This window comes from Pholis gunnellus (assembly GCF_910591455.1).
Source record: "Pholis gunnellus genome assembly, chromosome: 24".
Classification (NCBI taxonomy): domain Eukaryota; kingdom Metazoa; phylum Chordata; class Actinopteri; order Perciformes; family Pholidae; genus Pholis; species Pholis gunnellus.
The window spans coordinates 6,471,197-6,737,207 of record NC_136551.1 but is presented as its reverse complement, the minus strand read 5'-3'; the positions used below and the strand labels follow the sequence as shown (position 1 = coordinate 6,737,207).

General features: G+C 42.5%; 11 protein-coding genes across 17 annotated transcripts; 5 read left to right on the top strand and 6 right to left on the bottom strand.

The window, feature by feature from the left end:
* Nucleotides 1-3,452: 3,452 nt before the first annotated feature.
* On the top strand, nt 3,453-16,440 carry gucy1b2 (guanylate cyclase 1, soluble, beta 2; the record flags this gene model as incomplete). Its single annotated transcript, XM_079185624.1, has 16 exons — nt 3,453-3,520; nt 3,622-3,716; nt 6,159-6,319; nt 7,589-7,688; nt 8,555-8,727; nt 8,803-8,899; nt 9,521-9,624; nt 9,766-9,867; nt 10,792-10,885; nt 11,433-11,629; nt 12,220-12,343; nt 12,429-12,577; nt 13,124-13,270; nt 13,767-13,921; nt 14,943-15,121; nt 16,241-16,440. The coding sequence occupies exons 1-16, from the start codon at nt 3,483-3,485 to the stop codon at nt 16,438-16,440; spliced, it is 2,115 nt and encodes a 704-aa protein (XP_079041750.1). The 5' UTR covers nt 3,453-3,482.
* Nucleotides 16,441-23,132: 6,692 nt separating this feature from the next.
* On the top strand, nt 23,133-68,307 carry chrm4a (cholinergic receptor, muscarinic 4a; the record flags this gene model as incomplete). Its single annotated transcript, XM_079185367.1, has 7 exons — nt 23,133-23,187; nt 53,566-54,164; nt 57,491-57,636; nt 59,747-59,942; nt 60,087-60,176; nt 60,662-60,931; nt 68,062-68,307. 7 exons carry the CDS (start codon nt 23,133-23,135, stop codon nt 68,305-68,307), a joined length of 1,602 nt encoding a protein of 533 aa, XP_079041493.1.
* An 18,762-nt stretch (nt 68,308-87,069) lies between these two features.
* LOC306715417 (midkine-A-like) lies at nt 87,070-101,848 on the bottom strand. The gene is made up of 5 exons (XM_079185781.1): nt 101,757-101,848; nt 91,355-91,431; nt 90,039-90,206; nt 88,790-88,951; nt 87,070-87,788 (listed from the first exon to the last, which is right to left on the bottom strand). Exons 2-5 carry the CDS (start codon nt 91,428-91,430, stop codon nt 87,760-87,762), a joined length of 435 nt encoding a protein of 144 aa, XP_079041907.1. The 5' UTR covers nt 91,431; nt 101,757-101,848; the 3' UTR covers nt 87,070-87,759.
* Nucleotides 101,849-107,277: 5,429 nt separating this feature from the next.
* On the bottom strand, nt 107,278-184,315 carry dgkza (diacylglycerol kinase, zeta a; the record flags this gene model as incomplete). 5 transcript variants are annotated; one of them, XM_079186050.1, is made up of 36 exons in its annotated part: nt 107,278-109,948; nt 113,397-113,496; nt 113,865-113,901; nt 115,108-115,228; nt 115,909-115,949; nt 118,647-118,696; nt 121,380-121,436; nt 122,291-122,380; nt 128,738-128,880; nt 130,079-130,119; nt 132,228-132,294; nt 145,010-145,089; nt 148,915-149,015; nt 149,097-149,209; nt 149,321-149,407; nt 150,055-150,166; nt 151,514-151,587; nt 151,770-151,832; nt 154,067-154,122; nt 154,271-154,349; nt 154,630-154,767; nt 154,906-155,019; nt 155,484-155,544; nt 155,661-155,743; nt 156,137-156,235; nt 156,401-156,472; nt 159,332-159,448; nt 159,531-159,602; nt 159,692-159,760; nt 159,901-159,957; nt 161,162-161,224; nt 161,580-161,657; nt 162,416-162,511; nt 162,723-162,831; nt 183,601-183,698; nt 183,851-184,315. In XM_079186050.1, 36 exons carry the CDS (start codon nt 183,956-183,958, stop codon nt 109,832-109,834), a joined length of 3,063 nt encoding a protein of 1,020 aa, XP_079042176.1. In that variant the 3' UTR covers nt 107,278-109,831. The 5 variants fall into 5 exon arrangements, with proteins under 5 accessions (XP_079042176.1, XP_079042177.1, XP_079042175.1 ...); XM_079186051.1 differs by lacking the exon at nt 161,162-161,224; XM_079186049.1 differs by lacking the exons at nt 183,601-183,698; nt 183,851-184,315 and adding an exon at nt 175,846-177,062.
* A 7,669-nt stretch (nt 184,316-191,984) lies between these two features.
* cryaa (crystallin, alpha A) lies at nt 191,985-192,964 on the top strand (the record flags this gene model as incomplete). Its single annotated transcript, XM_079185784.1, has 3 exons — nt 191,985-192,182; nt 192,410-192,532; nt 192,755-192,964. 3 exons carry the CDS (start codon nt 191,985-191,987, stop codon nt 192,962-192,964), a joined length of 531 nt encoding a protein of 176 aa, XP_079041910.1.
* A 1,145-nt stretch (nt 192,965-194,109) lies between these two features.
* On the bottom strand, nt 194,110-201,642 carry hsf2bp (heat shock transcription factor 2 binding protein; the record flags this gene model as incomplete). Of its 2 annotated transcripts, XM_079185545.1 has the most annotated exons (9): nt 194,110-195,448; nt 197,138-197,241; nt 197,914-198,031; nt 198,890-199,034; nt 199,146-199,295; nt 199,396-199,499; nt 200,476-200,611; nt 201,208-201,316; nt 201,443-201,642. In XM_079185545.1, coding segments are annotated over 9 exons (1,119 nt in total). In that variant the 3' UTR covers nt 194,110-195,197. The 2 variants fall into 2 exon arrangements, with proteins under 2 accessions (XP_079041671.1, XP_079041670.1); XM_079185544.1 differs by lacking the exon at nt 201,443-201,642 and having other exon boundaries at nt 201,208-201,345.
* On the top strand, nt 201,622-207,836 carry LOC306715233 (ankyrin repeat domain-containing protein 10-like). 2 transcript variants are annotated; one of them, XM_079185547.1, is made up of 6 exons: nt 201,622-201,912; nt 202,540-202,692; nt 203,153-203,244; nt 205,810-205,979; nt 206,540-206,611; nt 206,699-207,836. In XM_079185547.1, exons 1-6 carry the CDS (start codon nt 201,715-201,717, stop codon nt 207,058-207,060), a joined length of 1,047 nt encoding a protein of 348 aa, XP_079041673.1. In that variant the 5' UTR covers nt 201,622-201,714; the 3' UTR covers nt 207,061-207,836. The 2 variants fall into 2 exon arrangements, with proteins under 2 accessions (XP_079041673.1, XP_079041672.1); XM_079185546.1 differs by having other exon boundaries at nt 206,528-206,611.
* A 330-nt stretch (nt 207,837-208,166) lies between these two features.
* Nucleotides 208,167-215,363, bottom strand: ccdc14 (coiled-coil domain containing 14). The gene is made up of 11 exons (XM_079186033.1): nt 215,248-215,363; nt 214,612-214,667; nt 214,443-214,524; nt 213,574-213,646; nt 213,273-213,359; nt 210,930-211,970; nt 210,554-210,686; nt 209,465-209,550; nt 209,240-209,383; nt 208,972-209,074; nt 208,167-208,750 (listed from the first exon to the last, which is right to left on the bottom strand). The coding sequence occupies exons 1-11, from the start codon at nt 215,269-215,271 to the stop codon at nt 208,345-208,347; spliced, it is 2,235 nt and encodes a 744-aa protein (XP_079042159.1). The 5' UTR covers nt 215,272-215,363; the 3' UTR covers nt 208,167-208,344.
* A 3,987-nt stretch (nt 215,364-219,350) lies between these two features.
* On the bottom strand, nt 219,351-225,060 carry ddx4 (DEAD (Asp-Glu-Ala-Asp) box polypeptide 4; the record flags this gene model as incomplete). Its single annotated transcript, XM_079185623.1, has 14 exons — nt 219,351-219,428; nt 219,520-219,627; nt 219,758-220,028; nt 220,099-220,198; nt 220,830-220,975; nt 221,054-221,220; nt 221,300-221,429; nt 221,962-222,116; nt 223,873-224,025; nt 224,315-224,457; nt 224,528-224,572; nt 224,663-224,695; nt 224,787-224,822; nt 225,039-225,060. The coding sequence occupies 14 exons, from the start codon at nt 225,058-225,060 to the stop codon at nt 219,351-219,353; spliced, it is 1,587 nt and encodes a 528-aa protein (XP_079041749.1).
* A 6,762-nt stretch (nt 225,061-231,822) lies between these two features.
* Nucleotides 231,823-240,177, top strand: LOC306715513 (ubiquitin-protein ligase E3A). The gene is made up of 11 exons (XM_079185913.1): nt 231,823-232,085; nt 232,680-232,724; nt 233,529-233,833; nt 233,939-235,191; nt 235,297-235,441; nt 236,185-236,390; nt 236,513-236,677; nt 237,558-237,713; nt 237,802-237,875; nt 238,031-238,174; nt 239,230-240,177. Exons 1-11 carry the CDS (start codon nt 232,009-232,011, stop codon nt 239,348-239,350), a joined length of 2,691 nt encoding a protein of 896 aa, XP_079042039.1. The 5' UTR covers nt 231,823-232,008; the 3' UTR covers nt 239,351-240,177.
* Nucleotides 240,178-244,418: 4,241 nt separating this feature from the next.
* LOC306715305 (cyclic nucleotide-gated channel alpha-3-like) lies at nt 244,419-249,005 on the bottom strand (the record flags this gene model as incomplete). Its single annotated transcript, XM_079185622.1, has 5 exons — nt 244,419-245,776; nt 245,906-246,012; nt 246,095-246,196; nt 246,823-246,936; nt 248,920-249,005. The coding sequence occupies 5 exons, from the start codon at nt 249,003-249,005 to the stop codon at nt 244,419-244,421; spliced, it is 1,767 nt and encodes a 588-aa protein (XP_079041748.1).
* Between the last annotated feature and the right edge of the window lie 17,006 nt (nt 249,006-266,011).

Here is a 266,011-nt window from a genome sequence, read left to right as displayed (position 1 = left end):
CAAATCACTGAGCCTCACTCTTGGACTGCTGACATGTTCCTTCATCACCATGAACACACACACTAGTCTATATATATATATATATATATTTTTTTTTTTTTTTGTTGTACTTAGTTGATATTCTTTACTGTTTAATATTTATATTACTTGTCGCTCTTGTTTTTTACCATGTATCTTGTTTGCACTCTCCACTTGATGCTGTGATCCTGTAGATTTCCCCACTGCGGGACTAATAAAGGATTATCTTATCTTATATTCACTCAATCCCACATACACCGTCCTGCTACACAATTACTCTCTAGAGCACCAAATGGCCTAAAGATATCCATGTTGATGCCACAGCTAACCACAATTATCATTATTATCATTCATTATAAATACAAGGTTATGTTTTTCTACAAAGGTGTTTATTGTCCAAGAGAATGTAAGAATGTGGCACAAATATTGCCAGAAAATCGACTTCTATTTGGGAAACTTTGACAGTTTGACCACTTATTGATTTACACAGTTTAGTTATGAGATAATGTAAATTGTGGGCCATCAAACTCATTAAAAACCAGATTGGGGGACGTCTCGATTTGCTTATTTCTGTTCATAGGAGAGTTCAAGAGAGCAGCCTTTAATCCGACCGACACACTTTATTTGCCCTGTGCTGCAGATCCATCCGCTTTGAAACCACCAAACAGTTTTACACCAAAACAAGAAACTGAATCAACTCAGGTGTCTCACCACTCTAGGTCAAGACTCAAGTCTGATCTAGAGTCTGAGTCAATCTCAAGTCTTTGATCTAGAGTCTGAGTCAATCTCAAGTCTGATCTAGAGTCTGAGTCAATCTCAAGTCTTTGATCTAGAGTCTGAGTCAATCTCAAGTCTTTGATCTAGAGTCTGAGTCAATCTCAAGTCTTTGATCTAGAGTCTTGAGTCAATCTCAAGTCTTTGATCTAGAGTCTGAGTCAATCTCACGTCTGATCTAGAGTCTGAGTCAATCTCAAGTCTTTGATCTAGAGTCTGAGTCAATCTCAAATCTGTTGTAACGATCGTTCTATCATCTGCTGCATGTCATCCCGTCGGTTTAGAACACTGCATAGCTAATCTAAGGAGTCCAATGCATGTACTGTATCATCCTTTATTTATCTATATCTATCTATCGATTTATTAGTACGCAGTATCAGCATTGATTAGTTGTTTGTTAGAAGAGAGAGAGAGAGAGAGCAGTATGAAGTCCCCCCGTCACCCCACACACATTTGCACCATTGTGGGTGAAGAAGCTGACAGGATAACATCAAACTCAGACATGAGTTCTTTTTCGTATTTTGACAGATTGAAGACTTTGTCTAACAAACCCCGGTAGAGATCACAATGACAAACACCAAAGCTATTTTATGAAGATGCAACATTGCCAAAATGCAGATTGTTGTATAAATGCTTTTGTATAAATATATGTATACTTTTTGAGGTTTATAAGATGCACTTCCTCCAACATTCAATGAAATAAGGAACATTTATTTTGACAAATTTAGTTTGGTTTGAGTTTAATAAACTCTCAACGTTAAAAATAATCCTCGGAGAAGGAGACAAGGAAGATCTTGCTGCCCAATATGTATCAACACACACACACACACACACACACACACACACACACACACACACACACACACACACACACACACACACACACTTGTTTAAATGTAATTGCATTACTGTATATATATAATTATTGTTATTGTGTACTTTTTATTTTTATGCTTTGGCAACATTGTTTGTCATGCCAATAATGCCACATTAGAGAGAGAGAGATGAGAGAGAGAGAGATGAGAGAGAGAGAGAGGAGAGAGAGAGAGAGAGAGAGAGAGAGAGAGAGAGAGAGAGAGCAGTATGAAGTCTCCCCCCCTCCACATTTGCACCATTGTGGGTGAAGAAGCTGACAGGATAACATCAAACTCAGACATGGTGAGTTCTTCTTCGTATTTTGACAGATTGAAGACTTTGTCTAACAAACCCCGGTAGAGATCACTATGACAAACACCAAAGCTATTTTATGAAGATGCAACATTGCCAAAATGCAGATTGCTGTATAAATATATGTATAATTGTTTAGGTTTTGACAGGGGCAAAGGAACGTTGTTGTTGTTCTCCCCTGTAGTAAACGTAGGTGGAGACACAACTACGCTTCTCAATCACTCCTGAAATCTCAGCCACTTCTGTTTGGTGTCAGATGTGTGCTATTAGTCAAATGAGGTTTACATATCTGTTCAAAGTTACAAACTGCCCGACCTTTTAACCCACAGAAGGCTGTCAGACTGTGCCAAGGTCTGTGATCATATAGCTGGGCACCACTGTCAGACATTCAGTAAAAGCAGTGCAGGCTAACAACGACCGAGGATATGCAGTTACACATTCTCTCTCAGTGGCTAGTGCCACAATACAAAATGTATTCATTTATTTGTCAAATAAAAAAAACTTTATTTGTAAAACTGTATTACAGTGGAGAAGCAGATTTGTAAATATGGAAATACAGTACTGGAAATCACAGCATTGAACTGTATTAGTGTGTCGATGGCGCTGCTGATGTTCTGATGCAGTGATTACGACTCAGGATTCACAGACCTTTGGATCTCTTGTGAAGATGTGTATCACAACTGCAGGCGACGAGCTGAGAGTCACAACATTCTGAAGTCACTCACGCACATCTCCATGCAGATAGTTTGCTTTGATTTGCTTTCAGAAATGGAGCTCTGGAAACGTTTCACAGATCACGTGGATCTTGCCAAACTTTTCTGGGTGGATGTCACTAGATTTCTTCTTCTGGGATACTAACACACTATATTCTTCTCTGAGGCCGTGCAGTCTTGATACAAACACTAGAGATTACACATGCACTGTTGTCTGGTACAGTAAGATGGAATTCTACCTTAAAGCAGTGTCAGCAACACCCTTGAGTCTGATTCCTTCTTTCATTTCACCTTTTGAGAGATGAGGAATCATCTGAAGCTCTCTTGCTCAAGTCAAATTCAAGTGCTTTGATGATCTATTTCATTTGTGCTTTACTAACATGGGGACTCACTCCATTGGCATCATCACAATTCATACTTTCCAATACAGCCCAAGTGACTCTTCTGAGGAAAAGACTGACTCAGATTCACATTCTTTTGAAGAGCTTGAGCTCAGTTGTAGCAAAGGAAGAAGCCAACGTCACATCTTTGGCCGTGCTCCAGGCTTTGAAGTGGGAATCCAAATGAGCCTGTGTAACGGTTACTGGTATTTTATTACATCTCTGCATGAAAGAGTCACTTTCATTCGCCCATAGGAATCTAACCTCTTGATTTTATTAAGTGAAGGCCATGTGTGTTTTTGTCAACACTGCCGTTACATGCTCAATGAATTGATTTGTGACATTGAATAGTTGAATGTTAAATTCTAAAGTGAAATGTTTGTGTTCTTTGCAGTACGGGTTCATCAACAGCTGCCTCCAGTCTCTGGTGATGGACAGGTTTGGCCAGGAGACCTGGGACAAACTCAGGTCTGGACACATACACACACATACATAGATGTGTACATACACTGGTATATATTATGATGGCTGTCAGTACTGCTTTAATAATGGTCCAGGTCTTTGCATAGCTCTCTACCAGGGGTCCAGGATTCCTTCATGACCTACATGGTTTACGACGACGCGCTAACTCTGAGCCTGGTGCAGGAGGCCTGTTCACTGCTGGGTAAGAGTGCACATTCCTTTATATGCTGGTAGGAGCTCTAGTGTTTCCATTCAGTTTGGTGCTGTAGACTTCCATTGCTTTTTGTTGTGTTTCTGTTTTCATATCAGACATCACATCTCTGAGCAAACTTCATGCCAGTCTGACCAGCTGATTATAACATACCTCGTTGAGATTAGCTCCATTGGGACCTGATTTATGTCTCTAGAGAAGGGGGGGGGGGATTTAAACTCATCTGGATCACATGTGTCGTCCTTTTTCACCCCTACACCAGTAATAATTACATCCTCAGTTACCTTCTGTTTTTCTGTGAACTGACTGCCCTCCTGTTACTAAAATCCTGTCTGGATAACACACTTGTGTTGTCTTACTTTTCTCTAACAAATACTCTAACAAATAAAGTTGTAAAATCAAGAATCAAAATCTGGTTTCAGACTTCAATTTAATTTATCTCCGTAAAATCTCCAATTCATGTAATTCTCTTATTTAAACCTTCTCTATTGGAAAACACGTTTTTGACGGGCACAACATGGTGGCATGATCTTGAGTTTGTTTTATTTTTTTGTTTTATTTTGAAGTTCCCTGCCTCTTGTGTCCCGTGTTTGTTTGACTTCCTGCCTTTGTGGTCTTCCCCCCTTTTTACTGAGCAGCAGTTGTGTTTGTCATGTCTGGTCTTGTTCCCTAAGTTTTTTTATTTTTGTCATTTCAGTATTTCCTGTTTTATTTTGTGTTACTCACCTCTCGTCACATTTTAGAAACACTTCCTGTCTTTGAGTGTTTTCCCACCAATGTCTGTCCCACCCCTGTTTCATCCCACCTGTGTCTACGCACCTACATCTCGCAGTGTCTTTAAAACCTGTGTTCCCCTCATTGTCTAACGGTCCAGCTATTTTCCTCGTGTTCATGTTCCGGTTTATTTACGATCCCTGCCTGATGTGTTTGCCTGTTCTGACTGCCTACCTGTGTTTTATCTACTTGATTACTACTTGGTTATTGAGTCCTGTTATTTTATGTGGCTGATCGCTATTTCAATGGCATTTTTTCTTTATTTAGTGATTACAAAATTAAATTATTTAAAACCATCCCATCCTCACTCTTGATGGGACGACCGCGGCTCAGAAGGTAGAGAATCAACCCCAGCCACTCATGCTCATGCTCACTTGTCCTGGTCACACTGACATATCAAGGAATTCTGTCTAAATATCTTTCATTTATTTCCATCTGCCTCGGTAAAACGGGTCATCCAGGCCCCTGCTGGCCAGTTTTGGTGTCTCATCTCCGAAGGTTGAGGCAGATTGTACTGCGTCTGATCCTTTTAAAGACATGTTTCCAGCCAGCATTACATAATGGCTTCATGATTTATTGCTCTAAACAACATTTTCTGTGAGGGGTTCCACAAACTATGAAACCTTTTTCTGGCTCACATTAGGGAGAACATCCAGCTGGCCAGTGGTCAACCCAAACCCAAACCTATCTCTAGACATTGTGTGTCTGTGCTTACTTTGTTAACACTACGTATACAGAGCTACTCTTTGTATTTGTGATGCCTCCCTCAGTGCACAGTAAGAGGCTTACACTTTAAAGGCCAACATTGTATTCAGGCACAATATTTCTTCTCAGCATGCCGTCATATTTAGCTAAAATTGATGAGTTTGAGTAAAAAGCACAGGTTTGTTTCACAAACGTAGTGCAATAAATCTGGAAACTGAATTAGTGCAGTAAAGTCATTTAAACATTGTAGTTTACATATTGTTTAACATGTGGTTTTCTGTTCTATTTTCAGTAAATAATATTTTGCATGCAGGTGTCTGAAGTGTGAAATCGCCAAAGTGTTAACAATGTCCCCAATGAAATCCATCAGCTGACACATAGAGCTTGTTTACATCTCAGTTACTGCCCTCAAATAGAATGCAATTGAAAATGCTTTTTTCTTTGGTTAAGTTTTATTGTTACATCCCATAGTTCTGTTAGAGTGTAACCTCATGGAAGAGATAGAAGAAATACATTCATATAATTGACTTTTTTCATAATCTCAGTACTGCGGAAACAGTATGTGGTCAGAATATGACACACTGCACATTTGTAAAGGATGAGTAGTTTTCACAACACATGTATTGATACGTGCATAGATGATCTTTGTCAGCTACACTGATATATTATGAAACTAAATCAAATGTAAATCATAACAAGAGCTGTTTATTCACAGCTTGCTAAGCTCTTCCCAAGGGTCTGATTATCTAGACTGTATACTTTTGGGAATATGCTGTAATTGAATATCAACTTGCTGTCGACCAGGTGTGCACTGGGGGGCCAGACTACAGAAAGACAAGTGATGTCTTTTTGTCTTTCTCTGAAGCTCTGTGACAGCCTTCCTCTGTGTGTGTGTGTGTGTGTGTGTGTGTGTGTGTGTGTGTGTGTGTGTGTGTGTGTGTGTTCATGTTTCAGATGTCTCTGCTGAGGTTTTTCTGAAGCTTTTCGGACAGCATTTCTTTCTTTTCTGTAAGCAAGCGGGCTATGACACCATGCTGAAGACTTTGGGAGGAAATCTCATTGAATTCATTGGAAATCTGGATGCTCTCCACAGTTACCTGGCTCTGTCCTATCAGGTGAGCTCATGTGTGTCATTATTATCCTGCTAGCCAACAACTCCTCCTGCCCAAAAGAAACAACCCCACCACCCAAGAGCTGGAGAGCATATAGTGAGAATTAGACTTGCATCAGGTGGACACAATGTTGTCCAGTAGGTCTGTAAATAGAACCTGAGGTGTCGCCAAAGATCACAAAGTTGCTTGTGTAGTTTTCTGGAACACTAGTATGTGCTTCTTTCCTCAGCATCTCTTCTCTTTCTCCTGCTCTTTTTAAATCGAGAGCTTCCACCAATCATTCAGCTATCTACACTTTTGCTCTCTGCGATTGCAGTTAAAGTCCTCTTTTTGAGTCAATTAACCTGTGCACACAATCTTCCGATCAGAATCCATTATGCTAACATGAGAAGTGCTAACCCAGAGACACTGAAACACCTTGAATGCTTCACGGAAATCAATACCACCGGACAGACTAGAACATTACACTGACAACATATACACTGTGGAAATCGCTGCAACCCACAAACAGCACACACACCTCACGAATGGGCCTCTAACAATCCACAGACGCACACTACACATCACACACACCTAGAGCTAGAGCCCATTGACTTTGGATGATGGTTTTCACTCACTGACCTTCACAACACAAGTTGCTCTGTGCAATTCATCTCCAGTACACTAGTGTCATGCAGCCATATCTCCACCTCCAGCATGCTCATAATAGATAAGACCCGCCCTCTTGAGAATGAAACCAATCAAATGATAAACAGGGAAACACTGGAGGAGAACCTGATGCAGTCTGCATGACACCTGCCATGTGGGAGAAGATTTGTTTCCAATGACAATGAGCCCAAGCAGAAATGGTTTCAAAGCAACAACGTTAATGTCCTGGACCGGCTGAGTCAGTCATTCAATCTACTTTGACTCATGCCTCAACAAAACAGGTGGGGCCAATGCTTTGTATAGTCTCATACAAGATTAAACTGAAGAGGAGTACGGTCCAATCCCAGAGCTCCAGCACTGTAAACATGTGACCTGGACCTTTGGGACTATTTCATGTTCCAACACATCAAACTTGACAATGAAGTACAGGCTGAGCCCAGAGCAACACGTTTCCTTCCATTGTTTCCTGTAATATGTTGAGTCCTCCAGTATCTTGTATGTACGCGGTACACTTTTAGACCTCTAAATATGTAGACTACTGAGAGACACCACTGCTATGAGTCGTAATTCATTTTCATGAAGTGAAGTGTATACTGAATCTGAACCATCCTTCCTGTTTTTAAGGAAATGAATGCACCGTCTTTCCGAGTGGAGATGACCGACGATGGGAAGATGCTGCTTCACTACTACTCTGACAGGAAGGGCCTGCACCACATCGTCCCTGGTAAAACCATCCACACTTCCTCAATCCGCTGCCTTGATCCTGATCTTAAATGGTCTAAAATGACGTTGTACCAGTAGCCATGGTTTGTGCCTCTCTTCTTACAGTTAGCTCAAGCTATTTGAAGTAAGGACACTCAACTTGTCTTGGTTATTAAAAAACCTGGGAATAAAAAATAAATAAATCTATCAGTCTCCCTCTTGTTGTAACTTGTTGTTCTGATCTCTTTTTAAATCGACATATCGGTCTCCTTATTCAGTGATCTGTCTCCTTGGCTGCTTGAAGATGGGGCTTCTGTTGTCCACCCACTGACAGGGCATAACATGAATCAGGGGCTTGTCCTTTGACTTTTCATTTTGCGATTTCTGGTTTGGATTGATGGTATGTTAAAGCGGACAAAAAGTGGAATCTTAACTCTCATCTCGTCTCGCTGCGATTATGGGACAGCGGCCCGTTCCCAGGGTGTCCAATACCGCGCTTTGTCCCGCCCCTCAGCGTCTCATACCAACGCACAAGGCAGGCTCTCACGTAATTACAGTGTCAACCCATCCCAGTCACTAGATGAGAGAATGCTCAGAGAGCGTGATGATGTAGTATAAAGACAAAAAAAAACTGTGTTTCAAGCATTTAAACTTGTCCCAGATGCCTTGGACCATTGCTTGCCCTGTGATTCAAGTAAACCCAAACTCGATCTTAACCTGTTTTTCTAGGTTCAAGCTTGTTGTTTCTGAGCCAGTTCTTGCCCTTTAACAATCAATGTGAATGTCTCTGAACAAACCCTGTGCTTACTTTGCAGTAGGCGGCTATATTTACCATTTACTGCAAAGTGATCTCTCATTAACTTTATACATGTTTCCACCTTGCTGCAGGTATCATGGAGGCGGTTGCCAGAGACTTTTTTGATAGCAAAGTCACCATGATGGTTCTGAATCAATCAGAGGAAGACGAGCGCACAGGGAAGAAGGAGCATGTCGTGTTTCTGGTCAAACAGACCAACCAAGCTAGCAAGACTGGAGACCAGGACCTTTCCAGTCATAGAGGGGTGGGTGTCTGTGGGTGTGTGTATGTATGGTCTGTTTCTATATGTGTTTCTAAATCTTGGCCCACCTATCCCCAGGAGGGATTATTCACAACATTGAGGGACCGGTGTGCGTCACTGGCTGGGACAAAGAGCGGCTGGGACCTGATCAGAGCTGTGGTTCTCTCAGAAAAAGGTCTACGTTATGATTTTAAAAAACTCTGCTCCCTGACCTTATCTGGCAAACTGCGCTTTAGAGTGGCCGCTCAGAAGTAATGTACATAAACAGTTCTTCATCAAGTGTCTTTGGCTAGATAGACAAGATCGGGTAACCACATCCTGAGTTCAGCTTCGTATTTAATGCAGACATGAGACTGATATCCATCTTCTCATTTTACTCGTGGAAAAATTGCAAGTTAGTGTTTCCCAAAATGCTGAACTATACATTTAATTTATTAATAATAAAGAGAAGTTTAAATAAAGTCGCTAGTGGCTGTGCTGGGTGACATGAGGCATTGTGTTCTGTGAATCCCTCATGCTAAGGTAGTCTGAATGGCAGAATGTTACTACAGTGAATGACTATTGCAGAAAAAGTAGAAGATCTTCAGGACTATAACTTGGATGTGAACCTAGGTTAATCTCTATACAGGACAGTAATTAAACTGAGTAAAGGAAGGCCTCATGTTAACATCATGACTCTAAAATATATGGAAAAAAACCATGTCGTAATACCAAATGCAACATAGCCAACATTCTTAGTAATCCTGTTTTAATGGTCTAACACTGATGGAATGGGTGTGTTTGATTTACTTCCCAGACAGTCTCCATTGCACCTTCAGTCCATGTTACCCGGACAAGCTGTGGGTGGAAGAGAAGGCTTTCTGCGATGCGTTTCCCTTCCATATAGTCTTTGATGAGGATGTAAGGCTCCATTTGTCTATGTGCTTTAGCTCCATGAGACTATGGTCGTCTTTCTTTATCAAATCCATTATCACACTTTTGGGTTTTGTTCAGACTCCTGACACCTTGTGTTTCTGCTCTCTGTTCTGGGCTGTCCATCAGCTGAAGGTGAGACAGATGGGGGTGAACTTACAAAAGATTCTTTCAGGTCTCCAGGCCAGAGATGCTACGTTGGACCAAAACTTCACCATTATACACCCACAGGTAAAACATAGTCACAGAGCCAAGAGTTCAGACTTTTACCAACAGAGTTTGGGATTGGGTGAAATGTAGCAGTATGCATGTTAATTAAAATACATCAGCAAAGAAGAGTAAACTACAGTAAGAGACTCAATTTCCTTGGTATATACATACATACATGCATGTATGTGACCAAACAAGTGCTCAGTCAAGTTAAATATATCAAGATTTTAGCCTTCGTAGTTCTACGTTAAAATCTATATGACAATTGTAGGCTTAGCCAGTTGGGTCATTCCAAATATACGTTGTTGCACCTAGGAATGTTTTTTGCCCCCTAAAATGTAGTTAGAGTTCAATATCTTTAGACACATAACACTTACAGTCATTCAAATTGAGTAGGCGCACAGACAAAATGGTGTAAAACGGATCCAAAGGCACAAGCAGATGTCATATTTATCAATACTGGCCCCTGAAAATGGAAAAGAAATTGCAAAATGGGTCGTTATGGAGCCCAAGGTAGTCAAAAGATCATATATAGCTTAAATTATTTACATATGGATGTTTTAATATTTCCTGCTAAAAATGCAGTATTTTGTTTATGCCGTGCCAAATGTAGGGGTTTAACATGAACAGAATCTGATATATGGTCATTATAAGAAGCTACGGTTGCAATTTGCCACTAGCAGTTCAGACTACAGCAGTAAATAGAGAGATATTGTCTGATTGTAAATATATTGGCTGGCCACATTGCAACTTTGATATAGCTTTGTATATAGTGTTATTTATGTTGCACCTTGATCCCAGAGTACACGCACTCATTTTGTCTTGCACATGTCTGGTGAAATAAACTTGATTTGATCTGATTTATTCCGAATAGAGAATTGTAAGTGCAGAAGAGTTTAGTGGTGCAGCAGACATTATTGTGTGTCTTCTATCTCTGCCCTCCAGGTGACTTTTACCATTGAGAGCATCAGGAAATTCATCAACAGTCAATTTGTCTTGAAGAGCTGCAAAGACAAACACACCAAGCTCAAACTAAGAGGTGGGTTATCATAAACAGTACCACAATACATTTTGTACACACAGCAAATCAACCAAATCGACGATTTCTTCCAAGTGCTTTTTGAGAAAAAAAGAGCTAGCACGAAATTATATTTTTTACACTGTGGTGTGAAAATGAGCAGTGGCTTGTTCGATTCATTCAAACACTGTGGGGTCAGACCAGAGATTGAGATGAGCGACCACACGGTCTTTGGAGTGACAGTGTGGCCAATCGTCCCCCAGGTTCCTCGCTGTCAGTCTACATCACCACAATATTGTCATGTCACCACTTCCCCTTAAGACACATTACAAAAGCAAACCTGGAAGACCAAAAATGACCTGGTGCAGAACTATGACGGACAAGATAGCTAAGTTGGGAGAGGCACATTGTGTGATAGAGACAACTCAAGAAGAAGAAGTAAGTAAGAGCAGAGAAACATGGAAACTGAGTAAGCATGTGGGTACCCAAGAGGTGCGTGGGCAACCACTGAAATAATATCTGTGCTGCATTCTCAACTTTAGTTTACCTGTGTTCCATTTATGTGTAGGTCAGATGTTGTGGATGGAGTCTCTTGGCTGTATGTTGTACCTGTGTTCTCCGAAGCTCCGAAGCCTTCAGGAACTTCAAGATGTTGGCCTCCACCTGGCTGACCTGGCCCAGCACGATGTCACCAGAGACCTGGTTCTCCTCAACCATCAACGACTTGCTGAGATGGAGCTCTCCAACCAGCTGGAGAGGAAAAAGGTGGGAGAGCAGCTTTTAGTTCCTGTAGTCTTTAGTCACGGCAGCCCATTTTACAAACACGATAAGAAGCTGGCCTTTCTTTAATTCTACATCAAATGTGAGTATTTCACAGGGATTTGCCTCTTCAGGCAAACATGTTATGTAAAATGAGTAGACGAAGCGTCTGTGCTGTAAAACAAGTAAACAGAACAGCGCAATGTATGTTAATAAGTGGAGACCTTTCGATTCATGATCAAACATTGGTTGTTGTCCTTCTTCACACATCGACAAAGACCAACAAAATAGTATTTAATCTGGTTTCAAAGTGTGTGCAGCATAGTAATAGTAGTAGTAATAGTAGTAAACTATAAAAGTGTTTATCATCAGTTACCTGATACAATACTGTCATCACAGTATTGTTCTTCTCTGGTCCAGTTGGGAAACCCTTTTTCTCCCCTGCTTTTTATATGGATCTGTTTTATGGGGAAAAAACAAACATTCTGCATGTGATTATTGTGACAATATACAAATCTGGGATTGGTACAGCAGTTGTGCTTTTTCACAGGGAGGGAAATATGAATTGTTGCATGTGTCGGTCTGTCTGCCTGTAGGAGGAACTGAGAATCCTGTCACAGCACCTAGAGGCTGAGAAAGAGAAGACAGAGACTCTGCTGTATGCCATGCTGCCCCGTCACATAGCCAATCAGCTTAAAGATGGCAAGAGCGTGAAGGCAGGTCAGTCACTCTATCAAGCTAGCTGTTAGCGGTCTATCTCTACATGTCTGCTTGCTGCTCTGTCAACGTGTCTTGTCTTTTTCAGGGGAGTTTGAGGTGTGCACTATTTTGTTCAGTGACGTGGTAACCTTCACAAGCATCTGCGCTGCCTGTGAGCCCATCCGCATCGTTCACATGCTCAACTCCATGTACTCCAAGTTTGACCGACTCACCAGCGTACATGACATCTACAAGGTATCATCTCTCTGTGACATTTGTTATCTCCACAGTAGGTGGAGGATGGATATTGTGGTGAAATATCTCTTGTTCTTCAAACAATGACGCTATTGTATTTCTGTTGAACTGGATGAGGATAGTCTTTCCGTCATTTCCCAACTTTGCACACTCAGACCATTGTGTGTGCATTCTTTATAAGTATATGTCCTTAAGTGGTTGTCCAGTTTTGGTTCAGTTTTGAATATGTTTTGCTAATTAAAAGTCAAAGAAGATCTGCACTTTGTTGGCTGAAAAAGCAGAAATACTATAGTTCTCTCTGGTAGATGTAGTCCTGCTCACAACCTGTAGAATCAATATAAAAATGAAGTGAGAATACCTTAAGAATAAGCTATGATTGGCACTGTCTGGAAAACTGTTTCCGTTCATCGCTCTTTGCTAATAAAAAGTGTAAAGAGCTGAAGTCTTTTAAGTTTCCTTCAAGAAACAGTGTGTGAGGTTTGTGTGGTGAGTTACAGACTGCAACCAACTGAATACCCTTCTCCTCACCCCCTACCTCTCCTAAAGGTTGAGACTATTGGTGATGCATACATGGTGGTGGGTGGCGTTCCAGTCCCGACAGAGAGCCATGCTCACAGAGTGGCAAACTTTGCTTTAGGTATGAGGATAGCTGCCAGAGAGGTCCCCAACCCTGTAACAGGCAAACCCATACAGGTACGAATTATGAATCAGATTGTTCATGAACTGTATTTTTTTGGTTTATTCCTTCTAACTAAGCCTCTATAGAGTAACTGAAAAGTACCCTTCTGGTTAAACAGTATGTTGTTGTTTTACCTTTGCACAAATGTGCTGCGTTTCACCCCTGACCAGTGTTACTGCAAGTTACTCAGGAAGTGTAATAAGTAACTTTTTACTTATTTTACTTATTCAAAAAATCCCTTTGCATTAAGTGAATGGGGATGATATGGTTGATTGTCATAGTGTTCAACCAATCAGATCTTTAGTTTGACATGTTGGGCGTATTCTTTGACATGTCAGAGCTTTCTAGGTGGCCTACAAGTACGTCAGCATTACGTGCGGCGTGATTGGTCAGTGGGCCAGCGTCACTGTTGTGAAGCTGAAGGCCCTTTAAAGTTATTCAACAAATGATTTATTCGTGATCTTCTACAGGATGTCACACTTGCTGACATGGTGTGTTTGTATGTTCCAGATCCGTGTGGGTCTCCATACTGGTCCAGTGTTAGCTGGGGTGGTGGGGGAGAAGATGCCTCGCTACTGCCTGTTTGGAGACTCTGTTAACACTGCCTCCAGGATGGAGAGTCATGGACTCCCCGACCACATTCACCTCAGCACTTCCACATATAGGTGTGTGTGTGTGTGTGTGTGTGTGTGTGTGTGTGTGTGTGTGTGTGTGTGTGTGTGTGTGTGTGTGTGTGTGTGTGTGTGTGTCTCAAGAACCAGCTGTAACAGAGTCGGGGACTTTTATCCTCGTTTACTGATACCCATATTCAGTTAAAGATTAGTAATCACATTCAAACCACTGCTCTTTTCCCCGAAACAATCCGTAAACTTCTCTGTGAGGAACTGATTGAGATCGGTCTTTTCTGTCTGAGGCTGTAACAACACATCTACATTATTAACTGTAGATGTTCATATACATAACCACCAATACTTCGTCACGGCTCTGTCACAGTTCTGGAACCTCTTCAAGCTGTCTGTTCTCCAGCAGAATTCTTTCTGTTTTTCTGTGTTTATTCAGTGTCATTTGTTTCCGAACTTGTTTAGAGTTATTTTGCAGAAAGATTTGGGTGTTTACTTCATATTGAAAATACATTTCCAGCTTCTTAATGTGTTACTTTATCGCTGTCCTTGACTCACTGTTCTACGTACATGACTTCAGAAACTTCTGATCGTGAACAGTGAGGAATGCAGCATTGCTCTCTCTCCCTCTGTCTATCTCAAAATCACTTTCTTTCTTCTTTCAACTGGAAATTGAAATCCTGGGACTTAGATTCATATTTGATGGTTCTGCCGGTCATGACTAACCTCCAGTGTCTTCATTTAGTTTCATTGCAGAAAGAAATGTTTCTTTTATATCCTTGAGATCAGGCTGGTGGATGAGAAAGCTTTATTAATCCCCGGAAACTCTTTTACCACCAAATCAACTCATACAGGCAACAAATAACAGACATAGCATACATTTAAAGACTATGGAGTTATGGAGGTTTAAGATCCACGCAGACTGTGTGCAGAGAAAGTACAGCTGAGGATTCTAAGAACAGTTGCAATATGTTGGGCTGAAGATTAGTGGCAACTGCCCAGAACATAACTTACTTCACTTCTGTGTCCCTTTGTGCCCCCTCAACCCACCCCCACTCCTCTCCAGTGCGTTGAAAGGTGCTGGGTTCAACATACAAGAGCGTGGGCAGATTGAGGTGAAGGGCAAAGGACAGATGACTACTTACTTCCTGATGGGGAACCTGCTGGTGTCAGAAGATAGCATCATGGGGAGAGATGTTGGAGGGACCTGTCTTTACAGGGAGGACTATGGCCAGAGCGAAAAAGGTAAGGAACAAAAGCTAGAACAGATATAGATACAGATTTATGGATACAAATCACACTGCATTATTTCACACCATAGCGGCGCCTGTGAGAGATAGAATCAACATGACTGATGTATAGCAGGTTTAGGAAAAACCTAGCTAATAGTGTTTCCAATCCCTATCCTTCTCACCCGGGTTTTTCTCTCTTTATACTACGTGATCACTCTCCCAGAGCATTTTCTCTGAGCGTCTAACAATGACGATGATGATGATTGATGATGATCAGCTAGCTTCAGGTGACTCTATGTTAAAACACAACCCAATAGGATGTAACATAGAGCTGCAAATCTGATGGAGACAAAGAGAGAGGATGGTGTTGGCCCATACTTTGTGCATTATGCATTGTATATTGTATAAGGTTTGTTAACCAATCACTGGAGAGCAACGTATCCGCCTGACTCTAACGGCATTTTAAGTTGACAGGTAATGTGCCAGGGATTTAAGAGTGGAGCGGAGGCAGTTAAAAGAGGAAGTCAAAATGACAAACTATCACTCAGCCCAAACACCAAAGAGAGGTCGTCGAGTTATTCAGAGATGTGAGGTAATTCTCCCATATAGACGTCTATGCTGAAGGAGTCTTATAAACGCTTTAGATTACTTGTGAGGCTTAAAGATTAGAAGTCTCCTCTAGTGTCAAGTGGAATAGTAGCCTACTAGAAGCCAGTGGAGATGTGCAAGAAGACCGTATGCAGTAATGATAATTACGGGAGATAGTTGTTATGGCTGTATTAGTGAAATAATGCATTCACTGTGTATGCAGTGTACATAGAGAATGTGTGATTCCTTTGTTCACCCAGACACAATTCTTGCTCATATGGTTCCTGCCTGTGATGAAGCCTATGAAGCTCTTTCTTTTTGTGCCAAAAGAAGATTTGAAAGCTGCGGAGCGTCAAACTCAGCTGCACGGTGACATCTGGTGGTTTGAAAAACGAATGGCAACTCTTCAAGGCCTGAGCCAAAGCACTACAACACCTCACTGATTCCACCCGTGACAAATGGAGAGACAGAAGCTTCAGAGTATGTGACAGACTTTCAAGTGGGGATATAAAGGTTTATCAAATCAAATGTTTCTTTCATTTAGAGTCTGACAGAGAGCCTGATGGGAGAACTGAGAATGTACGAAGAGACACATGCTCCGATGGAGCCATTGCCCCGGACCCCAGCCAAATAGACCCAATGGCTCCCTTTGCCTGGGACATCACCCCACCTTTTGAGACCGACGACAACAGCTACAACACGTCTGCAAGTGATTTCAACAGCAGACTCTGTGTCTTAATCTGAGAGCCTCTTTAAGCTCAACACACAGAAAGAAATGCAACGTTAGCGCAGCTCCAGTAGATCAACACGGAGAGAGAACAGTGAGGTTACTCAAGTTCGATTACATTACATTAGTACCAGAACAACTGGACTGCATCCACGCTGACACTGTGTTAACACATAACAGTGACAGTTTAGAAAGGTGTGGATTATACTGTTCAGGGCATTATTCAAAATGACCTTGCATATACATATATAATGCCTCTCACATTCACTACTGAACCTCATGCACACGAATAGAAAGCTCTTACATAGTGTGCATCTGCTCACATAAGCAAAACATATATATTGCTGATATTGCTGCTTCAAAATAAAGCTTTTATATCACAAACTATTTTATAGGTTTTACCGAAAAGAGCTCACACACACTACTGAAAGTATCTCACACACGCTACTAATATGATCTCACACTGAAAGTATCTCACACACACTACCGAAAGTATCTCACACACACTACTAATATGATCTCACACACACTACTGACAGGATCTTACACACACACACACACACTACTAATATGATCTCTCACACACTACTCTTTATAGTTATAATTTGCACAGGAGTCTTGGATGATTGTTGTCCAGGTTTAGAGTGCTTTGGCGGAATAACTTCAGAGCTTTTTTAAAACTTCAAAATAAAATTCATTCCAGCTGTCGTTTGTCTTTCAAGTGTTCTTTCATTTTCTTCAAAATGTTAGAGAGCAGCCATGTTACTGACTCTCTTTCTTAGCATGGATGTAGAATGTAAATGGGAAAGGTGGAGTTGAGGAGATGTAGCTGTTTACACTTGTCATCTCTTTACTATGTGTCTCGTATGCAAATGAGATCCAGATGTGATGTAATACCCTTTAGTGTCCCTCAGTACTAAATTGATTATGAGAACTACATTCTTAATATTCAAAGTATGTTGTTGTCAATGGTGCTAATGGCAATCTTTCAAGCTTGCCAAGCTCTTGTTCTACAATTTTCATGTTTTACTCGTTTACTCCTAAAGTGGCACTAAAGAGCATTCTTCTTAAATGTAATTCTTGTTGCTCATTCTCCTTTGTACTCTCTGCTGTTCCCATAAAGACACACAAATAGACCATGATTATTAAAACTAAACTTTGTCACAACTAGCTTACCACACACACACTCACTCTATAATGTCCTTCAACTAGAACAGTGAGTCCTGTCTTGAGAGCTAATGGCCTAAAACAAAGGGCTGCTTCACCTGCTATAAATACACATGCAGTGTGAGGTGGTTCTTATAAGTCCACAGGATGATACCTGAAGCGTGAGGGGGGGGGGTGATGGACAGTAGATTTCACAGCCTTCCCCTGAACAGGTTTGGGAAAGCTGTTGTTCAGTGTCTCCAAGGTTTCAAAGTACCAATTGCATCGGTTCTGTGTGTCAGACTTCCACATGTCACAGAGAAACTCAGCAGCCCTGCTGACAAAGAGGGGCGCAGAGGGCTGAGAGACAGAGCACACGGCTTTATTAGGGTGCAATTTTAGAAAGGACTTGAAAAGGCACATAAGCACATGAGTAATGTGAGTGCTCACACACACACACACACAAACACACACACAAGCTCATACTGAGACTCTCTTCACTGTAGTGGGTTGTGTAAGAAGATAATGGCTGAGCCAAAATCAGCCCACTTCAATCCACAGTGACACATGCGGTGTGTGTTTGTATGTGTGTGTCAGAGGTGAGGTGAGTAGAGCAAAAGCATTTCTTATGTAAGGTTGTTGACTCAACACACACAAACACAGCATTACTCCGCTCGGCTCACAACATACATATACAGTATATATTTATATACGGTTGGCCCCTTCTTACCTCATCTATTTATAATTGATATGTATTGTAAATGCTAGCTATTAGGATGCTAAAGTATCAGTATACGCAGGCGGCTCAAGCTGCCATTTTTCTGTATAATCACGTGTGAAAACAACCCTTGTTAAACTTCTAGAGCAAAACATATGTTATGTGTGGGTTAGATATGAGATCTAACTTCTTTCTCGTGTGAAACCATACAAGGCTGTTTACGTTATCAATATCATCCTCCAGATAAAGAGTCCAACAGCTCTCTATGTTCTTGCTGTGGTACAGATATGTAGAAGGATGCTAAGTCCTTCCACCGTCCTGCTTTATTCAGGCCATGTGATCAAATAGAATGTAAAATAGGATAGACACTATCCAGCCTTGTGAGGTTATGTTTCCACTTGCATAAATGAATGTTAAGTGTGGGATGTTATGAAGCTCTAATAAGTTCAGTTGCTAAGCCTCATGCATACGCCTGTAGTGTATCCTTGCTGCACCTTCATCTGTTACTCCAGGTCACTGTGTGCATCGAACAACCTGCGTTCTAGTCTACATCAGCGTCCCTCATCCCCATCAGGCCTCCTCACTGCAGCAGCCTCCGTCCTTCGCAATCATTTCACCTCAAGCCGCTCAACACTCGAACCGTCGTCTCACCCGGATAACTGTGGTCATGCTGCTATTTCAATTGCAACACTGTTTCATTCTCTCGGCGGCTCCTGTGCTAAGTTATTCCTGTAAATTCTGTAATACGGTGGGTCTCGTTTTGACTTCAATACGTAATTCATTTTTATGTTTTATGATATTTTGTTTAATTTATGGATTGAGCAATGGGTAGTATATTATGCCAAATATGCATGTACATCCATGACCAGCACAGAGTTTATCCAACTACTTTTCAGTCAATAGTCAGTCTCATGCATCACAAATCACAACTACTGTGCACAGCTGGCACAACAACATAACTTTCCTCCGTAGTGAGCCAGTGCATTGCTCAAAGTGTCCACAGATGGATCCATGGTTGGGTTTTGGGAGGATATCCCAGGCCTCCCTCTGACACCAGATGTAATGTCAGCTGCATTGTTCGAGATACCTGACTGCTGAACCTCATCTGGCAGACAAACGCATTGGCATCCTCAAAGAGAGGAAAATTGGGATGAGACTTGGATTGAAATGTTGCTAATAAATGTAATAGTTAGTGTATTGGCCCTTGTCCTAGCCCTGCTCATACAGCGGGGGGAGCTGTTCCAGTTGGTGGAGATCAGAGGCTGCAAAGATCTAGGCTGCAGTAGTTCGTCCCCCTACAGCAGCATAAGCTTCCTCATGCCCTTCCTTCACAAAGGTGTATCTGGAATACACCTGTGTGACACTGGTTGTTCTTTTGGTCTCTTTTTCCTCCCCCAATGTTCAACAACTTTTTTGTTATATTTGTTCAAATTCTCATGACAATAAATAAATCAAGATCTCGGACAAACCACTCTTCCACAAGCTGCTAGTTCAGTAGCCATGTTGGTTATTATTTATGTTCATAATGATCATTTTGTGGGCGTGTCTTTGGAGGGAGGTCTGAAGGGACAGACTGTCAGTGTTGAAGACTTTGAGTCTTTCTTTCTAGATTTAGTAACTTTTGGAGCTAGTGCTGCTACTTTCATTGGAAACGAGCTGACAAAACTGTGCTGGGTTTATCATTTTTTAACTCTAATGTACTCCTGCCTGTTTCACAAGACTACCAACCCTAGCTTTAGGTGTCACCTTAATAGAGTGTGTCCCACGATCAACATACCATTACCGGCTCTGTGTCACTGTCACAGTTCATCATCTGCATGCACTGTTTCCTCTGAATGAATGACACCTCAGCCACAATGTTTTGGAAAGTGTTTGTCCACTGACATCCAACAAGACATCTCCTCCTGTATCTCTTCCTGTTGCTCTGTTAGCTATTACAATCCACACGCCTTGAAGTGTGGACTGGTGTGGCTAACTGGATGCCAAATGTATCCTTTGATTGGAATCATTTTTGTAAACACTCTTGAGTGCAGGATGAGTCATCAAACAAGAAAATACTCCGATATGTTCCATCCTAATAGTATAAAACATGAATTGAATTAGCTCTCCTGCAGCCAGCTGCAATATCTTACATGTTTCTGCATAAATAGCGTGAATATAGAAATCTACATCAAGGCAAAGAAGGGGAACTCAAGGACTTACTGACGTCACCTGGTGAGCGGTAGATAACATCTTAGAACAACTTCTTCCTGTAAACACAATAACACTTATAACATAACAGGTTAACATTACATGTCACTCAGTCCGTTACAATATTAATGATGAGGAACTCAAATAACCTGAACTCTGCCTTGGCCCAGTTATATCATTTGTATTATCAACACGGCGCATCGCTGAAAAGGTACATCTCGGTAATCCAAGTTTTTATAATACATTTTATTTGTATAGCGCTTTAAAAAGGTACTCAAAAGACACTTTACATGGTAAAAACAGAAACAATATAAGCAATTACAATAAAAAAAGAGATGATATAACAGTAAGGAACAACACGAAAAAAAAGACCAACATACATCACTGACTACAGGTTAAAAGCAGATTTAAATAGATGAGTTTTAAGTGCAGTTTTGAAAGTGGCGAGTGACGGAGAATGTATATATAAGTATATATATGTGTACATATATATGTATATATAGCGTATATATATATATACTGTAAGGGGCTGAGGGGCAGGGTAGTTAGAGGAATCTATATTCTGGCCACAGGGCTCCACCCACTCCTTCAGGAGAGCATTGGGATCAGGTGTGGGAAGACACACCTGGAGCTGATCTCCTCATCAGGGAGGTGAATAAATGTCAAGCAGGGAAAAGTGAGGAGAGAACTTGCTGCGAGAGGAGGAGAGGCGCTCCTCCCTAAGGTCTCCAAGTTTGGAGAAAGTTGAGTAAATTGTCTAGCGGCCCGGCTGAAATAGTTTATATGAGTTTTGTAATGGAGCTCTGAGCTAGGTTTTCTGTTTTGTGTTACTTTGTTTAATTGAATACCCTGAAAACCTGCAGAACTGACTCTGATTGCTGTGCTGCCACTATTTTCTGTTTCCTCCATACCTTCCTGTTACAATACATATATACTGTATATACACACATATATATATGTGTGTGTGTGTGTGAGCAGGTGACACCTTGTATGGAAGCCTCTGCTACCAGTGTATGAATGGGTGAGTGTTGGCGTGCTTAAAGGTGTTATTTCTGAGCCTTCCTGTCTGAAGAGAACGGCTCCTATGAACTGTGGGAGCTCAGGGAAACGGTTCCGTACCCTAATTACCCAAGTTGAAGAAAAAAAATGCTTTTTCATTTCTAACCCTCTTCCTAAACCCTTCATTTGAATGAATTGATCAAATAGATTTAGCACCCAGCTCTACTTCATGACCAGTGGAGATGTGGGTCCAAGGAGACCATCTGATTTGAGAAAGACGTGCAGGTTTATTCTATCAAGAGCTTTACTGCCAATGTAATAAACAACGTTACATTTCAAGCGGAAGTAGAAGAGTATGACAACAGGAATATTATAGTTCCCACTTCTCTGAGGAGGGAATTATGTTTGTGATGACACACAAATTATACATTTAGAAGAGCAGAACTGTGAAGAAATACTCAGGAACCCAAACAGAGATTCAGTCACTCAGGATTGGCTGAGGAAGATGAATTCACAGGTCTATCCCCCCCCTCGCTCTCTCTCGTTCTCCCCCCCTTTCTCTCTTTCTCCACCCCTCTCTCTGTCTCTCCCCCCTCTCTTTCTCTCTCTCTCTTTCTCTCCAACACCCTCTCTCTCCATCACTCCCTCTCTCCGTCTCTCTCTCTCCGTCTCTCTCTCTATCCCTCTCTCTCCCCCTCCCTCTCTCCGTCTCTCGCTCCCCCTCCCTCCCTCTCTCTCCCCCCTCGCTCTCTATCTCTCCCTCGTTCCCTCTCTCTCCATCACTCTCTCCCTCGCTCCCTCTCTCCGTCTCTCTCTCTCCCTCTCTCGCTCCCCCTCCCTCCCTCTCTCTACCCCCTCGCTCTCTATCCCTCTCCCTCGCTCCCTCTCTCTCTCTCCATCACTCTCCCCCTCACTCTCTTTCTCTCCCCCCTTGCTCTCTCTCTCCCTCGCTCTCTCTCTCCCGCTCTCTCTCCATCACTCTCCCCCTCACTCTCTCTTTCCATCACTCTCTCTCACTCTCCTCCTCTCTCGCTCCCCCTCCCTCCCTCTCTCTCCTCCCTCGCTCTCTATCTCTCTTTCTCTCTCTCCCTCTCTCTCTCTCTCTCTCTCCATCACTCTCCCCCTCACTCTCTCTCTCTACCCCTTGCTCTCTCTCTCCCTCTCTCTCCCTATCTCTCTCCCTCTCTCTCTCCATCACTCTCCCCCTCACTCTCTCTTTCCATCACTCTCTCACTCTCCCCCTCACTCTCTCTTTCCATCACTCTCTCTCTCCCCCTCCCTCTCTCTCTCCCTCTCTCTCTCCCTCCCTCTCTTTCTCTCTCTCGTCCTCTAACTGAGCGTAACGCTTTGTGGTGCGCCAGTGGCCACGAGGCAGCAGCTGAGCGGTCACATTCATTAAGAAGTGAAGAGTTGATGTTTTTCTTCCTCTTCATTTCATTCCTGTGACGAATAGAGGAAAAAAGCGCAAAAGACAAACTGGTTGAAATCCTAGAAAGAGAAGCATCAGAGGATCAGAGCATCAGTCCTGACTCCGCTCCACGCCGGAGGAGACGGAGTGGAGGATAAAAGAAAGAAAGAGTTTAAGGACTACGGGGGAATTTTGCTGGAAAACTTGCAGCGAGGAAAGTGGAGAGGAGAGAAACTCCGCCATGCAACATGAGTAACGACAGTAACGGAGTGGGGGGGCTCCGGCCCCTCTGGACCTTCAATGGTGAGTGAAAGAATAGATTTTCTAAACTTGCACAGAGACGTGAAGCTGTGACACGTCGACATGCAGACTGTGATCGAGGCTGCGTGGTGGCTGAAGCAGCATGATGCTCGCTGGTAAAGTGAAGCAACAATATATTCAATGTTCATTTGATTCATGTTAAGAACATGTAGAAATGAAGAAAAAAAACTCACAAATTGATAATTTCGTAAATGTTGATGAATAAAAAGAAGTTTCTGGATATGAAGTTAAAACAATGTGTTGTTTCAATAAAGGAAGATTGTGAACATGTTCACAGGTTCAAGATGTGGAGGAGACACGGTGTTTCAAAATGAATCTGTCTGTAATCTTTATTCATAAGGAATTGAACTATTCATTTTCATATCCCAATAACAAATGATAAACTAAATGTTCTGGGATCAGCAGGTAAGATATGATTTGATATATGATCAATAATCAACATCCAAACAATGAGAACAGCGTCTTCTCCTCAGAGGACAAGTGGAGATGATGAGAAAGGGGAGGAAGAGGAGGAGATAAGAAAAACAACAGAATGAGATTTCTCCTCCTCTCCTCCTCTCCTCCTTCCCTCTTTTACCATTTTCATCTCTTTCCCTTTTGCTCGTCTCATCTTCTGCCTCCTCTCTTCATGTCTTTACTGGAGTATGAAAGCAGCACTAAAACATGATGATATGAGAGAGAATTAGTTCCGAGTGCATAAAATGACTATACAGCATAAATAAATATGAAATTCTGTGTAACAACACTCACTCTTATGGTGTTCTTTTTTTGCTGAGGTTGCAGTTGAATGGCTGATAGCTCAGTTCTTGGACACTGAGGTGTTGATAACATACTGAAGCTAAATATTCTATTGTAGTTCATCTCAATGCAACAACGTCAAACACTAAAGGAAAGCGCTGTGACACCTGCTCTGATTAAGTATCCCAGTGGATACGTTTCATATTACAATATGTGATTGAAGGTCTTAATCATTTTCATATTTACATGTCATCCCGGCTTTTTATGCTGTCGCAGACTTTTGAGTGAACGAGTAAATATGTGGTCCTCTCTGTATAGAATGATTGACAGCTCTGAGTTCTAGAGGAAACAGCAGGGGGTTGATGTTACGTTCCTCTTCTACTCCATTTTCTCTGATTCCTCCCCCGTCTCCTCCCTCCATCAGCGGCTCCTCTATTCTCCTCGCTTCCTTCTCCTCACCTCTTATGTCTCCTCTCCTCCTCCTGCTCTTTTAGTTGAATGTATTCACATCCAGGGTCCCTGTGGTGTAAAGGCCGTTTCCTTAAGTGTGTGTGCACATATAAGGTTGCGTGTGTGTGTGTACATGACATGTGTAGGCCTATACTGTAGAAATGTGTTTGTGTATTTCAGCCAGCAGCAGGGTGTGTGCTGGGAATCTAGATGAATCAGGACAAAAAAATGTATAAATATAACGTAATATGTGTAAACCCAAATAGAGAAAAAAGCCCGTTGACCTGCGGAGATGTTCATGTTAAATGACAGGATGAAGTTAGATGAATTTGAAGTACTGAGTGGCGCTAACGTCCAGGTTGGACGTCTAAAGGACACGTCCTGCTAGAGTGCTCCAGAGATTGTGGATCGGATTGATGCTTGAATGGGCTCCAGCCCCGCCTCCCTGTGAAGAGGAGCATGTGGGTGTAGAGAATGGATGTACAGTGTGTGTGTGTGTGTGTGTGTGTGTGTGTGTGTGTGTGTGTGTGTGTGTGTGTATGGAAATGGAGCCATACACACATGATGTTTTGTTGATGGCTGATGTTGGTATGTTATATCGGCTGGTTTGCAGTCTTGCTCCTCACCTGCTGTGGTGGTTTCTACCAACCTGCGGTGCTCCACTAGAGGGGGCTGTGTCTTCATTCTCTGTGTGTTTGGTCAAAGTGAAAATGAGGGACGCCTGCAGCCACTGAGCTATGCTCTACTGTCTTTAGGACCAATTCAATTAGATATTTACCAGCATCCATTATTGCAATACTATGTATTTGGAGTAATCTTTAGATTGCTGACTGTGTTCTTTATTTTTCTTCATTGAATCTTCTGAGGCCACATTGTTGGACTGCTGGTTGATAGGAGTTTACTTCTGAACGATGTGTTGTTGCTGTTGATACCATTAACTACATGTCACTAGGTGAGCGAGGACTGATGTGGCATTTGGGAAATACACACATTAGTTTTTCTTTTGCCTTGCTGTCATGGGAACCAGCTATGGAGGAAGTCCCGCCACAATATCTGCTTTTGTATTGGATTAAACAAACAAAAAATATCATTTTAATCATTTAATTCTCATTGTAAGAGTTGCTGGTAGGCAGTTTTTTTTATTTTGACTTTTGGACAGAGCCAAGCTAGATGATTTCCAGTCTTTATGCTAAGCTAAACTAGCTGGCTGCTGCCTTATATTGCAGCTTTAAAGGACTGACATGAGAATGGTATTGATCTTCTCGTTTAACTTTCAACATTTAACTCGCATACAACTCTTGACAGGAAAGCAAATAGACACATTTCCTGAAAGTTCTTCTCTTTCGTGTCCCTCTCGTAAGCCAGAAAAGTGGCTGTAAAAATGTTGCAGTTATCTCCTTCGCACAGAGTGGAGGCTGTGGTCTTCTTAGGATTATGATGGTTACTCAGAATTTGATAAGTGACACGTTTTCAGAGTGTTAGAGGAGAACATCCATCGTAACTTCTCAAACCACAACAGAATCATCCTCTTCCTCATCGTCTGTGGCTATTAAAGAAGTGAAGACGTCATTCTAGCTGCATACATCAGCCTATTCTATTCAAACTACCATTTTGTATTACTCAAAGATGTTTAGGATAAACGGAGAGAATTTGGCTGCAGTGCAAAGTATTGTCTGAGTTTACAGTCACAATCCATTGGACGTGCTGCTGTAAGGAAGAATACATGAAAATGAAGCTACCCTAATCAAATAAACCTGTTTTGTGTAAATATTACATTCTATAGTTAATTGGACAGCAACATCCATGGAATAACATCAGTGGCCAGACGTATAAATGATATTTACCCCCAAACTTGAACCCTCTTCACTGTCACTGTCTCACTGACCTGAAGCCAGCACTGAGCTCAATGTATCTGTGCTCCTCTCTGCCTGCCCCATCATGCCGTAGCGCTAAGGGACCAAAAAAGCATTTCATTCGCAAAGGTCCACATTGTTGCTGTAGTGTGAGGGAGGTCAGCAGCAAACTGTTCCCACTGTTCAGCACTTGAAACTCTGCAGATGTGATGCAGTTCACGGTCAGTCTGCAGGCTGGATGGCAATAACTGGCAGAAGCCTCCATATTTAAACTCTATATGACTTACATCCTCCATATTTAAACTCTATATTACCTACATCCTCCATATTTAAACTGTATATTACTTACATCTTCCATATTTAAACTGTATATTACTTACATCCTCCATATTTAAACTCTATATTACCTACATCCTCCATATTTAAACTGTATATTACTTACATCTTCCATATTTAAACTCTATATGACTTACATCCTCCATATTTAAACTCTATATTACCTACATCTTTCATATTTAAACTGTATATTACTTACATCCTCCATATTTAAACTCTATATTACCTACATCTTTCATATTTAAACTGTATATTACTTACATCCTCCATATTTAAACTCTATATGACTTACATCCTCCATATTTAAACTCTATATGACTTACATCCTCCATATTTAAACTCTATATTACCTACATCCTCCATATTTAAACTGTATATTACTTACATCTTCCATATTTAAACTGTATATTACTTACATCCTCCATATTTAAACTATATATGACTTACATCTTCCATATTTAAACTCTATATTACCTACATCCTCCATATTTAAACTGTATATTACTTACATCCTCCATATTTAAACTATATATGACTTACATCTTCCATATTTAAACTCTATATTACCTACATCCTCCATATTTAAACTGTATATTACTTACATCCTCCATATTTAAACTCTATATTACTTACATCCTCCATATTTAAACTCTATATTACTTACATCCTCCATATTTAAACTATATATGACTTACATCTTCCATATTTAAACTCTATATTACCTACATCCTCCATATTTAAACTGTATATTACTTACATCCTCCATATTTAAACTGTATATTACTTACATCTTCCATATTTAAACTGTATATTACTTACATCCTCCATATTTAAACTATATATGACTTACATCTTCCATATTTAAACTCTATATGACTTACATCCTCCATATTTAAACTCTATATTACCTACATCTTTCATATTTAAACTGTATATTACTTACATCCTCCATATTAAAACTATATATTACTTACATCCTCCATATTTAAACTATATATTACTTACATCCTCCATATTTAAACTATATATTACTTACATCCTCCATATTTAAACTCTATATTACTTACATCTCCCATATTTAAACTCTATATTACTTACATCCTCCATATTTAAACTCTATATTACCTACATCTTCCATATTTAAACTGTATATTACTTACATCCTCCATATTTAAACTCTATATTACTTACATCTTCCATATTTAAACTCTATATTACTTACATCCTCCATATTTAAACTCTATATTACTTACATCTTCCATATTTAAACTATATATTACTTACATCCTCCATATTTAAACTATATATTACTTACATCCTCCATATTTAAACTCTATATTACTTACATCTTCCATATTTAAACTCTATATTACTTACATCTTCCATATTTAAACTCTATATTACTTACATCTTCCATATTTAAACTGTATATTACTTACATCTTCCATATTTAAACTATATATTACTTACATCCTCCATATTTAAACTATATATTACTTACATCCTCCATATTTAAACTCTATATTACTTACATCTTCCATATTTAAACTCTATATTACTTACATCTTCCATATTTAAACTGTATATTACTTACATCCTCCATATTTAAACTATATATTACTTACATCCTCCATATTTAAACTCTATATTACTTACATCTCCCATATTTAAACTCTATATTACTTACATCCTCCATATTTAAACTCTATATTACCTACATCTTCCATATTTAAACTGTATATTACTTACATCCTCCATATTTAAACTCTATATTACTTACATCTTCCATATTTAAACTCTATATTACTTACATCCTCCATATTTAAACTCTATATTACTTACATCTTCCATATTTAAACTATATATTACTTACATCCTCCATATTTAAACTATGTATTACTTACATCCTCCATATTTAAACTATATATTACTTACATCCTCCATATTTAAACTTTTCTCTTGTTCAACAACCATTGAACTGTTGAATCTGATCTGTATTTGTGGTATTGGTTGAAAATATTCCCCTCATATTTGTGTTTGAGATCACTAATAAGTGCCACATAAGAATCAAATTCTAGCCTTTTCTCAAACCGACAGATGAATATGTTTTGGCGATGGCTTGGACTAGCAGACGAGGCTATGTTAGCTCGAGAACGAGTGGAAGAAGAGAAGTTTCTCCTCTTAGGCTGTGGAGCTTGTGAAGGACCTGATGTCCTGACCCTTTTTCTCCCTCCAGCAGTCGTGGAGGGGGGACCAAATGAAGCCCAATGTGGGTGACCACGGAGTAGTGACTCCTCAGATGGCTGCTTGATCTGCCAATTTGTAGAGCTGGCTGGAGGAGAGGGAGGCGTTGAGCTGGAGTGATGCTGAGACAGAAGGAAATTAGGTTCATGATGACGCTGATCTAGCCTGCTCTTCATCAGATCAACAAGTGTGTGGACAATAACATACACAATGATGAGATTTGATCAGTGTTTTCAGATAGAGCAACTGCAACATGTTCTTGTTCCGGCTTCAACTGTTGCAGCTCTATTAACTGTCATATATCGATGTCCATGAGATGTCTTTTTCTTTTTCTCTGATCCTCCATAACAAGGTTGCAGCAAGTGATACATTATTTGCTTAACATTAGCAAGACAGTGGCAGATTGTTGTCAATGTTTCCAAGCAACACGTGCTGCTAAGCAATAGCCCGAGCTGCGTGGCTAAGACCGGACGTAGTTAAGACTAGGCTTAAGCTGGTTGGTGCAGCCAACATAAAGTCCATTCCCTTAACAAAGACCGACTTAGCAGTTAGGCCCAGGCTTCTTAAAGACCAGTCGATGCAACCGGTCAGGGAGAGGAACATCATCAGAATCAGACATTGGCTTTGCCAAGGTGAGGAGAACAACCTTTAACGACATCAGAAAACATTACATTTGTTTTTGTTTGCTATAGTTCCTGTGCCTGCAAACTTATGAATAATTCTGGGTAATCATCATTACCCAGAATTACTTCCTTTATTAGATACTTTTTCCTTGACCTTTCGATATATATTCATCTGATTGAATCTGATCCAAAACAATGATCAGTGTTTCTTTGTTCTTGGGTTTCACATACGACTTTGTGAGACATGATCAGTTCAGCGTCAAGTGTTTGCATTCATGAGAGATGGGTACACGATTGGACTGTAACCGTTTTGACATTTTTCAGTCTCATTTGGTGATTCTCCAGTGAAGGGATTTAAGTGACAAACACCAAGATATCTGAAAGAGTGTCCTTGAGACTGAAAGGTATTTTTCATTATTTTCTAATAATTGTATTGACAAAAGGAACAATCAATAAAACAAGGAAATAGTCTGCATATTAATAGGAGTTTCGTGAGTAACATATGTGTTTGCATGAGCTAGTAAACAGGGTCTTCTGAGGACATATAAGAGAATGTAAGGAAGTGCAGAATGTTTTGTAATTTGTTGCTGGTGGGGGTCTGCGTGTTCAAATAATAGACCATCCTAATGAAGCTGTAACAGTGCCACGAGCATCCTTTACAACCTGTAGTTCTTTCTACCCTGTCATGGCCTAGTTTTTCAGGATACTGCAGTTGCCATGTTGTATTTACTGTGTGGCTGTGGATGTGTATGTGTCAGCCCCAGATGTTGTAACTGGCACGTTCCCTGTGCGCTGGCATCAAAATGGGCACAGAGGGATGTAAAGTTGGAGAGAGCGGGAGGATGCAGAGGGGCGATAGAGGAATTAGAGGCTATGGGGTTTGACAGGAGGCAGAGGAGGATTTATAACAACTGTTCAAAGCTAGAGAGGACGACTAGTCTGTTCAGTGAAACGTGCATCAGATCCATCAGCACATCAGACATGTTGCGTTACATCGATGGCAACCTCACTGAAATGGAAATGATGAGGGCAGGAAAAGGGTATTTCTTTACAAAGTGATGAGTCAGACACAATTCTGTTATTGTACAGATTTAATGCTGTGGACATTCTGCAACATTGTTCATTGGTTCGTGCTTGTTATGTATTTGAATACCATCTTAACTGACTGAATTGAGAATTTACAATATGCTATATACAGTATGCTACACTCTTCCTATATTAGTACTGTAGCAACTAGACTGATGTCTGAAACCTGACCTATTTTACTGAATGTTATTGTCTCACTAGATTCAAATGTTCTCATCTAGATGTGGGGGAACATTCGATGGTGCCTAATAACCTTCTCTGTACAATGTGCAAACAGACAGAAATATGCACTGATGGAGACAGAAAATGACATTTCATCACCACAGTGCTGATGAAACGCAGATACGGTCAGCTCCAGTGGAAGTGACACTGAGGGAATCTAGTTGAGGAACAAATGCAACAAAAATCTTTCCCATCAGATTTGCTGTAATTGTTACTGATGTTAATCACAAAGCACACTTTAATAGCATTAAGTGTGTCCTGTTGAAATGGCTCGAGAGGATGAAGGGATAGAGCAGTACATGTTTGAATAGTGGCTTTTTAAATATCATTGTGCTTAATTAGCCTAACCTGCAGCGACATTTCTGGTGAACGAGGTGTGGAAGAAGCCTGGGACGAAGCTGAATGAAGCCTTTTCAATGTAAAGTGGTTCCCTGTCATTTGTGTAGAGAACCCTTTCCACAGGGAAACACCTGCACATACAAATAGCTCAATCTCTTTTTCTTTTCAGTTTACAAACTGCATCACAGCCAACATCTGGCTAGGAGAGAAACACACAGATTACTTTAGTTACTTATTTGATCTAGTTTATTTTGGTTTATTTCAATTCCAAATGCATTCAGTTGACGCTATTAGAATTCTTTGGTCAAACAAGTGTTTTTGCCCTGGATCTGATAGGTATGATGGGCCTAAGAGAATATCCTAATTACAAGGAGGCCAATGAATGCTACAAATTCTCTTCAATGATTGGTTCTTTAGACAATCTGTCGCATGAGGCCCATTGTCTTGTGTTACCCTCACAGGGAGGCAGGCCTGTGGTCAATGTAAAACTGGAAGGGGTTCAGAGAGCTAGAGCATGACGAGAAACATGTCCAGAGAACATAATTAACCAGAATCTCCATGACACACTGGAGAACTGAGGAGTGCGGGGGATGTGGGACACGGCTAGCAGGAAAAGCATCAGCAACATGGAACAGGTAAGTAGGCAAAAGTCTAAAAGTGGCGAAAGGGCATCAAACAGAGGCAGGAGAAGAGGGAACAGAGGCTGGAATACGAAGACTATGAGGCCCAAAAAGAAATGTGGCCTCCAGCATGCTGCTTTAGTGTCCCGCTTACCTTCTGTGTGTGCACTGTATGCACAATGTGTGTGTGTGTGTGTGTGTGTGTGTGTATGTACTCCGTGAGCCAGGATCTCCTGCTATGGGCCGATAGACAGCAGGCAGAGACGGAGCTGTTTTCTACTTGATTATCTTTTTCAGATTTTTATAAAATGTGTTGATTATGGGATTATCAGTGTGTTTTGGAAGGAAGTAGACAATGAAGTGGGTTTGGGGTTCCCACACACCAATGAGGCAGTCATCAACAGGGAAAGAGCTGAGTGCTGTGTTTGCAAAGCCTGCTGCAAGAAGCATGCCACTGGCTGAACGGGGAACTAGCTACTAACTTCAAATTGTGGTTATTCACATTTTGAGACACTGCTATGTGCTATTTCATTCATGTTTTTCGCCATGCTGTGTTGGTCAGTCGGTTGTTTGGTCCACCACTCTGCTGCAGATTGACACCTCTGAACAACTATTAGATTGATGGCCATAGTGTGGCAATGAGAGGCCAATAAGATAGATGAACCCCATTCAAAACAATGTTCATAGATTTGTGTGTGTGTGTGTGTGTGTGTGTGTGTGTGTGTGTGTGTGTGTGTGTGTGTGTGTGGTAGTGATGGGTGATTTCAAACTGAGGATTCATACCATTTAGTGTCGTGCCACCTTGTGGAACGAGAGCAAAATAAAGAGAAAAAAACCCCGTATAAAGCAAGATAGAGTATGGAGCTGGAGAGACTGATGCTAGAAAGAGAAGCTCCATTACAGTGTGAATGTGTCAAATAGAATAGCTAATGCTGATAGTACACACACACAGACACAGACACACACACACATTACACACACTTGCATGCACAACCATACTCACACAGAGCGCTGCTGGCCTGCACTGTGAAGTCTGGATTGGCAACGCTATGATGTGCTTGGGGGGTCTAAAACTCTCTCTTTTACACACACACACACACACACTTAGAGCAAACCAGTGGAATGACCAAATGAAAACAAGGGGGCAAGAGGGAGATGAAGAGAAAGGGAGCAGAGCGTCACAGATTTCCTTTGACCTCAAGTCAAATTGAGTTTAATGTGATATTGTTTTATTGGGATTACCAAAGTATCCCTCTGAGACAACTTCACCTTCACCTTTTTAGAAATGGGCATCCATCGAAGACGGTGCAGTCAGTTCTCATGGTGGTGTCTTGTTCAAAGGCAATGACTCCTAACAGTAAGGCCGGAAGACACTCTCTTCCAGAAAGGAACCCGTCTTTGTGGGGTTTTGAAGTACACCTGTTGTTGTTGTAAACGGCTGAAAGCACCAGCAGCATTGCAAAAGGCATCAAACTGCTTTGATGATGAACTGCTCCTCTGCTCGGATCTTGTTTAGAGTTGGAAGCGTCTAATGAGGACCCAGCAGCCAAAGCTCCTCTGTCTGCAGCCTCACTACCTGTTTGGAAAGAGCCAAAAGGAATAAAAAAGCTCAGGGTTTTCATTAAAGGAACTATTGCTGTCGCTTTCACTGGTTAAGATGTCTCCTCACTACTTAAGGTAGTCTGTCTCTCTGCAGGGGGGTGTCTGTACTCAGCCAAAGATAGTTTCTGAGGTAAGAGAAGCTTCACTCTGTAACACCAGCCATCGGCCAGTTTCTTTGTAGTGCCAATAACTCAGAGTGATACGTCTTTACATATACATTTATTAAAACTCTCATTCATATCAATCATTACCGAAATGAGCTGTTATGGGGTATCTGTAAAATACACAAATGTTGCCTGTATAGCAACTTTTCCGTGAAACACTGCTGCTTCTGTGTGTTGGCATTTCAAATCCGATGCCTGTAGTGTGATGAAGGAGCTGAAATTGATGCGAGTCATTTATCACTTTCAGTGTGTTATGGCCTTTAGACTGTAGCAATGTTCCACGTCAGAGTCAAGGTCCTTCGATTTTTAATAAGACCTCTGACAGTCTGCCCAATTAAGCACAATGCCATATATATATATATATATATATATATATATATATATATATATATATATATACATACTGTATATACTCTGGAAAGAAAATGTTATGAATGGGACAATTTTAAGATAAAGAAGAGAACCTTCTCATATCTTCCCCTGTCAGGTCATCATGTTAGAATTAGTTTACCTTGTGGCCCGGAGCAGAAATAAAGAAATACAGAAATTCCCCTTTTCCATTCTACAACTGAAAGAAAACATCTCATTTCATCTTGTCCTCTAATGTTTAAAACTTTGATTCATGCACAATCTTGTAACTAGTTAAAACAAGAATTGTGCAACGGTCAGCAGATTAATAATCAAAATGCACACTCTCTGAAAAACACATGCTATCGTAGCTACAGAGTCCTGTATGTTCTCTTTAAAGGCACTGATCCAAACATTGATTAGTGGCCGGGGCACAGGGCTCGCCTGCTCTCTTAGTTTCTGCCTCGTTCTCTGGTACTCTATGTTCTCAAGGCTCTTTGGGGATACAGTAACCCAACGTCACTGGACTCTGTGTGACGCTGCATTGACTGCAGGAATTCTCTTGAGATTCCCACATTACCAAGTCTGCATTGCCTAACAGTTGGTACAGCAGTGCTTTGGGGGATTATGGATGTCAGAGCAGTCAAGTGCTCCCCATGAGGCTCACAGAGACTGCAGAAAGAATTGTTAGTATTACGACAGAAACATTTACATGGTGTAGAAAACATTTCATGTCATACAAACACAAAGAAATCAGCAGACATTCAAGAGGACAATGACTTTGCATGGCAAAAGTGCTCTGGTGTTGGACGTCTACCAGTCTACGTGTTCCAGTGTGATCATTATGATTCCAGTCTGCTCATTACCACTGAACATCCTGACCCACCACAGTGCAACTGGAATCTAGCTGATCTCATCATGTTTGATATCCCATGCACCTCCAACGTCTTTATAGTGTTATTTGTTGATTAAGAAAGGTCTCTAGGAACCTGTAAACATATTGTAATTATTATAGTTGGCGTCATTGGACACAGATTAAGAACTCTGTGAAAAAGGAATGTGAGTGTTAGATAGCACTACGCATTTCTGAAGGAGTGGAATAGTATGACCATATGCAGAAATGTGCATCACAGCACTGGCATGCACAGCACATGCACGTGCTTCTTTTTGTATGTGCACGGTATAAACAAAACTGGGTTCAAAGGTGTAAAAGTTCACGTGGACGGGTCAAAAAGTCAATAAGTTATTAATTATTATTATTAACTATTATTATTACAGAAACTCTCTCTGTCACTCTCTCTGTGTCTGTCTCTCTCTCTGTCTCTGTCTGTCTGTGTCTCTCTTTCTCTCTCACACACAAACTCAAAAACATTCCCTCCAGTCTGCCCGTCTCTGTCCGTGTCTTAGACCTCAGTCCTCACAATCTGGCTACTATAATGCATAAAGGATGCTGGTGCTGGTGTGTTGGGGCTTGATTAAAGTGTATTTTTGAGGGTGGGACTGTGCTGATTGGGTCGGTGGGTGATGGTAATATTATCCCTGACATCACTGCCTCTGTCTCTCTCCTGTATTTAATATTGCCATGAATGTATCTGTGTACTGCGTCCTCTTGTGGTAGGCCTGGTCCTTGAGTTGGACCGAACCATTACAATATACAGAGCCATTTCTTTACCACTGCTGTGTTATTTCAGTAAAGGGTTTTGATAATGCGTACGCTGCTAACAACTTGCCTCAGCTTTGTTGCGGTTACTTTGGTCACCAACTATCTGTAACAATAGTATCTTAACCAATACAGACCAAAGCTATATACAGCAAAGTTGTAATATACCATGTGAATAAAGACTTATTTTATTCATTTATTTTACCAAACGTAAGGTGTACTTTGAATTGGTTTGAAATGATTACATTCATGTGGCGCTTGGAGAATAATTTCCTTTGTGATCTTGACATAACAAGCATAACTTTAAGGCTTTGTGTACCTCAGTGAGCCTGCACACACAATCCCACGATGGACCAATAATCAGGCTGATGCTGTGGGCTGTGCAATGGGTCCTGTGGGTTTAGTGTTGGTTTGCTTTCGTCCACACTTCCAACAAAACAACCGCGGCCCCACAGGGGCTTGTTTGCTGGGAAACTGCTAGACCAGCTTTCATCCCTCAGGACCATTTTGGATTTCTTCCTCTTTTTGAGCCTCCTTTCCAAAATTGAACATGTATATTTTGATTTCAACGTCTGCAGTTGTGTAATTTCATATAATGTCTATTTTCGATGAATATTTCCGTGGAGTGCAAGCTGCTGGTTGTCTGTTGACCGTTAGGCTGTATGCCCATGTTAGAGAGGTATAAATGTTGCAACAGTGTGATGGTAAGAGCCTTGTTGCTGGCTCGCTGTTGATGTACTGTATATATGCATGTGCAAGATGCTGCTGATGAAATCAATAGTAACGTGCCTCTTGTCGGCCTGTGTTGTATATTTCATACAGACTCTAAGCCAAGTCTTCTGTGTAGATGAGTCTGTCCTTGAAGTCTTTTTGATCTCTGTATTTTTGGCAAGAGCCTTTTTATACACATGTGACCATCTATTAAGGGGAATATTGTTTTTAAATAGAGCTATAGATATATATTTTACAACTTAGTATGAAACTATAATTTGATCAGGGCTGATACATAGTACATGTTAATAATCTCAACATGGACTGACAGAATAGACATAGATCTTCATAGTAACCCGTGTACTGGACGTGTATACTGACCTGCAGAAGGTGTGATCACAGGGGGACATCATCAGTCTGGGGTGAAAAGAGTATGGCACATTTACGATGTCTTTTACACTTGTGTATAATACAAAAAAATGTTGGTTGAACGACTAATCTATATCACAAATTCCACTGATGGAGAACAGACCTCTGTAACAGTTTCTGCACACATTAGAACAGGGATAGAGCTGTGACTGAGGAACATAAGCAGAACGCCACGCAGCCAGATCCAGCGGAGATAAGGCTGATGACCGAGACGGACTCTGCTAATCAACAGGGAGGAAGCACCCCAATGGGACTCCCATACATGACTGGACCGTCGGAACATTTAACCAGAGACTTCATGTGACAGCCAACACCTTAAGATCTCTGCTGGTACAAAGGAAAGAGAGGAAGACGTCATCATCACGTGACATGAGTCCGCTCTGGAGAATACAGATACTAAAAATGCCAGGTATACTTTTTAGATTTAGCAAGTAAAGTTGCAGAGCTGAAGATGAAAATGAAATCAACATTGTCATTGAGAGCCTGCTGGTGTTAGCATGTAGCTCAAAGCACAAGGGGGCAGAAGTACGGACTCAGACCACTGCTAGCTTGACTGTAGAATCTTGTTTAAAGGAACAGTTTGTAGCAATTAAGGGGATATATTATCAGAAACTGACTAATATTCATAACTATGTTTTCATTAGTGTATAATCACCTGAAACTCATTTTTTGTTAGCTTAGAGCGAGCCCTTCATATCTACACAGGGACCTGGGCTTCTTTCAGAGTTTGGCTTGTTGCACCACCATGTTTCTACAGTAGCCTAGAACGGACAAACAAAGCACTGGCTCTACAGAGAGCCTTTCACGTTGTATGTTACCTGAAGGCCACCGTAGCTCTCCGACACGCGTGTGAAGGGAGGGGTGAGTGGAGGGATGTTCAGTTGGACGCAATCTGCAGCCTAATCACTCGATACCACTAAATCCTACACACTGCTCCTTTAAGTTGACATTAAGTCAAATGACAAAGTGTAGTGAGAGAGGAGACCTAGTTATGTAGTGTAGTTCATAATGAAGCGTTTTAAAAAGCTTATCGTTTGGTAGCCTGTTCATTTACTCTATGGATCAGTCTTATCACATGAACCTGGATTCCAGAAGCAGTAGGCTGCATAAGCTCTGATACACTGTACACTACCTCCCCAGCACCAAACATACAAAATCTCTCAGGACTTGGTGGAGACCAAATCACGTATGCTGTCTAAATCTTTGCAAGTATGGTTTTCCATAGTGTGCATGCACGCTTTTGGTGCACGTTGGCGTGTGAGCAATAGGATTTTGTCTCATTACTGCTTGCAGTATTTCTGGTCCGACCCCTTTTATCCATCAGTAGTGAACATCTCTCATCTGTGTTCCATACATTATCAGACTATTCACTAGCAAGAAACACACCGTCAACAAGTATCATTGTAACGATTTATTCAAGAAAAATGTAATTGATATGCAAAGCTTGAACTGAATTTGTAGCGCACTCACTTTGTTGACGCCGTTGTGGGGAAGCTTCGACAGGGAATCTGTAGCATCCGGGCAGGAGGAACGCCCTCAGGACTAAGTCGAGGAGGAAGAAAGAAGGGAGGGGGGAGGGGGTAGTAATACAAGAGCGGAACAGGGGGAAATGGGTTAGTCGGGTGTTTATAGAAATGCAGGAAATGGCATGTTTAAGATGTGGTCCTGCTGTCAAAATTCTGCTAGGTAGCTTCAATCCACTAACAAAGAAGCATTTTTAAGATTTAGAAAAAGAAAACATGATTAATGAGCAAGGCTTTATCTGCTTGTAGCGCATCTGAGTTTGCAAAATGTGTAGTAGTGGTGAAGCTTGAACAGCTAATCCTCTGTCGCACCCTGGAACAACAAACCCCCAAAACCCCCAGTCAGTCACTTGAGGCTTGATTGAGCCGACCTGAGATCTTAGAAATCTGGGAGAATGTAGCCGAGATACACATGGGAGGACCAGCTGTGTAGAAGCTGCAATAGCATCAGTTTTATCAGAGCAGGAGAGTAGTTCTTCATTAAAAGAAGAGCAAAGACCAGAACTGAAGGCTTCCCATGGTAAAGATGGTTTCGCTCTTCTGCCAACTACTATTTAACGTGCTTCAGTAAGAGCTTGATTTGACAGATGGTTTAGCCAATCACATGCCAAGGATTTGTTAAAGTGCCTGCCCTTTTCCAAATTATTTCCAATGACAGCTCCTCACATTTGTATGTGTAACAAACCATCTGGCTGTCACGGGGCATGGTGGAGGACTCAAATGCAGACCAGACAGAGTAGCGTGAAGAAGGTGTCTTTAATGAACAATATCAACTGATAGACTTACAGGACATGATGGGGAATCCATGGACGAGACAAGAGACGAGGGGGTTAAATCCAGCAGGGTAGGCAGCGAGACGGGAAAAGGACAAGCCGAACGGGCGGGTAGACAATACAAGGATCTGGCAAGGAGTGACTGAGGGGCAGGAGCTTATGAAGAGGGAAGAACAGGTGAGAAGAGTTGTGCTGATGAGGGGGAAGTGCTTGATTACTGATCAGCGGCAGGTGAAGGGAATTAGGCTGAGGGAGTGACTGACAGGTAGAGTGGAGTAACACAGACACACAGAACACAGAGGCAAAGCCTAATCGTGACACTGGCAGGTCAGGTTAATCTTTTTCACCACCGTCCCGAAAATCATTTAAACTGCCCCAAAAGTCAATGAAAGCCGTCAAAAATTCTAAATATGATCCTTTTACTTTGTTTTAGTCACCATGGGAAAGAGGAAGCGATTGATAGCAGGTGAGAGATAAGGGCTTGCCCTAGGGGAATGATGCGCTGGGCGAAAGTGAGGCGGCAAGGAGGACATTAAAGATCGGAAGGTTGATTCTGTTCAGCTTTTATGTTGGGAGTGAAGACTGAAACAGAGTTAAGTCTAGAGTGATTCCGAGAAACTCAAGGGATGTGGAGGAGGTCTATGTTTAATCAGTGGACAGTGGAACCCCCAGGTTGAAGAAAACTTTAGAGTGACCGGACCAGAAGCAGGTGGCAAGGAGGGAGGTGAGAAGATGACGAAATTTTGCGAGAGATGAACCTCATTGAAGGGCTGAAGAAGGGCTGCGGTCACATTAAGGAAAATGGAGGCACCCAAGTAAGACACCACTAATGTAAGAACAGTCCAAGCACATGCACTGACTACAAAGACAGAACCTATGTTTCCAAACTGTTACCCATGCCAAAGCAGTTTGGGATCCAACTGTAAAACCTAAAGGCATTTGAGGGGGCACTTAAGATAAGATAAGATAAGAGACTTTATTGTCCTGAAGGAAATTTGTCTTGGAAACATACATACAGTGTCTGCTGTTAAAACTTCAACTTTCTCGATCTCAAATATGATGAGATTGATAATGATGATGAGATTCAAACCAGTGTGGTTGAAGTTGCTGGACGATAGTAGAGGAGGAAGTGTGACGATATACAGTATATCAAAGAAGTCTAAAGAGGTTCCACTGTGTGATAATATCTCAATAGAAAGCTTTTATATGTTTAATTGTCGTCATGTATAGAATTTAATATGTTGGTAGTGTACAACCGCCCTCAGGTTGTGCTCTAATGTTCTAAGAAAATCTAGAAGAATTATTGAATGACTTCAAACACAAATTGCGAGGCGCTTGTTCTTCATCATATTTCATCTTCAATTGGCTGGCCAAACACTTTTCTTTTTCTTTAGTTCAAGATTGTTATGGGGCAACTGTGGATTACTACTGTAGTAGAGCGGGTCGTGCGGTCTATGTCAACGTGTCCTTGTGTCTTAACCCCAAATTGCTCCTGTAGGCTGTGTCTGTGAATGGGTGATAGTCCTGATGGGCAGCTGGCACCTTACATAGTAGACCCTGTCATCAGGGTATGAATGGGTGTGAATGGGTGAATGATTTCATGTAGTGTTAAAGCGCTTTAAGTAGTTGAAAGACTAGAAAGGCGATATACAAGTACAGTCCATTTACCTTTTGAATTTTGACTTTTTAAACAGCAATCACAAAACAGTAAAACTTGAGATTCATCACAAGGAGTTTGAGAATGAATTAATGAAAGTTAGTTTGGATAAGGTAATACAACACAAACAAGTAAATAAATGGAGTACTACACTGATGTATTCTGAACACATGACATCTATCACACTTCTGTCCTGATAGAGGATCCCTCCTCTGTTGCTCTCTGAGGTTTCTTCTTTTTTTTCTCCCGTTAAAGGGTTTTTGGGGAGTGTTTCCTGTTCCGATGTGTACGGATTGTAAAGCCCTCTGAGGGAAATTTGTGATTTGTGATTTTGGGCTATACAAAATAAATCAAATCAATTGATGCCCAGAATTATTTGTATTGTTAACAAGTTTGTTCAACAATGCAAAAAGTCACAGATAACAATACAGCGCCCGTGACTAAGTGACACTACGCCAGTTAATGAAGTGCTGAGATTATTCCCTAAAGACCGTTCTCAAGAGGACGATACATCTGGTAATTCAGGCGCTGTGCATTGCAAAAGCAAAATATTACATTCAAGTTCTAGGAATTGGTAATATAATGATGAAACAACTGAGTAGTCTAATAAAACTAAAGTCAATGTCACCCATGAGTATGAACTTCAATTTGGGGAAGACATCATCTCTGAACATGAAACACTATTTTTTTCTGTTAATCTGTTAAAGATCTTGCCATCAACTTCACCCCTTACTAATACTAAAACGTTAAAGCTTCTGATGTCAACTCATTTGAGATCAGGGAAGTTGGCTGCTACTACTTCTTTACTTCTTTTTCTTCTCTTTTTACTTTTGCCCGTTGGGCAGATTTGCAGCATATCACAAACATGGACAAGTCTGCTGTCAGCAGAGCGCCGCATTTTACAAACGAAGAGAAAACTATAATACTAGACAGATAAGAAAAAATTAAACTCATAATCCAGGATTGAAGTAACACAGCTGCCAAGTGCCAGGAAGCACTGTGGGCAAGAAATCACAAACTGTGTGAATGTGTATTCTTATGGCGTGTATGAACATATGTTAGCCTTATTCTTTTAGCTGCAAACCTGGCGGTGTGAAACAGAGTTGGGAGAGTAAAAGATAATAGAAAAAGATAATTCAGAGTGTTAAGCAGGCTTACTTTCATATCTGGTTATTACCCACAGAGTACATTAAAGTACCCGGAGCAGAGTAACACTGCATCCAGTCTGATGCTGTGAGACACGACTCCGACATGTCACACTGCTACACATAAGTGGATATATGATAAGAGAATATTTGCTGGTTTTGGGTTATTGTGGTTATATAAATGTCTTTTATGGCACTCAGATCGATTCAATCTGAATATTTCGTTAGATGAAAATCTGCTGTGAATTTGGAAATGATTGTACATCTATCTTTTTTGATAAATGGTGATTTTTGGACTTTACAAAGCTCTGGAGTTGTTAAAAAAAGACAAGTCTGAAACAATCCAACGCATCCACCACCATCACCTTATTCTACAAATAGTATAGTACTAATATTAGCGTAGCCTTATCTTCATTCAATTTGATTAAAGTTAGCTGTTCAGCATCAGTGAACCACCATCGCAGGACTGAAAACCCAGAGTTAACCCTGAAGTTACCTCGCTAATCCCAAATCCTGCTTCAAAGCACAGGACCCTGATCTCATTGTGTCACAATTCTTTTCAGTGTTTGAAGTCTGAAAGCTCTCTTCCATTGTTTGCCATTGTTGTTCTTTTACTTTCATAAGGAGTTGTTTTAAGTTCCTTTTGAACTACTGGGAGTCCTGCCCTGTCTTTGTTTTTAAAGGCTTTCTTTTTCCGACTCATTCAGTCTGTGATTTCTTTTGTAATTTAGGGTTTATTGTTAGGATAGATGATGACATGCTTCTTGGCTACCACACTGTCGATGCCGAATGTCATGGAATCAGTTATGGTACTCGGAGCATCATTCAGCTCTACTGTATGAAACATGGACCAATCTGTACACTTAAAAAGCCCCTTTAGTATCTCGATTGAATCATCTGTCCAAACATTAACAGTCTTGTGTTCAGGTTCGCTTGAATTGAAAACTGTTCCATACAAGGGAAGTAGGTGTAAGGTCGAGTTGTGACTTCACTAAGATCTTGTTATTCCGGGTGTCGGATGGTACACATTGTTCAAAGCTTGGCAACACAGTCTCTGATTTCCAGTTGCCTAAGAAGAAAACCTGTGCCCCAGGTGGTGCCCCAGGTGTGAGTTGCGGCAGTTCTGCATTGCCGACAGATGGGACAGAAACAGCACTAATGTTCTGAGATCTCATGGATACACAAAGCAGCGTTGCATACGATATCACTTTATACTGTTTGCAACATTAGTCGCTCACATACACGCCCTCCGTTCCTGTTGCCGGACACGTCAGAGCGGTCAGCTCGTACAAGCAAGTAACCCTTAAGATCAAGCATAGAGTCTGGGGCTCTTCTCAATGAACACCTCCTTTTCTTAACACAAAGCGAGTCCTTCTAACATGTCTAGGATTAATGACGGTTTTATTGGTTTGCTCATTGGAGCCTCCCCACACCGTTGCCTCCATTGCATTTTTTAAGATTGTGTTGAAACATAAAGACTCATAGAAAACAATAGTAACAATAGCATGAGCCCTGATCTCTACAGAGCAGCGCCCCCGGAAGTACAACATATTTAGTAATCATCCATTTCCTGTCGGCCGGCGGGAAATTGTGGAGAGAATACGTCTCTGAAGAGAGAGAAAGCATTAGTCAGCACCCCATTCCAGGTCCCCCAGCTAGAGCAAGCTGCTGTACTTTGCCTTCTATTTGTAACTCTGGTGTTTGTCTATCCTCTTGGTTCAGTGCCTTGCTAAAGGGTAGAGTAGTAGTCTCTCTCTAGAGTAGTAGTAGTAGAGTATGAGGCCAAATTACAAATATTTATGTTTCTGACCTACCTTCATGTAGCATTTACCCATGCAAATAATTTAAGTTTTATTTTGAAATATCTGTTTGTGAGAGATCTGCCTCCACTCCAATACAATGGAAAGCAATGAAACAATGTTTGTTTTTCATGCTCACAAGATCAGCAACTTGTTTTTTTGAGAAACAAAGTCCGTTTATTTAGATATTTATCAGAATACACTGTCAACAGTTTTTATGTATGTTAAGATTAAAAATAGCATTAACATATTTAAATGTATGAAATATATCCTCACTATGATGTGATTTGATTCTGTAATGTAACAACATATATAGAACATATATGCACAATACATGCTAAACAACAGTTTTGAAGCGACACACAGTAGACAAAATATGTAAAATTGTAAACAGCAATATAGCTGTTATGCATAAAATTGAAACATGCAGGACACACATTAAATATACAGTAAATATATATATATATAGTAACATTGTTTATGTATCATATTCATACATTACTTATCCTATATTAAATCTTACTTCTTTTATGTCTGATTTTATAACTACTATAACTATGACTCGTGGTATGTGTCCTTCATGCTATCATTATATTTAAAGAGAACTACAGTTGGCTAAATATACAGTATCGTTCAAGAGCGATGTGGCGTCGTAGAGAGGCAGGTTATGCATACATGATCTAAACACTACAGACACATTACATACATGTTTAAAATTTTGCACAAATCTAATGATGAACCACCTACCTACCTATCTGTCTACCTGCCTGTCTACCTGTCTACCTGACTGCACGTATTCTGCCCGGTCAGTCTTTGAGGTAACACTTTATAATAACTACACACTATGAAGCATTACTTAAGTATGAGTAAACACTTAATTCATCATTTATAAAGCATTGTTCCTACATTAATAATTCATTAGTATGCAGTTCATAACAAGTTATAAATGTTTTATTCTTGATTAATAAGCTTGTCTATTATGTGTTTCATTATTGTGTTTTCATACTTTATAAATGATGGATTCCCCATTTGTAGATGAAGTATTATATATTTTACAAACCAATTGTTAAGGAGTTGTAGATGATTAATAAGATCATTTATAAAGTGTTAGTAAATGATTAATAACTTATTTAGATGTACATTATTCATGCATTTATATATATAATGATTTAGATATGCACTAATGTTAGGGACTATGTTAATATATGCTTTATAAACACGTATTAATAATGCAATTCATCGTTAATTCATGATTTATTAAGGTAGTTACTAGTCCTTAGTAAATTATTTTGTGTGACCTCATCTAAAGTGAGGACTATCTATGCCTTATAAAGCATTTATTAATGACATTGAAAGGCCAGCAGTGCCTCAAAACCCATACATTTTTAACAGAAAGGGCAAATAGACACAACACAAAGTGATCAAGAACATATCAATATTTATTGCAAGATGCAAACAATATACTGTTAAATACAAACCTCTCAGTCATTCATTCATGTAAGAAACAAACAAATAAAGACATTCTCCTTCAGGAGAACATGGCTGGATATAAAACATTTGTAAATATACGACTAGAGCTAACCAGGAGCTTTGCGTACTAGTTTACATTTACTTATTTAATTATTCATTTCATACCAAGCATATCGATCTCATTCACATCCACTCCACATATAACAGCTAGTTAGCCATCTGTCACCTGGATTGCTCTATTTACAACGGAGATGACGCGTTAGCGTGCGCCTGTCTCAGGACCTCTAGTGCTAGCTAAAAGGCTAGCTGGATACTCATCCTCCATAATGTGTAACGTTACGTGCCAGCAAACTAAGAAACTAACCAAAATAATTGGTTTGTAAAATATATAATACTTCATTTACAAATGGGGAATCCATCATTTATGAAAACACAATAATGAAACACATAATTGACGAGCTTATTAATCAAGAATAAAACATTTATAACTGTTGTTATAAACTGCATACTAATTAATTATTAATGTAGAAATAATGCTTTATAAATGATGAATTAAGTGTTTACTCATACTTAACTAATGCTTCATAGTGTGTAGTTATTATAAAGTGTTAACCTCGTTGCTTGTTATGGATTCTTCCTCAACCTGTCTTAACAGCTGTCAGTACTGAGAAAAACCATGTTGGTTATTATTTATGTTCATAATGATCATTTTGGGGGCGTGTCTTTGGAGGGAGGTCTGAAGGGACGGACTGTCAGTGTTGAAGACTGAGTTTTTCTTTCTAGATTTAGTGCTGCTAGCTTCAATCATTGGAATAGAGTTTTTAGGTTAGATCACTTTAAAATCTTGAACTCAACAGTGCCTTAAGCTTCTACTGCACTACATTTCAGAGGTACATATTTTACTTTTAACTGCACTTCATTTATCTGACAGTTTAAAAAATGTAGATCTTACGTAAAAAACGCTTGAAGAAAATATTTGCTTAAGTTTAACAGTTTAACTATAAAATAAATGAATTGATCAAAAAAAGAAGCTGCAGATTAATCCAGAATGAAAATAACCATGGGTTTCTAAATTAAAAGTGAGCTCCACCTCAACCAACTACAAGAATATAATACTGCATGATCAAGATGAGTAACAATAATCTAATTATTAAACTATTAAACATGTTTTCTAAGCTATAAACTAAATGAAACAACTGTACTGTGATGAAACACATCAATGTTGGTGTTAATGTTGACATTTCTTACCAAATTTATAAAAAAAATTGTCATTTCATGGTTAAAAATGGCTGAAAACCTCATCTACTGTTTAAATCAGTCCTAAACTTCAAGATCAACCCTGAGATGGAGTCGACCGTTTGGGTCTAACTAAATAACATATTGTTAAGTTCCTCTAATCAGACCCTTCTATGGTGTTACTGTTTCATTAACCACTGAGTAGCATCACAATCACAGCAGTCTGTTCTCTCCTTTTTGTACACTGGAAATTAATCAGCACATTATAACATGTCGTGGATTAGTGTCAATGACTGATTATCCAGATAATCAGTCATGCAGGACTTCTGAAAGCAATGGAGAAATTATTACAATGTGGTATTGGTACTTTGAACTCGTCCAATGGCAGCGCTTGGTCAGTGGAACCTGGCGTCTGATACTGAAGCAGCGAAGCACCCTTTAGCGTCCGTATGAGACACACTGGGCTTTCAACTAACTCAATGTAAAGCCATCCTCCTCAGTAGTAGATGGTCTGAGCAGGGAGTGAGAATGTGTTGAAAAACCTGTTGGTGTGTGTCAGAGTGGATTATTGGCCTCTGACCACTGTCAGTCAATGTTCAATTTATTTGAACCATGACCACAATCTTTCCCTATTCTCAAACAAACAAATCAAACCTTGAGCTCAAGCTTGGAGAGATTCACTGGCACAAGTTTGGAAATTACCAGTTCCTCATCCTTGAAAGCCAGCAGAGGGAATGGAATGGAGTTGGTAACAGGGGGAAGTCACTCTGCAGAGCATTGGAGTCAGAGGGGTCAGAGAGCCGGCCTGCAAGAAATGGGTCGCGGACATCGTCAGGTGGAAGGAGAAAGATTCCAGAAAGCTATGTGAGCAATGGTGCAACCGGACTGGCAGAGGAGAGGGGCCTAGAGAAAGTAGGGTAGTTCCTTTACGCTGCTTCCTGCGTCAGGCTGAGGTGTCACTGGTCAATCGACAGAAGAGAGTGACTTTATGTCAACGGCCTCACAGACGGTGCAGGAGGCAGCTCCTGCCAGGTTAGGCGGCTGCAATACCAACTGTGTAAAGATATATATATATATATATATATATATATATATATATATCGTTTCCTAAATTTACCCTCTGCTTTTTTGGTGCACATCTTGGTTCTCTCAATATTTTATTCTGAACAGAGAGACACCTTCCGTTTTAAAAGTTGTTTTCATACATCTGGGGCATGGAAAACAGTTCTACAATGTTCCAGTCAATGAAAATACAGAAACAGCAACATTCTCCTATTGTCCTTCAGCTGAGAATGAACTGCTATTAAATAGTTAATGGTAAACAGACTTGCATTTAGATAGTGTAAAGTTAAATGGTGTTCAAGCTATTCAGCTATTGGTGTTCATGCATCAATGGTTAATATAATTCATGAGAAAAAGGGATTCATTAGTGTATGGTGTGATCCCAGTCTGTCACACCAGCTACATCGTCACTAAACGCATGGAAAAGTCCAGAAAAATGATCTCTAGAACTGAGTGGGAGCCCTGTCAGATCTTTAGTGCACAGTGGGCTACTGTTCCGTTTTGAGGTAAATCAGCACAATCATTTGACTTATTTGTCACAATTTCAATAAGTAGAAAGTTGTTTTTCTAACTTCACAGATAACTTATACATTCAGTCTAAAATAATAATAACACCACACAGGCCTACGGTGAGCAACTACCAGTCACAGCCTACTGGTGTTCTACATGTGTTAGGCAAAGCAGGAATGTGAACTTTTTAATCATAAAAAATCTAAATAAATAAATAAAATGTAGTTCACAGCTGTATAGCTATTGAACTTGTTAAAACAGCTATAAATAAACCAAAATGTGTTCACAATAGAAAGAATGGTGTCACAGAACATGGACACGTGAAAACCAGAGCGTTTTATTGTTATTTTATTCTCTATGACTTTTCTAGACAGTTCTCTGGCCACTTCAAGGTTGTTAGCCAGGAAAACCAGCAGTCAGCCCAACGTGCTGCGACTGCAGATAATGACTGATGTGCTGAACACTTTCTGATTTGCAGCTTGAAGGTGGAATGCATAGGTACTGTCTGGTAGCATGGTGGCTGCATGCTGAGGGGTTCTTCATCTCTTTCATTTGTTTGTACAACAAGAATTCACTTGTACATTTGTTCAAGTAACTAAGTAGTGAAGTCACCCTACCCCTAACCCTTACCATTCTTGAGGTAGTAAAAAGTCAAATAGGTGTAGTTTGACTCAAATGCATACTGAAGATACTCAAACACCTTAGCAGTAGTGGGTGCAAAGAAAGAAATAACAGTGTCATCTGCATAGAAATGAAAGGATATTCTGCCCATGACAATTTATGTATATAGTAAATAATAAAGGGCCTAGAACCAAACCTTGTGGTACCCCCTTGAGGCCTGGCAACTTTCAAAGTAGCAACCTCTAACTAATAAGCCTGGGTTCTGTGTATGAGATAATTGGCAGATCCCCCATGCATGTTCGGAAAAACAATAGCTTGAAAACGTCCAATTAAGTATTGTGGTCAACGAAGGCCTTTGAGAGGTCTACGAACAGAGAAAGACAGCCCTGCTCATTATCTAGAGCTTTAGTTATATTGTTTATGACCTTCATTGTAGCAGTGACAGTGCTATGTTTTTTTGTGAAATCCTGACTGAAATGTAGATCGTATAGAGTTGATAGCCAGGTAGTCTTTTATTTGTTCACTGACCAGAGATTCAATTACCTGAGCCAAGACAGAGAGTTTAGAGATTGGTCTATATTTGTTTAGGACCGCTGGAAAGCCTCCTTTCAAGAGGGGAACAACAAAAGCAGCTTTCCAGTCCTTTTTTGTTTGTTTGTTATTCATTGATAAGGTCAAATTAAAAAAGTGACATAGTGGTTCAGCTAAAAAAAAACAACTGATGTCAATCAGGCTCTTGACTGGGATTCAGTTATTTTAGCGTTCTAATGATCTCTGTCCTGGTAAAAGGGTTAAAGTTAAAGACATGAATATTGTCAGTGGCCTTGTCATTAGTTAAAGATACTCTGTGGAAAATATCTGAGTTGACATATAGCACATTTTCAATGGCCGACTGCTTGTGATTGGAGGAGAGTGTAAACCAAAGAGTCCAACAGAGGGAAGAACCTTTGTGAGTTAGAACTATATGCAAACAAATCAACTGTCTTACAACTACTACTGGAGGTAGAGACCAATTCTTTGAATGTTTGTCGGGTAAACAACAGAGTGAGAGCAGTGATAGAAATCTACGCAGGTGATTTTCTCTCCACACAGCCCTTAATGTCCAGTCTTAAATATTTGCCAGATCATTATTTTGAAAAAAGACATGCAAAGATCATTTTTGAAGGCTGAAAATGGTTGGAGTTCTACTAGCCAGTCTCTACGTTAAATTAGTTTAAATATCAACAGAAAAACTGTGTTGACTCAGCATGTTGTTGAAAGAACCATGCACTGTATATTTAAACCATGGCCTTAATTGAATTCACAGCAGAGATTGGGTAGAGGGCATTCATTTTCAATAGCCATGATGCTTTGAAGTGGTACCGGCATACACGCACACAGGAATGTGTTTGATTACCATTCTGCAGGTTTGAGCATGTCATTTCAGCCTGGATTATAATATTCTGGTCTGATTCATTGTCATTGGATGTGTTTACCTTTTCAAAGTAAATTGAACACATTGAATCATCATTGTAACGGACCGAATCTGTAGCAGTTTCAGTTTGTCCATCCTCCTGGTTTCCCAGTCTGCCTGCCCTGCCCTACCTCCTCCTGCCTGGATTCCACCCTCGCGCCCCCCCCCCCCCCCTGGATTTCCCTGCTGCTCCCTGGTTGTTTTTCCCCACTTTTATTTTCCTGTTAATAAACCGCTACACCCATACTCCCTGGTCTGTGCCTGCGTTTGGGTCACACCCCGTGACACTTATATATTCTCTTTATCATTAACAGTCAAACCAGCAGTGTTATTTGTGCTTGTAGTGTTGATAACTGTACGCACATTTCAATTATAACAGGTATAAACTCAAACCTCAAATCAAATTACGCTTAATATTTTATCAGTGCTGTCTGCTCCCCAGAGCACAGAGGAGAGATCGAACTACTGACACTCGTGGCCAGATAATTAAATTATCTTCATCTGTAAGATAACGTCAACTAGCTTTAAAGAACTGCAGAACAGAGTGTCATTAGTTTTCAATAATCTTCTTATAATGTGCACATATCACCAAGTACGATCTGAGTTTTCATAAAGTGTTTGTGAGTAAAATCTCTGCAGTGAATACAACTTTATTGCTTCATTTATGGTTTGTATTCCATAGTGTCAGATATATTATACTGAACACTATCCATTGATAGTTTACCGAGGGGGGTCTGCAGATCATGATCAGCCACCTGCAGGGAAAGACTCTAGACAGCGACGTAAGATGTAAGTGGTGGATCGCGTAGCACGGCCGGTTTTTGAATATATTACTATTTTGCTCGACAGAGTTGGAATCCAGGTTGATGCGATCTTTCCATAAATATATTTTCATCAATGTATTTCTTCATACGTGGCTGTGATGTAGTGCTCACTTATACAATCGTAATCCCCGCAATATATATGAGATGTGGCTTTTAGATCTCCAGCAATATGTTTGTGAATGTGTGACGAATCTGGCAACAGAGGCAGAAAACAGCTGCTGCTGTTACGCGAACACGACACACGCGCGGAAGGAAACCAGTAGGACCGCACCCACTGCACGCCCAGTGTACGTGAATAGTCACGTGATATTCGTTTTCAGGCGTTAAGTCTGGACGGAGATCACCTCGAAAACAATGCTTAAACGCCGTGTGGACGGAGGACTCAGGGAGCCGCAACAGAGGGGCCGAAGAGCCGCATGCGGCTCCGGAGCCGCGGGTTGCCGACCCCTGAGTTAGCAGGTAGTTCTGCAGACTGCAGAGAAATACTGAAGACAGACAAGTTGTCCTAAAATAACCAGCAGCCCCTCAACCCGACTGATCACTAGGAGTGGTTCCCATCTGATACTCCTGTAGGCGGGGCCATCGGTGTGAGAGTGTGTGTGTGAATAAGCATTAAAATTAGATTGTGATGGGCTTTTTTTATTTCTTAATTTTTGTTATTATCTGTTAATGACTTGATCACATGCAGGTTAATTCACAAGATCCTTTCTTTGTTGATCTTTTTGACTGCCCAAAAAAAACGAATATACACGTTTTTTTTCTTTTAAACCACGCTAAATGAAATGACTGCCGAACATTATGTACTGTCTATCATGTATGTATGAGGAATATGAATCAAGTAATACAACCAGTATACAATGACGGTGATTCTGACAAACACAAAGCAGCTCCCCTTTAAAGGAAAAAAATTAAATAAGGGAAAAATGATTTTAAAGATCTACAAACATTGAATAGATATACCTGAAATCCCTGAACATAATGACCAGATGGAAAGCAATGCAATATTCAGTTCAAATCAATTACATTTGGTTTCATTTTCTATGGCACAAAATCACAAATTCTCCTCAGAGGGCTTTACAATCTGTACACATACGACATCCTCTGTCTCGGACCCTCACATTGGAACAGGAAACCTCAGGTTGGATCAACAGAGGAGGGAAACTATCAGGATGGACAGAAGTGTGATAGATGTCAAGTGCACAGAATGAACAACATAACAGACTGGGTCATCCTTCAATCTTCTGATTGAAGACAACACATACTAAGTAAACGAGGCAAAAACACTCTCTCTCCATGAAAACCTGTGAGTATGCTGGAAAAGGACTTCAGAATCTGTGAGGAACCGCTTCTCTGCCGAGTGAGAGGGTTAAGCTGAAACTCATTTCAAGGTAGCAAAGCTGAAATGATCAGCACAAATACATGACTCATGTCTAGGAACTTCAGTCAGGCTTATCCAGTGGTATAAACCACACTATATATATTCACATTCTTTTCTAAGTTGTAACCAATTGGTATCTCATTCAGTTTTACTTTCTGTGCGGCATGGTGCTGTACAGAGGTTGGATTGTGATATTACCTTATTGTGAAAATGTGTCTAAAATCTAAAATAGGACCCTGGTAGTCTGGTGGCTGTGCATGAAATGAGACAGCACAAGCTTTAAGCACTTTTGTATTGATCCTGAATCTCTGTTTTGAGTTTGGCTCTTCTGTTCATGGACTTACTGTCATCTACCAGATATAAGCATCACTGTTTATGGTGTGTTTTTACGTTATTCTGTTCTACAAACATATTGGAAAAGTTAGGAGTTGTTTTAATGTGAAGGAGAAGTTGTTGTTGTTCCTTCACATTAAAGGTCATGCATTGGCAAAAGATCAAGTGGCGTTTATTGTAAAGCAGCCAAGGGAAATGCAATCTATACGTCATCAGCATTATTGCTTGCCTTAAGGTGGTTTTACGCATCATTCACGCTAGACGCGCCGGAGAGGGGGAGTGGCTTATCTCTGGGGAAGTCAACTAAGCCATTTATTTCCGCCATCAACCATGGAAGAAATAACCACTATTTCTGCTTAGTACTTGTTGTGGAAGTCCCAGATATGCCGGGAAACTAAACGCTGTCTTGTCTGGGTTCATAACGTCATCTGCAAGAGCTCTGTGGAATTCATCAAGGTGTATTCACTGTGTCGAGCAAGCCACATGTCGGCTGGTTTACTACAGCTGTATAAACCCAAAATAAACCGATTTTGCTGTGATTTAACTGCAATAAACGGACAAAAAATGGATGCCGAAAGAAGTATATAATGATGCCGATTTGGAAAAAGTCTGAATTCCTGTTTTGTTAGTTCTCGCCGCAAGACGACAAGCAAATACCTTTTATAATACTTGTTTTCTCAATGGAAATCGGATAGATCGGTACTATTCTATGCTAGCAGCTCCATCAACACTCAACATAACATCATACATGCGTAAAAATCTATTTCATTATTTGTACCATATGGATTACACACATACATTTATACACATACTTTCGTCGGTCTAATATGAGTTATCGTAGAGCTCTGGCTGCCCACCTACAGCTACAATATTTTCTTCCTGATTTAACAACGACAGGACGTCAGTGATGACAGGAGGAGCATCTCAACTCTGATAGGCAGTTGGAAAATGTCAATGCCCAGTCATTCACCCTGCCCGGCACGAATTCGCGTTTACTCACGTCTGTGCATTGACTGTGTATGTAATCTACTCGCGCGAAAAATGTGCGTTTGAACACGGCATTAGAATTAAATTACAGGTCATCTGCCACTATGACGATGATGTACACCTCATATTTTTATTTCTCTATCTTTCTTTCTTTCTTCCTACAGGGTCATCGGTCATCCAATCCGCTGACCTGTTTTCCAACACCTCATGCAACATGTCCTCCAATGATTCAACATTCTGCTCTCTTGTGGACGAAGAAGCGGGGCCTGGGAGTTCATATAAAGCCCTGGAGATGTTTTTTATTGCACTGGTTACTGGATCTTTGAGCTTTGTGACTGTCACAGGGAATATTTTAGTTATGCTTTCCATCAAAGTAAACCGCCACCTACAAACTGTCAATAACTATTTCTTATTTTCATTAGCATGCGCCGACTTGATCATTGGTGCTTTCAGCATGAACTTGTACACAGTCTACATCATTGTTGGCTACTGGCCACTTGGGCCAGTGGTCTGTGACCTGTGGCTAGCTTTAGATTATGTTGTCTCAAACGCCTCAGTGATGAATTTATTGATCATCAGCTTTGATCGCTATTTCTGCGTGACCAAACCCCTATCGTATCCGTCAAGAAGGACAACTAAGATGGCAGGGCTAATGATCGCAGCAGCATGGATCCTGTCGTTCATCTTGTGGGCTCCTGCCATCTTGTTCTGGCAGTTCATCGCTGGACAGCGAACAGTGCCACCTGGAGAATGTTATATTCAGGTACAGTAATTAAAACTATAGCCAATAAAACATACCAGAGTCGCAGCTACTCAAGGTCAGAAACTCCAGTGAAATACCACTCCAGTCTCACGGCAGTTGTTAAATAGTCTCATCATTCAAATTGAGTGATTTGTTTTCATGGACAAGAACTTTCTTTTTTTTCCAAGGTGCTCCTGTCGAAAACGTTTGTTTTGTGCCTTAACCTCTACGTATTTATTTTAAGCCCAACTATGATGTTTTTCCCAATGTCCATTTTGTTGGGTAATGTCGTCTCAACTGACCCGAAAATAAATGTGGTGCAGGCACGAAAAAGACCTGCAATTAAAATACATTAGTTTGAAAGTCATGCTGAGTAATTGGAAGAAAACTGAACATTTTTGTCCACGTAAACTAATCAACAGATTAAACTTTTGTTACTATTTCACAAACTGCCGTTAGACTATGTTGGGAATACACTCTGGTTCACAGGAAAAAACACTAGAAGACTAAACCATTAGCCAAGATAGACAACTGCCTGGGGCCCCCAACTAAAGGGGCACCAAAGCGTTATAGATTTATTATGATGTTTAGACTCATTGAACCCCGATATAACTTAGAAAAGGCCCCTCAATTGATTAAAATAAATACCAAATATAATGCTTTATTTTTTTCAGTATACTACCCAGCATCATATTAGAATTGAAAGCTCCTTCTTGAACAATTATGTTAGTAAATGTAGGTACATTGTGCTGATAATGCATCTGTCACGATTAGGCTTTCTGTGTTCTGTGTGTCTGTGTTACTCCACTCTACCTGTCAGTCACTCCCTCAGCCTAATTCCCTTCACCTGCCGCTGATCAGTAATCAAGCACTTCCCCCTCATCAGCACAACTCTTCTCACCTGTTCTTCCCTCTTCATAAGCTCCTGCCCCTCAGTCACTCCTGGCCAGATTCTTGTTATGTCTACCCGCCTGTTCGGCTTGTCCTGTTCCTGGTTTCCCTGTCTGCCTGCCTGCCCTGTTTCTGTCCTGCTGGATCCCCCCCCTTGTCTCGTCCGTGGATTCCCCATTGTGCCTGTAAGTCTGCTGTTGGTTTAAATTGTTCATTAAATCACCTTCTACACGCTACTCTGCCTGGTCTGCACTTGAGTCCTCCACCATGCACCGTGACAGCATCACTTTCTGTCTTCACTTGAAGTAAAAATATATTTACAGAACTTTCACTGTGAGGTATTAAAGGTTTTACTATTAATAGTTTTGCTTTAGAAAAAAAAAAAGTAGAGGTCTCTGCCTGTTTTTATAGAGCTAGGGTTACAATATTGTAATAATTCTATAAACTTACACAGGCTACACCCTCTACAGGACTCTATTGGTAACATTGCCCCCTGACCCCTAGCCAGAACCGCCTCATAAGAGAGTGGCAAAAGTCTGGTCTGTCACAAACAGGAAGAAATGGATGCTGCATTCACTTTAACAGTGGCATGAGACAGCCCTCTATCCACAAAGCACTACAAAAAGAAGAGAATAGACCCAACTGCTCAGAACAGGGGATCTAGCCTACTTTCTTTACACACAAGTTGAAAACTTGACCATTTTGCCTTGAAACAGACAATGTTGGATCCCTCTCTTGCCGCCTGGATTGTCTGCAAAACCTGTACAAACAGACCAGCCCTTTTCAGCTTGTCCCTTTCAGGGGCCAAGCCCAAAGAGGAGGTCCTAGAGTGGGCAATGAGTCTATGGCATCCACCTCATTAGACATAGCCCCCCACAGAGCCCCCAAGAACTCGGGATGGTTCAGTGTTGTAGTGTTAAAGTGCGTTAAAGCGCTCTGCAGGTGCTGCATGTGTAGGAGCCCCAGCAGTACCACCTTAGGGAGGGGTGGGGAGCACAGCCATCACCATCGAGGCGTTCCCTCCCATTGTCATTTTTGCCCCGTCAGTCTGCTGACGGGGCAGGACTGCTGACACCTTTCTGCGTCAGCAGTCCAGAATGACACCTTTCTGGGTCAGCAGTCCAGAATGTCAGTCTGAGATGACGTGGCGAGGCATCAGTCTGGATAGATGACAGAGGACAACACACCCAAGTTTATTAACAGCTGCAGCTATCTAGAAGTGATCCCACTGCTGCTGCTGTTGAATGTTGGCAGCACTCAGCAGGTCAGGCAGGCTGGTTACTTCTGAACGATGCTCTCTGGGTTGTCTGCCTGGAGGCAATCAAACCAGGCATGGTGAAAATTCATCCCGGCGATGAGGTTGAGACATGTCGGGCTCCATCCGTGGAGATGAGCAGTCAGTGGACAAATCACCGTTCACTAAAGATAAGAAGGATAGCAGACCTGCGTCATGTACTGTGGGGTCTGCAGGTATTCGGGTAGGCACATCCTGATTGGCCGGCTACGCTCATGCAAATGTTAAGTGGGCGAATGCATGCTCGTGACTGGAGAATACAATTATCCATAGAGTCCAGTAGTGGGCAGAGCCTGTGTGAGTTGAAATGCACTTAAATGCTGACATTAGCTGTTTAAATGGGTTGATCCCCTTCTTAGGAAGCAATTATATCAACCAAACACAGAAACACTATTGCATCCCTGGAGGGGCCAGACAACCTTTGCCAAGTATAAAAAAATCTCATAAAGTTAGCATCCATTTACCTTTAGTTACCCAGCATCCATTTAACTTTAGTTACAAAGCATCCATTTAACTTTAGTTACCCAGCATCCATTTAACGGTAGTTACCCAGCATCCATGTAACATATCTGAGGCCGACTGTGGCAAAGTGGAGAGCAGGGCCGTCCTTCAATCAGGGGATTGGAGGTTCAATCCCCAACTCCGGTTCCGCTAGTCGCAAGTCGATGTGTCCTTTAGTAAGACGCTTAACCCCTAATTGCTCCCGTAGCTGTGCCTACGGTGTGATAGGATCTGAATTGTAAGTCGCTTTGGATAAAAGTGTCTGTAATGTAATCTAGCATCCAGCAGTAAATCTAACTCTTTAGACCAGTCGACATCCTTGACTCGATGACGGAGCCCCACCCTCCATTTTTTGCTCTTTGCTAGTATGTCTACTACTCTAATACCCCTAATGTATATGTATGGATATTCATAATAATAGACTTTCAATATGATGCAGTGCAATGCAACACCGCCACTAACTGCAACGTTGACAATATACAGTTCAAGCAACACAGTGTGAACGAGAAATGTACAAAGACAGGATTGATTTCAGGAGTATTGGATTGCATTCGACTGTATACATGTACCTAATAAACTAATAAATCAATGTATGTTTAAAGTGCATATGTATGAACATTCTCTATGGATCATGTAAGAGTTTATTTCTTTCTTTTTACAGTTCCTTTCGAACCCTGCAGTGACGTTTGGGACAGCTATAGCAGCATTCTATCTTCCTGTCATCATTATGACAGTCCTGTACATCCACATTTCTCTTGCCTCCAGGAGCAGGGTCTCCAAACACAAACCAGAGAAGAAGGGAATAAAGTAAGGAATGAAATGAAATTAATGGAAGTATACAAGTAACAACAAGTAATAACTTAATGTGAGAAAGAAAATGGATCAATTAGACCAAACAATGACCATCACCACGGACTTCACCTCGAGTTATGCCACCCTTGGAACTTTGTATCAACAAAGTTGTGTGACAGACCTTAGAACACTTGGCTCGCCATCTATGAGAGCATCCAGCCCGTTTTGAGTGACAAGAGATAGCATTGGTCATAGATCCATAGTTAGAATCATAACTTCTGATCTCTGTCAACCTCACTTTACCAAGGTCTTCAGCTTGGATTACTAGTACCATCAGAGTCGAGAGGAACCGAGGACTCCACGCTGCCCTTTCTCCGTCAAAAACCTGAGAGGACAGTAGAACCCAGTAGGGGAATATTGTCGACCACCCAGTGTGACAGACATTCTTTTGACAAAGGATTTCCCAATTCTATATTCACTATAACATATAAACAGCTGTGAGTGTGAGCGTCTCGGGGACTGAGTGTGGGTGAAGTAAGCTCTTAATACCCTTAGTGGACACAATGTCTGTGGGTTTACTTCCCCTCTCAGTGTCCTACCTGGCTGTGATCGGCATGCGCCTTTAATGAATGAAGACACAGACAGCAAAAAATGGCAATGGCGTTCAGAAGGTAGAGCGGGTCGTCCCTCAATCAGAAGGTGGGCAGTTTGATCCCCGGCTCTTCGAGTCCATGTGTGAATGGGTGTGAATGCTTAGATTGTCCTGATGGTAGACAAGAAAGGCACTATACAAGTACAAGTCCATTCACCATTTACCAACACAGAAGCAACAGTGAAAACCCATGTGTACAGAGCACGTCGCTGGGTCTAGCTGCTTACTTTGAACACATATTTCCTCCTGCTCTGGTTGTAGCTAGCATGTATGGAAGGAGCTCTAGCATTGCTTATGATCTGCAAAATAGCCTTGTTCCTATTGGGAAGATGATGGGGCCTACCAGGGCCAGGTAGATTAGTCTCAACTTCAAAACATTGATGTGCTTGCCCTTCTAAGTGGGCTTCCACACACTCCTCACCATCCTTCCTTTCTTGATTGCTCCCCAACCTGACAGGAAGGCATCTGTAGACACTAAAATCCATTGGGATGGAATGTTCCCCAGAGGGAGTCCTTGGGTTTAAAGGGACTTGTTTTTCCAAGGGTGCAGTGCAGTACATGACTGCATCTTCTGAAGCTTAACACACCTGTCCTGTTTTGGATGGAAATAGAAGGCCTCCAACAACCTCTGCAGTGGCCAAGTCTAGAAAAGGTTCAAGGGATCAACCCCAGTGCTGCTGAAAATATACCCAACAACCTTTGAGACTTTGCCATTCATTTCCAACCACCTGCCTCATTCTATTCTAACAGGGAGAACGGTTTCATAACCTTCGGTAGATTGAGGGAAGCTGAGACTGTGAGGGACATTAGTTGCCTTAAGTCTAAGATGGGATGCAAGTCCTTGTCTTTGTGAGAATGAGAAGATGTGTAAAACCCAGCAAGCTGGAGTCTACTCTCATAATAATTCAGCAGGAACGTTTTTTCCCACATCCTCTGTGGATACCGACAGTGACCGGTCGTCTGTGGATACTGACAGTGGCCAGTCCTCTGTCAGACATGACAGCTGACTCTTTGTCAGTACTCTTTGTCCTAACATAGTAACTAGACTTTGCAGGTTCTTAGGAGCAGGTTACCCTGAACCCTGTCCCTGTTCACAATCAAGGGATTCAAATGATGACCCATTGTTAGAGTAGAAGAAAGTGCCAAATGCCCTGTGTATCCCAAACAAACACAGTTTACCCGAAAAAAGGGATAAATAAACAATACCAGTGACTATCACCTGTCACGAAGCTCCAGAGCTCAGTGATACATCAAAATATTTAACAAAGGAATCAATAAATCAAAAATTGGAACCAGTTGCGTGTCACCCACGCTATTAACATAATTAGCATATACTCCATTTTGTTGCAAAACAAATGATGTGCACAATTAATGATTAATATCTATCTTTGGATTTATATACTGTGCACACCTGATAGGCAGAGATTTTCTAATGGTGTACGCTTTCTGAAACTTTTTTTTTGTTTTTTTCAGAACTCCCAGCTTGATGAAGAGTCACCTGTTAAAGCAGAACAATAACAATGAGACCAGTCCTCAGGCCAGTCCCCGCTCTACTCCCAAACTCAGTCTAGATTCAACTACCACTGCACTGGAGGCTGTGAAGAATGGCAGAGTGGAGGAACCAAAACCTGTTCAGGGTCCAGCACAACCCAGTCCAGGACTCACACAGGTGCTAACTCGCACACCGGTAACATCCCCATTAACATTTATTGAGTGTTAACTGTAACTAATCTGAAGCTTCATAGTTAGTGTTCTCTCTATCTATCTATCTATCTACCAACCTACCTACCTATCTACCTATTTGCCTACCTAGGAGGAAAAAGAGAGCTCCAATGATTCATCCACAGCTTTTATTCCCCCCACCGAACTAAAGGACAACACCAACAACGAGGTGATATCTGAGGTTGGTATGCAACAGTAAATAACTTGTTTTGTTCACAAAGGATACACATGATATATAGAGATGACTACTTGGACAACAAAGTTGGACAACTTTGTCCAAAGCCAAGAGCCGTCAACGTTTCTTTTTTAACTCCAGTATTTCGAAATAAAACTACTGATGAATTAATGAAGAACACATTGAAGAAGAAAACCCAAGTAGCAGGGCCTGATATGACACCGGTGAAATGTCCTTTGTAAGTGACGGCTTTTTGCAGGACAATAATCGTTGGACTGCTCAGTATAAAATGATGATTGCTCCTAGTGTTTTGAAAACTGCAAATAAGCATCTGATAAAAACCTGAATACCAGATGGTTTGTACACTGTCTGATGGAGCATTCTGGCACTTTTGTTGAGGTATACAATAACATCATACACTTTCATGCACCCTACAACAGGTCACCTTGGCTATAAAAGTTCCTAATAAAACTCTCTTGGTTTTGTTACAGGCTGCAGCAAATCCCATTTCAGTTGCCACAACAACTGCCAATCCTGCAGTGTCCAAGAGCAGCTGCACCTCAAGGTGGTCCAAGATAAAGATTGTAACGAAGCAGGCCGGGGACGAATGCATCACAGCTATAGAGATCGTCCCCCCTGTAGAGGGAGCCGAGAGGCATTCAATCCCAATCAGCCGTCCTCGGACTGTGGCAAGAAAGTTTGCAAGCATTGCTAGAAGCCAAGTGAAGAGGAAAAGACAGATGGCTGCCAGAGAAAAGAAAGTATGTTAAAGTAACACTGCACGGACATGAAACAAAAATGGATAAACAATACACGGTGTGCTGACTTACAGATGTTCATTACATGAAACAGCTGCTTGTTTGAATGATAGTGGAAGAACACAAAGGCAGAAATGTGTTTATAGTGACAGTAAAATCATCTTAGATTATTTTTACAGTTAAATGTTTATAGTTTGCATTGCAATGAAGTCAATTCATTGGTTGGATTATCAGAGAAAGGAACAAAAATATCCAAAGGACAACATGTTAATATAGCAATGTCCAGTTTCCCTGAAATGTGTGAAAAAGCACAGTCTGAAAAGTAGGAGCAAACTGTTTCATAATACAAGTTACATACTCAATAATCATCCAGACACAGAAGAGACCAGTATCATTTATTATGACAACAAACAAAGCTAAAACTGGGGTTTTGCATGGCAGCATACAATATTTAGCTGGTTTACATGAGGGACTACCCAGTTTACCTATAAATGGTACGAAGCAGCTGTTGATGAGTTGCTGTTGAGTCTCAGTCACTTTGCTTCATTAGTGATCAGAATGACAGATGGCATTTGGAAACGTTCCCCTGAGTTTTAAAATGAGCATTATCTTAAACCACATTTTTCTGATTTTGGTCCAGCACCCATCTAAATCACCACAAGTCACGATTGAATTTCTACATCAGCAGTGAGGTAGGCATTTTGGGAGATTTGTCGTGTACATGATCAAACATTATCATAAATCACACAGCAGTGTTTCTAATGGAAGCACTTGTTTTAAACTTCATGAATTCATTAGAAATCAGTTATTTATTGCGAATGCTTCAAATTGTTAGAAATTAGAAATGACAGTTTTTTTGCAGAATGCGGTCCGTTGCATATACTGTAGCAGAAACCAGTGGTGGAACGATATACAAAATTCACAAATGTCACAATGCCTGCTTCGAGTGCCTCTGCGCAAACCACTCAGAGAGTGTTAGGGTTAACCCTAACCAGCCTGCCCGGCCTGCTGATCACTGCCCTGATTTGACAAAAATTCCGATGCTGTAATGAGAGAGAGCTCGGGATTGACGACATCGTTGAGTTTAGTTTATTAGGTTTATTTACGAGTGGAAGCTTCACTCCGAGGTAGTGAAGCAGATTTGGACCCGGTTCGGGAACAAGGAAGTGGTTCTGCTCATCACCCACTTCCCGCTATGGTTCTCCCTTGCACAGCAGGACAATTCACTTGTGCGGGTGGATGCACGTACATTGGCCAAGAAAGTTGCTTTGCGCACCTTTGCCTCATCCCTTGTCCAGTAGATGGCGGACTCTCTGGGATGTTGGAACAAAGGTTACGATATTACTACCCTAGTTCTGTAAGCATAGGCAGAGCTCTCCACTAAGGGGAACCTGTGACTCCTACGTTGCTAGCTGAAGTGGGTTTATGTTGACAGACAGCGATATGAGCTGCCTGATATACTGTGGGGTCCGCACATATTTGTGTAAGCAGATCCTGATTTGCCATGATTATAATGCCAATTATGCAAATTTTCAGTGGGCAAATGTGTGCTCTTGTTTGGAGGACAATATTGCCCATACAGCCAAGTAGAGGCCTCTGCCTGTGCTTGGCATGGCGTGAATCTGCAGTGGGAGGCTTCCTGAACTTTGTGGGGAGACGGGCTCGCCGTCCACTTTTGGTTTGTCTCGTGCCGCTAATTGACACATTTGGTTGATGCCTTCATATCATATCTTACAAACAGACAACAGTTCATCAGTATCAACAACTGCACCTGCTCCACTGCTCCTCTGTCTCAAGGCGTCCCCCAGGGTTCGGTGCTTGGTCCTCTTCTGTTCATCCTCTACTTGCTCCCTCCTGGTAGTATCATACGTCAACATGGTCTCCACTTCCACTGCTACGCCGATGATGTCCAGCTCTACATCTCCACAAAAGCAATTACCACTGCTCCTCACTCCACTCTGACCAACTGACATACTGACATTAATCATGGATGCAAACCAACTTCCTCAAACTCAATCTGACATGATCATCATCGGTCCCAAATCCCTCAATAAAACCAGTCACAACTTCTGCCTCACCATCGACAACTCCACTCTGTCTCCCTCCCCACACATCTGTAACCTCGGAGTCTTGATTGACAGCAACCTCTCCTTTGAACACCACGTCAACCAAATCACCAGAACTACCTTTTTTCACTTAAAAAACATAGCCTGTCTCCGCCCATCACTCTCCTTATCTGCTGCTGAAACATTGATCCACGCCATCATCACCCCCAGAATCGACTACTGCAACAGTATTCTTCATGGCACATCATCCAAAATCCTAAATAAGCTCCAGTATATCCAGAGCTCTGCCGTTCGCCTGCTCACCCACTCCCGCTCCCATAATCACATCAACCCTGTTCTCCAGAATCTCCACTGGCTCCCCGTCCCACAACGTTTCGAATATAAAGTCCTTCTCCTCACTCATAAAGCCCTCCATAATCAGGCCCCCTCCTACCTCACCAACCTGCTCCACCACCACACTTCATCCCGTCGGCTCCACTCCTCTGATGCCTCCTGTCTCTTCCACTCAGGACCAAGCGCCGAACATGGGGTGACAGAGCCTTCTCCATAGCTGCCCCCTCCCTCTGGAACTCTCTCCCCAAACACATCCGAGACTGCACTGACCTTTCCATATTCAAATCACAAATCAAAACTCACCTTTACAGAACTGCTTTTAATGTGTGACGAATGTGTATTTATGATGATTTTAATGTTTGTGTCTGAGAATTTTGAAAAGCACTATATAAATAAAATGTTTTATTATTATTATTATTATTATTATTATTAAATATTTGAAGTGTATCCACAGATAAACCCCATGTCAGTCGAATAATTGGCTTATAGTTTGACACAGGAAGACAATTATTAGCTTACTAACTCAATGGGTTAGTCGAACCCACTGAGTTCAACTAAACAGGCTTAGCAGACTAGCATGCTACAGATTTAGCTTGATCCTCAGCTCCATCACAGTGCAGTACACTCATCAATGTGATCATTTCTTTCTAGATGATAGCAGCCTCAAATGAGAACAGGAGGGAGAGGACGATGATGGTGACACAAACAGTCAGATGTAAATCAGTCAGTTGATATACAATAGACAGTCTGAAGCAAATTAATCATTTGCTAATGAGTTTATTGTGTTTGGTTAAGCCTATTTTCCAATTAAACACCCTCAATCATTTAACATCAAACACCACTCACAGTAAAGATAAAAGTGTAGACTTGAAGATTCAAATGAATGAACAAAAGCTATAGAAACATCTACTGAACCATGTCGTTTGGTATTCCTCTTGCAGGCTTTGGTGCTTCTAAAGAAACTCTAAAGATCACGTAGATGTGTAACGTAGATGTGGGTCAGAATCAGTATAGATATGAGTTCAAAGTATTAATGTAATCCTACAATATATTCTGATAACATTCATTGCTAATGAATCAATCACGGTCAAAAATCGATAGGGGCCGAGGATCAAACCCCCAATCTTGCTGACAGCAGACCGGTCTATGTCCTGAGACGCCCTGTGTCCTCTGGAAGGCCTTGCATTGGCAAAATAAATAACATTACTAGCAGATTACGTTGTGACAGGAACAATGTATTCCTATTTTTTACCCCACAATCGTTGCAACAATATGTCTGCTGCCATGATTACTTGGCAAAATCTTATCTAAGATTCTATTGTAACCCTCTGTGCAGTTTTTTGGCATCTGATAAGCTCGTGGATCTTCTTTCCTGATTTGTACTTCATTGTCTCATCAGTAACTGAAACAATATGCCCACTCCAACAAATTTCATTGTGTTAACGCAGGATTGTTTTTGCCTGAAAGTCAGCTTAGCCTTCTGTGAGAGAGTAGGAGGTACAATCATGTCCAACCATAGAAACCAAAGAAAGGGAAATGATACAGGAGCTGATTTGACTGATCTAGTGGAGAACCATGAAGGGAGATGGTCTTCAAGCAACATCAGCCTCAAGTCTGATTGACCTGTTGGACAATAAACAATGTTCATGATCTCAGGCTACATCCACACTAATACGAAAACCACCGTCCACATGGCTGTTTCAGCATCGTTTGCAAGTGGATTTCCGTCAATACTAGCAAACCTGAAAACGAATATCACGTGACTATTCACGTACACTGAGCATGCGGGTGCAGGTTTAAACAGAAAGTAGATTGGTTGCTTAGTTACAGAAAGTACGACAGAGTAATATTAGGGTATAATATTATAGATATCAAAACTGCCTTTCCTATCCAAAATCTTAGAGAAAGTGGTGGCCAACCAACTCACTCCTGCACTGGAGAGGCACAACATGCATGACAAATTCCAGTCTGGGTTTCGCAAACAACACTCTACTGAAACCGCTCTCCTGAGGGTTTCAAATGACATTCTTATGTGTTCTGATGCAGATGACTGCTCTGTGCTAGTACTTCTGGACCTCAGTTCTGCATTCGACACTGTAGACCGTAACATCCTGATTTAGAGGCTACGTGATTGGGTTGGCATATCTGGCATAGCGTTAGACTGGTTTAAATCTTACCTTACTGACAGAACTTTTAATGTCTCTGTGGGTGATTTCGTGTCTGTCACGAACGCCATTGTCTTGTGGCGTACTGCAGGGCTCGGTTCTGGGGCCTCTATTATTTTCGCTTTATTTGTTACCTTTGGGACCTATTATAAAAAGTCATAATGTGTCCTATCATTTATATGCAGATGATATCCAACTCCAGCTGTCATTCAAACCCAGCGAGGCCTTCACATTAACTAGGCTCCTGGACTGTGTCAATGCTATCAAAGACTGGACGGCAGAAAACTGCTTACAACTTAACAACAATAAATTGGAGGTTCTAGTTATTGCACCGGATGAGTTTGTCCCTATGATCAGGCAGAGTATTGGTCCACTCTCCTCTGATGCCCATTGCAACCTGCACAATCTAGGGATTTTCTTTGATTGATCCATGTCGTTTGACCCCCATGTTAAACAGCTGTCCAGATCATGTTTCTTCCACCTTAGAAATATCAGTAAACTAAGATCTGTTGTATCAACACCTGAACTAGAGATGATCAAACACACTTTTATCTCTTCACGCATCGACTACTGTAAGTCACTTTTCCCATCACTCAGTGTATCTGCTCTTAACCACTTGCAGGTCATCCAAAACGCTGCCGCCAGATTGCTCACCAGGACAAATCGACGGTCTCACACCACCCCCGTACTCCGATCTCTCCACTCGCACCCTGTAGCATTTAGGATTCACTTCAAAATTCTTACCATCACTTACAGAGCACTACATGGTCAGGCTCCTACACACGTAGCTGATCTTCTTCACCCCTATTCACCCGCCCGCACTCTCAGGTCAAACGCTCTAGGTCTTCTGTCTGTTCCACGTACACACTTTAAAACCCGTGGTGACCGAGCTTTTGTAGCAGTAGCACCGAGGCTGTGGAATTCTCTGCCTGCAACTCTACGTCTCGCAGATTCTGCAAACACTTTTAAAAACCTGCTCAAAACGCACCTTTTTAGACTGGCGTTTGGGTAAAACCCATGTCCTAGACCTGCTTTCAAAATGTTTTAATTTCGTTTTGTTTTTATGTGTATATGTAAATTATTGGCCCTATGGCCACATTGTGTTTTTTTTATGCTTTTAAATTTCTGCTCTGTTAAGCACTTTGTGACTTTTTTGTCTGCGAAAAGCGCTACATTTCATTCATTCATTCATTCATATCTTAATATTAATAGTGAAAGGTTGTGCTTTATACTTAAGATCTTCCTCTAAAATCTTCCTCTATAGACTCAAACAGACAAGTTTTAGAAGTTTTATTTTCAGACTTAGTTACAAGTCTTACTCTCTCTCTCTCACATCAAATTTACTTTAAAATGAACACAAATCAAAGCTTACTAGATTATGGGTCAATAAATGTGGTCAACACATGTCTCTCACTCGTGTCCTTGGTTTCAGTGATGTCTGTTCTTACCTTCGTAGCTCTGCTGGTGGCTGAAGTCTCTGGAGAGCATTTACTGCTTTTGTTCCTTTACAGTTTATGTCTGGACTTCACAATAGTTGTGCAGAACAAAATAAGCATTAATAAGAAAAGGAAAGTCCTCCGTTTTGTGCCCGTCACCCTCCCCAAAGCCGCAAACTGTGACTTTAATTAAACATCCGTGATAACGTAGGTCTGATAACGCCGCTAGACACGCCGCTCGCTAATCGCTCCAATAACATTCCGCATGTCAGCAGCAGCAGTAGAATTATATAATGCATAATTTAACTGGACAACAGCTGCTAGTAAAGACGACAAGGTCAACAACACCTGTAATCAATTATCCATGTTGAATTAACCTGGTAGTTGATCGGTAATCAAGGCTGTTGTTTGTGTTCTACTAGAAAAGGGTCATGTGATCGGGGTGTGACGAATCAGGGAAGGACACGTCATGACTGAATGCTAAGACCCAATCAAGGAGCGAACGCGGGTGTCTACGTCATTGTTTTAAAACGTATGCGTTCAAACCCGTCCACGCGGAGCGTTTTTGAATTCCTCCGTTTTCGGTGCTCTAAAATGCTGACATAATGTGGACACTCAGTGTAAACGTAGCAAAAGATATGCGTTTTAAAATGGAGACGTAGTAGTGTGGACATGGCCTTAGAGACTGATGTTATATGCTTCTATGTCAATGTTAGAGAAAAAGTCTACTGTTAGAAGAAAAGGTTTGTAATGAAGTGCACTTTTTTGTTTCACATAGTACTCTAAATGATATACTTACATTATTTTCTCTCCACAATTTCAGTTTATTTTAGATATCAACCTGCAGAGTGTTAAAAAGACTTGAGGTAATCAATCTTTCAGAGTGAACAGCTACATCATTCCTGTGTTATAATTAAGTGCTTGCTTTTCAAACCAGTAGACGCAGCTTTTTGACTACAAAACAAGAGACAAAATGTTCACTCTCATGGAACTACCTCAAACAAGTTTGAATTCTCACCAAACTGATTTTATACCACAGTGAAATGAATAAAACCAAACGGCTGCCTGGAGACGAGAAAAGATCATCAGTGTTCTCATATTCCTTCTCTCTCTTTTCTTCCTTTTCGCTATAGGTGACCAAGACTATCTTTGCCATCCTGCTGGCGTTCATCATCACATGGACACCGTATAACGTCATGGTGTTGATCTCAACCTTCTGCCAGTCTTGTGTCCCTGACACTGTGTGGGCTATTGGCTACTGGCTGTGTTATGTCAACTCTACTATCAACCCAGCTTGCTACGCACTGTGCAATGCCACATTCAAAAAGACATTCAAGAACCTGCTTCTGTGCCAGTATAAAAATATAGGTACAAGATGAGATGGAAGGAGAGGACTGAGGATGGGATGGATGGGGAAGGGATGTCCCACTGCAAGAGCATGGGACAGAGGAGGAGAGAGAGGAAATATTGTTGAAAGGTGAGTGGAGGAGAGCTGAAGGAGCTGGAGAAGAGAAATGGATGACAGAACTTAGTTGAAGGGGTCCATCTAAAGAGAAGGGACATCTTCAGGGGGTGAGCAACTCTGGTTTATTCTGTAAATGATTGCCAGTCATCCCTATGGTATATTCAGAGTGGAATGTGAGTGTAAACCAGTGATTCTTTAACCTGCCCTGATCCCTGATGGAAATAATCACCATGCTGTCATTTGATCTATCTATGACAGATGTGTTTCCAATATACACTGTCACTGCCATGGTAATTATAACGTAAGTAAGCTGCAATGATTCAGACTTGCACTCACACTCAATTGTAACTAAACATAATTCATAATATTATGCCATATCATAATGTATCAATGCTGTATGCATGTTAGTCTCCTCTATGGATCAGATGGAATGCATAAAGTATTGCAAGGTAACTCAAAATGTATTACCATTGAACACAAAAGTTGATGTTTTTATAGTATATCTAAATGTATCATTTTAATAATTTTTCAAACTGTGATTCTGATTGACACCCCAAATTGTGTGATTGGTTCTATACCACAGACAAAAAAATAGAAATAGATGATCGTTAGTGAAGCATCATGCTACTGCCAGTGTTTGGGTGTGTTCAGGTCTTCCGCGTTTTAGATTGACTTTACTAATTCTGTGGTCACATCAGATGGTTGGTTCAGATTAGGACCGACATAATGGATCTTTGAATGTCCTCTACTGTTTTATAATATTAGAAAATGTAGTGTACAGCATTAAACGTTATTGTAGACTGCAGTCACTGAGTTGTTTCGCACTAAGCAATGAGTTTCTCTTCTAATGAAATTCACTTTCTAGCTTCAAAACTGTGAATACACGATTTGTATTGTATAGTCTATTGTCTAAACACACATTCTTTAGCACTTAATGAAGTGTTTATGTATCTCTCCTCCACCTGTATAGAGGTAGGGAAGGAACCAAAGACAAAGTAAGAGGATGGGAGAGAACATGGAGAGAGATGCTAAAGAGAAAACATCTGGATGAGAGGAAATGACTGAGTGAGAGGGTAGAGGGGATGGGGAATAGAGATTTAGGAAAAAGTAATGATGAGCTTGTGGAAGAAAATGAGGCCACAATGGGATGCATTGTTTCATGCTTTCTACGACGTTGTGCACAGATATTACATTTTCTATAGTTCTAATCACAACTTTAGTAAATTATTTAACAATTTGGGCAAATTTAAGTTCCTTTCCAAAAAAATGTCAAACATCTTTAAGGCCTTGTACGAAGTTACTAAAGTTAGACCATTGGCCATTTGACCTTGAAATCAGATTTCCATATTTCAACGGTGAAATATAGTTATATGAGAGATTTGAATTAAATCTTTAAAATTCAACTGATTGCTCAATAGTGACTCTAGAGAGCTCTAGAGGAATGTCGCCCTCCACCCACACAGACGATGAGGAATACATATTTTAAAGTAACATCACGCTCTTTTGAATCCAAACCCACACCGAGATATTTCTCTGCAGCTACAAACTTTGCCTGGGTCCAGACCTTTGAATCGGCCCAGTCCACGAGGACGGATTCGTCTGGCATCGTCACGTGAAACAGCGGTTTCCTTCATTAAAAAGTAATTAATCAATAAGTGCAGAAGGGGATTGAAGATTAGCCAATCAGCGCTAGACTAGCGCTGTTTTCAAGGTGTTTTCAAACCTCTCTCTCCCCTCACATCCTGTCGCTGTCGTCTATTGTAGCTGCTGTAGTCCCTGAATTACCCAAAATAGAGCGTGATGTGATGTGATGTGGACCCAAAGGACAGATGTTCTACAGTCATTTTACATCAGATTCATTCTGCTCGTCCTCATCTTCATGCCATCAGCAGCTTTCGTACAGACATGTATTGCATCACATTGTTTGTTTCTAAACACTGATCATTTACAAAATGAATATCATTGTATGACTGACACAACAAGTAGAAGAAGTGAAAACATCTCCCTTTACTGTCAGTAGTTCTCAGTGAGACACTGGAGACTAGCAGGAACATTTCAAAAGCTTTTGGTAATTCATTCTGCTCATTCAGTCAGCTCAGTTTCACTTGGTTTCTCTCTCTTGTTGGATTTCTATTTTTTTGTTGAGCAAACTTTATTGTGGAGCATTCATAGCCAAATACAACAAGCAAATACACTAAAATTATAACATTTTAAGAAAAATTATTCTCTGAAAAAAACAGGATATTTCCAGATAATAAAGACTGAACTTGTGTTCTTAATGTCAGCTGTCCAAGTTGTAATAAATGCATAGTGATAGTACACAGTGCAACAGTGCAACACTGGCTCTGTTAGCCGATCCCTTTATCTCCATGGAGCCATGTCAGTGTTCATCCAGTGTTCACCTGGATTGAAACACATTTACTCTCCTGTATGATCGGAACCCCCTCTTCGTCTTCACCAGTTTTCTGCACCTTAAACTTTTTTCTTCAAGTTCTACCACCATTTAAACTTCAGATTTCATCATAAAAAATCTTTGTATTTGTCTTCTCACAATGAGAATAAAGCCTGTATGGACTTGAGAATGGCTGCTCAGTGTAAAATGAAGATAGAGGAGAAAGAGAGTAAGTGGAAAGAAAAGTGAAGCCTGCAGGAAGTGAAGAAAGGCAACCATCACCAACAGAATGCAGAAAGGATCATTAGCGGACATACTAAATTAACAAGATTTCAGAACAAAAGGATGACAGCAGAGTTTAGGGAAATTAGACTCACTAGGCACAGTTTTCATGAGGAAGTCCATCCATCTTAAACTGGGCTGTAACAGAGAAGAATGCCAAACATTTATCAAACTTGTTCAAATTCTTGTATTCTATGAAACTACTGGTGAACTGATATCCTCAATCTTATATTCAGTGCAAAGCCCCTTCAAACTAAACTAAGCGTTTCTCATTTCCTTGATAATATGACACACCAATCAGCAGGATGACATTGTTCCATCAGTGCTCTCTAAAAGCATTCCAAATTCATTTTTAATAGGATTGATATGAGCACTACAGTTATGAGTAGCTTGGGTTAGGGAAAGACTAAGGAACCTTCATCATCAGGGTTAGAGAAGACCAACTATCTTAAGGTTGGGGAATCACCATTGTCCTGGTTCAGAACAATAACGTTAGGTGGTCCTGGTGGTCTAGGGTTTGAAAACACATACCGTCTACTGACCACACCCCCCTGTTTGAGTCTGTGCCCTCCTGTCCTGTCAGCTCCTACCGTCTGTGAGCTAGTGCTGCGTTCAGAAGCGTTCTAACACCACAGTATATCAGGGTAGAGGTGTCTTCAGCTCCATGACTGCTTATCCCTCTGAGCCCGGCAGAGAGAGCAGAGGTGGTGGAGTGGTGAAGACCCACTGGGAGCACGGAGAGCTTTGATGCTGTGGGCGTACATTAGCTCTAACAAGTATGATCGAGGTTCCCTCACCTCCTATCACATTGGAACTAATTGCCTCCCACCTCCAAAGACTTCACATGATTGGTTTTCCATCGCACACCTCTACCAGGAGTTCTTGCTCATAGCTGGACCCTCAATACTTTCGGAGTATTCATCAACTAAATTGCTTTCACTGCACCAAAACATATCAGATATTACCAGATAAATCACTATTTATTTGTTTACCTGGCTGTGTTAAGACAACATGAACCAATTAAGCGTTTAAGTTTGGCTTATGTCATGCTCAAAATGTGTTAGTTAGTTTCGACAATGCAATAATCTTTTAAAATCCCTACAACCATTTACTACAGTGGTATCTATATTAAAGATTTGAAATCCTACTGAGGCTACTGATGACTGAGGCAGTTGTTGGATTCGTCTCTGTCTACCTTTACCTTACCAGTTCATCCAGGCAAAGTTAGAAAGAAACAAACAATATCTCAGCTATGTGGCACCGGGAGGAGAACATGATTGGAGAAGCAGCCAACCATTGGTAGACATGTACAAACAAAGGTGACCTTGTTTTCTACAGCATGAAGGAAAACTAAGAAAAGTAAGCAATTACTTTGCTGTTCTCTGTATTATGATAGCTGTTCGCAGCCCAACTCGTCACATACTGATGCTTTGTTTGACCCATCACATTCTCTCTGAGCGTCTAATACAGACATGGATGGGTTACAGACACTAAGGATGCCGTGTGCGTCGCTATCAGACGCAGACGCACCCCCCCCCCCCCCACGCACACACACACACACACACACACACACACACACACACACACACACACACACTACTTCCTCCCCCTGCAGCCTCTCTTCCCCATCCGTCCTGGGGTTAAAAAAATGCAGCAGCCCCACAGTAAGCTCACTGTCCGTGGTGCTGCATATGCCTTAGCCCCACATGGTAGCACTCACTGTGTGTGTGTGTGTGTGTGTACATGCCACTTGTCCTGCTTGTACTAGCAACACTATTTTTAAGGCCACCACCTCAGAGAACCCCTGACAATATAAAATGATTGGAAATCCTTTAGTCAGCAGGTGGAGAACCACGAATGCTTTACCAAAGGTGCCACATGGCTCAGTGTAGTGCCCCTGCTGTCTCCATGGTCAGGAGGTCTGAAGAACCACTGGATCAACACTCTTGTTCAGTAGATGTTTTATCTGATGAGACTTGATGACTTAAAGATTAAAAAAATAAAACAGAATATACGTTTGCCATGATTTAAAATCACATGATCTGTATTATAATTGGGGATGAACTGTACTGAAGTACCAAACTGAAGCAGGCGCCTACAGAAACCTTCATTAGGCCAAGACACTGTTTCATTTGGTAGTTCACTGTGAAACACTGTCCACACGTGTTAAAGATCTGTATGTTAAAGTCAATGTAATGTATAATTCAGAGGTAGTATCTAGTCACTAGTTTAGAAAACATTACTGTATGTTCAAATGTCAATTCTAAGCTCATTTCTGTAAATACACAACACAATAATTATGATTATGAATACTAATACTATATCACATACTGAATCATTCCAAAGAGAGGACATGTGGTCCTTGTGTTCTTTCAAAGTATATGAAATATATTTACCTCCCAATGTACAGAGCATGAATGTTGTAGTGATCTAAAGACATTGTGAATTGTAGTATTATACTTTGTCAGAGTATTGCTTTTAAAACTTCAGCTCAATGGCATCAGTGACAACAACACATTTTCACTATGTGGAGGATCAACTGATTCGTTCTTTTTTATGTCATTAAGATGACATGTGTTTGATATTGAGAGCTGGAAATCTGTAATATAAAAGTCAAAGTGAAGGAAATATAACGTCTATGTAATGTTTCCTCTTCGTTGATAACCATCTGTATATGTACTGTATATGCTTTAAACTGAACCTGCAACTCACCCAGAAGTGGGTTCCCAACAGCACACGGGACCCTAACAGAATGACTCTTTAAAGGGTAAATCAACACTAAATACAGCAGGTGATTCTGGAATTAGGGGTGCACACAAAACTGAACATTTCTACCTTTGAGCACAGATGAGGGTCTCTTTGTCAGGACACAAAAAAACTCTGAAGATCAACAAAAACACAAAAAGACTTTCAACTGCAGTTAAGTTGCTCTGTGAGATCAATCATTACTCTGTAACTCAGGATTCATGTAGTGGAGTAAATAGTAAAGCAGTACGAAGTAGGTTTTACTACTTACTAAGTAGTATCTTATTGAACTGTCTATAAAACTCTTTGTTTGGTAGTGTTGGGAGGACGAAAGTAGTCCAGTAATGTAACGGCACCTCAAACATGTACTTAAGTACATCAAAATGATTTGTTGTCTCCTACATGGGCCAGATAGCAGAGTAACAGTATTCTGCTGCTCTTTATGAATCACGGTTGATTTACTCTTTAAAACATTGAGTACCACTAGAGTCAGGTCCTTTTTGGGGGCTTCCAGTGGTGGCTATTGGGAAACCTGTCAGGTGATTGTTTTTGTCTGTATATTGCTTAATGGCTCTTTGTACTTTCTCTTATACTTTTTCATGTAAAACAGTATTGGAATATACACATCATTTTCAAAGCAACATAGAGCCTCACCATGCACAGCACACAGCTATTACTTTTGAAATGAAATGTATTGAAGATATATTAGAAGCAACTTGTGTTGATACAAAACTGTAATGCTAATAAACACCTACTGTTGAAAGGTTGGATAATGTGTGTTGTCTCCAACTACATTCAATGAACTGATCTGAAAATGGCACAGCCTTTACACTGTATATAAACCGTATTATTCAGAGTCAATGTTCTCATTTTAATGAACCCTTCCAGACGTGTTTGAAGAAAAAAAATGAATTGTGTCTAAAAACTGATATATATGTATTTTTTATTTTTTATTTTTTTTACACAAAAAGGTCAATCACCTTTTTAAAAATCTTAAAAGAACATCAGTCCTTCACCCATAATCTATGCACATGTTGTTCCTTTCTAATGTCTGATTGATAATTAATTGAACACTTCACATCATTCTCATTGATGAGAATGTGAAACTACAGTTTCCACACCAGACTGGTGTTGAGCTGCTTTAATCAGATTTTTCAATTTCCTGAAAGAAGTCGTTATGTCCTCTGGTAGGACGTTCCATTGAGAAAGCTGACTGTCCCACTGCAGGGTGACAACAGAGTACCACACCGTCTCTAATCAAATGCATGTTTCTGGAATAAGTCATTTCAAATCTTCAGAGTTCAGAAGATGATGTTTCTTCAGTATCCTGCAGTGATGATATTGAAAACTGCATGCAATGTAAACCAAACTTGTTTGTGTAAAGATAAGTCGTCAGTTGTTCAATGACAACTCACTCGGCAACCTCATTTTTTCAAGTTATTCTTTGTCAGATCCACAGAAGCACTCGTTGGTAATGAAAGATCTCAGACTCCCTCCAACAATGCTCATTATATATGCATATACAGTATGTAAATATTTATAAAATTTAAATAAATATAAAAATAAATATACAGAGATGTGAACAGGTAGTGAAACAGTGAGGAAAAGTATAAAAAGGTAACGTAACAGTGTCAGATCTTGAGAGTCTAATGTCCTGAGGGATGAAGCTGTCCCTGACCTGCTGGTGCAGGACCGGATGCTCTGGTACCATCTTCCAGTGGCAGCTGAACACTTTGTACCTGAGGTGATACTCTGATGATCCTGTTGGCCTTCTTGCTGCACCGCTGGGTGTAGAGGTCCTCCATGGATGGCAGCTCCGTCCTGATGTGCTGAGCAGTTTTCACCCCCCTCTGTAGAGCCTTAGCTAACGGCGTCCTCGACACTCTCAATGGTCCTCCTGTTGCAGAGTATCCTGGAGTCTATGTTGAACCTCCTCAGCCTGTGGAGGAAGACTGGCTGTTGTCTCCCCTGTCCTTGTGATGGAGTCTGTGTGGTGAGTCCAGGTCAGGTCCTCCTCCTGACTCCCTCCACCATAGTCCCACTGATGGAGATAGGGGCGTGTCCTTCTCCCTGTCTCTTCCTGTAGTCACCAGTCAGCTCTTCATTTTTTGTCGACATTGAGACGGAGGTTGTTGTCATGGCACCAACATGACAGGGATCTAATCTGCTCTCTGCAAACTTAATGATGGTGTTGGAGCTGTGGGTGGAGGATGTGGTGGTCTGGGCTCTGTACTGGCTCTATACCTATATTTGTCTTTAGTTATTGCGCTCCAGATTTAAATATAGCAGGGACAGTGTTTCCAGTCGTTGGGAAGTTAAAATATCTTAGAATTCTTTTATGAGGCGTGGTATCAAGTTGGAAAGTATCTCTATGGGAAGCAGCAAAACGTATCTAAGCCACTTAAAAGGCTCACTTAAAAAAAAAAAAGTCAGTTCAAGTGTATATTCAGAATATTTTCAGCACTTGTCCTTGCCGTCAGACAGCCCTTTCTGAAAGTCAAACTGCTATGTTCTCTTTAAAGCCATCAGAGTTTATAAAATGTTCTAAATATAGCATACACTATAGATTTATCAGGTGCCTTTAAAATGTTTTGCTGCTGTCCGTTCTCAGCAGTACATTGATTTCCTCCGTGCTGGTACTACTGTCTATTTCTCCAAACTCCATCTACTGTAGTAATACACTTTTGTTTAGGATAGATATATACTTTATTCATCCCAGGGGAATTTGTTAGCTACAGCAGCAAAAAATATACTAAGCAATCAAAGTGACAGAGTAAAAAAAAAAGTAAAAATATTAAGTATAAAAAATACACAGAGTAGACTACGGAGAAGTAAAGTGCACTGGACACAACAGACTGGTAGAACATCTCCAACATCTTGCTGCACACGTTGAAGGATCGAAGTTTCCTCAAGGAAAAGAGTCGACTCATCCCCTTCTTGTACACAGCGTTGATGTTGGTCTTCCAGTTCGGTCTGTTGACGATGGAGACACCCAGGTACTTGTACTCCTCCACCATGTCCACATCCTCTCCCAGAACTCTCAGCGGTTGTGGAGCCGTCATCTTCCTCCTGAAGTCGACCACCATCTCTCTGGTCTTGGCCATGTTCAGAATCAGGTGATTTCTACCGGCCCACTCCACAAAGTCATCCACTACTGCCCTATACTCCTCCTCCTGTCCATCCCTTATACACCCGACCACCGCAGAGTCATCAGAGAACTTCTGCAGATGGCATGACCCCCGAGTTGTACTGGAAGTCAATGGTGTACAAGGTGAACAGGAAGGGAGACAGAACAGTTCCCTGTGGGGCTCCAGTATCAATGACCACCGTATCATCACACAGCCCAGTCACACTAACTGTGGTCTGCCTGTGAGGTAGTCAGTGATCCAGGAGACGGTGGACACGTTAACTCCCACCACCCGCAGCTTCTAACTCAGCAGCACTGGTTGGATGGTGTTGAATGCACTGGAAAAATCAAAGAAAGTGATTCTCACAGAGCCACCGGTTCCATTCAGGTGCGACTGAGCTCGTTGCAGCAGGTAGATGATGGCGTCGTCCACTCCCACATGAGGCTGGTATGCAAACTGCAGAGGGTCCAGTGATGATTTCACCTGCGGCCGGAGGTGGGCCAAGACCAGCCTCTCCAGCATCTTTATCACATGAGATGTGAGGGCAACTGGTCGGTAGTCGTTGAGGCCAGATGGAGTCGTCTTCTTTGGTACAGGAACCAGGCACGACGTCTTCCACGGCACCGGGACTTCCTCCTGCTTGTTTGCCCTCTCCAGGGAGCCCCCTGTTTGTCTCCCTCCAACCTTCAAGCCAGTTATCTGCTTCATCCCGGTCCACACCTCCCTCACGTTTTTCTACTGGAGTTTGGCCTCCAGCTTCCTCCTGTAGGTGTCCTTGCACTCCCTGAGCTTCTCCTTCAGGTCGCACTGGACTCTCCTGAGCTCGTCCCTGTCCCCAGACCTGAAAGCAGCTTTCTTCTTGTTAAGAAGAGCTGCTTGTTGTTGGGGAAGCAGTGTAAAGTCTGGGATGGTATGGTGGTTTGTTCACAGAATTTAATGTATTCTGTGATGCAGTCCGTCATGATGTTGATGTCCTCCCCATGTAGTCCACACAGCACTTCCCAGTCCGTTGACTCAAAGCAGTCCTGCAGGGCGTCATTAGCCTCCTGAGACCACCTCCTCACAGTCCTGGTGGTCACAGGCTGCCTCTGCACCAGAGGAACATACTTCGGTGTTACCAGGACCAGGTTCTGATCAGACCTACCAAGGGGGGGAAGGGCAGTAGCACTGTATGCATCCGTGGCATTAGCATACAGAAGGTCCAGAGTTGTATTGTTCCTTGTGGGGCAGTCAACATACTGGTGAAAAGTTAGCAGGGCTTTATTCAGAGTGGTGTGGTTAAAGTCTCCAGTAATTGCCAAAAATGCACCAGGGTGTTGACACTGCATTCTAGACACAGTGGAGTGGATGGTGTCCACTGCTGCCTCAGCGTCAGCTGATGGAGGGACATTAATCTTTTTCACTTTAACTTAACTTAAATCACCCATAAGTGGAGTGGATCATAAAATGTGTCATTAGCTGAAGTGGGTCTGTTTAAGATAATGAAGGACATTTCTTTACTGCTTTGAACACAACACGTTCACATTTAATGCCATTTTTCACATACATCAGCAGTTGATTCATTTAGACAAAAAATGAATCAACTGATCACATCCTTCTGATGTTAATGTGTCCACCAAACAGTCCTCTCGGTTTCACCTCAGTGAGACAGTTTAAAGGTTACGTGTGTGAGCTTCATTCAGGGCGCCACTTGTTGTGATGTCACAAATCCTGCAGGCCTGTCCATGTTAAACTGAAATTTAATGTGAGCACAGATGATAAATGTGAAAACACTCATTCTGCTCTATGTGAAGCTCAAACATCACATAAAGACAGTGAACGGGGACTTTAACAAACAAGTTAAGATCAATGAATTGTATCTGCTCAATTTGTGTAATGTTGTGTAAGTATTATTGTTCAATACATTTCTTTTGCCTTTTTTCTAAGCAAGCATCAGTGTTGGAAACCGCAGATAGCCCCTCCCACTGGCACTGTAACCATGGCAACACAGATAGAAACTACACACATCTGTTATTCCAGCGTTGATTCCAATGAAATGGAACACAGAGATCAGAACATCCGAGTTGACCTAGATTGGGAGGAGCAGGTTGTTGAGAGTCAGAATCAAATTAATGTATCAAATCAAACAAAGACAATATTCACAAATGATCACTTCAGAAAGTATTTAAGCATTCACTGAAGCATTTAAATTGCATGGATCATCGTACTGGTCAGAATTCTATCTTGTGTTTACTACAGACGACAGAATGTTCTGTAACCTGATTTACACTGAGGAGCACAATGAGAGAAACATTACAGCTATTTACTGGCACACAAAGCAAACAAACAAAGTCAGTGGTATTATTTAGCAGTCACTCACGCAGACAGAAGAGGAGAGGCGGTGTGTTGCCATGGTGAGAATGTGATCATTATCATCGTCAGTTGAACAACTGTGTCTTGTTATGAGGATGAATAATCATTGCGAGGACTGTGAAATTGTAACTCGAAAACTGTGTGTGTGAGGCAACTCTCTCTCTCTCTCACACACACACACACACACACACACACACACACAATATTGTACCAACAAAATCATATGTGAGTGTGTGAATCAGAAGCTGTAATTTGCCACCAGTTTTTCAGTGTGACACACACACTGTCGTGTCTGTTTACTCTGGTAAATATCAGATTGGCTTGTAATCTGCATTTGTTAATATAATGTAGCTTTTTCCAGCTAGTATCAGGTCTCTCATGAGCCTAACAAGGATGCTAATTTGGTATGGTACGCTCTTCTATTTTTAGCATTGAGGGAGCTCCTCATTGATTATTCATACATATATAGATGTAAGTTAACATATTCTAAATGTATTGATGAGGCAGGTTATGCTAATGAACTGAAAGCAGCAGGTGCTTACATACAAAAGTAATTATTAATGCAGAATGTATGTCCAATTTTAAATGAATTACTATTGGGGTGTCGTAATACAGCAGTCCAATAATTGCTTATTACAGAAATCATGTAGGAATCTATAGTAGACTGACAGGATTGATTTTTCACAAACAACGGAAGTGCAATCAGAGTCAGAATCAGAAACCGTTTATTTCCAATGTATGTTGCACATGTATACAAGGAATTTGTCATGGCAGGTGGTGCATAACATTAGACAATCAGCAACAATCACAGAGCAAGAAATAGACACATATTAAAATGTACAATAGAATATAAAAGAATATAAAATGAAGTGCACAACAAACAGATAACAGGTCTATGTGTCAAGTGTATTTAAATGAAGGAACAGGGAAGGGATGTTCAGGGGAGTGAGGATGTCAGAGTCAGTGGGGGTCCCGGGCTTTATTGATGAAGCCAACTGCCGATGGGAAGAAACTGTTCTTGTGGCGTGCGGTCTTGGTCCTGATGGACCTCAGCCTCCTGCCTCAATGCGGCTGATTGAAATCCTCTGCATGAAGTTTCCATTGCATGTACAGTAACTGTATTAGCAAATCACACTTGTACTTGCTGCAAGAGAATGCTTGGCCACAAATGTTGCCACAGCAATTTTTTTCAGACAAATACGTCAAATTACAGCAAATTACCGTTCCCAAAAATTGCCTGTAATGCTGTAAATATACAGAACAGGTTTTCCTGCCAAAATTAACTAAATTACAATATATTTTTGATAATGAATAATTAAAAACAAGAACCTTCCTGGTTTATTTTGACTTTACGAAAGAACCCAGTCTTTCTACAGTCATTTCACATTAAAATATTGTTTCATCTACTATAACGAAGAAATAAAGTAAATGCAAAAGGGCATAAAACTAAAAAACAAAAACAAAACACTATGACACAATATACACACACAATAATTATTGTAGAGAATTGTTATGTTATAAATGTTGCATTGGACATTTAAGGAGCCATGGACCACAAAGGTCCATGAGACATTGGCGTTTCTTCCCTGCCATGGTTAGGGTAAAACCAATACAAAGAACATTTGGATTTTAATGCTACTTTGTGATTAACAGTCGACATTCCATTTCCTAACTCTTAGTTAGTATTTTTTTTTATCTATTTCTAACCGTAACTAAGCATTTGATGATTTATTTTCCTAAACCTGACTAAGTTAAGACAGAAATAAACATACAGTCTTTGAAAAGACTGTTTGAAACAAGTGGAAATTGACACATGTTGCTGGCTTTTGTAGGAAAAGGCACACAAAATGTACACAATTCTACAGTCTGTTATTCCTTTATAGACTATTACTTTGAATAACAGACCATTGCTGTGGACGCTGTGACGACTTGAATGAACTCTAGTTAATTTCACTTCCTGTTTTCTTTTGTCATTCACTTATCCATGCTTCCACGGTTACTTTACATCCTGTCTTTGTTTAGTTTCCTGCCTGTTTTGTTCTGCACCTGTGTTCTATTTGCTCATCAGACCTCCCCAGTACTTAAATCCCAGCTGTTCACCAACCAGTTGTCAGATTGTCTCAGTCATTTCAATAGACGAGTTCTCTTGTGTCAGTTACGATTCCTGTGATTCCTGAAAACTGCTCCTGTTTTATAAACAGGTCTGGTCAACTCAGGGTCCAAGGTCAGTCAATTAAGTGTTCAGGTTTAGTCAGTTTAGAGTTAGTCAACTCAGAGTTCAGGTTTAGTCAGCTTAGAGTTAGTCAACTCAGAGTTCAGGTTTAGTCAGCTTAGAGTTAGTCAACTCAGAGTTAGTCAACTCAAGAGTTCAGAACTATTCAACTCAGAGTTCAGGGTTAGTCAGCTTAGAGTTAGTCAATTCAGAGTTCAGAGTTGGTCAACTCAAGAGTTCAGAACTAGTCAACTCAGAGTTAATCACCTTAGACCAGTGTTTTTCAACCTATTCTGAGCTGCGGCTATTTTTTACATTAAAAAGATCCCGCTGCACACCAACAACCAAAGAAGTTACAAAATGACACCTTTTAGCATAATACAGCATATATGCCAGGGGTGTCAAACTCAATCACAGAGAGGGCCAACGTTGAGGGCCAAACAGGGTCAACATTTAAAAAACAGGATAAAAGGGATATTGGACAAATAGGCTACATTCTTTTATGCATATGTACCAGAGCCAGATGTTTGGCATCTTCTCTTGGCTGCCAGTTCATTAAAGTCTGGCGTTCGGTTCTGTGCTGTGGAAACCCTCACGATGGAGTGAAGGTGTGCATCAGTGAGACGACTCCTGTGTGGGTTTTTGTTCATCTTCATCACAGAGAAAAGCTGCTCACACAGGTATGTGCTTCCAAACATGCAGCGCATTTGAGCAGCATGTAGGCAGAGTTGAGGTACCGTTTCAGGGATGAAGCTTGGAAACTGTCCACAGAGTCATACTTTGCCTTGAGTGTGTCATAATACTGGAGGTTTATCAGCTCCATTTGGATGTGCACAGGTGCTCTTTTCTACGTCAACTGCAAACGGATTGCTGAGCAGTTCAAATTTAAATTTCTGAGCTGCAAAGTCTGCAAATCGCAGAGTGAACTCTGTGCCAAGTGTGCCCCTGTGAATTAACTAATCAGCAAAATGTGCAGTCGGGAACACAGCGGTGGAGACACGGTTTGGCAACACGGACAGTGACCCAAGTTTCCTTGCTGCATCTGAGTCTCCCATAGGCGCAGCTTGGCCTGGAAAGCTCTTACTGCATCATACATGTCGGTGATCATACATGTCGGTCCCTGAAGCTGGAGGTTTAGCGCAGTGAGATGCTTCGTTATGTCGCACAAAAAGGCCAGCTCACATCGCCACTTTTCGTCCCAGAGCTCTGTGGTGTGGCGGGCCAGTTATGATAGAGATATGATATTTTCTCGCGGGCCGGATATAATTGGACCGAGGGCCGGATTTGGCCTGCAGGTCAACTGAGAGTTCAGGGTTGGTCAACTCAGAGTTCAGGGTTGGTCAACTGAGAGTTCAGGGTTGGTCAACTGAGAGTTCAGGGTTGGTCAACTCAGAGTTCAGGGTTGGTCAACTGAGAGTTCAGGGTTGGTCAACTCAGAGTTCAGGGTTAGGCTCTGTTTAAGAAATCATTCAAGTCCAGTTCAGAAGTTGCTGTGGTGTTATTAAAGCATGCCGGCAAACTGGTGACCTCATAGACACAGAGGAGATCTGAGCCTGTGAGTTGACACAGAACAAATGAAAAATAAGCATTTCATACAGGGAGCGACAGCAGTGTTCAGACTGTATGTAAATACTATGAAACATAGGTAAGGGGAGACCATGACAAAGGGCAGGAAGGGGGGCATTCACATTCAGACCTGCAGGAAGGACAAACACTCGACACAGCAGGGGGGCTGAAGTAGCACCTAGGTTAGGAAGTCTGGCCACAATGTGTATTCTTCATCAGCTCAAAGTTGGTTAGACCTGCTTTCTGAAACGGAGCCCTGATTTCCATACAAGTAATGTGTTTGATATACACTGAAGCACACACAGTGCTTTTCTTCTAGTTACTCTCATTTGCTCTAATCTGAAGTCCTTGGTGTGGAATCTACAACAAAAGCTTTTTTAAATCATTGAAAAGGTCCTGCTCGTTAGTAAATGAGATAAATTGTCCTTTGGGGTTCTTTCCTGAAATAGTGTGTAAACCCTGCCAGGCTTTCTCTGTGTCACTCTGTGACTCTGTCTCATCCCTGTGGGCTGCCTCGCTGATTTTGGTTTTGATCTTCCTTTGTACTCTTCCCATTTCCTCCTTAATTCCTACGGCCTTTTCCTTCCTTCATCAGTGCAGTAAGTTCTGTTTTACCGTTCTCACACAGTTATTTCAGGAATTAACATTTGGTCTTATGGAGATTGAACCTGCTCATCTCTGCAGTATCTAAGTGATCGGACTTTTCACCCCTAAAATATACTTTCACACCAAATAATATATTTTCCTTACATTAAACATACTTTTGTTTAATCATTGAACAATCACATGGGAGCTTGGGAGCTTGGGTAATTGTGTGTGACTTTCTTGGTGTTGCCCAACAGTCCACTTACAGTCTTCATGGTGGTTTCATACAAAGCACGTCATCTTGCCTCACCTTATGAACCTGGTCAACTTTCAAACTGAGGCCATAGAAAAGTTAGTGAACTCCTATCATCCTGTAGCAACCAAACCTTTTGAAAATGTAATAAATAACTTATTAATACAACAAGAAGACACCGGAAGAATTTGTAGTCTACCAATGGGTCTGACAAACACTGGACCGGTGTTCAACACTTGGTATATGAAAGCATCGTTATGAAGTGACGCATTTCTGCCGTTTTTTCTAAACTGAGTGGTTTTGGTTCCTAAGCCTACGTTTGGTTTTGTAGCATAATGACATCCTGAAAAACAAGTAATGCCTAGCAACGCAAAAGAAATGGACCGGCTCAGCACAAAACCAATAGGTTGCATTTTGTGACTATTTCATGAACTGCTGGGAGACTGGGTTGACCAGTTAAAATGAAAGGTATATAATACATACATGCATGCATGAAAGACATATGCGAACATTAGAAGTTCAGGACCAAATAGTAACAAATCAAAAGTAGAATCAAGAAAAGAACAGGGAACACAGTATGCAGAAAGAGGATCAAACACTGTGACAATGACTGATCTTTTATGAGTGAGTTGGATGGTACGTCATACAAAATCTAAAGAAATGAAAGAGAATGTGTGAAACAATACAAAGTTCAGCAGACTTCACAAACATCAGGATAAACTACATGTGTGGAAGCTGTGGATGAAATAAAGACAGCAGCAATAAATCATTGCTGCAGGGAGCTGTTTATTTATTGATGAAGGCTTTCTTCTCTAACCTACATCAAAGACAGAGTGACACAGGTGTGTGTAAGTGTGTAATGTGTACTGTGCTCATATGCTCTGGATGTGCATATGAGCTGTGTTTTACAGGAGGCATGACACCATATCATCAACATCACAATTAGTAGAAGGAAAGTCCATTTTATTTCTATAGCCCAATATCAGAAATCAAGGGGCTTTACAATCCGTACAGCAGACGACCCCCCGTGTCCTGAGACCCCATTCCGTTTAGGAAAAACTCCCACAAACCCTTTAACAGGGAAAATGAAGGAGGTGTCAGGAAGAGGGATCAGAAGTGTAATAGAATCACCAACATAGTGAAGTTACACGATAGACAACCAGTATATGACAAAGATATGGAGAGACTGTGAACAGATATGAAGGACGGTTCTTCTCCTCCCGGAACGGCATCTACTTCTACGACGAACACATCACCGAGCCGGAAGACATCCAGCTTTTCACAGACGCAGCACCCTCCATCAGCTTCGGCGGCGTCCACGGTGACAAGCGGTTCCCATCCCTCACTCCTTTTCGCTATCTACGAAATGTATCCCATTGTCTAATAGGCGGACGGCGGTCCGCATCCGGACCCAGGACCGATGTGAGAGTCAAAGGACAGAGGATGTCATATGTGTACAGATTGTAAAGCCTTCTGAGGAGAATTTGTGATTTGTGATTTTCAGCTGTACAAAATAAATGTAATTGTAACTCGTGTCAGTGAGGAGAGGCTCATTTTATTATCGAGCATTTGGGATTGGTAAAGTTACCGGAATGAAGCCGTCAAACTCAGCCATTTATCCGTTTTCCGTCAGTAACCGGTACTACTAAGACTGTCGATCACTAACGACACAGAGATACAACGGTGTTATACTATTGGCTCACAAGCAAGTGGGAACCAAACATCAGATATGTTATACAGAAAACAAAACCTCATTTTGCAGGTCACTTGTTTATTCATACTGAACGTGTCCGGTGTCCAAATTCAAGACTTCCTCTGGTCCCCAACAACACACTCACCAAGTGTGAAGGAGATCTGCTGAAGACATATGAAGAACACGCAGAGAGACAGACAAACGGACAGATGGAATGGATGGAGATGGAATTCATGCTTTGTATTTATTAAGAGGAACAGTTTCATTCACCCAGGGAAGTGTCGGACACATCTCTCACGTGCAAATGCTCTACGGGCTAGCTAGTCGGGTTTAGCATAACAATGACCGATGTGACACACTGCCAGTTAAAAGAACACCACTAACTGCTACGTCTCTGCCAATAGAGAACCCGTTTCTTCTTCTTGTTTTCTTGCTCATAATTCCATTTAAGTTTGTAAGTCAGACATGTTCAAACAGCAACAGAGCTATAAAACGAGTTTGTAGTGTTTGAGTGGTTTAAAGCTGCAGGTCACAGCAGATGACCTGTTCATATAAAACGGTGTTTCCCAAACCTTTTAATCCAGTGTATGCTCACAGCTCTATCAGATCCAGTACTGGCCTAATATCCCAAATGTTGAGTTGAATCTAATATTGAACTTATTCACATTATTCTTTTATTATTACTTATATCATGGTTCAATAATCTGTTCTAAACCAAAATACAACAGTGGTAAACATCTGAGCTCACTTGCTAACAACTTTCCATGTAAAATATATCACAAAAAGCTGACTCGGCATGTCAGCATTGGAATATGTTATTGTGACATTATATACACTGAAGATCAGCCTCGCATGAATATGTTATCTTTCTTTTTTGTTTAATGTCCTTCTGAACCGAACTGTGTGATGAATATCTAACTATAAGGTCTACTTATTTTAGAGACTCTGCTCACAAACCTAATTCATATTAAGATCAGAAGGTCATGGCACACTTGAACCAAACAGCACAGACCTTCTTACCCTCCACCTGACGAGACCCAGCTTGAGATTAGTCCACGCTATACATAAAGACCTCCAAATCCAACCCCAAGTCTTTAGTTTAGTCTTGTCAACTACAATATGTGTATTAAACCTGGGACCTCAACACTCTGTCAGTGTTAACACCAGTGATGCAGGTAACTCTTTAAGAAAGGATCTCACAGTCACTATGTGGAACATTTCAAGTCTGTGTGTCAAGTGCAAAAGGAGATTTCAATGCTACTCTCCCTTACTGAGGGTCTGTGATCTTAAAGTTGGTATTGGGGCCCTATGGCCCCTGGCCCTAGTTATTTATAAGACGTAAGGGTGCACTGGGCCAGTCACAGTACTGGGATCCATAATGGATAAAACCTGTTCAGAACAAGATAGATACATTGTGCTTACAGGTCTAGAAAAGTCTGTAATAATACAAAAAAGACACGATGTCACACCATGTTGTGAAATTTTAATAAACAATAATACTGTTGCAGCAAACCTTCTACAGGAGAAATGGAAAGGCTATTCTTTAGTAGGAGGAACAAGGGAAAGAAGTGAAAGGAATGTATAACGGTGGGCTTGTGTGTCCTAAGGCAAATGTATAAACTGATATTCCAAATGCACTTTTATCTACAAGTAACCGTGGTGATTGGAATTATTAAAACCGGATGGCTGCGTTTATTAGGACACAATGAAACACAAAGTAGACAGTTTGTGTGTGGATAATACTGACACATGCAAGAATAACTAAAGAATTGACAGAACTGGGAGTTTAAATAGCTCCCATTCCCAGTGAAGCTCTGGTGGACTGGAGGCCCAGAAAAGGTTTGGAAGCAGTGATGGGTCACATAGAGATGGGGAACATTTTATACAATATTTCAAAGTTAAAGAAATGTATGACATGGTGGTTTAATAAAAGTATAATATGAATATTCCAAATGCACTTTGATTTGGAAGCAGCTGGTTATAATGCTCCAGGCCATGCTTACTTTATTAGTCCTATAGAGATTTAGTGGTTAAAGAAACCTGTATTCAAAACTGTGTCTATGGGGATCAGGCAACAATTCTAAGTGTTGGGGTCACTGTGCAGCTGCCAGACCATTACTCTTCTTAGACTCTGAAGACTCTTTACCACAGCCTGCTTCTAGTTGACCTGGCCTTTGCTCTTCTTTCCTGGAAAAAAAGACAAACACAGGCACAAACATTACACCATTGATTCTGTAATTGCAGAAGAACAAGACAGAAGTAACACACTACAAAAAATAGTCCTCAGGAGAGGCCCCAAAGTTAAGATATCAAAAGTTCTGGACAGAACACACTGAAGATTGCTCAAAGGTTCTCAGGGTTCATCTTTAGGATTTAGCTCAATGAGTTGCAGTGAAGAGCTATGTTGAAATATTCCTTGTTTATAAGTGGAGTGTTCAGCTGTAAAAGTGCTTTAAGTGGTCAGAAGACTAGAAAAGTGCTCCTGAATTTTGAGTCCATTTACCATTTCCCTTACATTGGTGCTTCATCAAGCTGTATCCAAACCATTAGAAACATCATCTGAAGACAGTGAATAACCTACCAGATGTCAGAAATATATCAACAACTATTGTATAGACATTCATGGTCCCGACAGGATGAACACTTATCCAGCATCCCCATGAGGTTGATGTGTAAGGATTGTAGTGAAATGTCTGGTAAACTACTGTGACATTCTTCCTTCCCTCAGGATGAATTTGAATAACTGCCGTGGTCCTTTCACCAGGTTTTATCTTGTCCAATACTTTGATAGATGGCCAAACACCTGCAGAGCTGATGACATTACTGTCAGCCTCAGCAGCGCTTTACTGTGATTAGTGCTGGTAAGCAAATGTTAGCATGCAAAGACGTTGATTTAATTAAGATGGTAAACATGACAAACATTATACCTGCTGTACACCAGCATGTTACTGTTAGAATGTTGCTGAGTGCACAACTGTGCCTCAGGACAGCCTCACAGAGCTGCTAGCATGGCTGTAGACTGACCGTAGAAACAAGTCATTCATGTATGATCCACAGAGGTGGAGATGGCTGAATGTTGCCAAGACAAGAAAAGCTCAAACATGGCTGCTAAAGAGCAACATCACATCACAGTTTGTTCTTCTTCACAGAGGTAAAGAAACAACCTGCCGTCAACTCGCCAGTCTAACCTTTGCTTTTTGTCTTGGTTTTTCCACTGCAAGGTTTGGAGACAGACATAGTCTGTTGACACTCCGCATTATACAGAGCCTTCTTCAATGTCCCCATTCGGGTCCGCGAGCCAGAGCTTGGATCACACTCTCCCCAACTACCAAACCGATACTTGCAGTCAGCTGGAAGAGAGAAGTCACACAGAAGATACCTGAACAGATGCAGCTTTCATACATACATGGTCCAGTAAAGCAGACACATCACGTAGTTTCATTCTTATTCCTCAAACACAACTCTGTGTGTATTAAAACCAACTGGTCTGACATTACAGTGTACCTACTGTTCTGTACTTATATTACAAGTCTCTTCATTACATCCCTACATGTAAATGTTCCTGACTCGACTCCCATAACTTCCCTGTCTCTGGTCTAGCTCAGTTATCTATCAAAAGTCCTTTGACAGAACACTACTGCTACAGTCATAACCACAACCACCAAATCTGACTTCACCTCACCATTCTTCATCTCTCTCCTTTGTGTAACAGCTGACCTACAGTCATGTCAAGTCAAGACAATTGTATTCATATAGCGCCACATCACAGTTATCTCATGACACTTTTCCACCAGAGCAGCACCGATTCAGGCCTTTCAAGTCTTTTTTACCGAGTCTGGTTTTAAAATTGAGAACTTGAAGATCAAGCTCATCTCAAACTTGTGTAAAGTAGTCAGTGTTACTGTACTGCAGAAGTGATGACAAATACGACCTTACATAACAGTGCAGGTCTCCTTTTAAGAGTGATGCAACACACATCATATAAAAAACACTTCCTGTCTTCAGAGTACAAGCTTCAGGCATCTCACCACAAAGTATGTCACAAACATTTGTTTCTAGTAGAATCTTCGCTGACACACTATCAACACAATGGTATCATTATAGCTACACGGGTATTTATATTCATGCAGTGCTGCTGTTCTGGATTGCATCATATGTTCCAGGTGGTGTGCTGTTGTTTCCACTACCTCTGTGTTCACATACTGAACTATACAGTCAGTGTGTGATAGGCCTGGGAAATACAGCAAAAGTTACTGAAATACACACAATCTACCCTTCCTTATTTCACCTGCACTGTACATCCAATGGAGCACTGTGTGTGTGTGTGTGTGTGTGTGTGTGTGTGTGTGTGTGTGTGTGTGTGTGTGTGTGTGTGTGTGTGTGTGTGTGTGTGTGTGTGTGTGTGTGTGTGTGTGTGTGTGTGTGTGTGTGTGTTACCTCCAAATTCTTTTTTCCAGTTGCAAGGTACTCTACATTTCATGCTCTTGTTCTGCTGGTCACATGACCCCTCTCTAAACCCTGCTCCACAGTCCCCGTTGCTAGGGACACAGTTGCCATAGCGCCAGTCAGTGCATTCTGACCCGGACTGGGAGGGTTTGTTTTTCTCTGAGGATAGAATAATCAGACATGCAGAGGTTCAATGTTATTTCATCATGCAATCCAAAAATTCAATGACTACTCCAGCTGGAGCTGCCCGGTTCATTCAGTCTGCTGGTGACTGCTGCTCACTGGGAACTAAATGAACGATAAGGTGTCCAGAGACGGTGGAAGTGTAGGAACTGTACGCATCAACCTCCACTGTGCAATGTCACATAAGCTTTGAAATGATTGAACATGTTTTAACACCAAAAACTTGATTCATTTACACTTTTAGTCTCATAGACGAAAGGTATTTACAACCTGTGATTGACAGCCTCATTTTGTTGAATGAATCGGGTACTAATAAAATACTATGATTCCTACTGGCTCCCAGTAAAATCCTTCTCCGTACAGGCTCCTTCATGTCTTAAAGAGATCATAGTTCTATATTATCCCACTGAGCTGTAGAACGGGAACCAGAGCCTTCAGCTACCGAGCTCCTCTCCTGTGGAACCAGCTTCCAGTTTTGATATTCATCTTATTATCTCACAGTCAAAAACAAAGCAAGTAAGCGTATTGTTGAAATATTCCTTCAAATGGTGCGCTGCTTAGACTTGCTGTTTGAGGCAGAAGTGAACCAATTCTGGAGCTCAAAGGGCTCTGTGAAGAGCATAGTTGAAAGTGTGAGCAGTTAGAAACCGTTGCTCAGTGACAACGCCTCATTACTCTGATCTGCCTGAATGTGCTTCCTGTGGCAGCTGGGGTTAGTTAGCATTAGTATTACTGTAAGCTGCTTTCAACAGCGGCCTTATTCACAGGGAGGGAGCCAAAGTTGCATTAATAACACGTTTGGGATACTATATCTTGAATGTTTAGCACATTTTGGCACACGCCATATCTTCTCATCTCTTCTTTTTGGGAATGATGGAATGTTGTAACAATGGACAATATAGCAATATGCAGTATAACATTAAAATCCTAGCCCTCAGCTCCACTGTGTATAGCTGCACCTAAATTCATCCAAGATGGAGATATTGTCAGCTGTGTACAGACATTCAATGAGATTTGGGCTTCAGCAATCAATATTTGCAGGAACATATTTTTGTATTTGTCGTTGTAACATGACAAATGTAAAAGAGATAGAGAGCAGGCAGGACAGGGAGAGAGAATCCTACCTTTCTTATTTTTCCCTCCAGCTACACTTTTGACCGTGATGAGAGTGACTAGCAGCAGCAGCAGCGCAGCCCTCATCCTGAACACACAGCAGAGGGAAAGTGAACATTCAAAAGTGTTGACCCTCACCTCGGGGTTATTTCATGTGAAGCTCCTCTCAGCACACCATCACAGCTCAGAACAAGCCGACCCTGGCTGTCTTATCACGAGAAATAAGCACATCAATTGTTTTATAAAAACCTACATTTTAAGTGAAAATGTCACACACATCACTCATCAGCTGCTGGTTATGTTCATATACACAGCAGGCTTCTATTGCCAGTTACAACCCAGTTACCCGAATGAAATGTTAGTAAAATGTTTATACAAAAGTATAGGTCATATCACCATTTCTAGAGAAGTTAATATCAATATTATAATAATCACTCATTGAAACTGCATCCTCAGTTCGGATAGGTTTAGGCAACACAGATGGTTTGGGTTCAAGTAAGTTTACTGCTGGTTTCACATGGGACACAAACGCCAGTCCTGTGTTTGACCGCACCATTCACTCCCTACCTCCTCTCTGTGCAGACTTACGCAGACTTTTTTTTTTTTTTTATATATATATTTTTATTTATTGCAAGACAAGAGACAATACATAGACATAACATAGACATAACAACAAGAAGACGACAAGAACAGTAGGATACAAGCCAGCAAACATCATATAGTCCGTATATGGGAGAACGGTGCATGTGTGTGTGTGTGTGTGTGTGTGTGTGTGTGTGTGTGTGTGTGTGTGTGTGTGTGTGTGTGTGTGTGTGTGTGTGTGTGTGTGTGTGTGTGTGTGTGTGTCTGAGCCTTTGAGATAGGAAAACAAAAACAAACAAAAATTACGCAGACTTTAATTAATTAAACGCATTTTTGATGTGTCAAATACAAACGTAATCCAGGAAAAAACATGTGTCCTCTGGAATGAAATTAATTAACACTGTAGTTTTGTTGAATGGGAACATTTTTAGGATACCAGGCTGCCAATATCTCTTTTTAAACAAATGTATTTAACTTGAGGTGATGAATTGAGACGTCGATCTTTGGCGAAGGCGGTTCTTTGGAATCAGCCGGCTTTAGAAAGGCTCTAAGTGTTGGCCCAGAATTACACGGTGGAATAGAACATGCAGTTCTGTGGTTTTATCGACATGTCAAAGACGTTTTCAAGGTATTTATCTGATGTTTTCCTTTATATAACTCAAAGGTTGTCAAACACACCTACACTTACATCATTTTTTTTTTCAGTTGGGGTGTGGTTTGAAGTAGACAGATAGGTGTGAAGACATTCCACCACACTTAGCTTACACATGAATGTCCTGCATACAACAGAAGAAGACACCAGCCATAAACACAGCAGGAACAAATGATCATGAAAGCCCATCAGACATCATATTCATCAGTGAGCAGCCAATAACAACCAGACATAAAGCTATAAGATGACGTTCACTCTGCTGGGTCCAGGGCTCATTGTTGTGGAGCTTCAGGTCTTGCAGCATAGTTCTAGAACGGATTCATTATTAAGACATGAGATCATAAAGACCAGCAGAAGATGGATGCTTTTCCCATTTTTTTCAATCCATGAAGTCTTTAATCTTCCAGTGAGGACTTCAAGCTTGAAATCATTAACTATCTGAAGCTTTGCCTCTCTGACTCCGCCCACAGGTGATCTGATCACACTCTACTTGTCTTTTTCTTTGTTCATTATTAAACTATTTAGATGAGAGAGAACATTTTAACAAAGAAAAACTATTCACTATTGAAATTTAAATAAAACGACGCATGACTCATCGGTCACAAGAGCTTTGAACCACATCTTGTGTCTCTCATCATGGAGAACATGAGGTAAGCATAACTCAAACAAAGAAGTGGACCTGATAAAAACTGCTATAGCCAAGGTCCAGAACCTTCAGGTTCAATATACACTGTATATTATAATATGTGTTATACAGTGATATACAGGGATTATCTGCTTAGTGGTATGAACTCGCACAACACATTTCAAATGAAAATATAATTCCAAACAACACGTGTCCTTGTGAAAATCTCAGGTCTTCCTCTTTTTAATTCAGTAATACAAAGTGCAAGCAAAGCTGGAGCATGAGGGAGTTTCACAAACCAGCCAGGCTGCAATTCTGCACTGCTGCTCTAATAACCTGTCCAGGGACTGTAGCTGAAAAGCAGCGCAGCAGCATCCCATGAGGATACCATTCCTAGCTTTTCCAGGATCAACTGAATAGCACCAGGCGGAATAAAAACATATTCATGGAAATAAAGACCTTGGTCAACCACAGCCTCATGTATGTGTAATCAGATGCTGAAGAGAAGGGTTTTTAAATGATGTTGCTGATACCATAAGACAACTGTGATAGGATAAGATGAAATGAGGCCAAGCATTTACTTCTGACTTTGTGTATTTTGCTTTTTTAAAACTGCATATTTAAAACATTTTTGTCAATGACAAAAAAACATATGAAAGAAGAATTATAAATCTTCTGTTATCATTACCTCAAACAACAAGACAATATGAAGGTTTTTGACTTAAAACTATTCAATTAGCAGCTTGCTATCACTGAGTTTGAAGACAGGTTCCCTTTCATCTCCATGAATTGTTTGACTTCTTGATGACTCAACCATCACCTACTCTCAATGGTAGTTCAGATCTCTGGACTCAGAGTCAGTAGCTCCTTGACCTCTGCTTCTGATGAAATCCATGGTGAAAGGACAACTGTCATGACATTATTGAGCTTCAGGGACTGTGCCCACAGACTGTCTTGATGTACGAGAGTAAATCTCACAGCTGCTAACAGCTTTCCTGAAGTGGGATTTTATTAACAATGAGACAGCTATGGACATTTAAAAAGCACACCTCCAGCAAAACATGGTGCCATTCCATAGAGAGCGAGTGATCTTGGCTCTTGTATCATCAATGTTTCAGTACGCTGCCACCACCTTATCGTCTCCGTGACTCCTACAGCCTCGTCGGCTGGAGTCTTGTACTCCAGGTAGGGACACTCTGAGCAGGTCAGACAAAGGTTGATCCCCTGGTCCTCCTGGTTGGGGGGTGGGCTGAGGGCCAATAACCCTCCCCCTATGAGCCACGAGGCACGAAGGAGATAGTGAAACAGGTAAAACACTTCACAGACAGTGGAAGTGACGCAGCAGATTAAAAGATCACCTGGGCCAGTAGACGTGATGTGAGAATTCTCTTATGAGCCACGACAGAATTGGACCCCACGGTTCTGATTGAGTCCAGTTGCAGCTGTGATTTATATTTTGTGTTTCTGGCTAGCAGTTTGACTTGGCTAGTCGAGCCTCCCCTCAAACTTCCATGGAAAGAGTGTATTCAGCTGCGAAATGATCAACTTTCCAAACCCATACCAGCCACTTTTCATTAAATATGCATGCGTATTTGTTTCTGGTGGGGCCCTTGTGGGGCCCTTGTGGCTCATCGTTAGCTGGCTTGCTGCAGCGTTTACTGAGGAAACATGCTACACAATGCAAACCATATGAAAAGAGCAAGTTCAGTGCATGATGAGTAATGCAACCACCTATATTGAATGATGAATATTTGATGTTGATAACTGTAAAAACAAATCTCAGAGCCTGAATTGAACTAATTGGCTGAATAATAACCTGCTACTTTGTTTGACAAGCCTGCGTCAAAACACCCACGAGACTGAGGCGAGCTCAAGAGAACGGAAAACACAAGAAGAGACCAGACAGAAGAAGACAATGAGAGAAATCTCTACCTATGACCTGTCTACTCTCTGCTGTGGATGCTGCTGATGACTTCCATGAACCACAGAGAGTAGAAGTTAGGGAGGCGGTCTTTAGAAGTCATTCAAGTGGATTCTGTGAGGAAAAATGAACGTACAAAAAGCCCTTCAATCCATTATACACAATCTGATTGTTAGTGAAGCCAGTGACCATGAACACAGACACACACATAAACCTGCCCTGCGGTGTGTGTGTGTGTGTGTGTGTGTGTTTCTGCAACATAAAAACAATCAGACAGAAGGTCTCCTTTCGAGAGGATTTGATTGTGCTCATTCTGCACATTTCATCTATTAGTCCATAAATATTGCAGTGAACCACCATACCAGATATTAAAGCAGACTTTAAGATTTATTATCTTTAATATATGTATTAAAGATATTAAACCAGACTGAATATCTGTGTTAAAGATATTAAACCAGACTGAATATCTGTATTAAAGATATTAAACCAGACTGAATATCTGTGTTAAAGATATTAAACCAGACTTAATATCTGTGTTAAAGATATTAAACGACACCATGGTTTGATATTCGGGCCATGCATCCTTTTCATTAGGTCACATCATCTTCTGAATGCTTTAAATAAACAGATATGACTTTTAGGAACCTGGTATCTACAAGCATAGTGATATTCAATGACTGGGCTTCAGGTAGCTGCCTCTGCAGAGGACCGTTTGCAGGATTAGTTTGCATATTAATGTATATTATATATAATGTATCAGTACTGGCTTAGTTTATATTCAGTTATCACAACCAGGCCCATGCTGTTTGACTCTTAATTTAATTTAATACAAATACAAATAATTCTTCTTTGATTTTTGCATATTTAGCAATGAATATTTAATGACTCAGTGAAATACTTGAGGTTTGAAAGGGTCATAGAACCATTTTGCTCCCACAGAAAAAGAAATGAACTGCGTGATTGATTTTAAAGACGTGGATATTCTATGAATGAATGTACTGTCGTCACTGTGTGAATGTGTTACACTGGCACTAACACGGAGACAAATCAAGAGAAAAACTCTAAAGCTCCTCCAGGGACCATCTTCTCTCTGCTCTGATTCTCTCTGTCAGTGCCTAGAGGTCCATACGACAGGACTGAAAAACATAGTACGTCAGTCTTGAAACCACATTTTGACTTCCTTATGAACATGAAAGTAGACAAAGAAAACGTTTCTTCAGGGTCATGATGGAATGAGCAGTTATTTCTGGTGAAATGAAGAAATGCTTTCTTTCTTCTTCAGTTTTGTGTTGTGTTATCCTCCTGCAGGATTCAATAGTGGTAATTTTATGTTCTTTCACTCTGTCAGTGAAATCAGACATGTAATTACACAGTGTGAACCCTCTGCTGTTTGAGATCACAGTGAATGAAAGGATGCAAACAGTCAGTAATGAGCAGTAGTGGGCCGTCAGGGCCTGCAAAGCCTTCTCTGCTGGCCTAAACAGAATCACAAAGTCATAGCTATTTTATAATTTAATATTTTTTCTTAAATACACTATATGTATTGTAATTTATTATTTTCTCATTGCACAGCTTCTGTCTTCCTCAGTTGCTCTGCTTCCAGTGCAGCTTGTTTTAAGTAGAGCTTTTATCCAATCAGATTTCACCTCTGTGTCTCTAGGTAAGAAGAGAGACCCGAGGCCTGCAGACTCACCAGTGAATCCCTTTGCAGTTTAAGTGAATGGGGACGATATTGTTTATTGTCATAGTGTTCAACCAATCAGATCTTTAGTTTGACATGTTGGGCGTATTCTTTGATGTGCCAGAGCCTGCTAGCTGGCCTACAAGTATGTCAGCATTAACGGGCAGCTCAGTTTTAAGGAGCAGCGCTGCAGTGAGGTGCAGCGTACGCTGTGATTGGTCAGTGGGCGAGCATGTGACTATCGTGAAACGAAACTTAAGGAAGCTGGCAAAGCTTAGTCGGAGTAGTAAGAGCTCAAATTGAAAGATATGGAAGAAATTATGACATTTATTGCATTTTGCTTGGTGTAGATTTTTGTTTTTTTAACCTAGCTTTGTTTTTTTAACACTCAATGGCTAAAGGAGGAGAAACGGATTTGTGAGTTGGGATTTAACCGTGGGATGAAACTCTTTGTCAACAAAGAAAGGAGGATGGAGTTTGTCTTTAACTGATCAGCATTTGGTAAGTCAACTGCGTTCGTTTTTTTACATCTAATATCTGAATGGCCCTCAAGTGTGTAGCAGAATGCGTGTTCCGCTGTTGTTTTCCCGTTAAGCTAGTTTAGCGTAGCCTCCCAGAACACGTGCGGTGCCTCAGCTGTTTTTATTTTGTTTTTGTTTTTGTTCCGGTTCAGAGGTCACAGCCCGTTGTCTCCTACATGAGTGCAGAAAAAATTACATTTCCTACAATTTCAGCTTCTGCATTTTCCAAATGCACTAGTATTATTCAAACATCTTGTTCGGTTCGTAAGCCTCGTACCGAACGGTTTAATACGAATACGTGTGTTCAGCTGCAGGACAGCAGTGAAGGCCCAGGTATAAAATGCACGGCCCGTCACTGGTAATGAGTTACTCGGTATGAAACACATGACTGACTTTAGAAACGTTCCAGATCAGCACTGATTCAAGCTGCCTCCAGGAAACAGCCGTGTGCTCGCACTCTAAAGTCCGACATGACAAAAGTCGCTGCGTTTCCCGCCTATTCTGCTTTTATGTTTCCAAACTAACTGGCTGTTTGACAAGGGTTTGGAAGTATAGCTCAAAGCATGGTGGGTGTTGCCTGATTGAATCATGGTTTCCCTTCGGGGCTCGCCGTAACTGTACCTTCTCACTGCTGAGACAATCAGTACTACAAACCCATATCCAGCTGCTGCTGGTCCCACCTCTCAGACTTGCTGCCCTCAACACTTCCCTTACGCTGAAAAATACAAAGGAGACCACGGGGGGGGGGGGGGCTTTGAGGATCGCCACGTGTGTTGGTTAGTAAACTCAGTGCTTGTTAGCTTTTATTCTTGCTGACTTTTCCTGGATTCACTGCTGCAAGTTGGTTGAGTTTGGTCATGTGGCAGGAGCAGTTCTGAACTCATACCTACCACTATGAAGCTGATCACATTTACTTTATGTCTGAGGTGTTGACTTTTTACAGCCGTCATCAAAAAAGCATACACATGTTGTCAACAGAAGATGTGTTGAGCCCGAGCCATCCACAGTTAGAAGCTTTAGACACTGAATCAAAACAAAGCATCAAACTGTCAGCCTAGCAGAGCAACGTGTGTTTCACTGTAAACAGTGACCATGTTAACTGGTGACTTTCAGTTGAATGCTCGTAGTAACTTCTGTAAATGGTTTGTAGATAATAAACAAAGATGTGTGTATTTAAAACTAATTAAGCTCTTTTGCGAGGACACCGACATGTTCTGTTGCCACTACGAGCAACCATTCAGCTGAGAGTCACCAGTTAACACGGCCCCTGTTTAAAGTGAAACACCAGCAGCATCTATGGCTGCAGTCTACTAAACGTGTTGACTACCATTGTTTGGTTTCAGGTTTCACTCTCCAGCTGTGGTGGTTAATGTCTTTGTGTAGCTCTTCACCAAACTTCACTGACTGTGTGGGCACACTTACTGTATGTACGTCATCATTGTTTAGAAACTGTAAAAGGACCTCTGGTCAGTTATGTTACCGGAGGTGGACAAAATATTAGAAACACCTTTCAGTTTCAATTGTATTGAGTTTCAAAACCTCAACAGTGAGTTGGGGACATTTTGTCACTATTGAGAGTATATTCTTATCATCATGTTCTGCAACGTTCTAATACTTGCGCTTGCATGTTTTGTGCCTCTTGTCAATAACATTACATCATGTTCACACACACACACACACACATACACACACATTGATTGAAAAACCACTCCTGTGGTCGAATTTGTAAAAATAAAGCAAAGTGAACATTCCCTGTGTTCAATCTGAAATGGTGCACAATGGTTTCCATGACTACTGTGACATGACGCCCGGATACTGCCTTCTCTCTCGTTGCTAGGATAACTGTACCTCCGAGTCATCCTTGCAGAACTTTTAGTAATGTCCTGCTCCATGCTGGCATTGCCTGCTTTAGAGGGCTTTGTCTGTCTAGGATTATAACAAATAAACCTTTCATTTTCATTTCTTGCAGAGCTGGCGATTAGCAGACACTGTATTCTTATCTGACTGGACCAAGAGTTATGGCTGGTTATTTAAAAAAAACACACACACACACACTTCATAATAAATGGCTGACAGTATACATTTCTGTGGGAGACACATTTTCCTCCCCAAGTTGGATTCTGACCAAATTATTAGAAGTGAGGGAGGTTGGACATAAGGGCTCAGTGTGTGTGTGTGTGTGTGTGTGTGTGTGTGTGTGTGTGTGTGTGTGTGTGTGTGTGTGTGTGTGTGTGTGTGTATGTGTGTGTGTGTGTGTGTGTGTGTGTGTGTGTGTGTGTGTGTGTTGACTCTGTAATTAGGGATTCTGAAAAGCAGCCGGGCGGAAATTACATTTCATGGGTCCCTGTATGAGCTACTAACTACAGCAGAGAATGGAGACAGAGAGACAGTGAAAATAACAGCCTTTTGTATCTTTCTTTTGTCCGTCTCGCGTCCATCTGATTTGAATCAGTTTTAATCAGTAGGCTTCAACGGCTGCTACACTCACAATTTATTAGTGTAACTGCATCTTCTGACTTATGTTCATAACGACAAACACTTTTAGTGCACAACAGTACTCAACGTATCACTTATGATGTCGTAGGAAACATTATTTTTGGTTATCTGACAAAAAGTCAATATTGTCACCATGAAGGTATTTGCTTACATCGGTTTTCCTTTCATTGACACGTAGTATGTACTAACCCAATATGAATCCTCCCCACCTCAACACACAACGATAATCCTTCACTAAGAGTATTGACTTACTTTTACAATCAGCCCACAAGGTTTGATCACGGTCATTTTTACTTTAAGATGAGAGTCAAAAGGTTCTGTTTATTGGAGATTATTTAGCTCTCAGACAGCTGCTTCCTGTCACGTTTCAAACATCCATCTGTTGGTTTTGTCCTGAGTGCAGCTATGTGGCAGAGACACCTGTCAGAGAGTTGGTGCCCTGCTGATCCAGAGTGGCACACATCTGTCCTGTCATTTTCAAACAGTTCACAGTGTCAAGTGAGCCCATCCTCCTCCAGAACTACTTCCTGCACTTCCTGCAGACTTTTCACATTAAATCCCACCAGGAAAGGGAGAGATGATGCCCTTTGATCCTCTGGAAGGCTTTTAATGTGAAACATCTGTGTAAGAAATGTTGAACTGACTGGAATGAGTGAATAAAAACTTTACTTCCATCTTTGCAGGTTTACTGTGTGACAAAGGACGTCATTATCATTTTGTCTGTGAATATGGAAAATGCATGATAAGGGCCTCAAGGTGGGTCCTATTTTATTACGTGATCCGAAGACACCGTGTCAAAGTCTTGTTGTTTTGTTTTTATTATTTGAGTTCATATTGTTATTACCTGCCAATTAATTCATATTCATGTTCATAATATTTCACAGCAGACCTAGCAGGGGCACATTTTGCTCCAGGGACCGCATGCTTGTCAATAAATGCAGAATTTATCAAGAGAACAGGTCAATATAAATGTTTTCATATTTTTATATCAACCATATTTAAAACGACGTGCTACTCTCAGAGGAGAGGCCACGAGCTGAGAATTTAAGGCCGTACACATTCATGTCTGACTGCTCAAAAATATTCACCTTGTGGGTAATAATGCTTTTATTGAGCTGCATGTGTGAGTCTCTCTAACCACCTGGTTGCTGCTCATCAGTCGGTTCTGTTAAAGCCAAGTTAATCAACCCTGCTCCCATCTGTCGTCTCTCTCTCTCTCTCTCTCTCTGTCTCTCTCTGTCTCTCTCTCTCTCTCTCTCTCTCTCTCTCTCTCTCTCTCTCTCTCTCTCTCTCTCTCTCTCTCACATACTGGAAATGTGCCACATACAGCACAACACAGCTAAGCTACTTGTATCAGCAGGAAGCAAAAACATGCATTGCTAACATTTTTAATCAAACCCTAAAATATGCTACAATAGCTTAACTGCTGCACTTGCACACACACACACACACACACATTCCTCCACATGTCCCTGCCTCTCTCCTGCAGTGTGAGCACACACACACAGAGCACATAAAGTGTGTATAGAAGAGCTTTTCTTGCACTATTGTAAAGTTGAGATGTGGGGAAAGTGCCGGGATCTGGCACAGAAATGGGACGATTACATAAAGACTAATAAAACCCAGCGTCAGATGAAAAGCACTTAACAGGAATGGTTAGAGAAGTGGAATACAGTGTGTTTTGAAAAATGTATGTTCATATTTAAAACCGTATTTTGAATACACCAACACAGAAAGCACAAGTTCAAAGCATGTAACAAAATCTCAATTTATATAATGTAACAACTTTAAGAGCTGTTAGCAAAACTAGTGTTTCATGTGGTTTTCTCAGGGTGAACAAACCAAACAATCTCTCTGTGGATGGAAGTCATTAAAAAGTTATTACAGTTTACAAAACGTTATGTGAAGATGAGCTGAAATGTGGAGCTCACTTACTTGTTAACAGGCAGTCGGAGGAAGACTCAGGGGAAAGTTGTGTCTCTGTCTGGACTCCTACTCTCTTACTCATGCACCTCCCTTAGCCCCTGCTTTGTCTCTCAAACCAGTTCATTCTGGTTGCATTAGCCCCATTCACCCCACACTCACGCACACACACACTCACACACTCACACTCACACTCACACACACACACACTGAGATAGAACTGCCCAGATGTGTTGTCATGAGACGACCCTCTGCAGGTCATCAGGTCAGACACTTTTATATTTGCTCAACCAAATCTTTACTTTCAGTTGGTATTTGTTGATTGGGCAGATCGACATCAGCCCCACAGCTGCAGCGAGGAGAATCTCTTTTTGAGCTTGTGTTGTTTCTTTGATCATTGTGTTTCTTATCTTATCATGTCTCTGCTTTCATCTTACACCCATAATGTGGAGTTGATCTTGATGAAGGGAGACCAGAAGGCAAAAATAACAGCAGAGAGCAGAACAATGTTGAAGCTCTAATGCATCAGAGTAGCTTTGATGGAATTTAAACAAGCCAAGAGGCAAATTTAACTCAAACTCAAATAAAAACATTCTAAATCTGCGTGATGACACTTAAATACATGAATGTAAAAGGCAACAAAGAAGAAAATAGGTGACCTGAGTCATGATTCTTTTCATAAACTGGCAATACCTGAATAACCCTTGAGCTACAGTTATTCCTGTAGATGCTCCATGCTGCACACAAGATAATAGAGTTTGATTAAGCTTTGTAAATGAGCATAAGAGCAGTTGGCAGTGTGTCATGGCCCTGATCAAAGACAGCAATATAAGCTCAGAACTAAAGCTTTCATTATTCATGAGGAATTAGCTTGCAATTGTCAATGGGAAAATGAATGGAGATTTCACAGGAATGAATGGAGCGGCATACGTTCTATTGCTACTTCTACTCCTCTCACCAAACCTGAATCTCAAACCAAGGCATGTAAGTTATTCATATCATCACTAATATCTACGTTCAAAACTCTGTCACAGTCCAAGTTAGAATATGTTGTATTTCTCTACATATTTATTCTCACGATGCATTGAAAAACAAAGACACCGCTGATATTCTAGCTCTTCTCTACTTATCATAATTACTGCAGTGCTTACGTGACATCAGGAAGCAGCATCAAAGAGAACGTCTTGAAGAACAGACGTATAGATCATATAACAACTAAAGGCTAGCTTGGTCTTTATTATGGATAATCTATACAAAGGGTGAACGGGTGCAGCTTTGTTTGGATTTTGGATGGAGAAACATTTTAAATGTATTATCTATTGTCACGATTTATGTTTTGATTCAGTTATTTTTCTGTTTTATTGAGATGTTCCCTGTGTCGTGCACTTTATTATAGTTTAGCGAGATACGGAGCTGAAGAGTGCTGCTGGCTTCACACACCTCCTACATCAGATCAAGCTCACCCATTGGCCCAATGTCAAATGTCCAGTGGACATCTGCATGTACTAACAAGCTTTATCTATTTGGGCTACCATCTATTTGTTGTACATATTTCTTTTTCACTTTGTGCAGAGCTTGTCTCCACTCAGTCTGACAGTCGTAACATTAGAGCGAGGAGGACGATCCATCATAGGCAACATTTACGGTGATAAAAGCACAACATTCAGTCTCCACCCCGCCGGTCTGCTGCCACTAATGTGATTTTTGGTCTTGTTCAAAGTCTGTGTGACATATAAGGCTCAGGATAGACAGAGACTAGCAAACAAGCTTCTCCTCCATTTTCTACAGTGACGTCACCGCCGCTTTTCTGAAAAGTTCAGAGATTTTCAACTTGAAGTGCTCGGAGCGGCCGCACCAAAAAGGCGGAGCTATGTGGACACAGCCCCTTAATTTAAATTGATTAATTTAAAGTCTTGGATGAGACCCCAAAACATTTACACCTTGGTGCATCAGTGGTCAAAAAGATTACAAAAAACGTCATGCTGGTAATAAATATCTGTTTTAATGTTCACCAGATATTTTGCGTTGGAACTGCCACAAGTACAAACAGCTGCTGCTACCGTTCAGAAGTGATATGCTTTGTTCAGTGGGATCATTATGAGGAACATACTGACCCATACAAACAGAAAGAGATTGTGGAGCGTAAAAGCTGTATTTACGTTGGAAAAAAGAAAGGTTTTCGGGACATTTGTCCTGCAATTAGTCCTAAACACAAAGAGTGAGAGCTCTAATAGGAGTGGTCCACTCCAGTGTATTACTACTCACTAGATGAAAACAGAAGCTGTACAGAGTTCCCAGAGAACAGTACAGCTGCTTATTAAATATATTACATTACATTACATTTCCTTCCTCTCCTCCTTTGACCTTTAGCACTCCTCTTCTCCTCCTACCCACAGGGCCGGCAAACAGCTGGATCTTATCTTCACTAGACACTGTTCTACTGCTAACCTCTCTGTCACTCCCCTCCAGCTCTCTGACCTCTCCTCTCCCCCCTTACTTCCTCCACCTACCCACATGGTTTCTACCCGTAGTCATCTCCGCTCCCTGTCCCCCACTGATCTTTCCTCTTCTGTGACCTCTGCCCCCCCTGACCCTGAATCCTTCTCTCTCCTATCCCCTAATACTGCTACTGATCTTCTCCTCTCCACCCTTTTCTCTTCCTTGGACAACCTCTGTCCCTTCACGTCGAGGCCTGCACGGCCAACTCCACCTGCCCCATGGCTGTTGGACTCAGTGCGTGCTGATAGACGAAGCCTAAGAGAGGCTGAGCGTAAATGGAGAAAAGGCAAACTCCCGGAGGACCTTCTTAACTTCCAATCTCTTCTTTCCACTTTTTCCTCCTCTCTATCTACTGCTAAAGCTGCTTTCTTCCGCTATAAAATCCTAACCTCTGCTTCCAATCCTAAAAAACTCTTCGGAACTTTCTCTTCAATCCTCCAACCCCCACCCCCTCCTCCTACTCTCCCCCCTCAGCTCTTCCTCCCCTCTCCATGCCCCATCTTACCCTATCTTGCTCCCCTCTCCCCTAACGAGGTCCTCTACCTTGTTACATCTAACCGCCCCACCACATGCTCTCTTGATCCGATCCCTTCCCCTCTTCTTCAGTCTATTGCGACTGAACTCCTTCCTTTCCTCACCATTGTTATGCCGATGACACCCAGCTGGTCTTGTCATTTCCCCCCGGTGACACTCAAGTGGAGGTACGCATCGCTGCGTGCTTGGCTGATATCTCGAAATGGATGGCGACACACCAACTGAAGCTCAACCTGGACAAAACCGAGCTACTGTTCCTCCCGGGTAAGGGCTGCCCGCACCGAGACCTGTCCATCACCATTGATGATACCGTGGTGACGCCAACTCGGACTGCGAGGAACCTGGGTGTGACCCTGGATGACCAACTGACGTTCTCAGCAAACATCTCATCGGTTACACGCTCCTGCAGATTCCTGCTCTACAACATCAGGAGGATTCGCCCCTTCCTCACTGAGGAGACGGCGCAGGTGCTCATCCAGGCTCTTGTCATCTCCCGCCTGGACTACCGCAACTCTCTACTTGCCGGAGCCCCGGCGTCGGCCATCAGACCGCTGGAGCTTGTCCAGAAAGCTGCAGCTCGCCTGGTGTTTGATCGCCCCAAGTTCTCCCACACAACTTCCCTTCTCCGTTCTCTACACTGGCTCCCTGTAAGAGCTCGCATCCAGTTTAAGACTCTGGTGCTAGCCTACAGGGCAGTGAAAAGAACAGCTCCTTTCTATCTCCAGGCCATGGTCAAGCCCTACACCCCCGCCCGACCACTTCGCTCTGCTGCCTCGGGGCGATTGGTCCCCCCGTCGCTCAGAGGTCCCTGCGGCCGATCGACCCGGTCACGGCTGTTTTCTGTCCTGGCCCCACAGTGGTGGAATGAACTCCCCACTGACGTCAGGACAGCGGAGTCACTGCCCATCTTTCGGCGCAGGCTGAAAACTCACCTCTTGTGCTACCCTGAGCCTTCCACTTAGCACTTATTGTACTCATTTTAGTTTGTTGCACTTATTGTACTCATTTTAGTTTGTTGCACTTATTGTATTCGTATTAGTTTGTTTCTACACTGTACGTTTGCTCTGGTTTATGCTCTTAGATGCTTGTTTAAAAAAGGAGATGCACTTATGACTTCTGGTGACGAGTAGTTCTCTTGTTGAATACACTTATTGTAAGTCGCTTTGGATAAAAGTGTCTGCTAAATGACTGTAATGTAATGTAAGTATACTAACAACAAGACCAAGATCAGTGCATTCGATCTGGACTTATTATCCTGATTGGGAGTGTCGTGTGGACGCCACCCTGGATAAGATCAATAGGAAGTCTATTGCTATTCTTGGCAAGTGGTGTTTAGTTCTTCTCACAGTGAGTTGTCCACAGTAGAGACATGTGGGCCTGGAGGCCATTTTGTTTTTATGAGGATTAATGCACATACATAGTGGCAGATAGAAAACATCAAGATATGGACCTCAGTATGGCATAAATAAGGCACTCAAAATAAACAAAGAATAAATAGGAAAAAATAGGTATAAACAAATAACGGAAAGCTTCACTAATTAGACTCAGTGTCGTCTTCACCAGCAGATTGTGATAAAGAAGACTCACCTATCAGCACCTGAGAGTGGAACAGCACTTCTTACTGTAATTTCTTATGCAGCATGAATGCACATTACCACATTATTGCCAACAGGTTACGTTCAGGTTCAATGAAGCTTTGACACACAGGAATTTACAATCGTCAGTATGAATTAGGAATGCCAAAATTCAAAAAGACCTTGAGGTTTAGGAAAAGATGGTGGTTTGGGTTAAAATAACTGCTGAAGTGTCATTACTGAAGAATGCAAGTTCTGTGAATAAATCAACGCTGACTTCTAGTTTCACATGAGAAACAAACAGAAGTCTTCTGGGTCAAACATCGGTCTTTGTTGGACCCCCCTGTTTGTGCTTTAGTGGTGTTTATGCCTCCTCATTCATGATCCCTTAGATAACATACAAAATGATTTTGTGGGATATCTAAGAATTACAGCGTACTACTTGTCATAGGTATAGCTTGTATGCTGGATGAGAGCAGCCTGCTGTGGAATAGTGATCATTGTGATATCACACTGAGACAGGAAGTCTCTCATTACTGCACAATACAGAATAGCCCACAAACTGCAGCCTACAAAACAAGCACAGTGTGGGATCAACTCTCTACAGTTTCAACATTAGGACCTTCATGAAACTAGGACAGTTGGATCAGACTGGATTAGTCTGAACTGGATGGACCTAATCAGCTGGAAACACACTGTATTTGTACAGATATTGAAATGTAAAATGTGTCCCTCCATACTGGTGGCTTCAGGTTGGACAGTGCTGAATGATGTTCACATTATTTCACATAAGTGTGACCGTCTGAATCTTAGAAGGAGCTTTGCGATCTGAACTTTTCAGAAACATGTTAATGTGTTTCAAAACTGAAATCATTAAATGCTGAATTGGCTTAATTCCATATCTAAAAACAGACAAAAGAAACAAATACACTTTCTTCTTTTATTGTCTTCATACTAATCTCAAAAACAAATTTGACAAATGCCAAAGAATTGAATCCACAAATGCAGGAATAGAAAGACAGAAAAGACAGTTGCACACCCATGTGTTCACCAGATAAGTCATGAACATGACAGAATAAAGACTGGACTGGCCACAGGTGTAAATGTACAAAAAGCTGCTTTACATCACTGCGATACAGTACATGCAAGAGTTTACTGTCAATTCAAAGCTAAACTGAAGAAAATCACATCACAGGCATGCAAACGAACATGATTCAAAGACTCAAGTCTTTTTGGTTTACTAATGATTCCAGCAGTGGCTGAGCTGAGTTCTTTCTAATAATTTACTCAGCAAAGACACAAATCCTCAAAAGACTTGTTGCACAGTAACTTTATATCCTGCAATATGACTGAAAAGGTTGTGCATTAGTCCACTTGCTAAGCAGCATCTCATGATGTCGGAGTCGGTTCACACAGAGCAGAGGTCTGAACGTCCAGCTGGTCAAGTCTGTGGATTCTGGTGAACGGACACATTTTCGAAGCTCTTTGGTACACTCAAGTCTTAAATTGGCTGTCAGGCAAATGGAAATGCAAACAAAAGACATTAATGAAAAAATGCATCTCTTAAAATATTACCAATAAAGAGTGTGTGATCTGCCATTACAAGCCGACAGACCGTGAAACCTGCAGAATGCATGCAGACTTCCTGAATGAGACGAGCAGAGATGCTAGGCTTTGTGTGTGGAAACCATCGTCATGTAATGAGTGTTTACATGAGCATCGATGACCAGTTCTGATCATATTTAGCATAAGATGTTCACATGGAGCATGTCTCCATGGAGGTCTCTGGGCTCTTGGTGTCTCTTGCTGCTTGCTGTACACATGAAGGAAGGAATTCGTCTCTGAATGTGTTGACTTGGTGTCCAGATGTTGAGCACCGTGCAGATCCAGGCGTGTCCTCGAGTTGTCCACATCTCAGCCTCTCTGCAGTTCACTACAGACTGAGTTACCTGAGCACACGAGGGTGATAGCTTCGTCAGCTGATCAGCAGTAATGCAGTGAAAGTGATCCTCTGGTGTCAGAGTTGGTGAAGATCATGATTGGTAAACACAGACATGGATGTGAATGTGCTCAGTGATTCTTTAGTCCTGAAGACAGCGTTCCCTCTGTTATGTGGTGGGGGGGGGGGGGGTTCTTTCCATCTGGATTGAAGGTTGTGCCTTTAAAAGCTCTCACAGCTTTGAAGTTTCAAAGGAGTTAATGAGATTGAAACGGAGGTTTGAGTTTGATATTTCATTTTGCTGTAGAGTCCGAAAGATGTTGAACTCATCAATTATTTGTGCGTACTGTAACGTTTGGCACAACAAACTATAATAATCCATAATGCATGATTTGAGACTAAAACAATCTTGACAAAATATGAACATTTCATTTTCTCTAGAGCACACACACCCATTTGATCTAACTTGACACAAAAAGTCACGAAAAGAAAGATTTAAGTGGAGTCTGAAGTCCAATCCTCCAGCGCAGGCACCAGAAATACATCACGTTGATTATTTTCCAATTTATGAATAATAATTATCTCTAGAATATGTTGATATAAGCCAACTAATTACAGCATGTACAGTATATTGATGCATTGGTATGGCTGGGTAAGGGTTAGCAGGTTACAAAGATAAATGATGGGAGGTTTAAATCATTCATAATAATTCATTAATTTAACAAACCCCCGTTTGTCTCTGGTCTAACCGTCAGTCTAAACTACTGGATTACCATGAAACCTGATCCTGATATTCATGACCCCCCTGCCCTTAACACCATCAGGCCAACACGTTAAACACTTTGCTCCGTGACAAGGTATTACAAAAGCTAACAGTCGGATTTCCATGAAGTCAAATTCCAAATGTAAACACCGCAAACATAACATATTCTCTAAAGATAGGAAAGAAAAAGTGAACGCATTACATTTTGGTAAGGTGTGTAATGCACTTTGTAGCCACAGTAACTGGGCCATAGACTTTGAGTCTAGGTTTTGACTCCATGGTTGTACGACATTAATTACATTTCCTGAGTATGTTCAACCATGACTTTAGCATGTACTTTGTGATACCGAGTGAGAGAGTCCGGCCCCACAAAACATGGCACGGTCACTTTTAGTCCTTTAAAATTGTTTGATACAAAAAACGTTTTGGAGAACGAAGAAGTCCTAACAAGTGGCCTCCCTTAAATTGCTATTCAAAGTCCGACACAGGATTCTGATCATCCCGAAACTTTTTTCACAACTTCACCAACACCTTTTTACTGGGCCACTCAAAATGAAAAAGCATCTCATAATCTTACTGTTTATCTTCCCCTCATTAACCCTCCGTGTAACTCTCAATACCATCATTGTGTCATTTATAATCATGATTCTAAATCATCATTATAGTCACAGCCTCGATCATTATTAAATGCACATCACTGGTATTTGTGTACCAGGCCTTCAGGAGCTGCTGTGAGTCTCATGAGGATGAGGAAGGAGACATGAAGAGGTCAACGGCTTCAGACAGCCGTCTCCTGGTCCTCTCTTTGGATCATCTGGTAATGCTGTCTGTTCTCCAGATAGGCCGCCAGTTCAGAGTCATGAGCCTTCTCTGCCCTGTTCTTAGGAGTCTCGCCCTGATGAAGACAAACAAAGATTTACACTTATAGATTATTTCAACTGTTCTTTTATTTCCGCCAGCAGCCCTACATTTACAGCTGACATTAAAATGTCTCATAATGAGAGGCCAGGTTGTCGTGACATTCCCCTGACCTTCTTGTGTCTGTATCCAGCACAGCTCTGGTGCTTTTACTGTGGAAAGTGGTACAGTTACATGGATATCTCAATCTCAGATTGTGGATGAGCTCTTTGCAGGGCGACTGGAGGGAATCATGGGAGTATGTCCATCCAATCTGCATGACTTTAGAGACTCCAAAGTCGACTGTGGCTCAGTGGTGGAGCAGGTGGAGCAGTCCTTCAATCAGAGGATCGGTGGTTCCAGTTTAGCACATCTAAACTATGGAAATCTTTTTCTATCATTTCTCATATCTTTGAAAATGAAAAATATAAGACTACAACAGCTGATTCCCATTTGAGCTTCCATGCTGGAAGGTCCTTTTCCACAGCACGTCACAGTATGTCAAAGATGAGTTGTTAACATGATGTCGGACCTCTGGTACCGCAAGACTAACAACATACAGTACTAACACGTTTGCACTGTGAGCTGTGATAAACACGGGCTTTAGAGTCTTTGCTAGAGTCTTATTCCCTCTCTCCTCTCTGAGCCAGAGACATTGTGGTGTTTCATTAAGCTCCTCTATGACTGAAAAGGGCTGTTGTTAAAGTACCATTGTCTCCAACTAATACAAATGAGGTAATGACAAACAACTGAATTCAAAATGAAATAAGCAGCTTGTGTCCTTGAGAGGACACACACACACACAAACACATTCTACTGTAAGGGGTAGCTGAATCACTTCCAGAGTCTAGAACAGACTAATTAGTTGAGTCCTGTGTGTGTGTGTGTGTGTGTGTGTGTGTGTGTGTGTGTGTGTGTGTGTGTGTGTGTGTGTGTGTGTGTGTGTGTGTGTGTGTGTGTGTGTGTGTGTGTGTGTGTGTGTGTGTGTGTGTGTGTGTGTGTGTGTGCATTTGTCTTCGGGAGGGAGAGAGACAGAGAAAGATAGACAGAGAGACAGAGAGAGACCTTTAGTGTTGAGTGCAGAGATGTAAAGATAAAACAGAGTACTTTAGCGATGTCCAAATCATAGTGTTCTCTTCTCGAGTCATTTATCTCTCTCCCTCTCTCTCCCTCTCCCTCTCCCTCCCTCTCCCTCTCCCTCCCTCTCTCCCCTCTCTGTATCTAGGTCATTGCTGAGTCCAGCCAGTTAGGAGCTTTATCTGCACTGTTGAATCCTCCATGGAAAAATGAACAATGAACAAGAATGAAAGAAGATGCATATTTGAGACCAACACACACAAACACACACTTTCTGGCTCAAAGTCAGTGAGCTGGCCAACATATATGAGCATGTTGGACAGTCAATTCTAAATCCATTGACATTAATATGGAGTTGGACTTTTTGGCAATGACAGCCGGACCTTTCACTGGAACTCGGGTGGTGAGCCCAGACCTCCTCCACCAATTTTTACAGTAGGCAGGTAATGTTCTCCTGGCATCCGCCAAACCCAGCTTTGTCTATCAGACTAGTGAAACATGATTCTTCACTCCAAAAAACGCAACTGCTCCAGACTCCAGTTGGGGCAGGCTTTACACCACTTCAGGCGCTTGACATTGAGCATTGTGATGTGAGGCTTTCGTGTATCTTTTCATAAAGCTCCCTACGAACGGTGTGTGTGTGCTGAGGTTGCTTCCAGAGCCAGTTTTGAACTGTTCAGCAGATCATAAGTGCTTCAGCACTCGTCGGCCCCGCTCTCTGAGTTTACGTGGTCTGCTACTTGGTGACTGAGTTGTTGTTCTTAGTTCTTAACCTTTACCCGAACAAGGCTAAAGCCAATGCAGCAGAACTTTCACTGAACATCATGGTTCTAAGAGTCATGTTGAAGTATACCCACAGTGCAAACTTCACTGTCTGTTTATCTGCAAAACTACATCAAGGCCCAATGACCAAGGTGAACGCACTTTTATTGCAGAAAAAAAAGACACCTCTCCAGTTATATTAGGACCAGATGGCTCGTAGAAATGGCCCCATCAACCCATATTCTTGACGCACGCGTCACAATACACCATGAGGAACACGTGATGGTCTTAAGATCTAAGATTTAAGATGGTAAACGGTAAATGGATTGGAGGAAGGAAGGAACCACCGACCAGTCGACTTTGGAGACTCCTCCAAGTCTCTAAAGTCATGCAGATTGGATGGACATACTCCCGTGATTCCCTCCAGTCACCCTGCAAAGAGCTCATTCACAATCTGTCCTGAATCAGCCATTCAGCCATCCCTCACAGGCGGAGGAAGGTGGAGTAGTGAGATACCATGACAACTGGAGCACATCTTCCGGTCCAGCCTACCGATACCGTTACCGCCATGAAGTGGGTCAGTCAGCAGTTAAAAACATATTTAGACAGAACAATATTGGTTTGTGAATGCTTGATTGACAGTGATCGCTGCAATGGTGATTGCCACAGCTCAGCTTTGTTCTGCCTCTTTCACTGCTTTGGATTTGGTGGCTTTAGCAAGTGACAAAGATTTGAGTATCTTTGGAAATGGATGAGGTCACGTGGGCTCTCCATGGAGATGGCAGCTTAGAAAGTTGAGGAGCGGGGCAGGCACCAGATCAACCATCAAGGGAGCAAGCCCAAAGTACAGGTGGAGAGCTGGAATCCTCCCAACCCGAGGTGCAGAACCCATTAAATAATATTTATGTTTTGTAGTAGTCATTTTTATTTTGAGTCTTTAAAACCCATTTTGAACATTCACTGTATAGTGTTCTATATGAATACTCTTGTATTGAATGAGTATTTATGTTGGTAGACATAGGGAAGATGTTTTTGCAGATTTGGGTCCAGAAGTCAGCACTTGGGATGATCTGTTGCCCTTGAAACTAGGCTTGTAGGAGAGGGGGATTCTCTCTTCCCAATCTAAAATGATACTTCTGGGCTATCAATGTAAGGTACGTGAGGACATGGTTACTAAGTCTGAGGCAAGAGATAAACCAAGCTGGTGAAGAGATAGGTTAACTCCCTGGTCCGGACTATTTGGTACAAAGTTGTTACAAAAGAACGATCATCCTATTACCAAAGCTCAATCACTATGGAATGAACTGCATTCAGTAGTGCTGGCCGTTCAAATCCTCTCAAGCACCTATATGGAGCAATTTTCAAAAGGAGGAAGACAAGAGGGCAAAAGGCTCAGATTATTTTAGTTTTATCACATTTATTGGATAATTGTGCAAAGCAAGTTGCTGAGGTACGTCCAAATACAAAGTACCTAGGAAGCTAAACTGCTAAACCATATATTTGGGTTCAACCAATGAACTTTAGGACTTGTCCTCCTTTAAAAAGAGGATTATTTTGGCTCGTAAACATTGGACTCCACACACATACACAGTGTGATCAGAACCTACCTGTAGGTCTGTCTTCATCAGTGAGGCTCCTGCTTCTACCAGATAATGACAGATGGTCCTGTGACACAGAGATGCAGCTCGATGAAGAACCGTCTCTCCACTGGTGGTCAGAAACAGAGAGAGCGAGCATGAGATATCAGCAACTCTCATGGTCTTCTGAGAGCGTTGATGATCAGGTGCGTTACGGCTTTTGTTTGGTGTCTTATGTTTATTCTCTTTAACATTTGGTAAACACAGCACATATAGACAGACCAGGGCCCAGTGGAACATCATCAAAGCTGGTGCTGCAGTAACAGGACAATGTTTTTCTCAGCCACACTTTCACCTACGGTGTGTCCATTCAAACTAAATGAACTATGGTCGAAACAAAACAACCTCAAGATCACCATTTTACTCATTTGTTTAAATAAACTTTCATCCTTAAACTGTTGAATGCTTGGGGATTAAGGTATCCATGACTGTACTTACTGTAGCTTTTCTGTGACATCGAGCAGGTCACTAGGAACTGGAAAACAGACAGATGAGATTACTGTACAGACGTCCAACAGGACCCTGTCAATGGTACACTACAAAGGCAATCAATGTATTTTTCTATGAACTGAATGAATTCATTCTCCTTACGACGGTGGCATCTGATGATGATGAGATGGTGATTAATACAACTTTAACTAAACAAAATATCATCATGCTGAAATCATTCATTCCTAGCTACTGTGTAACAACACATTGTACAAAGTCTGTTCATAGTTAAAGTTCATAGTTGTATTTTCCAAATGTATTCATGTTCATGGCATTTGGAAAACATAATAAATATCTCATCATGAACAACTGATTGATACTGTCACATGGAACATTGATCTTGTAATTCCCCACTGGTATTACTTTCCTATCAGTCGAGTTCCAACCAAGTCCAAGTTCATATGCACCCGTTCTGCATTAGATGACTACAGTACAGCAGGTGCTACAGGCAGCAGCAACCACAGTTCTCATTCTGTCTCATACGAGTAGTACTGACATTTGTAATGATTAAAAGGTGCTAAATACAAGATTGGGAGCATTTCGATTCACTCTCAACGGCTCTCAACATGGTAAGGCTCGAAGGTGCCAACAGTGTTAACCTGAGGGGGAACTGGAGGGTGGGTGCTACCTTTCCACGACTCCATCGGTCGGGACGGCGTTATCAGCTGTAACTGCTGTATGAGAGCAGAGCAGAGCGTTGATTTATTTGACACGTAACCGGCGTACTGTAGTTACAGCACCCTGTGGTTATTTTAACCCAAACCACCAACTTCTCTGACTTTCATAGGGAGGAAAATGCATTAAAAAATGAGGAGTAACTTTTCATATCATCAGAACAGGCAGTCGGCTGGACCTGTATTTCAACAAAGAGAGGAGAAGCTGATACCAACACACACAGAGGGAGAGATACTTCACTCTGCATAGGTAGACATTACTTATTCCGTACACTGAACCTTTTACAATGACTTTAAATGCCAAACACATTTTAAAACCAATAGAAACATGATTTACAGTCGTTGAATTTTGTCCAAATCTAGACTGTATGTAAATATGTGATATACATCAAGTAACTGTAATAAACACCATGTTTTACTCTGACATCTCTCATGGAGGTCCAGAAGCCTGGTGTATTAGAACTACAATACAATTTCATTAAATCTAATTAGAACATTTGGTTGTATGCTACAGTTACCATTGTCAAGGATGTAGCGGACCATCTCTTTGCTCCCTGTGGCGGCGGCATGGTGCAGCAAACTGCAGCCGGATGAGTCCAGCACTGTGAGGTCCGCCCCCTTCAGGTGCAGCTCCTGCAGCTTTTGGTGAAATAGGAGTTAAATTAGCTTTATACAGGTAAAGAAGATGTAATATGGAGCAACATTTTGATTGAATACTACAAAAATGAACAGAAGAACTTAAAGCTATACTAGTTGTTTTATCTTCCAGCAGAACAAGTTAAAACACATCATCTGAAATATGACCAGATAAAGTCAAACAATTGCTTATTTATACATCATGCAGTCACAGAGCAACATTAGCATTCATATAGAGTTCTGTTAGAGTTCACCTGATGAAGTTAAGTCAAACATTGTCTCTCTAAGCTCTGTTTTTGGTCTCTACCACCTCCTGAGGAAAATATCTGGCTCTTTAGATGCTAAATGCTCCTCCATGTTCACCAGCTAGTCTGCTTGGTCCTGAGCGGGTAGAGTGCAGTGGGTTCATCAGAGCGCTTTCATTGAAAACCAGTGAAAGAGGCTCAACGTTCTGCAGAGTTAGTGGGTTTGTCACAAGCAACATCTTTCAGATCAATCAAGTGAAGAGAACGCCCTCAAAATCCAGACTTCTTCCCACAATGCATCCAATGCACTTTGGAAGCATCCTGGACCCTTTCTACAATAACTACATTTGAATTGATAATCAACGGTATTCATCAAATAAAATAATTATAAGATTTCTTCTATTGATTGATTGATTGGCTAATGAAACTGTCACTCACCTTCTTGTCGTCCTTGTTCTTCACACACTCAATCAACATCTCTAGCATCATGAGGGAGACAGAGAGAGAGAGACAGAGAGACAGACAGAGAGTAAGCCAGTTTATTTCACAGGACTCTATAAATCTCAGAGTATCACTGAATGGTAACCTGAGCTCCATGTGTCACTGAGGAACCTTCACGTGCTCTGTTCTCCAAGTTTAACAGACTAACAGGCAGCAATGAGCATCTTTAAGAAGCCACAGGCAACTGTCGGGGATTTCATTTGGAAATAGGTGATGTCACGTACTTCCATGCACCACTCAGGATTCTGCAGCCACTGAATCAGAATTGACAGTTGGCGTCTCGTTTGGTCACTGTCAATCCTATTCTGTCAAACCACACCCACAACAGTATCATGCAGCACATTTTGAAAACATTGCTGAAAAAGTGGGCAAGGGGGCCGAGAGAAGGGGGGGGGGGGGGTAGTACATGGACGTGTGAGGCACATTTTTGCTCAGTGGGCGTTAACATTCTATTTTTGGATACATACCGACCGGGCGACTATGTTGTGTTGAGCCATTTTCAGTACGGATTTGGTAAGAAATGTTCATATTAACACCAGCATTGATGTGTTTCACCACAGTACAGTCATGTCATTTACTTTACAGTGTGTCAGTGTGCAATTACTCTTCTAAGTTTTATACTACTACCTCGATATGGGTTTTTTTCTTGATGTTAATTGATTCTTATTCGGTCATAGTATCCGTTCTGATGAAACAGATGCAAACAGAAGCAGAGATTTAGGCATAGTGCTTGTTGAGCTGCAATACCATCATGGAAATTATCGTCTTTTTTACAGGAAACTGTGGCTCATGGTCATTTATTGCAGTCCTACCTAAATCCTACCTTTAATGTTCAGTTTAATATTTTGTGGAGACTCACCAGAAGTGCATATTGTGATGTACAATATTCATTACAGAACTAAAATAGTAAATACAGTAGCAGCTAGTGAATTAGAGAAAGACAATAAAAGTGTCCTCATCAAACACAGACAACATGGCATGTTAATGTCATAGTTACTGTGTACTGCTGAAGCCAGGCTGACATATTAGATGAATGTTTATTAGGTTGACCTCAATACTTGCTCTCACTCCTCTCTCTCTGAATAGCTGAGTCCTAATCCAGTTATGTTAGGCTTAGTGTGAGGGTGTGTGTGTGTGTGTGTGGGGGGGGGGGGCGAGAGAGCAGACTTCAAACTTCTCTAAGAGCTTTTGCTGCTGCAAGATAAATCAAAAACAACACACAGACCACAAAACCCAACACACACTGGATGTAGGAATTAAATGAATTCAGCCCACGGAAAGAATTAAGTAAACCAGAGAAAATGAGAGCCAGTCTTAAGACATGAGAGGAGAGGGAGAGAGGAGAGGGGAGAGGAAGAGGGGGGAGGGAGAGGAGAGGAAGAGAGCAGAGGAGAGGAAGAGGAGGGGAAGAAAGAAGAGAGGAACAGGGGAGAGGGAGAGGAGAGGAGAGGAAAAGAGGACAGGAAGAGAAAAGAGGAAGAGGAGGGGAAGAGGAAAAGAAGATAAAAGAGGAAGAGGAGAGGAAGCGAAAAGAGGAAGAGAGTAGATTTATGAAAATGTAGAGGCTATGCAAAGACCTGCCCCCCCCCCCCCCCCCCCCTCTCTGTCTCACACAGACTCATAAATTGGGCACAGACAGCTCCCATAGGGGTCAAACAGGTTGACTGCATCAAACAGAGTTCAATGGAGCAAGTGACGTGTGTGTGTGTGTGTGTGTGCGTGTGTGTATCATCTTCATCTACGGCTTCATGAAAACTGAGGCCATCTGAGGTCGCCCATGTCCAGGTCGACGAGCGTTCAGGTACGGCTATAAATATACCTTTAGCCCTGTTTGAATGGGTAGGGAATAGCTACCTAAATGCTGCAGGGAGAGTTTGTAGCGTGTGTGCTGCTGTTGGTTTTCCTTCTAAGCTAGTTTAGCGTAGCGCGCCTCTCCCAGAACAAACGTGGCTCACCAGAGTAGAATGTTTTTCTTCCGTGGTGGACGTGTCAGACAGCATGTTGTCTGTTACGCCGGGTGGTTTGCCTTGTTGAGCGCATTATATTTCCTACAATTTAAGCTTCTGCATTTTCCAAATGCAATAGTATTATTCAAACGTATTGTTCGGTTCACCCCTACAGTCCTAGTCAATCCATCAACTGAAATGTATTAAGGTGACACTGGTATCATAAATTATTATCATACAATAAGAAGAATTATCCTTCCTTTTAGAAACTACAGCACTACTGGACCATTTGCTTTTGCAGAACTGATTTCCAAAAACACTTTAACTGACAGGAAGAACTGGGTTGTGTTCAGCCCCCAAATGTGAAACGGCAAAACAGGAATCAAATTCAAAGCTGCTCCAAACACACAGCCAAAGAAAAAGAACTAAGTGAACCAGATCATGAAGTGGAAACATGCAAGTTCCCGAAAGAGAATAAAACCAGTGATGCTGACAGAAAAGACAGCTCAGGCTCCCACACACCCAACTCCCAGCATGCAAAGTGAGCGCAAGGAGATACAGGCTGAGAAAATATGTGTCAGAGACGACAACAGTCTGTCCGGTTCTCTCTCTTACCCACAACACACATCCCTGAGTCCTATAGGTAGTTTGTCAGACCTGATGTTCCGGCTCAGAGCTTGATTTTAAGATTCATTTAATTTTGTGTGTGTGTGTGTGTGTGTGTGTTACCTTTTTCTCTCTCCCTCTCCGTCTCACTCGTCTTTTGGCCCTTTTCCTGTCTGGACAAAAGGGACCAACACAGACAGAAGAGCTGTTCAGCCAGTTACTCTTTCAGTTCACTCTACGTTTACAGCATTTACAATTCTCACTTTGAAATACACACAATCATGCACAACCACAAACACACCTGCACAACTCGTCTTTTATCTACTCAGTTCTTCATAATAATAATAATCATTTACAACATGTTTATTGGTATGCATAAAAAACACAAAGGCCCATTCCTTTTAACCGGTTACCACTCCAGTAAAATGAGCCTAAAACGCCTCTCCAAGGCATACCCAAAGTAAATTGAAAGCTGTTCTTGAACCATTTGGAGTACATGCATGGTTTTGGTCTCTTTTGAAAGGTAACACTGACGTTATTTCAGAATCACTGTAAGTGCTACTGGCATTGAGTAACAGAAGTTTGAACACACTGAAGTAGAAGGTTTTTATTTCCGCCTGCAGATGACTATAGCTGGGACTTATTAGCTGGAAAACACAATGGGACCACAGCATGAAGCCTTACCTAGTCCAAGTTCAAATTTGATAACAATACCACAGAATATGAATATTTTACACATGTTTTACTACGGGTATGTCTAGGCGCTTTCCAAAAAAGGCCATTTGGAGACCCATGGTAACATACCTAGGCTGTGAAAAAATGTGTATTCATAATTCATTCTAAAGTTTATTTATGTCCAAATACAGTAATTTATTAGTTATTTCACCATTATTCACTTTCCTAAATTCTCCAACGCTCTCAAAAAACACATTTTGCATTTAAAGCACGGACACAGCGACCTGACTCGCGGTTATGCAGGTTACTTCCGTGTTCTGTCTCTAAATCTAACCCCTGAAGCTGTATATCCTTATTTTCGAAATTTCATTGGCTATACGAAGCATCAGTCATCAGAACGATTGGTTGCAATTGGCTCAAGCTTTACACGAAAGAAGAGGGGCGGGCACTTTCCTTAAACGCGGACTCTCGTTGGCTATTGTAGGCTGTGGACAGGACATGGAAGCTCCTATTGGGTCAAATGAGGTGTCAATCTGAAGGTCAGAGTGCAGCCGCCATTTTGAGATCCAGAGACCATCAATGTTTACATGTGAACTGAAGTTACGTTGGAAAACACATAAGATAGTTAGGCATATCTGCCGGCTAATTTGAAATGACGCAACAGCAGTCCGTTGGCAAGCATGTTGAGTGTTTCAGAGTGAAACGTACACTGTGGAAATGCGGAATTGTGTGACCCCATCAGCAGTAGATGGAATATTAAAGGACACACAGTCAACATGTTTCAAATGGAGTAGACCAACATACAAGGTTTTTATTTGTCATTGTACGACAGGGTTGCTAGAACTCTATTATACGTGGAGGGTGGAGGATCCTCCTTCCTACTAGCTCTGTATGTATCATCGCCTGATAAATCTTATTCCTCTGTGCCATAGGTAAAATACATGAGTGAGCCAGAAGTCAGAGAGTCTTAAAGGATGTTAGTTTTAGGTCTTTCCATGGGATGCCTCCATTATCGCTGACGTGCATTGATACACTGTCTCGTGCATCTTTACATCTTTCAGCAGACATACACATAATTACATACAGCAGACAGGAGACAGAGTCACAGCTACATGTCCTCACCCCATGACCTAAACACCAGGCCCTGACAAACGGACATTTCCCAATTTAATGAAAATGCAGCCTGGATCTGAAATGTCCAAATGTGAGATGATGACAGTAAAATGTATCACCTGTCATTACGAGCCAGAAACATGTCTTCTATTGATTTGTTTGTATATCTGGCAACCTGTTTAGTAGAACCTATAATTTACTGATATACATGATTTGACTTTGACTGTAAATCATTTCATGATTATATTTAGTATTATAACATGGTTAATATCTATAATGTGTTATTATAATTCTGTAAAGATTCAAATAATTTCTTATTTGATCATTTTGAATAAATCCTTGTGCTTAGAACAACTGATACTGATACTCAGTGTGTGATGGAGGGACCACACAGACCTGACATACACACACACACACACACACACACACACACACACACACACACACACACACACACACACACACACACACACACACACACACACACACACACACACACACACACACACACACACACACACACACACAGGTCTGTTCAGGGTACAGCAGAAAAAAGTGCATGTACTCTTTTTGTCAGTCCATCAAGCTTTAATGAGCAGAGTACCAGTATGTTTTAATGAGCAGAAGAATGTGACTGACCATATCACAAGAACTAACAAGGGGTTGTTAATGAAGGAAAAGTTGGAGTAGAACACACTCAAACCAACTACAGACCATGCTGACATCACATCACCCCTCTTGTGGCAGCTTAATGTAACGAGGTGGTGACCAAGTCAGTGACCAAGCTGCCTGGTATAGTGGTCCTTACTGAGAAAGCTGCTTCTTGTATCGTTAGTGAAACTTTTACAAGCACAGACAGCAGACACTGTGTGGGATCCTGTGTGTCAACTTTTGTTCTGGACTCATTATACTCACAGCTGTTTGTACCTCATTAACATAAAAGAGAGATGTACACGGAATTATCATTTTTTAAATGTTATTTCATTCTTTAGATCATTGTGTTGTTTCATTCCTGTGATGTGTTGACGATTCGTTGATCTAAATAACAGTACAGATACATGTACTGACCTCTGTCCTGGTTTAAAATCAGCAGCAGTGGTGTTGGAGCGATGGATGCAGCCCGCCCTGCAGCACACAAACCAGAGACAGCTCAGTGACAGCAAACATAAAATACACATTTAGAGAGGAAGGAATTTGACATGAAGGGCTCAATATTGTTCCTCCTACACTCAAAATGACATGAAGTATTGAGTCTGTATCTAAGCTGTATCTAAGACATATGCCTCAGTGTCTGTTTGCCTGTTTGTTCTGTTATGACAACTTGTGAAATCCCCCATTGTGTTAGTGTGTTGTACACTAAAGATACAGCCATCATCCCTCTACAGGTGTGTGTGTGTGTGTGTGTGTGTGTGTGTGTGTGTGTGTGTGTGTGTGTGTGTGTGTGTGTGTGTGTGTGTGTGTCAGGGACGTGCAGTCAGGGGAGGCAGAGCCACACCTGTCATGAAAAGTAAAAAACTAATAATGATAAAATAAAATAAACAATATTTATCTACTGATCTGTGCTATAAATGTAATTTCTGTATGATTTCAATCATTTTAAGCATGTTTATAGTCAAAGTCGCTGAATTTGCTCATGTCCTGTTCAAACAGAGGAGACACGCGAGGTGAGGCAGCGACAAGCTGTGCCTCACCTCAGATTGCCCAATCCCTAACAAACTGGGTTGAGCGCGTGCCTTTTGCTTTCTCATTGTTTGTCACCACTGTAATATTTGTTGACACTTGTATTATATGTCCTTTCTTTCCATAGAATAGGCATGTATTTCACGTGTGTGTAGAACTTATTCAGTCTTGCTGATCTGACAGAAACCGCAGTGAAGAAGCACAGAGGGGAGCAAACAGTACTCTGCCTCAATGAAGGGGGCGTGCAGGTATAAAATGCACGGCCCGCCACTGGTGTGTGTGTCAAACAGTATACTAACCTGCTGAGTTTGCTGGCCACAGGTTTTGTGTTGTGTGTTAAAGCTTCACCAGCAGAGCTGTCACTGTTCACTCGCTGCCTCTGGGAAGAACTACAGCAGAACACAGGAAACAAAGTCACTGAACAAACTCAAACGTCAACACTGAGTCTTTCCTGTACAGAAGTCAGAACATCCACTGAGGTCTTCAGCCTCCAGACAGCCACAGGCCCAGGTTCATAGAGGAGACGGGATCCATGTGGTCTGTTCATGCTTCTGAGACATTCATATTGTTTTCAAAAAGAAATAGTTTTCCCTCAATTATATTCTTAATACACATTCTTTCCTAAATGTGAACCTCCTCTGCCGTGTATCAAGAGGCAGTACCAACTCTGAACTTGGAACACATTTTCCCATAATGCACTTTCAGAGATAAAATGATGATTGAAAACACTCACAACTTTACCCTTAATGGCCATATGTTAGCTAGTGATGACTGCCTGCCTTTGAATGTCAATGAGCCACAACCTTTTTATGACCTGCATTCACTAGTCTGGCAAGTTTGGATCCTTGCTAAAGAAAGAGTTGAACACTGAGATAATGGGCATAAGTGAGATAACGCCACAGGAAGAGAAAAGGAGAAGGAAAGCATTCTGATGGGGTGTCAAAGTAGGACAAGCTCCTGGCGAACCAAGCGATCCAAATTCTCATCAGGTGAGGAAACTGCAAAGCAACATAATGTCCATCAGGGGGCGACTCCTCTGTTGTATAGAAGTCTATGAGAAAATGACCCTTCTAACTTGATTTATTGGTGTGGGCTGAACCACCTGCAGCTTAACACTGGTAAGATGAAGGAAGTGGTGGTTGACTTCAGGATGTTCTACCATGCTCAGGATGTTCTACCATTACATTTAAATGTCTTCCAAAGCAATTTATTTAAACTGTCAAGTATGAGTCCCATGCAAACAGGTGCAGGAGTGCACATTTCTATGGTAACCTTTATTGTTTTAAAGAAATGTGAAAAAATCAAGTGCTCAGCATTTCAAAAGTAATAGATAATTGCAAAGAGGAGTATAATGGCTTGTTGAAAGTTTGAAGTTTTCAGAGTGAATATTTGAAATGAAAGTCCAAGAACTGTGTAGAGAAATAAACAAGTTGAAACCAACAATGTGCGTGACTGCTTCGTTACACAATACTGTGTGATGTGACCAGATGTTTTATACAGCCACAAATTCATTTTGATCAAGGAATCTGCTTGTGTCGGCCGTTGAGTAGAGGAAGTGGTGAGAGGTTGCTTGGTTACCATGCAGAGTAGGAAATCTGCTGGAATAGCGGTGCATCTGTCTAGAGTTGTTCTGGTGCTCAATTATCAATCAAAACCTACAGCAAGTCTAAACCAACCACTAATCTGGCTTGTTCTTTTGACTGATCACATGGTGAGTTTGAAGTGCAGATGTCCAAATGTTCCATGATTCTGAGCCTCTCTGGGATCTCTCATCCATGTTGACATGAAGCTTAGATTGACAGGAGTTGACAAAACAATCTAATCTCAAGCTCCTCCTATTGTATACGCGATCTCTGTTCTTATTTAGGGATACTCATTAGTCCTGTAGTTGGACCTCCATCAACATTCACCACAGTGATAAACATGTCCTGTGCCCTGACATGCAGTATGATAAAGACGTTCAGTTGTTCAGTCCGGGTTCCTCTGTGTTTAGGTTAAACACACTAAATGTAAGAACCAATATGAAAATGCATTTCTGTCATAGACTGCAACATCTCCTAGAAATAGTCCAATTCACAAAGTTTTCCTGTCCTGAAATAAACCTCTAACATTTCAGAGCTTCCCGGAGCTGAGAGCCTGATTGTGTCTGCTTTAACAGGTTTTCACCTGATGCTGAAGTGTAAACTGAAGCTATCAGCTCAAAAATCATTTGAGAAAACAAAATGTTTGGTGTGTAGGTGTGTTTCGGTGTGTTTGTCAGAGAGACAGAGGGATAGAGAGCAGAGGAGAGAGGTAATTATAGTGGGAGGAATAACGTTCACCTCTGGCCCTGCGTGGGCAAAGCGCTCACACTGTTGTGTGTGTCGGAGTTCGGTGGATCGCTGTGACTCCCGGTGCTCTCACATGCATTTCGCTCTACATCCACTGTTTTTCTGACTCCAAACCCATCTCTCCCTCACTCTGCCCCTGCCTCTCGGTCTCATCTCTCCTCCTCATCCTCCCACTCGGTGCACTCAGCATTGCAAATCAGCCCGCCAACACACACGCACTCACAAACGTGCGCGCACGCTCACAAAACGCTAAAGGGAAGTGTTGTTAGGATCAGCGGGTTGTGTTGCTCTGCCTGTACTCACATTGTACCAGTTCCTTTATTTATTCCCTCATTTCTATTCTCAATGCTAATCTCTATATGTTAACATTTTATACCCACAGAGCAGCTGAAATGCCAGGAGAAATAAGCTGTTCCGGTAAATGCTTATTTTACCACATTGTAATATTGTCTGCATTGTTGTTTTAAAAGCTTGGAGACATCAGATAATTAAAGTCAGATGACAGTTCCAGGCTTCACACCAAACGGCCTCCTACACTCTGCTGTTCGCAAGAGTCAATTAACTTTAGTGATGCAACGTGCCCGGTCACATTAAATGCAATTGAAGTGCTGACTTTCTGCTTTAATTCAAGGGGTTGAACAAAACTATCGTAATATGGTAACCATTTGATACGCAGTCACATGTTCATCATGCTTTCGGTTATGCAAACAGTAAGGATTGCCACTGAGTCGGGGAGTGGTGAACAGGCTTCACATTGAGCCTATATGTCTTCATGACACTAAAGAAGACATCTAACCATGATGTCTGGGTGTCTTTTTTTAAATTTCCTTTTATCAAACTGGGGAAGGAAGCTACTGCAGAACCTGGTCGTTCTGCACCGTTTGCCACGTTATATTTGGCCAGAGGACAGAAGTGCAAACAGACTATGATAGCGGTGGGAGGAGTCTACGAAAACATTCGTGGCCTTGGTCCGGCAGCGTGTGTGTGTTAAGTCCCGAATAGATGGGAGGGGGAGTTGTGCTCTCTTCATCCCTCACAGCAAGTGCAAGAGCTGCTGGGCTCTCTTGGCTGGAGATGAGGAGTTGAGGGTCCAGGTCAGGTTGTCCCTTAAAGTTGGTTTATACTTGCTATAGTGAAGCCTCTTGAAGTCAGCAATGATCGGTTTGGTTTAGTTGACATTCAGGGACAGGGACAGGTTGTTGGTGTTGCAGGAGTCCACTAGCTGTTCCACCTTCTCCCTGTGAGCCAGCTCCTTGTGGACCCTGATCAGGATTACTACTGTTGTGTCACTTTATGATGTGGTTTGTTCTGAACTTGACTCAACAGTGGTGGGTGATCAGACTATACATTGGTAGACTCAGGACACAGCCCTGAGGGGAACCAGTGTTCACTGAGATGGTGTTGGAAAAGTTGTTTCCAACCCGTACTGACAGGGGTCTGTCTGTGAGGAAGTCCATAGGCCAGTTACAGAGGGGGGTGCTCAGGCCCAATGGGCCAGTTTTACACAGCCTGGTACATTTTTAGGACTTGCAGTCTTCCGTGAGTTTACTATGATGAGTGATCATCCTGATGAGGGGTGGCTTTCCTCGCAGGTGTGTCGCTGAGTGCCTCGAACCATCCAAAATACTTATTAAAGTCATTCATGAAGTCAATATTATCATCACAGGGTGGAGGAGCAGTCTCATAGTCTGTGATAGTTTGTATTCTCTGCCAGATGCGACTTGTGTCCCTGTGGTCATGGAAGTGCCTTTAGATGAGCCGGCTTCATTATCATGATGGCTCGATTCAGGTTCTTGTTGATCTGCGGGCTACCATGTCTCTGTGGTCATCCAAGGTTCTTGGTGACACAGACGTCCTCTATTGGCTTGCTGGGCAGTTAATTGTACACTTCACATCCTGCTGGACAATGTGTGTCTGTTGAATGATGGACTGCCGCAGGATGACATACGTGCCCGTAACAGTTTTCCAGGGGATATCAGGACCTGTGATGTAATGTCTGTGAAACTTGGCTTAATCCTGGAATACCCCACTGCGCCATTCAAGGACTCTTGTTCTATATACGTATCTGACAAACAGAGGACTCGGACAAGAAGAAAGGAGGAGCCGTGTGCTTTATGATGAATAACCTTAATGTCAATGCACAAACTGAAGGAGCTGACAGGATAGCATTTCATTGGAGTTGTAACCTTAACTTGAACGATTTCATGTGACAAATAAATTGATTGATTGATTGATGGAAGAAGTCAGAACTGCAGTTTTTTTAGTGAGTGAAGTTCTAACGTTAGTATTATTACTAACCGGGAGGAACTAGACCACAGAGTTAACGTTAGCCGGCTGTCAACACAACATGAAGATTAGCATGGCACATAGCTTTTTACTAGCTTGTTAGTCTTCGCTAGCATGGTAGTTTCAATTGGCCCGACTTAGCTCCATCCACGTTGCACATCTTTGCCCATTTTGGAATAGGCTGTGTCATCACTGGTCAGATGGCTGCTGGAGTCGCCCACTTTGAGCTTTGTTTGGCTCAAACCTACGGCTGACATCACTGAGGTCTGCGGTCTAAATGCACCGCGGTCTAAATGCACACACCAACACCTTGTGATTTATCACATGATGTTCAGCCATCTCTCTGTAAAGAGCGCAGCACTATCTCATCTCCCACTTGGTTTTTAAATCCAGTCTTAGGTATTTTTTAAGGAGTAACGGTTAGCAAGCAGGATAAAAGGTTAGCCTTTAGCCTAGCTCTGTTCCCTTGTGAGTAGCGCGCTTATGCACAGATTTAAATGCACCTGCACAAAAATACAGACAAGAGTTTCTCAGCCTGTCACTTTGCTACTCAGTTCTGTTTGATCGCTATTCATTCAGTCCATCAACTTACTGACTCAGTATCTTGAGTTCTTAAAGTGACTATAGTGATAAATCACAAAGGATAAGAATATTCTACATGTTTCTGAACACCAAATCAGATCATTGTGGTTTGACTCTCACAGAACAGCAATGAATGTTCATTCACTTATTTCTCAACAAATCAATGAGCCTCTCTATTGCACTGGCTGACATGTGCCTTCGTCACCACTTTATTTTGGCTCAAGCCCACATTCACCTTCCACACTCACTACAGCACCAAGCGTGGATGAATCTGACTCTGAAAATAGTCCCCAACAAATGCCCCGTGTCCTCCTCCAAGTAGCGTTTGCTCAAAACTACAGTGTCGGGCTATTTTAGGAAAAGACTTTCCTAAAATCAAACTGTATTTGTGAACAGCCTTTAAAGATGCATGTCTTTAGTGGGAACCAATGGACTTGTGAGCCACACACACATTGTTGGAATGGATCTTGTCATGGGATTTGTTGACAATAAGAAGAATACAGAATAACATCAGACTTATCCTAAAAATCTGTGAACAGAGAAGCATGAGTAACTCAATCTGTCTTCAGAGAGCCTTTAACACCTGCTCTAACCGGTTCCTGTAGGTGAGAATTGAATCTATGTGAATATGCGTATAAATGAGGTTTAAAGGATTTCATATGGAGGCAGAGCAAAGCGCGCACACACACACACACAACCAAAGCAAATAGTAACGCTTGGCTGTTTGTCCAAGGAAAATAAATATTATTCATGTATTTATACACCTACACACATATATATGAACTTATGCATACAAACACACACACACACACACACTCGCCTCAGAATGATGCAGTTCTACTTCATGCAGGCTTTGCCCTCTAACAGGCTCGACAACTCAAACTGTGAAGCGCAGCACAACGACATTTGCATACACTCAACCAATGAGTGACCGAGCCCCTCCCACAGTCCCATTTACTGTACGTGGACATGAAACTGCTTTAAGAACCTGACATCCTATTGCTTTCTGAATGTTATGCTTCTGCATATCTGCTTTATGTTATGTAAAACATGATCCGTAGAGCAAAAATAATGAAATAAATAAAGAGAGACATCACCACAGCACCATGCGATTCTGAGACACGACATGAGGCGGTTTATACTTCCTTGAGGCAGGATTGTACACCTCTGGAAACATATCCCAGTAGCACTTAATTTCTCCTCCAAGATATTCATTCTTCCTGCTCTTTGTTTTATCACAGAATGCTGCACTAGGCCATTACAAAAGCAATCAGGAGCACATTTTGTGCTGCGCTACTGTGATGTTTTTCTTGCTGCAGGCTTTTGTAGAATAAACCCCTGCGGTGGGGGTTCATTTCAATGAGTCATCTCATTGAAATGAATGAGGAACCCTTCATTTTGGCCCCAGGGTCGCAGACTAATGCTGACATCAACACTAAAAGGGTCTATTGCGCTGCTCTAAGGCTTTCGGCCCCCGATTAGAGAGCTTAGGTTAAGGTTCAACCACTGGTGACACCGACAGCACCACTGTGGTGGTGACTGACCTACCTGCTGTTTACCAGGCTGGAGGCGGGGTTAACCAGGTCAGGCATGGCTGAGGGGGAGGTGCCTACCGACATCATGACAACCAGTTCAGGGTCCAGGATGAAGATCTCTTCTTGGGAGATTTCCGATACGTAGTTGAGATGTTCCTGAAAAACATGAAGTTCCGGTGAGTTCATACCAGTATCACCAAGAGCCTGTTGTCAAAGGAAGCTCTGTAACACCGGCACAAACCTTTGCACTATTGTTTAGTTAGTTCATTTAATATTACTCTATTTTATATATTGTGCATTTTTATATTTGATATTTTTCACTCAGCTATTTGTATTGCTTACCTGTATGTATAAATGCATGAAAAAAAACTTTGAATGGTGGCGTAAAGTGTGTAAAGTGTAACCACCGGCTCTGAGATATCTACCTACGTATATATACCCAAAGAGGAGAGTGAAATAAATGTTTCTCCACTCAGAGACATGATCCATATTTCAATGAGTGGACAGTGAGGTGGAGCACCTGCTCCCACAGCCACAGTGAAACCAGAGGACTGTGGATGAGTGGATCAGTAGCCTCTGTAGCTGTAGTGTATGAACCGCTCGTCACACAGCATATACCTTTACTACTTAATATAATAATAATTCAATTTGATATTAAGAAACTGGCAAGAAACCAAATTGTGTTGATGTTAATGGGACAGTGGACATCTGCGTCCACTGCTGCAGCATTAACCCCAAACACAATCAGAACCGTTTATTGCCAAGCACGTTACACATACAAGGAATCGGACTGGGTGAATGGTGCATCACAATAAACAATGAACACAGTGCAACAATCAAGACATCATTTAAAAATAGAAAAATATTCAAATGTACAATAAAATATGGTAAACAAACACGTAACAGATAACAGTGGGTTAAAAACATGAGGCTTGAGATGAGCCGAGTCACTATTTTCACTGGGGACACTTTTCAAAATCATATTGCTGTCCCCCGTCTCCTTTACAGTTTGATTCACTAAAATATCATTGAATCCAGAGTGGAGAAGCTCTGAGTTGACCTCTGTCGCCTTCAGTCTGTACCGTGTGCTTCCAGTAATGAGCTTTATGAGCAGTAGCAGGTGATGTGTGGCCTGTTGGTTCCCCTCAGGCTACATATGGGCTGGCCTATCCTCTGGGAGGAAGGTTGCCCCATGCTGCCTGTGGGGAAGACTACAGAAAGCACTAATCCAGTAAATAAGTCATTCCATCTGCTTATATTTACTGATGATTCTCCCCAAAGGAAGCTAGAACGGATCATCAGTGGGATGCAGACCTAGGCGGTGCTCTGTGTGGTGAAGACATGATAGACCTACCTGTGCTCTGTCTATCCTGTAGAAACGATCTGCCGTTGTGGCTGAAGAGACAAACAGAAATGCGGCATGAACTACTTTCTGTGGTGATGTAGCCAAAAAGCAAATAGCATTCATCATTGTTAAAATGGACATGGTTGCCTCCCCACTGCTGAACAGCTGTATGTGACCCATGCAGTCCGTCTTTGTCTGACAGCGTAACATGAGGGGATTCCATACAGTATATAGTAGACTCAATGCCTTCCATCCTTGTCCTAAGGGAGAGAAAACCAGCAGTGACCGGTCTGGTCTGCATGTGGCTTCGCCCCGTTTGTATTCATCCACTTTTGGTCTGGGGGCTTTTAAATCAAGATGTCCATGTGATGTGTCTAACTGCTGTTAACATGAGACGGTGGGCCATCCTACGCGTGACAATTAGTACATCTTGGGTAACTAATTGTAATGTTGCTTAATAAGCACTGTCCCTGATAAATAAGACTGAGCCACAGTGGTCCCTATTAGGATCAAAGGACTCAGATAAGCTACAAACCTGATCAGTCTTTGCATTGTTGGGTTGAACTAAAATTCACATATTGATGTCACTTTAAAAAGCTACTATTGAGTAAAATATCCCTTTAATTAATCCATAGGACGACAATAATGGATCACCTGCAAACGACACACATATCTCCTTCATCCTCTTCAAACACCTCTCCCTTCTCACTCTCTCTTTCAACTGTTCTGTACCTTTGTTTGTTCTCTGCTAAATTCCACCAGGATCTACCCAACCAGAGGTGTGTGTGTGTGTGCGTGCGTGCGTGCGTGCGTGCATGTTTAACATTTTCTCTGTGATATTTTTGGTAACTGCTGAATGTATGATATTAATATTCATGACATTCACCAATGAACAAGAACTGATGGAGCAATATTATTTTGAGTAAGTATGTATTTCATCAAAAATAACCTTCTTTAAATGAACCAGAAATCAAACAACTGCCACTCAACAATAACTGTGTTTGCATACCTAATATTGTAGAGAGACTGTGCTATTCTGGTGTCATTGATGTGGAATGTTGTATTTATATGGCGTGTCCTCTCTTCGGGTGCCCTGTCTCTATTGGATCAGGACTAGATCACTATTGTTGGAGAGACTTCGGGCAAGAAGACAAGTTAGTAATGTGCATTAATGGCACATGAATGCATACAGATGGAGAGAGAGAGGACGAGGGGAGGAGCTCAGTGTGTCATCGGAAGTCCCCCGCCAGTCTTGGTCTATAGCAGCATATCTCGGGGCTGGTCCAAGGCAAACCTGAGCCAGCCCTAGCTGGTTCCACAGGAGAGGAGCTTGTAAAATCCACAAAAGAATTTAAAATCTTTCTCTTCACCTACAAAGACAGCCCCCAGATATGCTGCTATAGGCCCAGACTGCCGGAGGAATTCCTATTTCCTTGCTATTTTTAGTGCTATTACTAATCTCATATGAATCATTTATGTCATATGGATTGACTGTGTTGCAAGTATTATGTTCATTTTGTACACATGACATCTATTGCTCTTCTGTCCGTTCTGAGAGAGGAATCCTTCCTCTGTTGCTCTCCCTATGCTTTCTTCCCTTTTCCCCCCTATATTTATGAATATTTTGTGTAAGACTCAGGAGTCTGGTGTGGGGTGGGGGGTGATGCTGCACATGCACGATAAAGATTCTCAAGCATAAGCACACACAATCTTTTCACGCAACGTGTGTGTTCATTTCTATGCTTTGTAGTTGCCATAAACCCTTATTACCACTCTACTACAGATAGAAAACATTTATTTGAAGCGCACTACAAAATCTCTATCAAATGAAACATTGAAACTACACACCATATGTATATTTGCAAAAAGGTAAAACCTAGTGTGTTTGCTCTGAGCCGAGTTAAAATCTAGTTATAAAAGCACACTGAAATAAAGCCATTTTTCAATGTTGTGTCAGTGGGAATAAACAGTATATTCTGTCTTTTCAGTGTAGTACAGAGAGTAGCACAGTACAAACCGAGTGCTCTCATTATTTGCAGTAAGAAAATCATGCTATTTCTGTCGGTAATGTATGCACATGTGGAAAATTCATGATTCAAGTCCAGGTGGTCGAAAAACTGATCAAGGAGAAAGTAGATCATTAAGAAAGTGTACTCACAGTCTAGGAAACACCACTTTGGAGATAATCTTTGTGAGGAAAGACTCTTTGGCTTGGCTGCCTCCTCCTAAAGGACAAACAGACAGATGAGTTAGATTTCAGAGTAGGAGAAAACCGTCTCACAGTGAAACAGGAGTTTTTGTTAAACGTGAAGCATCCATCTATTGAACAGAGGAACCACCGAGCTGACAGAGCTCCTCCAAGAGCAGGAAACAAGAGGACACGGTGGATGAATCCGAAGGTTTGGTTAAGAGACCTAGTGTGAAATTGAGGGTCAACAACAATGACACTGCTTAGTGAGTGGTGACGTATCACAGTGATCAAATGAAAGCCTGGTGTAAAATAAGTACAGAATCAATCCACAGCCATCAGGCTGCTTAGCATGAATGACATTAACAAGCTCATTTTTACAAATGATCAACTGACAAACAGTAGGCCCAAATCTGAGTGACGCAGGGGAAGGCAACCTTTGAAAACCTAATCAACAGTTTGGACTGTTCTTAAAAGAGAAAAACAGACTGAGGGGACCGGGCAGTTCTCCTAATTGGGTTGTCCTAGTGCTGAACCTTCACATTTCTCCCGATAATACTGAAGACATTTTCTGTGGCCAAAACCAATCAAGTCATGCCATTCTGTAAAAGCTTCTCTATACGTTACCCCCATCGTTACATACTATTCTAGAAAGCGTTGGATCACACAGGAACCCAGAGGAAATGATGGCACTGTCCAGAAATGTGTTACAGTTTGGAAACATCAGACGACTTATGCTTCTATTTGGTCTACCCTTGTGCAAACAGTAGACCCACAGAAACACGTCAGGATGAAGCCTCATAATGTGGTGCCTGTCTGGCCACATAGCCATCATCTTTGGAATAAGGATTCTGCGCTCAACTCCTGTTCTCCATTTATATTCTACCATTACACCAGATTACCCCAAAATCCAATGATGACACAGATTTTCCGGTTTAAAGTAACAGCTTTAAGCCTCACAGACTTACCGTCTACAGGTGAGTTTCAGTGTGCTTTCCCAAGACAAAGGCCACACACCAGAGGCAAACAAAGAAGGGAAAAGAAGAAATAAATTCATGTGGAGTCTAACCTTTGATTGACACAGAACAGGAAGGTCATAATGATGCACATTGAGCCATTGAGACACATGTTTGACCCACGACAGTTATCCTACTATACTACTCTTATCCACATCTGATCTGGGACATTATCTCCTTATGCCAAAACATGTATAAAATATCGTCATTTTATTCAGCACTGAAGTTTAATGATGTATCAGATTTATGTTTGGCAGCACAAGAGAATTGGAGAAAGTTGTCCACACCTTCATATCCAATCTCCTCATTACAGAAACTTTTTGTATATTGGTATCACTCTCAACTTTTTTTTTCCATCCAGTCTCCAATTAGCACAGAATGTTGCAGCGAGATTTTTAACAAGATCAAAAAGCAGACAGCATATTTCTGAGATTCCTGGCTCCCTGTTAGCTGTAGACTGAAGCTTCAAACCTTGTTCTTTGTTTACACACCACTAAATGGTCTGTGTGGACTCTTGCCCCCGTACCCAGTCAGACACCGAAGATCCTCCGAACCAAAGACTGCGTCTGTCCACAGATCAAGGACTACATGTTGTGCTGGTCCAGCTTTATTGATGTGGACTGTGGCGTCTGCTGCATGTTCTTTTGTTCTGTGAAACACTTTGGATCAGCACTGTTGTGTCCTTCTATCTAAAAATGTAGTTGAATCCAACAGCTCTGCTGTACATCGTCCCTTCATAAATCACGAGGCGTTGATTCAACGTTAGGGTTATTATGGAAGCTGCATGTTTTACTCTGTGTTCTATGTATGTAACGATGCTAGTACTTAAACTACTGATGGTGGAGAGAATGGAGCAGCTGGCCAGTTGGATGGCACGATGAACAATAAAATGACCATAGAGGTGAATCAACATTACGACCTCAATGAAGGTACTGAAGGCTTTATTGCAGGGCTGTCACATTAGATGCAGTCTTTTTTCTAAATAAACTTCGAACATAGGTTTACTTAGTTTTTAGGTTTCCTTTCACAACAAAAGTATTTGGTTAGCTTTAGCAAAAAGGTTGTGGTTTGGGTTAAAAGAAGTTTATTATGTAACTGCTAGTCACATAACAAAACTAAGGTCAAATAAATCAATGTAGACATTAACAGCAGTCTCCTGGGTGAAGGTCCTGAGTCTGTCTGACCCGTCCATCCACCTTGTAGTCCTCACTACTTTGACCTCCTCACTCTTAGATACTACATTAGCTGCGTCCAATAATGGTTGACGATGGAATATCACTGGAGTCAGTTGAAAGCCCAGGACGTCTCATACAGACACATTTAGGGGGACCAAGCGTTGGAATGTGACGAGTTGCGAGTGAGACCCGGTTGTTTGAGGAGAGAATGCCTCAACAAAGTGGAAATATTCATTGACAACCTTTTTTGTTACAACAGAAATGAGACTAAACTCAACAAAAACCCTGGCTACCTGTTCACACCACTGTTCCTCTAGAACACAGAGGCTGGTGTAAAGTAAAAGATAGTAAAAGAAAAAGTATAGGCGGTGCACTGGTATAAGGATATATATATATATATTTTAACAACTGTCCTTTTAAAGCCTTGGGGCCAGAAGTGGATTAACGCTGTTAAAAAGTAACTGGCCGTCAAGAACCACACCAACAACAAGACGGATCATTTCATTGGCCAACACAACACCTGGCATCCTATTGGTGGGGAAGTTTGACAGGGTTATACACAAAAAAATAATCAGAGAGCAGAGGAGAAATCTGAGAGCAGACGTTTCACGAGCATACAGCTGTCTGAGGCCATGTCCACACTACTACGTTTCCATTTGAAAACGCATATCTTTTGCTACGTTTACAGCGAGTGTCCACACTACGCCTGGAGTTTCAGACCACAGAAAACGGACGAGTTTAAAAAACGCTCCCGAGGACGGATACGTTTGAAAACTCCGGGGTTGCCGACTAGTGTGGACACCGTTAAACTCAAACGTTTATAAACGATGACGTAGACTTCTGCGTTGATTGGTTCTTAGCAGTCACGACGTGTCCTTCTCTGATTCGTCACGCCCCTATCACGTGACCCTTTCCCGGAAAATCACAAACAACATTGATTATCGATCGACTACCAGGTTAATTCAACATGGACAACTGATTACAGGTGTTGCTGACCTTGTTGTCTTTACTAGCAGCTGTTGTCCCATTAAAGTCTGATACAAACGGAGGACGGACACAAAACGGAGGACTTTCCTTTCCTTATTAATGCTTATTTTGTTCTGCACAACTATTGCGAAGTCCACACACACAAACTATAAAGGAACAAAACATTGATTGCTCTCCAGTATGACAGCGACTTCAGTCACCAGCAGCGCTACGAGACAACAACGAAACGTGTGTTGACCACATTTATAGACCAATAATCTAGTAAACTTGTAAGGTGTTCATTTTAAAGTAAATTTGATGTGAGAGAGAGAGAGAGATAGTTACAACGCTGCGAGTCTTGCTCTAAGTCTGAAAAAGAAAACTTCTAAAACTTTCCCTGAACTGTGTCTGTTTGAGTTCATAGAGGAAGATCTTAAGTATCAAGCACGACCTTTCATTATTAAAGACTACTATATTACTCTTTTTAAACTAAGCAACCAATCTACTTCCTGTTTACACCGGCACCCACATGCACAGTGTACGTGAAGAGTCACGTGATATTCGTTTTCAGGCGTTAGTATGGACGGAGATCATTTTCTAAAACAATGCTGAAACGCCGTGTGGACGGAGATGTTTTTTTTTCTCAAACTCCGTTTTAAAACCAAAACGTATTAGTGTGGATGTAGCCTGAGTGTGAGGAGAAGCACAGAAGGGGCTATTTGAGTTAAAGGACAGCTGGTTTTGAGTAAAAGCTTTCTAAAATCTTAACGTGTTAAAGTTATATTCTCAAATTGAAAAACAACGCTCATGATTAACGATAGTAAAAAAGCTCCATAAAATCCGAGCGTCTCTCTACTTTCTGTGCGTGGCTTTTAGAGGAGGTTAGTGCATGTGAGGACTCCAGCAGCAATCAACCCACCACGGACAGACCTAGACCCGGATTGCCTGCAGCCTTCAAGGAGGAGAACACATTTGGGGATAATTGTCTGGGGAAATATCCCTACATTATCTGATGTTGAAGCTGATCTTCCTAAGCTAAACCCAGACATTGAACAGTATTTTATTAGTGAACAACTGAGCAAATCAGCTTCTGAAATAGCTGCTGCTCTGAGAACAGGTAGCTATAGTTACTGTTCACTTCACACTAACCTCGAAATAGATGAGCACAACTGGAACTGGCAAAATACTGAAGAAATTGAAATAAAAGATGCAAGACAATTTCACTTGCTGGTCTCGTGCTATAGAAGAGGATTTTCTACAGTGACTGGAATTAAATCACTCTTCAGAAAACTGGTCAAATTTACAGGCAATCAATGTCGATTTTGCAGCTTCAATGTAATACAAAGCAACACATTTTAGTTTTGCAAACATTTGCAATGTGAAAAAGTCACCTTCCAATAGACGCGACAGGAGGAAAACAAGCCAAAGCAAGTAAAGTTGTTTTCCCATCAAACTGCAAGTCTTTCATGCAGACTGTGACAGAAAGGCTGGCTGAAGTAAACACTCCTACTCTCCCTCTCTGTGTGTGTCTGTACTTATCTAATCCTGCTGTCGACTCCAGCAGCAGTCTGAACAGCAAAACGCCGGCAGGCTTTCACAGCAAACCTACAAACACCGAATGAAAAGCTGAACACGTCTGACTGAATGAGTCCTCCATTCACCTTCTTTCTTCTCCCGTCTCTTCTGGTTTCACTCCCGTTTGTCTTCTTACACGGAAAGTTTGAGTTCTTTGTCACATTTAGAAGCTTTGTCTTGCGTGTTCTCAATCAGCAGCATCAGCCTGGAAGAGCGGTTCGCCTGTCCCTCCAGGTATCCTTCTTCTCAAATGTTCACCAACAATTTCATATATGTATATATGCATATTAAAAATCATTGAAATGTCAATGAAACTAAATGCATACGAGGAAATGCTGCTGTCAACCGCACCTGCAATAAGTTGAGCCAAGCACAACAACCATGTGTCACATACCAGCAGCTACACACTAGCATACAGTGGCAACAATGCTTAAGCCTGGCAGCAACTGGCTCGAGTAAAATCCAGAATAAATGCTTGCAAATTCCACTTCAGACTCCGAAAACAGTAAATGGACAACTGACACAAGTCCACAAAAGGTGTACAGGTGCACACATAGCCCAGGCTGTGAGGGCAGGTAGTCGCTACGTTTTACATTTAACTCTCAGCATGCTGTAAACTAGGCGGTCAGCCAGGACTCTACTTACTGCACAAAAAGGGAAAAAGTCTATGAGGACAGCTATGCCCTCATTGCGTTTGCCTATCAGGAAAGTTTGATGATCAGATAGGTTTCCAAATGACTCATCAGCCCGACCTCTTACTGGCAGCTCAAGAAATGATAAGTTGGAGCAAGTAAATATCTCAATATCAAGAATATCTGGTCACACAATGTTCTAAATATATACCACAATAAGTTCAACAAAAGCTAACCATATTCAGTCATTATCAGAAGATGACTTCTCCTTATCAATCTCAACTGCACCCGTGAGCATCAGCAGTCACCAGAGAACAGGAGATCAAACGATGACACGAGTTACATCGTCTGGTTGCTATGCAACACAAAGGCTGACAACAACTCGTGAGCTGTCTCTTTAGTGTTAGCGATCTAACCTATATAAAAACACGAAACTGTTGTTAAAAATAACATTTACAGAGTTAGCGTTGCTCCTGGAGAGGAAGATGAAAAGCTCATTGTGAAATGAAGGATGTGGGTACCTGACATCCATATCAGGTGAACAGAACACAGCGTTTCCTGTCATCCACAGCGATACAGACATAAAGCGAGATCATTAGCTACTTTCACATTCACTGCATTTACATGCACTGAGATACCAAGGAGCTGATTGACTTTAGGAAAAAGGAGGTGAAGACAAACCCCTGTCTACATCAGCGGAGCAAATTATCAGCTTTAAGTTCCTGAGAATCAGCATCACCAACAAGCTGACATGGTCCTAACACATCTCCACAGAACCATCTATTCCGGTCATCATCACCCCCCCTGAGCTGCGTCTCCCTACACTTGCAATAGATTGGTTTGTAGACGAGCTTACATCTGAAAAAATTGAATTAATGAACATAATCAATTTGGTTGCTGCTATAAGAACATTATTATGCCAGTACAATCAGCAGCACCTTTGCATACTGCTGCCGTGGTTTCAAGTATGCCCTGGGGAGAATTTGTGATTTGTGATATTGGGCTATACTAATAAAATTGAATTGAATTGAAATTTCTCCCCATCACCTCGTATCCTCTCGCTCTCATCCTCTCAGACAATAAGTGAGACGCATTAGAATTCTTGTGACCGAGATTAAATGTTGATCTGCAATTTCCTGTAGTGGTCCCAGTAATATTTGCTATATGATGTAGAATATTTACTGAAGTAACACATCACATAAATATGCATGAAATGTGCATAAACACTCTTTGATGCAGATGAGATTCTGGACACTATTTATATTAGTAGGATACATTATGAATGAAGAGATCAAAGTGATTCAGTAAGTCACCATTCCATTTCAAAAGTAACAAGCTCTTTGAGTTTCATTTGTAACATTTATAATTTTCTGTGTGATCCTGTGACAGAACAAAACTGTGAAACGTGTTTTTTGAATAATCCAGTTATGAATACAACAGTAAAGGACTTTTCAAACATTAGACGTGGACTATGAATCGTCTTTGTCACTGGACAGTTTTGCTCTCAGGCCTCTTCTGAGCAGATTGGGCCTCAAACAGACTACCTAACTAACCCTGCACCTAAATAAAGGAACAATGCTAAATAATACAAAATAAAAGGCTATTCTGAAGCAACAGAGTAAATTACATCCACATTCCAGGACACATTTAGCTCACCTTGACAACAGGTCACAATATAATAAAACACACAAACAGAATATGGATACCACAAGCACATTGGAACACAAAGTCAATCAAGACATTTTTGTAAAGTCACTAAACGTTCACAAACAATATTCGTGCATCATGCTGTAACATGCTGAGACACGTGTGGGAAACTAATCTCTGTGGAAACTAAAATATGTGTCTTTGTCTCCTAACACCATCAGGGATCAAAAGCTGTCACCTGGCGGTGTGAATGTTGGTTTGAGGGTATTTTTGTTGATGAAAGTGGACCAAGTAGCCAAATAGGACACTGATAAGAATTAGATCAGTGTTATCAGGGGTTGTCAGTCACCCAGGTTAGATCAGGGAAGATCAAGGAGCCGGGTTGTTCAGCTGGCTGGACCTTACAAATGCTTCATGGTTTATACCAGACCAGCTGGTTCTAACATCATTTCCCTGGCTAGATTATGAACTTGATTCTGGGCTATTAGAAGTGCTTAAATCTGACAACAGCATCAATTCAACATTGGCTAGAGACGTGGATTATCACTGGATGCATCATTTGAGTGAACCTGTTCATCATAAGTCATCGGAGTAACGAGGCCCCTGACCAAGTGTGGTGTCCAGCACCCCCCCACCCCCCACCACAGTGGATACAAGCAAGACACGGCTGACAGAGGTGCATTGATCAGGGCTGCCTGGAAAATGTAAGGCCTGGAGCTATCAACATGGTTACCTTACATAATTCCTATGGGCCCTTCTGATCTTCAGGCTTCAAAAGGAAGATCAATCACTTCCTCAAAATGTGCGGGATGAAGATCAAGCTCCCCTTTAACAGATTGACTGAGGAGTTCTTGGTTACCCAAGAAAGAGGGTGCTATATAATGACTCTTCACAAATAAAAGTCTCCAAGGACACCAAGGGAACAGGACTCAGTGGACCAGGCCAAGTCATGGTTGCATATCCAGAGTTGCCATCGAGAGAGCCTTTGGGAGGGCAGATGCCATCTGATACCATCATCTTATCAGCAGGAGTGTTCCAGCGGGGAAGGCAGCTTCTTCATCAGGTGAAGAAGGTGCCTCTAGAATCAACTTGGAAGAGAAGCCCTCTGAGAGCAACAAAGCCAAGAAAGTATACCAAAGTGATAGAAGACGGCAGCTGAGGGTGCCGGGCACACTGTGAACCATTGAAGTTCATTGAAGTTCACTGCCCAGTCCCTCTGCAGGGCTTTAAAGCTTCTCTGCACCATAGGATGCCTAATCTCCAAGTGGGTGGCCTGGGTAAGACAGAATGATGCTGACAATGACCCACGGTTACATCACTGATGTTGTGTCTCTGCATCTCATGAAGTGTGAGAGAACAAGTAGACAGAATGACTACGTTATCAACAAGTGTGCTAAAAACAGACACTGTTAGGTGTCTATGTCAGCAGAGACTGAAGCATTCTGTGCTGCGTCATTAACCAGTTTGTGCCTATCCTGCCACCTTTGCACGTGCTGTTCAGAAAGATATGAGCATTAACAAGAACTGTACATTTAATGATGAAGAAAAATTTTAAAAACACAACAATATTCACACACGGCTAAGGAAATTGATTTTCTCACAGCTGATGTGTAATACGAGCTGTCACGTAAATACTAAAATAATACAGTACAGCACTGCTATAAAAAAGACAAATGGTCTTCGCTCAGACCTTTTGAACCAAGAGGTTAATTGAATGACCTGTACTACTCCAGTAGTGTCTCTTTTAGTTTTTTATCCTGAGACATTAATGACCAAACACTTGTGGAATCATTTCTGTTGTCTGAAGTACAAAAGACGAACTAACAGTTTTACTTTTGTCCCAGCCAGTGTCTGGACTGAGTATCTGGCTGAATATAGTCCTTTTTAGACATGTAATCTGGAACATTGCTGGCTTCATTTATCTGTTAAAGTAATGGCCTTTTGCCTTTCAAGCGTAGGTCTCCATTAGGAACATGTTCCATAATGACTGTGCGAACATAAAAGGACCATAATGGATAGAGCTGCAATACTCATGTGATATTTAGCATCTGACACACAAGACAAAGGTCTAAAGCCCTTTTTCCTCCATGCCGCAGTGGCAGAAGTGCTGGAGGGCAGTGGTGAGTTGGAAATGAATGATATCATGAAAGGAAATGATTCTCTCACATGATACATCAGTACCAGATATTACAACTTGTTCCAGTAAATAACTTCATCCAGGGCCACAGCTTTCATTGAGGACACATTGACAGCAATGAGTTCACGTCCTTTGACTGGGTTTTTCACATCCTCGGGTGTTTCTCTTTCCCATGACCCAAGCACATGAAAGCAGGGCAATGATATGAGGAACCTAACAGAGTACCAAACTTAAACTAAAGAAAAAGTAAGCATTGAAAATAATGTTAGTGATGTCAATCTAAAAAAAACTCTATCCTTTAAGACATTGATTCTCAACTGGTGGGTCGCGGGCCTTTGCCTGAAAAAAAAAAAATCCTGTGCATTTATTTTGAAGGGGATTTTTCATGCAGTGGAGTTATTCACACTCCTTAACAGTATTTGGCATTAATGCCTTGTAATGTTAATAGACACCCGCCATTTCACAGTATAGGAGAACACCCAAAAAGTTAGTTTTCATTCTAATTGAGCGAAACGCAAGTACAACACCGACTACATGAGATATGGATTTTCTTACATTGAGGACAAAAGAGGGCAAAAACCTCATTGTGTTTTGTCCAGTGAGGTTCTGGCACAAGAAAGCATGAAGCCGTTTTACTCGTTTACATGAAACATGTGTGGGACGGGGACTGACAGGAACAATTTCTCTGCACAAGAGAGCTCCCTACACTACGACTGTAGAGAACATTTTCAGCTCAGGTTCAAACTGCACCATCTTTTCATTAAATACATTTGAGAAGTTGAAAATTTGGGTCACGGCTTGTCATTAAGGGGTGATGGTGGGTCCCGCAGCCAGACCAGTTGAGAACCACTACTTTAAGAGGAACAAAAACAAAACTGAAATGATATTGCCTGGTTAAAAAGTAAAAAATAAAACATGAAAGTAGGTTCATTTCAGTTTTAGTTTTTTAGATATATCACGAAGGAAAAAAGGAGACAGCATGAATTTCTACCAACTCTTGTGACATTCAACAACACATTCTCTCTCCCAACTGGTCAAATACCAATGCTTGGTCAGCGGCCCTACTCTTCAAACTATGGTGCTCTGAGTATCCGTCTAGCGTCACTTTTGGATGTGTCAGGGACGGCAACAAAACCACTTCGGTAGGCTTGACTGATTATCAGGACTGACTGGCTATTAACGTAGCCAACGACTCACGTGACAAACAATTCTAACGACTCACGTGACTAACGACTCACGTGACTAATAACGCTAACAATTCACGTGACTAACGACACTAATGACTACCGTGACTAACAACACCAATGACTAACGACACCAACGACTAACATGACGAACGACACTAACGACTCACTTGGCTAACGACTAATGTGACGAACGACACTAACGATTCGCTTGACTAACGACTACCATGTCTAACAACACTAACGACTACCGTGACTAACGACACCAATGACTAACGACACCAACGACTAACGTGACGAACGACACTAACGACTCACTTGGCTAACGACTACTGTGACTAACGACACCAACGATTCACTTGACTAACGACACTAACGACTACTGTGACTAACGACACTAACGACTACTGTGACTAACGACACCAACGATTCACTTGACTAACGACACCAACGACTAACATGACGAACGACACTAACGACTCACTTGGCTAACGACTAATGTGACGAACGACACTAACGATTCGCTTGACTAACGACTACCATGTCTAACAACACTAACGACTACCGTGACTAACGACACCAATGACTAACGACACCAACGACTAACGTGACGAACGACACTAACGACTCACTTGGCTAACGACTACTGTGACTAACGACACCAACGATTCACTTGACTAACGACACTAACGACTACTGTGACTAACGACACTAACGATTCACTTGACTAACGACACTAACGACTACTGTGACTAACGACTACTGTGACTAATGACTACTGTGACTAACGACTACTGTGACTAAGTAATGTTTTGCTAGGGGATCAAATACTTATTTCACACAATCAAATGCAAATCAATTTACAACTTTTATATGATGGGATTTTCTGGATTTATTTTTTGATATCCTGTCTTTCACTGTTACAATTATAGAAGAAGAGACCCCCGCCAGTCCTGACACCATTCTCCTACCTCCTGTGTTGTGGCAACTGTTAGCTGGTAGATTGAATGTTCTCAGCTATTAACTTGATGAGTACAATATTATTATTACTGGTAGGAATGAAGACGACAGAAGTTATTCTTTAAGTGGTAGAACACTATTTAGATACACTACGTGGGTAAATGAGTACTGATGAGAAGGTTTTAAAAAGTGTTCTGGCAAATCGACCAATAAATCTGATATTTCCTGTTCTCACTTCACATTTTAATTCTACTCCGATGTTGTCTTAATGATGACATTGGAATAACTAAATGAGTACTGTATTTTTTCCTTCTGTTAAAAACATGATTTTATCTGAGTATCTGTGTGCACATATTGTGTTGTGTAATGTATTACTGGCCACATGCTGTACTTTGTATCCCCTAGAGTACAGAATGTGTTCTGTTTATGTGTGTGGGTGTTTGTTTAGAATTGTGTGTGTGCGCGCGTGCGTGCGTGCGCGCGTGCGTGCGTGCGTGTGTGTTGGAGGAATTCAAAGCAGGATTTCATATTGGTGAAACATTAAGAGCCCTCTTTAACTAGACTTCTGTCTCAGCTGTCAATCACTCCGCCTGGCTATCAGCACTGGTGTCAGATATAACCTTTCTACCAAAATCCACCACTGGATCCAGACAGGAAGCTTGACTCATGACTTTGATGGTTTGACTTCAAAAATAGGTGATTTTAAACAAGCCTGAAAGAAGTGCAATATTAGCAGAGTAGTCTGTTACTTGATCTTGGAAAATAATCTATTAAATGATTATTAGCTATGGGATGACCAGGGGCTTTGGTAGTTGTGGTGTAAATGAGAACTTTTTTCCTTAAATATTACCATTTCCTCTGTGTGATATCATATTTCAGTAAGTGTTGCTTGTTTGTACTCATTGTTAATGCAAAATAAAAGGAATTGATTGATTGAAGCTGTTTCCCGTGTGCCTCTGAGCCAAACAAAGAAACACACCACAAACTACCAACCTGCAGTCCCAAGCATCTGAAGGAGAGCTGGACAGAACAGAAGTCCTGGAGAGGAAGATGGGAGCTTAGAAAGGCAGACAGGAGAGTGTCTACAGGCTTCACAACTCAAACTGGGAACCAGCACAATGGAATTTGCATATACTTGCTCAACCAATCAGAGTGAGCCACTTCCTTCCTACAGCACCAGCCATTCTCATGGATGGCATAATGCAACATGACTGAAACACAACACAATACTGCTTTCTGAATGTTTGCCTCATATCTGTTTTATGTGTAAAACATAAACTTTAGCAATTCTACAAATGAGTAAAAAGTCCTTGTTCATTAACTCAACTAAGCACACATGCATAGCTCCACACTTTAGCAAATGGTCTTCTGCTTGCTTTCTTCTTCATCTTTTTCTTTCCATGCAGTGACACAGAAGCATGCCCTCTCCCTCTGTACCCCCAGCCCTCTCTCCTCCTTACCTCCTGTAAACGCTGGATGTGTTCTCTGCAGGTTTCTAAGTCGCTGTCACCAGAAACCACAATCAGTCCCAGAGGAATGGCTGCAGATACAGAGGAACAAGACAATTATCCAACAGCACTTTGATATCTACTTATACAGTGGTTCTCAACTCCAGCCCTCAGGAGCCTGTAAATACTGCTGGTTTGAATTCTGGTCATCTAGAAGGGACTGATGTAGACCTGGGACTCCACATGAGTCTAATTACAGATATGGTAGTAAGGACAACCAGCACTGAGATTGCTGAGGACTGAAATTGTGAACCACCACCAACAACTTGCCAATGAATATTTAACCTGACTAGGTGAAACGTTTTGGGGTTCCAAAAACACAGATGCATTGGTCTTGAGAGAATATATGCTGAAAATGATACTGGTATATTTGATGAGAACATCCTATTTGTGACAAAAAGAAACAGCCTATAGGAAAGATCAGAACCAGAGCTGTTTAAAGTCCTTCAGTGCAAATTACACGGCAAAAGGGATTTAAAGTTGTGTGCAACTTCAGAGCCACATGTCAGGGCGCCTACAGAGATACCACTCGGAGACTGAAAGAACTGGAACTGGTCAGTACGGGATAGCTAACAATGAACAAGGAGCTAGACACAGGAAGCTAACGCATATCAAGCAAATACATAGTCATTGAAATGTTCTGCTCAACATCACTGTGAATAAAAACATCAAGGGCCCACCGGTGCTAGTGGAGTCTCATTAAAGCAAGATTCCATCTCATGTGTGACACATTTGTCTAGCCCAGTAGCTCAAAATGATGATGCATGTGCAGCGCCAAGTTAACTTTGGTGTCTTTTATTTTCTTAAGTGAGCCTGACCAAGCCGCTCGTTGAAACAACAGACGGCTCCCTGAGGCGTCAGGCCGGCTGCACCAACACAATACTGCTGGATGAACATCAGAGCTCCTGAACCCACACACAGCTCTCATTGATACCAAATATCTGTCTCAGGGTGGAAGACAAACACTGCTCTGGGAGTGTCAGATTATAAGAGAGATTCTAGAATAGTGCCTGTTCACTTTGTGGTCCATTGACTATTCTCCAAACGTTCCTCAGAGATAACACAGGTCTATCTGAAACAATCAGCACACCAAACACAACGTCTGCGTTCATTTCATGGACTCGCCTTGAGGATGACCTTTTATGGTGGCACATAAGTAGCAACTAAGTGGTTGTTGGTCCATGCACGGTTGTGTTTGGAAAGAGAGCTCATAGAAACAAGTTTTTGTAACGAGACAACAAAATGTAAAATGGGCTGAATCATTTCCAAAGATATTGTCAAATTAGAGGAGCAGCAGGAAATCAACGGGTAGACATTTTGATAACTGATTCATTAGATCATAATGCTGGACTTTCCCTGGTTCCAGCTTTTCACATTATTGGTAGAATGTGCAGTATACTTTTACTTTACAACTCACCATATAACAAAAGGTATTCCTCAAGCTTCATCGCTGTAAATCTCTGAGTGACTTGTTGAAAGAAGCAGTGACTTTAAGTTCTCTTCATTCTCTTGTTGGTCAGACAAACAAGTCATTTGACAACAGTGATGATTGGACTATATTATAGTACAGAATGATGGTTCTTTAGACATCGAGATCTCTATTAAACCATCTCTCCACTCGATCCCATGTTCAGGGTGGAATACAGAGCCACAGTGAGATGATATAACCACTGTGCATATTTTTATCCATCTCCCCAAGTGTGACACATCCACAAGTTGAGTGCATGGATTTATTTACATAATGAGAAACAACTCAAACTTCAGATAGCGAGAACAAAGGATGAGGTATGAAATGTTGGAAATTAAGAACATCATTTAATACCAATATACATTTCATATTATATTGAAAAAAAGGGAATTGTGGATTATGGTGGTTAATATGAATTAGTATGAAATATTATATACGTTTTCATCAAGGAACTACAGATTTAAAGCCTGTACAGTACATTTATATGATATGCAATACACAGAAACAAAAAGAACCATGTCTACAGTTACACTACTATATAGTCTACAGTGTTCTAAAGCGCTCTGGTTACAATGTTGTAAAAGGGAAGAGCGCCACCCGGTGTCAGAACTCTGAGCTGACATGAACTAACTGACTGTATGTGAGTGTAATTGTCTCTAATGAGAGACAGAAGCTTACCCGCTCTATATTCCTGAGATGTCAGCGATGCTGCTCACTGTCTGAGTGCGCTCTATGTAAATCACAGACATCTCTCACTGAAGAGCTTCTGAGATGCAGCATGAAGAGGAAGCTGAGAATCATCTTGTTGACCTTCACATCACTGCTCCACCTTCTAATCATCAAGCAGCGCGATTCCCTCTTGAGCCTGAAGATGCTAATGAGGGTCCATGGACCTTCAGCTCATATCACACATCACTGACCTGTGATCTGATATATGAACATATAACCTGTTCCTTTCAGATGTATATGCCTGCTGTAGACCAACTATACCCTCACTAAACCCTTATTGTATTGTTTGATCTGGAAATCATCTGTGGTACGATTATGGCTGGATGATATGGTTCAAATGAATATCACGCGAGTGTTTGGTGGTGCATATGAGAGTGTTTGGTGGTGCATAAGTGAGTGTTTGGTGGTGCATAAGTGAGTGTTTGGTGGTGCATAAGTGAGTGTTTGGTGGTACATACACGAGTGTTTGGTGGTGCATACGCATGGTGGTGCATAGGCGAGTGTTTGGTGGTGCATACGCAAGTGTTTGGTGGTGCATACGCGAGTGTTTGGTGGTGCATAAGTGAGTGTTTGGTGGTGCATAAGTGAGTGTTTGGTGGTGCATAAGTGAGTGTTTGGTGGTACATACGCGAGTGTTTGGTGGTGCATACGCATGGTGGTGCATAGGCGAGTGTTTGGTGGTGCATAAGTGAGTGTTTGGTGGTGCATAAGTGAGTGTTTGGTGGTGCATACGTGAGTGAGTGTTTGGTGGTGCATAAGTGAGTGTTTGGTGGTACATACGCGAGTGTTTGGTGGTGCATACGCATGGTGGTGCATAGGCGAGTGTTTGGTGGTGCATAAGTGAGTGTTTGGTGGTACATACGCGAGTGTTTGGTGGTGCATACGCATGGTGGTGCATAGGCGAGTGTTTGGTGGTGCATAAGTGAGTGTTTGGTGGTGCATAGGCGAGTGTTTGGTGGTGCATAGGCGAGTGTTTGGTGGTGCATAAGTGAGTGTTTGGTGGTGCATACGCAAGTGTTTGGTGGTGCATACGCATGATGGTGCATAGGCGAGTGTTTGGTGGTGCATAAGTGAGTGTTTGGTGGCGCATACGCGAGTGAGTGTTTGGTGGTGCATACGCGAGTGTTTGGTGGTGCATAAGTGAGTGTTTGGTGGTACATACACGAGTGTTTGGTGGTGCATAAGTGAGTGTTTGGTGGTACATACGTGAGTGTTTGGTGGTACATACGCGAGTGTTTGGTGGTGCATAAGTGAGTGTGTGGTGGTGCATAAGTGAGTGTTTGGTGGTGCATAAGTGAGTGTTTGGTGGTGCATAAGTGAGTGTTTGGTGGTACATACGCGAGTGTTTGGTGGTGCATACGCATGGTGGTGCATAGGCGAGTGTTTGGTGGTGCAAAAGTGAGTGTTTGGTGGTGCATACGCGAGTGAGTGTTTGGTGGTACATACGTGAGTGTTTGGTGGTACATACGCGAGTGTTTGGTGGTGCATACGCGAGTGTTTGGTGGTACATACGTGAGTGTTTGGTGGTACATACGTGAGTGTTTGGTGGTGCATAAGCGAGTGTTTGGTGGTGCATACGTGAGTGTTTGGTGGTGCATACGCGAGTGTTTGGTGGTGCATACGCGAGTGTTTGGTGGTGCATACGCGAGTGTTTGCTTACATGCTTGTCGTAGTTTGTCCTTGTCATAGTGCAGAGCGTCATAGTCTGTCATACTGATCCTGCTGACTCTGATCCTCAGCCTCTCTGGGACCGGCTGCTGACTGACACAAACACACACAAACACACAGAGTCATTAGAAGCTGAACATCAGGGTCTTCGGTGGTTTTGAGTGTGTGACTTACTCGTTGAGGTGTGGTAGTGAGGTCCGTCGTTTGGTTTTCTGCACCATGTTGGCCTGGTTTCTGAGGCTGATGTGGATGACGGAGGGAGCAAGTCTGCACGGTTCACCATCCACCTAACAAGTATATCAATCAATCATACCCACACTGCTTCAGTATTCAGTCATCATTACTGGGCAGATGTTACACACTGTGGTTGTACAGATGTGCGTATGGACAGTATGTACCTGTACTGGGAGAGGTTTAGTCGTGGTGAGAGTGACTTCTCTGCACTGGTTCAACCTCTCGCCATGACCTCCAACCTGGAGAGTAGCCTACAAACACACACACACACACACACACACAGTTTCACTTCACACGCGGTCCTTACTCCAGCTACGACTCAATGAAATACTGTTTTTCTGGTGGCAGACTGATCAGCTTTGAACTCATGATAGTAGAGCTTTACTGCTCTGATGATCTGTTCTTTCCAGAATCTTCAAACACTCTTCTCACCATCTAGATTAAAACATATTCTGCCCCGAGCACAATAAAATAGATTCTTTACATGTTTCCCAAGTTGTGAAATGGCTGGAAAGAAGTGGAAATAACATATTATAAGAAAAATAAGATGTAAATATGTAAATGTTATTGTGTATGACAACATGAAATACTGAAAGTCACATCAATGTAGCCAACTGGGATGATGATAAAACTTTTGAATTCGTGATTCTCAGTTCCAGCTACCAGGAAATACTTCAAAGCTTTTTTTCACTTTTTCTTTGAAGGTTGTGGAAATACGAGCACGTGCTGTTGAAATAGGGAAGTTCCTTGTATGTGAATCTATAGCTTTCCAATAAAGGTGATTGTGAGATGTGCGACTCTGTAAGGAGAAGATGTGAGGAATGAACTGGGGGCTACTAACTATGTTAATTAGTCTGTTAGTTACTATATTACCCCGGGTACACAGTGAGCTACGTACCAGTGAAGTCATTGTGAAGCCAATGACCTCGATGTATCCATCATCATGGCGTTGAGGTTCAAAGTCGTGATGTTCACTGGGGTTTCCCCAAGGTGTAGTACCTGCACAGTATCTGAAGAACACAACACACACCACATCATTAGAGACACTTCGTCATGAAGTTAACTATTTAATGCTGATACAGACGGATTAGGCAGAAAAGGCTCGTATGAGAGAGCTCTCAAAGAATCCACTAGGTGTTGCACTAAACTCAGCAGAGTGAAGCTGTGTTGATACGCACTTGGCACCGTATTGTGAACCTTTGCAGAAGGCGAGCGAGCTTCGAGCATGAAAGAGGCGTTTCTACTCCATGAGCTGTTTGTTGCTTTATTCTCCGAAACACCAGAGGGCGAACAAACTAAATGAACTGTGAGGAATCAAAAAGACAACCGAAAACCAACCTCCACCATGCCGAGGAGGACGATCTCTGTAAACTCTCATATTCATGGACTACTTTATTGCTCTTGAACAAGTCGTGTATGACGTGCATTATAAGGAAACAAAGGTTCAATATCCTGTAAACTATCATTTTTAAGACCTCCTGTTTCTAAAGCATTTAAAAGGTCCAGAATGTAGCATTTCGGGAGCTCTGTTCACAGGAACAGAATATAAAATTCAGAAATAGGTTTTCATTAGTGTACAATCACTTAAAACTAGGAATCACCCAAATCTACATAGGGAGCAGGTCCTGTACGCCATATGGCACCACCATGTTTCTCCAGCAGCCCTGAATGGACAAACGAAACACTGGTTCTAGAGAAAGCCTTATATTTTGTTATCTTAGCTAAAGGCCACCATAGTTCTCTGCACACATGGAAAGTGAGGACTGATAGGAGGAATGTTAGGTTGCTTGCAATCTGCAACCTCACCACTAGATGACACTAGATCCTACACACTGCTCCTTCAAAAAACAAATAGTCCATCTTTGCAAAACCCTCGGATTTGTTGATAGTGCTTTTAATCGGTGCTACTAACTATTTGTGACAGTCACGTTCAAAAAACTCAGATTGCCCACAGTGGGTGCCTCGTCACAAAAATGCTGATAACGACACTACGGCGACGACAAACTAAGCAAATTAAGACAACCTCACAACCAATCACAACAAAGCTCACATCCTGAAGCCCCCCATATCATAGCCGGTGGTTTGAACTATGCCGATTTAAAGGCCCATCGACACATTAAATGTTCTACTGGGGAGTACAATACAGGAGACAAGACTTATTCTAACATTAACAAGTGTTTAAGGTCAGCACCACTACCACACGTAAACCCAGCATACACCCCCCTCAGAAGAAAAGCTCCATCCACCACAAAGACTGAGGGGACGTGGGGAGCTTAATCGCAGCTATAATCGTTGCCCAGCACTAATATATACATATATGTATATATATATATAAATAATAGTGAGAACAGCATTACCTGGGGATGTTGAGGAAGACCAGACACTGAAGCTTCAAGTCCTGAACCTTCGATGTTAAATCTGTCCCGTCACACTGGAGAGACAGAGAGAGAGACAGAGACAGAGAGAGAGAGAGAGAGAGAGAGAGAGAGAGAGACAGAGACAGCAAGAGAGAGAGAAAGAGGCAGAGAGAGAGGGACAGAGAAAGACAGAGATGGAGAGACTGTGTTTTTAACCTAAATGACTAAATGAAACGGTTGATGGACAGATACTCACCACCACTTTGAGGTGCTTAGACAGGTCTTTGGAGCTTCCCATCAGGAAATCTGAGAATGCTGTCTGTTTGAGAGACACACACACAAACAGACAGACAGACAGACAGACAGACAGACAGGTAAGCAGGACTGTCTCAGAGGAGTGCACCATGAAAGCTACAGTAGGATGGAGTCTCAGGTAAAATCAGAGCCAGTCTTCAATCTGCATCACTTCATTATTATTCAGTATTAATCATGTATTAGAAGCAGGTCATAAGAATAATATATATTCTATATGGCTGTAAAAACATCTCCTTCAAACAACTGGATTTATTCAAGTTTGTAACTAGCTCTTTGATTTGTCGTTCACAATGTTGCATCATCAGGGTCCAACGGGATGCATGAGAGTGTCCAACCACAGCTGTGTATTACTAGTTTGCACATGTGCAGTAGCGATCTGGCAGGACGTACAGATCGGGTAGAGGGGGACACGTGTTGTGTTGAGGCTGTCCACGGCCTGTCTAAACCAGAAAGCCACCCTTTCAGGTTTCTGTCCTTGTAGAGGAGAATAGACAAGCATCCTCGGTCCAAAGCTCATAAAGATAGTCCATGTCACTGATGGCGCTCTAGTGACCTCTAGGGGCAGTAACACATGGATATAGTGAGGGAGAACAAGGATGTGCTCCAAATACTGTTGAAAGATAATGCAGAGCCAGCTCTACACCAGTGGCTCTGAGGAAAGAACTGGAATCCCTGCTGACTAAGGGATCATGAGAAAAGAGGAGGAATCCACAGACTGGGTCAACTCCCTTGTGAGATCTGAGACCATGCATCGATACGACAGATTTGAACAAATGGTTCAAAAGAGAGCCCTGCAGATAGTACAAGCTCAATGTCGGGAGCAAGCTTCATCAGGGTTTTACTAAATCCAGCTGGATGAGGAAGCCTGTGCACATTCAACACACCTTCTGGCAGCATTGCTTCGTATGCCTTTTGGAATTGCCTCAGCTCCGGCGGATTTTCACAGGACAGTACAGCAGCTGTTCCATGGTATGGAGGACTACAGGACAGAGCATGATATGGGACTGGGAAAGCTAATGGCACAAGCACTAAAGTTTGGGCTGAGTCTGAACAAAGCCTGATCCTAAGACAAAACTCGGCTGCAACGTGCACTAGGCTCAGTTAACGATTTGGGACGATTCCTTTCCAATCAGGGAACACAAGAGCGCAGAGCAGCTTGCTGGCAAATGGACCTGAATGGCAGTTTGAGCATGAACACATGACAGAAAGGGTAAAGACCCAGAGTTGAAATCCTATGACCCAGCACTCACAGTGAAAGTGTCCGAAGACGAGAAGCAGTCTGGCTTCAACAATACAACCCTGCATGGTTCCCGGTTGGCTTATAAAAAGCATCCCAGGCCATGACCAGGGCACAAACTGAGAAGGAGACATTGTTAGCAGTCTTTGGATGAGAGAGGGTCCATGGATACATCTACAGAAGAGAGGTGGTATTAAAGACTGATCCCAAACCACTGATTACGATCTCAAGAAGACATACGCTCCATGCTCTGTCTCCAGAGTACAGTGTGACATTCAAGGTCACACCAGGCAAGCACCTGGTGATGAGCAGCACAGGCTTAAGTAGTGCCAAACACGTCCTGGTGACTGTGGTGATAATGGACCAGTTCAGCAGTCATGAGTTCAGAGGCTTATGTAGACTTAAAGCTTTGAGCATGTAACATCAGTGTAAAAGAAAGCAGCAGATACAGAAGGAGATCCACATCTAGCCAGGCAGAATTACAGAGCACCCCCTCTGGAGAGAGGACCATCTCCAGCTGAACTCTGCATGAACACAAAGCTGAGAATCCGGATGCCATCAGCAATGCAAGGAGTCATCGCCACCTCCTGAAGGTGCCACACACTGGTCTTTCAAACAAATGCAGCTCCACAGCTGCTACAGGAAGTGACGCAAACTCAGCTTCCCTCGAGCCAGAGCTGGAGCCAGAACCAGAACTTGGTTTGTGTGCCTTTGAGTGCATGTGAGTGCATGCGAGCGTGCTCCACTGGTTAGCTCCCAGCTGTCGCTCTGCACCTCTCTCATACGGAGCTTACAACCGATAACATCGTCGTGGAAGTGTAGCATCCACCCTCTGGTTCCCCCTCGGGTAAACACTGTTAGCGCTGTTAGCACTGTTAGCTATAAGTTGCCTTCTCGCTGTTGACATGTTAAGAGCTGTTGAGAGGCAATCATTCCGCACCTTTAAAAGTGAAGAGTATTAAACAGAACCACAGTGACCTTTAACATGGAGATGCACTCACCCCAGCATAGAACATCTTATTCCTAAAACGACTGTTAAACTTCTCTGGGTTGGCTTCTGAAAGGACGACAGAGACAGCAGAGAAACAAAACATCTCATGGATATTAGGACAAATTCAATGGAAAAGCAAAGTTTCCACAAATAAGCAATGTTCCCATAACAGTCAGTATATTGAGTAGCAACATGTGTAGGAAAATGAATGTACCTCTTGACTCGTGGAACTCAAGAGTCACATGGGCATCAAATCCAAGACTGAAGTAATTGTTGAAAACATCTAGAGGAAGCTGAGAGCATTCACACAAACATCAGATCAACAGTCACACCTGTGTTCAGATGTAGCTCCTTTTCATGTGCATTGATGAATGTTTTATTTCCCGTTCACTGACACTGAGCTGCCACCAGTAAATTCATTCAGAAACAGGATCGACCAGGATCAAAGAGGAGGACTCTGAACAGCTGACTATAGAAGTTCTAAACGTTGTGTTCTGAATCAAGGTGTGGGATGGACTCTGATCAGCTGTGGAGCAGCCCAGCACCTTTACATTCAGTCAGAATGTTTCAAACCTTATCAGTTTGCTGTTCGTCCGGTTCAGCCCCTGCACCGTGGTTTGGTTCAACCTGTAGATTCCATCTGTCTAGCTGGACAACCGTTCCATCCTCAACATGGGAGAGGATCTTCGACAGAGGTTCGTCTGTATAGCCCTGGAGTCCATGCAGAGTGGCATAAAACATATAGACACGTTTATGAATAGAAAACAGGATTTGAACAGACTGCCCACAGCATGTAATTGGACTGTCTGTATTCACTCCTACAGTTTAGTTGTCTGTGTTTGTACCCACCGCTCCCCAGTTGAGGGTCCTGGCGAGGTCATTTCCTGTCCCAAGTGGTAACACGGCAACAGGAGGTTGAGGATTTAATGCGAGTTCATCAAGACAGGACAGGATCCAGCCCACCTGGTTCCACACACACACACACAGACATGCAGTTACATCTTTCACAGGAACAGGTTTTTCAGCTGAACACACACACACACACACACACACACTTCATAGGTATTCATTCTGGTGTCCATGGATGCGTTACCACTGGCTCCTTTTAGATCCTTTCATGGCCAACACATGGGCATGCACTGCTCCCCGACTCCAGACAATATTAGGAGATTATTTGTTTTACAAAATTGTCCTCATGCCATCAAACCTCCTTTAATAAATATCCATCAGACAGATATTGTAATCACTGTCATTCCACAGGCTAACAGACAATATAGTGGCTGTAAAGTAGCAAGTTAAAATTCATTTCAATTCTTGTTTGCATTTCTATCGGCACATCCCTAAACTACTTTGGTCCCGTTTCTTTAACTTAGAAATATTTCTTGGATGGTGTGTGTGTGCATGTGCGTGAGTGTGTTTCTACTCACAGTGCCATCTCCTCCACAGGCCATGATCCTCAGGTTATGGACTTTACGATAGAGCTCCAGGCTACAATAACGACACACATGGGACATCACAAGTACATGTTCACTGATGTTAGTGTGTGTGTGTGTGTGTGTGTGTGTGTGTGTGTGTGTGTGTGTGTGTGTCAGACAGAGACCTACCCCTCCTTTGGTCCTCCTTGGCTCAGGTCAAATACCTGTCTGGGGTTCAGATACCACATGAAGGACTGCATGATCTTATTACCCTGTGAGACAGAGAAACCAGTAGGACGTTGGAAGATTAGAAAGTAACTGAATGTAAATTAAAGGAGTCCCCTCATTTCTAAGGCTGAGTCCAGACTCCCTAGGAAGGAAGCTCATTCTTTTAGTCACTACCAAAAGGTCATGACCACAGCTGAGGGTCTGAACATTGATGGAGTGGTAAATTGAGGTCCGGTACAAGGCCTTCATCACTGCCGACGCTGCACCGAACTACCCGTCCATCTCACGCTCCATTTGACCCTCACTGGAGAACAAGACCCTGAGATAATTGACCTGACCAACTACCTGGCTTCCAGACTTGAGGGCCGGTTTAGTAGCACCATAACTGCTCAGCATGACTGAACTGTTTCAGTGACCAGCTCACTGAATATGAATACCTGGTTTCCTCCGCTCTTGGGGTTGACAAACACCAGCAGTGGTTTCATCAGTGGAGCAGGGATGGGTCTGATTAAAAACGGCCTCCATTGTCGCCCTTCCTGTCAGAGAAGAAGATGATCTGCTCAGAGCTTGTTCATTCTGATTTTCTTTGATAAAATCAAATTATGTCCCTATGAAATAGTTCAGTGTGTCACACACAATGCAAAGAACCAAACCCACTGTTGGGAGGATTTCATATGTGTAAAGTACAGTGCAGGACTGACCTCTGCTCCTTTCTTGCTGCTTTTCCTCTTGAATGACGTTCTCTTCTTCTTCTTACTCGACTTCATAGAGGACTGTTAGAGACACAAACACAGGCAGCAGCTGCACATCACTGAGGTTGATTCCATGGAGAGCAACTTCAAAGATGGGTAAAGGACAATACATGGTGAATAGGATTCTTGTTTTGTATGGGGAATATGAAGATAGGTATTTATAAGACTATCTATTGTCTAAACTACTATACTATAGTATGGCCATGAACAGAAGTTGTTGTTCAAATCTTATAGTTGCCATCAGCTCTGTTCTGTTGTCTTCACACCGCCCTCGGGTGTGTTGGAAATTGCCTACTACTGCACACTACACACTCAACCAGTACGTACTGCACACTGCACACTCAACCAGTACGTACTGCACACTCAACCAGTACGTACTGCACACTGCACACTCAACCAGTACGTACTACACACTCAACCAGTACGTACTGCACACTACACACTCAACCAGTACGTACTGCACACTGCACACTCAACCAGTACGTACTGCACACTCAACCAGTACGTACTGCACACTGCACACTCAACCAGTACGTACTACACACTCAACCAGTACGTACTGCACACTGCACACTCAACCAGTACGTACTGCACACTGCACACTCAACCAGTACGTACTGCACACTGCACACTCAACCAGTACGTACTGCACACTGCACACTCAACCAGTACGTACTGCACACTGCACACTCAACCAGTACGTACTGCACACTGCACACTCAACCAGTACGTACTGCACACTGCACACTCAACCAGTACGTACTGCACACTACACACTCAACCAATACGTATTGCACACTCAACCAGTACGTACTGCGCACTGTACACTCAACCAGTACGTACTGCACATTGCACACTCAACCAGTACGTACTGCACACTCAACCAGTACGTACTGCACACTCAACCAGTACGTACTGCACACTCAACCAGTACGTACTGCACACTACACACTCAACCAATACGTATTGCACACTCAACCAGTACGTACTGCGCACTGTACACTCAACCAGTACGTACTGCACACTGCACACTTAACCAGTACGTACTGCACACTCAACCAGTACGTACTGCACACTCAACCAGTACATACTGCACACTGCACACTCAACCAGTGCACACCGCATACTCAACCAGTGCACACCGCACACTCAACCAGTGCACACCGCACACTCAACCAGTGCACACCGCACACTCAACCAGTGCACACCGCACACTCAACCAGTGCACACCGCACACTCAACCAGTGCACACCGCACACTCAACCAGTACATACTGCACACTGCACACTCAACCAGTGCGTACTGCACACCGCACACTCAACCAGTACATACTGCACACTGCACACTCAAACCAGTGCACACCGCACACTCAACCAGTGCACACCGCACACTCAACCAGTACGTACTGCACACCGCACACTCAACCAGTACATACTGCACACTGCACACTCAACCAGTGCACACTGCACACTCAACCAGTGCACACCGCACACTCAACCAGTACGTACTGCACACTGCACACTCAACCAGTACATACTGCACACTGCACACTCAACCAGTGCACACTGCACACTCAACCAGTGCACACTGCACTCAACCAGTGCACACTGCACTCAACCAGTGCACACTGCACACTCAACCAGTACGTACTGCACACTACACACTCAACCAGTACGTACTGCACACTACACACTCAACCAGTACGTACTGCGCACTCAACCAGTACGTACTGCGCACTGCACACTCAACCAGTACGTACTGCACACTGCACACTCAACCAGTACGTACTGCACACTGCACACTCAACCAGTACGTACTGCACACTACACACTCAACCAGTACGTACTGCACACTGCACACTCAACCAGTGCACACTGCACACTGCACACTCAACCAGTGCACACTGCACACTCAACCAGTGCACACTGCACTCAACCAGTGCACACTGCACTCAACCAGTGCACACTGCACACTCAACCAGTACGTACTGCACACTACACACTCAACCAGTACGTACTGCACACTACACACTCAACCAGTACGTACTGCGCACTCAACCAGTACGTACTGCGCACTGCACACTCAACCAGTACGTACTGCACACTGCACACTCAACCAGTACGTACTGCACACTGCACACTCAACCAGTACGTACTGCACACTACACACTCAACCAGTACGTACTGCACACTACACACTCAACCAGTACGTACTGCACACTACACACTCAACCAGTACGTACTGCACACTACACACTCAACCAGTACGTACTGCACACTGCACACTCAACCAGTACGTACTGCACACTACACACTCAACCAGTACGTACTGCACACTACACACTCAACCAGTACGTACTGCACACTCAACCAGTACGTACCGCACACTGCACACTCAACCAGTACGTACCGCACACTACACACTCAACCAGTACGTACTGCACACTACACACTCAACCAGTACTTTACCAGCAGACTGGTCTCACCATGGGCCGGGCCAGTTTCAAGGCTAACTTTTTACTTCAACTGATTGAATTCACAGTTAAAAAATCATAACAGTGGTGATTATTGGTGAAGATCATCGTGCTGAAGAAGACGTAAAAGTATCAAAAACCTGGGTTTGACAAAAATGGTGTTTGGTCGAGGGAACCAGTGCGACACGCTTAGAACGTGCACGCTCCTCGACACCACTGGGAGACAAGCCATCGGCCATCAGAGCGGGCACACACTAGTTATTGTCAATATGATTTTCAATGTAGCCCCGAGGACTGTTTAGGGAGGGTGGGGGTGATGTTGGCTATGGAAAGGAGATGTGGATTAACTCATTGAACAAAAATAAAAATGTTATTGGGGAACAAAAAAGGTGAGAGTCAACAGTTACCTGATGGCGCCGGACTCGAATGATCCATGTGGGTGGAACTATAAGAGCAGCATGAGCTCCTATTGGACAAGCTTCCTCAATTTGCTGCAGCATGAAGCAGCACACCTTGTTGTGGTACTAAAGAAAGACATTCAGTTGAATACATGAATTGTATTGAGACGGGAAGTATAGAACGAATAGGACTGTTAAACCCACTCACAGCCTGTTTGCACCAGGAGCAGCTGATGGCCACGATCTCTTTGCTGTGAAAAGCAAACTTCTGCTGGAAGCCCTGCTCAGACAGACAGGAAGAAGAAGGAGTGAGTGCCTCTGTGCTGCTGAAAGAAGCAGTGAATTATTATCATCACAATTCACACTCACCTTCCCACATTGTTTACATTTGCCTTCTTGCCGTCTCCGATGCACCCAGTGATGACGCACCACGACGGGCTGAACACGCACAAATCACACTGATTATCATTTTAAAAATACTTATTAAATAGCTTACTTTGTAGAACATTGAATCAATGTTAATCTATTCCCTGATGGTCCCTGAGCCTAAAACGGCTCCAGCAGCAGCTCAAACTCACCTCTCGGATGTTCCTAGAGCCGGATTCTCTGAAAGACGGTTTACACCTGAAATTAATCTGGAAAAGAGCAGAGGAAGAGATGAACTGAGGCTTCTTCTCGGAGCGCCAGAACAGAAGCATCTCCAATGATCAGGAAGACATGGTTTAGGAGAAAGGAGCACTTAAGCCAAAGAGGTTCACACATGTGTGACTTTGCTGCAGTGAAAGTGGCGAGGCACCACGATTCCCCATCATGAAGTGAGCTCAGAAAAGAAAACCCAGAGCAGGGAGGGAACCAGCAGACACTGTGGTTGCCAGGCTGAACATCATGAATTAGTCATTCCTGGTTCAGCCTTGCATATCACAGACCTTCATACTGAAAAATGGATCCGTTGGTCATTAGTGTCACATGATTAGTGCTCTACTATTGATATCAAGACAAAGGCGACAGCTTGGAGAAATAAAAGTTGATGACTGGCTGAGATAAGATGATGTCTCAGTTCGTTGAAGCATTGATGGCTCCATCATTTACAGACTCACGTTGTTGCTGCTTTCAGGTGGCTGCTCTGCTGCTCAAAATGAGAACTGAACTCGGATGATGGGTCACTAACGCAGCTGTAGAGAGACGTCACTGTGATCTGTCTCTAGTCCATCAATCAACTGTCCTCGGTACTGTGCTGACTCTTTTCACATTTGGTCTAATGTGGTTTATTGTGTATTATTATGTGCCATGTGTGATTATTACAGTGATGATGAGTCATAAATAAAGAGAGATACTGATGGCATGTGACTGATGTCTGCTGATGAAGACAGTGGATGTGTTTGACAGGGGCTAGTAGAGGGACCTGGACTTTGTCTCAGGGACCAGTCCTGGTCCCTCTGCGCTGTTAGGCCTTCAGAAAGAGGCCTTAGTATCATATCCCTTTGAAATCAACTCATTTATCAATGCACCCTGATCAACAAGTAGAGGAGATGGAGAGAAAAGAAAGTGACCCCTTCATCATGCCAGAACCAAAGTGGAAGTTTTCAAAGGGTGTGTGTCTGACCTGGATTACATTACAATCCATTCGCTCTCTCCACAAACCTGAATACATGCTATATCTGTAGCAGCGGTATCTGGTTATGTGGCAGCCCCTCAGACATTTGCCCCACCTATAAAGACTCATCCTGAGGAAGCACTCATAGCATGCTGTGACCTGGCTTCACTAAGAATGGCTGAAGGGAGGTCCAGACACCACAGACGAGGAGAGAGGAGAGACGGGAGGAGGTTTGTGTGTCTCACTCTAAAGTGGGGCTCATTGAGAGGCAGGGTGGCGTCCAACCGAATGGCTCTAGAGCTGGGAAACTGCAGGTTAGACAGGAGCAACAGTTAAAGACAAGCCGTCCTCTGATGACATCAATAAAGAGAAGCGTAGATTTCCATCATGTCTGAGGGTTTAAAGTAATCCTCCTTTTCACTTCTCTCCGATCTTAAACTCTTAGTGAGGACTAAAAGTTAAAATCCTTCTTTAATCTCGCCGCCATCACCTTTTGTCCCTCGTGAAAGACGGTTTAAACATCCGTCTTTAATCTGTCTGTGATGACACCTGTGTCTTTATGTTTCTTGTCTCCATGAAGTAGATTCATACAGTGAACTCATTCCATTTCCTGGATCAATCCGCTTGGTTAAGTGCGTTGAATACATGAGACAGAGGAATTACCTTCTCCAGTTGTTCTATACAGATGGTGTGGGCCACTATCTTACACGCAGCACACTTCCTTCGACTGACAGACTTTTGCTGGAAAGAGAAAGAAAGAGAAGGAGAAGGTGAAACATGGAAAAGGAAAATCACAGAAATAAGCTTCAGGAAGGACCAAAAGTGAAACCATCGGTCCTTTGACCAACAGTAATGTGGACAGCCACATATGAGGCAGTAACCATCTCTGACCACTGGGGGGCAGTCCTGTGCTGCAGAACGTGACCAGGAGTCCAGCAGAGACCGGTCTAAGTAGTGAGACGTGGATGATGTGGACATATGACCCCTTTGTGTACGTGCCATGTGACAGGCTAATATATGTTGGACTGAGAGCTGACATGAGTGAAATGAGAAGATGATGCGAGTGTGTTTGATGCACACTGAATGTGCATCAGAAGTGGATCAACACAGCTTGACCTGCTGTATCATAAGGGCGGGAAACTGGGTGCAAAGTGGGTTGAGCTCACAAAAATACCCACAAATAATGCCTGATCATTATTCAGCCTTTTGCAGAATGGTATGGAATGGTTTCCTTGATGCTGATGTTCAATATTATTCACATAGAGCAGCTGAGCGAGAGAAAACTACTACATGTTGCTGTTCGTGTGACCACCACCAGTGCATCTGATTGGTTTGTAACTTGGATGAAGTAGTTTCATTGGTGCAGACACTGAAGGAATATCTAGTGAGACGTGTAAAGATTCAGTGTGATAAACTAAAGGGAAACACACTTGGCTCCATCTAATGAATGGAAGTTGTAGTCGTGGTATTGAGAACACAAAGAGGGAGGAGCTACTCACCAGTGCTCTGGCAATGCAGTGCTGCTCTCCCACATAACAGCAGTCTCCAGACACATTCGTCTCAAACCAGATGTGCTCTCCATACACAGCCGACTCCTACAGGGACAAACAGAGGACACCAGCTGGCTCACTACATCGGTAAGTCACTGATGCTGTTTGAGGCCATGTGAAACATTGACTGAACACCCTGTGTGTGCTTATCCACAAAGATCCTGGCACATTATGCTCTAGATAGACTCGATAGGGTTAGATAGAAGAACACACTAGAGGGAGGGTTGTCCTGTGAGGGATCAGAGCCCAGACTCACAGTCCAGTCCAGAGTGCTGCGGATATCTGCCTCTGGGTCGCTCCTGTTCAGGGACGATGTGCTGGGCTGACAGGGCAGATGGTGCAGGCCGGACTTAGCGATTGCTTTCCTGGAAACACAAAGAGAAACAACGTTGTCTTGACAGTAAAACTCAAAGAGAAGAGAAAAGGTAAAACCTGTCAACGTCACACAGATTTCAAACAGTCTGAAAGCTAAAAACGTGTGTGAAATGTTCCTGATCGGGCATCACGAACATATCAGCATATCAAACACTACGGACACAATTTCAACACCAAGTCCTTATGTGGAGCTCATTCATGTCTCTAATGTCAATGGCGGATTCAAATTCTAAAGATTTGAATTCATATTCTAATGTGTAGCACCTCGTGTGAAACATCACATGTCACATTCATCAGCTGCTATTTGGGAACACACCGCATTTAGTTCAACGAGAGGGAGGGAGAGAGCAGAGGTGGTGGAGCGAGCCAGAGACAGGGACAGAGAGAGAGAGAGAGAGAGAGAGAGAGACAGAGAGAGAGACAGAGAGACAGAGAGACAGAGACAGACAGAGAGAGAGAGAGAGACAGAGACAGAGACAGAGAGAGACAGAGAGACAGAGACAGAGACAGAGACAGAGAGAGAGAGAGACAGAGAGACAGAGACACAGACAGAGAGAGAGAGAGAGAGAGACAGAGACAGAGAGACAGAGACAGAGACAGAGACAGAGAGAGACAGAGAGAGAGAGAGAGAGAGAGAGAGAGACAGAGACAGAGATAGCATAAAGGCTCGTCATGATGCCCAGCAAAGGAAGAAGAACAGAGAAGGTCCAGACGGATACAGACACCAGCACACTCTTCTAGTGGTCACAAGTGTACAAATACAAATAAACCAGGGTAGGGTTTAAAAAGTACAAGTGCACCACATGGAATCCCTCTTAAGTTGTAAAACTGTTCTAGTATCAGCATGTGAATGGTGATGGTCTACCTGAAATAACTCCCCACACCTGGACAGGTCACCGTGCTGACACACATAAACCCAAACACGAGCGACCTGGCATGGACTGTGGAGGTCCACCCAGACGCCCTCTGGGTCAAGCTATATTTTTGGTTGCTTGATTGTTTGATAATTTCACATATTTGAATCAACAACTAAATGTGAACACTGGACAAATGTTTCTAATGATTCAACGGCTGAATCTCAAAGATGTATCTGAAGCAGCAACTGATCAGGAAGAGGGAAGGAAACTGATCCCACACCAGTGAAACAGACACTGTGAGAACAACTAGAAAGATAACGCAGCTTCCTTTAGACAGATGAAGACCAGCTGATAATAAACAAATAAAGATGAGATGAAGCAGCATTTCACTCTTTACGACTGCTGTCAACCTGAATATGACAGCATAACGGAAACATGTTATATCACAAGCGCTAGTCGCAGTTAAAAAGCTTCTCATCAATCATTTGGATGTCCTCCATTTTGACATGCAGAATGTAATTAGATCATTTTTATTATGTGATCAGACATTGTTAAACAGGCGAGGAGGAATGAAAGAACCAATCATGAAGATCTAAAACGTTCATCCCCTTGGGAGCTCGACCTTCCTAACCAATCATAACCCAGCTCTGTGTGTTACAGTGACATGTTTGTCTGACGGGGACGCTAAGGGAGAGGTCAGAGGGGCGCCACAAATAGAACATCCCAAACAGATATGACAGTTAGTTCTCAAGATGACTGTCATCCTGTGACTTATATGAAAGTCAGCACCAACGGGTGCTGATGAGAGTTCCAGCTCGACTAAAAACTAGGACAGAGACTGTCAAATCACAGCTGTCTTATAGCCTTTTCCCACCAAACTTAGCATGTATATGCTGCTTTTTAAACACGGGAAAACGTCATACTATAGACGTCGTGCTAGACGTCGTGCTAGATGCCGTGCTAGACGTCGCGCTAGACGCCGTGCCTGTGCTAGACGTCGCGCTAGACGCCGTGCCTGTGCTAGACGTCGCGCTAGACGCCGTGCCTGTGCTAGACGTCGCGCTAGATGCCGTGCCCGTGCTAGACTCCGTGCTAGACGTCGTGCCTGTGCTAGGTGCCGTGCTAGATGGCGTGCTAGCGCCGTGCTAGACGCCTTGCTAGACACCGTGCTAGACGGCGTGCCCATGCTAGACGTCGTACTAGACCCCGTGCCCATGATAGACTCCGTGCTAGACGTCGTGCCCGTGCTAGACGCTGTGCTAAGACGCCGTGCTAGACGTCGTGCCTGTGCTAGGTGCCGTGCTAGATGGCGTGCTAGCGCCGTGCTAGACGCCTTGCTAGACACCGTGCTAGACGCCGTGCCCGTGCTAGACGTCGTGCTAGACTTCGTGCCCGTGCTAGGTGCCGTACTAGACGTCGTGCCCGTGCTCGACGCCGTGCTAGACGCCGTGCTAGTCGCCGTGCTAGATGTCATGCCAGCCGGCAGCAGAAACAGGGTTAGTAAAGTGAAAATGTCACTGTGGTTACTGTAATTACTATAGCACGTTGTATGTTTTGTACATTAATAAATTATAATACTTGTCCAAATCCCTGTTGATTTTATGTATTATATATTAACTTCAACACATGTCACAGCATCGCTCTGGAAGAGAGGCGATAATCATCGTGTGCACCCAGGTGTCATGTTTCCATCTCTACTGCAGAGTCATTGGTCCCTGTCCCACTGAGGATAGAGACACATGTTAGTGGGTGTTTGTCCACAAAGGGTCTTTAAATGACTGGACTGTCAGAACATCTAGACATGGTTCTTCTAGAGACTGTACGTGTTGCAGGAACATTCCTCGACACACTAGAAAGAGTACTAGAAGTAGTAGGTAGTAAATCTGTGGAAGCATAGAAGCAAGAAGTCTGCAAATACAAAACCAATACAACACTTTGCTGTTGTTCGTGTGTGTGTGTGTGTGTGTGTGTGTGTGTGTGAGTGTGTGTTACATACGACAGGAAGTTCTCCCATGTTTCCAGATAAGGATCATAGTAAATGGTTTCCTCTGGTCCCCCCATTGGTGACGAACAGCTCTTATGGAGTGTAGACTCAGAGGAGGACACATGTGTCTCAGAGCTCAGACCTGCTGAGGCCAGCTGACCCAGACTGGGGCTGGTCCTGGCAGTCTGGATCTGCTTATTTAAAGTCCGGTGAACTTGAGTTGGGCTTCTGCGATTATAGCGACCATCAACTTCATAACCTGAATCACCGCATCGAAGCACAGAGTCGGCTGGAAGTAGGTGGGAGGACCTTTGTCTCAGACAGCGAGGAGGGCGGAGCAAGGGGCTGGGTGTGATGTTTTTCATATTGACTGCCTGGGTTAAGTGCATCTGAGTTGTCGGGCTGAAGCTTACAGGTGTGTTCTCCACTTTTTCATCACTCCCTTCCTCTCCATCGGACTCCAAACAGGAACATGGGGGGGCATCCGGTTCCTCCTCCTCCTTCCCCTCTACTCCTCTGCCCATCTGGACTACACTCGCAAGTAACATCGAGGATCCGAGTAAATGAGGTTCAATAGATTTGACTTTAGGACGTCGATGTCGCATCGCCATCCCTCGATGTACGCAGGGCGCTGAGCCAGAGGCTTTATACTGAAATCCTCCTCTTCCAGAGTCTCCCACTGCTTCACTTGTGTTTGTTAATCCTACCTGTCTCCTCTGTCCACTGGCCACCAGTAAGCCAACACTGGGGCGCCTGCACTGGTCAGTACAAACTGGAGGTAAGCCAACAGAGGAGCGTCTGGACTGCACTAATGCTGCAGAGGGCAGCCCGACACTAGAGCGCCTCCTGGCTTTACTGGTCTGAAGAGCAGGACCAGCCGGATGCTTCTGTCCTTTCTGCCGACGGCGGAAACGACGTTGGAAGAAGAAATCCATCATGTCAGGAAGGGCGGTGCAGTATGGAAGGTACTAAAAGGATATGTGGTATCTGATGGGTAAAGAACACAGCTGTGCCCCTCCCGGATTCTCTGATAGCAAGCTAAAAGGTTAAAGGTGAGCTCTCTGTTGGACGGTATCCATGATGATTGATGATACTGCAGCTCCTCTCCTTCTCTTCAGTCTTCCTTTAGAAAAGCTCTGTTTATTAAATGTGTTCCCTAAATGACATGAACAGAGAGAACAGTTTCCACAAACCTTACTGGTACAACAAGTCCTTCCTTCCAAGTTATGAATACTGCTTAATTACTACACATACCCAAAACAAAATGTACATTTCCATCCAAACTAATTGAACAGATCAGGCATTGCCATGCTGAATCAGCTGTTTAACTCGATCAATGGATCCCTGATGCAGTGCTGCTTAGTTCAAATCACTCAGTCCCCCAGCAGCCCTTCATTGGCTCCCTCATCCTTCACTTTCTTCTTTCATGGAGTGTGTTACTGTGACCAACGCACGACTCTTCCATGTAAAGGACACCCCGTGGCCACAATATGTGGGACACAATTCTTACTCGCTGTTAAATCTTTCAGTGGGTTCAAACCACTTGTTAATGGAGACCAGAAGCTTCCAAATCACTCATTGTAATGACTCATCTCAAATACAAGTCATATAAAGCACTGTGTGATGCTCACCCACTCTCATCAGCCCGCTAGCTTTAGCCTCATTTAGCTCACGGTTTTGGTTTGCTGCCACATAGTGATTGATACAGTCTTTAGTAATCTATTGATTTATTTCATTGGATTGTATCTGGATGCTACTGTGTTGTACTGTAGTGTTTGCTAAAGCATTGCATTAATAACATTAGGCCTTCATGGAGTCTCTGCCCAGAGACTCCATGAAGATGAGCCAACGTTTAGACTGAGCTGTTGATTAATGCGTTCCGTTCTGGTAAATTAATGAATGAACTGATAAGTGCCTGAAAACTAAACTAATACAGCTTTAATCATCTAATGTTAATCAGTTTAGTGAAGTTAGTTTACATGCTCCACATGAAGTAGAGCTGCTTCATGAGACACATGTGTCCCAGAACCCTTTAACTGCAGACCAGACAGCACTACAGACCACTGCTCCTAACCAACACAGAGCACGCTCTTGATAAACAGTTGTTACTTTCTGATTTAGCTCGAGGGTTTGAAAAACGGCCCAGAAGGCCACTGGTTCAGCCAGAGTCATGCTCTGATGTCCCGAGGCTTGATGGGACTTTTTCTTCTTCTGGTATAGAAAAGTAGAAATGTGTCTCTGAGAGACACATTTAGCTGAGTCTGAAAGTATCTCTTCATGCTGTGGCCAGCAGAAGAGTCTGAAGCTCCACATTAGACCACAGATTGGTTCACAGTCATACTGACATGTATAGTCCTGGTGTTAGGGTTCAATTAGATAGTAAATGGACTGTACTTGTATATTTCCTTTCTCGTCTTCCGACCACTCAAAGCTCTTTCACACTACATGCCATCATTCACCCATTCACACGCTGATGACAGGGCTACCACCATCAGGACTAGCTAACATTCATACTCATTCACACACCTCAGGTACAGCCTGCGGGTCAAGCGTCTTGCCCAAGGACACATCGACATGGACCAGCGGAGCCGAGGATCAAACCTCTGATCGAAGGACAACCCGCTCTACCGCTGAGCCACAGTCGCTCAGTGGAAATGAAGTGGATTTGTATAGAACACAAGTTGAGTGAACAGTGGAAGGAATCCTATTCCACAAGCTGAAAGGCGTCACGACATCACCGAGGGGAAGGACTTGTGAACACATTCCACTGAGACAAGTGTAAACGTATGGAACGTATGAACAACTTCATCCTTACAGACTTTAGATCCTTCATCAAAGCCCTGTTATTGAGGTGGGCATAATAAAGTTGACAGTGATGACTCATGCTGTCAGACAATGCGAACCATGAAGCCGTGGGAGCCAACACTGACACATGCAGAAGTACTCAGAGTGAGATCAGCAGTAGCTCTGTCACAGTTTAAAGTAAAACTACGAGAGAAGAAGCAGCTCTGTGAAGCGTGTGGTCACAGTGTGGCCGCCGTTAACAGGATATCCGGCTCATTTGCAGCAGTGCTGCACATCTGTTCTCATCTTGTACTCTTTGTGGTGGTGGGGGTTTTGTTGCAGCTGTCCAGCTGCGGCTGGTAGCTCCCATGAATGTCGCTACATTTTTGTCTTTATTTGTTGCTTTTTTATCGTGTTCATCACTGATGGCATATGACAGAATAGATATTTATCAACATCTGAAAAGAAACGTGGGGACTGAAGTGCAGCAGAGTTTGAGATCACCGTCCACGGCCGACCCACTAGCCAGACCTGCCGGACCAAACACCACCAAACTGAACCATAGTGGATAGCCCAGATGGAAGCTAAGCTAACCCAGCTAGGACCTGAGGCTACTCCACTACCCAGCATGCTCCTGGCTGTCTGATGCCCGACCGCAGAATAATAAGATGGATGAAAGCAGTGGGAGGTCGGTGACTGTTGAGTCCACATCTTCACAGAGACCTGGATCCATCGTGGTCCAGGATCAAGCTGAACTTGATGGGGGGACAGCAAGACAGAGAGCAGGACTCTGTGTTCACATCATGATGCATGGTGCTCAAACACAGTAGAAGGACAATGTTGTCCTCATGTTGAGTTTTATAATGTGAAGATGTCGGCCATATTATCTGATCAGGGAATTGTTTTACATCCTTTATGATGGAAATACAAAAAAATGCTCTACAGGAATGTTCAACTGTCTTTGTTTGTGTGTTTGTTGTGTTACACATGAGCCACAACTGCATTGCGTTGCGCAATCCCTGAGCTGCATAATGACAATAAATGATCCTTGAATCCTTGTTGGTGTTATATAGCCATGCTTTGTCTGGTCCACACAGTCCATTCACCTCCATATTCACTTAGCTTCAACAACTTTTCTGAACACGTTTGTCATCTTGCTGCTAACCAGCTTCCAGTAGCAGTAGTTCAGCAAAAGACTTGTGCCGTTTGTGGGTCATGAAAACACAAATGGTGGTCCTTCATGAACTACAGTCCCAGTGATTTATCAGCAAGATAATAGTCATATCTTGTATTGGCCAACATGTCGTCCAATAAGGCCGATACACAGCATCATTAACTCTCAAATATCAATGTCAGCCTCAGAAAACTGGTCAATGTCAGGCTATAAATAGTTTATAATGTAAAGAGTTTCCTTTCCTCTGATCCTTCCCTCTCCATCCCTCCTACCCCCTCAGCCTCTAAACAACTAGATGATGACTGTGTGTGTGTGCGTGTTGCTGTTATGTAACAGCTGCTTTCTACAGTGATAATCCTCTACCATAATGGGGCAGAGTGAGGAAGAGATGAGTACTCTGTATAAAACATGACCCACCTGAGTGTGTATTTGCATGTCAACACAGCTTAAGGCTCTTTGTCAGAGACATTTCTATCTCTAGAAACATACCTAGTACTGAAGAGTACTCATTTACTAACACTTTCACTAGAGAAGGACTCCTTGAATGTTTAGTGTTGTTCACCAACACGTCCCAACAGGAAACACAACCAGGATGTTGACTCACAAGGGTTCGTCCCCTTGAGAGTGAGAGAGTACCCAGCAGATGTTATTCCAAATGTCTTTTTTAGGAAACGGAAGCTTCTTTTGAATGAAGTCTGGGTGTAATATTTGAATATTCTCGTGTACAAGTGGCAGGATGGTGGTCATCCTCTGGAGACCATGAATACTCAGGTTTGTCCATCTGTCTCCACACATAGAAGTGCTTTTCATCAGCAGGAAGACAACATCTGTTTGAACCTTGTAAACTCATGTGTCACATCACTGATGACGTACGGTCACCACTATGGTTCAGCTTCAGGAGCGGTAGAGTGAGTTTAGAGCGGCTGGGTTAAGATTAGGAGACCTTCGTGGTCATAGCGACAATAATAAAGACCACAGTCACGCTTTAAACAAAACAGATCGACTGTTGGTTGGAAACAGGAAACAACAGTTTAATGTTTAGTGAAGCAACAACGTCACCTGACCTGCTCTTTCATTTAGCTTTCAGTAATCAGGATAGTCCTGACCTTTCTTCTATCACACCAAAATACATGCCAAGTTCAGAGTTCACAATGAATCCATCAGACACAAACAACCTGCTGGAACAATAATAACATCTGTGTTCTATCAATGACTGCCGGGTTACAGCCTCTGTGATGCTAGCTGAGTGCTAGCAAGCTAAAGGGAAAACTAAAGCGGGTAAAACCTCTGTTGAATGAGTAACCTGGAGGAAGAATATAGAGCTGTGTGTGTGTGTGTGTGTGTGTGTGTGTGTGTGTGTGTGTGTGTGTGTGTGTGTGTGTGTGTGTGTGTGTGTGTGTGTGTGTGTGTGTGTGTGTGTGTGTGTGACACTATCCAGAGCTCTGTGCTGTTGGGTTAAATATTTACATGAAAAAGAGTGGCGTGCTATGCAAATACACAGAGTTGGGAGCAATGTGGTCCTCCTCTATGGGCTGGGACTAAACACAAAGCATCATATCTGTATGGAGGGAGGCTGTATACATGAGCGAGAGCCTCTCTCCCTAAATGATCTCCACCTATTCTCATATAGCTGCTTCTTCTACTTCTACAGTGATCTTAAATTAAAACCGATATACCGGATGAACCGGTATACCGCCCAGCACTAGTTCCCAGTAAATGCACTATGTACACATGCGCTGCATTCAGGGAACAGTTCTGTCTTTTCACATAGGCCATGGCAATGCTGGAATAGATGATGGCAGATTGAACAGAAGAAGAAGATGTCTGTGGACGCGCTGGAAGACATCTGGTATTATTTTCAGGAACAATATTTATTTTACTATTTAAAAAAATCTCTCCGGTGGCCTTCAGACTTAAAAGTGAATCCCTTTGCAGTTTAAGTAAATGGGGGCGATATTGTTGATTGTCATAGTCTTCAACCAATCAGATCTTTAGTTTGACATGTTGGGTGTATTCTTTGACATGTCAGAGCTTCTAGCTGGCCTACAAGTACGTCAGCATTAACATGCGGTCATTGGTCAGTGGGCCAACATTACTGGTGTGTAACTAGTTAGCAGAACTTTGTAAAAGAGTTAAAGTTAAAAAATATGTAAGACGTTTTTACGTGAAATTACATTTTTAGCGTTTTGGCATGTTGGGCGGTGACAATCCCAATACCTGCTGCCTCTGTCGAGTGGACATTTTCAGCCCTCAAACGCATTAAATTATTATTCAAGAAATACAACTGGGGAGACTTGACTGTCATCACTGGCGTCCATGAATCAAGAAGGAACTCTTACTGGAACTGAACCGATGTACTGTACAACCGCGTCATTAAACTCTTTGTAATCAAAGAAAGGAGGATGGACTTGGTCTTTAAATAGTGAACAGCAGCTTTAGTAAGTGAACCGCTTTCGTTTTTACATCTGAAGTAGCGTTACTACTGTGTTCATTTTTCATAGGGTTTTTATGATATGGTTAATATTGTTCAGCATTTCAGGCAACTGTAAGCGGGACGGGACATAAGTCCTGTCCAGTACAGGAACCAAACAGTTCAACACTGGCAGTGAACCTCAGCAGCCAGCCGTTCACTTTGCTCTACAACATAAATGGCAGAACATGTGTAGTATAAATAAAAGTACTACATTAATGTAATTTGTAGAAGTAGTAGGGTGGTTGTTGGAGGCCTTGTATGGAGAGAGGCCTCTACCGGACCTATCTCTCTCTACATGGAGGTATTTTTTCAGTCTACACAGCAGCCAACTCTGTCTCCCTCTCTGTTGTCAGTCGACCTGCTGACATGTTTTCAGTCTAAACAGTAGCTAATGACTGGAACTATACACACACACACACACACACACACACACACACACACACAATGTTTACAGGCTGTTACAACAACAGAGCCAGTAGGAGGGTGTACGAGGACAGTGAACAGTAGTGCTACCATGTACATGTATTGTCTCATAATGGTAGTACTACTGCTTCCTATTGTTTCAATAACCATCAGGGTCCAAGTCCTGAAGGGACTGGAAACATTCTGTCATATGCATCGAATGTGTTGTAACTCTGTAATGTTGTTCATTCTGTACACATGACATCTATCACACTTCTGTCCATCCTGATAGAGTTTCCCTCTGTTGCTCTCTGAGGTTTCTCCCTCTTTTCTCCCCGTTAAAGGTTTTTTTGGGGGAGTGTTTCCTGTTCCGATGTGACGGTCCTGGAAACATTATTGGATCAAGCGCATCAAACGTTGCATAAAGCTTGTCGATATCTGTTTTTTTACCAATGAACTTGAAAGGGGTGTGGCTCAAAGTCAACAAGCGTTGGGCCAATCATCATGAATCCTGCAGAAAATGTTCACGAGAGTACCTGAAACACCATGAACGTTTCACTTCAATCCACTAGGGGCGCTACAAATGCACAATGGTCATAAATCAATGACAGTTTGTCTAAACATCACCAAAATTTGTAGATATTTTTAATCAAGCTGTTGTAAGCTGTCCCCAAATGTTTTGAAATTGAACAATCGGGGGCAGATGAAAGACAATGCAGCTTCTCAAAAGAAGGTTTGTTCAGGATCATTACACACAGCTGCTAGTTCCAATGTCTCAGTACATAGACAGGTCCAGGACATGTTTAGCTTAGCTCAAATAATTATTAACTTGACTTGACTTATTCAAACCTGCACTGCATCCATTAAGGAATGTGGTTCAAGCCTAGAACCCTCTTACTGTGACGCAACACTTCACAAAGTTGCTCAGCTTTTCACATAGTCTTTCAAAGTTTGAAATGTCTGCAGGTATCGTTCCATATTCAGAAACAGTCGTGCATTTTAGTAGAAATGTCATAATAAACAAGTGACTTTGTTTGAGACAGTACTAAAAGCTCAAAGCTAAGCTGTCGGAAACACTGAGGCAGCATCTGATTCATATTCACACAGTATAAATAGAAAAAATATATATAGCCTTATTTATGATGGAGGTTCCTCATCAGCTTGTTCTGTCCCCTGATATCTGAGTAGACTGAACACAGCACTGCATCAACAACCTGACCGACTTCACCTTCACTTTAGTTTGCTTTAGTTTCCTTGTTAAAATCCACATTTTAAGAATGTTAAATAAAGCCTACGTCATATTCTTTATCCTCATAAATAGTAAACAAAACAAAGAATAAAATAGGAGCCAACCTGAAAAAGGAGGAGAAAGTTATCCATCCACACTTCACTCGTTTCTCTCTTCTATCTGTCTGTCTTCAGAGCGAATACTAAACTGTGTTAAATGTGCAGCAGAGCGAGAGAGAGGGAGGGGGGGAGGGGGGGAGGGGGAGAAATAGAGAGGGAGGGGGAGTCACCACCCGGTGTGGAGAGAGAGAGAGAGATAGAGAGAGATAGAGATAGAGAGAGATAGAGATAGAGATAGAGATAGAGATAGAGATAGAGAGAGAGAGACAGACAGACAGACAGACAGACAGAGACAGACAGACAGAGAATGCAGAGTACTTCTTTGACCAGCTGAGCTAAAAGGAGTGAGAAAATGTTCACTCAGAAGAAAAAGAGGAAACTGAAAAGGTCAAAGGAAGATAAGAGAGATTGTGAGTTAGGCAACGCCCCCTTTCCACAGCAAACTGCTTAAATCTGAATTACATAAATTAGATATGTGAATTAAAAGGTGCAATGTGTAATGTGTGGCCACCGACAAGTATTCCAGCTGTACTACAGGCTCCATACTACAGGCTCCCGTACTACAGGCTACAGGCTCCCATACTACAGGCTCCACACTACAGGCTCCCGTACTACAGGCTACACACTACAGGCTCCCTTACTACAGGCTACACACTACAAGCTCCCGTACTACAGGCTACAGGCTCCCATACTACAGGCTCCATACTACAGGCTCCCGTACTACAGGCTACACACTACAGGCTCCCTTACTACAGGCTACACACTACAAGCTCCCGTACTACAGGCTACACACTACAGGCTCCCTTACTACAGGCTCCACACTACAGGCTCCCGTACTACAGGCTACACACTACAGGCTCCCTTACTACAGGCTACACACTACAAGCTCCCGTACTACAGGCTACAGGCTCCCATACTACAGGCTCCATACTACAGGCTCCCGTACTACAGGCTACAGGCTCCCTCCCATACTACAGGCTCCATACTACAGGCTCCCGTACTACAGGCTACAGGCTCCATACTACAGGCTCCCATACTACAGGCTACACACTACAGGCTCCCGTACTACAGGCTACACACTACAGGCTCCCGTACTACAGGCTACACACTACAGGCTCCCGTACTACAGGCTACACACTACAGGCTCCCGTACTACAGGCTACGCACTACAGGCTCCCGTACTACAGGCTCCCATACTACAGGCTCCGATACTACAGGCTACACACTACAGGCTCCAATACTACAGGCTACACACTACAGGCTCCAATACTACAGGCTACACACTACAGGCTCCCGTACTACAGGCTCCGATACTACAGGCTACACACTACAGGCACCAATACTACAGGCTACACACTACAGGCTCCAATACTACAGGCTACACACTACAGGCTTCGATACTACAGGCTACACACTACAGGCTCCGATACTACAGGCTACACACTACAGGCTACACACTACAGGCTCCCGTATTACAGGCTCCGATACTACAGGCTACACACTACAGGCTCCCGTACTACAGGCTCCGATACTACAGGCTACACACTACAGGCTACACACTACAGGCTCCCGTATTACAGGCTCCGATACTACAGGCTCCAATACTACAGGCTACACACTATAGGCTCCGATACTACAGGCTCCAATACTACAGGCTACACACTATAGGCTCCGATACTACAGGCTCCGATACTACAGGCTCCGATACTACAGGCTACACACTACAGGCTCCCATACTACAGGTGTGTGATGTCATGTTGGAGATGGAGTTATGATGAATGAATGTTGAAATGAAGAGGGTCTGCAGCAGTGTGTCTAAAGGTGGACACACTGCTGCCCTAATGTGACTACACATCTGTAGTGGCTCTACATCGGTGGCTCCACCTGCTGGTCAGTAGCAGGTGTTACACCGGTTCACGTGAACCACTGTCATTCTGAAACATCTCACATTCAGTTTTCGCTCTCTTTCACACTCAGTCTTACCTCCTGGTGAACAGCTTGAGTCCGGTGAAAGACTTGGAGCAGCCGGTCAGCATCTCGCTCTCGTCTTCCACACAGATTGGGGGCGGCGAGGAGAAGAACGTCGGGAGGTTGGAGGAGGAGGGTAGAGAGGAATTAGAGGAGGAGGATGCAGAGCTGAACTCTCCATCACCTCCTTTTACTTTGAGTGATGCTGCTCCTTCTCTTTCCCCTTCTGTCTCTTCCCATGGTCGTTCAGGAGCACCACCACAGGCCTCCAGTCCAGCCCCGTGTCCAAGATCAGTGTCTGCTCCCGGGTCACAATCCATGACAGCAAGCTGGTTCACTTTCTGTGATCTTACCCTGACCCCATTTTGGCTGGATAAGATACAATTTCTTTAGTCTTTAAATGTCCTTATATGACCTAAGTCCTGAATTTCCCCTGTGATGTTCAAGCTAGACTCCAAACGGTACTCTAAGTGTTCCAAAAATTCCCCAAGGAAGCCTTGGTGTTCAAAGGAGTGCCATGAAGAAGAGGAATCAGACCCTGACTGCAGCTTCTTCAGGCTTTCAAGCTGCAGATGAATCTTCTCTAACAATGTGATGTAGGTCGATACCAGACACCAGCTGCTTCACTAAAGTTCTCCTAGGAGGAAGTATGAGCATTAACCACCAGACAGAGACTAAAGTACTACAATCACTCCATTTATAGAAGTGTAACATTAACAGGACTGCACTGCGTTTCCAAGGTAAACTCCAGCTTCTCAAACAGGAAGCCGCCTCAAAGGACTACAGAACAACAGCCCTACAGACATCAGTATGAAGTGCTTACAGCCATGACAGGTTTAAACTAAGTAGTACTCCACTCAGACTGACATTCTTAGTGTTACACTCAGTGATTTTACCACTAGGACTTCAAACATGGCTGCCCTGCAGAGGCTACAAAGTCAATAATCCACATGCCAAAGGTCTTTGACAAGACACACAAGGTGTGTGTGTGTGTGTGTGTGTGTGTGTGTGTGTGTGTGGAGAGAGATTAGTGTTGAGTCCTGAGGCAGACTTAATCCGTCCCTGTGTTTCTCTCCATGTGTCCACTCAGCAGTAGATGTCCAGTCTGTCAATCACTGCTCCCTCTCTTCTTTGTTTCTTCGTCAGCTCTTCCCTCCTCTGTCTTCTTCTTCCTCCTCCCTCTCTTCTTCTTCTTCTTCTTCTTCTTCTTGTCCCTTCTTCACTAAGTTTAAACTGTTTCCTCTCCTCGTCCTGCTCTCTTTCCCCCCCCCCCGTCTCTTCTTTAGTTTAACTACACTCTATGTGACACACACGCACAACTGAGTTGCATGCTGCACACACACGCCTTGGTAAACACACACTGATCCTGAAGTACCCGTCCGGCTAAAACCAGGAAGTGGATAATGACTACAATCAGGGCCTCACTGTTAGCTGCCCTGTCACATGCCTGACTGAAACTCTCTCTCTGACTGACTGACTGTTCACATTATGTTCTTAATGTGGCCATTCAGCAGGAAACGACACGTCCCATTGATCACCGTTGACCTGGTTAGTGTAGCTGGTTGGTTGCTAGTTAATAATGGCAAGAAAACTACTGAGAAATGTTCACCACGTCTAAAACACACAAACACACTGCTCTTAATAGGGACCCTAGTGTGTGTGTGTGTGTGTGTGTGTGTGGCTTTCTGACAGTTTATACAACAGAAGTAATTGTTGTCCAATCAGTGAACAATCCAATTCTTACAGAAATGTCCAAAAAACCATTAAATCGTGCACCAAATCTGTGTAACAAACAGTATCAACCCAAAAATCATAATGTTCTAAGCCCTTTTAGAGAGCACATATATGTAAATAAAGAATATTCATGCTCAGTGAACACACTCCACATGAGGGCATGAGTGTCCTTCAGCATTCAGTCTCCAGTCACAGGGCTTCCTGGCTGCTAGTCCATCTTATTCCACACGGGGGCAGTGGTGTGCTGCAGCTGGTCTACAAACACGTGGTTTAAACATTCATTTAAACCTGACCATCTCTAATGTTGACACATTAAAGCTGCTCAATTATCACTAAATACAGTCTGACTTCATATGTTTCCATAGCAACTTTATCCTCATGACTTAATAAAACATAATCAACACACAGACTGGCGCTCTGACCATGTTTTCTGTGTCAGATCCTCACCGTCTAAAGCTGAGATACTTGAAGTGGAGTAGAAGTATAAAGGGAAATATTCAGCTTTTACAGTACTTGAGTAAAAGTTACATTCTATAACTCTTGCTCACTGACAGACTTGCCAGTTTTTACCAGGCGACAAATGAAACAAATGACATCAAGTAAGAAGAATGAATGTCATTGATGACAACGGAGACTTTTCATTAGCACTGAGAGCTGCAGTCGTCCTCCAGAGTACACGTTTAAGTACTGCGTGTCAAATATGAGCTACTACAGACAGGCTGATGTCACTTAAGCTCTATGTTCTTTAGTGTATATTCACACATCCACAGGCCTTCAGTAGTCACCTGACTGGGTCTATGTGCTACCTGTCCTTAGAGTTAGGTGACCTTCATGCTGATGTCATCTACACTGACACTCACAGTGATACAGCACACCAGGTGACTTTATCAAAGACCTCCTTCAGGATTGTGGTGTTTATTGTGATTCTGGTGTCAGCGTTACTGAACTCTACTGTGTACCGACCGTTATAGAGAGGCAGTACATCTAGATACTGTGTGTAGGAGAGAGAACACTCACACACACACCTGTTTTCTGTCGTCGCTGTTCCCTCTCATCCTTCGCCCACTCAGTATTTCCATGACAAATAAAATGCCTCTCGACAGCGTGACACACAATCCTTTTAACTTCCCAACACCCACTGCTGGCCTATTTTCTCTGTTTCTCTAATCACAGACTCTGATTATGAATGCAAACATTAATCCAACCTGACCCCAAAGCAAGCCATTGTCCTAATGAGCTGTAAGTCCACGTTATCATCTGATAACACATCACTGATGAAATAGTGTACAAACTAATACTTGATCTTTGCTGTTTTGTATTAAACTAGGAGGCGTATTCAATGGTAAGTGGCCTTAAAGACGACAGCGGTGGTTTGTAGGTGGAGTGAGTTCAGCTCCTTCGGCCCTCGAGGGTCGGGCCAGCACCCTGTATGGTAGCTCCCTGCATCAGGGGGGCAGCTGGTAGAATACAAGCTTTGCTTGTGGTAAATGTTAATATAACACGTAAAAGAATAAGAGAGAAGCTTATGAGTCACCAGTACTGACTGAGTCCACTCCATCTGTGGAAGGCCTCATGCTAACGCCAACGACACCCGGGAGCCAGGACCAGCACTTACAGCAGATATGAAGTATTAATATACTAATGATGACTGGATGTAGAACGGGATTAAAAGGACTGTCCCTCTGATATACCATGGCCACTTGAAATGAAGACCATTCGTTGATATTTTCAGGTTTTTCCACAATCCATTCGCTTTGTTTCCATGGTAACCCTGACGGGTTTGCTAATACCATCCCATAGAGTTGTGTTGTTCACCGCTCCAGGAAATAGGACCACCTTAGAAACGTCTTTCTACTCCACTCAGCTCATGGAGCTAACGTTATGCTAGCAAGAGTCAAAGTCCATACCATATATATATATATATATATATATATATATATATTTATATAATGTTCCAGTCTGTTAAAGGTCTCGACTAGCTCACTGTCATGTCATTGTCCTCAGATCCTGATGAGAGACGTCACACACAAACAGCATGACATCATATCACAAGTGTAATGACTTTTCATGAATCCATTCATTGTTCAGTGAGAACGCAACACACACAGTGTGATAGTGACACATAACATGGTGTAGTAGTGTGTCCACTGTGTCAGTATTGATTAACCTACTTAGTGAGTCTGACTGCTCACTGCTCACAGGTCCAATAATCATGTCTACCGTCACGGATGACCACGGTGAAGCTTCATCACAGTGTCACAGGCTGCACGCCAACATTGACCGTCGTCAAAGTCCTCCCAGAGCGATAAAGTTATGCAGATGTTTGCAATCAGCAGCAGCAGCAGCAGGACATCCTGGATCGGCTCCACACCATCTGATACTGTCCCCCATTGGGATGCTTTGATCATATCTTTTTCAGTAGCATTTCCCCTCATAACAGGGACACGTCAATATTGTAAACTTGTCAAAATGATGGCAATCCAAACTGTGGATATGCAGTGATGGTAACTGAAGCCCGTGGTCATACACATCAACACAGTCGAGTCACATCTGTACATGCAACTTTCTGTTATTTGTACTCGGTGAAGAACATGAAAAAGAATTCATTTAAATCTGTCAATCTGAGAATGGGTCCATATTATAATCAGTGTACATATAGGTGTGTTTTAACTCTCCAAACTGACTGCTTTAAGAGGGACAGCATGTTGACTCTACCCGTCTGTGATCTCTCTGCTGACATGGAATACTTCCTCTCTCTGTTGAAGTCACAGCCTTTACACGACGGTCCTTTCAGGCTCCCTCACAGCTACGAGTTCAAACTGCTCCGATAACGCCAGAGGATTACAAATGTATTTATGAGTTGAAGCCATAAACACATAAGTGGTATGAATGAATGTTGCTCAGATCATTAATGTGAGTGTACCAGGGTGTTTAACCTCTTCTGCTCTGTTCAGATACACTGAGGTGATCTGAGAGATGCATAAGAGCTAAAGAATATATATATATATATATATATATATATATATATATATATATATATATATATATATTTGTACGTTTCACCTTGTGCACGCTCTATGTTAGTCTGACTACTACAGTACACTACTGCTGTACTGTACCTACTTGTAGTGTACCGTCTGGACACTACAAGTACAGACTAGAGTGTAGTATTGAAATGTTTCAGTACTTTTACTTAAAAGGTGACCAGGGTACTTAACCAGGCCTAAAACCAAAGGACCGTAAAGGGGCGAGTCCTTGAGCATGCAGACAGAACCGGACACACACAATGTGATGCAGTCTGCTGTGGACAGACACAGAGGTGCACACAACTGATCCCATGATCCTCCTCCTGGTGAGATAATAACCAACAGCACTAAAGACCCTCAGAGTGTACTGTTCTTATACTGGTTACCTCTGATGAACATGTAGAGGACTAGAAAGTCCCCGTCATTGAGCGGTCGGCCCCAAAGAGCTGCAGGTCCTCATCCACAAGTAAAGACTAACAACAGTCCACTAAGTCCTGAGAACAGAAGGAGCTCTGACTTCTATCTCTGCCATCTGGGTCTGCTTCCATCTGCTCTTCTCTTGGGCTACATTATGCAACTTTCTGGCTTGAGGCACGAGGTGCATTGTTCTTCCCTCCCAACCCCTCAGCTGGTCAACTTAATGCATCAACACTTGTCAATCTGATCATCGGTTCAATCATCAGAGTCCTGAGTCCTGAAAATAGCACAGACAGCAAACAGACGAGAGAGGAAAGGAGTCCAGACTCATGGTCCAGAGCCTCAGCAGCAGATCCTGATGGAGGCCTGACAATAATAAAGAACCAGGACTTCACTGAAGAAGGAAACACAGAGCGGTGAAGGGCTCCTCTCACGACTAAACACTGCTCAGAGGTTTTTCAATTCAATGAACCCTTTCTAATCATGTTAACTTATTATACAGAACAAACACAATTGTATTCCAATTAGTTTTTTTATTACCAGGAAGACAGCGCCTAATGTCTGACTCTCATCACCGTGTGTCAGCGGATGTGTTCCATCTGCAGGCTCCTTCCTCTCTGATAACCGTCGTCAGTGATTAAGGTAACCGTGATTACATTCAGAGCAAACAGCTCGGGTACTGGAGACGAGCTGCCTTTCATGCTGCTGCTGTGGTCCAGTGAGTGGGACACATTTCATCATGATGAATAATATTTATTGTTTCTACAAGAGGAAGTAGACAGCAGTGATGCAGTGGCACAGACTGTGGTCTTACATAAGCCCTGTGGTGAGTCGGTGCAAGCCTGCCCACCCCCACCAACACACCATCCATCTGGATTACTGATTACTAAATTATGTTGAGATTAGGCCTCATGCTGGCAGTGACATAAGAAGCTTCTCTTTCTATCTGGCCTGCAACACAGTGATGGAAAACATCCGTCCTTTTCTCAAACGTTACACCTCAAATCAGACAAGTGAAGGCCTGAACCTAAAGTAGGGCAGGACAGAATCCATTCACATGTAGGATCCCCTTCAGGGCTCCACATGCACTCAGGTTCAACATCATATTCATAAGTATGCTTTCAGTAGTGTATAATCACCAGAGCTTAGAATAAGCCCTTCATATTTACACATGTCCTCTTCATGGAGTCCACCATGTCCACCATGCTCCAGAGGGACACTTTGGAGTTGTTAGGGTACCTGAAGGCTGCTTGTGAAGGGAGGGGCCAATCTGTAACCTCACCACTACATGTCACTAATCCAGACGCACTGCTCCTTTAAAAGTCTCTCTTCTATGGTTATATTGTAGACTGCAGCCAGAGACCAGAGTCCACAGAGACCACAGAGACCACAGAGACCAGAGTCCAGAGACCACAGACCACAGACCTCAGAGACCAGAGTCCAGAGACCACAGAGTCCAGAGAACGCACAGAACACACAGACCAGAGTCCACAGACCACAGACCACAGAGTCCACAGACCAGAGTCCAGAGACCAGAGACCAGGTTCCATCCAAATCCCACACTAGAAAAAACTTTATTATACCCATATTCATTTAGAAAGATATGAAATATAATTATGGTTTTATACTTGGTTGAAATGTTTGATCACCATATTTTCTGTTAATGTTCTAATCAGTAATCAAGATGGATTGTGTGTGTGTATGTGTGTGTGTGTGTGTGAGAGAGTGCCTTTAAGCAGACACACAATGCACATACTCTGCTCCAATCTCCTGAACTAAGATGTGAAGAGGAGGCGAGGAAAGGAATGGAGGATGTGAGAAAGGCCTCATGTCTCCTGACCCCTGGTCTGTGACCTTTGAACCCGTCCCAGCAGTCTCATGAAAGCTCTAGAAACAACATATATGTTTGAGCTTGTGATGGATTACTGGTCAATACATGGAACGTTATTGGGCCGATACTTCAGATATTAGAACATGAACATGAATGATACAGATGGACCCGTGAGGTACAGTAGTGTACTGCTGAATGCTCCAATGAAGAGTTCCTGTGGACGTTTACCTTCATCATCTTCATCATGTGTGCATTGACCTGCCGACAACAAGTCATCAGAGGAAATATCCGGGTACACAAGGTTTGCCTGGAGCTGTTTACATCACATGACAACAGTTTCTAAGGTAACGTTTCCTTCTGCAACAGTGTTAATATTGACGATACAAAGTCCTGTTACTGTAACGTGGTCTCAGTGAAACCCACATCACCAAACCAAGAAGCAGTAGTCCTGTAGGAGTAGTACTCTCTTTCTCTACAAGTACATGTTGTAGTACATGTGAAGAGCATGCAACACAGCGTGGACCTCTGTTAGCCAAACACAACACACACTGTGGACACACACTACAGATGGGGGTCAGCTGTGTTAACATGACCACACACACACACACACACACAGACACACACACACACACACACACACACACACACACACACACACGCACACGCACACGCACTGCGTCATGTGACACACACGTCACATTCAGGTAAAACAGGTTCGCAGGAAGTGTGTCGCATTCCACTTTTGTTTTCAGTGTCTCCTACCTGTAGGACACCTGCTTCCTGAAGGTCAGCTGGACAAACTCTGCCTCCATCTGGGACACCGACAGCTGGCCCTCCTCCTCCTCCTCCTCACCAGCTACCTGAGAGAAAGACAAAGACATCAAGTCTCCTTCTCATCGGTTCTCCTCCAAGGCAAGCTGCCTGTGTGGATCTGAACCAGTCCTCAGTCAGGGACACATGTTGACTGGTAGTGTGTCTTTACACACGCGCACACACACTCACACACCCATACCTGACAGCTGCCGGGCTCCAGCGTGCTCTTGGAGCTCAGCTCCGCGGTGAACACGTCCTCCTCCTCGGCCACGTCCTCCAGGGCGGGCTGCTCCACGTGTCTCATCATCCCCGCGGTCTCTGCGTGTAACGACTGATCCGGTTGTAATGAGGGAACTCCACCGCTTACTGTCTGTCTCTGTGTCCCGCGCTGTGAAGTCAACAGCAGCCTCTAACCGCAGAGTTGTATCGGTGGTTCGGTCTCCTGTCTCCTATCTCCTGTCTCCTGTCTCCTGTTCCAAATGGACTTCACATCCATGAGCTCTTAATGCAGTAATGAGCAGTGATCTGCTCTGTCCTCCATCTACGTGTTGCAGGAAATCAGCTGTGAGCTCGCTCGCTCTCTCTCTCTCTTTCTCTCTCTTTCTCTCTCTCTCGCTCTCGCTCTCTCTCTGTGTATGCGTGTCTCTCTCTCTCCTTCTCTCTCTGTCTCTTTCTCACTCTGTGTGTGTATCTCTCTCTCTCTCCTTCTCTCTCTGTCTCTTTCTCACTGTGTGTGTGTCTCTATCTCTCTCTCTGGCTCTCTCGCTCTCTCTCTCTCTCTGTATGTCTCTCTCTCTCCTTCTCTCTCTGTCTCTTTCTCACTCTGTGTGTCTCTCTCTCTCTCTCTCACTCTATGTGTTTGTCTCTCTCTCTCTCTCTGTGTGTATGTGTCTCTCTCCCTCTAACTCTCTCTCTCTGTCTCTCCATTTCAATTCAATTCCATTGAGCTTTATTGGCATGAACAAAAACATGTTGCCAATCCTTTGACAGAATACACAGATAACTACTATATTAAATACACAGGTGTCTTATAAAGGTTAAAGTTATACAGTGCAATACAATAGTATACAGTTACTTCATGGTGTGGGTCTATGAGTGAGTGAGTGAGATAGTGAGTGAGATAGTGAGTGAGTGAGATAGTGAGTGAGATAGTGAGATAGTGAGTGAGATAGTGAGATAGTAAGTGAGATAGTGAGTGAGATAGTGAGTGAGATAGTGAGATAGTGAGTGAGTGAGATAGTGAGTGAGATAGTGAGATAGTAAGTGAGATAGTGAGTGAATTACAACATAGTCAATCTATCTGACAAAAAATTACAGTAATAGCACTAGAAATAGCAGACTAATAATAGAGAAATAATTATTATAATAATAATAACAGCAGTAGTGGATATAATAGAATAATAATAGAAGCAGTAATAGTAATAGAAATATGACTCCAACACTTTGAAACCTGTGAGGTTAAGGTGTGAACCACTCTTCCAGCTGTTACAGTCACCACCACATATCTCACAGGAATATGTTTACTTGAAAACATTGTCTTTGTTTATCAAATTTTCAACAGGTCAAATATTTCTTTCTACTTGGGATGAACAGTTAAATATGTCAAATAACAGAATAGTCCTCTTAGAGCTGTGACATGGTAACAGTAGATGTGGGTCTTCTTAGAGCTGTGACATGGTAACAGTTGATGTCGGTCTTCTTAGAGCTGTGACATGGTAACAGTAGATGTGGGTCTTCTTAGAGCTGTGACATGATAACAGTTGATGTGGGTCTTCTTAGAGCTGTGACATGGTAACAGTTGATGTGGGTCCTCTTAGAGCTGTGACATGGTAACAGTTGATGTGGGTCTTCTTAGAGCTGTGACATGATAACAGTTCATGTGGGACCTCTTAGAGCTGTGACATGATAACAGTTGATGTGGGACCTCTTAGAGCTGTGACATGATAACAGTTGATGTGGGACCTCTTAGAGCTGTGACATGATAACAGTTGATGTGGGTCTTCTTAGAGCTGTGACATGATAACAGTTCATGTGGGACCTCTTAGAGCTGTGACATGATAACAGTTGATGTGGGACCTCTTAGAGCTGTGACATGATAACAGTTGATGTGGGACCTCTTAGAGCTGTGGTATGGTAACAGTTGATGTGGGACCTCTTAGAGCTGTGACATGATAACAGTTGATGTGGGTCTTCTTAGAGCTGTGACATGGTAACAGTTGATGTGGGTCCTCTTAGAGCTGTGACATGGTAACAGTAGATGTGGGTCTTCTTAGAGCTGTGACATGGTAACAGTTGATGTCGGTCTTCTTAGAGCTGTGACATGGTAACAGTAGATGTGGGTCTTCTTAGAGCTGTGACATGATAACAGTTGATGTGGGTCTTCTTAGAGCTGTGACATGGTAACAGTTGATGTGGGTCCTCTTAGAGCTGTGACATGGTAACAGTTGATGTGGGTCTTCTTAGAGCTGTGACATGATAACAGTTCATGTGGGACCTCTTAGAGCTGTGACATGATAACAGTTGATGTGGGACCTCTTAGAGCTGTGACATGATAACAGTTGATGTGGGTCTTCTTAGAGCTGTGACATGATAACAGTTCATGTGGGACCTCTTAGAGCTGTGACATGATAACAGTTGATGTGGGACCTCTTAGAGCTGTGACATGATAACAGTTGATGTGGGACCTCTTAGAGCTGTGGTATGGTAACAGTTGATGTGGGACCTCTTAGAGCTGTGACATGATAACAGTTGATGTGGGACCTCTTAGAGCTGTTACATGATAACAGTTGATGTGGGTCCTCTTAGAGCTGTGACATGATAACAGTTGATGTGGGACCTCTTAGAGCTGTGACATGGTAACAGTTGATGTGGGTCCTCTTAGAGCTGTGACATGGTAACAGTTGTGACGACCCAGCCTCTAACATCGTAGTTGATTGCCTGATGCAGAGCACCTGGTCTTGGAGCATAAAAGCCCTGCTCCAGTGTTGCTCTGCCCTGGTCTTTCTCTGGGCATGCTTGGAGTGATCTTTGCCAGTGGCTACTGGTTATATTTTGGTTTGGTCTTCTTTGATTTTGCTGACAACACCCCACACTTCATCACACATGCATCCATGTTCACATTACTGATGTTACTGACTGACATACTTCACAAAGGTAATTACTTCTTCATTTAGTTAAAATAAATGCGTTACTTTACCACCATCCCTTGTGTCTCGTCCATATTTGTCATGGCCTAAGAGTCAGGTTGTGGCACAGTAGAGATGAGTTTCTTCAGCAGGGCTGCTGCTCATTAGTAATTCCATCTGACAGCAGAGTGAAGTTATACATACACTCACATATATAATGAAATCACTAATGGAGACAGATGTTACATAGTGTTTTGGGCAGTTTTTAAAACCCCATTGTGTGTGTCATACTAGAGCTACTGGTAGTGTCCCAGTTTGATCTCTGGGATCTAACTGGCATCAGGGAGGAGATGTGATGTCTGTCCAGCAGAGGGCAGCATAACTCAGAGTGATGTGAATACATATACATCTATTCATGAATAGTCCTGCTTTAGAAAAGCCAAAGCACAGTCACACAGCCACATGCACAATGACCCAGTTTTGAATCACTATTTGTTCCTCCTGTCCATACTGACTGATAATACTCTTCTCCCAATGTAATTCTACTGGACATGATGGGAGACGGAATCCAGAGCCACAGATAATGTGATATAATATCATGTATTCAGCAGTCTGAGTTTGTGGGTAGTTCCTAAAGTCACTGGGTTCAATACTGCGGTCAAGTGGTCCGTCATCTGCGGAACTTCGGTCACGTCAGCCGGCGTTTGAAATGAAATGCTCGTCTATTCGTGGTGTTACGGTACGGGTGCTTGGATAGCCCAAAAAGCCCAGAAATAGATCAGAATTCATCAATAATTTGTCAAGACTCTTGTTTATGAAGACTCTCACTGTACCCAAGTATATTTTCAAGAGATATTACTGTACAGTTTTTGAGAAAAGTACATGTAAAGTTAGCTCAAATGACATTTTGATATTCATAATTTCCCCATATTTGACATTTTATTAAAACTAATCCTTAATAGGTTATGTAAATGTTTCACTGGATTCTTGTTTATGAAGACTCTCACTGTACCCATGTATATTTTCAAAAGATATTACTGTACAGTTTTTGAGAAAAGTACATGTAAAGTTAGCTGAAATGGCATTTTGATATTCATAATTTCCCTATATTTGACATTTTATTAAAACTAATCCTTAATAGGTTATGTCAATATTTCACTGGATTCTTGTTTATGACGACCCTGGCTATGCCCAAGTATATTTTCAAGAGATATTACTGTACAGTTTTTTAGAAAAGTACATGTAAAGTTAGCTGAAATGACATTTTGATATTCATAATTTCCCTATATTTGACATTTTATTAAAACTAATCCTTAATAGGTTATGTCAATATTTCACTGGATTCTTGTTTATGAAGACCATCACTATGCCCATGTATATTTTCATGAAATATTACTGTACAGTTTTTGAGAAAAGTGCCTGTAAAGTTAGCTCAAATGACATTCATTTCCCCATATTTGAACTGTTAAATAAACAATTCCTAAAAAGGTTGTAGTAAATTTTAAATGAATTTTTGCTCTAGATCACTCCGACTATGTCCTTTAAAATGTAATGTAATTTTATTGCATGTCTAATGTTTCAATTGTCTATATTGAAAATCTAGACATTGACATTAGTAAGCCTTGTTCTTTTGTGTCATTTTGGACATATGTAGCTCTACCTCCCTCTACCTACTTCCTTAGTGAGATGGTGATCAAAGGCATTGTTCTAAAACTAATGTATATGAACACATGCATATTATTTACTTTCTGATTGTCAAGTTTCAAAGAAAAACTTTTAAAGATAAAATGCAAAACATATTTCACCACCCTATCCACACAGACAGATACAGCTATATACAAAGAGACAAAAAACATAACATTTATTTAACATTTACATGGCACAGTTGTTTTGTGAATGGAGATGCTGTTTGTGCAAATAAATGTTATGTTTTTTGTCTCTTTGTATATAGCTGTATCTGTCTGTGATACATTAGATTTTCAATATAGACAATTGAAACATTAGACATGCAATAAAATTACATTACATTTTAAAGGACATAGTCGGAGTGATCTAGAGCAAAAATTCATTTAAAATTTACTACAACCTTTTTAGGAATTGTTTATTTAACAGTTCAAATATGGGGAAATGAATGTCATTTCAGCTAACTTTACATGTACTTTTCTAAAAAACTGTACAGTAATATCTTTTGAAAATATACATGGGTATAGCCAGGGTCGTCATAAACAAGAATCCAGTGAAATATTGACATAACCTATTAAGGATTAGTTTTAATAAAATGTCAAATATAGGGAAATTATGAATATCAAAATGCCATTTCAGCTAACTTTACATGTACTTTTCTCAAAAACTGTACAGTAATATCTTTTGAAAATATACATGGGTACAGTGAGAGTCTTCATAAACAAGAATCCAGTGAAACATTTACATAACCTATTAAGGATTAGTTTTAATAAAATGTCAAATATGGGGAAATTATGAATATCAAAATGTCATTTGAGCTAACTTTACATGTACTTTTCTCAAAAACTGTACAGTAATATCTCTTGAAAATATACTTGGGCATAGCCAGGGTCGTCATAAACAAGAATCCAGTGAAATATTGACATAACCTATTAAGGATTAGTTTTAATAAAATGTCAAATATAGGAAAATTATGAATATCAAAATGTCATTTGAGCTAACTTTACATGCACTTATCTCAAAAACTGTACAGTAATATTTCATGAAAATATACTTGGGTACAGTTAGAGTCTTCATAAACAAGAATCCAGTGACATATTGACATAACCTCTTAAGGATTATTTTTAATAAAATGGCAAATATGGGGAAATTATGACTATCTGAATGTCATTTGAGCTAACTTTACATGCACTTCTCTCAAAAACTATCCAGTAAGATTACATTACATTTGACATGGAGATATATGGGGTCATCGTGAACAGAACTTTAGCTATCCAATGAAGGAATTTTTTTTTTTTACAGATCAAAGATTATTATTAGGTAATATTATAATTTTCGAACCCTTTTTCAATTAAAGATTATACAGCAGTGTATTTCAGATCATTTTATTGTTGTATTTCACTTAATGTACAAAATGACGTTGTTTTTGACTTGTTATATCAAATTAGACAAATTATTGATGAAATATTGATCTATTTCCGGGCTTTTTGGGCTATCCAAGCACCCGTACCGTAACACCACGAATAGACGAGCATTACATTTCAAACGCCGGCTGACGTGACCGAAGTTCCGCAGATGACGGACCACTTGACCGCAGTGGTTCAATGTATTTGCTGTTCCACATTAGTAAAGGAGACAGGAAGAGTGTGGACAGGAGGGATTACTGATGGACATCAGCATGTGTCGAGGTTCCGACATAGACCAGAACTAATATCATCTACTTCTTTGACAAACCTTTACTGGGAGGTGTACCAATAACAAGATGTTTGTTGTTAAAGGTCGTCTGCTACATGTTTGTCCTTTAGAATCTATGAATGAATCTGAGCACGTCCCCCCCTCCTCCGTCAGGTCGTTAGCCAAAACAGCTTTTCCAAGCCGTGGAAACAGAGCACACAGGCATTGTCTGTCCCATTGATGAATCCCAGAATGCTGACTCTGCTGAACTGCAGCCAGCCTAACAGCGTCTAAGTCCGGTCTGCAGCAGTAACCCCAAACCCGACAAGCTCCCCAAACCGCCCCTGAAACAGCTCGACCCCGGCTGGCCGGCCCAGTTGCTCTTGGCTGCGGGTGCATGGAGCGGCTAAGCCTCTGTGCTGGCTGGCCAAAGCCCGGTGGGATTAGACTAATGCAGGTGGCGGGAAGCCACCGGTGGTGAAACAACAGGCATGGGAAGGGACTCTGGTCTTTGCATTAGACTTCGCTCTGACCTACACACCGTGGCATTAGACTGTACAAGTGTTCATGTTGTAAACACATAACGTTTAGTTAATAGTTCACATGTATCTATGTATTTATCTAAAGAGGAGGTGGAGCGTGGAGCCAAGGAGCCGGAGGTAGAGCTGTAGTCCAGATGGATCTGGAACCAAACTCCCCGAAATTCAAATCCTTTACTGAAGTGAAGGTACTAATACCACACTCTAATACGTTAGTAAAAGTGTGGAAGTAAAATAAGGAAGATGTACTTAAAGAATTACAACTACAAAATGTTATACTAATAAACAATTATTAAACAATTCCAACAAAAGCACACAAATCAACAGTGTTCAAAGTAAATTGAGATCATTAAATAACTAAAAGGAAAAGCAGCAAGTACTCACTTGTTTATTAGGTTTATGATGGTTTTACATGAAAAATGACTTCAACTTTTATGAAATAGTTTCTTAATTTGTAAAGCATCTAGTGAAGTAAAGAGTACAGTGAAATGGAGTGGAGTGGAGTTACATTCCACCGCTGGGACTGAACTCACCCGAGCTGAAAGACATTGGACAGACAGTCCCGAGGACGTCTCCCTGATGCTGGGGCTTGTAGAGGACAGCTCTGGCTTTTCAGAGACCAATAAAAGGTTTGATACTTATGATAAGGAAGGACATGTCCCTAACAGGAGTCTCACTGTAGTCCAACACACCAACATCTTCTCTGTGATTTGATAAACAGTTTCATTGTCGGATAAATACGTGAGGTCAATATCAGAGGGGCTGAACCGACAGAATATCTGTATATTACCCTGTTTGGCCTACTGTCTGTAAATATGCCGTGTGTTCGACCCCCCAGGCAGAACAAAGCAGCAGCATCGTGTCACTGATCACATGTTGGATCACTCAGGTGAACTCCCTCCAGTCTTTGGTTTGCTTCCTGACCTCATTGTCTCTTCATGTCCCCCGCCCCCCCCCCCCTCCTCCCCGTCCAGCAGCGTTTATTTTGGCAGCCCAGGGTGTCTGGTGTGTTGGTGGCACCGGGTCTCACCAGGGTCTGGACCCACCGGTGCCCCCCCATCCTCGACCCTGATTCTGCTGACGGGGCCCAACCCACCATGAGATAATGCCATTCCAGAGGGATCGCGGATAAAGCCCCTCTTTCTGGCTGTCAGGTATATAAAGAGGAGGCAGCTGTGGAGCAGAGGACCAGCCCTCCTGAAACACTCTCGCTCCTCTCCGTTCAGCAGCATTCTCTCGTTACCTCGCCTCCTCCACCTGCTGGACTCTGAGCTGAGCAGGATCACGCTAGACCACACCGTCTCCAGTCACTATGGATATTGCCATCCAGCACCCTTGGTTCAGACGTGCCCTGGGCTCCGTCTACCCGGCCCGACTCTTTGACCAGTTCTTTGGAGAGGGCATGTTTGACTACGACTTCTTCCCCTACACCACCTCCACCATCAGCCCCTATTACAGACAGTCGCTGTTCCGCAGCTTTCTGGATTCTTCTAACTCCGGCACCTCTGAGGTAACAGAGAATGTAGACACAGTTAGATGAACCCACATGTGTTCCTCTTCCTCCAGACAAGAGGCTAACATCAAGGTCTTTGATAGGTTTGATAGTAATGAGACTCTTCCTGATCTTTCATTAGTTTCACATTTCTTTGAACTATGTTTGATATGCTAACTTTTTTCAATTGTACATGTGGACAATGTTCTGATACGATGGAGCCTCTCTGTGCTTGTGTCCCACAGGTGAGGTCTGACAGAGACAAGTACACAGTCTACCTGGACGTCAAGCACTTCTCTCCTGATGAGCTCAGTGTGAAGGTCACTGATGACTATGTGGAGATCCAGGGCAAGCATGGAGAGAGACAGGTAGCGCCTCATCACTGGTACACAGCTGTGCACAGATTACCATAGACATGAAACAGTTTGAACACCCCTCAGTGACATAGAAGGGCTTCAGGTAATGATGGGAGGCAGACAGAATACATTCTAACAGGAGTGTAACCAAACTAACTAGTGGACTGCACCCTGAACACAATGTCTTTTCTTGGACTGACCTGCCACTGTGGCGTTCACCTTGCTGTCTTTCAGGACGACCACGGTTACATCGCTCGTGAGTTTCACCGCCGCTACCGCCTCCCCTCCAGTGTTGACCAATCAGCAATCAGCTGCACCCTGTCAACCGACGGTCTGCTGACTCTGACCGGACCAAAGGTCAGCGGAGGGAACGAATCCGGCCGCAGCGAGCGCAGCGTCCCCGTCATCCGTGACGACAAGCCCAACGCCGCTGCGACCTCCTAGAGGCCAAGTGGTGGGGGTCGACCAGCCTCAGCCCCCCCACCCACCCTGAAGGCTCTGGGATGGACAGCTGTGTCCTCCTCCCTTCACTCTCCCCTGTTGATCCTTCTTACACTGTCATTAGTATCATTGTTCTGAGCCTAACAAAGAAAAGTCTTCATCCTGCTCATTGTTGTTGAGCCCTCTCACTCTCCTCATGGTGGGGTTGAGACTGTCCCAGATGTTCCATCAGTGGTGCAGCCTCTCTGAACCCTCTCCTCTGGTCTTCAGTATACCCTGTACTGTAGTCTAGGCCTTGTTCCATGGAGTCCATACTAAGGAAATAAAGCTGTTTCATTAACAAAATAAAACTCCTGTGTGGATTGATTCTTTACTTCTCATATCAGGTTTCAACTCACTGACAGGCAACCTTGCAGCAGGGGTAATGTGATGTGACTGATCACAGCTGGGTTAACCCTGCGCTTCCTGCTGCTTCACATGAGGAAACATGGAGTGGCTTTTATTGTGAAGCAGTCACAGAATGTACAATTGTAACTTTAGAGTAACAGCATATGACCTCAGATGTTTGTGTCGGTGGATGTTTTTGCGTGTTAGATGAAGAGCTTTAGGGCTACAGACCTTTACTGTGTTCTGCTGCTGGAAACTTCTTGCTCAGGACAAGAATTATTAAAGATTTATTGACGAGTCTGTTTATATCTCATATTTCTGACAAAGTAGCTGCTCAAAGTGTGTTTGCTGTAACCTGTACTATAAGGTCACACAAACACCAAATTATCATTTGCTTTCAAATGAACATGCGCTTCCGGTGGGGAAGCAAACTCACTTCTCACATTCTTGTGGAGGCGACGGTCACTCACCTGCATTAGTGCATGTGTGACCGTGCCATTGAATTGCTATTAATGCATCTCTGAAGGTCGTTTGGCCAATCAGATCACAATCTGTTCTCAATGCAGTTTGGGTGCATTTACACCTGTACGGTCATGTGGTCGAGTGCCATGCGATCAGCCAAAAGACATTTGTAACGTGGGCAGTGTTTCTGCTTTAGGCTTCACAAACATGTCCACAATCTAGCATGTTTACAAGCCAACAGTCTTCTTCTTCATTCACTCGGCTGCAGTTTCTCTCAAAACAGACTCAGTGCTCTGAAAGTGGGCAAACATCATCTTTAATGCGTCTTGTACAAACCTGGACTCACAAAAATTAACGAGAACAAATGTGACCAGTACAAGTAAAACAAATTCAACTTTAGATCCTTTGACTTAAAGAAACAGGTTGAAGAGTGATGAAGTGGACTGACACTGGATCCACATCAGACGCTGCTCCGCTTACACCCCCGACCCTGAAAACACACAAACGCTCCCTCACTTCAGTCCAATCATTCAGGTCTTCTCTCCTCACTGCTGTGCTCAGGTCTTGTTACATCACTGTGATGTTTCACATCAAATCTAACTTCAACACATGGACTTACCTGCAGCCTTTGTGACAGCATAACTATTGTGAGGAGAAACCATATCAGACACAGAATTATGATTGATAACAGGAGAAATGTCTTCAAACATGTCTGTCTGTCTCCGTCTCCGTCTGTCTCTGTCCTTCTCCGTCTGTCTGTCTGCCGTCTCTGTTTCTGCCTGTTTCTGTCTGTCTGTTTGTCTGTACCTGGACCTTTATACATCGTATCATTTCATGCACAATGACCTTAGAGTTTTGTCCCTCCTGATTTCCACCAAAGTGTAAGAAGTATCTAGAAGTCTGGTATCAGGTCTACACGAACCTGTCCTGCTCTTTCGTCAGTAATACCTAGAATACCTAAGGCTTGGTGAGAGGCCGGAAGAGAAGGACGCATCAGACAACCCACCACCACCCATCACCTGAGTTGTCCCACAGATTGTCCCACAGATTGTTCTCCATGCTACTTGAGTGCGTCCAAAGAAAAGAAAAAACAACACAGTGTGGCGTAGCAAGACACCATGACCACTGCTGGAGTCAAAGAGGACGGACAAACAAGTAAACAACGAACACTTCATTGACAGAAAACGACAGTTTGGAGGCTGCAGAGAAAACAGCTCTCAGCAAACTATTATTTGCGCCACGGCCGCTGTCTCCACTTCAGAGCGTTGCTTTGTACGGTGAAGCACAAGCTGCATTCAGGTGGACCTCGGAAACTTTGAGAAACAAGTTGTTGTGGAGTACCCTCCTCTCTTTGTTGTTAAGTTATTGTCGTTACATATTGTAAATGTTATTTAAATTGGACCAGAAATATGACCAACATGTGTTCTGACTGAGGCACCTGTTGGAAGGCCAGCAGGTCCTCCAGGGTCTGCTGGGCAGCCAGTCTCAGGCTGGGCTGCTCACTGGAGGTGAGCCGGCCCACACAAGCCTGGAGGTCTGGATCCAGCAGAGACGAGCCCAGCAGGAGCAGCACCTCCTCCTCCAACAACACCGACTGCAGGAGACGCAGAGAGTGGAGACACACCTCCCAGTCTCCATCTGTCAGACAACAGAGATCAGAGGTAGTGTGCTGGGTTTCCATTCATGAAAACTATGTAAACTGTGCTGTACTGAATTCATTAAATCTTCATGTGCTTTAGAAGTGGAGCCTGCTGCAGGTGAACTAGAGCGCATGGCTACTGACCAAAGAACACATTTACTCCCAGATCTCTGTATTTCTGGGGTTCCAGTGTAATCAGCAGATATCTGGGCCATTTATTATTAATAATATATTACAATAATAGTCAAATTAGCAACCTGAGATGACTAGAGTTAAAGTTGAGACACAGTGTTTCACACAAAGCCTTTTAAGTCTTTACGTGCTCATTTTAAACCAATAAAAAGCTAAATCATGGTCAGACGGTGGGACTGTTGACTGCATTCAACCGAAGCCAAGTCTCGTTCACGGTCCTTCAATAATCCTTTTTTTAGACCAGCAAGCTCCTCCTGCTGACGTTAACCTGATTAAACAGAGCTGTGGTCACATTGCTGTGTTACTCAGCATCTGCTTAGCTGGCTAGCTTAGCTGCAGGTAGGAACATTACATTACATTACAGTCATTTAGCAGACGCTTTTATCCAAAGCGACTTACAATTCAGATGCTATCATACCGTAGTCATAGCTACGGGAGCATTTAGGGGGTTAAGTGCTCAAGGACACATCGACATATTCATGACATCATAATAATCAATGAATCAAATATTCATGACGTCATAATAATCAATGAATCAAATATTCATGATGTCATAATAATCAATGAATCAAATATTCATGACATCATAATAATCAATGAATCAAATATTCATAACGTCATAATAATCAATGAATCAAATATTCATGACATCATAATAATCAATGAATCAAATATTCATGACGGCATAATAATCAATGAATCAAATATTCATGACGTCATAATAATCAATGAATCAAATATTCATGACGCCATAATAATCAATGAATCAAATATTCATGACATCATAATAATCAATGAATCAAATATTCATGACATCATAATAATCAATGAATCAAATCTGGTGTCTGAGGCGTCACAAGACCACTGTAAAATCCACCAATCATTTCATTTTGTACAAATGTAAAGATAAGACAGGCTACCTGTCTGCCTACCTGTCTACCTACTTGTCTAATGGCTACCTGTCTAATGTTTATCTACCTGTCTACCTGCCCGTCTACCTACCTGTATACTGGCTACCTGCCTGTTTACCTACCTGCCTACCCGTCTACCCACCTGTCTACTGCCTACCTGTCTACCCACCTGTCTACCTACTTGTCTAATGGCTACCTACCTGTCTAATGTTTATCTACCTGTCTACCTACCTGTCTACCTGTGAGTACTGAGAATAACCATGTTGGTTATTATTTATGTTCATAATGATCATTTTGGGGGCGTGTCTTTGGAGGGAGGTCTGAAGGGACGGACTGTCAGTGTTGAAGGCTTTGAGTCTTTCTTTCTAGATTTAGTGCTGCTAGCTTCAATCATTGGAATAGAGTTTTTAGGTTGGATCACTTTAAAATCTTAAACTCTTTATAGTTTTTCAAGAATACCAACCCTAGCTTTAGGTTGCTATAGTAACTTACAGAAGTGTTGAGTCTGAGATTCTGAATAAAGTTTAGCAGGCACATACTGTTAGAATAGACAGTTAATCATTAATGTGTGTGTGGTCTCCTTACCGTCCAGCAGGGTCCAGATGAGGGACAGGAGTCCTGGGTTCTCACTGATGCACTTCAGTCCTTTAACACTGATGCTGACGTTATACAGAGCCATCAGCATCAACCTGCAGCAAACACAAGTACAGCACTGACACCTACTGCCCAAAATCTAGAAGTTAAACCTCTACAACCAACCACCATGTGATGTATTCAGGGTCAAGTCCTCCTTCTGTGTTAAAGTGTCCTAGTGTTTGTGTGTCCTACATGGACATAAGCCTCCCCCACAGGTCTGTAAAGATCACATGGTGTTTTACACTCAAAGCGTCCATTGAGCTTTTCCAATAAAGCTTTCAATGCCTGTTGTCATATTTGATGACATCATCACCCCCGAAAAATGTGTACACCCTCAAATAAAATCTTCAAATTCAGAATTCATTCACTCATCCATATAGCTGGATAATAACGCCCTAAACCCATGAGCACACAATGCATTTATAAAAGAAGATGTATTCAGGTGAAATCTACACATTCCATGTTGAGGCTATGCAACAATGTCATGATCATATACAGAATCAAAAGAATAGGATTTGAATGATTCAGAAGAAAGCTCAGCTTGTGTGTACGGAGCATCTGTCATTGCTCTGATGTTTTATGGATCAGATGCAGCTTTATGTTACATATTGGTAAAGTCTAAATGTCTCTCTATTCATGTCCATGTTCATTCTACGCTGGAGATCCTCAGCAGCAATGAGACTACCAGAGCTCTGTGTGATGGATTCGAGCACAGCTTCACGTACACTTTCAGTTTGGGGAAGACAGCAGGCGTCATCAGCTCCAGAAGCCTCATCAGAGTGTCCAGGAGGACACGGGCCGAGCAGGACAGGAAGTCCCGGCCACAGGACACTGCTGCTACGTCTGATTGATGGGAAAGAAAGAGCGTATGTTGCATTCAGGTCCTGCAGGAAGAATGGACACCACTGACTTTAAGTTGTCGACACAGGGTACATCCCAAGTCTCTTATTTGTCATTTCCTCGCTCCTCGATTGAACCGGAAGTTATTGACGGCCGTCCCAAAGCTCATATTTCTGCTCTGAGGAGCGAGGAGGGATCTCTGAGGAGCCATGAGCGAGGACCCACGAGAACAGCCTTACAGGAAGTGTTTTAATGGCCGACATGCCCCCTCATTGTCACTGGAGTTTCATACCAGAGTGAAGACAGATCAGATTACACTCAAGCTTTATATTTGATTAGTTTTCGGATTCACCGTCTGGTTTAAATAGATGTTCATTGTAGACTGAACAACAAAAGAACCACAAACAACTTTCTTCATTTATTAGAAAGATTTGTCTTTTCATGATCTGATATTTCCCTCAATAACTTTTATTATGGAAACAATTAAAGTCAGAGAGAGCTTTTTACATCATTTATCATCATTTCATTCAGTCACGTGAGGCTGATCATTCCTGAGTGTTTGATGAGTTTTATCATTTAAGAGAAACAATAATCATATTCTGGGTTGTTTAATAATGACGTCATAGTCACAATTTCAAAACATACAGATGCAAATAAGTCAATAAGTCCTTGCATCTCTCCATGCATCCCTGGTGGGAGGGACTAAGACGCAAGGAAAGGAGCCAAGTGAGGGAAACAGGGATGCAATTAAGAGACTTGGGATGTATCCACAGTCTGTTTGATATGGTCACAATGTCATGACTGCAGTTTTACACCTTAGCTGTAAACATGAGGTCTGTGGATCATCTTTTATGAACTCACTCGTAATGGTTCCAGCCAGAGCCAGCACAAACTGGTGCTCCTGTGAGTTGTGGTCCTCAGTCTGAGTTTTGGCCTCCTCATCCAGAGACCCGACGAAGCTCTCCAGAGTCTGAGCAGCTACAAGCAGGAACGACTGCAGCTTCCCCTGCACACACACACACACACACACACACACACAATACAGCTCCAGCTATCAGATGTCAGACATCCACAGTGGAACCCTGAGAGCCGACACAGAGACAGACAGACGACTCACATCAGCCAGCCAGCGTGAGACCGTATCCTCACTGGCAGAGCAGCTCCACAGCAGACTGCAGGCTGCCGATCCCAGACCAGAGCAGAAGTCCGCCTGCTGCTGCAGCTCTGCTCCGCTCTGCCACAGCTGCTCACGCAACAGCAGCTTCTCCTACACACACACACACGGGAGTCATGCTACTACAGCACAGTGGACGAGTAAAGGCAGGAAGCACGTGTTCATAGAGTGCAGCTCACAAACATGATGCTACCTCTCTCTCTTTCTGACACTCAGTCTGCACTGCATCCAACCGGGACTGAAGGTGCAGACACTCCTGTCGCAACTGGTCCTGTTCCTGTGCAAGCTGCTCCTTCACTACACACACACACACACACACACACACACACACACACACACACACACACACACACACACACACACACACACACAGTCTGTAGTCTCCAGTGAACCAGGTCAAGTGATATCTATATGCTATATAAAGGAACAGTACCTGTACTCACTCTACATTCTAGAGACGATGTTAGAGAGTGAGCTGGACAGGTAGCTCCCTCTGTGTGTGTGTGTGTGTGTGTGTGTGTGTGTGTGTGTGTGTGTGTGTGTGAATAATGTACTTGAGCTTTGTGTCCTTAGTCTTTGTGTAGTCCGTGCTCTTCCAGGTCTCCATGGGTTAGGGTCCATACAGATTGTCTAAACTGTAACTTTAGTACACATCTATTACACGTCAGTCCGTCCTGTGAGGGGTTTCCTGATCTCAGTCAAGGCTCTAAGGACAGACTGTAAAGCTAATTTATGTTTATGATATTGGGCTGTAGAAATAAAATGGACATGACCTGACTATATAAGCCATGTGTTTGATGAAGAAGTTCCCTGAAGCTAAAAGTAGCTGCTCACTGTGAATAGTTTACTTTACATTTCACTTCTCTCATTGAAGTTGTTCCTCCTCCTGTTCACCGATTCATTGATTTAGACATGGTCACTTGTCAAGCATGAAGTAAGCCAGTAAGTCCAGTAGGTGCATTCATGAAACATGATGTCATCCATAGGGGGTCAGCCTCTGTTGTTTCAGTAGTGTTAAAGCTCTTAGTCAGGACTCAGAAGAACCCCTCTAGCTCTGCTGCTAGTGATCACATGATGATCCTGTCCCACTGTTCATCCAGTAAACCCCCTCAGTAGAGAACAGAAGCACACAGCCTCTCAGCTGACTGCTCTCAGACCAGTTATTGTCTTTATAGTGGCTCCAGTTCCTCCTATCTTACAATCACTAGATAACTCACAAACACATTCACCGTACGAAAGAATTGCCCTCAAGGTGAGTTCATTAGAAGCGTACTTGTCTGAGCTGTTCGAGCTTTATGCAGCGTTTCAATCAGGTCTCCATTCAGGACTCTAGGCAGGAAGTCCCTCAGCTGCATGACTTCTGTGGTTAACTTCTCCAGATCACCTTTCCTCACTCGGACAAAACCGTCCTGAAGGAGAAGAGATCAATCTCAATGCATGGATCTGAAAAGATGCATTTTAAAAAGGTCTGCCCCAACCCACCCACCAAATAAATGATAGTGACATCGTTGTACAGTTTTCACTGATCCATACACAAGAGTGACAATAATTAAAGAACTGTCTGGTCCACAGTTTACACTTAAGTTAACAACACTGACCAGACGCTGTACTTCATTCTCCATGCCTCACATTCTAATCTGAGCTTTGTATTATTATTATATTATTATAGATAGAAGAGTTAAACTCACATCTCACATGTTCAACTGGTTGAGTAATCCCTTTAATAAATTATACAGTATAGGACACTGATACACTTCTGTGTGATGGCTTTAGGGGCAATGTGGAATTGAAACAAAAACTGGATGGAAGTACTCAAATCCATCACTGTCACTTGGTTTCCTGCCTGGCCTATGAAGCCCTCCTTCATTCTTTCTTGTTCTGTGGGCTTTTTGTTCACCTGTTAGTTTAGGATCGGAGTACTGGACTGCTGCACTGTGCTAGAATGTCAGGTTATACCCAATGGCTATAACCACAGACTGGTTCCTGCTGAGTCTTGTTATCCTACCTGTTTCCTTGCTTTCATCTTTCCGCCATGACTCAGAGCCAGCCGTTTCCCGCCCAATGACGCGGCCATCTTTCTGGTGAGGTACGTTAGTTGTCTTCTTCTGCTGTTCCTGTGGATTGGAGGCATTGTCCGCAGCATGAATACATTGTTGAGCACCTCCGTGTAGTCAAACTATCATCCTAACACTATTTAAAGCCAACATTAAGACAGAACGAAGTTTTAAAATGTTCCTTACATGAGAGTATAACTTCAAAGTTACCCTCCGACCTCTAGGCGGCACAATGGCGGACCGTGTTCCCGACCGGTTTAGACCACAAACCGTCTGAAAGACCGAAATGAAAAGCCTCGACATGTGCTTGTGCTCGCAGGATTGATCCCAGTCCCGCTGCCAGAATCCAGTCCGGGTTTTGTGACTCTCCAGGCTGAAGAGGTGCTTATCTCCCCTTCCTTTGTGTTTGAACCGTTTGGGTCTGAGGGACCGGGACTCTGGACAGAAACGTCTCACTGATGTCGGAGGGACCAGGACTCGATGTGTCCACTGAGGAGCTGTTTATCAACCGGTTTCCCGTCCACCGCGCATGTCGGGATGGAGATGTCGGAGCTTTGGTCTCTCTGATCCAGCAGCTCTCAAACCGGTCTCATCTGACCGCGGAGGACTCGAGCTACGGATGGACCCCCTTACACTGGGCTGCTCACTATGGACAGGTAAGTCACCTCGAGACCGGTATAGCTACAGGTTGGTGAAACATTTAGATGGTCTTTTAGGGGTCCTACTCTAAGTCAAACATGAGCCCTGCTCATCTTAGTAGTTCATGTTAGTTACGGTTAGTTAATGTTCGTTCCGGTTAGTTCATGTAACTACCGTCCACGGTAATCACGGTCATTGTTCTCACGTGAACCGGGTCTAAAGATTCATATGTTGTGAGTGAAGCCCGCCGTTTTTCTTCTCTCACTGCTGCCGTTGTACGGTTGTGTCTGATTGTAACTGTACAATAAAGTTTTCATAGTTGAAAAAAAATCAATAAATAACGTCACGGGCTGCAGCATTTCCATTGGTCCCAGTAGAGCCAATGGCTATTCAGGCTCAAAACACAGCTATAGGGCTCCTACAGACTGACCTGAGATCAGGTTCACTCTGAAGGATCAGAGTCCTCAGGAAGAACAGTTTCTGTCCCCCCTGAAGAGGACCTATGAGTGAGAGGACCTTGCTGATGTGGACCCGTCTCCACTTCTCTCCCTAGATGATACCACAGGCCTCCTGTTCCTCTGGTAGTCTGTAGTGGTCTCAGTGGTCTCACCATAGGCCTGTGTTCTGTGTTTCCTGGCCCACAGTTGGAGTGTGTGGTGCGCCTGGTCCAGATGGGCTGTGAGGTGAACACCGTGACCAGCCGCTTCAACCAGACGCCGGCGCACACGGCGGCATTTGGAGGACATCCTCACTGTGTAGTGTGGCTGACTCAGGCTGGAGCGGACGTCAACAGCCAGGTGATGTCATGCTGTCATCTCATGTCATATAAATATATACCTGTATGTATATATACCTGTATGTATGTATGTATATATATATGTACTGTACTGTAGTACTGTTACTTTGTGGCAGTAATGGCGTAGTGACATGTAATGAGTAAACCTAAATGTAGTAGCACTGGATTACATTGGAGGGATTTGTCTTTGCTCTTTGTGGACATGGAACTGAATATTTATTATGATTGAACAACAAGTGACTTCCAAGATTGTACAAACATTTTATAAACATTTTATATACATTTTATATACAAGACTGTGTTGTGAAATTCAGAGCGAGTCTCTGTTTTCAGATTGTCTCTAATGTCGTCGCTGCACACTGGACCATGCTACACGTACTGAAACATTACCGACGTGTTTGTAATAGCTTCATTATTACCTTTCATAAAAGGACAACCAGAGTGTGACTTTGTGTCTTCAGGACGTCGTCGGTGAGGCTCCCCTCCACAAGGCAGCCCGCTCAGGCAGCTTGGAGTGTGTCCAGGTGCTGCTGCTAGCAGGAGCTAACCCACAGTGAGTACTGAAGCTCTGCAGCAGCCACGCCTCACATCCTGCTGGGACTGTTCACATACATTAGCTGGTTTAGAAATGTAAAGTCAGGGTGAATAAACAACAGTCCAAAGCATTTCTTTACTTTATGTGCTCACGTATGGTAGAGGCTGCTCCTGTGTTTTCTGTTATTAAATATCAGTGTATTGCTAACGTCTGTCAGCTGTTTGGAAGTGAACTGGTTTTCTTCTAGTCGTCTACATTATTTAAAGCATTCTTCATGTAGCTCATTTTACCTCAGATGTGGGATTAGGAGCAGTGACAGTATCTAACATGTTGGAAGTGATCCTCGTATCATAATCTTTAACAGGACGTACAGTGACCATCTCAGACATGACATGGTCCTGTTAGTGTAGAGGGGCCTTAGTTCTGTCTTTTCTTAAACAAAGGAATCTGCACTCAGTGGTGCATTTATCTCGCTCCTCTGAGAGAAACAATTAATAATCAATTAATAACAAGCAATTATTAATCTCCGCCCACAATCCAGGATTTAAAGTGTAGAAAAAGTCCTTCCCTTCCAAAGCTGCTGATGTTGTTTGTGTAGTTTCTCCAGCTGCACAGGTAAAAGCCTTCTCGTGTGTAATATGATGGAGACAGCCAATGAAAAGCTCATGTTTCTACTTACATAGGGCACAGTGACAAAAAGAACTGCATTCATGTCAGACATCTGTAGTTCTATAACTATAATGCAATTGTTTTAGATTGTTGGTCTCATTCCTAAAAAGTGACACATGAGAATGAGATCCATTGTGATGATGATGTCTTCATTACACAGTAATACACAGCTACATGAAAGAGGCTGGACAGGACCAGGACCCTGATTGGTCAGGTGTCTGGTAGTGATGAAGCCACAGAGAGTCCTCGTCAGCTCTATAGAGCTTTGTAGACTCTAGTTCTAGAAAGTGACCGCTCTGATGAAGTCCCAGTCCCAGCAGTCGAGTCCGCTAGAGACCAGCTGGTGGACTTAGTGGAGCATTGAGCAGCTAGGTGGTGGAGACCAAACACAGAGCTAGACTTCCTTTCATTATGAACATGGCTCTAAACGAATGCCAATGGTGTGTACGTAATATCAAATGAATAAGCTGATCTCAGGTCAGTCTGCTACCCCCAACACGTCCAATGACCAGTGAAAGCCCAGACCCTCAACCCTGTTTGTGTTGGCTCTGACTTCCAGAGGAACCAGTGAACAGTGCTGGATTTGGGTCCGTGTCTGTAAATATGATCATGAGCTTTTCAGCCTCCGGGAACCAGTGAGCACAGAACAGGGGGTTAGGAACTTCCTTTGAATGTGACACTGGGATTAGTTCTCAACGTGATATTAACATATGCTTTATTATGTGAAGGAGGGATAACCATGAGCTTCATTGTAACACTGCAAACACCCTGCACATTCTCATGTTTTACAGCTTTTCAATTTGAACACGGTTTTCTTGAGTAATCCCAGAAAGCACTGCAGAATCTGTTGTTCGCTTCCTACACTTTCTGCAGCGGGCAGAGAGGAGAGGTACTTCCTGCACTGAAGCTGAGTCATGTCTTTTCCTGCATGCTCACTGTGCTAACAAACGAGGGGTTACTGTTGTGAAGAATCCAACGATAGAGCCTCACACATGGAACTGTTTGGAACAACATCCATTAAACAAAGGTCCACTTACTAGCTTCTCCTGAGCTTTCATCAGTATCTCAGCGTCTTCATCAGTGAGTGGAGCTGGAGACGTTCTCTTGTCTAGAACAGTGGGTTCATGGAGTAAACAAACAAACTAACTCCACCCACTGCTGAAAAGCATGAGATACGGCTCACGGTGTCACTCGTACTGAAGCTGCCATGCTCCGATCAGTCTGGACCGATTCTCTTAACACCAGACATGGTACAGCTTCAGACCCAGTCCATGAGTCCTTCCCTTCAAACTAAAGGTCCTTAATGGACGTTTGCCAACTCCAGAAAAAAAGCATGTATAATGCACAATAGGGCATGAGCATCAAATGTCCTGGTGGATCTGAAGCCAGTATTAGAGAGTATCATAGCAGCATGTGGATCAGCTGATTAGAATATGGACAGTTCTGAATGTTCTTCTGATGTATATATATATATACATATATATATATAAACAGACCAAGAACTGAAATGAAATGGAAATAGAAATACAGATATTTGAAAGTTAATCTTGTCTTCCAGACTCTTTAATGTAATCACTGATATTCTAGAAGAAGTGAGATATCATTATATCCGCCCACCAGTAACACTTTCTTCATTTAGCTAAATGAATGTGTTGCAGGGGGAGATTTTCAAGAGCAGAACCCATGTAAGACATTAAGGTCTCTAAGGGTCTCAGAAGGTCTCTGGAGCTCTCTGAAGGTCTGATCTGATGCCTGTTCATGGGTCATGATGGTCTCTCCCTGCAGTACTTCCAGGCTTTTATTTGACCCGTGTAACTTTCAGCCAGTCAGTGACGAGTGTCAGCCTGTTAGAGATGAAACACTGTGAAGTTGACCAGGAAGTAGTCTGTCTCACCCGCTCCTCTTGTGGTCCAGTCTAAGGAATGCCAGCGGGCAGACAGCAGCAGACCTGGCCCTCGCTCACGGCTTCCTCGACTGTTTCAGCTTCATCTCCAAAACCAAGAAGCACCTGCTGAACGGGACCAGGAAGAGGCTGCTGACAGCCGAGGAGCTCGGCCACATGAAGAGAGCCCGAGGAGCTGATGGTAAGACCTTCTCATTACACTTCATACTGTGAGCGATGTGTCTTTACTATGGAACCATGAGAGTAAAACAAGTACCACGTAGTAAAAGTACTGCAGTCAAATATCTACCTCAAGAGAGAAAGAGAGGCCTTATGAGAACAATGGACGTAAAGTTACTCAACGTCTGTTCAAGGTTCTGATATGAAGCTGCACATTAATAATGCTTCATATTTCATTTCTTATATTTTGTGAAATGTAACCAGTGACATTTATCTGTCAGGTAAATGTGCTACAGTGTTTTCCAAAGAAGTACAAGTACACAATAAGAAGTATACAGTGAAGTTCTCTGGAAGTCTTTTAGAAGTTATTTCAGAGTAAATGAGTTAGAATAGAATGTTGATATGGAAACATAAATACATCTACAGGTGTCTACCCTTCAGTAAAGTGTTGTTTCACTGTTTGTATGAGCAAGCAGCAACAGTACAGTCCAGGTATTAGCCCCGTCCTGAACACCGTAGAAGGTAATTAGCAGTTCAAGTCTTAACAAGTGAAGACATGGACATGAGCAGACATGTTTCCAGGTGTGTGGGAGCAGAGTGGAGGTGAGGATCTGGAGAGCATGAACGTGGAGTCTCCACAGGAACACAACTCAGGTGGGACTGCAGCTTTTCTGATCAAACTAAGCTCACAGAAGGATTTAGTCCAATGTAACATGAGCTGCTGTCTTTGTCTGTTCAAAGCCGTTCCCGTCGGCCTCCATCACACTCTGCCTCATGATGACCAGGAGGACCCGGACTCACCCAAAAGCCTCTCAGCGTCCTCCCCTCCAGCCAATGGACAGGCTGCAGCAGCGCCTGCTCGCCGCTCTTCTGCTGACTCGTGTGGTTCCCTGCATCTGACCGGCAGTCCCAGCAGCTGCGTGTCCCACCGCCCGGTCTGGAGGGGACCGAGCGGAGCCGACTGCAGGGACTTCATGCATTACGGACACTACCACGGCTTCGGAGACACGGCAGAGGAGCTGAGCGACTACGGCAGCAGCATCCATGAGCACAGACACAAGCAGGCTGTGGCAGGAAGCGTCCACCTGTACCCGGACTCATGAAGACAGAGGACGGCTCTCTGATAGGCTTTAAATAACAAGAATCTGCTTCCAAACCCAGAGCCCCTGCTACAGACCTCCAGGACACGTTCACCCCAATGAAAGAATGTTAACTCAATGCCAGACTGTATCAACTGGATATTAGAAATACAAATGTAAAGCATAGTAGTAGTTTAGGAGCAGTTAGAATGACTGCAGTGCATACAGTAGCATAAAGTGTCTCATGGTCCTGTCCTCATAGTGGGGTTGCCAGGTCACAGCTGAAGTCAACCCAGGTGTCTCGAGGGTGAAATGGTGACTAGCTTGCAAACATTAAATCCAAAAAATTTCACTTTTGATAGATCTGGGCAGTTTCACCTGCTCTTAGTGTTTGTGCTAAGCTAGGATAAACACGACCCAGAGCTTGTGTGTGTGTGTGTGTGCGTGTGTGCGTGCGTGCGTGCGTGCGTGCGTACTGGAAGTGATACTATTAGCTGAGTGGTCCTGGAGACTGGTGTGGGTGCTCTCTGCTCCTTTAAGCGTGGATGTGGTGGAACGGGTTCTGTTCATCTCCATGTATCTAGGACGTGGACCTTTCTTGTGTCCCTGCTGTTTGCACTATGAAGGAGTGTGTTGATGATGTACACTCCTTGATCTACCAACGGGAGCATGTTCATGGTGAAATGATTCTTATTGTTCGAGCAGATGAATGTCTTTATTCAGAGCTGTAGTCATGATTGGAGCATTTAGAAAGCGTGCTTCTTTGTCTTTAATACTGCTGCTCTCATATTAAAACATGTTTTACACTTTCATAAAAAGGACTCTTTGATCTTTTCTTGTTTATCAGTTTTTTTCCATTGAAAAACACTTTAGATTCTATCGATCCATAATTTATTCACATACCTCGAGTAAGTCAACTTCTCTGAAGTCAGTTTGTGGAGCTGACTCAGCGTGTCCATGCCAACTACTCATTGGAATTAAAGAATTGGAAATGTTTTAATCAAACACTCAGCAGTGTATTTCGAGGACATTATACAAAACAAAAGAACTTGTAAGATGAAGTGTTATTCCATTTACAATATTTATTGTTGGAAAGACAAAACAGACAACAGTGACAGATTATTCAGCTCATGAAGACATGTTGGACGAGCAGCTGTGTCTCCACTGAGGGACACTGAGGATACTAAACCCTGTCCACTGTCTCCATCGAGACCAAGAAAAAAACTAAAACATTACAAAATACTTCACTTGACATGTGAAAGATGACTTAAGATCATGAAACATATGACAACATATTTGTTAAAAACATCAGCTCCCCAGTTCCTGCTGCATGGTCTTCTGCAGACTGGCTATGCTCGCATCCAGAGCGGCCAGGCCGTCTCTGAAAGCGACCTCGTCTCTGGTGTCAAAGCTGGACCCCGACCTGGTGCTCCAATCAGAACACAGCGACTCCACGTCACAGCGGGACAGACGGCTGCGCTCCTCCACACAGGACTGGACTCCATCTGAACCATGGGATGGGTCCTTGTCCCCTCTCTGAGGTCCAACAGCAGGATGTGGTGATGTGTCTCTCAGTGTCTTTCCTTCTCTCTCTGCGGACACACACACAGGCTGACCCAGAGACATCAGGAACTGGCTGATGTGGTCTGTGGGGGGCTCTGCTGGATCTGGTCTGTGCTGGTGTTGGTTACAATGTTGTTCACACTGAAGAATCCTGAAGCAGACAGAGAGGAGAAGTCAAGGTGACTCTCACAATGATGTGCTACATTCACAAGGAGTTCCTTCACAACTTATTATTACTTAGTTTCTGCTCTACTCAAAACTTCAGCACTCTCCTCTGGAGAGACACAGACGCACAGAGACACAGACGTACACAGACAGACGTATAGAGACACGAAGACAGACGTACAGAGACAAACACACACAGACACCTACCCGTTCAGGTTTTCTATGTCTTCCAGTCTTTGCTGGGCAAGTGAAGCCATCTCACTCTTCTCTCGCTCACTGTCCAGCAACCTGCTTCTGGTGGCCTCCAAGTCTACACACACACACACACACACACCATCTGTCTTCACTAACATATCTACATTATAAACAGTATAGAATGATACAATGAGACGTGTGATTGGTCTACAGCTGGCTCAGAGCCGGACTGATCTCTGTGAGTGAGACTGAATGATGCGTCTACACAGTAGATGTGAACCTGTTTGGAGGAGAGCATTCTCTGCCTCTCTGTCTGTCAGCCGGCTCTGTGTGTCCTCTAGGGCATTCCGTAGTCCTGCGAGGTCCTCCTGGAGGTCCTGCAGCCGTGACTGAGCAGTGCCGAGCTCCTCCTGCAGCGTCCACACTGTGGAGACACACAGGACTCAAACTAGTCCCATCCCTTTAGTCCTGACGGAGGACTTCAGTGAGAACAACAGGACTGTACCTTCTGGGTTACAGAGCATCTCCAGGTTCTGATGAGACTCTGCTGTCACCCTCTGCTTCAACTGCTGGTTCAGAGTCCTCACACGCCTGGGACACACACGGACACACACACACACACACACACGGACGGACACACGGACACACACACGGACACACGGACACACACACACACACACACACACACACATATGTGTATATACAGTCAGGGCCATAAGTATTTGGACTGCTAAAATATCTGCTCAGATTAAGCCTAATACTACAAAACTGATTGGATGGCGCCTCACAATGCAGATGGATTTTGACCTAAAACATACTGTGAACACAACACAAGAGCTTCTTATGGCAAAGGAATGGAATATTCTTCAATGGCCAAGTCAGTCACCTGATCTCAACCCAGGTGAGCATTCTTTTCACTTTCTGAAGATAAAACTGAAGGCAGAAAGACCCACAAACAGCAGCAGCTGAAGGAGGCTGCAGTAAAAGGTCTGGCAAAGCATCTCAAAGGAGGAAACTCAGCATTTAGTGATGTTTATGGTGACAGTCTTCAGGCAGTCATTGACCGCAAAGGATTTTCCTCAAAGTATTAAAGTAATGATTATATTCACAATTATGTTAGTTTGTCCAATTACTTTTGTGCCTCTGAAAATGGAGATGACTGTGTAGAAATGGCTGTAATTCCTAAACGGTTAATGTGATATTTTTGTTTTATCCATTGAATTAAAGCTGAAAGTCTACATTTCAACCACATGTTGACTGATTAGTTTATAATCCATTGGGGTTGTGTAAAGAGGCAAAATTAGAAAAATTGAGTCACAGTCCAAATACTATACTGTAACTATGTTGGTGATTCTATTACTTCTGATCCCTCTTCCTGACACCTCCTCCATTTTCCCTGTTAACGGGTTTGTGGGAGTTTTTCCTAAACGGAATGGGGTCTCAGGACAGGGGGGGTCGTCTGCTGTACGGATTGTGAAGCCGCTTGATTTCTGATTTTGGGCTAGAAATACAATGGACTTGAGTTTGTTTTCATTGTAGCCCACTGGTGTGGATGTACACAGACGTCAGCTGGTGAGGGTCTCTGTTCAGGTACCTGCGGAGCTGAGTGTTCTGCATGTGAAGGGATGGTTGTTGTGGTTCAGCCCGGATGTTTGAAATACCAGCATCCATCAGTGGTGAAGACACCGTCTGCTCCAGATGACTGAGCAGCCTCTCTGCTACACTGCCTGCGCACACACAATCAAACGGAGAAAAACAGACACTTCAAAACCGCATGAAAACAAAAAGCAGATGTTTCCATTCCGGCTGCAGTTTAAATCACTTCACACTTTGTCTATAGCTGTCCACCCCAGGGTTCACTACTGCCATGGTAACATGAGAGAATGGACTACTCTGTATAGAATGTGCGATATCCTGAAGAGGACACCTGACAAATGACTGTGTCCATATATTGTGGACTGACAGGTTACCTTGTCCAGCGATCAGAGCCTTGAGTTCTCCAAGCAGATACTGAACCGTCTTCACTTTCCTGTCTGTCTCTGCACTGCAGTCCTGAGGGACTTTATCAACCTGTCCAAGCTCTAGCTGCATGTTGGACATCTTCATGGTCCACGTCGGTCTGACAGCTGAGCTTTGGACATCGATGTCTCTCACAGGAACAAACTCCTCCTCTTCCCTATCACACTCTGCCTCACAGCATGAGATTGAGATGGAGGTCTGGGGTTGGCCAGGAAAGATGGAGGTCTGAGGCGGATGGGGGGAGATCTGTTTCTCAGGTGGATGGATGGAGGTCTGGGGACGGCCAGGAAAGATGGAGGTCTGGGGTGGATGGGTGGAGGTCTGTTTCTCAGGCGGATGGATGGAGGTCTGAGGCGGATGGGGGGAGATCTGTTTCTCAGGTGGATGGATGGAGGTCTGGGGACGGCCAGGAAAGATGGAGGTCTGGGGTGGATGGGTGGAGGTCTGTTTCTCAGGCGGATGGAAGGAGGTCTGTTTCTCAGGCGGATGGATGGAGATCTGGGGCGGATGGGTGGAGGTCTGTTTCTCAGGTGGATGGATGGAGGCCTGGGGTGGATGGGTGGAGGTCTGTTTCTCAGGCGGATGGATGGAGGTCTGAGGCGGATGGGTGGAGGTCTGTTTCTCAGGTGGATGGATGGAGGTCTGAGGCGGATGGGTGGAGATCTGTTTCTCAGGTGGATGGATGGAGGTCTGGGGTGGATGGGTGGAGGTCTGTTTCTCAGGTGGATGGATGGAGGTCTGGGGTGGATGGATAGAGGTCTGTTTCTCAGTTGGATGAGTGGAGATCTGAGGTGGATGGATGGAGGTCTGTTTCTCAGGTGGATGGATGGAGGTCTGTTTCTCAGTTGGATGAGTGGAGATCTGAGGTGGATGGATGGAGGTCTGTTTCTCAGGTGGATGGATGGAGGTCTGTTTCTCAGGTGGCTGGATGGAGGTCTTCACAGCAGGACGGCGAGTTATGGAACCTGGTCCAGGCTGCCGCCCCCTCTGGTCTGGAGGATGAAGGGAACAGCTATCAACAGAAGGTGGAAAAGAGGACTGAGACATTTGAGCAGTAACTTCCTGTAAGATGAGACAGCGTCCGCTCCACAGAGTCATATTAATACTCACATTTCTCGAGGCACAGAGGAGGTGGAGTAGCAGCCATCTTTGACTCAAGCCTATTATTTAACCCTAAACATAAACTAAATTATAACTAATTTGAAAGCCTGGTTCTTAGTCTTTCACACCCAACCTGGAAAACACTACAACCAGTTCTGTTTGTTATAGTGTACCGGGCCCCAGGTCAGAGTTCTTATCAAGTCTTTAAAACAGATAAAATCATTATTGTAGGTGACTTTATTACTATTATCCATTATTATCCATAATGATAGCTTTAGTACTTGTCAAAAGTTTCTACACTAGCTAAATATAAAAAAGCAATTCCATCTGTATTTAATTCAATATCATGTCTCAATGTAAAGAATATGCTAACTTTAGTCCGTCCCTAAAAAGCAACACTCTATTTTATGTGGAGGATGAGTTCAGGAGTGTCACAGCCAGAGGAGAGAAGCTGTTCTGAAGTGTGCTGGTTCATCAGCTGATACTGCTGCATCTCTTACAGATAGCAGCAGGTGAGCAGGTTGTCTGGGCGGGTTTAGTCTTTTAGTATCCTTTAGCTCTTCTCACCAGCATCACTGAGCCATACACACCCCATCCTAGTTTGTGATGGTTCCAGTCAGGATGCTTTCTATTGCTCCTCTAGAAAAGTGAACAAGAACTTAGCACACAAGAAGCCCCCTCTTGATCCAGAGGTGTTGGCTAACTATAGACCGATCTCTAACCCACCCTTCCTCTCTCAGTTGTGTGACTTTCTACATATTAGTATAGTTTATTGGAGGACTTTCAGTCACAATTCAGAGTGATCATAGCACAGAGACAGCACTGGTGAAATGACTTTCTAATAGCATCAGACAAAGGACTTGTCTCTGTACTGGTCTTGTTAGACCTTAGTGCTACAATCAACACCATTGATCATCACATCCTGTTACAGAGCTCCAGGTTAGATTAGGATTCTATTCACAGTATCTTGACACTTTGACACACCCGTTAGTGGGCGACCGCGCTACACCCTGAGCCACAGCCACCCACATCTTAGTAATTCACTGTTACTGGGTTTTCTGGACTCAAATGAACTTGTATTTGAACTAAATATGTGTTGTATTCGTTTGTTGTAGAGACACAGTCCCTGCTGTTAAAAAGACTTCACTGCTGCAACAGTTTAGCAGCAAAACTATATGATAACATAAACACACCTGTCTTTGTGTTCCTGGTGGTTTTCTTCCAGAGTGAGCTACATGGTGTCGATTTAGCTGCTCCACCCTTCACTGCTCTGGGAAGGCCTGGCAGGGGACGGACACGGACACGGACACACACACACAAAAATAGACATAGCTATCATCCTGAAACCAGCTACTTTTTCCAGGTGTGCAATATGAGCTTTTCATTTACTAATCCTGAAAAAATCTGATGTTCCTATTGGTGAAAAGTCTTTAGAACTTGATCACAGTACCAAAAGGCATGTATGATTACATGTGTTTAGGAAAGTCATCTGACCTGCCTTTTCTGCCTGAAGGATGTCAGTGAGCAAGGCAGCACACCGGTCCAGACCTTTATGGAGAGAAGAGACCTGAGGGGACACAACACTTACATCACGTGGAGTCTACATGACAATACAGGACGCCAACCTCTGAGGACCACGAGGAGCCTCTCAACACATCCCTGGTGTTGTGGTGGAACCAGCAGACATCTGGGCCGAGACTTCCTGTTCTGTGAGCTGCTCGTTGTTTACGGTCCGATTAGCAACTAGAGATGAGAGACCGGAGGTGATCCAGTTTAACGCTCATTTTAAACCAATAAAACCAGAATGCTGCCGATACCTAAATGTGGTCCCGTTGCTTCCAGAATGCGTTTATAGAGATTAACATGATGCTGATGACTTTCAGTGTACACATCCATCACAGTTTACAGAGACACTGTGACCTACCGCACCGATCAGTCACTGAGGACTCGGGGCGCCTCAGGTGCGCTAGCTTTCAGTTTGACCTCCTGTGTCAGCTCCTGTGACCTCTTTGTTCCTCGCTGAGCTCGGCATTAAAGCATTTCACTACCCGCTGTACTGAGTAGGACAAATAAACCTGATGAGATTTGTGTTTACAATATAGATATTGTATTTTGTTTGCGTTTGTCTTATTCATGTACTGTACTTCATTATGTATTTCATAATCATAATTGTGCTTAGGCAACCCATGTGTGTGTGTTTTGAGTGAATGGAAGTCATGGAAGTGTGCAGCTATATTATGGAATATAATACATGTTATATTGGGGCGGACCTCTTCAGATGACATCATACAGATGACATCATCTCCCATCTGGAGTTGAAATGTCATCTTTGGTTCTTCATCATGACTCATCATCATCATTACCTGCTCTTCAGAGTCTGTGGATGTGGAGTACAGAGAGTAGGCTGGTCCGGGGCAGGCTGCTGGTCCTGGATCTGGAGTCCCTCTATCACCACAGGTAGAGGAGCCCAGTGTGAGAATGGGGCGGTGCAGAGTATACAGTAGTAAGGGGAGTAAAGGCCAGTGGACTCACCGTCTCCTGGACCGCTGTCCTTTGACTCCTCCTGTCAGCCTCCCTGATGTCACCACCTGCAGGTCACAGGCAGCATGTCAACACTCCTCCACCCAGTCTACCTGCCAGTACTGGTCTCTAGCAGACCCTGGAGCTGGGGCAGGAGTACTTCAGAAACCCTTGTGCAGTGTCTAACTTGCATATTATACTGCTGATGTGGATCATTATTCATTTCTAAGAAAGGCTCCATGGACATATTCTCTTGTTTATATACATCGCTTGTATTTCTTGTAACCCCTACTCATCTTTTGAATCATTATTTAAATGTTAATAACATAAACTTCAGCATGTTTCATAGTTGAAGCACTAAACTACAGCCCTGCTCTTTACTAAGCAGCACCATCAATAAAGCGAGAGCTCGCAGTAAAACTGGGACTCCATCAAAGCGACGTCACGGTGACGTAACCCATGTCTCCAGGTATCCCATGTAGATGTATCCTCGCAGACAGGAGCAATCACAGTCAAGCTAACGTTACAGAGCCAGAGTCGTGGACACACAGCTAGTTAGCTTTAGGTTGTGGGTGCTTGACTTGAGGCGGTCTTACTTAGAGACTTTGGTCTAACCCAGAGTCTGGGACCCGGAGACCAATGTCTTACCTTGCTTTTGGCGGTTCCTTTCATGCTGAACTACCGCAGCTTTTTCTCTGTGCTGTCAAACAGATTTCTGCATCCAATATATTTACGACGATTTCCTTCACGTGCGGCTACGTCTCATTTCTGCAGCTTCCGGTGGTTTGAAACGGACAACAGAAAGCTGACCAATCAAATGACTATGAAAGCGATGGGCGGGACTTCATGACCCGGAAAAACACAATGTTATGTTATGAGCACTAACCGTTGTTGTGGCGACGACAGAGGCGGGAAAACAACCAGCATACTCGTTCATTTAAGTAGCCGATAAGAGTAAAATAGTCCATTCTAAATATAAGTCCTGGTTAAAGAGTCTGTGTAGCACACAAAGGAACAGCTCTATGCTGCGCTGCATTTAAACACAGAACTGTACTGTACTTGGAAGGATATGAACAGTTATATCAGACATGTGTGGAGTAAAAATATAAATTCGTATATAATGGGAATACTCAAGTAAAGTAGGCCTAGAAGTACACCTTTTATTTGTACTCAAGTATATAGTAGCCTATTGAGTAAAGGAGTACTTCGTTCCACTCACTAGCTTCCTGTCCCTATGGCAAGGGCTCATGGGTATAGTACTTAGAACTGTCAGCAGCAAAACGGGGCTTCTCAGAAACAGTTGAAAGACCTCAATGTGTTTCATATGAGTGACTGTGAAATGTCAGTGTGTACTCAAACATCACAAACACACTCCTCAGACACAGCAGCATCTCTTGGAAAGATCCTCCCTACTTTTCACAATTTGAAACTTTTAAACTTCAAACAAAAATTCTTTGCTAAAACTACAACAAGCTGAACACCATATAAGAAAAATAACTCAAGTCAATGCTTTGTGTTGCGTTAACGTTTGCTCTACTCCCATTCTTCTTCTTCTTCTTCCTCCTCTGCAGGCTGAGCAGCCGGCTGGCTCCTCACATCTTTCTCTTGGAAAGATCCTCCCTGAGGACACGTGATGGGACAGAGGACAGTGTGAGGACAGACAGCTACACTGACATCACCAACATTTCAGAGGAATAAAAACAATGCAGTTACCTTCCTGGAGTCTGTCGAGGCAACGCCCTTCCTGGGGGGGTTGAAGCCTGCAGGTCCACTGCTGCTGAGCGCAGACTCCTCTAACCACGAGGGCACTTCCTGCTGGGCCTGTCCATCCCAGTCAACACACATGACACCATGAAGGCCAACTCTCACTGTGCTTTGAGTACTTCCTGTAATGTTGTAATGTCATGGTGACTCTGGACGAACTGCAGAGACCCACAGCTCAGGTGGGGGAATCTGTCCACAGGACAACTATTGGGCGTGCACTCCACAAATCTGGCCTTTATGGAAGAGTGGCAAAAAGAAAGCCATTGTTAAAAGAAAACCATAAGAAGTCCCATTTGCAGTTTGCCAGAAACCATGTGGGGGACACAGCAAACATGTGGAAGAAGGTGCTCTGGTCAGATGAAACCAAAATTGAACTTTTTGGCCTAAATGCAAAACGTTATGTGTGGCGGAGACCTAACACTGCACATCACCCTGAACACACCATCCCCACTGTCAAACATGGTGGCGGTAGCATGATGCTCTGGGGGTGCTTCTCTTCAGCAGGGACAGGGAAGTTGGTCAGAGTTGATGGGAAGATGGATGGAGACAAATACAGGGCAATCTTCATCAGAGGTTTAGTTTTCTTTTTTGTAAATTGCATCCGCTAAAAAGACGATTTGATTTTTGGAATCAATTCATTTTGGTAAAAGAATGAATCTCTCAGGTGATGGGGAGAGGCTTGTGTTGGAAAAATACAGAATGATATATGAATAATGCTTGTACTTTTCCATGACTGTGCACCTGTTTGCATTTAGCCTTCAATTCCATATGACCTTGTTAATCACAGATGTTTTTGAAGACAGATCTCACATTTGCTTCAAAGAGGTGCACACCTGGGCAGGCACCCACACAACCACACTATTACATATGACTCAACCAAGAAGATGGTTCAAACTGGTCCAAACCTTCACTATACCATGTGTGAAAGTTGTTTGTCACACTGTATAAAATACAGGGACTTAGTGACAGAGCGCTGAGCAAGCTACGTGACGCATAACTATGTGCTGTGACTCTGTTCCTCTTGCAAGAATACATCTCCTGATTATTGATTAAACACTTGGTGTCGAGTAGAATTTTTCCAACAGGTTGTTACTGCCCTCTTTCTTCCATTGTGCATTTGTTTTAACTGGACAAAATGTAGAGACACTAGAAGTTTAACTTTTACTAAAATGGGTAAAAAAACAAATCCTAAGGGTTATAAGGCCTGCTCAGTGGAGGGTTTCTGTAACGTTTTCCTCTTTACAGTTTTTAAAACATTTAATTGGTGGTGATATTCCAGCCTAGGAACACTGGTTGTTTTCTGGGTCTATGGGCAACAATATAACTTCAATTGCAGGTGTAATCTTTTCTTTGTGCACCTGTATCCAATAGGAACAGACATGTCTCTTGTGTCTGTTTTTACAGGTTATTCCAGCTGTGGATAGACGGCTTTCTTGGACAGTTCATATTTAAAAAGATCACAAGAAAATTTGGAAAATGCAGTTCATTGAATTGTTGAATCATTGCATTACAATTATTTGTTAGTTATATGATATAATAAATCACAGTATAATGTACACATATTCTGTGTAAATAAGAGTCAGTCCAGTTCCTCGGAGCATGTGATCCATTCCAGCACGTCTGCTACTTGAGTTAGAACGCAGTGCATTGTGGGACGTAGGTTGACGGTGAAGTCTAGATGGCTGTGAACCTCAGGCAGAGCGTAGAGCCTGCTGTAGGAAGGCCGTGAAGGATGCCAACATAGTGCAGTGTTGAAAACCGGCGTCATTATGATCGCCAATGTCATTTTTAGACACACCATAATGAAGCATCAGAAAAGAGCTGCACATAAGAAACGAAAAATGATGACCACGTTGGTTGACTGCTTTTATTAGAAAAATACTCTGTTCTATAAGTACCAGCGTTTTCTGCAGCCGCTAGCTCCATGGTAGCATCCGCTAGCACATTTACTAGTAAAATCGGGTCTGTATTGTATCTTTCGACCGTTAAAATGCTGCAAGATCCGATTTGCAGCGGTCATGGCAACTTTGGACAGTGTGTGTTTGGGCTACTTTTGTGAAAAATCCGTCAGGAATAAAAGAAAATCAATGCTTTCTTTGCAAAAAATGAGGATTTTGTGCATGCTGGTATAGCAAACACGGCCATGTTTTGTGACGTAATTTTCGTAAGCAAGCCGTAAGAACGGAAAGGGAAGGGATCGCGAGGACTGATAGGAGAGCTTCACCACGAGCTGCTACCGACACCTGAAGCTCAAGGTGGTGGACTACCACCTCCTCTCTCCCAGGGAAAGGAGAAGTGGGTGGATCGGTACTGGACTAGTCTCATACGACATAGGAGTCTTTCAGAGTGAAGCAGATCTCAGGTCAGTCTGTGGGAGCCGGTACTCTGGTCTTCCTGTGGTGAGCTGGTTAGAAAAGCTGAACAGTCTGGAGTAATTGGTGGACAATCTGTTCCCACTGACCGACTTTTCAAACAGTGATGAAGGCATCTTTCATTTAGCTCATATTTTGACTTCCATTCTTACACTAGCTATAGACACCTATATTACTTCCATATAATCTGTAGCCTACTGATTTTTGTATGACTTCACTGGAATCAATTCAGACTGCTCTTAATCCCAAATTTTCTACAATCAGCACTCCATGTTCATTAGTCACATTTACACTTCTCCATTTCTAAAGTGGACTTTGGGTCTTTCAGGGAGAACTCACTTCAAAGGATTAAATACTTTTGGAAATATAAGAACTACTGGACTGCCTTAAATTTAACACACGTGACAATAAAAGTAGGCTTTGCTTTGAACAAATATGTATTTATTTGTTATCTTTATCCTTGAAAACACAATTGTAATTGGGACACCTTTTGACTTTTCACAATTTTAAACTTTTAAACTTCAAACAAAAATTCTTTGCTAAAACTACAACAAGCTGAACACCATATAAGAAAAATAACTCAAGTCAATGCTTTGTGTTGCATTAACGTTTGCTCTACTCCCATTCTTCTTCCTCCTCTGCAGGCTGAGCAGCCGGCTGGCTCCTCACATCTTTCTCTTGGAAAGATCCTCCCTGAGGACACGTGATGGGACAGAGGACAGTGTGGACAGACAGCTACACTGACATCACCAACATTTCAGATGAATAAAAACAATGCAGTTACCTTCCTGGAGTCTGTCGAGGCAAAGCCCTTCCTGGGGGGGTTGAAGCCTGCAGGTCCACTGCTGCTGAGCGCAGACTCCTCTAACCACGAGGGCACTTCCTGCTGGGCCTGTCCATCCCAGTCAACACACATGACACCATGAAGGCCAACTCTCACTGTGCTTTGAGTACTTTCTGCAATGTTAATAACTAATAAAAGGCCCAACACCCATGTGTGTGATAAAGCTGATGGCTCTTACCTTTGACAGGACTGTGACGAGGGAGCGGGCCAACTGGCAATCAGCTTCGGGGTCATAGAAAGACACCGCCCTCCCAATGTTTCCGCAGCGGCCAGTTCTCCCAATGCGGTGGACGTATTCATCAACGTTGTTGGGGAGGTCAAAGTTCACCACATGCTGTACATCTGGAATATCCAGACCGCGGGCAGCTACAGAGGTTGCCACCAGGACTGGACATTTGCCAAAGCGGAAATCTGCCAGAGCCCGCTCTCGCTCCCGCTGCTCACGGTCACTGTGAGACAACAACACAGTTCTAACCGCATTCAGACGTACAGATTAGTCATTACTGACACATCACTTACCCATGAATGCTGGTAGTCGGAACCTTCTCCTGGCACAGGAAAGCAGCAATGAAATCCGCTTGTCTCTTGGTCTGCACAAAGACCATGGTGCGCTCCGTTCCTGCAAAAACCATAGACTGATAAGAAGTGGACGCAGTCGTCGTGATGTCACCCATTGTTTGTGGACTGTGGGTTGTAAGCCCTGGGTTTGTCTCTGGTAGAGACCTGTCAATCGCCGCGTAGCCCCGCCCTAAAGTATACTCTGCTTTATGGTCCGTTTGACTCTAAATGGACCATAATTTACAAAATGAACATCATGCTGTATTGAAGACTTGAAACTAGAGATTGAGACCATAAACTCATGTTTACTGAGGTAATAAATCAAGAGAGAAGTAGAATCATTTTCTCAGACATTCTCTACAACCAGAGGAGTCGCCCCCTGATGGTCAGTAGAGAGAATGGCGGTTTGAAGCCTTGCAAAAACATCTAAATGAAGACTGTAAGTCAAACACCAGCTCATGTTACATATTCGGTCCTAAAAGAGCTGCAGAGTGCTCTGTGGTTAAAAGCTACATAATGCTATGTAGCAATGGCACCTTTATAGAGTTTAGACTTTTAACTGGATATATGGATCTGCTGCAAGTTATCCTAGCCTAGTTTTAGCTGATTGGATTCTAAATATTCATAGATACATTGTTGTCCTTGCTAATATTTGGAGGCTGGTAAAATAGCTACAAGAGACTGTAGGCTACCTGTGGTCTTGAGAATTTCAACGAGATGCTCCCTCTTGGAGAACTTGTTGACTTGGATAAACATCTGCTCCACATCGCTGCAGGCTCCGCCCACCACACCCACAGCCAAGAACAAATAGTCAGTCTTGAGGAAGTCAGCCGCCAACCTGCAAAAACACACTACCCTATTGATACATGCCAAGCTTACTTCTACAGTACAAGATGTGGCTGATGAAGGTGCAGACCTTTGGATGTCCTCAGGGTAGGTGGCACTGAACATCAGAGTCTGACGGTTCTCTTTGGATGGCAGTCCAGGGGAGCCCACCAAGCGGCGCATGTCGGGCTCAAAACCCATATCCAACATCCGGTCAGCCTCATCCATGACCAAGTACCGCAGCTTAGTCAACCCAACCTGGAGCACAAACACCATCCAGTTACAGTGAAAGCTTTCAACTAATGACTGTATGACTGAAAATACTGAAAGCATTTACCTTTCCTCTTCCAATCACATCCAACAGTCTCCCTGGTGTTCCACACAGCACATTGCACCCCCTGAAGAGGTCTCTTATTTGGTGACTAGTGCTGACTCCACCGTAGACCACTACTGGACGCACACACGTCCTACAACAGTCAGAGGTCTCTGATTAGAAGCCAGCAGTATGTGCAGAAAGATGTATATTAGGGGGTTGGTTTTTAATTTATAGATGGAATGGAAATATTCCTTATAAAACTGTAAAATGAATCAGTGAATCAAAAATACAATGCATCTTCTGATTGTTTCACAGCAGTTACGTTCTAAAGCACAAATAACACATCCACACCTCCTCAAACCTGGTGGAAGGTGCCGGATGTTGAATGAAAGAGGCCGAGGCCTGTCTGCTCTGTGACACAGCATATAGCAGCACACAGCAGACAGACACAATAGCACAGCGATGGAACAACCCTCTCTCCACCGCTTTGTATCACGCATACGCTAAAGAGTGACGCATACTGTGAGCCTGACCTGGGACTGAGAACAGGCTGTACCCCCTGCTTATTGGCAGGGGGGGTGTAATGCAATGATTGAAAGGGATTATGTTTGCATCACAATTGTTGCACATTATACCTTCAACTCATGGGAAAACACTATTTGTCAAAGCCAGTCTTAACATACCCAAAGGCAAACTTCCTGGCCTCCAGGTAAATCTGGTTGATGAGCTCCCTGGTTGGGGCCACAATGATGGCTTCAGGCTCCTGCTGCTCACTGAAGGAACTGGCTGCCACTCCGTCTGCCATTAGCTGCTGCAGGATAGGGAGCAGGAATGCAGCCTGGAGGAGGGAAGATACATTCATACTCTATTTACAATAAAGATTTCAGAAAACACTCAAGTCAAATGAATAGGAAATAAATGATAGTATCTATATTTGTATCAGCAGCCGATGGACCCGTGCATGCCTAGTAGTGGTTTATCGGACCAGTTGATCAACCCTCACCGTTCGGCACGCACGTGAACTGCGGATTAATTACACAGTTTAACGTTAACCATGAAATAAAGTTTTACTGACCATCGTTGTCTGCTAATATTCAGTAAATTATGAAATCAGGACATCTGCATTTATGCTTTTCTAGTTGCTGATCTCTGATAATGTTACATTGAACAACCAATTACATTCATGTAATCAGTAAAATGTAGTTTTGGTGATAAACTTGAATAAATCCAGTAGTTTGAAGGAGACGTTTTCACATGAAAATATATATATATATATATATATATATATATATATATATATATATATATATATATATATATGAGATGAATTATGAGCTGTTTAACTTCCTAACACAAGCTCTAAGCACATTATAATACATCATTAAAACTAATAACGACTAGATTTGTTTCAATAAAAATACAATCTTTTTTTCCCCTTATCATTTGAATTGTGTTTTTAATGAAGAAAAAAAAAAACACTATAAGTAAAGTAAAAGGATAACATTTGGAATTATTGATGGTTTACAGACATAAGTGGTTGAAATGATGTGGGGACAAAGAAATATATTCTGGAGCCTGGTAGAGCAGCTGCTTTAATCGAACAGTATGGATCATCAATGATCCACAATTACCATCGGTGGCAAAAAAAAAATAATCAGGGATCTCTAAAAGTTACATTGGCTCCTTCTTTAACTTTAGTGCTGATCTGAAATTTGATCTGATCCATGAGTTTTCTGAGCCGTTGCACCACTATTGTCTAGGCCAGAGGTAGCAAACACGATGCCCGCAGGGACCACGTGAGTCGCCCGCAGGGACCACGTGAGTCGCCCGCAAGGCATGTTCGAAAACAGCACTAGTATGAAGGCAAATCACTGTAAAAATTTGAGCGCACAAATAAGATCAACGCACGTGTGTAGAGGTCCCGCACGTGTAAATTAAACAGCGTATATTACTTTGACGAGTGCTTTCACATCACTCTGCACAGAATATCTCTGCTCGAGCGAGCACAATTTGCAGCCTGCGAGGAGAAAACCATGGTTTGAGCGCACGACTACTATCACTGCTCCTCTACTCGCTAAACTTCCAGCTCACGAGTACTTTTTCTTTTTGACACCAAACTACATTTAATTGGTTACAATCGTCGTCTTTGGGTTGGCCGGATCCTACATTACTAATAAATTGTATAAACATGGGACAGAGTTCTTGATTTGTTATTTTTTTTTTACAAAAGTCGTGGCTAGTACAAACGAGACATGATGTGAAGATATGACAGTTAATAATTTCCTAAAAAATGTTAGAAGTGATAATTTGTACAAATATATAACCGGTGTGATTTTGAACAAAATACACAATCATTGTGAAAAATAATTAGCATGTGATCAGACAGTCTCTTCACATACATTATTATTATAAAAGGTGATCTGAGCAACTTTGTTATTCAGGAAGTTTGTATCAAACAAGTAGCCCTTCGTCCTACTCAGTACCCTTGAAGTAGCTCTCCGTTTCAAAAAGGTTGGTGACCCCTGGTCCAGGCTCTACCGTACAGCACGGTGTGCTCTCTATACCTTTTATAACATCCACCCCTCTCAACTCACAGTTTTACCAGATCCAGTCTGGGCACAGGCCATGAGGTCTCTGCCAGCGGAGATGATTGGGATGCCGTGCTTCTGCACGGGGGTCGGCTTCACATAACCAGACTTGCTGACGTTTTTCCTCAGGGACTCGCACAATGCTGCCTCATCAAAGGTCTGAAGGAAGAACCATCCATAACTTATACAAAGCTTCAAGGGACAGTTCATATTTGTTGCCATTAGGTTGTTTGAGTTACATCCTAGTTACGGCATACAGATTTGTACCCTCACACCGGGGCCAGAATTATTTTAATGATGAAATTGGTTGATTAATCATCAAGTCAATAAATTGTAAGTTGCCATCATCCGTTTGAGAACCACTTACAGAAGCATCTTTAATCAATTATTTTATCTTATGAAGCAGCAACTCATTCATGAAATAACTAGTTACTGCAGCAATTCTTACCATGACAGCCTGCGGTGCGTTGGGTCCGCTGACCTCCACCAATATGTCATCATACTTGTCAAAGTTGATGCCTTTCTCATAGTGGGCAAAAATAGAGTCTTCGTCTTCAGTAGGGGTTGGGGGAACGTATGTAACCCTGGGTCCTGAGGGTCACAAGTGGTAAAAGCTTAATCATACTGCAGGACTGATGAATAGATTTACCAGTTCACTTACTTTCACCATCGGCTTCATCCGTCTTTTTTGGACCTTTAGCTTCCCCTGTATGAGATACAGAAGTCACATTAGTGAAATGTTTCAGATCCCAACTAAAAGGCTAACATCTATTAATCATAAAAACATTACAATCACCAGCAAAGATCTCCTCATCTTTCCCCCGGTAGCCTGCACAGATAGAAGACACACTGGGATTATTAACCCTTAAATCATGGTTTCATGTTGGTAAATGTCCAAAGGTAGGTGATTGCTCAGTTACCTCCTCCAAAGCCTCCTCTGGCACCATGGTCATCACCTTTAACACATTACTGAATTAGCAATACATTTCAGAAAACTAACTTCATGCAAAAGCTGCCCTGCACTTAGAATGAACACACACACACACACACACACACACACACACACACACACTAAGGCAGTTCATGTAGTCAGCCGAAATGTCTTTAATAGAGTTTCACTCAGACTACACTGGATTCCAGTGGTCTCAGTAACAAACATAAGACAACATTACCATTGAAGTCATTGTGATCCATCCCGCCAAAGAATAAACATGCTTTTAGGACACATTTCATAAACAGAGTTTTAAGCTTTCAATTGAATAAAAGAAATCTCCCAACTGACACCAAAATAATCAGCTAATACTCTTCATATTGTTCAGAAGGTTTAATCCGGGATGATGCTTGTAATGTTTGTCGTCGTGTAAGTTTCTTAAATGTTTTTGATACTTTCCCTTCGTGAAACTGTTGGAAACCTTTTCAATGGCAAGCTGACTGCTTCCAAGAAAAGTGTTAGAGCCATCTCTGAAGCCTACAGGGGATTTGAGTTCAATACGTAAAGCAGGAAAGTATCCCTTCAAGTAGAGAAGCACCGATTTGGAGTTTAAGGGCTAATTATCGGTTTAAGCCAGAGGTCGGCAACCTTTACAAGCCAAAGAGCCATTTTGCACAAAATTTAATTTGTCTGGAGCTATTTGATATCACAGCTTATAAAGTTTTGTATATAGTTATATTATATGTACAAAAACTATAGTTTGTTGTATTTGTGAAATTATAGAACAAGATTAAAGACACTTCTTGACATTTTACCCGTTATAACAATATCAAACTCTTATGAAGAGGAGAAAAAAAACTTGCTCAGTTTGCTCCAGCAGTTGAGAAATCGCTCTTTTTCGCTCATCTCCAGTGTGATACTTTTCATCAAATGCTGTGTGCTTGTTCCGGAAGTGACATTAAACATTACATTTTTTGTTGTTTGCTAATTTCTCACCACATTTCAAGCATACAGGTAAACCAGCATCATTGGCAGTGAAAGCAAATAAATATGTCCGCGCAGAATTAAACTCTTCATTTTCCGCCGTGACTTTTCTTTTTTGGCATTTATCCATTGATAGTTTACCGAGGGTTAATGTTGCGCCAATACTTCATGATAATAAAAAAAATAATCTGCACCAAGATGGCAGCAACTTTATTCACTTTTCCCACACTTCACCAGAACGTCTTTCTTTTTCCGTCTCATCCTCCACAATAAAAGCCCCAAACACATACACAGGAACACTGCTTCCTAGAAAGCTCTTAACATGCTCAACACAATAGCTTACAATAGTTTACCACGGGCGGAGGTCTGCAAATAATATATGATTGGCCACCTGCAGTGAAAGGCGTAAAATGTGGTGCACGCTTTAGTTGACAAACTATTAAAACATTTTTTATTGTTGACGGCGTGTCCAGTGGTGTTATCAGCCCTACGGAGCGCCGTCTGAAGTCACGGTTAGCGGCTTTGAGGAGGACGGACACAAAACAGGACTTTCCTTATTAACGCTTATTTTGTTCTGCACAACTATTTTGAAGTCCACACAAATAAACTGTAAAGGAACAAAACATTGATTGCTCTCCAGAACGACAGAGACTTCAGTCACCAGCCGAGCAAAGTATCAAGCACGACCTTTCATTATTAAAGACTCCTGTATTACTCTGTCGTATTATTTTAACTAAGCAACCAATCTACTTCCCGTTTACACCGGCACCTTCGTGCCCAGTGTACGTGTATAGTCACGTGATATTAGTTTTCCTGCGTGTTAGTCTGGCTGGAGATCATCTTGAATACGATGCTGAAACGCTGTGTGCACGGAGATCATTTTCGTTTTAAAACTCCAAACTCCACTCCAGTAGTAGTGGATGTAGCCTCAGGGAGCCGCAACAGAGGGGCTGAAGAGCCGCATGCGGCTCCGGAGCTGCGGGTTGCCGACCCCTGGTTTAAGCCGACTGATATTACTAGAAATATGTGAAGAGGACAATATATTTTTAGACTGACATGTTTGTTTTTATAATTCAACACCAATAAGCCCCCACCATCCATAGAGTACATACAATTGTAAACTTGTTTGTAGTAACTTTAGATTTTTTTTAATTTATATTCTGATGGTTGAACAGGTGCTTTCTCAAGAGAATTTTGTTGTACTTTTATATAATGAGCAGTCGATTACTACTTGTGTTTCATGCTCTCTGCTGTGTGTGTGGCTCAGCCCCCCCCCCCCCTCGCACAAACATGCATGAATAGAGAGCCGAGAAGGAGAAAAAACATCTTGTCAAAACTGTTGGAACATATCCAACTATATCAACAACCGATAAATCGTACATCCCTACTCTACAGTAAAGACAGTATTAAAACATAACCTTGCACACTATCCTTTAAGTCAGGGGTCTTCAATGTTTTTCAAGCCAAGGATAGAGATAGAGAGATGGAGCAGGGATCCCCGACTATATATATATATTGTGTTTTATATTAAACTGGGACTAGTACCATGTATAAACATACCTCTTTATTGTGCATTCAATACTAAGCTTTTCAAATACACAGGTTCATATATTCATGTTTTTATTTTAAACATGTGCAAAGTACAGTGAGTAGGCTGGCCGTGCCACTGCCATTTATAAACATACCTTGTCAGCTGATACCAATATCAACATTGTCTGTGAAGTGCATGATAATCATGCATGCAAGCTATTCAAATTGACGTTTTTATTTTTAACGAAAATGAATGATGGCCTATTAGTGCCACTGCCATGCATAAACATACCTGTTATCTTGCATACAATACTGAACTATTAAAATAATGGACAGATACATGTTTGGAAAAAGTACCTCCGCGGACCCCGTTGAAGACCTCTGCTTAAAGTATTTCAACATTTACTCCCAACTACCAAGTTTTTGTTCTTCACACTTTATGGACTTCCACTCAAACAGTCTAATCCAAAGTAGAAGAATACATGCGTCTTATGTCTCACCTCTGCCTGCTGCTCCATTGTTCCAGCTGTCTCCATCTATAAAGAACAAATTGGAGGGTCAGTAGCACCGAGGACTGAGCAACTGCTGACACTAATTAGCATAATGCTGCACATTGCTTCCCATTCCCACCTACAAAACAAAAAGCACCAAAATTAGATCAAAACATTCTATGATGCCCATAGAGCTCAATTTCATCCCATCCAAGCATCAGTTTATACTCTAATCCAAACTATACAAACACTGGTTTTGGCTGGAAGCAGCAACACTGCTTCTAGAGTGTATCAGTCCAGTATGCAGCAGTACACCATCAAAGAGACGGAGTGTATTTGGTGCCATCTAGTGGTGTGGTTGCAGACACAAATCAAGGGAATACTCCTCTGCTCACCCCTTTCCAAGACTGCAGTTATGTGAGCCGCAGAGTGCAAACCGATGTAACGCCCTATGCCTCGCTCGGAGCTCATCCTTTGGGCAGCTGGCAGTGACAGTTTTGCACTCAACGGGTCAAGTTATCACACATTCTGGGCAACTGTAGAAACATGGAGGACTTCGCGAAGAGGACCAGCTACCTGTGTCGATATGAAGGCCTCATTCTATGCTATTCTTAGTTTCAGGTGATGAAAAACAAATGAAAAAAAATAGTATGGAATATTTATATTCCAGTTCTGATAAGATTCCCCAAAATGCTACACACTGGCCCTTTAAGAGGACTAAATGCCATGGTAGACTTCTGCAAACTTTGGGCTTACTGATGTATTTAGACTTGGATCAGAGTGTATTGCTCATGATGCTACTACCAGAGTTTCTCAAATTTTCTCCTATTGATCATTTTCAGTTATTCAATTATTTTAGTCCGCAAAAAGTAAAATATCACTGGTTATGAAGGCAAACAATTCTTTTGATTTATACATTATATTTGTTCTACTTGTTAAATAATGTGAGATGCATGGGTACCTCTTTTAAATCCTCCTTGTCTGCCTCTTCCACCACGACCTGGAGAGGAACAGAAGAACATTTTTAATCAATGTTGTCAATGGCAGAGATGGTCATTGTTCAACTTTCCATACTTACCCCTTCCAAACTCGCCACCATCAGTGTTCCAGGAGCCTCCTTGTGTGCCTAAAGGTGAACATGTCCAAATAATACATCATCTTAACTTAAATAGGTAGCAAAGTATTCTAGTTGCCTGAACCCATTGTTTGCAGTTGCAAGGTGATTTCAACAGAAGCTTAAGGAAAGGTAATTTCACATGTTGAAAGTGGATGTAAAAGCTCAAAATCCATTGGCAAATAATTACTGCTGAATAATTAGCTACAGAGCAGTAAACATACCTTCACTGGAGGTGTGACTAGTTGCTGCAGTGGTACTAGTTTCCTGTAAAGATGAGTATATTCAAATCAGACGTTGACCATCTGGCTCCTTGGCAGTAGCAAAGCTGGACATAAGCAAACGACTTACCGCTTCTACCCACTCGTCCATTTTTGTTCACCTAAAAAATGCAAACACATAGTCGACATTCAGATACTAGAACTGTAACGTTATTGCACTTGCTTTAGACCAGGGGTGCCCACACTTTTTCGGTTTGCGAGCTACTTTTAAAATGACCAAGTCAAAATGATCTACCTACATTAAAAATGATGTGTATATATATATATATATATATATATATATATATATATATATATATATATATATATATATATATATATATATATATATATATACATACATACACACACACATCAGCATCATAGTTGCCGGTTGTTAGCGGGGGTGGGTGCTTGCGGGAGAGCGGTGCTTGCAGGAGGGCGACTAATTAGCTCGCGGAGTTTTGCAGTAGCTCGCGCGGTTCAATGTGCTGTTAGAAAAGAATGGCATGCGATCTACCGGCACTGCCTCCGCGATCGACGTATTGGGCACCCCTGCTTTAGCCTAACGAGAAATACTACTATGGTGGTACTAGCTTGGTTTACCTGAATTATACAACAATACATTAGTACAAATGTACAAACAAATTACACGTATATTAATGTAACTTATATTATATCCTTTCTTAAGAGTGTGTTTGTCGAAATTACTTCATTTCATTTCCCAGCAGTAAAATCAGCCTTTCTTAAGATTTTAGCGCAGCACGCTGTTGGTCCAGCACGTGATATATGACGCACCGACCTCGTGCTCATCTTAACGCCACTAATAGACTAGCTAGCCTAATGCTAAGCTCAAACACCCCATATATATACTGTGGGCAAACAAGCTGGGACAATTATCAACCGTTCTACCCGCCAGGTTGTACTTCAGTTTGTAAACGTTAGCCTACCCATTCTGACCAACGTTAGCAACTAAGCTAATGTCACTGCTAACGTCACCCTTTCCTCTGCTAGCTTAAGAGTACAACATTATCTTTAGATACGTTTGGTTAATATCGATAAAGAGCGGGACGAAGCCTAACACCCACATACAACCATTATTTGCACCTAATAGACATAAATATAGCATAACCGGACATTAGGTATGAAGGTGAAGGCCACATATGAATGTCGACACCTGTTCGAACACCTGTTCGAAAAGCAGGCCGGGTGTGGCGCTAGCTAAGTCAGGTAGCTCCGCGTGGATAACAAAATAGAATAAATGTTGTCAAAATATCCATTCTGATATGTAGAAAAACTATAAATTCTAGCAAACTTGCATAGCCTTACCTTATCAAATGCTTCTCAAGTGGAATATGATAAATATCTCCCTAGTGGCGTGTCTCCGCTCAGTCAGGTGGCTGCTTCATTAAGGGTCGTGGTCAAAGTGTGCACACGGAACTGATAACTAGGGTTGCCACTTCCGCTGCTTTCCCGCCCAGCTGGATTATTTTTCAAAATACAGCTAAAGATGAATTCATATGAATAATAATAAACTCTGGTCAGAGGTTTAGTTTTCTTTTTTGTAAATTGCATCCGCTAAAAAGACGATTTGATTTTTGGAATCAATTCATTTTGGTAAAAGAATGAATCTCTCAGGTGATGGGGAGAGGGTTGTGTTGGAAAAATACAGAAGGATATATGAATAATGCTTGTACTTTTCCATGACTGTGCATCTGTTTGCATTTAGCCTTCAATTCCATATGACCTTGTTAATCACAGATGTTTTTGAAGACAGATCTCACATTTGCTTCAAAGAGGTGCACACCTGGGTAGGCACCCACACAACCACACTATTACATATGAATCAACCAAGAAGATGGTTCAAACTGGTCCAAACCTTCACTATACCATGTGTGAAAGTTGTTTGTCACACTGTATAAAATACAGGGACTTAGTGACAGAGCGCTGAGCAAGCTACGAGACGCATAACTCTATGTGCTGTGACTCTCCTCTTGCAAGAATACATCTCCTGATTATTGATTAAACACTTAGTGTCGAGCAGAATTTTTCCAACAGGTTGTTACTGCCCTCTTTCTTCCATTGTGCATTTGTTTTAACTGGACAAAATGTAGACACACTAGAAGTTTAACTTTTACTAAAATGGGTAAAAAACAAATCCTAAGGGTCATAAGGCCTGCTCAGTGGAGGGTTTCTGTAACGTTTTCCTCTTTACAGTTTTTAAAACATTTAATTGGTGGTGATATTCCAGCCTAGGAACACTGGTTGTTTTCTGGGTCTATGGGCAACAATATAACTTCAATTGCAGGTGTAATCTTTTCTTTGTGCACCTGTATCCAATAGGAACAGACATGTCTCTTGTGTCTGTTTTTACAGGTTATTCCAGCTGTGGATAGACGGCTTTCTTGGACAGTTCATATTTAAAAAGATCACAAGAAAATTTGGAAAATGCAGTTCATTGTATTGTTGAATCATTGCATTAAAATTATTTTTGTTAGTTATATGATATAATAAATCACAGTATAATGTACACATATTCTGTGTAAATAAGAGTCAGTCCAGTTCCTCGGAGCATGCGATCCATTCCAGCACGTCTGCTACTTGAGTTAGAACGCAGTGCATTGTGGGACGTAGGTTGACGGTGAAGTCAAGATGGCTGTGAACCTCAGGCAGAGCGTAGAGCCTGCTGTAGGAAGGCCGTGAAGGAAATTTTAAATAAAAGCTCCTTCGTCGCTGCCGGTTTAGACTTTTAAAGTTGTAATCAATCTGTGGATGACTTGATACAATCACAGAGAGCAACAGGATAACAAACAACAGAGGATAAAGTATCGTATGAATTCCGACGAGAAGGAGGACTGTGAGTGTGCGCCACCGCAGGCCGAGACCAGCCCTGCAGGAGGACCATATAGGTGGGGACGCCGACAGGAAAGAGTCGGGGCTGCCGGGGATGCTAGGAGAATCACTGATACCGATAGCTAGCTAGATGTTGCTGCCAGCTCTGTGGATGCTATTGTCCTGTTGTTAATGTATCAGCATAGTGAGGCACAGTTCGTAGCAAGCATTGGTTTATTAAAGAGTGAAAATTGTTTTTACTTTAGAAGCGTCAGCTCTGCATGAATAATATTTAAAATAAGGCCAGCGTGCTAGCTAGTTTTTGCTACATTAGCTTGCTAAATCAGCGTCAGGATCTTCAGGTCCCTGTATTTTCTCCTAACTAACTCACGTGACTGTTGCCGAATGTAAGATTTTCTTAAATGAAAGAAGTAACCGCGTACGTGTATTAACTATGGCTACACATTTAGCAGAATAATCATTCTAAGGCTAACGCACCGACTCAAATGTGGCTTTTTAGCTTAGCGTGTCCTTTTCTCATCGTTCCCGAGGCACAAGCAATATGTAAATGAAAACAAGTTGTAATATTAACTAGCAACAGTGTCTGCTGTAATGCAGCACAGCGTGTCCTCTGCTGTATTTCTGATCGTTACTGTCTGTTGTTCAACTAGAGACTACGAGGAGCCTGAAATAGAAAACCCAGAAGCAAGCCGAATGTAAGTCACACTCCTATTCTATCCTCGTGTGTGTGTGTGTGTGAGAGTGAGAGAGAGAGCGCACTCGCACCACTATTGTTTTGGTCTCTTTTTCTTCTAAGCTCCGTTGTGTTATTATCATGTTATATGTACATAGTGATATACACTTTGAAACAAGGAAAAAGACACTAGCATGCTCAAATCCAAGAGGTCTTTGCTAATATGTTGATCCTGGTGCAGAGCGCAGCACTAAGTAGCACTTGTATGATGACACAGATCATTTGAGTTATTGAAGGAGCAAAACAAATGGACTTCATCAGCAATGAAGGTCACTGGTAGATATGGTTGAGAGCCTATACAATGCTAGACCTAGTTTAAGAATGAACAATGATGCTCAATCTTAATAGACATTTATCCCAAATGTTTAGTTAATACATTCTTTGTACAGCTGTATGCTGCATCCAGCTCGTATGGTAGTTTCTGTAATTACCAGTTTCTTACTTGTAAATAATGTTTCTGTCAAATAACTCCTTTATTTCCAACTTAGCGTTTAATAACAGAGAAACTCCATAATTGAAAAAAAATGTAAACTCATTTAATGGAAGGGGTGATATATTTGTCAATGCATTGTATTTTTAGACCACAACCAAACATGCAGTCATAAAACTGACTTGAGTAGTGAGATGAAATTAAAACTGAAGAATGATTGTTAGGCTGTAAACATGGTAATCAATCCCATATTGTACTAAGTGCTGTTAATGATGAAAGAAGTGGATTGATTCACGCAGTACTTCTAAATGTGTTGTGTCTTACCCCTGAACGCAGGAAGCGAGCAGCTGCCAAACATTTAATAGAGCGCTACTACCACCAGTTAACAGAGGGCTGTGGGAATGAGTCCTGCTCCAACTCATGGTGTGCCTCATCAGCCAGCTTCACCCGCATGGATAACAACGCAGCGGCCGTCAAATCCCTGGAGCTCTACAAGGTCAACGCCAAGCTATGTGACCCCCACCCCTCAAAGAAAGTCACTGCCTCGGCATACCTGGAGAGCAGCGCTCACAGCAACTCCGCCTGCAGTAACCGGAAGTTAAACCATAAAGATGTCCACTCTGTACGGGACAATTTCAAAGGTAAGTAGATGCCACACTCTCAGGATTCACACACAGAGTTTAATCTGAAAGTTGAATCCGTTTTGTTTTTATTTCTAACCACGTAATGTTTGACTCTGCATATAGATGTAAATTTCCTGACGGAGGAGAAAGTGTATGAGATCTTGGACATCTGTGGAGAGAAGGAAGATTACTCCCCTCTGATCAGGGTAATAGGTCGGGTGTTCTCCAGTGCTGAAGGCCTGGTGCAGAGCTTCAGGAGGTCCAAACCTCACACTAAAGAGGAACTCAAGTCCCTCCAAGGTAAGGACGAGGACAAGGACGAGGATGAGAAGGAGGCCGCTGCCTGTTCTGCTACAGCCATGGAGGAGGACTCCCCCGCCTCCTCTTCGTCATCAAGGCTCGGAGAGGGCTCCTCGGGGGAAAATGATGTCCAAAAGCTGGGCCCTGATGAGGTGTCGGTGGACATCGAAGCTGTGCGGCGGGTCTTTGAGCGCCTGCTGTCCAATGAGAAGATAGAAGCTGCCTTCCTGAATGCACTGGTCTATCTCTCACCAAACGTAGAGTGCGATCTGACATACCACAATGTGTATTCACGAGACCCAAACTACCTGAACCTGTTTGTTATAGTGATGGAAAACAGCAACCTCCACAGCCCAGAGTACCTGGAGATCGCCCTCCCCCAGTTTTGCAAGGCCATGAGCAAACTCCCTCTAGCAGCTCTGGCCAAACTGGCACGCTTGTGGTCGCACTATAGCACAGAGCAGATTCGGCGCATGGTGGAGACCTTCCAGCAGCTCATTACCTACAAGGTGATCAGTAACGAGTTCAACAGCCGCAACCTGGTCAACGATGATGACGCAGTGGTGGCAGCCACCAAGTGCTTGAAGATCGTCTACTATGCAAACGTGCTGGGCGGCGACCTCGACATGGAGCACAACGAGGATGAGGACGAGGAGCCCATCCCAGAGTCCAGTGAGCTCACGCTGCAGGAGCTGCTGGGGGAGGAACGGCGAAACAAGAAGGGCCCTCGGGTGGACCCGCTGGAGACGGAGTTGGGGATCCGCACCAACGACTGCCGACGGCCGCTCATTGCCTTTGAGGAGTTTGTCAATGAACCTTTAAACGAGGTGCTGGAGATGGACAAGGACTACACTTTCTTTAAGGTTGAAACTGAAAACAAGTTCTCCTTTATGACCTGCCCCTTCATCCTGAACGCTGTCACCAAGAACCTGGGTCTGTACTATGACAACCGCATCCGCATGTACAGTGAGCGGCGTATTACTGTGCTCTACAGTCTGGTGCAGGGTCAGCAGCTCAACCCCTACCTGAGGCTCAAAGTGCGGCGAGACCACATTATTGACGACGCTCTGGTCAGGGTACGTGTGTGCCAGTTCTCTGGATCTTAATTATTTGAAACATTCTTGTTTTTTTGATACATTTAGTGTACATTGCACTGACATGTTTCTCTTGTGTGTCTTTAGCTGGAAATGATAGCAATGGAGAATCCTGCAGACTTGAAGAAGCAGCTGTATGTGGAGTTTGAAGGAGAGCAAGGCGTTGATGAAGGAGGTGTTTCCAAAGAATTCTTCCAGCTGGTGGTGGAGGAGATCTTCAACCCAGATATTGGTAAGAAAACACAACTAGCAATTATGTTGCAAAGCCAATATGTGATATGGACAGTTACGGTCATAATGTTCACTGCTTTCATTTTCAGTGGGAGTGGTACAGACTAGTACTGTAGTGGACTTGCTCATGTTTGCAGTAGAGCAGTGTCAGTTTCATGAGAGCATTTTTAGGACGTTTCCTCCTTTTTTCAAACTGAAGTTAAAGTGAGTAGTCTAGTTTACAAAGATGGGATTGAGGACCAGAGAAGTAAAATATTACCAAAGGCCCTAAAGCACATAAACAATATGCAACTTCACTGTATGCTACTTACTGTGTACATCTTTGGAAAACACTATTACATTTACCTGACAGATGAATGTTACTGGTTACATTTCACAAAATATATGAAATGAAATATGAAGCATTATTAATCTGCAGCTTCATATCAGAACCTTGAACAGACATTGAGTAACTTTACGTCCGTTGTTCTCATAAGGCCTCTCTTTCTCTCTTGAGGTAGATATTTGACTGCAGTACGGAAAAACGCATCCAAGTCACAGCTGACCGCCGTTCCTACTAATGAAATAAGTGGGACCGGAGAAATAAAGAAATCAAAATGTCCCAGTGGTTAGAACCTAATGTGATGTAGATTGTCCCTCGTGATTGGCTGCTGACCGCACTGTCAGACAAAGTGTTGATCGCAGCAGAGGAAGTGATCATTGAAAGCGTCAAGCCTGTTTTCATGTCCTCTTTTCCTCCTGCAGGCATGTTCACATACGACGAGCGCACCAAACTGTTTTGGTTCAACCCTTCATCATTGGAAAACGAAGGCCAGTACACTCTGATCGGCATCGTCCTGGGTCTGGCCATCTATAACAACTGTATTCTGGACGTCCACTTCCCCATGGTGGTCTATAGGAAGCTGATGGGCAAGAAAGGAACTTTCAGGGACTTGGCTGATGCCAACCCGGTAAGAACCCCCCCATCAAATGTGCTCATTGTTCTCAGTTAGCTTCGGAACTAATCCAGACATTTTCACTTGATGAGTAAAACTAAGTGTGATATGTGTCTGTGCTGAACTGTGTTGTAAAGGTTCTCTACCAGAGTCTGAAGGAGCTGCTGGAGTATGAGGGCAGCGTGGAGGAGGACATGATGATCACGTTCCAGATTTCACAGACGGACCTGTTTGGGAACCCACTCATGTATGATTTAAGGGAAAATGGGGACAAGATTCCAGTCACAAATGAAAACAGAAAGGTGAGCCAGACACAAATTTTGAAGCGTTTTCTCAAGGTCTTGCCCTAAGACGAGAGTTCATGGGATTCAAAGGTCTTATTTTGCCATGGCATTAGCAAGACTAATTATATATTTTTTATTATTGTTTGGGCAATAGTAAAAAAAAAAAAAAGAAAAGAACATCAGAATTTCAAACAGGCCAAAGGTAACTTGGCCGCATTTGTCCATTTGGCTCAGTTTCATTAGACCACTTGAGAAGGAGGGTCAGAGTCTGTGTGAAGGAAAGCAGACCGACCACAGGACTGTGTGATTGTGGATCTGAAAGAATTCAATAGCTGAACCTACTCATGAACAGTCAACACGACACTCTTGTGAGTGATCTATGTTGGTAACACATCGGGGGGCAGCATGTGAGCGAGTGTTTCCTCTGATCCTAAACGCACTCACCGAGGTGAGGTTTTTAAAAAGATCAGTGGAGTAGTCGCGTTACGAAGCGTAGAGAGCCAGAGGAACTGCTTCAGGCTTCATGCACACACTCCTGTCAAAGCGTAGGAAAGAGCACTGCTATGGCCAGAGGAGGGACAGCTGTGTTTGGCTCAGGTTCTGTAGAACAACAGGTTCTGTAAGCAATGACGCATTAAAGGTGCGTTGTAGGAGAACTATAGTGGCAGACATTTCTTTCTAGAGCCAGTGTTTGGTTTGTCCTTGCTGTGGAGCTTTTAAGAGCTCATTTGACTATAACCAAAACATCAATTCTTAGTTTCTGGTGATTATACAGTAAAGAAAACATACTATTATTAATATTATATTCCATCTGTGGCACATCTGTCTTCAAGTCTAGATAGCACTTGGCTAAGTGGGAAAAGATAACTGATGTGTGTGTGTGTGTGTGTGTGCGCAGGAGTTCGTGGCTCAGTATGCGGAGTATATGCTGAACAAAAGTGTGGAGAAGCAGTTCAAAGCCTTCAGGAGAGGCTTCCACATGGTCACCAACGAGTCTCCGCTCAAGTACCTGTTCAGACCAGAGGAAATCGAGCTGCTGATATGTGGAAGCAGGGTGAGATTTGTAACCACACATTTGGATATGTTCCTCAGTCGTGTCTTTGAGCTGACATCCTTTATTTTGTCTTTGTCACGTGCTGCAGAACCTGGACTTTCTAGCACTTGAAGAGACGACAGAATACGATGGAGGTTACAACAGAGATTCTCGAATCATCAAGTAAGAGATGTTTGTGTTTGGTGGTTCAGGAAGTGCTCACAAGCTATCATTACGGTTTGAGTTTATACCCTACTGACCTGGGAACAGGTGGTCAGGATCACGGTGTAAGTAATGGCATGTTAACACTGCACTCTCTCTGTCTGTTTGCATCGCAGGGAGTTCTGGGAGGCGTTGCACTTGTTTGGGGAGGATCAGAAGCGCCTCTTCCTGCAGTTCACCACCGGCACCGACAGAGCACCTGTGGGGGGGCTGGGCAAGCTGAAGATGATCATCGCCAAGAACGGCCCCGACACTGACAGGTGGGGCCCCCCGATCCATTATGCTGCTGCTCGGCTTTTCCTGTACTGTCCTCGTGTCATGTGGGACAGTGGGAGGAAAGCGCTCCCTTATGTTTTTTCTGACGCCACGGATACATAGTTCGATAACTTTTTGATCTTTGAGTAACTTTTCACTGCCCAAGGTCTCAAGAGCATACTGACCAAATCTGATGTCAATCTCGGAGGAGTTTGTTAAAGTAGGGCTCCTTGAAATGGTCCAAAAATGTCATCAAATTCAAAATGGCCGACTTCCTGTTTGGTTTAGTGAATAACTCCAAGATGATTTTTTGTACATCCCATCATGTTATACATACCAACCAAATTGCATACAGCTAGGTGAAACCCAATGTTGGGGCTCGTCAATAGGGGGCGCTGCCGAGCCAATTCTTCATACTGGACACCCTAATCAGACTGCAATTTTCGCCACGTCTGCCTTGTGTGCCAATTTTCTAAATCTTACCAGAATCCCAAGTACCTCCTTTTTGCGACGAAACACGTACGATAATAATAATAAACATTAGAAGTCCTCCGCTCAGACTACGTCGGTGCTCGGGCCCTAATTAATATGATAGGGATGCCTCTTTATGACCTACGTAAGTGAACCAGAGCGTCAGAGAGGAGATTCTTTATTTCTATACAGTTCTTCTGATTCTGGTGAAATCCGATGAAGTCATGCAGGTTCACCAGAAACTCCTTCAGCTCCTTCAGACTCCAGCAGAGACCGGTCCACCGTGGACAGACCCGGATCCTCCAGCAGAGACCGGTCCACCGTGGACAGACCCGGATCCGGCTTCACTGCAGCCTTGGACCTGCAGAGGGAGCTCTGGAGGAGGAGGAGCGCTCATACCACATAAAGACAAAATGCAACATACATTTTGTCTGTTTCTAGGCGTTTGTGTCATCAGACTCGTGGACTTGTGTGTTCTCTTCTTGGAAACGTTAACACAGACCAAACTGAGAAGAGGGATCAAATCTTTGTCCATCCATGGTTCTTACAGGCTGTCTGTGTGACCATGTGCTTTGTTTTGTCTCGGCAGGTTACCGACGTCTCACACCTGCTTCAATGTGCTGCTGCTGCCTGAATACAGCAACAAGGAGAAGCTGAAGGAGAGACTGCTGAAAGCCATCACCTATGCCAAAGGGTTTGGCATGCTCTGAGCCCGGCTCCAAGCGGACTCGTTCTCAGAAAGCCCATCAGACCCTGCCCTTCCTTTATCAGACACAGTCTAAGAGGTGAAAACCAGTATGTTTTGAGGAAAGTCCATAATGAAAGAGGAGCATGGTTCCAATAGAGCTTTCCAGTAGTTCTTGTACTGGGCCTGCATCATCCCACATGAGTCCGTGTAAGCACAGAGACCTCCTGATCAAAGTCCCACCACACATCCACACTATGTGAGTGTGCAGCAGCCTCCCGTCTTTTCTATGTACAGAGAGGATCATTGTCCTTGTTATTTATTTCGAGCTTCAAATGGGTTCTTTTTCATGCCTGCCTGTTGTGATAGCTTCCCTACTTGGGGTTAATAATAAAATATGTCAATTTGGGACAATTCACTAATCAGTCAATACAAACCCGTTTATTGAACAAAAATATGTTAAAGTAGACGTGAGCTCTTGTTCACAGAGAACATGTAGTTTTAGAGTAGTCTTTACTTTCAGACATTGTATTCCCACTGAAGAAGAGCTCGCTGACTATTCCACTCACAGCCAAGTCCACTTGTCATCAAGTAATTATTGAGAAAGTTGCTGTGATTTGGTCCAAAATGGCACATTCTGAAATAGCTGTTGTGTTTTTGGGCCTTTTTTCCTTGGTGAGGGGGGGGGGGCACCGCAGGTTAGACTAAAATCGTGTCAGAGCTGTGTAAGTGCACTTAGACATTTTCAGAATGTTTGTTTTGTGGCCACAGGCTGCCATGATTGTTTGAAGCATTTTATTTCCATGTCTTCCTGTGTTGACGATTCTAAATAAAATCAGTATTTATATATCAGTGCGGTTGGAACTATGACACCTGTTGGAGGATGTGCACTTGTAGACCAGCCACTGCTGATGCTCTCACAGACGGGAAGCACTTTGTGTAGTCTGTCTGGCTTAGTCTCTGTTCAGTTTAACCCCAGTTCATCTGGAGCCCCACATGTAGACCGACAGACGGACTCAGCTCTGGTACCTGGTGGTCTGTGGTCTCTGACTGTAGTTCCACCATTCATTTAGGTACAGCATGTATGTATTGACAATGCCAGGCCTGATCCCAGAGGGGGCAGGCTAGCACTGTGATGATGAGGATAGAAGTCTGAGCACAATGTGAACAAAGTGATGGTTACGTCAAAGCTGTAACTCTGCTCAGTCCACCTGAAGCTACTGATGTTTGCTTTTAGACCCATAATGCAAAGTAATATCAGTGTAAATGTGTTTGTATGACGGATAGGAAAGCAGTAACTTATCCACCATCAAGTCAGAGGATGAATTTAAATGTGGTCTCAAAGACCGGTGACCTACCTCTGTTGAACAAACACAAAGCTGTCACCTTGGATCTGTTAGTTCAACACATGTAGTTGGCTAACTGCGTCTGCTCTAAGCTAGGCTCAGCTTGTCTTGCAGCTACGTACAGATACCACTGACAGTGATGGTCTGCTCTGACTCTGTGTGGACGCATCACTGGGATCACATTTCTATTTGGATCTGTCAGTCGATGAGAATGAAAACAGGTGTAACCACTGTCTCTGGAACAGTCCTAAAGAGTTTAAGAGCACTGTTGAACAATCATTTAAACCACTTATTTGAAAGTAGCTATGATAGGTGTGGTAGGTCACTGTGTATATTAGCTCTATTCTACACAATACACACACATTACAGACCATGTGCTGTGTTTTTTTATTGTTATTGGGATTCTCTCTACCGTTGGGTGTATCCAGTACAATATGAAGATCAAGTTTATTCTTTTCCAGCCGAGCTTTACTTGAGCAGTGTAAGAAATCCAAAACCATAGCATACATGAGATCATGTTCAGTAATGTAAGACACGCACACACACACACTCTTTCCTTACACATTGACCTTTTGTTTAACTTTCAAATAAGTGGTTGAGATCATTGTGGTGAACTTAATAAAAGGTGTTCGTTAACCCTGAACCTTTGAGCTGTCTGAACAGTTCCCCCTCTTTAGATTTGCTATTAAATGGTGAAGCATTTATGACCAGCTTTTCAGAGGCCTGGTCCTATTCGGTACATGGAGCTGGCTCATGTGTCGTTACTACATGTGGACCTTCAGTCCCGGGGTACCTAGTGGTCCTACATGGGGGCAGATGGTGACCCCTGTCTCAGAATGTCAATGTCCTTCATCTTCTTCCTGCTGTCTTGTGTTTATGTCGAGGACCACCAAGAGACTGAATGAACGCTAGAAACAGACATCAACTGTCTGTGAACACCAGACCAAACCACCCTCAGCATCCACTTGAAAGAGGTCAACGGTCATGGAGCAGGAGTCAGTGGACAGCTGAGGAAAGACAGACAGAGGTCACCGTCTCTCCTGTTACCATGAGGTCATCACGTCATTACTCCTGAGCCAGCTTCATGGTAGCTAAGCAGCTTTTTGTCCACAGCTGTTATTTAAGAAACAAACAAATATTCCAATGTAGTCCGAGCAGATGGGAGTTGTGTTGTCTTTGGAGAGTGACTCTGACTTGTTTCTGGTGAATGAGGTTCCTGCTGCCCCAGTGATGCATCTGCAGGAGTTCTGTCTACACACCACTGAACCACAGTGCAGTACACACCGACCCTGAGCCATTCTTTCTGTTCTCTTGCTCTTACTTTGTCATCGTCATGGTTTCAGACGGACCTGGGCAACATGATGTTGGAGAATAGTCTTCATTTGAGAGTGATGAAGAGTTACTACAGCGTATTGTATGTTTGTAATACTGCAGTAACCTCAACCATGTGGAACTCTGTGTATCGCTTCAAACAAAGGTTCAGGATTACTTTCCTCTTATTGAGCCCAGGTCTGGTTTCAACTGTTTAACATTAATGTGTAACTGCGTTTTGATGCTGCTCACGTGAACATGTGAAAGGGCTCTAGAGCCAAGTGGAGATAAAAGGTCAAAGGTCAATCTGATCTTGGAAAGGAAGGTGGTTTTCATCAACTGGCATTCTAAAAGATACAAACTGATGAAAGGCTACAAGTATTCCGTGTTGTGAAAACATGCTAAATAAAGATGACAGCTTTTTTCCAACTTGTGTCGCCTTCTAACCTGATTTGAGTCCACAGGTCCTGAATGTCTCCATGTTCGGCTCTTTATTGGTGATCCCAGTCAGTAAACTATTTCTGATGAAAACACTCAAACACGTACATCAGGAACATGAAACGTATGTCCCACAAAGAAGCTCACCACTCTTAGACCATTTACACTTGTTAATGGTTTAACAAGGCTAAGAGTCTAAAGACATGCTGGTCTGTGAGGCTGAACTCTGATGCTAGCAGGAGACTAGCAATGTGCTAATGAGAAGAATGACCATAGTTGGGATTTATTTAGTGTTGGGGACGCTTGTGATTAATGTTGACGTTAAGTTTTAGGTCAGGCATTACGGAAGTCATTAGGATTCATTTTGTAACGGTGCACTTTTAGCTAACAGATATCCAGGTATCCAACACAAAGAAAAGTGTGCCCTTCAAGCGAAGGAGAAGTAGTCATTGAAAACACATGGGAAATGATAGCAAAAGTTAAATGATCTGGACAATTTTGTGTTGTCCTCAGAAATTATTTCAACATTATCCTATTTTCCTTTAGCAGAGAATTCAACACAGTGAAGTCAATCAACTAAATAGTAACTAAGTACTTTTCTTGTTTACTCTGGAAGCATTGTTTCTTCAGACGCTATGCCACAGACTGCAGGTTCCACAGATTAGAACACATATATACAGGACTGTCTCAGAAAATTAGAATATTGTGATAATCCCCATACGTGTGATTTAGTTTACTGAACCAAGCTGAGTTTTTCAGTGTTTTTCAAGGCTCAGGAAACCCTTGCAGGTGTTTCGAGTTAATTAGACGATTCAAGTGATTAGTTGAATACCCTACTAGTATACTTTTTCATGATATTCTAATATTTAAAGATAGGATATTTGAGTTTTCTTAAGCTGTAAGCCATAATCAGCTATATTAAAAGAATAAAAGGCTTGCAATATGTTGATGTTGATTTGTAATGAATCCAGAATGCATGACATTTTTGTTTTTTTAATTGCATTACACAAAATAAAGAACTTTATCACAATATTCTAATTTTCTGAGACAGTCCTGTATATATATGTATATAGTGTGTGGTGGATCAACACTGAAAACAGTCTCTAAACAGACTACCAGGGGGTAGTCCTCACACTGAATTTTGGAAGCTCCTAAAGATGTAATGATGCAACATTTAGACCAACAGGGTCTGAAGACAAATAGGCAAACTAACCAGCCACACACTATACTATGTGATCAACATTTGACAGATGTTTTCCCTGTACTAATAAGAAAGGAAATACACACAGACTGATTTAAAATCAGTTTATTTAAAACGGTTCTTGAAAAACAGACCCAGGAAACAGTACTTCTGGTGACAGTGTTGTTTTGAAAATCATGCTACAAATATAAAAAAGGAAATTGAAAAAGGATAGTATTCTTTAACCACCAGATCTTAACCAAGATCTAAGCAAAGTGACAGTAATGTTGTGGATTGCTTTAAATACACATGTAGCATTGATTAATTGCTCACACAAATGCATTGCTAGTGCTGGGCATCGTTCAGTTACTTCATGACAGGTGTAAATATGACAAAAGAATAGTTCTGAGACCAGAATGGTACCTTGCCTTTTGTTACCCTTTGTTACTCAGTACAAACTCTATTTTTGTTTCATATAAATGGGCCAAACATTACACATACAGCTGTTATGGGACTTTGCTGAATATATAAGTCCAAAATAAAGTACATGATCAGAGAATACCTGTTCAAAGGACAAAAACAAGATTCTAAGAGAATCTGACCAAGTATTCTATACCCTATTGTGGTACCAGACAGTTTTGGGATATTCAGAAGGAACAGAATTCTGTTGGTACTTCTAAAGTATTGAGTTACCAGCCATCTGAATATCTCTGTGTTAATGAGAAAGGTCAACTTTCTATTTGCTCATATACTGTATAGGAGCCAGCCACTGTCCATTTGGTGTGAACAAAGAGTCCGACAGTAGACCAAGCCAAGTTCTACTCATTGTCTACTCTGAGGGTTTGGACCTGGTTTGACATGTTACTGAGCCGTTGTTTGAGTTTACGCTGAGAAGATTCATACTGCGCTGTCAACTTTCGAAATTTGACCGTCATGACGTCCAACTTGGTTTCGACCAGATTGACTTTATTCTCCAAGTCTTTGGCGTCGGTAGCAGAGACCAGCGATTCATCTATGAGATTATCTTTCATCAGGATGGCCTTTCCCTTTTCCTCCAGTATATCCTTAGCATCCGGGTACTCAGTGAGAGCCTCCATTAGGTCGTCTTTAGACAAGGCAAACAGATCAGAGTAGCCCACACTTCGGATGTTGGCTGTCCTTCGGTTTCCTGCCTTACTGCCCTTGATACCGAGGATGCTGATTTCTCCGAAGTATGCCCCATCACTGAGGACCACAAACTGGGTAACCCCATCATCTGCTACTACAGCCAGCTTTCCTCCTTTGATGATATACATCTCCCTGCCAATGTCCCCCTTCTTACAGATGTAGTCGCCAGGACTGAACACTTGAGGCTGAAGTTTGAGGACCAACTCAACAAGCAAACCTGCTTCACAGTCTTGAAAGATGCGCACTTTTCTTAGTGTTTCCAGATGTACATTGATGGCTATCTCAGCCTTGAGCTTGTCTGGCAGGTTCTTCAGCACCAGCTTCTCATCACAGGTTTTCTCTTCTGTCCACAGATAGTCAAACCACTTCACCACTCTTATCTCCAGATCTTTCGTGACCTTCCGAAATTCCATGTATTGCTTTATAGAGTCAATCTTAGCCTGGAACTCTACTCGCGCAGCATTCATGTTGGAAATCATGGCACCAACATTGCCTACAATTGTAGCGAAGATTAGAACCCCAGTGAGGAAGTCAGCTACCACAAAGAAGTATTCAATGTCCCGGACTGGGGGTGGTGTCTCACCAATAGTGGTCAGGGTGAGAGTGGACCAGTAAAAGCAGTAGATGTACTGCCTGGCCAGGCGAGCAAAGTCTGGATTCTTTACACTGGGATATACCCAGGTGTCTGAGCCAAAGCCCAGCACCTTGGAGATGGCAAAGTAGAGGCAACCATTCCAGTGGATAATGATGATGATGTAAAGGACAAGATTAGCAATTCGGAAGATGTTGGGGAAATTTGTTCGAGTTTCCGTCCGGTCAAAGAACTCAAAGAGTCGGGCTAACCTAAAGAGACGGTTGAACCTCCACTCTGGGTTGTGGATTCCAATTTTGAGGAATACAATATCTGTGGGAATCAATGATATGATGTCGAATCTGAACTGCCGTGTCTTCATGTACTTTTCTTTCAGGATCTTTCCATCCCTAACAAGAAGACCTTGCTCCAGAAAACCTGTTGACACATTATAATCAGTAATATTAATAGCATAATCTTATAACCCAAGTTTCCTTTAATAATACATTTATTTTTTAATTTTAATTTTTTAATGTTCACACATTCAGCAGAGTTCCTGTCACTGACCTGTCCTGGCTCTCACAAAGGTGTCAAGGCAGTAGAGGGCATCTGAGGTGTAGTCCAAAACCATCATCAGCACTATATTTCCATACTGCAGCTCATTAAAACAAGACCTACAGGGAAGCACAACCATGATAAAGACCTGGGTAACAACAGACAGGTACAGAGGAAAGACAAAATGCCATGAAGTCAGACCTGGCCACCAGGAAGATCAGGTTGTAGAACACTGGGATGGATATTGTGGCAAGCCAGTAGTAGTACGTATCTGTGGCGGGGTCCATGATCCACACCTCCTTTCTGAATGAGGAAAGGGATGTTTTAGTGAATACCTCTTGTTTATACTCAGCAAAGAGAGGTACTGACAAAGGTTGTTGGTATCAGTACTGAGGTTCAAGTATTGTATTGGTATCAATTTGTCCAGCCCAAATTGTACCGGAAACTATTGTCTACACATGAGTCATGACCAAGTGGGTTACAATCAACTCTCTTTCCAAAGAGACTTTCACAGATTAGGATCTTTATTTTTACCATAATCATATTAGGAACGTTGACTTTCAGTATTGTGTATTTAAAGATGTTAGTACACCTGAGAGAATTACTTTTTATCGTTACTCCAGCTAGTGCTATTACTGCCAGTGTTCCCACTGCTTATCATACTAACTTCCATGTTTGAAACAGAATTGTTCCTGAAATTAAATAACAATATTGTTACAGCTGTTTCTAAAAGTATGACACCTAAACATTACTCATGTCATGTGGACAAACGTTCAAATCATTTTAAATTACAGTAGAGATTTTAAAGTTCCCAAAGATACCAAATCTGTCAGAATTATGAGCAAATGTGTGTAAAACCACCAACAAGTTGTCTAAAAGTCCTGTTTGATGGAAAGTTGCAGCTGTAGAAACTAGTATGTGGTACTCACGGTTCTTCTTTTTTAACATCTTTTTTGTCGTCTTTCTTGTCATCTTTTTTATCATCCTTTTTGTCGTCTTTCTTATCATCCTTTTTGGGTTCCTCTGTCTTGCCATCTTTTTTGCTGGAAATGTCCAGAAACAGAGGCAGGTGACATAAATATTTGGATCCAACCCATTCAGTAGCCTGAGAGAGTCTGGGGGGAGGGGCTTTCATTTCTGTAGCCAGTGAGGTGTAGGGCTTGTAGTTTAATCAAAGCTTTGGTCAGAACAAAGAAGAGATAAGACTCGTTACTCTGGACATGTTACGTTTTTCCTCCTGTCATCCCCTTTTGACCTGAGCACTAGGAATCAGCAGCATTTCACTGTGGGACAGACCCTTATGGACTAATGAAGAGCATGTATCCCCACTGAGAGGGACACAGTGAGGTGGACCCTGGTACTGGACCCAGGTGTTTACAGTCCTACTCAGGTCATACCAGAGCAAAGAGTTGTAGAACTGGTTTCTGTCTCCTGTTCCTCTGTGATCCTCCCTCACACAGCTCATATGGTTTGGGTTTGACCCTAAAACATGGTTAGTTATTAGCAGACACCTTTGTCTGTTCAGGGAGTGAATTCTTTTCATCGCTGTTCAAGTAGTCTGTGAGTAATAGCAGGTCAATTGATGTGGATATAAAAAGTGTCCCATCGACCTATATAACAGAGTGACAGTGATAAACAATATCTGATCAACCAATGGCTTAACCTTATGTGTCATTGTTGGCCCACTCCTGGAAAGTCAAATTGCAAATGAACACTTTGATGTCACAAGAAATTCTGATTCCATGCAACTGAATTTGCTGTAATCTCTTTACATAGTGTTTAAATGTAGTGGAGCAGATGGAACGCTGTCTCTATGTAAATGTAATAAATCATCTTACCCATCATTGTTGTTGCAGTTGTTCATGTTTTGAGCAGCTAGGGCCCACCGACCACTGGAAGACAAACGAAGAATTACATGTATTTGTGACCCAGACGTTTAGCAACTAAAAAAGATTTCCATCAGTCTAACATCATCATGACGATCATCCACCAACAACACAGCAGAGTGTGTCATAAAATACCACTGTACCACCACACTGCTGCCCATTGCTCATGGGGCGACTGTGGCAAAGTGGCTACCAGGGCCGTCCTTCAATCAGAGAATCGGTGGTGCGATCCCCGGCTCAGGCTCCACTAGTTTCTTGTTGATGTGTCCTTGAGCAAGACATTTAACCTTGCTCCTGTAGCTGTGCCTATGGTGTAGAATTGTGATAGAATCTGAATTGTAAGTCGCTTTGGATAAAAGCGTCTACTAAATTAATGTAATGTAATGCTCATAAGTTACACCTGGATTAACAAATAAATAAATATAATCACATGGGCCACAGTAAAAACACTGTAGTGTACAACAACAGGTCACCAGTCTATAGCCGGACCGACATTGACACGCCCACTTACACACACACAACTTACACAGACCCCTCCCCCCTCTCAGTTCTCTCTTCTCATTGGATACTGGGAATCAGGAGAGACTGATGAGACATGACTCTCATAGAGTCTATCATTTCCCGCTCTCCTGCCCATCGAAGGAGGAGTTTGAAGGCTTTGTTCCTCCTTCATGTCCTTACCCTTTGTTCTAGTCAACACAGTTAAAGCTAAAACAACCAGTGTACAGTACAGTAGATGTACGGTGGAAAAGCAATACATTATGCAGATGATGGGAATCACTTTAACAGACTCTGTCCGTCTCAGGGTATTTAATATATATATATATATATATATATAATATATATATATTAATATGCTCTTCCCCCTCATCGACATCGCTTTGGACAGAGGAGTCAATGTTGATGTAGAGCAGTTTGTACCCATGTGAAACAATTGAACTTGTGTTTTAAACACAGCCCATGTTCAGCCATTCAATACAATAATGTTGTTATTCAGCTACAGCTAAATCTTTTTGGTGACCACAGAAACAGGCTGGGTGTGAAACCTTGTTATGTTTTCTGTACTGAGTTTTGTGTGTGAGTATGGACTGAACAAAAAGTCTTGGTCAGATCCTCCAGCAGTGAGTGCGTACAGCTCACCTGCTGCTGGTCCTCACGGTGTCCTCTGTCCGCTGGCTGCTGAGGCTGGACTCTAGAGGACCAACACTGCCCCTCCCAAAGTGCATCATGTGGGACACCCTTGGAAAGAAGACACACAGGAACACATGTAGGAAAATATATCACTGTTGAAATAAAGGGACATTCAGTGGTTAGGTTGTATCAATGTAAAATCTTCATGAATGGAGGCGTTCTCTGATGAACAACCCAGTGCCTCTGAATTGAAGTGTCAGCACATACAGTTAGGGAGACCCCACTACAGATGTCTCATCCTGGTGTCCCTATCAGCTGGACAGTTAGATGAGCTCACAGTCACAATGTCAACTGCATCACAGAGAGTCTCCAGCAGAGGGTTTAGGTCTGTGCTTGGATTATTAGGAGGAACTATAAGTAGACTTTCAGAAGGCCTTTCCGGGTTCACTGGTTTCTTTTGTCTCAAGTCATTTGTCTTGTCTTTAGAGAGTGCTTTGAATTATGGATTTCAAAAGAGAACATGTTGGCTGTTGATAAATGGGAGTATGATTCGGTGGTCTATAAGCTTCACTGGTGTAAACATGCTGTCGGGAGCCCTCAGGGTGTCACGAAGAGGCAGAGACTCAGGGAGCTCTTCTTTAAATGCTGCACACTGCGTGTTCTTGTTCAGAGGGCTCCACATGACTCTTGGATCATTAGAGACTAAAAAGAGTCTAATTAAATAGTCACGAAAGGGAATTACTGCTCCAAAAACAAAACAAAACAAAATTCAAACAAAAAGAGTGTTTCTACGGTTAAATGGAGCACCAGAGCAGCCAAGTGGGTGGTGATAGGGACTCTGGGCAAACAGGATCAATAGAAGTGACCATGTTTATCACCACAGCATCCAGCAGAAGACCAGGACTCTACAGCAACTTTACGTCTGTGTTTGCTCATGTCATGTTGGCAGCATGCTCACTCTGAAGGTAGCTTGCGCTGGAAATTTCTGAAAATCTTTTTTCGAAATCACTTTTTGTGTTTCATAAAATGACCGGTGGCGGTTTTCATTCACCAACTGAAGAAACTGAGTAATGATCTTTCTGAAAATGAAAATTCCTTAGTTGAGAATAGTTGTTACAAAATGTAACTGAACATAAATCATTTAGTTTTGAAAATAACTTTAAGCTATATATATATATATATATATATATATATATATATATATATACTATATATTCTGAATATAATTCTGAGCATCAGTTTAATAATCTAAATTTGCTTTGTATATCATTTATTGCTCACTTATGCTTGCTTTCATGTCGTATTGAGTGGAGGCGAGGGGGTCAACCTATAAAACATTTATAAATTCAACAGTCTTGTTTTTATTATTAAAAACTCATGTTATGAAATTGAATGATTTGGTATATTATAAAATATGATGAACCTGGATAACAGCTCTCAGTCCAGCTGGGAGGAGGATCCCTTTGGGCTCCATAACAACCGGGGCCAATACACTACAATACTCCAACATGTCTGAATCAGTTGAGACTTCTAATAATCATATTTTACATCATTTAGTGTACTTGGTAAGTAGCTTTAACAACAAGAACTCACTTCAGTTTACAGTGATAATGTATAGTATAAGGCCTTCTGGTCATTATGTCAGTGTTAATATCTTTACATGAGTCATAACTGGGTTAATTCATAGTGTGTATATGACAGGCTGTGTACGTCCACAGAGAACTGCTGCACTGGTTCCCTGACCCTGACACAGCACTGAACTGGGAGCTAAACTCCAGTGGACTGGACAAACTGGTTCTGATTTTCACTCAGATTTGGATGTACTCATACACTTCGGATGTCTCAATGCTTCAAAGTTGATGTTCTAGTCTTTAGTCTTTGTCTTTAACGAACAGGTCAGGTTCACTTCACATTCATACCAGTGAAGAGGAAGGGCAGCAGACTGGGACACAGTGAAACAGGTTCTGTTTGGGTTTAGTCCCATTAGCTCAGCATGTTAACTCAAATCCTCTCTGCCAGATTACATCAACTAAAATTAGATTTTCAACCCGCTGTGACTCGTTAAGCTCAGGACTTCAGAGAAGTTTCTAATCACACTGTAACATTAAAAACAACCACTATCTACTGTGTATACTTGGTTTACCTGAATGTGAGGGATGATGATGATGATGAAGAAAAGTCAGGGTGAGCTCTGAATGAATCCCATATTGTTCCTGGTTGGTTCTTTCTCCTTCACATCAACAGGAGATTGAGGCTCAGATACATAAATATGTGTCTTCTAACACAACTCACAGGAGCACCGCTCCTTCTGTCCATCCACTCTGCACGACCTCAGAGGATGAAGGGAGAGGAGGAGGTGAAGGAGGAGGAGGAGGAGGAGGAGGAGGAGGAGGAGGAGGGGGAGGAGGAGGAAAGAATCATTTTCTCTGGCTTTATGACTTGACAGTAGGAAATTGATCTTAGTGATACAGTCTATCAACATCATGACACCCAACAAGATATTGTTCCAGACACATATTAAACGTCATACATGTTGCTATATGATTTCTGAGCTTCTTTCAACTTAAATACATTCTAATATGAATTGTATTCAGAAGGGATGTTTTCTTTTACTGGTTACACTGTATGATATCCGTATCTTAGATGAAGAATCATTTGATGGGCATGTCCTCTGTTACAAATATCACTGAACAGATAACCGGACTGATTGGAGTGGGAGCCACCTCTTTATTTATATCCCTTCCAGTCTGAGTAAATCCTCTTAGTGTGTGAGGCAGCAGACTCCAGCAGGACCATCTAATCTCAGCCCTGAGCTCAGCCTGTGACAGCTGCTGTGAAAGTGAGAGCAGCAAACACAGAGTACATCACAGGTCACTTCTTCTCATTTTCTCTAATGTTGTGTATGTAGAAAAGCATCTGGAGTCTGCTTATATCACACTGAACACCTTTAGTAATTGTCTACAAGTGTACATCTGCACTTGTGTTTATGTGTTTTTGTTTGCTTGTTTTTCATTGTGGCTATCTGGCTAATGTAATGTAATAATATAATAATCTATCTGGCTAATCGGCGATGCCAAGGTGAAAACGTGGAGCTGCCATCATGTCGCAAGAAATATTTTGTGTGAGAGGCTGGTGGGGCAGATATTAAAGAGTGTCACTTAGATGAAACACAATCAGAAATCAGTGAAATCGGTAAAATGTGTAAAAACCTTGGTTTTCAACCTTGAAACCATTGCTATGCATGTGCACATGCACTATGAATACAAGTACATCTCAGTTCAATGTGAAACACATTTGAATGGAAAGCTCTGTAGTGAACATCCACAGAAGTATGATGGAACTGAAATGTCAATGACACAATCGTCCAGTGACTGCTCTCAGTGACGTATAGGTCACTTAATGGTTGAACTCCAGCAACTATTGAGAAAAAGATGCCATAATGACCCCTGCAGCTACAAAACGGGGTGAAAAGATTAATCCTAACCCGAGGACACCAGAGGAAGCCAAATCAACCACCACAGAGTTCAAGAGATGGAAGAATTCTACTATCATCTAACAAGATGCAGCAACGTCTCCAGAAAGCTCAACCTCCCTCTGCCCATCAGAGCCCTCACGCGAAACAATACCATTCCCAGATGTAAATGAGTCTGATGTTCCTAGGACAAATACATTTAAGTCACATAATAAAATAAGAAATATCTTAGACCTAAAGATCCAAATGAAATTGAAATTGAAACGATCAGCGATAGCGACCTCCTTGTACTTTGCTCTCATATATCATGACAATGTTTTTTTTATGTTGCTATGCACGTTGCTTATATGGATGGAATAAAATGACAGATCTGTTGGAGGTTAGTATTTGAATGTGGTGTCATAACAAAACTGAATGTTAACCTCATAGGGACTTTGTGAAGGATTTGGTCGCATCTCGTTGTGTGGTTACAGATTGCAACCAACTCCACTCACTCCTCCCTTTCCAAGAAGAAATGCAGATATGAAGGGCTCATTCTAAGCTAACAGAAACACTACCATTGTTAGTTTGAGGGGATTACTGCTAATGAAAACATAGGTATAAATATAACAATCCATTTCTGCAAATAGGTCCCTCGAAATGTATGTGAATTAATACCGGAGTATTTAATGTACCAACTGAACATGCTACATTGCTTCATTATTAAGTTCTGAGAAAAGAGATTACAATCGTTGTACCACGAGTGCATCCTAGAGAACGGCTCTCTCTTGGTCCAACCAATAAAGGTACCACTCAACTTCAATACAATTCATAGCTCTCTCCTTATTCTACCAAACACAGTGCATACAGGGTTGAACCTATCTTTATGTGTGAGGTTGGACTGTACCACACAGCAGAGCCAGATTAGCTGCTGTAAATGAGATTAGAGTTAATCTGTTGATGCCTTTTAGTGAGCAGATAAGAAGTGATGGATCACAATTCACACTGATGTTAACGTGGCTGGTGTTACAGTCCAGTCAGAAAGTATCTTTTTAATTTACTGTTTACATCGAAAACTCGGGCCAGATTTAAGGTAGTCAGTAAGCAGGACCAAAATAAATACAAATTAGAAGAAACGATCAAATGTATTCACTATTTAAATGGTTCAAATTGTGCTTTATGTTGAATTATATTATTGTAGTTTCAGAATGCTTATTAGGTTGTTTTTTTTGTGTATTATTGTTATTACAGTATAATGCATAACATCTATTTTGTATTGGTCGTATTCATTTTCATTTCATTTCAGTCATACTGTTTTGGTTCTTAGAGCCACTTAACACCCTGTTTTAGCTTGAACACACCCCCTTCACAAATTCAAAGATGCATTGGAACCCTGACACACAGCACCGCTTCTGATTGCTGCATTACTCTTATATGTCGGGGTGTAATGGTGGTAGGGGTATTCGTGGGGCAGAGCGTCCCATGTTATGTCTAAGATACGTCACAAAGAGGACTTTCTGAGGGGAAAGTCAAAATAACTACAGACTGGGACCAGCATCAATAGATAGTGTAATAAAATGGTTGAACATTTCATATCCTAAACAATAAATGGATTCAGTGCTAAGTTAGTCTTTGAATTACAATGAAAAGTACAAGTCAAATCAGACATTTTGTCACATTTGTGATGAATGCTGTGTACTGCTCTGTCTGCAGCCCCATCAAGTTTCTCCTGCAGGGATCAGATCTGTTGTAAGCTGGTCTCCAGGCTGCAATGCTCATTTCATGACACTGGAGGTCCTCCTTATATAATACTGGCCCCATGAGCATTCATAATTGCTAAGCTGCTTTGGATGCAGCTTGTTGTCTCCAGTGTCTCCCAGGTTGCACTGCTCGCTGAATCCTCTCTTGGTTGTTCTAATAGAACAGCAAATCAAATAATGACTTGCATAACTGTACTATTCTTTCCTTTCATTCTAAAAAAGTGCTCTTCCAGCTAAAAACATGTGATGAAGTGCCTTAGAGGTTGCCCTTCCAGTGGAGAAAATATGATGAAGAGCCTTCTATCGTGCTCTTACTGTGTAGAAAATATGATGAAGAGCCTTCTAGGGGATCCTTCAAGTAGAGAAAATGGGATGAAGTGCCTTTGAGGGTAACCGTAAATGTTTTTCACCCCGGCCCTCAAACAGCCCGAGTCTGCCACTGCATATGACGAATAACAGTGAAATACTTTTGGGTTGTAATGAAAATGCTAAGGAACAGTGGGGTAACTTAAGACCAGACCTGGGAGAGAATAGACTGGTAGTTGGTGTGCCACAAGAATCGGTGTGATATACCCAGCCATTCTGCTAAGTAGTAACACTGTGAATTAAATACTGAAACTTAACTAACTTGAATAAGAATTTGTCAAAAATGTTTATTCTGGATGAAGGCAAATAGAGTGAAAAGACTGAATGTATCAACAGTCATCTGTCATATAAGATTAAGATCAGCACTAAATTCTGGCTGTTAATATCAGTAAATGAACCGGTGAAATCACTGTTGTCATTACTTCCCAGTGCTGCTGATGCGTTAACAAGCTGCTGACTGAGCAAGCACTGATCTGACTCCCCAATTAAATTAATTACAGCCTCAGTGGCAGCGTTATCTGCCTCCCCACAGGACCATTGTGTCATGGTGGATCCTGCATCACCCACCTGTCCTTCTTCCTCTACCTCAGGCACCTGCAGTGCCCCAGGTCAACTCAGTTCACCTCCACTCAAAAAGACAGTCCAGCCTCACAGAGACACAAACTAACAGTGCATTTGGTTGCTCGTCATCAGCTTGTAAATGTAAAAAAGCCAAGTGATCAGCAGGGCAATGCCCTCAAACAGCTGACAGGGTTGGAACACCATACAGTAGGTAAACAGAGACAAGTTGTGACATGATTTCTTTTTAGTAACATTCTGTGTTCTGGATGCTACCAAGAATAAAGATGTTATGTCTGGCTTCCAGTAAAAGCCACAGTGGTCTTAAACAAAGAAATGGTCAGGATAACCCCTCTTCTTTAAATCAACAGCATTTCTTTACTATCAAGAGAGAAATACCATGTACTCTGAAGTCCAGAGTAAAATAAAAAGCCTTTAATATGACATACTTGTCTGACAGCCATGTAATATTGAAGGTTCAGACTCAGAGTGCCTTCGAGTTTCTCCTCTTGAGCGTCGTGGCCCTTGACTTAAAAGAGCATCATTGTTCACTTTGACAATCTGTTTATAAAGCATAGACCCACTGTAATTATTTTCATCACGTGGTGAAATGTACACCAATAGGTTACGCAGAAAAGGGACCCCAGACTCTGCAGGACTCCTCTCACAAACCATCATTTCTATGTCCTCTTTTTTAAAAGACTAAAACATGTCCTAGCCAGGACTATTAGATTGTTTAACAGTGCTAATCCAGATGTTGTTCACCTCCTGCTCTCCTAAAAAGTTGGGGTTGGCTCAGGTTTATAGTTAGGGTTGGTTCAGGTTTATAGTTAGGGCTGGTTCAGGTTTATAGTTAGGGTTGGCTCAGGTTTATAGTTAGGGTTGGAAAATACGATAATGGAAAAAATATTTGTATAAATTATAATACACTGCTATAAACCAGTGGTGGGCCGTCAGGGCCTGCAAAGCCTTCTCTGCTGGCCTAAACAGAATCACAAAGTTATAGCTATTTTATAATTGAATATTTTTTCTTAAATACATTTAATTTTTTCTTATATGTATTATAATTTATAAAAATATAAAATAAAATCTATCTTTAGAAAAAAAATGAATCATCAGACCAACGTCGGGGACTGTGGCGGAACACAGACTGCAAGCAAGCAGGTTTGGCGAATCAAATCAGTGGACCTAGCTTGCAAGTTAAATCATTGGTTAATCACGTTAATGCGCAATTTCAAACAAGTGCTCTCAAAGCCGCGGTTTTTTGATTCCCAGTGATGCCCAGGATGCTAGCTAGCGAGCAACTACATCAGTAGAATTCCACTCATTTCATGATGGAAGCTAAAATAGAAGCACCTGCTACTCCCGCAACAAATGACGGTGGTGACGAAGACCAACACCCTTGGCCATATTTGCGAGGAATGTTTACTTATGTTGGAGTGAAGGATTCTTCGTTCCGGCTGAAGTGCCTCTTATGCTTGCCAAAAGCTAGTGAAATATTGGCATTCAAGAACTCCCCATCCAACCTCAGGAAACACATTGAGGTAAATTAAGATTAATCCCATGAGCCGCAATGTAAATGTTTAGTTATCATAATTAGCATAAACCTGTTGAGGTATCTAGCAGTGTTTCCCACAGGATTGGAGTATATCTTTTGGCGGGGGAGGGGGGGAGACAGGTGTCTGATCTAATTTAGCTATACATAGTGTATGTTAGGCTAACGTTCGCTAGCTATCGTAAATCAAATGAGACAATTAGTGTAGTAGACAGATCGCTAGCGAGTTAGTGAGCTGAGGAAGTGTTGACAGTTGTGAGATGTTGTTGATTTGAGTCATCTTAGCTATAATCATTGCAGCACTAGTTAGCTAACGTTAGCTAACTTAACGTTAGCGAGCCACCACACCATAGGATTGACAGGAGCCGCGAGAGCGCAGCGTTACGATTTGAACTGCGTCGGAGTTGGAGATGCATGTGTGTGTAGCAAGTGGGGCTAGCTAAAGTTGTTATGCTTACAAAATGTCTTTCCCTCACTGTTTCAGAGAAAGCATGTACACCACCTTAAAAAATATGGAGAGCTGACATCAACAAAGAGAAAACGGGCTCCTGAGACTCCCTCCACCAGCAAGCAGACCACATTAGTGAACACCTTGACTGTGTCTCAGAGGTCCATTGACAAAGCTGTCGTGAAGTATGTGGTCCAAGGGCTCCAGCCATTCTGTGTTGTTGAACAAGAACCATTTAGTGTCACGATTAGGCTTTGCCTCTGTGTTCTGTGTGTCTGTGTTACTCCACTCTACCTGTCAGTCACTCCCTCAGCCTAATTCCCTTCACCTGCCACTGATCAGTAATCAAGCACTTCCCCCTCATCAGCACAACTCTTCTCACCTGTTCTTCCCTCTTCATAAGCTCCTGCCCCTCAGTCACTCCTTGCCAGATCCTTGTATTGTCTACCCGCCTGTTTGGCTTGTCCTTTTCCCGTCTCACTGCCTACCCTGCTGGATTCTGTATTATTCCCGTCTCACTACCTACCCTGCTGGATTTAACCCCCTCGTCTCTTGTCTCGTCCATGGATTCCCCATCAAGTCCTGTAAGTCTGCTATCAGTTGATATTGTTCATTAAAGACACCTTCTTCACGCTACTCTGTCTGGTCTGCATTTGAGTCCTCCACCATGCCCCGTGACATTTAGAGATTTTGTGAAGGAATTGCAACCTAATGCAAAAACTATGACACGGCTGACCTTGCGCTCCATGATTGATGACGCCTCCAAGGGAATGAAGAAGGCGGTGACTGAGGCCATGAGGGGAGTTGACAATATCGCCGCCACCACCGACTGCTGGTCTGTCAGAAGGCGGAGCTTCATTGGTGTTACTGCCCATTGGATTGACCCTGACAGTCTCAAAAGATGCTCAGCAGCCCTAGCCTGTAAACAACTGAGAGGTTCGCACACATTTGATGTGTTGGCAAACGCCCTGAATGACATCCATTCCGAGTTTTAAATTCGGGAGAAGATTCAGAGAACAACAGACAACGGCTCTAACTTCATAAAAGCTTTCAAAGTTTTTGGTGAAGATGAGAACAACAATGAAGTCGGAAGTGATGGTGATGCATCTCAACCAGGAGAGGATCAAGAGGGGGGTGAAGAAGTGGAGTTTGTTGATGTGTCAGCGCTTCTGAATGAAGATGATGGTTTGGAGTTCCAGCTCCCAAAGCACCAGCGCTGTGCTTGTCACCTACTCAACCTAATAGCTACGGTTGATGCCCAGAAAGCAACATCCAATGAGGCATACAAGAAAGTGTACCGTTCAACATTTGGCAAGTGTAATGCACTTTGGAACAAATGTGGAAGATCCACACTTGCCGCCGAAACTGTTGAAGATGCTTTCTTGCTCCCTCCAACTGCTGTGCCCGAATGCTACCAGGTGGAACTCCTTGTTCCTGGCAGTGGAAAGACTGCTGAGGATAATCAAAGACAAGGGAGAGGGGGCCATCAGCGTCATCTGCACAGACCTAAAGGTTCCGATGTAAGTAAGAATTATGTATGTTTTATTATTTCATCATAATTGAACATAATGTCTCTAGAACTGTGGATGTGTTTCCCCACCCTTTCTTGGGCACTAATAACTGTTTCACATTGTATCCCAACTTCCACTTATCATTGATCCATTTTAGTTAATTACTCATCCAGCAATTTTTTGTTGAATCTGATGAAATGGTTATATAGTGTTATAAAACAGTGTTTTTGTTTTCATCACAGGTTCAATCCAGCTGAACTCTCATTCCTCACAGAGTATGCCGCTGTCATTCGCCCAGGCAACCAACATCTTGCAAGCAGAGGCAAATGCCCATATGGGGTGGCTACTTCCAACAATCAACCTGCTGACCGCCAAACTTGACAGTCACCTTTAGTTTGACGCGCCAGAGTGGCTAGATGGCCTACAACTACGTCAGCATTACTTGAATGGGGTTTCGGCGTGAAGAGAGCAAAAAAAACAATTAACTTTGGGCCCATATTGACTAGCCATACTTTAACGTAGAAATATTCAAAGTTTAAAATGTAGACAAAACGCTGGACTTTATTGAGCCAAATGGACATTTTGATAGCTAACACAGTTTCAGGAAAATGTTGGGTCCGTTTCAGATTTTATAATAGGTTTGTGTTGCACAGCTCGTTAAGTGCTAGAGTGATGACATCACGGTCAGAGTGGAGCAGAGCATGAGAAGTATTCTGTGATTTTTTTTTTTTTTTTTTTTTTTTTTTTTTTTATGAACAAATTGCACTGAGTCCCACACATTTTTACTCTTTATACACCATTTTTGGCCAAAATGATTGGAAATGTTTGCTGGTTGCGCACAACTGTCTATGGAATCCAACGGACTTACACATTTGGCTCAAAGAGCTGTAGAGCGACATGAACTCCAACCAACTGCTCCATTAGACTCCATGTTAAATCTGACCATTCATTTCTCAAAGAAAGCAGACGGTACCAGTTTTGTATATTGCTCTGTAGCTCACATTTTTAACACCACAAACATAAAAACCACATCAGCGCGTTCAGTAGAGTCTTATCTCTCTCATGGTTTTGATATAAAGGGCAGAGGTTTGACAGGTAGTTTAAAATCACTGTTTACTCTAATCTCTCTTAATTAGCCTCTAACACACAGGTGCTCCAATCATCATGGCAACCAGTGACACACATGCACCCAAGCACACAGGTGTTTGATATGAGCTCATCAGTGCAGTTGATGAACACACACACACATGATTTGGAGATATTCAGTCACATTATGATTCTGTCTACTCTCCCCTCTCTCACCCACCCAGTCCCACCCTTTCAAAATAAAAGCCCCATGGAGTAACTATCTAAAAATTAAGAAATGTGAAGTTCAAGTCTTTCCATCACGAATATCGAAATGTAATTTCCAAAGGTATATATCTCCAATACAGAAATGATGGGAGCCATTTGTAGACTGTCCATCCCGAATACAAGATTCAATCCAAGAGTTTGAATCTAAAATGCAGAAAAGAAAAGCGATATCTCAATTGAACCTCAATGATACTACCAGTAACATTGGCGTGTATATATATTGCGACATCTTCGGCCAGTAGAAGCCACATTGTCAAAACTTCTTGCGAAATGTTCTAGTCTTTCTACTATTATTGATTCTTCTACTGCTATTACTCTTGTCATTATATTTGTTCCTGAGATAGTGATCCCTCCTATGTTGCTCTCCCTGAGGTTTCTTCCTTTTTCGTTCCTGTTTAGGTGTTCTTTTTTAGGGGAGTTTTCTTTTCCGCTGGAAGGGTCCAAGGACTAAAGGTGTTGTATGCTACCCTCCAACTTATATTTATGAGTAATGACCACCTAATACATAAGAAGCAGACACGTTATATTTACTGACTTTCAATTTACTGCTCCATTAAACAAATCTACTAAACCAAACACCCCAGCAGACATGACACATCACACTAATGATTGAGTTGTTTTTTATGAGTTTGAAAATCCTTCTAGCTGGAGAGATTCTGTAGATCCTCTTTACACTCCTGTCAGCTACAGTACTGTTGTCAGCAGCTTGACCAGGTTCGTGTCATTTGATATGGCTGATGCAGCACTGCTGCCCTCTTGTGTTTTAGTATATATATATATGTATGTAGTACTTCTGAATATGCCGACGACAAGGACAAGCCGAACGGGCGGGTAGACAATACAAGAATCTGGCAAGGAGTGACTGAGGGGCAGGAGTTTAAGTAGAGGGAAGAACAGGTGAGAAGAGTTGTGCTGAAGAGGGGGAAGTGCTTGATTACTGATCAGAGGCAGGTGAAGGGAATTAGGCTGAGGGAGTGACTGACAGGTAGAGTGGAGCAACACAGACACACAGAGGCAAAGCCTAATCGTGACATTGGGACCTATTATAAAAAGTCATAATGTGTCCTATCATTTATATGCAGATGATATCCAACTCCATTCAAACCCAGCGAGGCCTTCACATTAACTAGGCTCCTGGACTGTGTCAATGCTATCAAAGACTGGACGGCAGAAAACTGCTTACAACTTAACAACAATAAAACGGAGGTTCTCGTTATTGCACCGGATGAGTTTGTCCCTATGATCAGGCAGAGTATTGGTCCACTCTCCTCTGCTGCCCATTGCAACCTGCACAATCTAGGGATTTTCTTTGATCGATCCATGTCGTTTGACCCCCATGTTAAACAGCTGTCCAGATCATGTTTCTTCCACCTTAGAAATATCAGTAAACTAAGATCTGTTGTATCAACACCTGAACTAGAGATGATCAAACACTTTTATCTCTTCACGCATCGACTACTGTAAATCACTTTTCCCATCACTCAGTGTATCTGCTCTTAACCGCTTGCAGGTCATCCAAAACGCTGCCGCCAGATTGCTCACCAGGACAAATCGACGGTCTCACATCACCCCCGTACTCCGATCTCTCCACTCGCACCCTGTAGCATTTAGGATACACTTCAAAATTCTCACCATCACTTACAGAGCACTACACAGTCAGGCTCCTACATGTGTTATTTTTCCATAGATTTTGGCCTATTTGTAGTCGCTATACTTTAACGAACTCCTCCTAGGGACTTTGTCAGATCCACTTCAAATTTTGTCACTACAATCTCAAGACCATTGTGATTAAAAATTATCAAAAGCTTTACTGTTGACGGAACGGCTTAGCCGTAGCGGGCGGCTACTTTACGTGATTCCCCATGCAAAAAACTAATGTAACTCAACTGGACTTATTCCAAACGGTCCCAAACTTCACATGCTTGATAACACTCATGGCCTGAGGATGTCTACAAGCTAATTTTCACTAGAACTCACAGCGCCGCCTGCTGGCGAAAGATACTCTGCGTTTTCTGACAAACACCATCCAATTTACATGACTTTTACACAAATGTTTGCACGTGTTCCGTAGCGCCAGGCAGCGGATACAGGAAGTATTGGACTATTTGCAAAGCATCATTTCCAGCAGGACTAAAAACGTCTCGCTCACGGACGCGCTGTCCGACGGTCGCGGAAGTTCTCGCCCGCCCTGGCCGGAACCCGCCGGGGGAGGCGAGGGCCCGTTCATCGCTGCTCGCAGCTTTAATTATTTTTTATTAGTGTATTCTTAATCTCCATCAGCATTAACATGGAGATTATGGTATCTGAAGTGTTCTGGTTTCCGTTTGTAGTCAGGATTGACCAATCAGCTATAAGAAGGCTTTAGTTGAATGCAAGTAAATAATACGTGTTGAGAGCAAAAGAGGCGGAATGCTTTGGCCAAAATGCAATCTGGGAACACACTGGCTGTCTATCTATCGTCTGACGATGATTTAGCTTTTCATAGGTTTAAAATCCGATCATACGTATCGTATTCCAATTCCATCCATTCCATTTGATCAGTGGTTCGGACCTCGGGCTCCTCCGGTCCGTCAAATGTCTTTCCTTGGGCAGGACACTTAGCTGCTCCCGAAGGCTGCCTGCAGTGTGTGAATGCGATAGTCTTGATGGGCAGGTGGCACATTGCATGGTAGCCCCTGCTCCCTGCGTCAGTGTATTACAGGAACAGTGTTTAACATTTAGGGGGATTAATTGACAGAAATTGAATATAATATTCATAACTGTGTTTTGATCAGTGTATAATGACCTGTAACTAAGAATCGTAGTGTTTTCATTTGCTTAGAAAAAAACTGTTATATCTACATAGGGAGCAGGTCGTCTTCCACGGAGTCTTCCATGATGCACCGCCATGTTTCTACGGCAACCCAGAACGGACAAACACTGGCTCTAGAGCCATTCATGTTTTACATAGGGATGCGTTCTGAAACCCCGTATTAAACGTGCCCCGGTGCTAAATCATTAAGACCAGAGTTTTTTCCAGTGCGTGTTGGCCTCGGCCAGGGTTGTCCCTTGTCACGATCCTGTTTGTGGTTTTTAATGGACAGGATTTCCAGGAGGTCCTGTTTGGGGACCTCAGAATTGCGTTTCGGCTCTTTGTAAATGATGTGGTTCTGTTGGCTTCATCAGACCGTCACCTTCAGCACACACGGGCGGTTTGCGGTGCAGTGTGAAGCAGTCTGACGTGTGGAAGCGTGAGTTACTAAGCGGGGGGGGGGGGGGGGGGGGGTTCAAGTATTTTGGGGTCTTGTTCATGAGTGAGGGAGCTCGGAGTAAAACTGCTACTCCTTCACACACCTAAACCTGCTGCCCCCACAGCCCAGCCACAGATGAGCTGACAGAAAAGGGATAGATGCTGGATGCTGACATGAATACAGTATTACTGCAGGAACTCCTGCCCATCGTAAATTTGATCTCATGACAGTAGATACACGTGTTCCCGCCCTGTGGATAATCAACTGGAGAGTGTGTGAAACAATGTTTTTCCACACATACACAACATGTTATTTTTAGTGTGAAAAACATGTCCTGCCTCCAGAGAACACAGATGCCCTTTGAAATGACTTCACAGAAGTCTCTCACAGAGAGGATGAATCATCCATAACCGCAGAGTAAGCCAGCAGGTTACCAGGAGGTCAGAGGTGGTTTTGGTGGGATCAAGTTGTTCTTCATGTTAACTGTGTTTCACACTGTTCAGTGTGTCACTATCAGGACACTATGTCATGTTATTCTACTGCTACTACAATTTACTGTTATCTAAAGCCATGTGATCTCTCTCTCTCTCTCTCTCTCTCTCTCTCTCTCTCTCTCTCTCTCTCTCTCTCTCTCGCTTGCTTGCTTCTTGGCCAGGTCTCTCTTGAAAAAGAACGTTTTCAAATGAAAACATATTCCGAAAGAATTTAGAAATGACTACTTGTGTATGAACTATACATACCTAATAAACTGGATACGCCTTCGGTCCTTGTTCAGTGTAATACAACTTTAGATATAGGCCTATAATACAGGTTTCTGTCAGGAAACTCAGTGTCGCCTGACATTTCAGTAGTTACTCTGGGTTTTGTTCCCTGTTTCCCGATGTTTTTCCTTTTCCTGATCTGTTCCATGTTATGTCTGTCTCCCACTCTCACACTGTGTGTGTGTGTGTGTGTTTACGGTGGCTGTGGTGGTTTCCCCTTCTCTCTTGCTCCTGGTTGCTGGCTGATTGAGCTCACCTGCATCTCCTCACTCTCATCAGGCTCTGTATGTCTACCCCTGTTCTCCACTCAGATCGTTTAGTCTGCTACAGTGTTTGTGTGTACAGTGTACAGTTTTGGCCAAGCTCACAGTCAGTCTGTGAAGTTACTCCAGTGATATGTGTTCCAGAAAGCGGTTCTCTGCCTGCCTGCTCTCATCAGCCACACCTGTCAGCCCCTCCCTCCACCGCTCTCTACCATCTTCCCTTCAGCTTTGCTCCATGCCATTCCCCACATCTCTCCTAAGTCCCCTCTTCTTCCCCCCCTTTTGCAATAAATTCCCTCAATCATTTTACAGGAGCGTGTGAGTCAATCAACCGCACAATACTGACTACGTAGTCATTGAATGTGTCAGCTGCTTATCTTGGTTCATAAACTAGATAGCAAACAACTGTTAATATCCAATCCATCTATCTATCATTGATAGCGGCTATATGTTTTGGGATCTCATAGGGGGTGCAGCCTATCACATAACCCATAATGAACAACTTTCCCCAATTCAACTAATTCACTTGGAGCACCTGGAGAAAAGCCACACACACACACACACACACAGAGACCAAGTAACGTCCACACAGAAAGAATGAAAGAAGATAAAACTAGCTGCAACACCAAATGGTGCCAGGGGTGGGGTGTAACGTAGGGGCTCACATGCCCAGTTGTGATGCTATCGTGGAGGCAAAATCTGTCATAATCACCAGGCAGAGTCCTCCAAATCTCTTCTGTGGTAGTTCCTATGTTGCCATGGTGACACAGGCTCACAAGGTGGAAACTGTACCAGTGTTGCTGTCGTAACCAGCTGCCTTGACCCACTTGCTGTGAGGCCACAGTGCTGCCATTACTGTAATCCTGCTTCAGTGACAAAAGTCAAGACAGTTTAATAATGTGTTGGTCTCAGAGAGAAAAGTCTACTGTGTTTGGCCAGTATTGTTCCGTATATAAATGGATGCATTCACATTTTATTCAACATTTCATGAGGAAAATCAACCTCAATTTTAGAGCATTTGTTTGTACACACTTTATTTCTTCATTTACGGATTATTTTGACTTGATCAAAAACAAGCTAGGGAAGGGGAGAACTCAACTTTAATGTTTAGTCTGTTTTGTCTATTATAGTTCAATAAAAAAGTCAAGTGTAATCGATTGCTTCTTGAGCTATAGCTTAATTTGAATGTGGAAGTTTGTTTTCATTCAAACATTAAGTGCCAAGGAAGACCAAGTGATTGATCTGAGATTAAAAACTCCAGAATTTTTCTATAAAGTGGCCATTGAGTTAAGATTTTGTTTTAGAGTTATCCTGCTAACAAACAAACAGATTAAATGAAATAAGAGACACACAAGGAGGTAATAGAAAGAACCTGGTTTATTAAGCAGCTGCTGTTCCTGTTGGCCCTCATTGCTTCTGGAGACTGAATACTTGCTGTCTGAAACATTATCCCTCTGTTAGCGTCTACAAAGCCGTTACCTCCTGTAATACAGAGCCATGTGTCTGCACACTGAGAGCTGAATGAGTGAATGGTAATACTGCTCCTGAGGTCAAACAAGAAGAGGGAGAGGGATTAAAGTATATCAGACAGACAAAGTTATATAACCGCTGCTGCATGAGTCTCCACTTGATCAGAGTCCCACAGATGATTCCCAGCTCTTTGCTCAACTTTTGTATCTTTTAATGTTCCTTCTTCAAGTAGCTTTAGAGATACACAAACCATTGTTTAACATGAATGTTAATACATCAGTGGTTATGCGTACCCTGCAGGGTACATGAGGACAGGGCTTATCCCGACAATTTCTACTGGGATGGACCAAGAGGGGCGTGAGCCTCAGAGTTCTC

Bases quoted from the DNA above. Each gene is read 5' to 3' on its own strand.
- LOC306715513 (XM_079185913.1), top strand. From the start codon at position 232,009: ATGAATTCCGACGAGAAGGAGGACTGTGAGTGTGCGCCACCGCAGGCC. The intron at 233,834-233,938 runs GTAAGTAGATGC...CTCTGCATATAG, and splicing joins TGTACGGGACAATTTCAAAG to ATGTAAATTTCCTGACGGAG. The intron at 237,876-238,030 runs GTAAGAGATGTT...TTTGCATCGCAG, and splicing joins AGAGATTCTCGAATCATCAA to GGAGTTCTGGGAGGCGTTGC.
- ccdc14 (XM_079186033.1), bottom strand. From the start codon at position 215,271: ATGAAAGGAACCGCCAAAAGCAAG. The intron at 209,551-210,553 runs GTACCTGAACAG...TGTGTGTCCCAG, and splicing joins CAGAACACTCAGCTCCGCAG to GCGTGTGAGGACTCTGAACC. The intron at 209,075-209,239 runs GTTCACATCTAC...GTGTGTGTGTAG, and splicing joins GAATGCTCTCCTCCAAACAG to ACTTGGAGGCCACCAGAAGC.
- LOC306715233 (XM_079185546.1), top strand. From the start codon at position 201,715: ATGTCGGAGGGACCAGGACTCGATGTGTCCACTGAGGAGCTGTTTATC. The intron at 201,913-202,539 runs GTAAGTCACCTC...CCTGGCCCACAG, and splicing joins GGGCTGCTCACTATGGACAG to TTGGAGTGTGTGGTGCGCCT. The intron at 205,980-206,527 runs GTAAGACCTTCT...GGACATGAGCAG, and splicing joins GAGAGCCCGAGGAGCTGATG to ACATGTTTCCAGGTGTGTGG.
- LOC306715417 (XM_079185781.1), bottom strand. From the start codon at position 91,430: ATGAGGGCTGCGCTGCTGCTGCTGCTAGTCACTCTCATCACGGTCAAA. The intron at 90,207-91,354 runs GTAGGATTCTCT...TTCTATCCTCAG, and splicing joins TGGAGGGAAAAATAAGAAAG to AGAAAAACAAACCCTCCCAG. The intron at 88,952-90,038 runs GTAACACACACA...TCTCTCTTCCAG, and splicing joins CTGGAAAAAAGAATTTGGAG to CTGACTGCAAGTATCGGTTT.